Source organism: Bos taurus, chromosome 16 (genome assembly GCF_002263795.3).
Source record: "Bos taurus isolate L1 Dominette 01449 registration number 42190680 breed Hereford chromosome 16, ARS-UCD2.0, whole genome shotgun sequence".
Taxonomy (NCBI): Eukaryota; Metazoa; Chordata; class Mammalia; order Artiodactyla; family Bovidae; genus Bos; species Bos taurus.
This window is the reverse complement of record NC_037343.1, coordinates 43,711,202-43,996,544: the sequence shown is the minus strand read 5'-3', so window position 1 is coordinate 43,996,544 and position 285,343 is coordinate 43,711,202. Positions and strand designations below refer to the sequence as shown.

General features: G+C 48.1%; 5 protein-coding genes, 1 long non-coding RNA gene, 2 other non-coding genes and 1 pseudogene across 30 annotated transcripts; 4 read left to right on the top strand and 5 right to left on the bottom strand.

The window, feature by feature from the left end:
- Positions 1–12,064: 12,064 nt before the first annotated feature.
- LOC132342467 (uncharacterized) lies at positions 12,065–18,202 on the bottom strand. The gene is made up of 3 exons (XR_009490850.1): positions 18,090–18,202; positions 17,853–17,942; positions 12,065–14,296 (listed from the first exon to the last, which is right to left on the bottom strand). It is a non-coding gene; the product is annotated as an uncharacterized lncRNA (long non-coding RNA).
- Positions 18,203–49,785: 31,583 nt separating this feature from the next.
- On the top strand, positions 49,786–79,983 carry SLC25A33 (solute carrier family 25 member 33). Its single transcript, XM_010813300.1, has 7 exons — positions 49,786–50,087; positions 63,884–64,063; positions 70,176–70,253; positions 72,237–72,337; positions 74,622–74,688; positions 78,010–78,290; positions 79,482–79,983. The coding sequence occupies exons 1-7, from the start codon at positions 50,032–50,034 to the stop codon at positions 79,682–79,684; spliced, it is 966 nt and encodes a 321-aa protein (XP_010811602.1). The 5' UTR covers positions 49,786–50,031; the 3' UTR covers positions 79,685–79,983.
- Positions 79,984–84,549: 4,566 nt separating this feature from the next.
- Positions 84,550–106,404, top strand: TMEM201 (transmembrane protein 201). 7 transcript variants are annotated; one of them, XM_005216953.5, is made up of 11 exons: positions 84,554–84,782; positions 91,351–91,471; positions 91,793–91,987; positions 93,138–93,314; positions 94,516–94,868; positions 95,297–95,500; positions 100,972–101,210; positions 103,240–103,311; positions 103,925–104,224; positions 104,978–105,112; positions 106,219–106,404. In XM_005216953.5, the coding sequence occupies exons 1-11, from the start codon at positions 84,670–84,672 to the stop codon at positions 106,314–106,316; spliced, it is 2,007 nt and encodes a 668-aa protein (XP_005217010.1). In that variant the 5' UTR covers positions 84,554–84,669; the 3' UTR covers positions 106,317–106,404. The 7 variants fall into 7 exon arrangements, with proteins under 7 accessions (NP_001032528.1, XP_005217010.1, XP_059731294.1 ...); XM_059875311.1 differs by lacking the exon at positions 106,219–106,404 and adding an exon at positions 104,787–104,847 and having other exon boundaries at positions 104,978–105,058; XM_059875309.1 differs by lacking the exon at positions 106,219–106,404 and adding an exon at positions 104,784–104,847 and having other exon boundaries at positions 104,978–105,058.
- Positions 106,405–113,534: 7,130 nt separating this feature from the next.
- LOC112441924 (U6 spliceosomal RNA) lies at positions 113,535–113,641 on the top strand. Its single transcript, XR_003029879.1, has one exon. It is a non-coding gene; the product is annotated as a U6 spliceosomal RNA (small nuclear RNA).
- A 32,667-nt stretch (positions 113,642–146,308) lies between these two features.
- LOC101907127 (uncharacterized) lies at positions 146,309–173,155 on the bottom strand. 3 transcript variants are annotated; one of them, XM_059875723.1, is made up of 4 exons: positions 172,127–173,153; positions 171,106–171,273; positions 154,820–154,961; positions 146,309–146,950 (listed from the first exon to the last, which is right to left on the bottom strand). In XM_059875723.1, exons 1-4 carry the CDS (start codon positions 172,497–172,499, stop codon positions 146,917–146,919), a joined length of 717 nt encoding a protein of 238 aa, XP_059731706.1. In that variant the 5' UTR covers positions 172,500–173,153; the 3' UTR covers positions 146,309–146,916. The 3 variants fall into 3 exon arrangements, with proteins under 3 accessions (XP_059731706.1, XP_059731707.1, XP_059731705.1); XM_059875724.1 differs by lacking the exons at positions 146,309–146,950; positions 154,820–154,961 and adding an exon at positions 159,995–161,378 and having other exon boundaries at positions 172,127–173,154; XM_059875722.1 differs by lacking the exons at positions 146,309–146,950; positions 154,820–154,961 and having other exon boundaries at positions 169,735–171,273; positions 172,127–173,155.
- Positions 147,054–208,449, top strand: PIK3CD (phosphatidylinositol-4,5-bisphosphate 3-kinase catalytic subunit delta). Of its 10 annotated transcripts, none has more exons than XM_010813246.3 (23): positions 147,054–147,100; positions 193,861–194,033; positions 196,670–196,898; positions 197,024–197,253; positions 197,672–197,851; positions 198,164–198,313; positions 198,776–198,865; positions 199,848–200,069; positions 200,725–200,821; positions 200,914–201,044; positions 201,533–201,583; positions 201,680–201,844; positions 202,011–202,132; positions 202,331–202,474; positions 202,643–202,742; positions 202,911–203,089; positions 203,188–203,300; positions 203,520–203,598; positions 204,348–204,515; positions 205,276–205,399; positions 205,548–205,693; positions 205,901–206,033; positions 206,701–208,449. In XM_010813246.3, the coding sequence occupies exons 2-23, from the start codon at positions 193,893–193,895 to the stop codon at positions 206,836–206,838; spliced, it is 3,132 nt and encodes a 1,043-aa protein (XP_010811548.1). In that variant the 5' UTR covers positions 147,054–147,100; positions 193,861–193,892; the 3' UTR covers positions 206,839–208,449. The 10 variants fall into 10 exon arrangements, with proteins under 10 accessions (XP_010811548.1, XP_005216999.1, XP_024831851.1 ...); XM_005216942.4 differs by having other exon boundaries at positions 201,677–201,844; XM_024976083.2 differs by having other exon boundaries at positions 147,054–149,508; positions 201,677–201,844.
- Positions 154,244–154,363, bottom strand: LOC112441890 (uncharacterized; annotated as a pseudogene).
- Positions 195,887–195,993, bottom strand: LOC112441918 (U6 spliceosomal RNA). Its single transcript, XR_003029874.1, has one exon. It is a non-coding gene; the product is annotated as a U6 spliceosomal RNA (small nuclear RNA).
- An 88-nt stretch (positions 208,450–208,537) lies between the features above and the next one.
- On the bottom strand, positions 208,538–284,560 carry CLSTN1 (calsyntenin 1). Of its 6 annotated transcripts, none has more exons than XM_059875721.1 (19): positions 284,250–284,560; positions 247,976–248,098; positions 236,785–236,814; positions 235,429–235,624; positions 233,457–233,665; positions 231,309–231,458; positions 231,005–231,190; positions 227,588–227,836; positions 226,305–226,426; positions 219,858–220,020; positions 216,707–216,784; positions 215,262–215,419; positions 214,052–214,200; positions 213,373–213,599; positions 212,658–212,828; positions 212,196–212,341; positions 211,053–211,188; positions 210,334–210,518; positions 208,538–210,068 (listed from the first exon to the last, which is right to left on the bottom strand). In XM_059875721.1, the coding sequence occupies exons 1-19, from the start codon at positions 284,338–284,340 to the stop codon at positions 209,874–209,876; spliced, it is 2,964 nt and encodes a 987-aa protein (XP_059731704.1). In that variant the 5' UTR covers positions 284,341–284,560; the 3' UTR covers positions 208,538–209,873. The 6 variants fall into 6 exon arrangements, with proteins under 6 accessions (XP_059731704.1, XP_024832506.1, XP_024832509.1 ...); XM_024976738.2 differs by having other exon boundaries at positions 216,728–216,784; XM_024976741.2 differs by lacking the exon at positions 216,707–216,784.
- Between the last annotated feature and the right edge of the window lie 783 nt (positions 284,561–285,343).

The following is a 285,343-nucleotide window of genomic DNA, read 5'->3' as shown; positions in this document are numbered from 1 at the left end:
ACATGTGTTGTTTACCCCAGGATTCCAACAGCACCCTCCATCCTCTGCTCCCTGGGTGGATAAAGATGCTCTCCAGCCAGCTCATCTATCTGCTCCTCCTTGCTACGCTCTCCTCTGAGCCTGTGTTCAGGGGCCAGAACTCCATCCACCACCCTGAAGACCTGGGTTGCAAACCCACACGGCACTTCCAAACTTGTGAAAGAGATAAGGGGTGTGGAGATGAAGCATCTGAGTTGGGGAGGAGGTGGTCACTCCCAACAGAGCAGCTTCTCAGACTTTGATCTTGTCAAACGTTTGCCTTAACGAGCCATGAGGCATGTCCACCGCCCTTGGGAGGCTATTAGTTTCCTAAACAGGCTCTTTGCCCAGAAACCATCTTATCCACAGCCTATCGCTTTCTTTTCATAATATCACACCATTACTCCTACTTACACCCTCCCAGACTCCTCCAACCTCTCCTTCCATCTGGGACCCTCGCATCTGCCAGATGGAGGCCACAACTCCCCGAAACCCATGCTACGGCCAGGCTGTCGTTTCATCTTCACTCATAATCAGGCCCTCCAAGCTCTTCATCACTTTTATTGCCTTCATTCCTCAAAATTCCCTCCAGAGTCACTGGTGAACTATGTGAAGACCCAAAAGAAAATTCTCCCGGTAAGAAACATCCTCTTATCTCCAAGGGTGCTATTTTTGTGCAAGGACTTCTCATTGGCCTGATTGCAGACACGATCTTGGCTGGATTGAGCATATTTGAGATACTCATGGAATCACATGTTCTATCTGAGCGTGAGTTTTCTTCCTGCTCCTGGCCTGCTTTTCTGCCCTCCCTGGATCCTCTTTATCAGGCTGTAAGAGGAAACTGCTTTGTGTCGTGATGTTTCTGTGTAAAGCACATTAAACCTGAGAAGCAAAGCCATGTGACTTAGCGGGTAATCCTGGAGCTTTGGGACCATCCCAACCACCTCCCCTGGTCATTCCAGCATCCCAGGTCCCTGAAAATGCCCATGGAGAGGAACTTCCCTAGTGGTCCAGTGGCTAAGACTCCAAGACTCCACACCCCAAATGCAGGAGGTTCAGGTTCGATCCTAAGTCAGGGAAGTAGATTCCACATGACTCAACTAAGAGTTCACATGCCAAAACTAAAACCATAAAATTAAAAGACGTTTGCTCCTTGGAAGAAAAGCTATGACAAACCTAGACAGCATATTAAAAAGCAGGGACCTTACTTTACCAACAAAGGTCTGTATAGTCAAAGCTATGGTTTTCCCAGTAGTCATGTATGGATGTGAGAGTTGGACCATAAAGAAGGCTGAGTGCCAAAGAATTGATGCTTTTGAACTGTGGTGTTGCAGAAGACTCTTGAGAGTCCCTTGGACTGCAAGGATATCAAACCAGTCAATCCTAAGGAAATCAGTCCTGAATATTCATTGGAAGAAGTGATGCTGAAGCTGAAGCTCCAATATTTTCACCACCTGATGCAAAGAACTGACTCATTGGAAAAGACCCTGATGTTGAAAAAGTTTGAAGGCAGAAGGAGAAGGGGGTGATGGAGGATGAGATGGTTGGATGGCATCACCGACTTGAAGGACATGAGTTTGAGCAAACTCTGGGAGATGGTGAAGGACAGGGAAGTTGGGTGTGCTGCAGTCCATGGGGTCACAAAGAGTCAGACATGACTGTGGGACTGAACAACAACTAAAGATTCCCCATGTCACAGTGAAGATTGATGATCAAAGATCCCAAGTGCAGCAACTAAGACCCAGCACAGCCAAATGAATAAACATTTTTTAAATGTCTGTGGAGCATCTTCCACATAGCAGATACTGCTGGAGGGCTCAGCTACATTATCTTACTCCCCCGAAACAACCACCCAGGAGGTTTTCATTATAAGGAGTGGACAGTAGGGTTGGACAGGTTACGTGACAAACCCGACCACACGGTCAGGAAGTAGCGTGCATGCTAAGTTGTTTCCATTGTGTCCGACTCTTTTCAACCCTATGGACTGTAGCCCGCCAGGCTGCTCCATGGAAGGGGTTCATGGGATTCTTCAGGCAGAAATACTGGAGTGGGTTGCTCTGCCCTCCTCCAGGGCATCTTCCCTACCCAGGGATGCAGCCCACGTCTTTCATGTCTCCTGCATTGGCAAACATGTTCCTTACCACTAGCACCACCTGGGAAGCCCCAAGAAGTAGCAGAACTGGGATTTGAACCCAAGGATATGAACCTTGACTGTGGAACTCATAATCTGTCAACGCTCATGACTGATCATCCCAGGACATGAAGGGGCTGGTACTTTTGGCAAGGAGGGACTTATTCTCCAATCACTGCTACCTCTAATAGTAAACAGCCAAGTGCATCTGGTCTCTGGTCCAAACAGAGCAAAAGATGCTCTGATGACTGTATTCATTCATTGGTTTCCCCAAGAACTGCATCACACCATTGGTCCTTACTGAGATGAGAATGCGGGAAAACTCCAGATTTGGGTCACAGATCTTTCCTGTTCTTGGGCAACTGGTGTTTTGTTCTTCTAGGTGGGACTTAATGTTTACTATTTTAAACACGTCAAACAGGAACTTGTACATGAATGTTCATAGCAGCATTGTTCACAAAAAGTGGAAACCACCCAGGTGTCCATAGACAGATGACTGGATGAACACAGGGAAGCACAGCCATGCATTGGAATGTCGCTCAGCCATAAAGAAGAATCAAGTTTGGGCACAACCCAGTGAACCCTCAACACATGCTCAGAGAAGGAAATGGACACAAACGGCAGCACAGGCTGCGATTCCATTTACATGCCCTTGTATTCTGATCCATGTGGAATGTCAAATCAAGCCTTCCATTGTCTGTCATGTCAGATTGCTTAATTTTATGGTTGAAATTACTTTCCCTTTGTCAGATGTCATAATCTGGCATGATAGCGTAATTCCTCAAGGAAGTTCGCTCTTTGTTAGGGATATCATGCATGCTTTGTATGCCAGGTATTTCAAAATATTATCCTGCGTATCAAGTCAGACATGACTGAGCAGACACAGGCACACCATTTATATGAAATGTCCAGAGGGCCTTCCCTGGCAGTCCAGTGGTCAGGACTTCCACTGCAGGGGGTGTGGGTTCAATGCCTGGTTGGGGAACTAAGATCCTGCAAGCCTCATAGCACAGCCAAAAGCTTTTTTTTTTTTTAACTTTTAATTAAAAAAAAAAAAGAAATGTCCAGAATAGGTATATCTATAGAGGCAGAAAGCAGACAAGTGATTTCCAGGGGCTGGAGGGAAGAAAGAACTGAAAGCAGCTTCTTAATTGGTGTGGGGTCTCTTTTTGGGGTGATGAAAAGGTTCTGGAACTAAACAATAATGGTGGTTGCCGGGCAGGGTAAATGCCTCTAATGCCACTGAAGTATATACTCTAAAATGATTTAAAATGGTAACATTCATGTTATATGTATTTTGCATGCATACATTCTCAGTCAGTCATGTCTGACTCTTAGCAACTTCATGGGCTGTAGCCCGCCAGGCTCCTCTGTCCATGAGATTTTCCAGGCAAGAATACTGGAGTGGGTTGTCATTTTCTTCTCCAAGGGATCTTCCAGACCTAAGGATCAAACCTGAGTCTCCTGCATTGGCAGGTAGATGCTTTACCACTTGGGTCACCTGGAAAACTTATTATGTGTATTTTACCACAATAAAAAAATTAAATGGGGCTGCAGTCTGGCACTGCAGACTCCTCTTTGCTGACACACAGCTCAATCATCCTTCCCTGGATAAAGTGGCTGGAAGTTAATCACTGTATAGATGGTGCCCATAAGCTTAAATTATACATAATAGCCCAGCTCTGGGAACCCTACTTCCCAGGTAATGAGCATTAAGCTAAAACACCTTTGTTAGCTCACAGGGAACATCCTGACCAGGTCCATCGGCCAATGACTGCAGCCTTGTTGTTGTTCAGTAACCAAGTCATGTCCGACTCTTTGCGACCCCACGGACTGCAGCATGCCAGGCTCCCCGGTCCTTCACCATCTCCCAGAGTTTGCTCAGATTCACTTCCATTGAATCGATGATGCTGACTGCAAGGTGATGTGCAGAAATGAACATGTCCCCTCCAGAGTCTGAGTGGAAGCAGGTTGTGTTTGAGTTTGCTCCCTCCCCTTTTAGTATGGAAAGAGCCAGAATTCTAACTCGGGCGAGATGGTTCTCGGCAGCGTGAGTCCACCGGCTTCTCAGTTTGCTTGCTTTCCGAATAAAGTGATTCCTTGCCCCAACAACTCATGTCACAATTATTGGCCTCTCAGGCGAGCAGTACAAGCTTAGACTCGATAACAGAACAAACTTCAGCTTTTTCCCCTCAGTGAAATGGGGGCCTTGGGAGGTTTCGAGCAGAAGAATGACATGATCTGATTCATGATTAAAAGGATCAATGTGAGGCTTCCCTGGATCCAATCCCTCATCTGGGAACTAAGATCCCACATTCCGCAACTAAGACCTGATGCAGTCCAAAGTAAAATTAATTATTATTATTTTTTAAATGATCAGTGTGGCTGCTATGTTGAGAAGATTCTGGAAGAGCAAAAGGGAGACTCCCCAGGGGGTTATTACAGTAATTGGTAGAGAGAGGAAGCAGGGGAGGTGGTGAGAACAGTCAAATCCAGAGCATCTTCTCACGTCACCAAACTGAAGGAATTTTTCTGAGAGACTGGATGTTGAGTGTGAGAGAAAGAACCAGGGATGACCCCAGCGTCTTTTGCCTGGGCCACTGGAAAGATGGGGTACAGATCACAGGGGTCAGGAGCAGACTGGGATGGGAGGGCGGAAGTGGTTGTGCAGAAGTTAGCTTTGAACTTCCTGTTGGGCAGCTCAGCAAGATGGAGAGGCAGGTGGACGAGGGAGTCTGGAGGCAGGGGCAGTTCAGGCTGCACTGATGGCTGGAGACACTTGGGAGGCAGAGAAGGAGGGACCAGTGGAGGAGGCTGAAGACCAGCCATCAGCGAAGCAGGAGAAAACCAGGAGCATATCATCCGTGACCCAGACAAGAGCCATTTCAGGGGAGCGGTGAGGACAACCGCAGCCCATGATCTGGAACATTCCAGATTTTGCTCTGCACCCCAGTTCTAGAAGGAGTCTTCAGACCTGCTGCCCATCTCCCTGACTGAAAGACGGCCCCTCGGGTTCAGTCTTTTTTTTCCCCCTCACCATTTTAGCCATTCTAAAGTGTGAAATTCACTGTAACTATTTACAGGGTTGTTCAACCATCACCACTATCTGACTCCAGAACATTCTCATCTCCCCCCAAAAACCCCATCCCCATTAGCAGTCATTCCCAGTCCCCCCTTCCCCCAACCCCAGGCAGCCACTTATCTACTTTCTGTCTACATAAATTTGTTTATTTCCTTTCCTGCAAATGGAATCACATAATATGTGGCCTTTTGTGTCTGGTTTCACACATTGACCTTCATGTTTTCAAGGTTCATTCGTGTATCAGTACTTCATTCTTTTTATGACTGAATAGTATTCTGTTCTACACGTATGCTACATTTTATCTATTTCTTTGTTGATAAACATTGGGTGGCTTCCATTTTTATTTTTTTTGCCATTGTGAATAATGCTTCTAAGAGTATTTGTATACAAGTTTGTTGCACAGATGTACAGTTTCAATTCTCTTGGATGTAAACCTAGTTGTGGAATTACTGGGGCATGTGGTGACTTTGAGTTTTGAGGAGCTGCCAGCTCACTTCCACAGGGGCTGTACAATCTCCCTGGCCAGCTATGAGGGCAGTCAGAGTCTTTCTGAACTGAAATTGCTCTCCAGCCCACTCTAATTCCTCCTGTGTGCACACATGTGTGTACTGGGGTCTGTGATCCAGGGGACCCCAGCCTCCTCAGACTCTAATTTTGGAGGAGCCAGTTTCATTGAGCAGTATAGAGGGCGTCATGGCAACCTGTAGCTTCTGGACCAAGCTTACCAAGAGGGAGGGACAGGAGGCCCTGGGGGTGGGGGGTGGTCCCCATAATGCTCTCACTTCCAAGATGAGAGAGAAAAAAGCCTCTTCACTCATCAGACCCACAAGGGAATATCCAGTGTGGGGAAATCTACAGAAAGTAGATAAGTGGTGGCTTAGAGCTAGGGGCAGGGGTCAGGAAGGTAGTTAGGAGACAGCCAAACGGCACTCAGTTTCTTTTTTTTCCCGGTTTTATTTTTGGCTGTGTTGGGTCTTCGTTGCTTTGTGCGGGCTTTCTCTAGCTGCAGTGAGTGGGGTCTACTCCTTGTTGCTGTGTAAGGGCTTCTCACTGTGATGGCTTCTCTTGTTGCGGGCTTCCCTTGTGGCTCTGCTGGTAAAGAATCCGCCTGCAATGGAGGACACCTGGGTTTGACCCCTGAGTTGGGAAGATCCCCTGGAGAAGGGAAAGGCTACCCACTCCAGTATTCTGGCCTGGAGAATTCCATGGACTGTATAGTCCATGGGGTCACAAAGAGTCAGACACGACTGAACGACTTTCATTTTCACTCGTTGCAGAGCATAGGCTCAAGAGTTGTGACACGGGTTTAGGTGCTCTGTGGCATGTGGAATCGTCCTGGATCAGAGATTGAATCTGTATCCCCTGCGTTGGCAGGCGGAGTCCCACCTACTTTGCCACCAGGGAAGCCCAGCAGTTTTCTTTTGAGGGGATTTAAAAAACAAACAAAAAGACTAACATTGAAAGAGGTAACAGTTTCACATATCTGTGAATCTTCTAGAAATGACTGCACTGTACACTTTAAATGGGTAAACTCTATGATATGTGAATTATATCCCTCCCTCCAACAATTAAAAAAATAAAAAACCCACAATGGAGACTAGAGAAACTCAGGGATAGAAGCCAAAGAAATAAAATTCTCTCAAGAAATCAGCAGGAAAGCCCAATTTTCATCCACAGGTTTTCGGCAACATTCTTGCGATATCAGCCCTCGCCTTGACCCTCTGCACATCTCTTAGGTTTGTGCCCAAACTTTTCCCACGGAGAGTCTGAAATCTTAGCACACCCCAAAGGCGGTCCAGAAAGGTCCAGCCCCTCAGCTCTGGGTCAGTTAAACATGGTCTCAGCGCCCCCTGGCGGACACTGGATACTGAGCCTTCATACACGCTCACTTGCTCAGTTGGGTCTGACTCTGCGACCCCATGGACCTCAGCCTGCCAGGATCCTCTGTCCATGGGATTCTCCAGGCAAGAATACTGGGGTGGGTTGCCATTTCCTCTTCCAGGGTATCTTTCCTGGGATCAAACCTGGGTCTCCCGTGTCTCCTACATTGACAGGTGAATTTTACTGAGGCACCTGGGAAACCCTACTGAGCCTTAGGAAGGAGCATCTGGAGGGAGTTGGTGGCTGGACCAGTCTGAATAGCCTCTTCCCAGCAAATATTCATTGGAAGGACTGATGCTGAAGCTGAAGCTCCAATACTTTGGCCACCTAATGCAAAGAGCTGACTCTTTGGAAAAGACCCTGATGCTGGGAAGGATTGAGGGCCGGAGAAAGGTGTGACAGAGAACGATGGTTGATGGCATCATCGACTCAATGAACATGAGTTTGAGAAAACTCTGACAGTTAGTGAAGGACAGGGAAGCCTGGTGTGCTGCACTTCATGGGGTCAAAAAGAGTCAGACATCATTTAGTAACTAAACAACAACAAAGCCCATGGGGTACCTCTCAGTGACTGAGTCCCTTTGCAACAAAAGGTCAGTCCTAGTCCCTGCATGTCCTTTAAAAACAAAAATTAAACTCTTTATTATGGGGTATTTATTATGGAGAATTGCAAACGTATTTTTTAAAAATAGAGAAATAGGGAATTCCCTGACATTCCGGTGGTTAGGACTCCATGCTTCCAGTGCAGGGGGCACAGGTTCAGTCACTAGTAGGGGCACTAAGATCCCACATGCCACCAACACGTTGTCACATTTATCCTCATTTCATCTTGACCTCTACCCTCTCCCTCCAACTGTTATTGTTTTAAAGCAAATCCAAGAGAGTATATTATTCCATCTGTAAATATTTCTAAATGCACAAAAAGTACAGAATCTTTTTAATCTCACCACACCTAAAAATAAACTTCAACATAATTAAATCATTAATGCTGTATTATGAATAGTCTCCTTGATGCCAAAAATATTCTTTTTTTAAAAAGCAGTCTGTTTGAATCAGGATCCACTGACTGGTTGACCTGACATTTAAATTTCTTTTTATCTATGGGTTCCCTGTTCATCTTGCAATTTATTTGTTGAAGAAATCTGCTTTTAATTTTTTCCAACTTTATATTTAATTGACAACAATTATATACATTAAGTATACAAAGAAAAGATTTGATACAGGTATACACTGTGAAATGATTGCCATAATCAAGCTAATTAACACATCCATATCTTCACATAGTTGCCTGTCTGTATGTGTGTATGTGTGTATTAAGAACACTTAAGACCTACTCTCTCCATGTTTTGCTATCTTAACACATAACTTGGATTTGCAAGTGACCTGGGATTGTAGCCATGTTCACGAACAGAGGGAATGGAGCCACATGCCAACCGTGTTTTATGATCCGAGCCACAGGGGTTTTACTTGCTTTTCATCCCCAGGTTCCCCAGCTCTCTGTGGCTCTACTAGTTTTATCGTAGAAAAATGAAGCTTAAAACAGAAAATGCACATGAAACTCTGTCAGAGAAAAATGAAAAATACTGCACAATTGATGTCTTTCAAATGACATCAATTTTTTTCCACGTCAAATTTTTTTTTGAACCTCAAATTTGTCCACGTCCTTTTGAGATTTCTGAGCCTGTGAAAGAGGTGTAAGAAACACGGGGATCTGTGAAACCCTGAGTGCGGGTGGGGACAGGCGAGGCCCCCGCCTAGTTCCTAGCTTGGTCACAGTCTACACGGAAGCCCCACACCCCTCCTTCTTCCCTGAGCTCAGAGGCCCTCCTGTTCTCCTTGCAGAACCATCAGCCATCCTCCAGCCCTGGCAGCCTGATCACAGAGCCTTTTTCTGGCAGCACTCTGACATCCAAGGCAACATCAGTGATATTAAACTAAATATGTCACTTTGGGCCAAACGGTCCTTTGAAATTTCGATAAACATGGCTCAAATGCCCTTATTTCACAACCTGCTCAGGTCCAGACTAAAACCCCAAACACGGACTCACGGACACAGTGTTCTCTACTCCCTCCCCAACGGTTCCTACTCTGCTATCCCAGCCGGGCAGGGGCGCGGTGCAGGGGCTCCATTCAGCTTCTGGCCTGCAGAACTGTGCCCTTTGCCAGTTTCCTCTAGAATCTATTAATACTCAGGCTGTCCTAGGATGGGCACCTAGATACCAACAGTCAGGCGGGTGGGGGTCCACTCTCATCAGAGGGCTCGAGGGTGGCTCTTCAAGGGCTCTAGCCTGGGACAGAGGGCACACTGACATGGTGCCAACTGAGGACAGCACCAGAAAATCATCCAGAAATGTGTTATTAATAAATATTTTATCCCTGAGTCTTCCCTGGTGGTTAAGATCCCGAACTCCCAAGTCAGGGGGCACAGGTTCAATCCCGAGGAAATAAGATCCCTGCACTCCACATGGTGCAGTCAAAAAATAAATAAAATTAGGTACACCTTAAAAGAAAAAAACTTTATCCTTACAAACAAGTTACCTAATAGAGTTTTTTTAAGTGGAATCTAGAATTCCCCCTAATGACCAATCAATTACTTCACCAGTACATTATTTTTTTTTCTTAATTTCTTCGTTTGATGAATTAAACAGTAGTCCCATCAACTTGGAAATTTGAAACACATACTTTGCCAATTTTTTTTTTTTCCTTATTTGTGGTTGCTGGGGGAGATGGGCTTCCCAGATGGCTCAGTGGTAAAGAATCCGCCTGCCAATGCAGGAGACTTGGGAGACACAGGTTTCATCCCTGGGTCGGGAAGACGTCCTGGAGAAAGGGAATGGTAGCCCACTCCAGTATTCTTGCCTGGGAAATCCCATGGACAGAGGAGCCTGGCAGGCTACAGTCCACAAGGTCACAAAGAGTCAGACATAACTGAGCGACTGAGCACACACGCAGCAGGCACGCACTGGGGAGACAGGAGTGGCTAAAGGCCCTCCAAGTGGTGGCACTCAGTCAGTGTCCCTTAAAAACCAGGGAGCAGGGCCCTTCCCTGGATTTCCTGCTCCTTGACAGACAGTCCCCGGAGAGGCCTGTAGGTACATCCATCCCTACCATTCCAGCTTAGTAGGGTGGGCTGCCTGGGGCTGGTACATGCTTTCCAGAGAGGAAGGGGTTGGCTCCTCCACCTCTGGGGTTGTGTCCTGGGAGAGCCCAACGGGGAGACACAGGACAAGCATCCTGGATAGAGTTGTAGAGCACAGTTCTACAAGCATCCACCAAACCTGTCCTGGGGATGGCGACCCCAGGACCCGAGAGAGAGGAAACTGGGAGAAAACTCAGCATGGCCGCCCCTAGAGACGCTTGATTAATGAAGGTACAATAGCCCACTCCAGGATTCGTGCCTGGAGAACCCCATGGACAGAAGGAACCTGGTGGGCCACAGTCCATAGGGTCGCAAAGAGTCGGACACTCCTGAAGCGACAGGGCACGCAAGCACTCGATGCTCACTGCTGGCAAAGCAAGCCGCACACAGCGACAGGAGGGAGCATGGCTCTGCCCCAGGCCGCCGGCCAGTGCTGCCGCTCCCTATGCGGCCACCAGGGGGCGCAGCGGCGCCTGCAGGAACGCGGAGATCTGACGATTCCCTCCTGGCTGGTATTGCTGTCCAGCTGTCCGCTCAGGGCCATCCACCTGTGTCACTCCGGTAATTTTCATCGGCGCCCACAGTAGGTGCACTACTGTGATTGCCAATTTCGCAGACACGCATCCACTTGGCAAGTTTCCCAGCTGAAAAGTGGTGGAGCCAGGACCTCTGGAGCCAGAGTCCAGAGGCAGTTTGCCCAGAAGGTGACTACCCAACCCTTGGATTTAGGGATGGGAGTTGGGTTTTGTTGTTTTGGTCATGTGGAATCTTAGTTCCCCGACCAGGGATCGAACCTGTGCCCCCTGAAGTAGAAGCACAGAGTCTTAACCACAGGACCGCCAGGGAAGTCCCCACCCAGCCCATGTTTTACAGTCACCATCAACCCCCTCAAGTGTCCCCTCCTAGGCTGTTGAGGCCTGGAAAGGTGGGCATGACCTGAGCAGGCCTGGATGTGGGACAGCTGGGGTCCTTTGCTTCTTCTGGAGCCCCTCTCCTGTGAGCTCCCATCTCTCCTTCCACCCCCCAGCTCAAGGTCTGATGACTGGAGTAGGAAGGGAGATTGACTCAGTAATTTGTAATGGACTTTATTTTTTAGAGCAGGTTTAGGTTCACAGCAAAATTGAGCAGAAATTTCAGAGATTTCCCTTTTACCTCCTGTCGCTTCACACTCACAGGCTTCCCTGGTGGTAGAGAATCTGCCTGCCAATGCAGGAGATGTGAGTTTGATCCCTGGGTTGGAAAGATCCCCTGGAGAAGGAAATGGCAACCCACTCCAGTATTCTTGCCATGGAAATCCCATGGACAGAGAAGCCTGGCAGGCTACAGTCCATGGGGTTGCAAAAAGAATCAGACATGACATAGAGACTAAACCACAACTCTCACACTCATAGCCTCCCTCACCACAGAGTGACATTTTTGTTACAATCAATGAACCTATGCTGACACATCACCACCCAAAGTTCATACTTCACTTGGGTTCATTCTTGGTGTTGTACATTCTATGGGTTTTGACTGATGTATAAGGACACATATCCACTAGTGTCTTACAGAGTGAAACTTCACTGACTAAAAAGCCTCTTCGTGTCTCCTGTTAATCCCGCTCTCCCCCATCCCCTGGCAACCACTGATCCTTTCCCATCTTCAGTTTTGCCTTTTCCAGAATGTCATATATGTGGCTGGAATTATAAAGTATGTAGCCATTTCAGATTGGTGTCTGCCACTTGGTAACATACATTTGTATTCCCTACATCTTTTCATGGCTTGAGAGCTCATTTCTTTTTAATCTTGAATAATATTCTTTTTTTTAACAAGCTTCAGGTTTGTTTATTTTATTTTTTTATTTTTTGGCAGCACAGCTTGTGGGGGTCTTAGATCCTGGGCCAGGTACTGAACCCAGGTTCATATCAGTGAAAGAGTGGAGTCGTAACCACTGGACCTCCAGGGAATTCTCTTAAATAATATCCTGTTGGGTGAATATTCCACAGTTCATTATCCATTCACCTTCCAAAGGACCTCTTGTTTGCTTTCGAGTTTTGGAGATTATGAATAAAGCTGCTCTGGACGTCCGAGTGCAGGCTTTTGTGTAGATGTAAGTTTTCAGTTCATTTGGGTAAATACCAAGGACTGAGATTGCTGGATTATATCGGTGAGAGTATGTTCAGTTTCATAAGAAGCTGGCAAACTGTCTTCCAAAGTGGCTGAATCACGTTCCATTCCCACCAGCAATGAATGAGAGTTCCTGCTGCTCCACACCCTCATCAACATTTGGTGTTGTCAGTGCTCTGGATTTTGGCCATTCTGTTAAGAGTCTAGCGGTATCTCATTGTTTTAACTTGCATTTCTCTAATGACATATGATGTTGAATATCTTTTCATATGCATGTTGCCATCAGTATATCTTCTTTGGTAGGGTGTCCAAATCTTTTGCCATTATATTTTTTTCTTTTGCCGTTTTATAATTAAGTTGTTTGATGTCTTGTTGAGTTTTAAGACTTTGTTGTATATTTTGGATAACAATCCTTTATCAGATATGTCTTCTGCAAATATTTCCTCCCAGTTTGTGGCTTGTCTTCTCATGCACTTGACATCTTTTTTCACAGAGCAGTTTTTATTTTAATGAAGTTCAGCTTATCAGTTCTTCCTTCATGGATTGTGCCTTTGGTGTTATACCTAAAACGTCATCACCATACCCAAGGCCACCTAGATTTTCTCTGATATCATCTTCAAGAATCTTTACTGTTTTGCTCTTTGTATTTAGGTCTATCATCCATTGTGAGTTAATTTTTCAGGATGTAAGATCTATGTCTGGATGCTTCCTTTGCATATAGATGCCCAGCTGTTCCAGCACCATTTGTTGAAAAGATTTCCTCTGTTCCTTTGTATTACCTTTGCTCCTTTGTTAAAGATCAGTTAACTATATTTATGTGAGTATGTTTCTGAGCTTTCTATTCTGTTCCATTGATCTAGTTGTCTGTTCTTTTGCTATTATTATAGTCTTGATTACTATAGCTTTATAATAAGTCTTGAAATTGGGTTAAGTCAGTCCTCTGATTTTGTTCTTCTCCTTCAATACTGAGTTGGCTATTCTGGGTCTTTTGCCTCTCTAAATAAACTTTAGAATCAGCTTATCAATATCCATAAAATAATTTGCTGCCATTTTGATTTGGATCACGTTGAATCTGAAGATCGAGTTAAGAACTGACATCTTGCTGGGCTTCCCAGGTTGGCGCTAGTGGTAAAAGAATCCACCAGTCAATGCAGGAGACATAAGAGGTGCCGGTTCAATCCCTGGGTAGAGAAGATCCCCTGGAGGAGGGCATGGCAATCCACTCCAATATTCTTGCCTGGAGAATCCCATGGACAGAGGAGCCTGGCAGGCTACAGTTCGTAGGGTCACAAAGAGTTGATCATGACTGGGTGACTTAGCACACACGACATCTTGATACATGGACACCTTCCTATTTATTTGGTTCTTTGATTTCTTTCATCAGAATTTTGTAGTTTTCCTCATATAGATCTGGGGGGCTGCTAATGTAAATGATGATATGTTTTTAACTTCAGTTCCACTCGTTTGTTGCTGGTGTACAGGAAAACTTTTGGATTTTATGTATTACCTTTGTATCCTACAGCTTTTCTAAAATTGCCCATTAATTCCAAGAGCTTTCGTTGTTGTTGGTCCTTTCAGATTTTCTACAGAGAAAATTGTGTCATGTGTGAATACAGTTTTATTTCTTCCTTCCCAATCTGTATAACTTTTACTCCCATTTCTTGTCTTATTGCGTTAGCCAGGACTTGCAGCGAAATGTTGAAAAGGACTAGTGAGAGGGGAGATCCTTGCCTTGTTCTTGATGTTAGCAGGAAAGCTTCAAGTTTATCACTGTTAAGTATGATGTTAGCTGTAGTTTTTTTGTAGATGTTTTTTAAGTTGAGGAAGTACCCCTCTTAATGATTTGCTGGAAGCTTTAATCTTGAATGAGTGTTGGATTTTGTCAAATGCTTTTTCTGCATCTGTTGATATGATCATGTGATCCTTTTTCTTCTTTAGCCTGTTGATATGATAGATTACATTCATTGGTATTTAAATGTTGAACCAGCCTTACACACTTGGCATAAATCCCACTTGGTCATGGTGCTGAGTGAATAGTTTTATATGCTAGCCCTGTGACAGGTTATGTTTTCCAAATGTTACCACACCCAAGTTGACCCAGGAGACTATGCCGCTCTTCCTGACTCATGCCTCTAAACTGGAGAACTCCCTCTTTCCCTCAGTGGGACTGTCTCTATCTTTTTCCTCCCTTTGGCCATGCCACATGGCTTGTAGGATCTCAGTTCCCCAACACGGGATTGAACCCCAGGGCCTCGGCAGTGACAGTGAGAGGCCCTAACCACTGGACCATAAGGGAATTCCCCAGTTTTCATCATTTTAGAGCAAGTAGATATGGCCAGGAGCCCACAGCCCCAACACTTTCCTCCTCTCTCCTCTGTTATCTCAAGGCTCTGCCCACTTGGCCTGGTGCGTACATGCTCAGTCATATGCAATTCTTTGTAACCCTATACAGGCTCCTCTGTCCACGGGACTCTCCAGGCAAGAATACTAGAGTGGGTTGCCATTTTCTCCTCCAAGGGGTTTTCCTGAGCCAGGGATCGAACCCAGTCTCCTGTGACTTCTGCATTGGCAGGGGGATTCTTTACCACTGAGCCACCCTTGAACTGGAGGCCACCCCAAACCTTTGGCAGCAGATCTGGTGACCTAGGCAGGTCTGGATCACCCTTGTGTTGACCCCACATTCCCAACACAGCGAAACACAGACTCCACGGCAGAGCCCCCAGGCCCACACAGTGTCTCCAGCTGGTCTTCTCCGCCTTGCTTCCCCCCACCTTCCCATCCCAATTCCCAGCCCCTTAAACCCTGGCTGCAACAGACAGTCAATCAACAGCTGGTACATTCTTCCTGCACATATTTTTCAAGAGCCCGTTTATGCCAGGCCATAACCTTGTTCTGAGATACAAGCAAACTGGACTCAGTCCCTGCCCACAGGAGCCTACAGGGCCTTGGGAAAGCAATGTGGTAAACAACTCCTGTAACAGAGTGGGTCAGTGCCAGACAGGGGTGACCCAGGGGTCTTTTGAAGTTCTGTAGTCTCCTGCCTCTCTGTTCCTTCTCTTTGACACACCTTGTTTAAAACATAATGATTTTATTTATTTATTTTTGGCTCTGCTGCATCTTCACTGCTACATGGACTCTTCGCTGGTCATGGTGGGTGGGGGCTACTCTCTAGCAGTGGTGCGCAGGCTTCTCATTGTGGTGGCGTCTCTTGTTGCGGAGCATGGGCTCTAGGGCACGTGGGTTCAGTACTTGCAGCTCCCAGCTTCTAGAGCACAGGCTCAGTAGTCACGGCCCACGGGCTTGGTTGCTAGGCAACATGTGGGAATCTTCCTGTCCCAAGGATCACATCTATGTCTCCTGCATTGGCAAGTGGATTCTTTACCACTGAGCCACCCGGGAAGCCCTACACACTTTTTAAAATGTTCTTCCAGATTCTTGGCACAGCGAACTCCTATTTATCCTGCCAAAGCCCAGCTCAGATGCTTTGTCTCTCATGAAGCATTTCTTGGTTGTCCTTTCTGCCCCGACAGACGTAATTGCCTCTTTGTCTTTGCCTTTGTAGCACTCGGTGCATGCTCCAAGGCCCACCTTTGGCTCACGCAGGGCTGGATGTTCCTGACCTCAAGTACAACTCCCCATGTGACCATCAGGCAGCCTGGACTTCTGCTTTCAACTCCAACTGCAACCCCCCAACCCCTCCTTCTGGAGCCAGCCTGAGACCTTTCCCCTGCCCCCCGCCCCCACGCCTCTCTGCTGCAAATGCTTTCATCTCCAGCCTTCTCCCAAGACTGGCCTATTATCACTTCAAGCATCCTTGAAAGCAGGCATTGGCAACAGGGCTCTGGGAGCTTGGCCAGGGCCACCCTGTCTGGTTGGGCAGGATGCACACGTCACACATTACAAGGGCCCCATTCACATAACAAACACATTGCACATCATAGATCTGGGTGTTTAATGCACCAGTTTCCTGGCAATTAAGGGTCTTGAGGAAGGGACGCCTTTTACTAATTTTCACAGGGCAGTGGCCCTGGGTCTGAGGCAGTCAAGGCCGGACAGAGCCAGCTGCCTCGGGTACTGAACAACACCAAGGGCGCTGGGCCCAGGGATGTCCAGGGAGGTGGGGGAGAGGATAGCTTGGCTCCAGACACAGCCACACCCCTGTGGTTCTCTCTGCCTGGACCTTCTATTCCTGGTAGCATCTCACTGGGCCAGGAACAAGTGGCTACTGACTAACGGAGGCCTCCAGGAAGCATGAACTGTAGGCATGAAAGCTTTTTAAAGTCAAGTGTGGGTGAAGAGGCATCTAGTGGGGAAATAGAGGACAAGGCAGTGGGTGCAGCCCCAGCTGTGCGTGACCTTGGACAAGTGATCTCATTTCTCAGCTTCCCCATCTGGGGTTTGGGGTAGGGAGGCTAACTTCCCCATGGACTTTGCAGAGAAGAAATAGGACTTTGCATGTAAATCACTTAGCACAGTAAATCTGAATGTGGGTGACCATCAGAGAATAAAACAGCTCTGGGAGGGAGGCCCAGCAGGAGGCACTCACTGGACCCTGGGACTTTAGGAGCCCTCAGAAAGGTTTTAATTACTTCCCCAGTGGGCGCAGTGGTAAAGAATTCTCCTGCCAATGCAGGAGACACAAGAGACTCAGGTTTGATCCCTGGGTCAAGATGATCCCCTGGAGTAGAAAATGGTAACCCACTCCAGTATTCTTGCCCAGAAAATTCCACGGACAGAGGAGCCTAGTGGGCTACAGTCCACAGGGTCACAAAGAGTTGGACATGACTGAGAGTATGGCACACACACAATTTACAAAATCAAGAGGAAAAAGTGAATATATTAATAATGAATATATAGCAGCAAATCCAGCCTGAATTATGTCTGCTTTGTGTTAGGTTTGCCAAAATGTTCATTCAGGTTTTTCTGAAAGATGATATTAAAATACCCAAATGAACTTTTTGGCCAACCCAATATGAATTTTTAATTTAAAATTTTTTATTTATTTTTTTTTTAATGAAGGATGAGACCCAAAAAAACAGAAGTGCTCAGGGCCTGTGGAAGTCACAGTGCAGGCCTGAGCCCTACGTTATGCAAATACTCTGGACATCCTTTCTTCAGGGACATCAATCTACTTGGTAAATAACAACAGAGCTCTGACATATCCCTCTCTGAAAAGGACACTGCAGTTTAGTCGCTAAGTTGTGTCTGACTCGGCGACCCCATGAACTGTAGGCCACCAGGCTCCTCTGTCCATGAGATTCTTCAGGCAAGAATACTGGAATGGGTTGCCATTTCCTTCTCCAGAGGATTTTCCCAACCCAGGGATTGAACCTGGGTGTCCTGCATTGGGAGGCGGGTTCTTTACCACTAAGCCACCGGACACACTCAAGGACAAATTCTAGGCAGGTGCTCTTAGAAGTACCCCCCCAACACACACACCCAGCAGCCCCACCGTCATCCCAGGGGAGAGTGGGTGATAAGCCATACATTTGTACCTTTGAGGCCTTGACAGTGGGTGTTGAGCAAGTATTGATCCAGTGACTTGATTCTGGGTTTCCCCGGTGATGTTCAGATTCAGATTCTCACTGGGAAAAGAAAAAAAAGGAAAACACTTGGCACCAGAGACTCAAACAAACCAGCCTGATCCAGGATGGCTGGCAGCAGCCAGAGCTTATAAATAACTGCGCTGTGGCCCCAGCCCCGGAGGAGCCATTGCGTACAGCCCGTCCCACCTGGGCCTCAGCTGGCACCTGTGGCATCTGCAAGCTGCTATTTGCTGCTGGAGGAAGAGGGACTTGGGTGACTTTCATGGCTGCACTTGTTCTGGCCCAACAGGTGGCCGAGCTCCCAGCCGGCCAGCGTGGGAAAGGTCACAGGACTCATGTTACTTGCCTTGAACACGTGTCCTGCAGCCTGGGACCCACACTTGTTTACTTTATTATGAAATGTGTTTTAACAACCCACGCTGCTTTCTTCTGAGGCTAAAGGATGAGAGATGAGGGGTGCCTGAGGGCAGCCTCCTAGGAGCCATCATGCTTAGAAGCTGTGGCTCTGGGAAGGGATAAGGGGTCCCTTGTCCCCAAGGGTGGGGGTCTCAGTGAGCCCACTTGCCCTGTGCACTGTCCGTGACCATGACTCTTCTCACAGGCCCTGTCTCTGCCCTGCCAAGCTGTCAACATCTTCCATGACTCCCACTTGTTGTTGTTCAGTTGCCAAGTTGTGTCCGACTCTCTGTGACCCCAGGGACTGCAGCATGCCAGGCTTCCCTGAACTTCAGTATCTCACTGAGTTTGCTCAAATTCACATTCACTGAGTCCATGATACTAGCTAACCATCTTATCCTGTCCTACCCCCTTTGTCCTCCTGCCTTCAATCTTTCCCAGCATCAAGGTCTTTTCAGTGAGTCAGCTCTTCACATCAGGTGCCCAAAGTATAGGAGCTTCAGCATCAGTCCTTCCAAGAAATACTCAGGGTTGATTTCCCCTAGGATTGACTGGTTTGGTCTCCTTGCAGTCCGAGGGACTCTCAAGAGTTTTCTCCAGCACAATTTAAAAACATCCATTCTTTGGTGCCCAGCCTTCTTTATGGTCCAACTCTCACATCTGTACATGACTACTGGAAAAACCATAGCTTTGACTTTTCGGACTTTTGTTAGCAAAGTGATGTCTCTGCTTTTTAATACACTGTCTAGGTTTTTCATAACTTTTCTTCTAGCTAGCAAGCGTCTTTTCATTTCACGGCTGCAGTCACCGTCCACACTAGCACCAAAATGAAGCAACAGGCCACCCTGCCTGTCACCACCCAGGGTGGACTCAGTGTCTCTCTGGATGAGGAGAGGATGCTGTTTGGGAGGACTTCTGGGTCTACTCTCTGTTTCCTAGTGTAAGCATCCCTCTCCAAATCAGGGTACATTAGGGGTCAGCAGGGATAGGAAGAACTGCTGAGAGGACCTTCTGGGCAGGCCAATAGGAGAACCCCAGGACCACTTTTTACCTTTTTATGCTATTCATGGAGTTCTTGAGGCAAGAATGTTGAAGTGGTTTGCCAGTCCCTTCTCCAGAGGACCACGTTTTGTCGGAACTCTCCACCATGACCCGTCTGTCTTGGGTGGCCCTACACATCATAGCTCATGGTTTCACTGAGTTACACAAGGCTGTGATCTATGTCATCCATTTGGTTAGTTTTCTGTGATTGTGGTTTTCATTCTGTCTGCTCTCTGATGGATGAGGATAAGAAGATTGTGTGAACTTCCTGATGAGAGGGACTGGCTGTGGGGAAAACTGGGTCTTGCTCTGGTGAGCAGGACCATGTTCAGTAAATCTTTAATCCAATAATCCAATTTTCTGCTGATAGATGAGGCTGTGCTCCCTCCCTGTAGTTTGGAGAAATGGACAGAGGATGAGATGGTTGGATGGCACCACTGACTCAATGGACATGAGTCTGAGCAAGCTCTGGGAGATAGTGAAGCACAGAGAAGCCTGTTATGCTACAGTCCATGGGGTCACAAAGAGTTGGACATGACTCAGTGACTGAACAACAACAACAGGACCACATCAGAGGCCTGGCCACTGAGGTTTGGATTTAACCCTTTAATCCCCCGGTGACCCCTCAAGCCCCTGCAGTGCTCGCTGGTGCACAGAATGGAAGATCTCAGAAATAGGCCAGGCCAGAGGCTTTATGAGTTAGACTCCCAGTGCTTGAGTGTTAGGGAGCCAAGGACAAAAGCCCTGGGGGAGCTGACCACACAGCAGGTCCTGCCAGTCCACAGCACAGTCACAGCCTCCTGTTTCACCTCCTTCCAACGTGGCAAAATGGGAATACCAGGAATTAGATGGCATAAGTAGGTTAAGGCTTAGTCTACATAATCCCTGGCACATAGTCCATGCTGTTTTATTTTAATACATTTTACAGATGAAGTTCAGAGACTCAGGGATGTATTCATTTTGGCCATAACAAATCCCCACCAACCTGGTGACATAAAACAACAGAAATGTATTCTCTCGAATTTCAGGGGCCAGAAGTCTGAAATCAAGGTGTCGGCAGGACCCAACTCCCTCCAAAGACTTTCGGGGAGGAGGCTTCCTGGCTTCTAACAGCTTCCGACAGCTCCAGGCCTTCCTCACTTTGAGGTACACCACCTGAATCTCTGCCTTTGTTTCTCACAGCCTTCCCCTCTTCTGTCTTTTATGAGAGTATCAATCATTAGATTTAGGGCCAATGACAGATAATCCAGGATGATCTCAAGTAGAGATTCTTAATTATATCTGCAGAGGACTTCTTGGGTGGTCCGGTGGCTAAGACTCTGTGCTCCCAGTGCAGGGGCCCCGGGTTCGATCCCTGGTCAGGGAGTTAGATCCCACCTACCAGAACTAAGAGTTACCCTGCTGGAACTAAAGCTCCCAGGTGTTGCAACTAAGACCTAGTGCAGTCAAATACATAAATAAATATCCAATTACATTTGCAAAGACCCTTTTTTCTAGATAAGGTCATGTTCACAGGTTCTAGGTAGATCCATGGTGGCAGGGGGTTGGGGACCATTCAACACACCACAGAGGCTAAGGCCAGGTGAGTTAGTGGTGAAAAGGAAGACAAACCAGCTCCTTCATTGCCTGCCCTCTAGTCATGGACACGGAGACTGATCAGCAGGAAATACAGAGTGTCCAGATTTCCTACTGACGAACATGCTGGGAGGTTTCGAGCAAGACCAATGGATCAGCAAGTAGAGCTGGAACTGGAGGGAGAGTGAATTCTACGTAATTGCTCTGACAATCCACCTGATCTCTGTCCCCCGTGACAGGTCACTCCCATTGAGAACGAATGCGTATGACTCTACGTGTGACACTCCCTCTCAGATTAGATTCTGGCACCAATTTCTTTGGCTGCTTTGTTGCTGTGTGAGCAAGCTCCAGGAGGCAATGAAGGACAGGGAAGCCTGGAGTGTTACAGTCCATGGGCTCACAAAGACTCAGACACGACTGAGCAACTTAAACCAACCTAACCCTACTGCTATAAACACGTCCACATTTGATCTGGCGTCAGAAAGTCGTACCCCCACCCCCACCCTGGAGGCATGGGCCACAGTCCTACAGACAGGGCTCAAATTCTGTCACTTGCAGAACTGTCCCAGATTCCAATCCCAATTCAAGCCCTAGAATGGAGGGAAAGGAGAGTCCAGAGCTGAAATGACCCTGACAGTGTTTTTGTTCATGGCCTGCTCCATCTCTGGGACCGCACAGCCAAAGAGGCTTCACAGGTGTGCGTGGCCAGCTCCTGCGTAAAGCAGTTCTGGGCACCTTTAAATAAGCCTCCTTGGCTGGTCCTGGGTCGACCTGAAGCCCAACTTGGGGCTGTCATGAAAATAACCCTATAACCCTGAGTCATCCTGAGAATTCACACAGTGAGTATGACTCATCTCAATGGATATCGCCTTAGCACAATCAGTGAGGGAATTGTTCTATGTTGTTTTGTAACAACTTTATGAAACTGTAATTCACATACCATACAATCCATCTATCTAAAGCGTACAATTTGATGGTGTGTAGTATGGAGAAGGCAATGGCACCCCACTCCAGTACTCTTGCCTGGAAAATCCCATGGACAGAGGAGCCTGGTAGGCTGCAGTCCATGGGGTTGTGAAGAGTCGGACACGACTGAGCGACTTCACTTTCACTTTTCACTTTCCTGCATTGGAGAAGGACATAGCAACCCACTCCAGTATTCTTGCCTGGAGAATCCCAGGGACGGGGGAGCCTGGTGGGCTGCTGTCTGTGGGGGTCGCACAGAGTCGGACACGACTGAAGCGACGTAGCAGCAGCAGCAGCAGTATACTCACAGTCTTGTGCAGTCATCAACAAAATCAATTTTAAAACATGTTGATCACCCCTTAGCCATCGCCCTTTAATTTTCCCTCCCCTCAGCCCCTCGCAACTGCCAGTCTTCTTTTCTTTCTGTCTATGGATTTGGCTGTTCTGGACCTCTCATATAAATGGAATCACAGTACCATAAGATGGGGCCTTTTGTCTCTGGTTTCTTTCCCACAGTGCAATGTTTTCAAGGTTCATCTGTGCCATAGCCTGTATCAGCACTTCTTTCCTGTTTCTGCTGAGTAATATTCCATTGTGAGGACAGACCACATTTTGTTTATCCATCCATCAGTTGATGGATATTTGGATTTTTATGCTATTTAGTTCTCAAGGATATGCTGCTATGAATATTCATGTAAGCAAGTTTTCAAATTGCTTTCTTTTTGGAATCACCAGCCAGCAGATGTACAAATGTCTGTAAGGGAACCACATGCCCTGTCTAGCTGGCCAAAAAGTTCATTCAAATTCAGGGCAAATGTGGAGTTTGTCTATGAAAAGGAGACAACAGGTGATGTCATAGTGGGAGGTACCCAAAGTGATTAGAGAGACGCATTTTCAAAGATGATAAATGCTGGTGAGCAGGAGTCCCTGGAGAAAGTCGAGCACAGTTAAAATGCATTTGCAGCAACAGAGATGGACCTAGAGATTATCATTCCAAGAGAAGTAAGTCACACAGAGAAAAACAAGTAACGTATGATATCACTCATAGGTGGAATCTAAAAAAAGGTTACAAATGAACTTATCTACAAAATGGAAATAGAGTTGCAGATATAGAAAAAAACTTACGGTCACTAGGGAGAAGTGGGGGAATGGATAAATTGGGAGATTGGAACTGACACATACACACTACTTTGTATAAGATATGAAGAGGGGAATGCAACCCACTCCCAACCCACTCCTTGCCTGGAGACTCTCATGGGTGAAGGAGCCTGGTGGGTCCAAGTCATGGGAGCCTGGCGGGCCCAACTCATGGGGTCACAAGGAGTCAGACACGACTGAGCAACTCACACACACATATACATATATAAGACAGATAACTAATAAGAACCACTGTAGAGCACTGGGGACTCTACTCAACTCTCTGTAATGATCTGTAGGGAAAAAAGAATCTAAAAAGGGGTATGTGCATATATATATATATATACACATACATACATATAGCTACTCAGGTGGCTCAGTGGTAAAGAATCCTCCTGCCAATGCAGGAGATATGGGAGATGCAGGTTCAATCCCTGGGTCGAGAAGATCCCCTGAACAAAATGACAACCCACTCCAGTATTCTTCCCTGGGAAATCCCATGGACAAAGGAGTCTGGAGGGCTACAGTCCATGGGGTTGCAGAGTCAGACGTGACTGAGTGACTGAGCATGGCACGGCACATATATTAATGTGTGTGTGAGTGTGTGTGTGTGTAACTGATTCACTTTACTGTATACCTGAAACTAACACAACATTGTAAACCAACTATAGTCCAAAAAGAATTTTTTAAAAAGAAAATGAGCTGTAAAGCTGTGAAAAGACAAAAATAAAATAATAAAATGCAGGAGATAGAATAGGAAAACTAATCAGTGGTTGCCAAGGGTTGGAAGGAAGGCACAGGAGAATTGGGGGGATGGAATGAAATGGTTCTGTATAACACTGTGATGATGGATGCAGGACACTGTCCACTGTCAAATCCCCAGAGCTTTACAGCACAGAGAAAACCTTAATGGAGACAAATTTTTTAAAAAATCATTTAGGAGATAGTGGGGGAATCCCAGGATAGAGTGCAGACTGTGAAAAAAGAATGTAACTGTATTAGAAAAGTCACATAACCTCCCTGAAGGAGATAGGGGAGAAAAGGTGCTGATCTAAAGTTTCTTAAGCAACTGCGGGAATGATTGGTGGCCATAAGACTTTGTTGTTGCTGTTCAGTCACTCAGTCGTATCCAACTCTTTGTGAACCCATGGACTGCAGCACGCCAGGTTCCCCTGTCCTTCACTATCTCCCAGAGTCTGCCCAAACTCATGTCCACTGAGTCGATGATGCCATCCAATTATCTCATTCTCTGTTTCTCCTTTCTCATCCTGCCAAAGTCTGTTGACAAAGGGAGCTGTACGTAGTGCTGTTCTCTTGCTGATAAATTCGTTGCTTGTGGTGAGCAAGCTAACACTCCTGAATCACATGGATAAATAAATAAGTAAGGGGATGGCGGGTGGTGGGAGCTGAGTTTCTCCCATTTGCAGAGGGAAGTTATAGATAAGCAAGGGAAAGGCTGAAATGAACCACTGGTGCTGGTTTAAAGTTGGAGATATAAGCAGAAACTCATTGATCTTGTAAAAATATAGATGAGTAAATACAGAAATGCTGTCATTGTTAGTCAGTCACTAAGTCATGTCCAACTCTTTGTGACCCCATGGAAAGCAGCATGCCAGTCTCTCCTGTCCTCCACTATCTCCCGGAATTTGCTCAAATTCATATCCATTGAGTCAGGGATGCTATCTAACCATCTCATCCTCTGCCACCCCCTTCTCCTCTTGCCCCCAGTCTTTCCCAGCATCAGAGTCTTTTCCAATGAATTGGCTCTTTGCATCAAGTGGTCAAAACATTGGAGCCTCGGCTTCAGCATCAGTCCTTCCAATGAATATTCAGGATTGATTTCCTTTAGGATTGACTGGTTTGATCTGCTTGCAGTCCAAGGGACTCTCAAGAATCTTCTCCAGCACCACAATCCAAAAGAATATTTTCTTTGGTGCTGAGTCTTCTTTATTATCCAACTCTCACATCCACAGATGACTACTGGAAAAACCTTAGCTTTGACTAGATGGACTTTGGCGGCAAAGTGGTATCTCTGCTTTTTAATATGCTGTCTAGGTTTGTCATAGCTTTCCTTACAGAGAGCAATCATCTTTTAATTTCATGGCTTCAGTCACCATCTGCACTAATTTTGGAGCCCAAGAAAATAAAATCTGTCACTGCTTTAACTTTTTCCCCTTCTATTTGCCATGAAGTGAAAGGACTAGATGCCATGACCTTAGTTTTTTGAGTGTTGACTTTCAAGTCAGCTTTTTCACTCTCCTCTTTCAGTTTCATCAAGAAACTCTTTAGTTCTTCTTCACTCTCTGCCATCAGAGTGGTATCATCTGCATATCTGAGGTTGTTGATATTTGTCCCAGCATCCTAGTCGTGTGTATTATACACAGGTTATCTATATTTCCACACAAATTTCCAATTTTGTTCCTTTAGAGGGCACACGGCACCCAGACCTAGGTTCCTAAGCCTGTTCTCCTTGATAACAGACACCAGGGCTCCTGGAAGAAGTGTCTAATTCTAGCCTGGGGGAGGAGCCTGAAGCATCTCGGAAGCCGGGAAGGAAGGAAGGAAGTGCTTCCAAAACAAAGGGATGGGGCCACATCAAAGGACCACAGAAATTACTAAAATTGAATCAACCCAGAGTCAAAGGTAGGAACAATTTGAACAAAAAAGAAATAACATATTTGATAACTCAAAGGATAAAATAAATATCTGTGAGTCTGTATTGATACAAATAAATGATTAAGCAAATAAAAGAGGGAGAGAGAAAGTTTCTGTATGGGAAAATTGTCAATAATTGATGTAAATATTGACCCCTCGAGGAGGTGAAGCTTGACTCCCCACCCACTAAGCAGGGGCTACACCTACGGAGTTCTTCCAGGGAGCACAGTATGGAAAGGGAGACAAAGAACTTTACAGACACCACCTCAGCCAGGCGATCAAAGTCAACATCCACGGCGGTGAGCATGTTGACAGGCAGCCTTGAAACGTCGTGATGAGGATGACACTTCGTTTCTGTGGTCTTCCTCCCAAGAGCCCTTAAACACCAGTCTAGTCACGAGAAAAACAAACCACCACACGAACCCCAAATGAGGGACAGTCTACTGACAACCGTACTTCCCCAAACCATCAAGATTCTCAAAGACAAGGAAAGTCTGAGAAACTGTCCCAGCCAAGAGTAGCCCAAGGAGGCATGACAACAGAATGTCACGTGACATCTTGGGTGGCACCCTGAAACAGAAGAAGGATGTTAGGAAAAAACCAAGGGAATTTGAATAAAGTGTGAACTTTAGTTAATAGTAATGTACAATTGGGTAAGAGGGTTGTATACAAGAAGTCTCTGTACACTTTTCTGTAAATCATCAATGTTTCTAAACATACCGAGTACAGGAGACCCAGGTTCAATCCCTGGGTCAGGAAGATCCCCTGGAGAAGGAAATGGTGACCCACTCCAGCATTCTTGCCTGGAGAATCCCATGGACAGAGGAGCCTGGCAGGCTACAGTCCATGGTGAGGTCTCAAAAGTTGGACAGGATTTAGCAACGAAACCACCACCAAACATAAATCTTTATTTAAAAAACAATCTAAAATGTATAAGGAGGGGCCACTGACAGAGCTGGAGGAGAGTGGGGAGCACTTGGCCTGGGGCAGGAAGATCCCTTTCCAACTCCCAGGGAAGCAGGGAAGAAGGGATGGTGCCGTGTGCAAGGGTCACTGGCAGGAAGCCACAGTAGTTCAAGGAGGCAGACAAGCTGGCATCATTAAGGTCAGCCGGGGGCGGGGGGCATGGAGGAGGGTGGCAGAAGGTGGTTCCGAGCAGAATAGAGGTTTGCAGAGGCCACTGCTGAGAGAGGGCACAGAGGAGGGCAGAGAGCTTGAATGTGCCAGCATCATCTACTAAACTATGGAATGTGACCATTTGGTTTCCCTACTCTTGGAAAAGAGAACCCAGCTATTTATTACTCCCTCCCTTCTCCTTAAGACATACCAACTGGATTTGAGGCTGGACCCTTAGAATTCTCTGCTCTGAGGCCAAATTCAGAGTCTTCTTAGACTCAGAAAAGAATTGAATTGCCTGCGGCTGCGGGCTGAGGGAAAGGCCGGTAGGGAAAGGGCAAACTGAGGGCTGGTCTGTATCCTTGGGGGGCCCTGGGGGAACAAGCACCTGGAGGATGTGGGGGGAGGTGGGAGTGGGGCTCCCAGCTTCATCTGGAAGTGGGCAGCTAGGACGAGGGCATATCAGCACCGACCAATGAGGAGCGAAGTTCTAGGAGTCCTGTCCCCTAGGGTCTCAATGGCCTCCGGAGACCTTCAGCATCTCTGCAGGTGGGAAGGCAGGAGGCCAGAGCTGCAGTAATACCTGAGAGTGAATTTCCCTTCCATGCTGCCTGACAGGGTTCCAGAGCAGTTATACTTTTTAAAAATATAATTATTTTTTAATAAATTATTTTTTAAATAAAAAAATAATTTATTTGCTGGTGTCAAGACTTAATTGGGCTGGCAGAATCTTTTTTTTAATATTTATTTATTTTTAATTTTTGGCTGTTCTGGGTCTTCTTGCTGTGCAGACGTTTCTGTAGTTTTGAAGAGTTGGGGCTACTCTCTAGCTGCGATGCACTGGCTTCTCATTGCTGTGGCTTCTCTTGTTGCAAAGCACAGACTCTACAGCATACAGGCTTCAATAGTTATGGCTCTCAGGCTCTAGAGCACAGGCTCAATAGATGTGGTGCACAAGCTTAGTTGCTCTGAGGCATGTGGGATCTTTCTGGATCAGGGACCGAACCCATGTCTCGTGCACTGGCAGGCAGATCCTTTACCACTGAGCCACCAGGAAAGCCCTTGGAGAATCTTTCATTGCAGCACATGGACTCTCTAGTTATGGTGCCCAGGCTTATTTGTTCCCAGGCAAGTAGGATCTCATTTCCCCAACCAGGGATTTAACTTGTGTCCCCTGAATTGCAAGATAGATTCTTAACCATGGGACTACCAGGGACGTCCCCAGATACACTCTGATTTAAACAAAATCAAGAAAATTAAGTGACATGGGTTGAACCACGTCTCCCCCAAAATTCATGTTGAAATTGTCAAACCCAAGTCCGTGTGCTTGCTGCACAGTTCAGTTCAGTCGCTCAGTCATGTCCGACTCTGCAACCCCATGGACTGCAGAAGGCCAGGCTTCCGTATCTGTCACCAGCTCCCGGAGCGTGTTCAAACTCATGTCCATCAAGTCAGTGATGCCATCCAACCATCTCATCCTCTGTCATCCGCTTCTCCTCCTGCCTTTAATCTTTTCCAGCATCAAGGTCTTTCCCAGTGACTCAGTTCTTTGCGTGAGGTGGTCAAAGTTTTGCAGTTTCAGTTTCAGCTGCAGCATCAGTGCTGCACAGTGGGGCCAAACAAAGCAAAACACCTGAGTTTCTGGAGAAAGAAAGATTTATTCGCAGAGCACCAAGGAGAATGGGTGGAGAAGGCAATGGCAACCCACTCCAGTGTTCTTGCCTGGAGAATCCCAGGGACGGGGGAGTCTGGTGGGCTGCCGTCTATGGGGTCGCACAGAGTCGGACATGACTGAAGCGACTTAGCAGCAGCAGCAAGGAGAATGGGCAGTTCATGATTAAAAGACTCAAACTCTCTGACGGCAAGGGCTTTTAAAGACAGTGGTGGTGGTGGTGGTGTTCAGTCGCTAAGTCACCTCCAACTTCTTGCAACCCCAAGGACTGCAGTGCACCAGACTTCCCTGTCCTTCACTATCTCCCAGAGTTTGCTCAAACTCATGTTCATTGAGTCGGTGATACCATCCAAACATCTCACCCCCTGTCATGCCCTTCTCCTGCCCTCAACCTTTCCCAGCATCAGGGTCTTTTCCAATGAGTTAGCTCTTCCCATCAGGTGGCCAAAGTACTGGAACTTCAAGTTCAGCATAAGTCCTTCCAATGAATATTCAGGGTTGACTTCTTTTAGGATGGACCTCCTTGCAGTCCAAGGGAGCCTCAAGAGTCTTCTCCAGTACCACAATTCAAAGACATCAATTCTTTGGTGCTCAATCTTCTTTATGGTCCAACTCTCACATCTGTACATGACCACTGGAAAAACCATAGCTTTGACTACATGGATCTTTGTCGGCAAAGTCTTGTCTCTGCTCCTTAATACACTGTCTAGGTTTGTCATAGCTTTCCTTCCAAGAAGCAAATATCTTTTAATTTCATGGCTGCAATCACCATCCACAGTGATTTGGGAGCCCAGAAAAATAAAATCTGTCACTGTTTCCACTTTTCCCCTTCTATTTGCCATGAAGTGATGGGACTAGATATCATGATCTTAGTTTTTTGAATGCATGACACTAGAGACAGTGTTACGGGGTAGGATGGCTGATCATGGACCTTCTTCTGATTGGTTGGTGGTGTGACAATAAGGTGATGAATGGGAATCTCAGTTTCAACCTTCTGGTTCCAACCAGTCTGGGGTCCGGTACTTGTGGTCAGCATGTCATCACCATCCTCCACTGGGTGGGGTCTAAGTTTATGCAGAACAACTCAAAGAGTTGGATCAGATTGTTATCTCTGTCCCTTCAGGAGGAACTAGGAGTCCTGGGACTTTATTGTCCTAATCATTAACTGCTGGATCTGCTCTTTGGAACTCGGGGAAAGCCTAGGAGACTAAAGTCTTTTTTTCTACAAACAAGAAACAAGAGACAGTGGAGGTACTGTTGTTCCCAGGGGGACACCGGAAGGTCCTGCTTAGTTTCAATTTCCCACTTTTCTTAGATACTCCTCAACCCTGAGGGGAACAGGGAACGGACAAGGACAAGAATAAAGTTTTAGAAAGAAAGGTTAATCATAAACTCGGCAGGAAAACTCAGTTTCAGTTTTTTCAGTTTTGAGGTAGACTCGGTTTCAGAAGCCATAACTGGTAGGACCTCAGCACGTGACTGTATTTGCAGTCAGGGCCTTTAAAGATGTGCCTATGGTTGAGTGAGGTCATACAGACGGGCTCAAAGCTCTTAGAGAGACGCCAGGGAGGGAAGGCCGGCTGAGGACACAGGGAGACAGTGGCGTCTGCAGGCCTAGAGAGAAGCCCCAGGAGAAACCAAACCTTCAGCACCTTGATCGTGGAGTCTCGGCCTGCAGAACTATGAGAAAATCCCTTTCTGTGGCTGCGGCCACCCAGTCTGGTACTTTGTTCAGGCAGCCCAAGCAGACTGAGACATTAGGTAATCTGACATTTGAGAATAAGGAGTGGCATTGACACCCACCAGGATGGGAGGGGTGAATTCCTGAGAAGGGTGGGTGGGTTCCTGGGTGACTAGCCAGGGAGCAGTTTCCTGACTCGGAGAATCTCATCACCCTGGTACAACCCTTGTTGTCCAGAAGTGTGTGGGCTTCTGGAGGCCATGACCACCACGTCTCGCTTCAGGGTTTGATATTGGTGCAGCCTGGATCTGGGGTGAGTGGGTCCGACTCAGTCGTGTCTGACTCTGTGACCCTATGGACTGTAGCCCACCAGGCTCCTCTGTCCATGGAACTTTCCAGGCAAGAATACTGGAGTAGGTTGCCATTTCCTACTCCAGGGGATCTTCCCGAACCAGGGATGGAACCCATGTCTCCTGTGTCTTCTGCATTAGCAGGTGGATTCTTTATCACTGAGCCAGCTGGGGAGTGGGGGGTGGGGGAACCTGGATCTGGTAACAAGAGCTCTGAAACCTCCATGTGAAACCAAGTGATCTTGCTCATTCCCAGCATCCAGTCCTTCCTTCCTTCGGTGTAAGTAATGCTTAGTGTAAGGTGCATTGTACCAGATGCAGCAGTATCATCAACTGCTTTATCTCCAATATCACAACCCAAGGCTCAGTGAACTTTCTGCACCAAACAGTAACTATTTTCAGCTTTACAGCCATCCCATCTATGTCTTTACTACACAGTTCTGCCTACATAGGGAAAGCAGGAGCCATGAGCACTACGTAAATGAATGGACAGGGCTGTGTCCCAGCAAAACTTGAAGGACACAGAAATTTAAATTTCTGTAGTTTTCACCTGTCATGAAATATTATTTTCCTGGTGATTCTTTCCCAATCCTTTAAAAATGTAAAAACCTGGACTTCCTGATGGTCTAGGTGTTAAGACTCCATGCTCCCTATGCAGGGGACATGGGTTCAATCCCTAGTTGGGCAACTAGGGATTCCCAGAGAATCCTAGGGAACTTGAGATCCAGCAAACCACATGATGTGGCCAAGAAAAAAATACAACTTAAAAAAAAAATCAAAAAAGTAAAAATAAAACTTCCCTGGTAGTCCAGCAGTTAAGAATCCGCCTGCCCATGCAGGGGACACGGATTCAATCTCTGGTCTGGGAAGATTCCACATGCCAGGGAGCAACTAAGCCCGTGTACCACAACTACTAAAGCCCGGGCACCAAAACTCCATGCTCAGCGACAAGAAAGGCCTCCACAGTGAGAAGCTCAAGCACTGCAACTAGAGAAAGCCCTCTCACAGCAACGAAGACTCAGCACAGCCCCCAAAATTAAAAGTATAAAAAGAATTTTTAGCTTCTGGGCTATACAAAACAGACCTTAAGGTTGTAGTTTGATGATCTTTATTCGAATTTTTCAAAAAATTCATCAAGCCAAATATGTAATAAAATGACCCAGAGTCTAACAGATTCATCAGGGTTCCTCTGTTTCAATGCCTTGTTGATGGATATGAGTCTCTTTTATTTTTTTAAAGATTTGTTTAATTACATGTTTCTTTATTTATTTTTGGCTGGGCTTCCTGGGTCTTCCTTGCTGCACGAGGGCTTTCTCTGGTTGTGGTGATCAGGGGCTACTCTTTGTTGTGGTGCTCAGGCTTCTCTTTGAAGTAGCTTCTCTTGCTGTGGAGCATGGGCTCCAGCCACCAGGGATTCAGTAGTAGTAGACACAGGCTTAGTTGCCAAGTGGCATGTGGGAATCTTCCTGGAGCAAGGGTCAAACCCATGTTGCCCGCATTGGCAAGCAGATTCTTAACCACTGGACCACCAGGGAAGCCAGATGGATATGATTCTTGATGTCGTATCTGAGCTACAAAAATTGAGGTTAAGATGGGTTCCTTCCAATATTTCACAATAGCCAAGATATGCAAACAACCTAAATATCCACTAACAGATGAATGGATAAAGAACATGTGGCATACAGATGCAATGGAAAACTACTCAGCCATGAAAAAGAATGAAATAATGCCACTGGCAGCAACACAGATGGGCCTAGAGATTATCATACTAAGGGAAGTAAATCAGAAAGAGAAAAACAAATACTATATGATATCACTTAAAAGTGGAATCTAAAATAAGACACAAATGAACTTAGCTGAGAAACAGAAACAGACCCACAGATTAGAGTACAGACTTGCTGTACTCTTGCTGTCAGGGGGAGGGAGAGGGTGGGAGGAACGGATTGGGAGTCCAGGATTAACAGATCTGAACTATTGTATATAGGATGGATAAACAACAAGGTCTTGCTGTATAGCATAAGGAACTACATTCAGTATCCTCCAATAAACCATAATGGGACAGAATATTTAAAAAAAGAATATACCACAGAAACTAACACAACAGGAGCATCTCTGGTGGTCCAGTGGTTAAGAATCCACCTTCCAATGCAGGGGACTCGGGTTCGATCCCTGGTTGGGGAACTCGGGTTCCACACGCCGCAGGGCAACTAAGCCCACTTACCACAACTAGACACTACAGAAGCCTGCTTCCTGCAATGGAGACCCGGCACAGCCACAAACAAAAGCAAAACAAACCAAGAAAAGAAACAAGCACTCATTGTAAACCAACTGTGGTGGTTGATGCTTTAGTCGTTAAGTCATGTCCAACTCTTTGCAACCCCATGGACTGTAGCCCTCCAGGCTCCTCTATCCATGGGATTTCCCAGGTGAGAATACTGGAGTGGATTGCTGTTTCCTTCTCCAGGGGATCTTCCTGACCCAGGGATCAAAGTTGGGTCTCCTGCATTGAAGGCAGATTCTTTACCAACTGAGCCACCAGGGAAGCCTAAAATCATGTCAATTTTTTTTTTTTTTTTTTAATGATGGCAGGACTTCCCTAGTGGTCTAATGGTTAGGGCTCTGCATTTCCACTGCAGGAAATGCAGATTCAATCTGTGGTCAGGGAACTAGGATCCCGCACGCTGCACAGCACAGCCAAAAAAGAAAGAAAACATAAGATGGGCAGGATGGGTATCTCCACCTCCACCCTGGAAGTTGATCCTGGAATGAAAATATTCACTTAAATTCACTTTCCCAGTTTACTCATCACTCAAGACTTGTGACTTGTGACCCAATCTGCTTCTAAAGTTCTGGGAATGGAAATCTGATCTGTGACTGCAGGGTTGCCTATAAGGGCACAGATGGGAGCCAAGTCCCAGCACGGTGTCCCTAACAAGCAGGCATGAAGTGCCAGCCCTGCTCCTCCATTGGAAGCCTCGCTCATCCCTGTGGTTGCTAAAGTAGTGCTGGCAACCCCAGGCTTATCCTAGAGCATCAGCCGAGCTCCTTTGTGCTCCCCCAGGGGAAAGCCCGAGGAGTGAGAGGGCAGAGCTAGAGGAAGGAAACATCTCCAACCTCACAGTACAGCAAGTTCCCGGGACCACTGCCAGGACCAGCCAGTCTCCCAGGGATGCACAAACAGAGAAAGAAGGGAAGCGGCATCAAATCGGCTGGCGCATGCCCCAAACCAAGAAGCGTGTTTAAAACCTCCTTCTATGGATAAACAGGGGCTTCCCAGATAGCACTAGAGGTAAAGAACCCACCTGCCAATGCAGGAAACACAAGAGATGCTGGTTCAGTCCTTGAGTCAGAAAGATCCCATGTAGAAGGAAATGGCAACTCACTTCAGGATTCTTGCTTGGAGAATTCCATGGACAGAGGACCCTGGGGGGCTACAGGCCATGGGGTCGCAGAGAGTCAGATTCGACTGAGTGACTGAGCACATGGATAAACAGTAAGATCCTACAGTATAGCACAGGGAACTATATTCAATACCCAGTGATAAACCATAGTAGAAGAGAATATGAAAAAAAAGTCTGTGTATGTATTGAATATGTATGTCTTGACTATGTATGTAATGAATATAACTGAATCACTTCGCTGTACAGCAGAAATCAACACAATGTTGTAAATCAACTATACGTCAATAAAATAAGTTAAAAAGCAAAAACCTCACTCTACACTAAACGGGAGGTGAATTTCACCTCAACTTAAAGCCAAAACAAAAACACTTTAAAAGGAGATCCAGTCTAAAATTCAGAGACTTTTTTTAAATCTTATGGCAGCACAGAACAGCATGTGGGGTCTTAGTTCCCTGACCAGGGATCAAACCGGGGAAGTCCCATAACATTCACGGACTGTTTTAAAGAAGTATCTTTATGAGTACAGAGTTACTTACTGAAACTAAGTGAACCAACTTTCCCATAGCAAGGCTCACACTTGTCCAGGCGATGGATGAGAAGGAGGTCGGGGCAGGTCAGTATTTTTCACAACTCTGTTATCTACTCATTTTACTTGTGCTTCCTGGGCTGGGCACAGGGTGAGCTGTAAACACTGTAGCAGGACAGACAACTGTAAACAAATGCTTCTCCCTGGGACATCCGGCTGAAATGTCCTAGGGTGGCCCTGGGTGTGCAGAGGAAGCAATGCTGAGCGGGCCGGGAGGCCAGCAGCAGGGCTCCTCCAGGAGAGGAGGTGACATTTAAGGTTACTTTACATCAGCGAAAGGGGAAAGAATCCCAGGGAGAGGGCATGGCCTGTACAAAAGCATGGGGACATGAAAGTGTCTCAGGGAAGAAGAATCTGGTGATACTCTCAGGGAAGATTGTGCTTTTTTTTTTTTCTGCCACACCTTGAAGCATGTGGGAGGGCTTCCCAGGTGGCTCAAGTGGTAAAGAACCTGCCTGCCGATTCGGGAGGCACAGGAGACGTGGATTTGATCCCTGGGTCAGGAAGATCCCCCAGAGCGGGAAACGGCAACCCACTACAGTATTCTTGCTTGGGAAATCCCGTGGACAGAGGAGGCTGTCAGGCTACAGTCCATGGGGTCACAAAGAGTTGGGCACAACTGAGCACAAGCATGCACTGCATGTTTGATCTTTGTTCCCCCGCCAGAAATGAGCCTTACGTCCCCTGCAGTGGGAGCGTGGGGTCTTAACCACTGGACTGCCAGGGAAGCCCCGGTGAATTGGGGCTTGCATTCAGCTGGGCACCTTAGGATGGGAATTCTGCAGAGTCAGGGTTGAGGATATGAGGCCTCTGCCAGACCCTCCAACACTGCTCCCAGGACGACTGAACTTAACGGATTAAACCTTGTCCGGGATTAACCACATCTCCTCAACCAGCCCCACGTCATGGCGAACACTTCCCAGTAGGCCCCCATGGCTTCTGGAATCCTCTGTGAGGACAAGAACATTTCTGGACTGTGGGGACACATGTTCAGAGTGAAACAGGAGCTGATCGCCTGAGAGTCACTTTGATGGAGAGATGCCCAGCCCCCACCCCCCTCAGGGACATTCTGAGCTTCGTCCCACTCAGTCTCCTTGGGGCCCCCTCAGGGTCTGGCCCCACATCCCCACATGAGTAACAGCTCGTTGGCACCCCATTATCCTTCTTCTCCCTGCTCACCTCCCTGCCCCACCTGTGAACACCTCCCACACCGACTGGCCCAACCCAGGGCCTTCTCACAGGCCCTACTTTGAGGAAAAGCAAAGGCAAACATGTATGGATGTGAGAATTAGACTATAAAGAAAGCTGAGAGCCAAAGAATTGATGCTTTTGAACTGTGGTGTTGGAGAAGACTCCTCAGAGTCCCTTGGACTGCAAGGAGATCCAACCAGTCCATCCTAAAGGAAATCAGTCCTGAATATTCATTGGAAGGATTGATGCTGAAGCTGAAACTCCAATAGTTTGGCCACCTGATGCAAAGAGTTGACTCATTTGAAAAGACCCTGATGCTGGGAAAGATCGAAGGCAGGAGGAGAAGGGGACGACAGAGGATGAGATGGTTGGATGGTATCATGGCTTCAACAGACGTGAGTTTGAGTAAACTCCAGGAGTTGATGATGGACAGGGAGGCCTGGCGTGCTGCAGTCCATGGGGTCACAAAGAGTCAGACATGACTGAGTGACTGAACTAATCTGAACTGAAAGGCAAACATAAATTTCCCCTTTAGTTCTTTTTTTTCTTTTCTTTTTTTTGGCTGTGCCAGGTCTTAGTTGTGGCATGTGGGATCTACTTCCCTGACCAGGGATCGAATCCAAGACCACATGCATTGGGATCATGGAGTCTTAACCACCAGACCACCAGGGGAAGCCCCTACCCTTTGGTTCTTTCTGGATCACAAAGGTGGTATAAATTCAAACTCCAAACTCACATGAAGGCAGGCCTGTGGGCACAAGTTTTCAGAGGAGCTCTTTTGTTCTTCCTCCTTGTGTCCAGACGAACAGACAAGTTTTTGTCCCCTGACTTTAAGAGCAGTTATGTTAAAATCCGGGCTTCCCAGGTGGCTCTAGTGGTAAAGAACCTGCCTGCCAATGCAGGAGATATAAAAGATGCAGGTTCGATCCCTGGGTTGGGAAGATCCTATGGAGAAGGGAAATGCTATCCACTCCAGTATTCTGGCCTGGAGAATTCCATGGACTTTATAATCCATGGGGTCACAAAGAGTCAGACACGACTCAGTGACTTTCACTTTCCCTGGTGGTCCAGTGGTTAAGAATCCGCCTGTCAATGCAGGGGACATGGATTCAATCCCTGGTCTGGGAAGTTCTCACGTGCCATGAAGCAACTAAGCCTGTGAGCCACAACTACTGAAGCCCGAATGCCTAATAGCCTGTGCTCTGCAACAAGAGAAACCACTGCAATGAGAAGCCCACGTACCGCAACAAAGAGTAGCCACCCCACCTCACTGCAACTAGAGAAAGCCCGTGCAAGCAATGAAGATCCAGTGCAGTCAAAAATAAATAAATAAAGTAAAAATGTGAGATAGTAAAAGTATTTTTTTAAAGACCATATACAAAAATATAAATATTTTTTAAAAGGGTATGTTAAAAAACTTTTTTAATAAATGATTCAGAGAAAAACTGATTTTGATTTTTAAAGTTCTCCTTTGTGTTCCATCTTGATGTGGAGGAGTTTTGCAGCAAGGGGTGCTTTTCAGGATCTCAAATCAGTTGTATTTCTGGAAACACAGGCTCTGGTACCAAAGCATGAAGGGCCTGCAAAATCCCTCAGCGTCCCCATCAGCATCCCCTTCACAGCCTTGTAAATGCCGTCAGAGAGCCTGCTTCTCCCTGAGTGTGTGGTTCAGCCATGTCTGCACTGCTACAGACTCATGGGGCTTGAATTAGTGAAGTTCTAGGATGCATTCAGAGTGTAGGTTGCTGCAAGACAATCCCCAGACTAGGGGTGTGGGTGGGGTAAAACCAGATCCTGAAGTCCATGTTGGCCTGGTGCTGACCTGGCATCTCCCCTCCCTTTCTGACAAGGCTCCAGCCACCCGGGCCTCCTTCTTCCAGTTTCTCACAAATCCAAGCTCACTCCCACCTCAGGGCCTTTGCACCTGCTGTGTCAATGGTGGGGACACTCTCCCCAGGCTCTTACACGTCTAGCTCCTTTGTAGCCTCCACATCTAGCCTAATACCACTTCTGCAGACAGGCCTTCCCTGACCATCCTCTCTGAAATGACTGTTAGATACTTAAAACAATTTACCATCACAGCACCCTACTTACTTCCTTCAGGGAGTGGGACATGTAATAATTTAACTTCATGGACCATTTGTTCCTTTGTTTATTGACAGTCACCTCTGCTGGAATTTGAGCTCTGTGATGGGTGGGGACCACTTCTTTTTCTTACTTGAGGTCCTAGTGCCCAGATCAGAAGGAATTCAGGTAGAAGTTGTGTAAAAAAAAAAAAACAAAAACCACAATGACTCCATTAAGCCCTCAAATTGAGCTTAGACCTAGAAGACAATCTGTGGGTGACAATGTCCTTCTTTTTATTTATTTATTTATTTTTGGCTACACTGGGTCTTCGTTGCTGCATGTGGGCTTTCTCTAGTGGTAGGGAGCAGGGACTGCTCTTCGATGTGGTGCTCAGGCTTCTCATTGCAGTGGCTTCTCTGGTTGCAGAGCACAAGCTTTAGGAACTGTGGGCTCAGTAATCATGGCTCCCAGGCTCTAGAGCACAGCCTCAGTAATTGTAGCGTACAGGCTTAGTTGCTCTGTGGCATGTGGGATCTTCCTAGATCAGGGATTGAACCTGTATCTCCTGCATGGACAGGCAGACTTTTTACCACTGAGCCACCTATGAGAGACAGTATGTGTGGGGGAGATTCTGAACAACCTGGTGAAGTAAGCACTATAAGCATCTTCTTATAAAAGAGGAAAGTCAGGTAACTCAACCCAAGTTATACAGCCCATTAAGTACCACAATACACAGTGACGTGCTCAGCTGTGATTAACTTTGAAGGTCATGGCCATGGCAGCCAAAGTCCTTCTGGTAAGAACCCAGTCTGTCTGCCTTCCCTACTCTTGCATTCCTCCCCCTTCACTGGTAACAGATTTACCAGTCAGCACAAACAGGAGTGATCAGTGGGAAGGTGGCTTACAGGTCAGGGAGAAAGAATGGGAATACATTCTGCCGAGAGTCCCTAATCCAGTCCTGGGAGGGTTGGAACATGGACTCTGGAGCTCAACTACCTTGGTTCAAAACCTCTGTGCCTCGGTCTCCTCCTCTGTAAAATGGGGACAAGAATAGCAGTCTTCACCTCACAGGATCTGAGAACAGTTGAATGAGTTCACATGGGTACAGGTGCTCTGTAAAGGGTTAGCTAGGGGACTTCCCTGGAGGTCCAGTGGTGAAGACTCTACTCCCAATGCAGGGGGCCTAGGTTCAACCTGTGGTCAGTGAACTGGATCCCACATGCTGCAACTGAGACTTTCATGCCACAACTTAAGATCCCACATGCCACAACTAAGACCCGGCATAGCCAAATAAATTTTTTAAATACATATTAAAAAAGATAATAAAGGTTAGCTAGGATCCTGGGTCGCTTTTTTAGAACTGCCACATCTCCTTGACCTGGGCCCAGGGCAGCAGCCCAGCTCGGCCCCTGCTTAGACTGTGAGACTGCCAGGCTTGCAACCAGAGCCAGCTCCCTGGGAGGACTGCAAACATGGGATAATTTCCAGGAGCTAATGAATCCTTCAAACCTTGGAATTGCTGGCACATCACCCCTTCGGCCCTCTGAAGCATGCCTTGGTTCCACCTCCCTGGGTGAGTAGGCCCAGGACAAAAGCCCATTGAGAAGTGACCATCAGAGCCTGAAGGATAATCCAAGGATACACAGGCACCTGTGCCCCCCTGCACGTCTGCAGGGACCTGCTGAGACTCCCAGGCCTGCTTCCATATCCGCCGTCTACCAACTCCCTGAGGTCCCACAGGAGGCCAGAGAGAGCAGTTTTCCCCTCGATTTTGTCAATTACAACTGAGCTGAAACTGCCCCGAGATAAACAGCTCTTCTCTCAGCTTCCCCAAGGGGAGTTCTCAGCGCATTTCTCCCGGTTTACTTACACGGGTGAAGGATTTCACAAAAGGGTAATGGGAGTCACCACTGGGCTCTGACATTTGTGGTCATCAGTGTTGATGTTGAGATGTGCACCCAGGCTCTAGGTCATCTACATTGGGTCCACACTTTTTTTTGGCCATGTCACACAGTTTGTGGGATTTTAGTCCCCCGACTTAGTTCATTACCCATTAATCATCAGGTCTCCAAGAGAATGAAGCCTCAGGCATGTAGGATCCTCTAAAGTTTAGCCCCTAAAGATGCCCTCTGCTATGCTCAGCTCTGCAACAGAGTAGGGGGCAAATCAGTATTAGTTGCATGAATGAATGAATGAATAAGTAGTGTCTGCCTTGTCTCTCCTTCCTGCTCAGCCCAACTCTTCGGTGGTTGGAGGTTGCTTTGTGTCTAGACACCGTTGCCTCTCCCTGGGATGGCTGCATCCATGTTGATACTCCTGGCCCAGCATCCCTCAGAGGTCAGCACAGCCAGCCTCAGGTACCAGGTTGAGGAGAACAAGGGTCTCTCCCCAGTTCAGAGCCCCAACCTGTGGAGAAGGATCCAGACCCCACTTCTCAAAGTCTCTTGCCTAACAGCCTTGGCAACTGCCAGCCGCCCCCACCAATCAGTGTAGCTTAAATCCTTATGGGTTTATAGTCTTACTGGTAGGTAAAAAGTCTACCTGCAGTGTGGGAAACACAAGTTTGATCCCTGGGTTGGGAAGATTCCCTGGAAAAGGAAACGGTAACCCACTCCAGTATTCACCTGGAAAGTCCCATGGACAGAGGAGACTGGTGGGCTACAGTCCAGGAGTTTGCAGAGTTGAACACAACTGAGCCACTTCACTTTCAGGGGTTTCCCTGGTGGCTCAGATGGTAAAGAGTCTGCCTGCAATGCAGGAGACCCAGGTTCGATCCCTGGGTCGGGAAGATCCCCTGGAGAAGAAAATGGCAACCCACTCCAGTATTCCTGCCTGGAAAATCGCATGGACAGAGGAGCCTGGTAGGAGTCTGCAGAGTCAGACATGACTGAAGCGACTTGGCATGCATGCATGCATGTTTACTGGCAGCTTCTATGACCAAGGGACAATTAGCTTATGTAATCCTCACCACAACCCTGAAAGGCAAGCACTATCATTATTTTTTCTTTTCTTTTTGGCTGCACCACTTGCCATGTGGAATCTTAGTTTCCTTACCAGGAATTGAACCTGTGTCCTCTGAAGTGGAAGCATGGAGTCTTAACCACTGGACTGCCAGGGAATTCCCAGCAGGCACTATTATTGTCCATCTCCTCTTTATAGTTGGGAAACAGATGCTCAGAGAAGTTAAGTGACTTGCCCAAGGTTCTGGCCTTTGAACCCACATGGCCTGACTCCAGTTATCTTCTGCCCCCTCTTGGTGATAAAACATTCCTGTTCCACAGGCAGGGCAGCTTACTTAACCTCTCCTAAGCTCAGTTTGCTCAGCTGTTAAATGGGTATAGTAAGAAGACATGGCTTGACGGGAGGATTGAATGAGGTAGCACTGGACCTGACTGGCATTCCAAAGAATAGCAAGGAGAGATAAGAAAGCCTTTCTCAGTGATCAATGCAAAGAAATAAAGGAAAACAATAGAATGGGAAAGACTAGAGATCTCAAGAAAATTAGAAATACCAAGGGAACATTTCATGCAAAAGACAGTGAAAGTGAATTCGCTCAGTCATGTCCGACTGTTTGTGACCCCATGGACTGTAGCCCACCAGGCTCCTCCATCCATGGGATTCTCCAGGCAAGAATACTGGAGGGGTTGCCATTTCCTTCTCCAGGGGAATCTTCCCGACCCAGGGATCGAACCCAGGTCTCCCGCATTGCAGGCAGATGCTTTAACCTCTGAGCTACCAGGGAAGCCCAAGAAAATTAGAGATACCAAGGGAACATTTCATGCAAAGATGGGCTCAATAAGGACAGAAATGGTATGGACCTAACAGAAGCAGAAGATATTAAGAAGAGGTGGCAAGAATATACAGAAGAACTATACAAAAAAGATCTTCAAGACCCAGATAACCATGATGGTGTGATCACTCACCTAGAGCCAGACATCCTGGAATGCGAAGTCAAGTGGGCCTTAGGAAGCACCACTATTAACAAAGCTAGTGGAAGTGACTGAATTCCAGTTGAGCTATTTCAAATCCTAAAAGATGATGCTGTTAAAAGTGCTGCACTCAATATGCCAGCAAATTTGGAAAACTCAGCAGTGGCCACAGGACAGCAAAAGTCAGTTTGCATTCCAATCCCAAAGAAAGGCAATGCCAAACAATGTTCAAACTACCACACAATTGCACTCATCTCACATTCTAGCAAAGTAACGCTCAAAATTCTCCAGGTCAGACTTCAACAGTACATGAACCGAGAACTTCCAGATGTTCAAGCTGGATTTAGAAAAGACAGAGAAACTAGAGATCAAATTGCCAACATCTTTTGGATCATAGAAAAAGGAAGAGAATTCCAGAAAAACATCTACTTCTGCTTTATTGACTATGTCAAAGCCTTTGACTGTGTGGATCACAACCAGCTGGAAAATTATTAACAAGATGGGAATACCAGACCACCTTATCTGCCTCCTGGGAAATCTGTATGCAGGTCAGGAAGCAACAGTTAGAACTGGATATGGAACAACAGATTGGTTCCGAATTGGAAAGGAGTATGTCAAGTATATCATCACCATGCTTATATAACTTATATGCAGAGTACATCATGAGAAACTCTGGGCTGGAGGAAGCATAAGCTGGAATCAAGATTGCCGGGAGAAATATCAACAACCTCAGATATGCAGATGACACCACACTTATGGCAGAAAGCGAAGAGGAACTAAAGAGCCTCTTCACGAAAGTGAAAGAAGGGAGTGAAAAAGCTGGCTTAAAACTCAACATTCAAAAAACTAAGATTATGGCATCCAGTCCCATCACTTCATGGCAAATAGATGGGAAAACAATGGAATTTCTTGGGCTCCAAAATCACTGCAGATGGTGACTGCAGCCATGAAATTAAGATGCTTGCTCCTTGGAAGAAAAGCTATGACCAACCTAGACAGCATATTAAAAAGCAGAGACATTTGCTGACAAAGGTCCGTCTAATCAAAGCTATGGTTTTTCCAGTAGTCATGTATGGATGTGAGAGTTGGACCATAAAGAAAGCTGAACTATAAGCTGGCTGGTGTAAATGATCTTGCCATTTTGCACTCAAGACTCTGTAACTTCAGGCAAAGTCCTCAGCCTGGCCACTCGGGTGGAAGAATACCCACCTCCCAACCTTGATGGGAGGATGAAGTGAAACACTACTCCACTATCCCTCAACCACCGTTCTTAATTCCAAAATGCCCTGAAAATCGGAGGCGAACTCCCTTGGCAACAGAACCTGACCTGGATCTGGATCTGCCTCATTTGGTAGTAGAGTCTGACCTTGCTGGATCACGAGGCTATTTACACAGTGTTTTTTTTTTTTCTTTTTTTTTAGTAAACTTTATTAAAATATAATTTAAAATAAAATGTATATATCTGAAGTGTATACTTTGATAAGAGTTAATCAAAGCATATACCAATATAATCACCATACATTCACAATAGAGAGCATTTCAGTCATCTTATTTGTTTTAATATTTATTTATTTGACTGTGCCAGATCTTAGTTGTGGCATGTGGGATCTTTAGTTGGGGATGTGAGATCTAGTTCCCTGACCGGGAATGGAACCTGGGACCCCTGTATTGGGAGCATGGAGTTTTACCCACTGGACCTCCGGGGAAGTCCCTCTGCCCTCTTAAAAAGTTCCATTTACACAGTGTTTTTTAATCCCACACAGTGTGGTTATTCAGAACTGTTATGTTCCTGCTGATGGACTGCTGGCCTGGGCCTGGAGTGTCATCTAGCATGCAGTTTATGGACGGTCCGATGTCTCTAAAATCTTCAGAATAACTCAGACTTGTGAAACACACCCGAGGTTTTAGATAAGGAGTTGTGTTTATAGCATTCTCTGCACATGGCTGGCATACAGCAGGTGATCAGCAAATAACCCTCCTCTCTTCTTCATGTCCTTAACCCCTCTTTCCAGCCCACTCTGCTCTTCTAAATCAGAAACAAGAGTTCTTGTGCATATCAATGGATGCAAATAGATAGTGGTACAAACTCTGGTAAAAACTACCGTGTTATCAGTGCTGATCATGGGTAGGGCTCTAAGCCGATCATGTGTCCTACCTCTGACCATGCAACTGGGTGATTAAGCGCATTCTCTTTGTTCAAATTCCAGCTTGGTCAGTTACTAGCAAGGCATGCTGTGTGACCGCTCTACCCCATGACACAGTAAATGGGGATACAAATCATAGCTCCAACTGAAAGGGTCCCAGAAAGACTCAGAACGATGTCTGGCACATAATAAGTGTTAGCAGAATTATTATTATTATCATTATTATTTTAATATTTATTTATCTGACCATGTCGTGTCTCAGTTTCTGCACTCGACATCTTTGTTGCAGCACGTGGGCTTCTCTAGCTGTGGCACAGGCTCAGTAGTTACAATATGTGGGATCTTAGTTTCCAGACCAGAGTTCGAACCTGAGTCTCCTGCATTGGAAGGCAGATTTTCAACCACTGGACCACCAGGGAAACCCCCAGAATTATTGTGAACCCTCACTCTGAAGTATGTCCCTTAACTAGCCTTGTTGAATAGGTGGGGTGACATGGGGAGATTAAGTAACTTGGCAGTTGGGCAACACAGCACTATGCTCTACTGCCTCTCAGAATCTGGGACAAAGGGAAGAATGGGAGAGGGGGAGGAGTGAAGAAAATGGGCATTATCCACCCTGGCAGTGCCTGCCCAGCCGGACAGACCGTCCAGTCAATTTCCAAGTTTTATTCCAAACTTATCAGGAACACGAGTCTGGGCCTCCCAGAACTGACCTTTTACCTAAGCTGCTTTCCTTCTAAGGAACCGTCAAGAAAATGTGGGGGTAGGGACAAGCTTACAAAACGTTTGAAAAAACAGGTTCCAGCCTGGTGGACAAGGAGAGAGAGACCCACTGGCAGTGGTTTATTCTCGCCAGAGCCAGAACAACAGAGCCTTTCATCAGCAAGAAGGCTTGGCTTTGCAGAGCCTCATTAGGACTGTAACCGGAAACCCGGCTCAGGCTGGGTCTAGTAAAGAGAAAGGAAAGGAGGGAGAGAGGCCTGCTGAGCATGTGTCCTTTGCCCTCAATCTCATCACCTGCCCCTGTTTCCCTCCAGCCACCAGGCAGGCACAGGCCTTTCAGCATTTGTGGGGATTTGGGGCCCCCAGTATTCTTGCCTGGAGAATCCCATGGAGAGAAGAGTCTGGCGGGCCATATTCCATGGGGTTGCACAGAGTCAGATACGATTGAAGCGACTTAGCATGCACGCATGGGGCCTATCCCAGCCTTAGGCTCTGCAAAACGGAAATGCTCCTTACAATTTCCTGCAAAGAAATCCCAGCCACAGCGACTGGGTCCATGTGCTGCAACTACGCCTAGAGCCTGCGCTCTGCAATAAGAGAAGCCACGGCAATGAGAAGCTCTCCCACCGCAACTAGAGAAAAGCCTGTGCGACAACAAAGACTCAGCACAGCCATAAATAAGTAAATAAATAAAAATGAAATCCCAGCCCCTGGACGGTAGGGTGAATGGTGGAATGTTTTTCTAATGCTATCCCTTTTGCAGAAAAACAAGGATTAAAGAAGCAATTAGAGGTTTGACAGAGGAAGAAAGCAAAAAGAAACAGGTTCATAAGTCAGCAGGAAGGTTCAGGCCCTTTAAAGCCAAAACCTCAGGTTTGGTTACCAAAAACCCAAACAAGCCTCTCCTCTAGACCCAGCCAAGTCTGGGAGTAGTTCACGTCTTCTGAAATTCAGCAACGTCTAAGTGGATCTCTCAGTGTAACCATCCGTCTGCCCTTTCTCATGTCTAAATTTGATATGATGTTCACATATGCATATATTTGGCCTGCCTTACTTTGTTTTTCTTTTTGATTAATATTATTCAGATATAATTTACATACAATAAAATGCACCCATTTTAAGAATAAGTTTTATTGAGTTTTGACAAGTGTATATACCCTGACCAGAATATGGAACATTTTCATCGCCCCAAGAAGTTCCTCTGGCCCCTTTGTCATTAATCCCCTTCCCAGCCCCCAGTTCAGCCCTAGCCCCAGGCATCTACTGATCTGTTCTCTGTCACTAAATGTTAGTTTTGTTTTTTTCTAGAATTTCTCATAAATATAGAATCCTGTGGCCTTCCCTGGCAGCTCAGATGGTAAAGAATCTGCGTCCATTGCAGGAGACTCAGGTTCGATCCCTGGGTTGGGAAGATCCCCTGGAGAAGGGAATGGCTACCCACTCTGCTATTCTTGCCTGGAAAACTCCATGGACAGAGGAGCCTGGCGGGCTACAGTCCATGGGGTTGCAGAGTTGGATATGACTGAGACTAACACTTTCACACTTTTCATGGAATCATGTACTCCTTTATGTCTGGCTCCTTTATTGTTGTTGGGGTTTTCTGATACTATTGTAAATAATTTTTTTTATTTCATATTCATATTGTTTGTAGCTAGCAAAAGAAGTATTTCTTTTTCTGTATATTGACCTTGTCTCCTTTGATCTTGCTAAATTTGCTGGTTAGTTCTAGCAGTTGTTATATAGATTACTTAGGATTTCCTAGTAAACTATTACATCATCTAGGCTAAAGACAGTTATTCATCTTCCTTTTCAATCTTTAAGCCTTTTCTTTCTTTTTCTTGTCTTACTGCACTGTGACCTCAGGTACCACTTTGAATAAATGGTAAGAGTAAATATCTTTCCTTGTTGCCCATCTTAGGGGGACAGACATGCAGATTTATGCCAAAAATTATGATGTCAGCTGTAGGTTTATTGTTACACCTTTCATTCCTTGCTCCAGTTTGCTAAGAACTTTTTTCAGGAATGGGTATTCTGTGTTATCAAATGTCTTTTCTTTTTTCTAAATTTTTGGCCACACCCAGAGGCATGTGGGGCCTTACTTCTCCAACCAGGGATTGAACCCATACCCTCTGCATTGGAAAGCGGGGTCTTAATCACTGGGCTGCCAAGAAAGTCCCTCAAGTGCTTTTTCTAAACAGAGTCAATGCTCAATAAAAATGTATTGAAAAAATGAACCAGATAGCGTCCTTTCCTTGACATGGGGATCAAACGATGTACGCATACATGCATTTCAACATATTGTCAGAAATTCATTTCTCTCTGAAAATGTCCCAGTCTTCACTCCCACCAACACATACACCAGGGAATGAATGTTGGTGTGTTGTTGTTGTTCAGTCGTGTCCTACTCTTTGCCACCCCATGGACTGTCACACCCCAGGCTCCCCTGTCCTTCACAATTTCCCAGAGTTTGCTCAAATTCATGTCCACTGAGTCAGGGATGCTGTCCAACCATCTCATCCTCTGCTGCCCTCTTCTCCTTTTGCCGTCATCTTTCCCAGCATCAAGGTCTTTTCCAATGAATCAGCTCTTTGCATCAGGCCGAAGTATTGGAGCTTCAACTTCAGCATCAGTCCTTCTGATGAATATTCAGGGTTGATTTCCTTTAGGATTGACTGGTTTGATCTTCTTGCAGTCCACGGGACTCTTAAGAGTCTTTTCCAGCACCACAATTGGAAAGAATCAACTCTTTGGCACTTACCCTTCTCTTTGACCCAACTCTCACATCTATACATGACTACTGGAAAAACCATAGCTTTGACCATAGGTAACTTTGTCAGCAAAGTGAGGTCTCTGCTTTTTAATATGCTGTCTAAGCTGAGCAGTGAAGACCAGGAGAAATAAGCACTCCATGGGGTGACTTCAAAGAGAAGGTGATTTCTGAGCTGGTTTCAGAGAAGGTCCAGAAGGAGTCTGGCCAATTGAGGAAGAGGACATTGTAAGCAACAGCATGGTCCACGTCAAGGAGGCGTGAAAAGTTGTTGCATCATCCACTAACTAGCTGAGTGACCTTGGGCAAATCTACCCTGCTTATCCATAAAAGGGAAGGAAAACAAGAGGGCTGCCAAACAGTGTGAGTATCCAATGAGATGAATACAGAAAAACCTTGGAAAAACTCTAACATGAAGGCAGCATTACTATTAACAAGGGGATGGGGAAGCCTGCTTATGTGTTGCTAGTGGTAAAGAATCTGCCTCCAGTGCAGGAGACATAAGAGACGTGAGTTTGATTCCTAGGCCGGGAAGATCCCCTGGAGAAGGGCATGGCAATCCATTCCAATATTCTTGCCTGGAGCATTCCTTGACAGAAGAGCCTGGTGGGCTACAGTCCATAGCATCGCAAACAGTCAGACACAACTAAAGCGATTTGGCACACACACACACTTATGTGTCCGGCACAGACTAGACTGACAGTGCTTAGGGAAAGAGGAGGAGGCGGGCTGCTGCTGTGGGTGAGAAGCCTGGGTTCCAGCCTCAGACACCTGTGTGAAAAAGCACCCAAGATGGAGGGTTGTGCTCCAAGAGTGCATCTCCTTGGGTTTAGAATCTCACCAGGATGGGAACAACTTTCTCCTGGTTAACATGATTGCATTACTCTCTCCTGTTTTCTACTCATGCCTCATAAACCATCTTCAGCTAAAACGAACATTGACTTTCTGAGTAACTGAATCAAGGGATTTGAGAGATCCAGGAAGCAGGAAGAAACAGCTTTCTTTTTTTCCTGGCTGCCTCATTTCCTTCTTCCCTTATTTCTCCCATATATGGAGCACTGATGTGACTTTTTCTGCTCCTAGGGGGAGTAATGGTTTTAATATATAGTAGTCACCATATTTGTATTTTGGATGACCGCTCTTAAGACTTGTTTTTAAAGAGCCCCAGCAATCAAATACCCAGCTCCTGTGTTTGCACACAATTTCCCTTCTGCCTAAGCTCTCACTGTGTTTACACACAGGACAGCTAGCAGCCTGGTCTGGTTGAGGTACTGCTTTTAGCAGCCCTGGGAGATTGAAAATAAAACGTTGGCATAGTCTGTACCTGGTGCCTCTGGAGGGGGATGAGAGTGGAGGGCAACCAACTAAAGGGATGAAAGGGTGGCTTGTGACAGGTGGAAGATTTTTGCTGCAAGAGACAGGAAGACTTGAAACCAGCGGCTGCAGTGGAAGGAACACAGAAAGGGGGATGACTCTGGGAGAATTCCAAGGACAGAAGTGCCTGGTGGGCTGAGCAGAGAGATAAAGAGAGGAGTCAAAAGTAATAGGAAAGTTATTGGCGTTGGTGGCTGTGCAGATGGTGGCATCATCTTCTTCCAGGACAGGAAATACAAGAGGCAGACAGGTTTGGGGGAGGGGAAGAATGAAGTGACGAGTCCTATTCAGGGCATTCATTCATTATTTTTTTGGGCATATACCTTGGTATCTGCCAAGGGGCCGACACCTTCTCAGGGAAAACCCTGCAAGAAAGGAACAAAGTCCCTGCACTCCTGAAGCTTACACTCCAGGGGCGGAAGGACAATTTACACAAATAAAACAACAAAAAAACTGCAGAAGCCTATGTGAGGAAATTAGAGTCACGTGGTAGAACGTACAGCAAACGGGGGGCGCAGAGGAAGGCCTGCATGAGAGTGGAGACTTGGAGTTAAGTTGCCAGGTTAAGCTTGACGATGACCCAAGGACACACAAGCAGAGAAACAGCTCGTATACAGAAACTTGAAGCTCAGACGTCTGGGCTGGAGATGATCAGAAAAGAGACCAAAAAGCTACTTCTAGAAAAATCAAAGAAAACACAAAATGATACCACTGGGAGTTAAAGCTGTTTGGATCTTGCTTTTCCCCTAAACTGGGTGATAAGCACAGAGCTTGAGTTGTCATACGTAATTTATATACTTTTTTACACACTTTAAGTATCACAAAGTAAACGACTATAAAAATGAATAAAGGCTAGGCGCACGGTCTCGCTGGGCTCCACCAATCCCAGTTTCCAAGCCTCCCGGATCAGGGACCAGGCAGCTTTAGCCGGTTCTCACTCCAAGCGTATTGGCTCCCGCGGCTCCCACCCGTCTCTCCCTCCCGGTCTGCGCAGTGGCTCCGCCCAGGTCCGCCCTCTGACCAATAGGCGCGCGGAATCCGGGCCCACACCCCCGTCGCGCACCGCCCCGAGCCCGCGCCGCCTAGTGACGTCACGACCCGGCCCCCGCACGTGACAGCCGCGCGCCTGGTTCCCTCTGGCTGCGGCGCTCGCGCTGCAGTGGCCGGTGAGGCGCCTTCAGCCACGCGGCCGACGGCGCAAGCTGAAGGAGCCGGTCGCGGGGTTGCGCGCGCATGGAGGCGGCACCGGAGGCCGCCTGAGGGCAGCCGGGAGAGCGGAGCGACTACCTCGCGCCTCCGTCGAGCCGCCTGGAGCCCGCGGCACCCAGCGGCTGCGGGCCGCGGAGCCGGCGCGGCCATGGCGACGGGGACTCAGCAGAAGGAGAACACGTTGCTTCACCTCTTCGCCGGCGGGTGAGTTACCGGCCCGACCCCGCGCCCCCGCCCTTCTGCCGCGCCGCGCACCCTCGGTGCACCGGGGCCGGTTACCAGCCCTTCCTGGGCTGAAATGCGGGTTCTCGAAGGAGGAAGTCCGGGCGATGGGACGGTGGGGAGGCCCGAGGGGCGCGGGGCCTGTCTCCCTTCAGACCACATCCCCCGACGGTGGTTTTACGCGGCGCTCACGCCCATCCCCATCCCCGCGGCGTCTTCTCCTTTTTCTTCTCTTAAACAATTAGTGGCCGGTCTGACGAGTGTCGCTCGGCGGTCCTGTCTGGCCATGCTGCACTTAGCGACCTCAGAGTAATCCCCCAAGGCCTTTTCCCGAAGGCCCTAGGCGGGCTTGGAGATGCTCAGTGTGGCCCGGGAGTTCCTCAGTGTAGCGCAGGGACGAGTTCATAAGGTAGAGATGCCGGGATTGGGCATCAGCAGGCGCCTGGGAAGTGCTGGTGAACCGTGATGCTTGGGTCAGCAACCGGTGGGAGGGCTGATGGGGGACCGCAGGATCAAATGAGAACGGGAAGGTGTGTTGAAATGCTTCTTACCTGCTAGTTGTAGCGTCAGAAACAACGTAATTCTAAGATGTGCCCTGTTTTTAAAGCATCATTTGGCGGATCGTCAGGGCATCTCTTATGGTTTAGTGGCGGCAACGTATTTTTAGGGAGGTTAGGAAGGGAGCTGGTGTTTTTGTTTTTCGGGAGATAGAAGTTAAAATGTTTCGTATTAGTGATTTGTTTTCTTTCGATACAGCCTTTGGGTGCTTTTGGAGTCTTCTAGATGTTTGGAGTCTTGTTCAAGGACCTCACAGGCCTGGCACAGCCATTTTTAAGTGTAGGACAATTCTACATAAAGTAGCACTTATCCTATTGTTCTGATTTGAGTATTTTAGTTGCAATTTTGTGTTTTAGTTGCTACCCAGATATGTTCCTTATTACAAACAAGCAGTGGTGAAGAATTGTCTGCAAAAATAACCCTTGATGAGAGTGTTCCTGAGTTTTTTGGTATTTTTTATTGTAGTTGTTTACCTAGGTACTTTGTTTCTCCTGTCAGAAAATTTGATTGTTCTTCAGACATAGGCATGATTTCTCATTCATCTCTCTTCTGCCCTTCCCTCTGATTTTGCTTCATCTTTCCATTGAGATTTATTTTGAGAATAACACAAGGTTTGGGGAAGGGGCCGCGTTCCTAAATTAAGACAGAACATTGATTTGTCATTCTGGAGGATTTTAAACAAGTTGGCCATGTTATTAAAGTCATTTCTCAAGCTAACAGGGATTTTTTTTTTAAATTATTTTATTCTCAGTGATTTTGATCTACTGTTTCTAGTGAGGTGGTCTTTTTTTTAAATGCTTGTATTCTGAACCCAGAGAGTTCCTTGCTGTAGAGCAGCCTCTGTGAGGCTCGCTGCGTGATTGATTCCCCTGTCGACTTGAATCTCCCAGCGCGCCCTTCACAGTGCCCTCTGGCTGCTGATTCTCCTACTGGAGCACCAGCCTTTTTCCTTGTGATGGAGGAAAACTGCATTAGCCAGCACAGCTCCGAACTGATTAAAACGGTGGTTTATTAGGGTGGTGCCTGGGGCCATTGTATTTAACAGGTTTCTATTCCTTCATTAGCAGTTCAAGATTCCTTGCTGATCTGCAAGAAAGAAAATAAGTATTTGAAAAGGATGCTTTCAGAGTAGCTAATTGGATTTTGACTCATTCCCACTAGCCTAAAATACAGTGCTTCCAGTTCTTTTAGGGAAGAACATTAAAGGAGCTAAAATATCAAATGGGTGGGTGTATCCTGCAGTTCAAATCAGGCAGTGCAATGGTCCCACCCTGTCTGTTGGAAGGCTGTGTTGCTTTGCTCAAAGTAACTAGCTTCCATTGTTAAGCTGCCCTCTTTCCAGAGAACTGAGTTTAACTGCTTTTGAAAAGAAGTCAGAGACCCTGCTTTTTAATGTAGACTCTGTCACATTTCTCCTATTTATTGAATAGCTATTGGAAACGAACATCAAACAAGTTTAATGCTATCACTAATTGATGATACTGAGTTAATATTTTTACCAGGTCTAACAGACTTATGAATAGTTGAAAATTAATTTTAGATCCTAGAAAATAAAAATGACACCCAAAACAACTCATGTAGTTTTTTAAATTTCCTGCATTATTAAAAACAGTTTCATGGGTTCTTTGCAGAGGCAAAAATGCTCCTAAATTAACCTGTAATAGTCAGGTTTTTATTAATAGTCATCTTTTTAGTATAGCGTTGCCCTTTAAGAAAGAGGAGAACTGAAGGAGAAACCACCCACAAACCAACACCTTCAGAATCAGGTCTGTGTGCATACATATATGCAGCAAAGGTGATTTCATAGTTAATTTTAAAATAGGCTCCCCTTCTTTATGTGTTGCTTCCTCCTTAGAAATATGTTGAGTTTTGATGGCAGCGTGGTAACGAATTCTCTGAATAGACTTCTAATCAACCCTCACTGTTCCGTGGTTGCAGTGAAGAATGTAAACATTTCCAAGCCCAGTGGCAGGAGTTCAGTGAGGCGGTTACCATCATTTATGACAGGGCTACCTAATTTATTCTGATTACATAATTTCTTTCTGACCTCTCATTGCTCATTTTTTTGAAATTCACTGTATATTTGGCTCTGCTGGGCCTTCCTTGCTGCTGCGAGTACTTTCTCTAGTTGTGCCAAGTGGGGGCTACTCTCCAGCTGGGATGTGTAGGCTTCTCATTGTGGTGGCTTCTGCTCAAGGGCAGGCTCTAAAGCTTGGGATCCATAGTTGTGGCCCTTGGGGTTTAGTTGCCTGCAGCATGAGGAATCTTCCCAGACCTGGGATCGAACCTGTGCCTCGTGCATAGGCAGGCAGATTGGTACCCACTGTATGACCAGGGAAGTCCTCATTGCTAATTTTTGCCATTATAAACTGGACATCTTTATGTGTACCTGTGTAGTCATCTGATTATTTCCTGAGGGTAAACTGTGAGCATGGTATGTACAATTGCTGAGTCAAAACACATTTTTAAGACTTGCGATAGCTATCAGCACCTTCATTAGCCATCTCCTAGGGTGGGTTCTTTGTGTGAGCAAACCTTATTCATTTATGTTGGTTTTTAGTGTCTCTGGCTACCCTGGTGGTTCAGACACTAAAGAATCTGCAATTCAGGACACCTGAGTTCCATCACTGGGTCAGGAAGATCCCCTGGAGAAGGGAATGACAACCCACTCCAGTATTCTTGCCTGGAGAATCCCATGGACAGAGGAGCCTGGTGGGCTACAGTCTATGGGGTCGCAAAGAGTCAGACCTGACTAAGCAACTAACGCTTTCACTTCAGTATCTTTAGGGATTCTACTGTTTTCTGCTTTCTTCTCTCCTATCCCCAAGTCTGGGTGGCACCTTCAAAATGAAAAACCTAAACCAATTTTATTGTTACTTCCTAAAAAAACCTATCATTCCTTTTCTACTATTTAAGCCCATCCCCTTAAGAGAAACACGGAAATCCTCCAAAGTAGCCCTTCCATGTGTAGGCCTCATGACAGAGAAAAATCTATTAAACTTTCCCTATGGAATGACTTGGGTTTCCCAGATGGTGCTAGAGGTAAAGAAAGAATCCGCTTGCCAATGCAGGGCACACGGGAGACGCGGGTTCAGTCCCTGGGTCGGGAAGATCCCTAGAGGAGGGCGTGGCAACCCACTCCAGTATTCTTCCTTGGACAGAGAAGCCTGGAATGCTGCAGTCCATAGGGCTGCAAAGAGTCAGACATGACCAAGCAACTGAGCACACATACGTGGAATGACTTGGTGGTTCTGGTTGTGAACAAGCAGCATTCAGGAGAGTACTCAGCACCTGAAATAGCTCTACTAAGCTGTCCTTAGATTAGAGCTTGACGGCCTGGATTATACGCTTTAGGTCTTATTTTTATGGCGTGGTGTTTTCTCTTGTCACTAAATGTATTTACAGGACCTTTAAACTGTACTTTAATGGGGATATGTATGTCTTTAAGGTTTTAAAAATGATATAATCTAAGATATGTTCACAGTTCAGTCTTTCCCCTCATTGTGGACAGCTGTCATCTGTACTGTCCCTGTCCCTGCAGGTTTAATCTGTATCAGCTAAGTGTTAGCTTTGAAGTATTAGGCATACCTGATAGTTCAGTTGGTAAAGAGTCCGCCTGTAATGCAGGAGACCCCAGTTCAATTCCTGGGTCAGGAAGATCCGCTGGAGAAGGGATAGGCTACCCACTTCAGTTTTCTTGGGCTTCCCTTGTGGCTCAGACAGTAAAGAATCCACCTGCAAAGTGGGAGACCTGCGTTTGATCCCTGGGTTGGGAAGATCCCCGGAGAAGGAAACAGCTACCACTCCAGTATTCCTACCCGGAGAATTCCACGGACTGTATAGTCCATAGGATCACAAAGAGTCGGACACAACTGAGCAACTTTCACTTTGATTAGGTATACGTTAATATATTTGCTGAGGAACCATATGGAGAAGATGCATGATTTATTTGCAATGATTAAAGAAGCTTTGATAAGACAAATATAGTGTGCCCATGTATTTTATATAAAGCTTATGTAAGTATACTAAGGCTGTAAATTGATTTTCTCCAGTGTATTTCATACAGGCAACATTTTTTTTTAATGTATTATGTTTGGATGAAAGGTTCCTGTTAAAATTTATGCGTCATGTAAGTTTAAGCCTCACGGGTAGCAGCCGTGTCTGTTTTCTTCACTGATCCATCCCAAATACAGTAACCCCCACGTGTTAGAGATAACATCATTGCTACTTGTTTAACGAGTAACTAGATGAGTAAAAGGTATTGTGCATCTAACCTGGAGGTATGTAGCCTGTTAAATTGTCCCAAATAAAAGCACTACTGTATTTGTAATTATAAACATGCTATGCTATGCTCAGTCACTTCAGTCGTGTCTGACTCTCTGTGACCCCATAGACGGCAGCCCACCAGGCTCCCCCGTCCCTGGGATTCTCCAGGCAAGAACACTGGAGTGGGTTGCCATTTCCTTCTCCAGTGCATGAAAGTGAAAAGTGAAAGTGAAGTCGCTCAATCGTGTCCAACTCTTAGCGACCCCATGGACTGCAGCCTACCAGGCTCCTCCATCCACATGGCTCTGTAGTAAAATTAGCGTAAGGTAACATTTTGGATTTGTGTGTTTGTAAAAGATACTGATTCTCTTCCATTTCAGAAAGTACTGTAAAGTTGTTTTTAAGTCCTTATTTATTTATCTTTGTCTGCACTGGGTCTTTGTTGCTGTGCACAGACTTTTATCTAGGTGCACTGAACAGGGAGTTTCTCTTGTTGTGGAGCATGGGCCCTAGAGCAAGGGAGCTCAGGAGTTCTCTAGAGCCAGGGGCTGGGCAGCTATGGCGCACGCACCGGCTTAGTTGCCCCCTGGCATGTGGAATCTAACTGGGCCAGAGATCGAACTCCTGTCCCCTGCATTAGCAGGCGAATTCTTATCCACTGTACCACCATGGAAGTCCACTGTAGAGTTTTCTGTTCGGGTGCTACTTTATTTTTTTTCCCTAAGTGAGGTAGGGTATAGAAAATAGCATCTAAAGGATAATTAGCTGCATCAGAAAAGAAGCATTTTACTTTACTGAGTGAACACAGAATTTGTATAATCAAAACCTTCTAAGCCTTGTGCTAAGTATTCAAATAAAACATTCCAGAAAATTATGTGTAAAGAGGCATTCATTCCTTTTTTTCAGATAGTGACTATAGAGGTAGCAGATGAAAGGGAGAAGTTATCAAAGGCTCCAAATGTAGGGATCACAGGGTGTCTGGCCATATTATTAGTCAGTAGAATCCATATTGTAGTTAGGTATAAGCTGTGAGTCTGGAAACCAGTTTACTGTCAGTTGGGTAGCAATGATAATAATGAGTGTTTTGGTCTTGGCTTTAATGTCTAAATTGAGTGAATCTATGTATAGAAAACAGCTTCTTGTTGAAAACGTCTAGGTTTTAAAATTCTCTTTGTTACGTGCAACTCAGAGTTAAAAGGTAAAAATGTATCAAAAGGTAAAAATTCATCTTTGATCACTTAAGGACTATAGACAAAAATTTAGTGTATGTATTGTAGTAGTAATGGTCCAGCTTAGCTTTGTTCTGCCAGAAAGTAGAGGGGAGGAGCCTAATCCACAGGCTTTAGAGAAATAACAAGCAAGGCCTACATGGGTAAAGATAAACAGTTAAATACATCTTTATGTAAGAAACAGGAGACTTCAGTTCTGAGCAGGAAGAATGAAAGAAGGTAGAGAATGAGGGGGAGGGGAAGGACAAGTAGTAAAAGAAGATACAGGTGCAGAACAATACAGGTCATAAGTTTTGTTTTGTTTTAGAAAATCAGGCAGATAGATTTCAGAGAGCCTCTTGTTGCTACTCTAAGACATGTATGATTTAACTGCTATTCATGGCCTTTCTGCTGCCCTGTTCAAGCCCTTGGGATGGTTTCACTGAATGGAATATCCCAGAGGTATTGGGTATGGAATAGTCCAATGGTCTCTGGCTTCGGCATCCGTGACTAGAGCAGGATTTTAGGAATGAAATTAAATTAATATCCAGGGAATTTCCTCATAGCCATTAGAAACATAGTCCACTGGAAACACAAGTCCTCAGTGTGTTTTAGAAGATTACTGATAATAGTTAATCCCTTTAAGTACTTTCTTGAGAAGCTTGGGTATAATTTTTTTTTTTAATTGACTAGGCTCATTTGGGAGACTTTCAGTTATAAGTAGTAAATCAAATTCACTTACAGCTGCCTTGATTATTGGCATGTATACCCAAATTTTAGAGTGGGCACAGGCTTCAGGAAGGGCTTACCTAAATAGCTCAACAGTGTCACTGTGGGACCCCTCGACGACTGCTCTGCTTTCCAGAAATATCTGCTTGATTCCAAGGTTGGTCCCTGCGTGAACACAGAATGGCTTCCAGCATCTCTCAGCTTGTTCTCCACTGAACAAGCTCGAGCTTAACTCTGACTGGACCAACTTGGACGTGCATCCAGCTCTAAGGAAAGCGGTACTGCTCCCCAGGGAACTATGTCACTTACCTTGGGCTCAATCATGTGCCGTCTCTGAACAGATGACATGGCTTTATGTTGATTAAGTGAGTTAGGACTAAACTAGAAATGGGTTTAATCCCATTCAAACTATTTGTTGTTTAGTGGCAAAGTCGTGTCTGACTCTTTGTGACCCCGTGAGCCATCCATGGCATTTTCCAGGCAAGAATACTGGAGTGGGTTGCCATTTCCTTCCCTAGGGCATCTTCCCGACCCAGAGATCAAACCCGTCTCCTGCTGCGTCTCCTGCATTGCAGGTTGGTTCTTTATAGCTGAGCCACCAGGGAAGCCTGTCCAAACTATATGACTTAAGAAATTTGGGACAGAGAAAGCAGGAATGGATGCTGGGGACAGTACTCCGCATTGGTTATACCGCCTTCAAATACACACACTGTCCATTTTACTGATCTGGAGCCGGGTTTCTCAAGCTCGGCCAAACAATTGTTTAGAGGTCAGGCTTGTCCTGTGCATTGTAGAATGTTAGCTGCGTCCCTGGCCTCCAGCTCCTAGGTGCTAGTAACCCCTCCCCCAATTTCGGCAACCAAAAGTGTCTCCAGGCATTGCAGGATGTCACTGGAGCCAGGGCAGCAGCATCCTGGCTGAGACCACTGGTCTAGAAGAGTGGTCTTCAGACTGATCACACAAGCCTGTGATTAAAATGTTTGTGCATATCCCCATGTATATTTATATTAACTTATTAATTCTATACCTGTTATAAAACATATACACAAAATAGAAGTTAAATGGTGGTGATTCTAAATACAATGAAATTTTATTTTTGGCTGTAATACTTTCTTCCTATATGCCGTGGATCTTTGTGCGTGCCTTTTAGAGCATTCCCCCACTGTGGAGGTTAGTGGCCTAAAATACGGGTGTCCAGTCGGAATTAGTCAGTTGCTCAACTGTGTGGGGCCAGCACTATGTCACCATGAAACTCCAGGTCCAGTGTGACTTTCCCTGCTGTCTGAGCATCGGCTACCCGGGCCCTCAGCTGAACCTACTCTGAGACTTAAAAGGAGGACAGCCACTGACCACTGCATCCGAGGCTGCATACGCAGAGCAGAAAGGCTATAGGTTATAGATGTCAGCATTGTGGCCTGTGGAGTGTTGAGAGAGGCTGTGCCCGTCACTGTTCCCATCCCTGTCACCAGCCCCTACTGCTCTGTGCTGTAGGTTGAGGCAGGTTGTGAGGCTGAGATGTGGGTACCTTGTTCTGTGTCCAGAGGCTTCCTGCAAGGGGAAGGCTGCCGCCTTATCAGCCAGCGCCAGCAGGATGAGAAGGGACCTGTGTGGCGTGCTTGGGGAGGGCTTGGGGTCACTTCCTACCAAGTGTCAGTCTTGTTGCCTCGTGGTGGGCGTGGAAGGACACTAGTGGGCCCCGTTGGCTTACTGTCAAGGAGTATGAGGACCAGAGGAAGGAAAGACACCCAGTGCTGCCAGCAAGTTTCTCAGGCCAAAAGGAGCGTGGGGGGTGGACTGCTGGTGTCTGAACACAGGGGTTCTCAGTGATGGGGCTCTTGGTGGAATTAAGCAGCGCCCAAGGAGGCCTGCACACCATTTACAGACTCATGACATTTGTGAGGCCACCGGTATACATAACACGTAGCCAGGGGACCCTCAGCTAGACCTAGACCTGTGCCCAGAGAGCCCTAAAAGGATGGGAATGGGGAAAAAGTGAAAGAGCAGACCAAGTCCCCTCAGTCTAGCTGGCAGGGGCAAGTTGTGAATCAGATTTGAGATTGAAGTTCTAGGGGACTAAATTTGAAAAACTGAAAGGACAGGAGAGGTGGGATTCGGTGGAGAACAGCTGAAAAGAAGTACTGGCAAGGGCTGGGGAGGACTGGCAGACGGAGCTGATGTCTCCACCCTTTCTGACTGGAGATTCCTGAAAAGCTCGGTTAATATTAATATCTTCAGCAGAGTCACTGTCGATGGGGCTTCGTCCTGGGTAATTGACCATGGTGAGGAGCTGGGCTAACTTGGAAGGTCTTTGCATTGAAGAATTGAGAATTGACAGGGCCTTTTTTTCTACAAAGAATATAATTTGTTGTACTCCTAAGTGCTTTGGACCCAACCTCGTTAAATATCTTTAGAGAATTTGGAAAGCCAATCTCAGAGAAGTCAGTATTTTGATTCCTTTTGTCTACTGTCTCCTCAGACTGATGAATGTCCTGTGTGTTTGGTTCATAAAGAAAGAAAAAGCAGTTGAACCTGTGGCGTGCGATAGTTGCAGAACTCGAGTTTTTAGTTGCCCTGAGGCATGTGGGAATCTTAGTTCCCTGACCATGTCCCCTGTACTGCAAGGCAGATTCTTAACCACTGGACCACCAGGGAAGTCCCAGATTAGTTTTTAAAATTCTGCTCTGGAATGTCTTAAATTTCGGGAAGAATCTTCTTTTGGACAATTTAGTGTAATGTAAGACTAATTAAATGTCCTTTGGGCATTTTTCATTTAAGTGTTTTTTCCTGGTAGATGAGAAGGGACTTAGGTACTGAGCAGCTGCTTCTTGCCGCACTCACTTTCCAGTGTGCAGTGCTTTCCCAGCGCTGTGTATGTTTCCTGGGATGCCGTGGGGCGGGCGGTATCACCCCTCTTGTAGAAAAGGCACGTGGAGACCCTCAGTTTGCCCCTGGAGGAGGCCGGGGTCTTTTCACCACCCGGCCCTCTGCCCTGGGCACGTGCGTGTGTAACATACAGAACGGTGGCTGTGGAGCGAGTGTGGCCTGCCACCCCCGCCCAGGAGGTGACCAGCTCGCTGTCAGCAGGTGTTTGCTTAGCACTTCTGCGGCCGTCCTCTGACTGGTGGCATCCGTGTAGATGACATTTGGCCGAGGCAAGAGGCACGGCTGACCTGGGGACAAGGCAAAGGTGGTTGACAGTGTCTTATTGGAACTTGTTGACTTTCTGATGCAAGAATTTACCGCAAGCTCTGGGGTTGTTTTTTTTTTTTTTTTTTTCAGCAACATGGAATCATCACCTAGTTTTTATTGTAATAGATTAAGAGCAATTTATTTTATGTGAATCGATACAGGTTTGGAAGGGGTTTTTGTTTTTGGTTTTTTTCCCTTTTGAAAACGCTATTATATCCCATTTTCTTTAGATATATTTTTGTGCTCGGAGCATGTTATATCAACCAACATTCAACTGGGCTCAGGATTTTTTCTTCATACTGAAAGACACATTAAAGTTATAAGTCCTAGTTGTCTTAATTGACAATTTTCCATCTTAACTGTGAATTGCAAATAGTGTGAACTAGCTTAACAAACTGTATATAAATACCTGTTCTTCTGTAATACTCCCAGAGGGGATACCTTAGTATAGAGGGAAACAAGGCTCTGCAGACAAAGGGTCTGGATTTGGCTTTCAGTTGAGACACTTAGGCACTTGTGACTTGAGAAAGTATATAAACCTCATCGAGACCCAGGTTCCCTGTGAGGTCAGGATGATACCACCCTGCAAAATCGGGAGCTTGCATGATGGTTGTCCCACCCACAGGTCAAGTCCTTCCTGCCATCCTCCCTTCCTGTTCTGGTTGAGATATCCTCTAGGTTGCTTTGTGTTCAATGGGTTTTGGCCGCAGTTCAGCAAACATTGGGTAAAGAGACAGCTGTGTTGTTTGTTTTGTTACATTTGTTTTTTTGCCACAGTTTGTGAGATCTTAGTCCCCCAACCAGGGATTGAATCCAGGCACTTGGCAGTGAAAGCTCAGTTTAGGGTATACTTACCATCATGATTTCAAGGCAGGTTTACCTACATAGTTCCAAATGGCTCTTTTCCTCTCCTCCCTGCTTCCCTAGTCTGTATGTCATTCTCTGTTTTCTGACATTGAGGCTCTTTGTGGTAAATTGAAGCTAAACAATGCTACCTTACTAGGATTGTTGGAGGGTTGAATTCTTGTCATAAAATAATCATTCATCAGTGGCAGCAGTGTAATTTAAGTTGATAGCGTCTATGTAGCTCTTGAGTTAGCAGGATTTTACTTGCTATATGTAACTATAGGCTTCTGATTTTAAAATGCTGCCTTACCTCAGGGCCTGTCCTGGGGGCTGAGGGGCTGGGTTTGCCTCCAGATTTTTAACACCTGCATTGAGTCAGGTAGCTCACTTTCAGATTCTGTGTTTGCCAAGGCCTGTCCCTCCTCTTGGCACTCCACTCCAGTACTCTTGGCTGGAGAATCCCATGGACGGAGGAGCCTGGTGGGCTGCAGTCCATGGTGTCGCTAAGAGTCGGACACGACTGAGCGACTTCCCTTTCACTTTTCACTTCTATGCATTGGAGAAGGAAATGGCAACCCACTCCAGTGTTCTTGCCTGGAGAATCCCAGGGACGGGGGAGCCTGGTGGGCTGCCATCTATGGGGTCGCACAGAGTCGGACACAACTGAAGTGACTTAGCAGGTCCCTCCTCTTTCTTGTTGCTTTTCCCAATCATAGATGCCTCTGCTGTTTCATTTTTATTGAACCACTTGTTTGGCCGGTACTGTGCTCTCACCAAGTACAAGAACATACAGTACACAGCTGCTGCCTTCCGGCCTGTGACAGAAGGTACACATTAACTGCTATTTTCAAACATTTAGCTCCCTTATAGGGCAGTTTAGTAATCCCTCTTCTGACGAACACATATTGTTTGTGAACCTGTGAATCTTAATCCCAGGGATACAAAGATGAATACGATGCAGGTTCTGATCGTGAGTTTTTGATCTTCTCCAGAGAGAAGAACCGTTGTGACTGGTGGTACTGGAATGTTGTCATCAAGACCCAGCCCACCAGACGTGCAGTTCATGGATATTATTGTTTAAGAAAAGACAGAAATAGCTATTTCATGAACAATTGCTAAGTCGTGTCTGACTCTTTGCGACTCCGTGGACTACAGCACGCCAGGCCTCCTTGTCCTTCACTGTCTCCTGGAGTTTGCTGAAACTCATGTCCATGGAGTCAGTGATGCCATCCATCCATCTCATCCTCTGTCACCCCCTGCTCCTCCTGCCCTCAGTCTTTCCCAGCATCAGGGTCTTTTCCAGTGAGTCGGCTCTTCACATCAGGTGGCCAAAGTATTGGAGCTTCAGCATCAGTCCTTCCAATGAATATTTAGGGTTGGTTTCCTTTAGGGTTAACTAGTTGAATCTCCTTGCTATTCAAGGGACTGTCAAGAGTCTTCTCCAACACCACAGTTCAAAAGCATCAATTCTTCTGCTCTCAGCCTTCTTTATGGTCCAACCCTCACATCCACACATGACAACTGGAAAAACCATAGCTTTGACTAGATGGACCTTTGTTGGTAAAGTAAGATCTCTGCTTTTTAATATACTCTCTAGGTTCATCATAGCTCTCTTCCAAGGAGCAAGTGTCTTTTAATTTCATGGCTGCAGTCACCCTGCAGTGATTTTGGAGCCCAAGAAAATAAAATCTGCCACTGTTTCCACTTTTCCCCCTTCTATTTGCCATGAAGTGATGGGACCGAATGCCATGATCTTAGTTTTCTGAATGTTGAGTTTTAAGCCAGCTTTTTCACTCTTCTCTTTCACTTTCATCAAGAGACTCTTTAGTTCCTTTTCACTTTCTGCCACTAGAGCGGTATCATCTGCATATCTGAGGTTGTTGATATTTCTCTCAACAATCTTGATTCCAACTTGGGATTCACCCAGCCTGGCATTTCACATGATGTACTTTGCATATGGGTTAAATAAGCAGGGTGACAATCACAGCCTTGACGTACTGTATATTAGGATAAATAGGTGAAAATATTTAAATTTTAAGTTCAGGTAGTATTTTTATATGAACCAGTTGTGAAGGATCATTAAGGGAACTCTGACCCACAGAGCCAGTGCATCTAGTGAAATTCTGGAGGATGAATTGATTAGTTCTGAGTGAAACACACAGACTTCATTATTAAAAGGTAAGCTTTAGTTTGATTTTCAGTGGAGTCCAAATTAGTCAGATTTTAATAAAAATCTGACTTGTAGTAAACACTGATTTTCAAAACAGTAGCATACCTGAATAATTTTTATTTCACTGTGAAAAGATAAATTTTCTAGAATATTCATTGCAGCATGAGAGTGAAATTGGAAATGAGGTGAACATCTAATGGTAGGAAATAGGTTAAAATATTATACATTGATAGATAGGAACAGGATGCAACCATTGCAAATGACGGTGATGTGGGTGTATATATACTGACATGGAAAGACATCCAAAATATCTAGATAAGAAGAAAAGGATGTGAGGTTAAAAAGCCAGTAATGAAAAGCCCTGAAGGGGGTACTAACATGTTAGCAGTGGTATCTTTTTAGCTGCTGGGATTTCAACCAGTTTTTTTTATTTATTTATTTTTAATTGAAGGATAATTACTGTATGGTGTTGGTTTCTGCCATACATCAAGATGAATCAGCCATACGTATACATATGTCTCCTCCCTTTTGAACCCTTCCATCCCACGCCTTTCGGTTGTCACAGAGCCCTGGTTTGAGTTCCCTGAGTCATACAGCAAATTCCCACTGGCTCTCTGTTTTACATATGTTAGTGTATTCATGTCTCCATGCTGCTCTCTCCGTTTGTCCCACCCTGTTGATATGCTCTAATTATGAAATGAACATAAGTACCTTTTTTTCTTTTTTTAATAGAGAAAAATTCCATTTCCCATTTCGTGTATGCACAGCTCAGTATAGCTTTTCTGATCCTGTTGTGATTTCCTTTCTTACAGGTGTGGGGGCACGGTTGGTGCTATTTTCACTTGCCCACTAGAAGTCATTAAGACAAGGTTGCAGTCTTCAAGATTAGCTCTTCGGACAGTCTATTATCCTCAGGTTCATCTGGGGACCATCAGCGGAGCTGGGGTGGTGAGACAAACGTCAGTGACGCCTGGACTCTTACAGGTTCTGAAGTAAGTTCAGTCCGGTTCTGGCCTCATGCCACCCGCACCCCCGCCCCCCAACACTGTCAGTGCAGGATGTTTATCCGGCCCATCGGATGGGATGCTCTGTTTGTAGAGGCTGTGACCAAATTTAAGAACTAGGTATCTGTACCAGTATCTTAACTCTGACTTTGCTCTCTTGGCCTCAGGGCTTCCAGCATGCATGTGATCACCATCCAGGGACAGTTAAAGTAAACCTAACAAAGCAAACTCAAAACAATCCATGTTTAAATTGTTACATCAGAGTGTTGCTCTTGCCCCAAGTCTTTTGAGTGCTAGTGAGAAGCTCTGAGGCTTGTAGAATGAATTTTAAAATTGCACAAGAGAAGTATTGTGAATATTTTAAGAGGAAGTAATATGGAAACAAAATGTTGTAATTTTTTACTTTTTATTTGAAAATAATTTTACATTTATAGAAAAACTACAATATATGTTTAGTAAGCTGGTCTTTACAATTTTTGTTTCATACCTAGCCTACCCACCTAGTTTATCTGTTTTTACTGTAGTAAAATATTTCATTTGCTTACCAAGTCGCTGAATATTCTTAAGTTGAATTTGGCTTATCAGTCTCTATGCTTAAGGCAAAATCAGAAATTCAGAAGAGCACTGGGCAATGTCTGCATTTTAGCTCGGGGACCCTGTGCTTTTAAAAGAGAACTTTAAAATGATGACTGACTGTGAACTCCACGTGTTACTCAGAGCTCTAAAGCTGACCTCTGGGAGAGCGCAGGTTCAAGAGAGACACAGCTGTGTACCAGCGTGGGTGTTTAGTGGGGAAGCGTTAGAAAAAGATGCAATAAAATGGAGATGCTCTGTCTTCATAACGACAACACTTTGAATTTGGGGCAGAGTTCAGTCACAGTTTAGATAAGGTAGAATGGATTTGAAAGTGCTTAATTTATTTTTAGGTACGTTTTGTTTGTAAAGCCGACTTCTGGGTAATTCAGGCACCAGCTGCTGAGGGCAAGGTCCCAACTAGAGAAAGAGGTCGCTGATAGCCAAGACTCGAGGCAAATCTTTTTTTTTTAATTGAATGCTGAGAAGGATTGTGGAGACACAAAATGCAGAAGGTCAGGGGCAGGCCAGGAAAGGTGGGGCACTGAGATGGGAGGCGTGCTTTGCTGTCAGTAAGGAGAGAGACCAGCTCTGAAGACACCCTCCCCGTTCGCCTTTAGTAAGTCTAGTCACTGGCAGTGTCTCCAGTGATGCCTCGCTTCTGAGGAACTTGAAGGGCTTTGGACATAGTGAAACAGAGGTAATTTGCCAGCTTTGCTAACATCCAAGGTGAACTTCCTCTTACATACTTGCCAATCTCGCATGACTAGTAGATTTATTTATTTACTGTAACTGGGGACCTCTTACCCGGAAGTCGCGGGTGTCACTGGGGCCAAGCCCCTAAGGTAAATAGGAATGTTTCTCTAGTTCAAGTGTGTTAGGACACATCTTCTACTAAAATGTAAACCGAAAAAAAAACCAACCTCTCCGTCTTTTAAAACACACGAACAGCGCCCACACCGCATGCAAGACAGCCACCTTCCTAACTGGCCTGGCGGAAGACCTTGTACCCTGCTCCATCCCCAAGCTGTTCTCAGCAAAGCAGAGGAGATCCTTTTGCCCTCACTCCGAGTAAAAGCTGAGGCTGCCCATGGGGCCTCCTGGACCCCTCCCATTACCTCCTTGACTTTGCCCCCTTGAATTTCTCCCTCCTGAACCGTTTTGGCTCTACTGGCCTCCTTTCTGGCTCTTTAAAAGACCAGAACATTGGAACATTCCACAGTAGGGCCTCTCTGCTGGACATTATCTGCATGGCTGCCTCTCAGCTGTCCCCTTTGCAGGAAGGCCTTGCAGTGACCACGCTATTGAAAACCAGGCCCTTCCTTCACATTCTCTCCATCCTGCTCTATTTCTAATCCACAGCATTTACCTCTGTCCATCGTGCAGTATAATGTACTGACTTATATTGTTTATTTTCTCTCCCTGCGGGGGCCCCCTGCAAACAGAAGTTCCCCAGAGGTAGGGGCTTCAATTTGTTCTGTCGACTGAGGTGTCCCCAATCTCTGAGAATGCCGCCTGCCACACGGCAAGAATGCAGGACAGAGAGAACGTGACGCATCAGTAGGATGTTGACTATGAAGAGCGTGACACCCGCTCCTCCCCCTGCCGTGCAAATAACCAGTATTAGCTGCTGTCATAATACCTGCTTCCTGTGCTTTTTAAACATAAGATTTATAGCTGAGTTTCCTGGTAATGAAGGCAAAAAGGCGGGCTGTCACCCTGTATAACTCTCATCTGGAGAAAGCACATGTGCTCCTTGGGGTACATGTATGTTGCTTCTTGTCACAAGTTCTGAAAGCAGAATGTTACCCAGTACTTACATCAGATAGTGCACCAGTGTAAGCAGCACTGTCTTCTAGGGTAGTTTAACAGAAGATGACTGCTTTTTGCTTCCTCCCCCGCCCCTCACCCGCCTGGATTACTGGACTGTGCTTTCTGATTCCTCCACTAATCACCCCTAGACTAGAGCAGTGGTGAGGGGCTACTGAGCAGGCTCTTTTTCTAGGAGTGGTGAACTGAGAGCAGGGATCCAGGCCTTTTCTCCGCCACAAAGCCCACCAAGGTCATCTGCTCACAATTAGAAGCCATTGGGTTTATCAGGTGGTTTCCCTGGTGGCCCAGACAGTGAAGAATCCGCCTCGGGTAGAAGACCCAGGTTCGATCCCTGGGTTGGGAAGATCCCCTGGAGAAGGGAATGGCAGCCCACTCCAGTATTCTTTGCTGGAGAATTCCATGGACAGAGGAGCCTGGCCTATAGTCAGATGGTTATTCATTTAAAACTAAGCTGCTTATTTTTAGTCTTACTCTTCCAGGAAGTGCTACATTTAAAGACTTAACAGAAAACAGAATTTGTTTACAGGAATTTTATTTTTCAAAATACAAATCAGTGTTTGCTTATGTCTCAGGTTAATCTATTAGAGAAAAGGTATTCTCCATTGGAGCACTGATTACCTTTATATTTTGAATATAGTTATTTGAAGACAAGATGTTAACACAATTAGGCTCTCTCTGTTAAAGTTGCCAAAGGGTCATAATCCATTTATTGAAGTATCTGCCTTAAAAAGTTTTAGGACATAATCTTTTAAAAAAATTTTTTTCCATTCAAAACTTTTATTCTTTAAACTATTTCAGGTACTTTGTTTTTTCAAGTACCTTTTTAATGTGAAAAGTAATATGTTAGTGAGGTAGTTTTTCTTTTAAAAGCTGATGGCTTCAGCTCAGAACTTTGTCTTGGAGCTTGATCTGTGGTATGCATAGTCTGATCTAAAAGAAGGAAGAGAACAAAACACTCCAGACAAGACCCGAGTTTCCTTCTGCATTTCTTTCCTAAATGAAAGCTTATAGGACTGTGGGAAACTTAGTCTGGGCCCTAAACATGCTTTATTTTGAAGCTGAGGAGTACCATTTATAGTAGGCACTTGATTGTTCCAGAAAAGTTTTGTAAACATCCAGATAGGTTGGAAGTTTGAATTATGTAACAGATTTGACTTTTTGCCCACTGTTAATGTGCATCACTATGGAGACAGCCTTTTTGCAGCTCTTAAAAGGACTGAGTCACTCGAGGACACAAGTTCCCCACTGCATTATAGATGCGTGGCTCCCAGCTTCCTGGAGCCAGAGACGCCCTTAATTGTGTTTAAGTGATTCCTAGGGCTGGCGGTACAGTGAACAGTCGTGGGGACCACAGACAGAGCCTAAACTTGAAGAAATTCTAAATGTATTGACCATTTGAAAGCTTTCACATACTATACTATGAGATGTAGGTCACTTCAAGATGTGGTTATTTGAGAGAAGTTTTTTTTCCAGAGAGCGTGTTTGTTTTTTTTTTTTTTTTTTAAGCTAAATCCTGTTTGGAGAAAGAGTTAACAGTAAAGAATTTAAAGTTGAAAACACCAAATTCTGTTAAGGACCAAGTGCCTTGGTCCTGGCCAGTGTGAAAATGCAGTGAAACATGTAGTTCCTTTAGAGTGTTAGGATGAGCTCAGTATTTTTATAACCTATGACCTATAGCTTTTTCATTTTTAAGTTTTTTATTGTGAAATGATTTCCAACTTAAAGAAAAGTGACAGGAACAGGGCACACACCTTGCTTATACTCTACCCAGGGCTCTTGTGTTTGACATTTTGCCACATTTGTTTATCTGTTTTTGCTCTATATACATACTTTTTTTTTCCTGAACCATCTGAAAATGTACAGTTTTCAAATTTAGGAAATTTAATATTGATATAACTAATCTGCAGTCTGTATTCCAGTTATATCATTTATCTTTTGTTAAGTGATTGATTTAGCACAAGAGCAAAAACATGAAAACTGTTACTGCCAATATTTCTTTTATCTTTTAGAACTTCTTCAGTGAGTCTCTGGGTTTCTTGGTTTAACTGCTTTAGTAAGATGTAATTCAGAGCACTTCCCTGGCAGTCCAGTGTTTCCACTCCAGCAGGCACCAGTTTGATCCCTGATCGGTAACTAGGATCCCACATGCCAAATGGTTGGCCAAATAAAAAAATAAATTCAATTAAAAATTTTTTCAAAATGCACTTAAGATGTAATTCACGGGAGAAGGAAATGGCAACCCACTCCAGTATCCTTGCCTGGAGAACCCTGTGGACGAGGAGCCTGGTGGGCTGCAGTCCACGGGGTTGCACAGGGTCGGACACGACTGAGCAGCTTTGTACTTTTACTTAGTAACTGCGTAACATCCAGCTAGAGACTGGCAGGCAGGTATTCTTTCTGCCCCCTTCTGATGTCTATGTCAGAAGCTGTCTCTATCTCCTTTATACTTTAATAAAACCTTATTATACAAAAAAAAAAGATGTAATTCACGTACCAGATGATTGCCCACTAAATACATACAGTTCACCTGTTTTAATATGTTCATAGAGTTTTGTGCAACCTTGACAACAGTTTGATTTTAGAACGTTTTCCTTCCCACTACAAGAATCCCCTCACTGTTTGCAGTCACTCCCCATCCCCAGACCCACAGCCCTAGACAACCAACCACTATTCTGTCTATAGGCTTATCTCCTGATTATTTCATCTAAATGAAATCATACAACATACGGCCTTTTGTGTCTGCTTTTACTTAACCTAATGTTTTTTGAAGCTTCATCCTTGTGTAAGTCATCAGTACTTCCTTTTTATTGTTGCTGTTGTTCAGTCGATCAGTCGTTTCCAACTCTTTGCAACCCCACGGACTGCAGCATGCCAGGCTTCCCTGCCCTTCACTATCTCCCAGAGTTTACTCAAACTCATGTCCATTGAGTCGATGATGCCACAACCATCTCATCCTCTGTCAACCCCTTCTCCTCCTGCCCTCAACCTTTCCCAGCATCGGGGTCTTTTCCAATGAGTCAGCTCTTCATATCAGGTGGCCAAAGTATTGGAGCTTCAGCATCAGTCCTTCCAATGAATATTCAGGGTTGATTTCCTTTAGGATTGACTGATTTCATCTCTTTGCTGTCCAAGGAGTCTTCTCCTTTTTATTACCAAATGCTATTCCATTGTGTGGCCAGGTTTCATTTGAAACGCACTGCTTTGACCTTCCCCAGATGCCATGAAGAAAGAAATGTGCATTGTACTTGTAGTGAGGTGTCTAGTGTGGTGAACAGAGAGTTAGTGACCCTCATGCGACCCTCAGCATGACCAGAGTTAGTCTGGGCCTTGCAGACAAGAGTGCACCTTGGGGTCACTTACAAGGCTTGGATTTGATACCAGCTAGTAAGGAAAATATTCTGTGATACCTGTCAAGTGCTCTTTTTGCCTTGCAAGAATGCCCATATGTTGTGCAAACCTTGAACATTACTCCTGTGTGGACAAGAGAGCTTTTGAAGCATGTTTTTTCACTGTAGTATGAAGGCAGTATTCTTCAGTCTTTTGATTCCGTATTGTACTATAATCAGATAAGACCTCAGGGGGTTTGTAAACATTCTGTTCTTTATTCAAGGAGCTAATGTGAAGATTGACCCCTTATCATTTTGCATAGCCCTTGCCTAAGGATTTTAAAGATACATCTTTTCTTATTATTCAGGTCAATCTTGGAGAAGGAGGGACCAAGGTCACTTTTTAGAGGCTTGGGTCCAAATTTGGTTGGAGTTGCACCATCAAGGTAAGCAATGAACCTTTCAGCTAGCCCACAACATACAGTATGTAATGCACCAAGTCCTTCCTTAACCAGAGGGGCAGTACTGCTAGGTGACTAGTTTCTTTTTCTGTGTGAGAATCCTAAATGCATCTGATGCATAGAAATAGTGTTAACTGTTGGTATGTCTCTCAATGTGTATGTGTTAGAAAGAGGCTCTTGGTTGTTGTACTCTTAAGTTGAAAATTATTCTGCTCCCATCACCTAGAACTTTCTCTGTTTGCTCCTCCTAAGTGTGGTGTGTGGTCAGCAGCAGTGGCGTCACCAAAGAGCTGATTTAAATGACAGGATCTCAGACCCACATCAGAATTTGCATCTGGAAGCACTCATCTGAAGGAATTTTAAAGGCTTCTAGGTTTTACTTTATATGTATTTTTTAAAATCCCCAGTTTTGTTACAAGGTTTAATTCTCTTTAAAGCTTATTTGAACACATCGAGCTGCACTGTCTCAATACAATAGCCACTGGTCACATGGGGCTACTTGAATTAATTAAAATTAAAAATTCAGTTCCTTGGTCTCACCAGCCACATTTCAGGTATTTAATGTTCACATGTGGTTAGTGGCTCCTGCCTGCGGGACCATAGGCGTAGAGCATTTCCAGCTCCGCAGGAAGTTCTGTTGGGCAGGACTGATGCAGAGGATACACACGTGTGGACATGAAAGGGAATGAATGTTTCTGTGTGTGGAGGGGTGGGGGCAATGTATCTCTGAAAAGCAGGTAAGAAACTGCTTCTAGAAATTGCCTTCTGGAAAGGGGAGTTGGGTGTGACTGCTAGGACACTTACATGAATCGACATATACAGTAGATCTTTACAACAAAAATGAGAATGTCATTTTATATGAAGTGAAGACTAAAAGCTTCTTGAATTCTTACGGGTCAGTGCTCCAGTTTATACACAGATTTCCTGAGGATATCATAAATATGCAGATTCTTATTAAACCCTTTTGTTCCTTTAGAATTCCGTAGCTTGTGTGTGTGTGTGATCTATTGAAAATAAAGCAAGTACTAGCCTGTGAGATTATATGGGGCACGCATTATTAAGAGTACACAGACATGCTGCATATATGTAATTGATGAAGAACACAGAGTCATTCTACTTGGGGACAGTGCTTAACTTGGTAATGCCCGTCAGTCTGATATAGAGTCTTGGCCACCACACCCATTTAGAATAGTTGGGACCTAGAAAAAAAAACAAAAGACAATTTTATAACACAATCATGATAAGTAGTCAGCATCCTAGGTTGAAAAATACATTCTGTAATTGATCCATTGGCCAGCTGGAAAAAAAGAAGGCCATTTTCCTTGGCATTGCTGGTGAAGAGCAGGGAAAACCACAAGCAGGCTCTGCTCCTCAGCCCCAATCTGGGAGGAGACAGACGAGGGGAAAGCAGACAGGCAGAGGAGACTGAAGAGCCGGGGCGGGGTGGGAGGGAGTGCCACCCTTCCAGTGGTCCCGTTCTGGGGTAGGAAGTGCATCAGTGGAGGGAGCCCTTTATGGAAACGTGTGCCAGCCTACATGTCCCTATGTGGTCCCGAGTCATCAGGAAAAAGGTTCAAATTACATGTGACACACTCGTTATGGTGTAAGGCAGGACACATGTGATATACATTGGAAATGTATTATACATTTTAACAGTTACAATATATGTTGGTGCTTAAAAGGATTGGCATTTATCCAGAATGAAGAATGTAAATGGACTTCATATGTATACTATCAAAACCTCGTCTTCCTCAGTTATTTAGGACACTTCGACCATCACAGACTACTTTCTGGAGGGACAAGCGGGAGCTTCCCCAGGGCGGCTGCAGCAGGTTTTGGTTTGAGCCCAGATGAGGTTAAGCTTGCGATTACCTATTAACCTCTTCTGCATATTCCTGAGTTTGTCAGAGGTTGCATGGAGCCAGTGTCCCAAGATGTCCTGACCGTGTTCTCTCTTTGCTCTGACAGGGCTGTGTACTTCGCCTGCTACTCCAAAGCCAAAGAGCAGTTCAATGGCGTCTTCGTGCCAAACAGCAACATCGTGCACGTTTTCTCGGCTGGTTCTGCAGGTGTGTTAGGCCAGTGAGTGCTCATGAATGTCTCAGCTCCCTAAGCGTGGGTTGTGCCAGAAAGCCTCTTTCCAGGAGTTAAAAATTAGCTCTCTGCTTCTTTTGCACCTGAACTCATTTTTCTGAAACTTTATGTTAGAATTGATAAAATCTGAGTATATGAGAACAGCTTGTAACTTGCTTCCGTTTATTCTCCCTTAAGATTGACATGTGAAGACTGACATGTTCTCATGCGTGCTGGTGGTCAGTGTGATTATCTTTTAAAGGAATGTTGGTGTGTTTTCATATCCATCACATCATTTTCTAAACTTGGAGCTGCTTTTCTGTGACCCCCAGGTGTCTGGCATACCCTGTGTACAGTTGTCCTCCGCAGCTGGGTTCTGGATGAGGACTCGGGGCTTGAAGTGGGGTTTGTTCAGCAGGGTTGGTGATAGATAAGATGTCGTTTCTGTTCTTTTTTGAGGGAATCATTCCACCTACCATAGAAAATTCACAACAAGATTTTTCTCCCAGGAAATACTTGGCAGAAATATGTCAGTTGTAGATTGCTGCGAGAAGGCCATGCCATTTTCGATATAAAGTTTATGTCTGTTTAAATAGAAAGGTATTTTAGAGAATTAAATTGACATTTTATGAAAAATTTCCACCCTCTGCTGACCTCTAAATTGTATGTATCCATTTTCTCCCTGTTCCTCCAAATAAAAGTACTAGGAATTCATCTGAATAGTTACAGATAATTCTTGGAATGGAAAATGGAAATGACATTAGCAAAGATGCTTCACAAGAAAGGTGTTTACAGGATATGGAGCTGGCAGGGAGGTCAGAGGGATGGAGTGTAGTGCCTCACTGCCTCAGCCAATAGTGAGTTAGCCGTAAACTAAAAGCTGGGCACCAGTTTTGCAACTTTTGACAAATTAACTTAGAGAAACCCTTGGTAAATAAGATGGATCTGAAGGGAAATTTTGTTTTTTTAATAATCTTCAATTTGCTGTTTCAAGGAGCTAATGTTGCTGTAATTGGTTTTTCCCCTCCTTCCTGGTAGCATTCTTTTCTTTCTTTTTTTGTAATGCAAGTGTAGTTGATTTACAAAGTTGTTTTAGTTTCAGGTGTACAGCAGAGTGATTCAGTGTCTTATGGTCTATTACAAGATAGAGTATTGTTTCCCATGCTATACAGTAGGTCCTGTTGAACTACAGACTATCTGCGTGGGTCTTCCCACATGGCACTAGTGGTTAAGAACCTGCTTGCCAGTACAGGTAGATGTAAGAGATGCAGGTCTGATTTCTGGGTCGGGAAGATCCCCTGGAGAAGGGCATGGCGACCCACTCCAGTATCCTTGCCTGGAGAATCCCGTGGACAGAGGAGCCTGGCAGGGTCCACAGGGTCGAAAAGAATTGGACACAACTGAAGCATGTCTAGGGTCATGTTATCAATCTGTTTAGACTGTGAAAGGGATGACATATTCCAGAGGACTTGCTGTGTGTCAGGTCAGTGATATACGATACTGCTGCTTTTTTGGTTGATGGAGAAGGCAATGGGAACCCACTCCAGTACACTTGCCTGAAAAATCCCATGGGTGGAGGAGCCTGATAGGCTGCAGTCCATGGGGTCGCAAAGAGTCGGACACGACTTAGCAGCAGCAGCAGCAGCAGAGAGATTAACAACATTAAAATGGAGAAGACTTAAAGATGGTTCTTATAGGCAGACCAATCTTAAAATGTCGATTTCCTAAAATGATCAGTCAGATATCAGAATGTCTTAAGTTTGGATTCAGGTAAATGGAGATTTAGTTTCTTCTATTTTAAGTTAAATATAAGGCATTCTGTCGGATTAGATCATAATTTCTTTAAAACAAATTATTTCTGGACCTGATGCTTTCAATTGAGTTTCAGAATAGTTTCATATTTACCACCATAGGAATCACATTAACAGGAATACCAACAGCACCAGCTAGAGTCTGGAAGGACTAGTAGTCGTCCTCAGTTGCTCAGTTGTGCCCTCCTCTTTGTGACCCTTTCGACTCTGCAGGCTCCTCTGTCCATGGACAGGGCTCTAGAAAATTGAGATTTACTTTAGTTCAGTATTACCAATAGATGTTACATTTTAGGGGACTATATTTTCCATCTGTTGCGTGGAAATGGAACTGCTTCTTACCGTTTTTATTATTAAGCCTTGAAAGCCTGATTTCAAGGTTTATCATATGGAAGACATGGCTTTAATAAGCATTGGATCTGTTCGGTGATAACATTTTCTATTTGTTTTTGTTTTGTTTTGTTTCTTCCAGCTTTTGTCACGAATTCCTTAATGAACCCTATATGGATGGTTAAAACCCGGATGCAGCTAGAACGGAAGTAAGTTTTTACTTGTTCCTTCCTTAATGTAAGACTTGAATTCTCAGGGGTTTTTTTTCTTCTGCCAGTTCCAGTTGTAGAGTGAGACCTATAGCATCCTTAACCATCCCCATCTATGTTTTATCTGCATATAAGCTTATGTAGAAACTTCTCTTGTGTTGAGGTTTATACTGCCAAGCCTCAGCGGGGAGACAGAGGCCAGCAGAAATAACACACAAGGGGATGTCAGGAGTTCGCTCAGGTGTGGCCCCTGATCCCCGGGGTAGTCCTGGGTCTCTGCTCCTGGAGACCCCGCCCCCAGGTGGAGTGCTGTGAACTGTGCTCTAATGGCCTCTCTTGTGGGAAGGTGCCAGAACAGCAGCGCCCAAAGCCTCAGAAGGGGCATTTTAGTCTCCCAAGGCCCTCAGACATCCTGGATTTCTCCCTCAAAACTGTAGCCAGGGATCCTTAACATCTCTTACGCTCTGGGTTCCTTTGGCAGTCTCTAGTGAAGCCTACAGGCACTTTTTAGAATGATTTTTTTCTCTCTCTTTTTTGCACTGGGTTTTCATTGCTGCAAGTGGGCTTTCTCTAGTTGCAGTGAGCAGGGGTGCTTGGACTTCTCATTACAGTGGCTCCTCTTGTTGCGGAGCTCGGGCTCTAGGCACACAGACTCAACAGTTGTGGCTCGAAGGCTGAGTTGCCCCTTAGTTGCACATGGAATCTTCGTGGACCAGGGATGGAACCCATGTCTGCTGCATTGGCAGGCAAACTCTTAAGTCCTGTACCACCAGGAAAGCCCTAGAATGACATTTTTAAAAGCAATGAAAACCAATTATTGAAATACAATTATCAGTGTTTTTAAAAGTTACAATATATTAATATACTTCTTTAGTATATTAAATAACAAGATCAAGGAACATCCCAGTAACTACTGTAATTTCAAGTCAGTGATGATGATGATAAACAGTGTTTTCTGATAGGATTCTAAGTACCCTTTTGTTACTAGGTTGCCTAGAAATGTGTGTGGGGCGCTGGAAACTTCCAGCTAGTCCAGTCTAACCTTCAGCTACCTATAGAGAAAGGAGGGGAGAGAGCAAGCAAGAGCTCCACCTAGAAATGGAGGTGGGCTCTGCCTTTGCTTATTTTTCTCTCGAATGACCCGGGTAGCCTCTGAAGTGGGTCTTTGACATTCCCTGTCCGTTCTACCTGAAGGAACCTTCTAAAATGTACCAGGTCTAATCATTTAGAGGAGATATCTTGCTCAGAAGCCTTCAATGAATGTCAGTTACTGTCAGGGTCAAATCCCAACTCCTCAGCTTAACCTTCAAGGTCCTTGGCAGTTTTCAAAAAATGTCATGTGGTCTCTTGCTTCGGTCTCCTTGAATCTGCCTTCCTCACTAGGAATAGAACCCTCAAGAAGCTCTTGTCCTACGACATCCTGACCAGTCCTCTCCTAGAGCGTCTGGGTAGTTACTTCCAAGCGTGCACACGGTGTCCTCACATCACTTCTGTTTAGCAGAGGATAAATGCATTGGTCAGCTGAGATCCTTCTTTATGTGCATTTGTTAAAATCTGCCTGGTAATGACCTGTGCTCAGGACATTTTAAAGCTATATTTGGTGGGCTCTATTGACAGAGCCCTCAACAACGAGGATTTGTTGCATGTTTTCCTGTGCACCAGTGGCAGCAGAAACAGCAGAGAATAAGACACAAGCCCTGCCTTCCCAAAGCTCACAGCTTCACAGAAAATAGAGAGAATTATAGGTTGGTGGGAGAAGGGGCCAGCAGTGCTCCAGGACCCTGGGGGGTGGGAGGGAGTCCCTGATGCAGTCTGCATGGGACGTGCAGGGAGGCAGCCAGGGAGGGACTTTTGTGGCAGGGATATCTCCCTGTGTCCAGAAGCCCAGTGGGCACTGGCAGTGAAGGTACCGCAGGCAGAGACTCGGGTGTGCAGCAAATTTGGAGACAGGGAAGCTTTGTTCATTCTGAGCAGCAGAAAGTAGGGGTGTGTCATGCATGTGAATGTGCTGGGGAAGGAGAGAGGTACAGGGAAATAAGGCTGGAGAAGCCGCATCCTTGAAAGCCCTGGGGAGGAACGGGAGCTTGGACTCGGCTGTATTTGGAGGCAGTGTAGAGCTATTAGAGCAGGGATTTCAGGGCCCTGTCCCCAGGGGATGTTTGGCAGCGTCTGAATATTTGTTTCTCACAGCTTAGGTGGTATCTAGTGGATAGAGACCAGGGAGACTGCTAGATACTCTATAACACTTATGACTACCCCCAGCAGAGAACTGTCCAGCCCCAGAAATCCCAGTAGTGCCAAGACTGAGAGACCCCTTGTGAGAGGATGGTAAACAGGGGAGTGGGTGCTTGCGTTTGCATTACAAAGGTCATTCCAGGTAGGGGGCGGGAGTGGGGGGACCCAGTGCACTGATCTGCTCCCCCACAGGAGGGTCTCCTACGTGTGCCCAGCGTGAACGCTATCCAGTCCAGGGATTCTGTGTGTATCCAGGCAGTTTATGAAAACTTCCTGTCGTGGGGCAGGAGCATCCAAGCTGAAGGCCTTTTAGTTATTGTATAGTTTCTTCCGTGTTTATAAGTTTACAAATGTGGGAATAATGGAGGGACTTCCCTGGTGGTCTAGCGGCTAAGACTCCAAGATCCGGATGCAGGGGGTCTGGTTTCAATCTGTGGTCCAGAACGGAGATCCACATGCCGCAACCAAAGATCCTGCATGCAGCAACTAAGACCCGGCACAGCCAGATAAGAACCCAAAAAAGAAAGAATAGAGTCAAAATAACAGCATTTGGAGACCACAGTGGTAACAAAGAGCACTTAAACTTACCACCCTGTGAGATTCTTGGCGGATTTTCCTTCAGTGTTTCCTTAAAGTGTGTTTGTATTATAATTGTACTTTACATGGAATTTCACCTTGCTCTCCACTTTAAGCACTTCCCCATGTCTTACTGCCTTCACGACTCTTTCAATCTAGTCTGTGTACCATCCGTCTGCATGTGTAGACACATGGATGGTTTTGATTCTATTACAGTCATATTTTCCTCTTTGGTGAACACCTTCCATCTAGCTCTTCTCAAAGGTAGATCGAAGACTCTGAGCACTTGTCTGCGAGTTGGGACAGATGCTCGTGCCATCCTGTGGGCCTGTGGCCCCATGTAGCTGATGGGCCTGGCCTCACTGTGGACAGGACTCAGCCAAACCCAGACCAAGGAGGACTATGGCGCCTCCCCGTGTACTTTCTCTTTATCATCCTTGTGACTCAGGGGCAGCAGGCAGGCTCCTCAGCATGTGGCGTGACGGCCTGTCATTGGTCTCCTTTGTGCAGAGTGCGAGGCTCCAAGCAGATGAACACGCTCCAGTGTGCCCGCTATGTTTACCAGACGGAAGGCATCCGCGGCTTCTACAGGGGATTAACTGCCTCGTATGCTGGGATTTCGGAAACCATCATCTGTTTTGCTATTTATGAAAGCTTAAAGAAGTATCTGAAAGAAGCTCCGTTAGCCTCTTCTACAAATGGGACTGAGAAAAATTCCACAAATTTTTTTGGACTTATGGCAGCTGCTGCTCTTTCTAAGGGATGCGCCTCCTGTGTCGCTTACCCCCACGGTAGGTCCTGCCTGGCCTTCAGGCGCGGTATAGTGGCCATTGGTGTATGTCAGTACTTCCCAGGCCTCTGGGGTTCAAATGGAGATGCAGGTACCAGCGGGTGATGCAAGGTAGCTGAGTCCCAGCACAGCCGGCTTCAGCTCGTGCGTGCAGGTCATGCGGGCGGTGGGGGCTCTGCTTTCCTTGGCTCCACCTGATTGTGGCCAACACTCAGCAGAATGTGAGCCGCGTGTTGTGGAACATCTGATGTTTTCAAAGAAACAAAAGAAATCTGGATTTTGTTTAAAATTCGTCAAAAAAAAATGATATGGGAGCCAAGCTTTTTAAAAAAAAAAAATTCTCTCAGCTTCCACCTTGAATGGAATGCTGAAGAAAGCTACTTTGGGTAAGTTTATTTTGTAAGGAATTCATAATAGACCTCATGTTCTACTGAACTACTTTTTAAAAAAACAGCTCAGTTTATTGTGCCATGAAAAACAGGTTTTGTTTTCCAGCGCCTGCTGCACGGTCAGCTGTGGCATTGCACACGGCCAACTTGCAACAGGCCACTCAGGCCCCGTCATGTGCTGGGGCACCGAGCAGCCCCACGGGCTCTTGGGGAGGGGGTCTGCCACTCCCCACGTCACATGCCCTGAAGTCCGCTTGACGGGCAGTGCCAGGTGTCTTGCCACAGGGGGCAGGGTGAGGCCGGGCCAGGTGGGCAAGACTCTGAGAAAGGAGGAGGTGGTTTTTTAAGCTGGATGGAGTGGAGAAGGATCCTAGTAAGAGGAGAAAGTTGGGGAGTACATGGGAAGAAAGCCTTGTTGGAGATACCACTCACTATACTTAATATAAATTAGGCCTCCAGGGAAGTGACAGCGTTTACTTAAGAGTAGAAAATGATAAACTGTCTTAAAATTGTCTCATTCAAATGAAACTTTTATTTTTCTAATCCTTTAGAAGTCATTTGGCACTCTTACCCCTTAGAAGTATACATAAGTCTTGGGACAATTGACCAATTCCTAGAGTTAGAAAATGTTCTGAAAAAAACTCTTCATGGTCTGTGTGGCTGCCCCATCTAAACGGAGCTGAGAGGGCAAAGAGCCACCGTTGCACATTAACGTGTGTAAAGCTGGGTGCTTTGCTGTCTCTCCATGCACCCTTTGGAAGTTCAGTTCGCTCATAGCCTGAAATGCGTGTCTCTTCCTGCAGAAGTCATCAGGACGCGGCTCCGGGAGGAGGGCAGCAAGTACAAGTCCTTCGTCCAGACTGCTCGGCTGGTCTTCCGGGAAGAAGGCTACCTGGCCTTTTATAGAGGACTCTTTGCCCAGCTCATCCGGCAGATACCAAACACTGCCATTGTGTTGTCTACCTACGAGTTAATTGTGTACCTGTTAGAAGACCATGCTCAGTAACAGGCCAGAAAACTGTGCTCTAGAAGAATAAAACTGAGAAACCCTAGAGAATTTTTTTTTTTTTCCATTGACATGTAGAATGTTTGAGACCGAAACAGGAAAGCCATAGAATATGTGGCTCGCATCACCTGTTGGACATTTCCTTTTGGATTCATGCTTTCTGGAAGGTTTAAATTCATTAACGTTAACAGTTAATTATAACTACTTTTGGTTGGTGTTTGTGTTTGTTTTTTTAACTTAAGAGAATACAGGATTAAGCAGCCAGTAAATTAAATCATGGTATTTAATTTAAGTATAAATTTGGTTTGTGTCCTCTTTTATATCCACCTTATGGTAAACTGTAGCTAACGACTTCAGTTAAGCATAAGCTTAGAAACACAGAGAAAAACTAAAAGTACAGTTGTTTTCTAATATGTTAGATCCTGCTCTGATGGAAAGATAAGAAGTGTCCCAGCTTGGTGGCACCAAGCAGACCAGGACAGACCACCCAGCTGGTCTCCTTTCTTCATTTCTAGATCATCTGAGTTCTCCAGCTGCCAAGTTAAAAAAAAATAAATACAACTTCCTGACACTAGATATTTTAACCTATAAACCTTTTCCAGTGGTAAAGAATCCACCTGCCAGTGCAGGAGACAACAGAAGACTCAGGTCTGATCCCTGTGTTGGGAAGATCCCCTGGAGGAGGAAATGGCAACCCACTCCAGTATTCTTGACTGGGAGAATCCCATGGACAGAGGAGCACAGAGGGCTTCAGTCCATAGGGTCACACAGAGTCGGACACGACTGAGCAACTGAGCGTACACAAACCTTTCCCAGAAGTTATCCTCTATCCCCAGTTTGAACCGAAGGCAAGGGTTTATATTATTTTGGCCACACCGCACAACATGTGGGATCTTAGTGCCCTGACCAGAGAACAAACCCATTCCCCTTGCATTGGAAGCTCGGAGTCTTAACCAATGGACCACCAGGGAAGTGCCAGAGGCAAGAGTTTTAAAGAACAGTTTACCAACTTCCTTGCCCCTGGGTGTGTTTCCCCAGGTTCAGCCTAGTCAAGCCCAGGTACCTTGTGAGAGCGTTGGGCACCTCCCGAGTTGGCTGTGAGTGTGGAACGTGGCTAGTGAGCAGCAGACCTGCCCTCTGGGGTCTTCAGCCCTGTTGTGGGGGCTCCACCACTGGAGAAGAGGGGCAGGGTGCAGGATTGACTGCCTGCTCCTCCAAGAGAGCCCCCTTCTATCCTGGTAGGAGGCACTGGTAATGCTGAAATACCCTAGTACAAGGTTAAAAGGCCTGGAAATGAGAAATTACCAGAGTTTTAAACCACCCCCATTTATAAAGGAACTTTAATAAACAACAAAAAGATAGTAAGAAGGCAGGTAAGATCTATGTAGAGTCTTTCCATTAGCCCTTTCACTGCAGTCTGTATGTATTATACATTAAGGTTATTTTTCAACCTGAATGTTTAGAAAGATAATTGATTCTAATCATGGATACCTTGTAGCTTCAGTTTCAGTGGCAGATGTTCTGGTAGGGATGAGAGGAGAATATTTTCAAATTGAAATACAGTTAACTTTTGTTCACTTTTGGTCATAAAGGAGGTTGGTTGGTGTTTCTGAGCCCTCTGGTATAATTTGCTCCAACTGTCAACACTAAATGGAAATCAAAATAAATGACTTTAGTCAAGTTCTATAGTGCTTGACAGCAAAGAGATTTCTATTCCACAAGCTCATTTTAACTGAGCAACATCTTCCTATTTTAATATTCATAGGAAAGTCTGAGGGGGCTTCCCTGGTGGTTCAGCAGTAAAGAATCCACCTGCAATGCAGAAGACACAGGTTCGATCCCTGGGTCGGGAAGACCCCCTGGAGGAGGAAATGGCAGCCCACTCCCAATATTCTTGCCTGGAGAATCCCTCAGACAGAGGAGCCTGGCAGGCTACTAGTCCGCAGGGTTGCAGAAGAGTTGGACATGACCGAAGCAGCTTGAATGAAACCCTGGTAGTTGCCTGGTGGTCCAGTGGTTAAGAATCCACCTGCCAATGCAGGAGATACGGGATCCGGGAGGATTCCACATGCCTTAGGGCAACGAAGCCAGGTGCCACACCTACTGAGCTTGTGCTCTGTGTTCTGCAGCAAGGGAGGCCCGAACACCTCAACCAGAGAGCACCATCCACTCACCGCAATCAGACAAAGCCCATGCAGCAACATAGCTAGCACAGCCAAATTAATTGTTTTTTAGAAAAAAGTCAGGTTGCTTAATATCCACTAGGTGGGTATGAGAATTTTTGGAGGTAATTCTTATACATTCTTGAAGTGGTAAATTTGATGTTGAACTGACATCCTTTAGTTCTCTGCTTGTTTCTGCACCAGGGCATTGAAATGAAAGAAATGTTGAGTACCAGGAGTACAAGCAGGGAGAGAACAAGCAGGAAAAAACCAATGCTTTCTCTGTAAAGGGGTTATTGTATTTTAAAGTGGGAAATATCACTGAGCTGCTAATGGAGAAATCCCATGATTGATTGCTCTCTTCTCCATAAGCTTAATCATGGAGATTTCACCATTTTTCAGTAGTCCTGTGGCTTACCCATCGTTTACCTGTTTTTGTGCCAAGCAGTATGTGAGGTGCTACTTAATTTCTCATTAACAACCTTGTGAGGCATGTAGTTCCGTGGACATTTTACAGACGTGAGAGGCACTGAAGCTTGCCTCACTTGCCGAGGTAAGTAGGAAACTGACCACTCGTGGCTTGTGCTGCTTGTTCAGTAGATGCATGTCGGGAGGAAGGGGCCACAGAGCCTGTTCCATTCCATTCGCTTAAAGATGATGATGTTCAAGATGAGCTTGTACTAGGCATGCCCAGTGCAGAACAATGGGGTGCATTTTCTGTCCACATACATCACAGAGCCCTTCGAGGGGAATGTCATGCCAGCAGTCTTCCTTGGAAAGAGAATGGTGCTTAAATGCAGCATCTCACATTTTGAAGGGAAGTTTCACTGATATTCATTTATGATGAAAGCAAAAATGTGGGAAAGACTTCCAAGACAGTGGAGCATCCACCAGACTCATCACTGCCCTGCCTCTTTGCAATTCCTGGTGAAGGCTCAGATCTAGAATGTGGGACAGATTGACCAGCAACAGGAGTCAAAGGTAACTGCTGCCAAATCACCCAATACAGTCCAGGACAGTAAAGACTCTAATGTTAACCTCAAAACATAAATAATTGTGGCAACACTGAGATATTGCATAATTAAATACAAATATTCCTTTTTTTTTTTTTTTTTTTTAGTTATAGAAGTAATTTAGCGCAAACCAATACTAAAACACTTGCATGAAGTAAATCTTTACCATGCCCTGCCCAGGTAACTGCTGTTCAGTATTAACAATCATGTTTCTATAAACATAGAACCAGACATGCAGCAATGGCCTGGTTCCAAATTGGGAAAGGAGTATGTAAAGGCTGTACACTGTCACCCTGCTTATTTAACGTATATACAGAGTACTTCATGCGAAATGCTGGGCAGGATGAAGCACAAGTTGCAATCAAGATTGCCGGGAGACATAATCAATAATCTCAGATATGCAGATGACACCACCCTTATGGCAGAAAGTGAAGAGGAACTAAAGAACCTCTTGATGAAGGCGAAAGAGGAGAGGGGAAAAGCTGGCTTAAAACACAAAACATTCAAACAACTAAGATCATGACATCACTTCATGGCAAATAGATGGGGAAAGAATGGAAACCGTGAGAGACTTAATTTTCTTGGGCTCCAAAATCACTGCAGATGGAGACTGTAGCCATGAAATTAAAAGACACTTGCTCCTTGACAAACCCAGACAGCATGTTAAAAAGCAGAGACGTTACTTTGCCAACAAAGGTCTATGTAGTCAAAGCTATGGTTTTTCCAGTAGTCAGGTATGGATGTAAGGGTTGGGCCATCAAGAAGGGTGAGCGCTGAGGAACTGATGCTTTTGAACTGTGGTGTTGGTGAAGACTCTTGAGAGTCCCTTGGACTGCAAGGAGATCAAACCAGTCCATCCTAAAGGAAATCAGTCCTGAATATTCATTGGAAGGACTTATGCTGAAGCTGAAGCTCCAATACTTTGGCCACCTGATGCAAAGAACTGATTCATTTGAGAAGACCCTGATGCTGGGAAAGATTGAAGGCAGAAGGAGAAGGGGACGACAGGATATAGATGATTGGATGGCACCACCAACTCGATGGACATGATTTTGAGCAAACTCCAGGAGATGGTGATGGACAGGGAAGCCTGGTGTGCTGCAGTCCACGGGGTCGCAGAGTAGGACATGACTGAGTAGCTGAACAACACATGATAGTTTATTCAAACATATATTAAAGTTAATGTGCATGTTGCTTTTTTTAAAAGTGTTTCATCCCTCTAAGACAATACCTATAGCTCTGACATTCTAATAGTAGGATTACGTTCCGAAGCATTGGCTGTCCCATGATCCAATTACCCTCAGGAGCGGAGGTCATGTTTCTACAAACTAATTTTTTGACCATTGGAGTAGCTTCAGTGGAAGAAGCTTAAGAAGTTCCAAGTTGCCGCAAAACAGCATCGCGCGTACGGGCCGGGTTTGGCGAGGCATTGGGAAAACAGGACAAGCAGGGGAAAGACACTAGCTTGAGATGCTGAAGTTGGCGGACTTTTGCGGAAGGCGCCAGTGAGAGAGGCGGGAGCAGAAGAGGGCTGGGCAGGGCTCCGCGTCACCTCCCACCTCCGGCCACGGGAGGGCGCGCTCGGGCCAACACCGCGACTTCCGCCGGCGCCCCGCCCACCAGGCTCGCCCCGCGCTCCGATTGGCTGCGCGGCGGGAGCGCGCCGAGTCAGGAGGCGTGCCCGCGCCGGCTACAAAGCGACGAAGGTCACGGCGGGAGGAGGCGCGCGCCGCCGCTCCGAGTCCTACCCGCGGCCCTCGGCCCTGCTGCCGCCGCCGCCTGCCACCGCCCACCGCTCGCACCGGGAACCATGGAGGGAGTGAGCGCGCTGCTGGCCCGCTGCCCCACGGCCGGCCTGGCCGGCGGCCTGGGGGTTACAGCGTGCGCCGCCGCCGGCGTGCTGCTCTACCGGATCGCGCGGAGGTGAGTGCGCGCGGCCCACGCAGCCGGCGAGTATCGCGCCCCCGCCCCCCGCCCTCCGCCCGCGGCCGCCCCCACCCGCGCCAGCTCCCGGGCGGCCCGGCGCCTTCTTGTCCGTCAGCCTCGAGGCCGCGGCGTGGCGGTGGGGCCCGGCCCGCGAGCCCCAGCGCGGAGACCCGTCGTGCACGCCCCGCCCCCGGAAAGAAAACCGGGCTGGGGCTCCTCTGTTGGAAAGCGGCGGAGCGGGTTGGGGGCGCCCAGGAATGTGGGGCGCGTGGGGGGTACGAACTTCCTCCCCCGCGGAGACCGTGCAGACCGAGCTGCAGGATCTGCTGGGCCCCCAAACCCTGCGGGAGAGACGAGCGGGTGTACAGCCGCGTTCTCTTCCGCCCGGAGCCCTGATCCCTGGTCCTCAGGAGCACGTTGCGGTAGGTTGAGTACTAGCCGGCGGTTTCTGAGGCGGCCCAGGCTGCCTCAGGCGTTGTTGTAATCTCATATAAGCCCATTTCTGTCACAGCCGTGCTCTGTCTAGAGAAGCGGAGGGACAAAAGAGCTGCAAAAATTGTTATCAATTAGACGAGTCAGGATGTGAACTGAAGCATCCCGACCGTGGAGCCTGCGTCCCTAACCTCTGGACTCTGCAGCCTCCAAGAGCAGGAAAGCCTGACATGACATACTTTAGGGGTGTTTAAATACTGCGCTGGGCTTCTGCTGGGTGGGTTCAGTGGCGGCCCCCTGCCCTGGCCCAGGTTCACAGACCTTGCTGACCCCTATGCAGAGCTGGCCTATCATGGGCTTCCGTGGTCAGGGATAAAAGCTTACTGGCCCTCTTATTTCAGGAGGACCTCAGGGGCATCTCCACTGTCTCCCCACTTGATCCACCTTTACAGGGAACAGGAAAAAACGTGGGGTTGTGAGAACGTTCTGGAGAACATTCTGGGTGGGTGGGTTTGTAGCTTCAGCAGCAGATGTTGGAAGCTCAGCTCTTAGGTGGGAGAAGCAAAGGAACTTGCCCACAGCCAGTCAACAGCAGGCGGGGGAGCTGGGACTTGAACCTGGAGGGCTTGTCTGTTCTTCCTTAGCCACCACCGTGTACCGCTTCTTACCCAAGGGGAAAAGACGTGAGAGCGACTGAGTCACAGTCTTCCCGGGGGAGGAAGGGGTGGGAGGGACATCAGCTGTGTCTGCAGGATGAGCCAGAATGGCAGGCTGCGGAGGGGGTGGCCCCGCGGGACCCTTGACAGCCCACAGTTCGACACGTCCAGGCTTTTGCCCAGTTTTTGGAAGCTGGAGGGGCTCACAGGATCAGCTGGTTCACATCAGTCATTTTATACACGACGGTACTGAGGTGCAGAGGTGCCCACCACTTGCTCAGATTCCCAGAGCAATGTTGACGGCAGAAGTGTGTCCAGAGCCCGGTTTGCTTCCCAGGAAATGCAATAAAGAGTGTCAGCCCAGAGATCACAGCCTGGGCCAGGCACTGCCACCAGGCTTTGTGGCCCCCACCCATATTGTGTGGCTGGATTTGAGCTGGATGTGCCCACTGTGCCTCTCTTGTGCTGCAGCTGTTCCTGGGGGTGGGGGGCGGGGGGAGCCTGTCTGCCTTCCTGGGCTGCCCGCCACAGCCTTCCCTTTCCTGGAGGCAAGAGCCTGAGACCTGCGTGCAGTGTCCTGCGAGGTTTCTGAGGGGAGCCACGAGGGTACCACTGATACACCTGAGTCGTGATGTGGCCCTGGGACCCATAGGCTGAGAGGACAGCCCTTTCCCGGGAGGTTCTGAGATGCTCCTTAAGTGCTGGCTTTATCTGGGGTCATAAATTGGCCACTGTCACGATTCAGAAGCAAGACCAGCCCCCAGACTGAGCCCTTCTCCCTCCTGGAGGTGACAGTGAGGAACGGCTTTGGCCATAGTGTGGGTTTTAAATGACCCTAGAGAGGGCATGTGAGGAGAGTTGTTTTTGGAAATGGACTTGGCCGGGTGGGTGTTTGCAGGCTCAGCAGAGAGGGACAGGGACGGAGGACTGGCCATGGAGCAGGGGCAGGAGCCTGCTTTTCTGAAGTGTTGTGGTACCCAGAGCCTCGGGCAGGGCCAGCCTGGCTTCCTGCCCATGGAGTCCTCTTGACTGGACTGCCTGTGACCTGGGGGGCAGTGCGTGCTGCTGGTGGCCCCATTCAGCAGATGAGAAAACGGAGGCCGAGGAGATCGGGCTTCCTGCCCAGCAACACCACGACCCTTCAGCTCCTAACCAAGCCTCGTGCCCTGGGTCCTCACTGAGCACCTTGGCTGCCGCTCTGCACCCAGGAGGCCAGGTGGAAGCCGAGATTATACTTCGCCGGGCTTGCTCACCCTGGACCCGGGCGGTCTCTGTGGCTTCCTGTGCCCACTTCACCCAGACTCTCACCCCCAGACTCTGCTGCTGGGCATCGTGTTCATCTTCTGCCGGCACAGCCTGCTCATGGCTGCTGGAGCCCCCAGACGTGGTTATTGGATTGTCCACTGTCTGGTGTTTGGAGACGAGACGGCGCAGCCTCCTGGGTAAAGGAGTGGAGCCTCGGCCACACTCCTGCACACCTCTCGCCATGCTCTCCTGCAGCCATGCAGTCTGGCTCCCTGCACACGCACTGGGTGGTCCTCACCCCCTTGCCTGGCAGTCCCAGCCGTTTGAAGGCCATCTGCCCATTGGCCCTGCTGGCCGGCAGGCCTGTCCTTGAGGGTGACGGCTGACGCTCTGCCCGTTGGCTTTCTGCTGTGGCATCTGTCGCAGCTGCCCTGTGCAGTCGTTCTGTCCTTGCATCCGGGGAGTGGGGAGCCTCGTGCATCTCTGCCTCCTTTCTAGCCCAGCCTGTGCCTCTCCAGCTGGGCCATGCTGAGGAGCCAGGGCCATCCACCGAGAGCAGACCCGGGCCTTCTGTCTGGTGTTGGCTGGACCGCTGTGGACCCAAGTGTGCTTTGCCTAGAGGCTGGAGTGGGCGGCCCGGAGGCCCGTTGGTGCTGGTGCCTCTGCTCTGCAGGAGGCCCTTGGATTCTCGCAGGTGGATTGCACAATACTCAGGGCACAGAGTAGCAAGCAAGGCAGTGTATGGGGTCCCTCAGGGACCCGTCACCTGGGAGGCTGACCTCTCGAGCCCTAAGGAAACCAGCCTGACTGTCAGAGACCATCTTCCAGACCTGCTGGACCAGCACACGGGTCACAGGCCGTGTGCCCAGTCCCCCTTGGGGGACTTCACAGAGCCTGGTGTGGTGGAGACTGCTTGACACATCGGCCTCCCCCAGACTCTGAGCGCCGCTACCCCCGCCCCCAACCCTTAAGAGGGACTGAGCCCACACAGTGTCTCCTCTGTGTCACACTGCACTGGGCTCACAGCTGATGCCCACCCCCGGCAGGGGCCAGGACCAAGGGGCATGGAGCTGCAGCCCTCAGAGTAGTGGGCTGGAACTGACCCCCTGCCCCCACCTGACCTCTTAGGATGTGGCAGGATGTCAGGGCACGAGCTTTGCTATGACTAAACATGCATGTTTGGGGCTCACAAGGCAATACCATCATTAGGGCCTGTGTTCATCTTTTTCCCGTTGTGTGTTTGGTGCTGTGGAGGGATGGTTCCGGAACACACAGCTGCCCCCTGGTTCCTCCCGTGGGGCCCATCCTGCCCTTGGCTGCCTCAGGCCTCCCCTGACCCAAGCAGAGCCCAGGAGCTCAGCACGCAGGCAGCAGGGGCTGGGTGATTACCTTCCAGAGCCTCCAAGCCAACCGCCCATCCTCTGGAGCCTGGTCTTCTACTGGAGGTGGCCTGGCCTCGACCCATCTAAGTCTCTCCTGCTGTGTCACGGGGTCGCTGTCTCTTGGCCCTCTGATCTTGTCTACCACAAGGGGTTTGACCAGAGCTTCGCTGGGAACAGAGGTAGTTGGCTCGGGAGAGAAGTAGGTCAAGGGGTTAGGAGGGGCATAGGGTGGGGGCGTTAGCCTGAGCAGGAGCAGGATGGGGCTGAGCTGGCTTCCACGTCAGGCCCGGTAGAGGCGGGTGCAGTGCCACAGGCCAGGGCCGCCTAGCCGCTGTGGAGACTATGAGCTGCAAGGTCAGCCATCAAGTGCAGCCCGCGAGTGTGAGTCACATGCACCCACGTGTCTGGCATGTGAAGCTCCAGGCAGGCGGGAGCATCGCTGATCCTTGGAGAACTGACACCCACACCTGGCATCGCTGGTCCATCTGCTGCTCACAGGCCTTAGGGTGCTTTCAGGGCGCTCCCCAGAGGAGCTGTGGGGGATGACACCCCACCAGGTGGAACCCATCTGGTCGGGGTGGCCGGCAGCTGCTCTGTCTGTGAGAGAAGACCCTCACCCCCACAACCCTGGGCAGGGATTACCAAGCCAGAGCTGTTGGCTCAGCATGTGCGTACTAAGTCGCTTCAGTCATGTCTGACTCTTTGTGACTCTAGGGACTGTAGCCCACCAGGTTCCTCTGTCCATGGGATTCTCCAGGCAAGAATACTGGAGTGGGTTATCATGCCCCCCCCCCCCCCAGGTCCCTCGTCCGACCCAGGGATGGAACCCGTCTCTGACGTCTCCTGCGTTGGCTGGCAGGTTCTTTACCACTAGCGCCACCTGGGCTGGCCCAGGCCTAATCCCCCCTCCCCTCCCGACCACCCCTTTCCAGTCCGGGCTCACTTCCCCACCACGAAGCTGGTGATTGAGGGTGAAAACGATGACTTCCTGGGTGGGAGGGGCTTCGTGCCTGGCCCCCCAAGCCCAAAGCCTCAGTTCCTGATCGCCCACCACAGGTGCCCACCACTGGTCATCTTTATTCACTTCCTGTTTGTCTTTACTCATGGGCTGCCAGCCCTTCTGCTGGCTTCTCTCCAGTGACAGGTGTGGTATGGTGGGCATCTGGGGTGGAGGAGCAAAGGGGCCCATCGTGAGGCCAGCAGGACCCAGGGGAGCAGGGGAAAGGTGTTTGGGCCTGCCTCACCGCTCCTGTGGACACGCCAGCCCTCGTGCACTATTATAGAGAAGCCTGTAAAGCGGTTACAGATTAACAGAGAGAAAGCCAAGTGCTTAATTGCCCAAGTGCGGCTTCTCGGCAGAGAGGGTTCCCACACCGCTAGGCGCCTCCTTCCACTGCTCTTGGCCTGAAGGCCAGTGAGGCTGTCAGAATGCCTCCTCTGACCACCTGCCCAGCCCAGCGCTTCCCTCAGTTCTCTCACTTGATCCCTCAGCACGCTTTTTGGAGCAGAGATGGTTGCTATCCGCATCAACCAGATAGAAAAATGATTTTCCCTGAAGGCCACGCCGTGACCATGGGGCCAGGCTGCCCAGCACTACTGTTTCTGAGCCTTGCCCTCCAGCTCGATGAAGCTGGGGCAAGCCAGGGTGCCCGCTGTGGACCCTGGGACCCTTCCCTGCAGGGTCTGGTTCCATGTCCTCTGTCTGGGCTTGCTTCTCTCCTCCCCTGCCCTCCCCATGTAAACTGCTGTTTATTGGGCAGTCAGCCAGGTTCTGGAAGCACTTCCCACACTTGTCTTGTCCACAGATGATAGGTAATAAGACTGAGGCTTGGAGAACTCTTGTGATCTGCCCATGGTCCATGGACAGGCAAGGCCAGGAGGCAGCTCAGTGTCAGAAGCAGGAGCTCTCTTTCCAGGGGGCCAGGCCCCCAGACAACCCCAGAGTCAGCACCCTGTGTTACAAAGCACCCTTACATGTCTTGTGTCTTTGAGCCCTGATAACACGCAAATGCCAAGGCTGAGAGAGGAGGGATTGGCAGAGCCGGGACTCTGGCTCCCAGAAGCTTGGGGCTGTGCCATCCTCTGGACAGCAGGGGTGTCCACGTGTGGTATGACTGCCCATCCCAGCAGAGGCCCAGACGGCAACCCCACAGCTGGAGGTGGACTCTAGGGGCAAGCAGGGAGACAGGAGTGGCAAGGCCAGGACCCCAGGCTTGAGCTGCCACCTGTTATCGTAGATTTCTGAGACTGGAGGGGTTTGCCTGGCAGTTGCCATGTCCTTGCCTCCTCCACCCCCTGACACACACCCGCCGAACAGCCAGGGAGATGGATGGAGGGTACTCGAGCACAGATCCCTCAGTGTCTGGGCCGGGATTATCCTGCACACCCACCTGTCACCACGCGTGTGGCTGGCGAGGGCCGCTGTGGCCAGCCTGTCCTGTCCCCAAGCCAGGGGGGGCTGGCCCCAGGCTGAGCAGCTGTCTTCAGTCCCCACCCTTGGTCTCCTTGGCCCTGGCTCTCCTGGGGCTTCTTTGAGCACCGAGGCCCCGTCCATCTGGAAATTCCCCAGGGAGCACCGTTTCCTCAGCCTGGGAATGGGCCCAGGTCTGTGGGCCTTGAGGGAGGGAGGGAGGGAGGTCTTGGAGCCAGGTCCCTGTCAGCCCGTAGCCTGGCTGGCCCCGGGTTCCTGGTCCGTCTCCAGCTGACCCCAGGGTCAAGGAGGCTTGGCCTGGTTGGCTGAGGATAAGCCCAGGTCCCATGGACGGGTTCATGGAGTCCCCCGCCCTGCTTGCCGCCCACCCTCCCTGGTCTCTCATCCTCCCGCAGACTCCACTCTGTCCTTGTCCGCAGGATGAAGCCAACACACACTGTCGTTAACTGTTGGTTCTGCAACCAGGACACGGTGGTGCCCTACGGGAACCGCAACTGCTGGGACTGCCCCCACTGCGAGCAGTACAACGGCTTCCAGGAGGTACGCCCCAACCCACCCCGGCCACCATCCAGGGCCTCCTCTGAGGACCAGCGCACAGGCTCAGGGAGCCAGGGTGACATGGGCGGGTTTATGTTCAGACCCAGGTCTTTTCAGACTCTGCATCTCGCCTGAGTTGGGGTTCCCTGTGAAGTTCCTTTGGAAGAAGAGCTTCCGTGTTGCATGTAAAGAGAGGGAGAGTTAGCGATCCACCTTGGGGAAGTATCTGCATGTGGGACCTCTGTCCGGCGCCCGGCCTGAGCGGGGGCGGGAGGCTCCTGCCTGTGGGGAGGCCTCCCCCTGACTCGGGTCCTCCTCCCTCAGAATGGTGACTACAACAAGCCGATCCCCGCACAGTACCTGGAGCACCTGAACCACGTGGTGAGCGGCTCACCCGGCCCCCGCGCCCCCGCCCAGCCCCTGCAGTGGGTGAGCAGCCAGGTGCTGCTGTGCCGGAGGTGCAGCCACCACCAGACCGCCAAGGTCAAGCAGCTGGCCGCCTTCTCACCACGTGACGAGGTGAGTGGGGGGCTGGGGATGCTGGAGGCAGTAGAGCCGCTGAGGGGCACCCCCTCCTCACCCAGAACCCCGTGCTGGCCTGCATTCCGGATGTGTCATCTCAGCCACGCGCTTCTCACACTTCCTGTCTCGTGGTCACTGCTGTGGGGGCCCCAAGCCTGGGAGCACCTGCCAGTCCAGAGGGATTTGTCCCTGGGTGAGGGGAGGCAGGGTCCTTGGGCTCCAGCGTGGGGCTCTGTTGGGTCCAACCTGTCCGTGTCCCTCTGAGTCCGTCTAGCCCACCGCCTGGCGGGCAGTTGGCTCTGGAGTGGGCGAGGCTCCTGGCTCGTGGAGGGCAAGGGGAGGCGGGTGCTGCCCAGAGGCTGGATGTCAGCCCTTTGCCTCCTGGGTCCACGTGGAGGCCAGCAGCCTTGTCATCTAGCCCATCTCTCCTCGCCCAGTCTGGGGGTTCCGTGACCTCAAGAGACAATGCTTGCTGAAGCTCAGAGACCCTGACTTTCCCCAAGGCCCAGTCTGGGAGGGAGGTGGGGAGGGAGGAAAATAGAGGTGAGCTGGGGCTGGGTGGAGAAAGCTGGGAAGGCTGCCAAGAGGAGGGCAGGCACGTGTGACGGGGCAGTCAGGGCAGGTTTCTGGCACCTTCGCTCCTAGCAAGAGACAAGCCAGGACCCTCCTGCCCCTGCAGACTGAAATGTCTGGCTCCCCTGCAAACCGGGAAGCATGTGCTGCATCTCCTGGGGAAGGAAGGGTGGGCCTCGCGTTGCCTGGGCTGTTCCTGAAGTGCAGAGGCCCTTCAGTTCCTGCCGAGGCCCTGACCTGGCCAGGGGCTTTCTCGTGTTTCCTGGACCGCTGGGCTTCAGTGAGGAGGCAGGTCTACCTCCAGGTGGTCCATCTGTTCAAGCCCAGGTGGTGTCCGGAGTCCGGGAGCAGGGCCTGAGCAAGGGCCACATGCCAGGCTCGGGCCTCGAGGTGTGTCCTTGGCAGCCGCAGAACTAGCTGGAACGTCCCCTGGGGGCCCTGCTGTGTCCAGGGCTGTGGGTGGCTCCTCTTCCCAGGTCATTGGTCCTGTCGAGCCCCCGAGGAAGCAGGTACAGAACAGGGATGACTTGCACATGGTCACCCCCGGGACCCTGAGCCTGTGCCCCCTCCGCAGGGCAGGTACGACGAGGAGATCGAGGTGTACCGGCACCACCTGGAGCAGATGTATAAGCTGTGCCGGCCGTGCCAGGCAGCCGTGGAGCACTACATCAAGCACCAGAACCGCCAGCTCCGCGCCCTGCTGCTCAGCCACCAGTTCAAGCGCCGGGAGGCCGACCAGACCCACACACAGGTGCAAGGGGCGTCCCAGCCCCCAAGTCTGTGCAGGAGACCCCTTCCCGGAGGGCGGGCCGGTGACCAGGGGCAGCTCTTCAGAGCCAGGCCCTTCCTCTGGGGCAGCCACCTTCCTGTGGGGCCGCCTCCCAACCTGTGCCCCAAGCCAGAGTGGAGCAGGGGTGGGGGAGGGGGGTCCCAAGGAGAACTTGTGTCATGGCCAGGGTTTCTAGGCTGCCCTCCAGAGCCTGGGCACCTCCCAGCACCTCTGGGGATTCCTGCAGCACCTTTGTAGTGGGTGCTCTCCGAGGTACCCTGGAAACCAGGCAGGGAGGTTGAGTCTCAGGGAGAGGGCCTGGTGTGCGGCGTCCCCGGGGTTTGAACCTTGGACCAGCTGGCTAAAACCATCGTTAGTTTTTGTCACTGCTCAGATGCTGGAGTGTCCTGCCATAAAAAAATGTGATATAGGAGCAGGTGGATTTAGAAGTAAAAACCATCCTCCCCAAAGAAATTCTCCCCTCGCCCTGGGTCCCCAGAGGTACCTAGCTGGTGGTGGCCGTCTGGCCAACCAGCTGGTGTGAGATTTCCAGTCTGCAGCCAGGCCCCTGACCACTGGCCCGCACGCCTGTTTGCACAGAGAGCTGCGCTGACCCTTGCTTTCCCCCCCTCCACTGTCTTTCAGACTGAACAACTTATTGTTTTTTCTTTCTTTTTATCTTTGTATTTTATGTTGGAGCATGGCCAATTAACAACATTGTGATAGTTTCAGAGGGACAGCTATGGGCCTAAGTTAACAAAGTTAGTAACCGGTACTTTTTAACTTTGACCAGAGTTGTGTGTACGTTCATTAAAATTCTAGTTAAAACCACACAGTAGGAGTTTCCTACAATAACTTGAAAATGATTGGAAACTGTGTTTGAAAGAAAGGTCACCATCAGATCAGAGGATTACTGTAGAGAATGTGGCAGCACAGTCCCCCCGCCCACAGTAGCTCACAGTGGAGTGAAGGCCCAGAAATGAGACAGGTTAATGGGACCCACGGGTGAACCAGAAACGAAGCCAAGAGTGCATGAGAATTTAGGGCACCTCTGATCACTGGGAGCTGGTGGTTCTTCTGTGAGTGCTGGGGGCCCCTGGCCAGACCCCCATGCACAGAGTGGGCACCCGGAGGGCTGTCGGTGGCTCTGGCCCTGTCGCTGACCTGCCTCTCCCTCCCTCAGAGCTTCTGCGCGTCTGCGGTGAAGGCCCCAGCACAGGTCATCGTGCTCCGGGCCCTCGCCTTCCTGGCCTGTGCCTTCCTGCTGACCACAGCGCTTTACGGCACCAGCAACCCCTTTGCCCCGGGAGCCCCGCTGCCCCCGACCCTGCCAACTGGTAGCAATGGCTCGGCCCCACCAGACAACGGAACAGCCACCGGGGCTGAGGGCTGGCGGCAGCTGCTGGGCCTGCTGCCCGAGCATGCGGCCGAGAAGCTGCGCGAGGCCTGGGCCTTCGGGCAGAGCCACCAGATGGGTGTCGTGGCGCTGGGCCTGCTCACCTGCCTGCTGGCCATGCTGCTGGCCGGCCGCATCAGGTGCGTGCGGGGCAGGGACGCAGTGGGAGGAAGCTCAGCGGAGGCAGGGGCCCTGGGGCCACACTGCGTCCTCTCCCCACCCCAGGCTCTTCACCGCAGTCAGGCAGTGGTGACCTAGCTCACGGGGTGTAGTGCTTGCCTGTGCAGATGCAGACCCTGTACCGAACGGCATCCCCTTCCTCTCACCGCAGCTCTGAGGGAGGTTTCCTTGCCCCGTTGTACAGAGTAGGACACTGAGGCTCAGAAACACTGACTCAGAGCCGTGGGGTGAGGAAGTGTTGGAAGTGGCATTGAGAGCCCCGCGCTCTGCTCGGGCCCTCGATGGTCTCCTCTGAGCAGGGCCAGGGTGAATGGAGGAGGCAGGAGGTGGGGGGCCTGGAGGGGCCTCACCCACCTCGCTGGGCCCTCACTCCCACTCTTCCCCACAGGCTCCGGAGGATCGACGCCTTCTCCACTGGCCTGTGGGCCCTGCTGCTGGGGCTGCACCTGGCTGAGCAGTACCTGCAGGCCGCCTCACCCAGCTGGCTGGACACGCTCAAGTTCAGCACCACGTCCCTGTGCTGCCTGGTGGGCTTCACAGCAGCCGTGGCCACGAGGAAGGCGACGGGCCCACGGAGGTTCCGGCCCCGAAGGTCAGAGAAGCAGCAGTGACTGCGGGGGGAGGACAGACGGACCAACAGGCCCTGGGCTTTGCCCGCAGCCCGGACAGGGCACCTCTGTCTTGCTTCTTTCTTACCTGCCTCACTCCCGCCCCCACCCCCCAGGTTAGGGTCCTGGCCCAGCCCCTCCACTTCCCCTAGGAGTCAGGCCCCCCCATTCCTTTCTGGCTCCACCAAGCCACCCTCCACCCAGCACCCCCAAGTGCTTTCTAGCTGGTCACCACTGCCGCCACCTTTCTGGCCAAAGACCCCACCACCACTGCTCTGAGATCGGAACAGGGCAGCACCCATACTGCCTGCCTCTGCCCCATGGCTATCACTGGCAGCTCAGGCACCCCCACACTGGCCGTGGCCCCTTTCCTGGCGCTGACACCATCGGAAGAGGGGTACGGGCTTGTTTTCTGCTTCTTCTCTCACCTTGCCCCGCCACTGAGCCCCCAACATGGGCTGGCGACGGTGGCTGCAGGCTGGGCCCTCGCCGCATGGCCTGACCACTCGGGCTGCTGGGTGTGGGCAGGTGCTGCTGAGTCAGGGCCAAGCAGAGCCCCCTACCTTGTCCCACTCTTGTTTCTCTGATCTGTCCTTTTGGTCCTACCTGCTGTCAGTCAGCCCCCCAGGAGTTCATGAAACCAGGAGGAGGCAGGGCTAACCCCAGGGTTCCCTGCTCTGAGAGCCCGTTATCCCTCAGCCTCCTTCCCCAGGGATGGAGAAATGCAGTTCTTAGACCCAGACTGGCCTTGACCATGAGTTTGTGGGGTGAGGCCCATGTGGAGGTGGAGGATAGAAAATCATGCTTCTCCCGTGATCAGCAGGTTTCTCCTAACAGCCAGCCTGTGGTGGGAGATCACTCAGGAGGGTGGGGGGAGGGGTCTACATGCTCTTTACTTCCCTATCTTTTGGGCACCGCTGTGAGCCAGACAGCGTAACTGGGGCACACACACTCTGCCCACTCTCCTGGGAAGCCCCTGGCTCTGCCCTGAAAAGGCAGGACCCCAACCCTTACAGCCCAACCCTCCACTCGCTCCCTGCAGGGCTGGGGTTCAGGCTTCCCAGGCCAAGGTGACTCTGATTGGCAGGTAACGGGGCCCTGCCCCTCTCTCTCCATGCCAGGATGTCCCCAGTTTCATCCCGAAACCCCACCTCCATTATTATGCCCAGAAAAAGTTCCAACTGCCCAAAGTTCGGAGAAGGCAATGGCACCCCACTCCAGTACTCTTGCCTGGAAAATCCCATGGACGGAGGAGCCTGGTAGGTGGCAGTCCGCGGGGTTGCTCAGAGTCAGACACGACTGGGCGATTTCACTTTCACTTTTCACTTTCATGCATTGGAGAAGGAAATGGCAACCCACTCCAGTGTTCTTGCCTGGAGAATCCCAGGGACGGGGAAGCCTGGTGGGCTGCTATCTATGGGGTCGCACAGAGTTGGACATGACTGAAGTGACTTAGCAGCAGCAGCCCGAAGTTAGCACTGGGTAAGGGGCTCAAGGGACACGCAGGCCCATGGCACCAGGTCCTTGTCCCTTGTCCCCCTTTGGCTTATCACCACTTTCCTCCTGGCCTCTGGAGCCCCTTGGGGAGGCTCCTGCTTTCCACCTTCCCGTGGGGCAGCTGCAGAGTCCTCAGGGCCTCGGCCTCACTCTCCCTGGGCCAGGCCCCGCCACCCCCTCCTGTGCGCCATCTGTACAGTGAGAGCTGGAACCCTCCAGGGCCCTGGGGTGCTGGCGTGGGAGTGGACATGCTCTGGAGGCTGTTCCCAGCCTGGGGGCTGCCTCCCAGGACCGTGGCAGGGGGTAGAGCAAGGCTGCACACCCCTGCAGGGCCTCGTGTCCTAGTCATTGAGGTGAGCACGAACCCCGCTCCAAGTATGGACCTGGGGACCTGCACGAGCCAGTCACATGTGTGAGGGTGACACTCAGGGCTGTCACCTCACTGAGCCTACAGGGTGAGTGAAGAGTGCCCAGCTCAGGCCTGACCCCCACCATCCTTCTGTTCTTGGGGTCCTGAGAAGCCAGCCCACCCCCCAGCCTGTGTATTGGGTGGCGTTGCGTCCTGATACATGGGTGGAGAGCTGGGCCCAGCTTGCTCTGGGTGGAGGGTGAGGTGGAAGAGCACTGACAAGGTGGAGGAGTTGGGTGGCCGGCCTGTCCCTCGCCTCTGTGAGCCAGCCTCCCGGAGATGGGCGGCGGGAGCCAGGCGGGGAACTGGTGTCTGTTGGCTGTGTGTCCCCTGGTCTCTGGAATCCCCTGTTCTCAAGGAAACTGGCAGAATGGTGCTAATTACTGCTTTTCTTGGCATTGAGTAGAAGCAGGACATCTGTGTGTACGCGTGTATTTAAGTTAAATTATTTATAATAACCGTAACCAGCTCTCACGCTGGCCAGGAGCCTGCTGAGCAGACATCTCTCCTGCCCTCTAGCGGGCGGGGACGGAAAGACACCCTCGTGTCGCGAGATGGACCTCATCGAAGGAAGGCTTCCTGGCATTTTTAGAGTTTGTGTGATTTTTTAAACCACGCATCTGTCCCTTCAAATTCCATTACGTGGAGCATATTTCAGCACCTTCTGACATTACTGGCGACAGCTGAGGAAGTGCGGGCACCACTGGGACCGTGGCTTATTCCCTGGGAGTATGTTGGCCTCTTCTCCCCTCCAATGGGGATCACCATCAGACCCTCCAGAAGGGGGTTGGGGAAGTGGGACCGTCTTCTCCCCCAACCCCAGGCCAGTAGGCTCCCCCATAATGCTTGCCCGGAGCCCCTGGGAGAGGCCGCTGTTCCCTCTGCCTGCGACCGTCGCCCAGTGTCCCGTCCTTTCTGTTGTGTAGACGTGGATGACTGTCTAGTGACCCTGTAATTGCTGTAACCACAACTCCCGGCCTTAGATGTAGTGTGTTTGATGCTGTATTTTCAATAAATGCCTCCGGGGCCCTGCTCTGACCGGGGGGCGTCAGGCACCACGTCTTTTCTGTTTTTTCTTTCTCGTTCCTTCAGAGGCTTCTTTGCCAGGGGCGGGGGCTTCAAGGGATGGGAGCGCCCACCAGAGTCAAGTTTGGGAGCTGGCGCCATGGGCCCCGAGCAGCTCAGGGCCCACCGTCCTTGGGTGGCGCGTTTATTTCCTTGTCTCCCTAAGCTGCTCCTTAAATGTCGTCCTCTCTCTCCTCCCGCTCCCAGCCCGGGCCAGGATGGGGTTGGAGAACAAGAGGCCCCCCTCAGTGTCAGACGGCGTGCAATGCAGCCAGCGGACCGCCCCTTCCCCAGAGCCCCTCTATCACAGCGGGCACACAGGCTTGGGTTCTGGGGCTGGATGCCTCTCTGAGATGCGGTTTGAGGGCACAGGTGGTCTCTGGGGTGGGGGGTGGGGGTTGTTAAGAGGAAGCGTCGGTCTGTGTGCCGCGCCCGGGAGCCTGGTGGAGGTGGGGTTCCTTTGACAGAGGCTCCCAGGGTCTGTCTTCTGTGGAGCCAGGACAAAGGCTCATGCCTGACACTTCACACGATCTGCTAGTTGAGTGATGCCACCACGTGTCCCAACAAAAGGGTCAGACTGAAGAACCGTTCCCCCCCCACAACCCCCCAGTGCCACCTTGTCCACTCGCATCAGAGATTGGGAGAGCACCTGTGCCAGGTAGGCAGCCCCAGGTGTTAGCAGGACCTGCGAGGGAGGAGCTGGTCAGACCCAGCCGGCCACCTCTAAGACCCATGGCCCGACTGGGCTTTAGCTTGCCAATTACTTGGGGTGTACTTCGGCCAGCGCCTGGCCTGGCCCAGCCCATGGGCTGCCCAGTGGGGTAGCACAGGAAGCCCAGGGCAGGCAGACATGCTGCCGCCCCCTGGAAAGGCTCAGGCGTGTGTGTGTGCGTGTGTGTGTGTATGTGTGTCGTCGTCTCCCCACCACCCGCCTCCACTCCCCACTGTGGCCCACACACCCTGCCCTCAGGCTGCTGCTGCACACAACAACCAGGGGTCCTGGGGTAGGTGCAGGGAACGGGGCTTTGTGTGACTGGAGCAAGTTAGCCGAGGGTCCCAGCGCACCCACACTGCCCCTCGGTGCTGAGCATCCCCCCCCGACCTCCGACCACTCCCCAAGGTCGTCGCTGTCCTGCTGCATGGCATCACAGTTCTAAAATGACAGCACCAACCTGTGTCTTGTGTTTAGAGTCAGAACCTTCCCCATGCATTTTGGGGGAAAGGAGGTAGGGATCACCCTAGGCAGAACGGGTCCTTGGGTGAAATGTAGGCACGTCCAGCCTGGGGCCAGCCAGCCAGGTGCCCAGAGTCCTCTATAGATTTGCTTGATAGTTTCCACACCTTGATTTCCCCATGTCCCCCAAACACTGGGCCCGCCTTTGGTTCCGAAGTCCAGGTGGCCTCCTGGCACTTAGAAAGGCAATAAAAAGGTCACGTGATCCTCCAGGCGGGCATCAGCTGACCCACCCTCTTAGAAGTTATTTAAAATGAGGGGAAGGGGTGAAAACCAGGGAGATCAGTAGACTGAAGCTTGGCCAGCGGTACCCCAGGTATGCAGCTGGGGTGGGCGCCTTAGCCAGCCCCCGGCTCTGCTGCAGGGCCTGAGCCAACCTGCCCGTCCGTCGGCACATTGTCCTTGGGCTCAGTTGTCCCCTGGGACTGAGGTAAGGCTGGACCTCTGCAGCTCGGTCCAGACGGCAGACTAATCCCTTATTAACTGCCTCTGCCCCCTCCCCCTCTGTAATCAGTTGCCTTAATCAGAAGCATGGTTGACATTCTGGCTTGGGGCCACTGGGTCCTGTGGTGTGATCTGTACCGCGCTCAAGTTAAAGAGACACTGTCACCTTCCGTCTGCGGACAGCTTCGCGATCGCTCATGGCTCTTTCTAAGTTGGAGTCTGGCTGGCGTCCTGCCAGAGCCTCTTCCTGGAGATCCCCAAGCCTGGCTGCCTCCCCCTCTGCTCTGCCAGGGGCTTTAGCGGAGTGTCCGGTGTCTGAGACTAGAGAGCAGCAGCGGTGGGACTCCCGGGGTCAGGCCCGGGGGAGCAGGGGCTCCCCGAGCTCGGCCACTGCGAGGAGGCTCTGGGCACCAAGCAGGAAGTGGCCCAGTTGAGTGCCCGGTGCAGGACTAGGTGTTTCTGCTTCGAGGTGAAGGGTTGGCGTGAGGTTGGCAAGGGCGACAGTGTCACTTTAATACCAAGACTCGTAGTAGACCTAGTTTGCTGTGAGGCTGAAGGGGATCGGAGGGGGCATGCAGGGAGGGGTGGGTCACGCCAGCACCTCCCAGCCACCTGCTCCTAATGGCGTGAATGTGGTTGGACCGCTTTTCTGCTGCAACTAACACACACCTCCTCTGGGACCCCAACTCGGGCCCCACCTTGCACCGTGGGGGAGGGGAGGGGGCCCACCAAGGTGGAGGCCCTGCTCCAGAGGCCCCCAGGGCTGACCTGCTCCTCTCTCCCATGCCCCCCGGGCTCTCTCATAGGTGCTTCCCAGCAGACTCCGTCGGCCTCTTCCCCACCAGCCCCAGCCTGGCCATCCCCTGCCCGAGCCTGAGCATCACGGGCCCCTCGCCATCTTTGTTCGTCCCCACCCCGCCCGGCTTCCTGCCGATCGCCAACCACCAGCTGTTCCGGTCCCCCCGCCGGGCCTCGCCCTCCTCGCTGCCTGGCCGCCTCAGCCGGGCCCTCTCGCTGGGAACCATCCCCTCTCTGACACGAGCAGGTAAGTGGCACTAAAAGGCATCGGCGGGCAGTGCGGGGCTTGAGGCACCTAGCTGAGCTCGAGGCGGGGGTGGAGGTCCTGCTGTAGACTTGGCGGAACTGGGTTCAAACCCTGGTGTGTCTACTCAGTAACTGCCTGAGCCAAGGGGCTTAACCATTCTGAGCCTCAGTTTCCCACAAAAAATAAATGAGGCCAGTCGTGGAACCCACCCTGTGTGAAGGTTAAGCCCGGTGATGGACTTAACGCGCGTAGGTGTCACAGTTCTCACTGTTGTTATTCCTGCTGTCTTGTGATCCTGTGTATCGTGTGCTCTGTCATGTCTGACTCTTTTGTGACCCCGTCGACTGTAACCTGCCAGATTCCTCTGTCCATGGAATTTTTCAGGCAGGAATACTGAACTGGGTTGCCACTTCCTCCTCCCGGGGATCTTGCCCATCCAGGAATAGAACCCAGGGTCTCCTGCATTTCCTGCAATTTTCAGACAAATTCTTTACCACTGAGCCACCTGGGAAGCCCCTGAGACCCTGGGGGCTGGAAAATTTGCCCCCAGCCTCTGTGGTCCAGGGCCCAGGGATTTGGTTCAAGCCTGTCGTGTTCATGGAGCCCTGGTGGGCCCAGCATCTGGTCCCCACCACAGGAAGCTTTGTCTCATCCCTCCCCTTCCCCAGCAGGATCTTTCCAGGGGCCCTGCTTGGGTCTTCTTCAATGACCCTCCTCACTTGGGGAGGTTGCCTGGTGTCCGCAGGGTTTGCTTTATCCTCTGGGGGATGGCCTGGAGGGCAGGGCGGTGCAGCAGGATCTGGCCTCCAGGAACGTGGGCAGCATCTTGGTTAAGCTGGGCTTTCTGACATGTACTATCTCTCTGAAGCCCCTCAGCAGTTCCTCCATGCTGGGGCTCCCCCCGCCCAGCCTGACATCCCCTGGGCCTGTTCTCTCCATAACTTGCCCAGCAGCTGTGGCCGCCAAGACCTAGGGTTGAGCCCAGGCGTCTTCTCGCCCTGTGTGCAGTCCAGCGGCCTCCTAGGTAGCGGGTGGGTCACACTGCAGGAGGGACGGCTCACTGGACACACCTTGAGCTGAGCAGTGGGTAGTGCTTGAGGCCTGCAGGGTGGGATTGATGGGGGTCAGACTGAGCCCTGAATAGTACCGAGATCTGGACTCCAGGCATTTCCATGTCACCTGACGTGAGCCATGTTGCTGGGAGAAGGGCCTCGTCTGGTAATGGTTATTCAGCAGAGACCCCTAAGCAGGTGAGTTGCAGCTCAGGCCCTGCTCAGACCTGGGGCTGATGGCTGGGGCCCTGGGGGCCCTCTGTGAACAGCCCCTGGAGCTGGGACAGAGGGGAGCGGAGTGGACAGGAAGGCCCTGCACTTGGGAACCTGGGGATCCAGCAGCTGGGCCCATCTGCAGAACAGTGTTCTCTGCAGAGCCTCCAGGTCGGGGCAGGGACCCAAGCTGTAGGGCCTCTGGCGGACGGCATGGGTCTGGCCACTGCCTGCTGTGTCCACAGGCAGTCTCCTTGCTGCCTGGGGAGGCCTGAGGTGAGGGCTCAGGAGGCCGCCTGCCCCAAGGGCCCAGGGCAGTGCTATGGGACACAGGTTGGTCTCAGAGTGACGTGTGAGGGCTGGGACCCAGTTGCCATCGCTGGGCCAACCCTTGGCTCAGGTGTTAGGCGGCCCTGGCGGTCCAGGATCCGTCTTGCCCAGCTCTACCTGCCTCTGCAGCTCCTGCTGCAGGCCTAACCCCGGCTCCCTGCAGCTCACGCTGGGTGGGAAGGCCCCTCCCCTGCACCCATCGACAGGTTAGCAGAGGAGGCAGGACTCAAGGTGGCTGGAGAAAAGAAGGGCACAGGGCAGGCGCCAGGCCTGGGCTCCCGTGTGGCCTGTGTGGGTTCCAGTTTCCTTATTTGTGAAGCGGGGACCTGCCCTTGAGGACACAGGATGTGGGGTGACGCAGAGCAGCCATGCCTCAGGGAGGGGTTGGAGACAGGCCATCTCCCCAGGGACCTGTGTTGCCTTCCTGTCTCCAGACTCAGGGTACCTGTTCAGCGGGAGCCGCCCTCCATCTCAGGTGTCCCGACCCGGGGAGGTCTCAGTTTCAGGTAAGAAGGACCGAGCGCCAAGGGGAGTGATGGGAAGCTGGCTCAGGCAGGGAGCGTGTGAGCCGGGGTTTCCAGAGCGTGTGTGCAGGGCGGGACGGCAGACAGGCCCTTGGAGGGGATTCTGTTCAAATCCCAGCTCCCGGCCTCCCAGCCGTGCAGCCCTGGGCGAGTGCCTAACACCCCGTGCTTCATTTTTCTCTTCTGTGAAATGGGCACCAGAGTTTCTAGGACTAGCTGTGGTGCCGTCGTCCTTACAATGGTGACATGTGGAGGTGGCACTTGGAAATGAGCAGGGCCCAGGTTAGCTGAGCCCAGGTCTCCAGGGTTTCTTTCTCCCCATGCCTTGTTCTCAGCTGAGGGAGGTAGCAGAGACTTTGGACAGAAATTGGAGAGGGGCAGAGGGGGCATCGCTGAGGCTCTGCGATCCTCTTCCCCGCCCTGGGTGCCTCCTCCCACAGTTCCCAGCAGGGGCCCCTGTGCCCAGCAGTCTAGGCCCAGCCTTGGCCTTTCTCCCTCAGTCGGTAGACGAGAAAGCAACAGATCAGAATAGGCGCTCCTGTAAGCAGAGCGAGCACTCACTATGTTGTCGTCTCTGCCTTCCTCCCACCTCCAGATTACTTCTCTCTGCTGTCGGGCAGCTGCCCCTCCTCCCCGGTCCCTTCCCCAGCGCCCTCCGTGGCAGGCTCGGTGGCCTCCAGCGCCGGCTCCCTGCGCCACCGCCGGCCCCTCATCAGCCCGGCCCGGCTCAACCTGAAGGGGCAGAAGCTGCTGCTGTTCCCATCGCCCCCTGGGGACGCCCCACACACCCCCAGCAGCTCCGACGAACACTCGCCCCACAACGGCAGCCTCTACACTATCGAGTCGCCCCCGGCCCCACAGAAGCAGCCAGCACGGGACACAAAGCACACGGCGGGTACGGCCCTCTGATCTCGCCCTGGAGGTGGGAGAGCCCTGCGGGCCATGGGAGGCCTCCAGTCAGTGTGCAGTGATGGGGACACCATCAAGAGGTTGCTCGGGGCCTGTCCTGGCTCTTACCTGACTGTGGCCGCTCTCCCAAGTCCAGGCACCCTACAGCCTGGCTTCTGGTGACCTTGAACCCTTCAGGACCTTGCCCCTAGTTGGCTGCTTTTATTTCCTTCTTTTGCAATTGACTTGGAGGATCCTCTGTTCTGTGCATCGGGCTGCAGATGTTTTTTATTTTGTTCAAATGCTGTTTTTCTACAAAGCGTTCTACAACGTTTTAACTTAGGCCTCAACATTTAACATCTAGATGTTTCCCACGAACCTGTGGATTTCCTGTGTCTCTCATGACATCAGAAGCTCTGGCCACACCGGGCTGGACAGGTAGAAGGGCAGGCTGAGGCCCCTCGCCCCAGCCTCTGCCCCTCCGCAGCCCTGCTTGTGGCGTCGTCTTCCATACCTAGTGGTGTTTGAGTTTGCAGCTCCTGACCCAAAGCTGCCTCTCTTCCCAGCAGCTACACAGACGGGACCTGAGTGAGGAACAGGCCACCCGCTGTCCAGGGCAGGCCAAGCGAGGTGGGACCAGCCAGGCTGGATGGCCAGCGGCCGCATTCATGGACCGTCCTGGGACTGGAGGTGGAGCTGCCCACATCTGTCCCTGGAGGTGCTCCCCCAGCTCCCACTGAAACGCCCCTTCTCCCTGCAGACACGAAGTCAGTGCCAGAAGGGGGCAGCAGCTGCAGCAGCCGCTCCATCAAGAAGGAGGACGACTCATCCCAGTCCTCCTGTGTGGTGGACACCACCACCCGAGGGTGCGCCGAGGAGCCCACCAGCTGGCGAGGTCTGCGCCCTGTGGGACGTGCGGGAAGAGGGCAGGGCCGTGGGTCTGCAGCCACTGTCCCCTCCTGTCTGTCGGAGAACAGCCCCTCAAGGGCCCTCGGGTGGCAGAGGGTGGTTTGATGCCCCCGCACCTGCTGGGCCCCCTGTGGCTCAGCAGACAGCACCCCACGCCCAGGTTACAAGGGTCTGCGCCTGCACTGTCACAGGGGCCTCTGGCCTCAGGTGACTGCTTAAGGCTAACAGTTACGGTGTAATCAGAATAAGAATCTGGCTGCCTACCTGTACCAGCCACATGGGTGTCCCAAGGCCACGTGTGGCCTGCGGCTGCTCAGGAGGACAGCGGGTAAAGAACACTGTCACCTTTCCATAAACTTCCCCAGGGGGGTGTCGGCCTGGGCACGCTGGCGGCCAGTGCAGAGGCTGCAGGCCATGCTGGGCAGCAGTTTGCCTGGGTTCAAATCCAGGCTTCTCAGCTTGTGAACTGGGGGTGGGCTATGAGACTGAATCGGGGTTCTGGGTAAAGCCCAGTGGTCAGGTCCTGACACTCCCCTGGGGCATGTGGAAGCCGTGTGTATTGAGCAAGGATTTTCCTGAAACAATCATTTTGGGCTGACCGGAAATGGGGGCCGCCCCCAGATCTGGGACATGACCCAGCAGCATCAACTTCGGGTGGGGGGGCCCACTCAGCAGCTTATTACCTTGAGGCCTGGGCAGGGGCCTCCTCCTGTCCTGACTGTAAAGCTGGTGTCCCCATGGCAAGGTACAGGTGTTACTGCCCTAGCCAGGTACCTGCTAGGTGGTGCAGGGTCGGGGGGGAGGTACCTTCAAGGAGTCAGGACTTGAGAATTCCCCAGAAGTCCAGTGGTTAGGACTCTGCGCTCTCACTACCAAGGGCCAGGTCCCTGGTCAGGGAAGATCCCACAAGCTGCAGGGTGCAAAAAAAAAAAAAAGAGAGTGAAGACTTAGAATGACAGCAGGTTCCTGGGGTCTTTTCAGAGAGGAAGGCTTTTAGGGGCGGGGCCTCAGCCCAGGGGAGCCCACCCCCCTGGGGGTGGGGCCTCAACGCCGCAGCGCTCAGCTCACTGGTCTCGGTTTTTCTCTTGGAAGGTCGTTTTGGCCCCTCCGTGATCCGGGGCCTCCTGGCCGTGAGCTTGACCGCCAACGCCCTCTTCACCTCGGCCTACCTGTACCAGAGCCTGCGCTGACCCGTGGTCCGCAGCCTCCTGGCACCCGGAGAACCTCGGAGGGTGCGCCCAGGTGCATGCCGCTGCCACCACTGCCGGCCTTGGCCCTCCAGAGGGCCCGCCGCCTCCGCCCTCTTCTCCAGGGCCCTTGACCTCGCCTCCGGAGGGAGCCCTGTTCCCCGCCGCCTTCTCCCCACCTGACAGACTCCGGGGCTGGGCGTGGTCTCAGGGGCGCAGTCCTCCTTGGCTGGTATCAGTTATGCGTTTGGTGCTGACACTCTGATCCCCAAGCCGGAGATCCTGGAGGGGCTGCGTGACTCTGGGGTCCCCTCCCTACCGTCCAGCCCTGCCTGGCAGGAATGCCACTACTACTGTGAGGGGAGCAGGAGCTGGGCTGCCCCCCAACCCCGCATCCCCGGGCTGTGATCACCTCTTTGTACTGTACTCCTTGACCCGGTCAAGTGGAAGGTAAAGCCCCGGTGGACACCCCCTCGAGGACCAGCGGCATCTGCCTATGTCCTGCGCCATGCTGTGGGCTGGGCCTGCCCTCTGGCTCCCCCGGGTGGGCAGTGAGTTTCCTGCCCAGGGCTTCTCAGAGTTCCTGGGTCTCTGGGGCCCAGCGGGACTAGTGTAAGCACCCCCGCAAGCTCCCTTCTCCCTGCTGTGCCCCCATTTTATTACCTCTGGTGACCTTCCCAGGCAGCAGCCCGGCCACCCTGAGAACACTACCCAGGGCCACCCTGTCTCCAGGCCCCTCCCTCATGCACTGCCCTCAGGGGCTTTGCTGGGCCCCTCTGCCCACAGGTCTCTGAGGACCCTGGACCCCTGCCCCCATCCTGCCGTGAACTCGGCTCCTCTGGGCGTCCTGCGGCCGCAGTGGGCTCAGTGTGACCTCTGTCTCCAGGCCACCATGGCTGGCCTGCTTCCTACCCCGAAATCCTCGGTCCTGCCACTGCCCTTCCAACTGATACTGCAGGTTTGTGCCCCACGCAGCCCCCCGACCTTGGGCTGGAGTCCCATCCTGCCCTCAAAAGTCGGGCACAGGGACCCTCACGGTGCCGTGAGGAATGAGAAGACTGCGGGAGTCAGCATCCCCACGTTGCTGTCCCCGGCTCTGGATGCAGGTGTGGGGCGGCGTGCGTGCACACTCCTACGTGTGTCTGTGCACGTTTGTGCCACTCGGTGAACTCTGAGTCTCCTTAGGGGGAGGGTCGTGAGAGCAGGGGAAGGGTCTTCATTCTGTCATTCAGGGATAAAGTTTAATTTTATTTTTCTACATATTTTTGCCAGGTCAGGCGTTCCGCTCCTAAGCAGGATGCCCCCAATTCTCCCTGCCAGGGAGGTTTAGTTTTTTTAAGCTTTGGGTGCTTTTTTAGTATTTTTTTTTTTTTTTTTTTTACCATGTGGGGAAGGATTGCTCTGACTTCCCCCACTCCTGAAAGCTACTGTTTCCTGCCCTGCCCCCCACCCCGGAACACGGGGAATTGGGGGGCCGGGGGCCACTTCAGGTCCCTGACTCCAACTGCCAGAGATGGTTCCAACTCGGAGGTGATGCCTCTTGGCCCCCATCTGTACAGTGGGCATGTGTGTCGAGTTTTTTAATTTTACTTTTTGCCTAACCAAGCCAAACTCCATTCCCGAATGCCCTTCTTCTTTGGCTCTGAGGAAGCTCCAACTGAGTGCCCAGCCCTCTTCTTTCACCCTGGCCAGCCAGGCCCCTCCTGTCCAGGGCCTGTGGTCCCAGCGCCCCCCAGGGGCAGGGGAGAGGCTGGGCCAGGAGGGGGCTGACTTATGTTTTCTTTCAAATAAAAACACAACCTTATTTTTCTTTACAAAAGCAGAAAAGGAAACCAAAAAAGATACCAACCTTTGAACTACACCTCAGTCTGTCTTGTCTTCATTTGCTTTGCTCAGGCACCAGACAGGGTTGTATGTGTTGGGGGAGGGTGGGTGGAGGCATATTCACTCTATACAGAGCCCAGGGTGAGTGGCCCAGAGCTCCTGGTGTTGAGTGGTGGGTACCAATGGCTGTGTTCCCAGAAGGGCTGAGGGATTTGAAAGGACATCAGCAGAGACATACTTTGCCGACAAAGGTCCATCTAGTCAAAGCTATGGTCTTTCCAATAGTCATGTATGGATGTGAGAATTGGACTATTAAGAAGGCTGAGCACCAAACAATTGATGCTTTCGAACTGTGGTTGGAAAGGCAAGACTCTTGAGACTCCCTTGGACTGGAAGATCAAACCAGTCAATCCTAAAGGAAATCAACCTGAACATTCATTGGAAGGACTGAAGCTGAAGCTCCAATAGTTTGGCAATCTGATGCGAAGAGCTGACTCTGGAAAAGACCCTGATGCTGGGAAAGATTGAGGGCAGATGTCTGGGGAAGGAGAAGGGGTAGATAGGATGAGATGGCTGGATGGGATCATCAACAATGGACATGAGTTTGAGCAAACTCTGAGAGATGGTAAAGGACAGGGAAGTGTGGCGTGCTGCAGTCCATGGGGTCACAAAGAGTCAGACACGACTGGGCAACTGAACAACAATCAGCTACCTGGGTGGGCCTGGGCGGGAGGGTGAACTGGAGCAGAGATAGGAGGCCCTGGGTAAGCAGCGAGAGCAGGGGTTCAGCCGGCTCTTCGCCTTTCCCAGCCGGTGGCCCCTGACCTGGCCCTGGATGATCCATGTGACAGACCTTGTTTTCTGAGCCCACTTGGAATGGCCCAGCCATCCTCCCAGCAAGTGAACTTGGCACCAGCCTCCCCAGATGCACTGGTGGACCCCCAGCCCACACGCCAGCCCCAGTGGGCCCTAATGTAGCACTGGGAGGTGCCCCAGTGAGCTGGGAGCCTGGGTGGGAACCCCAGGGGCTGGCCTGCTGAGTGTCCCAGCACAGGTTCTGAGCCCAGGCTGCCCAGTGACCAGAGTCTGCATTTCTGTGGGCTTCAATTTGACTCTGAAGCAGGCCCACCATCCAGGGCTGATCTGGAGATGACTGAAGCACCCCACTATGGCAAAGGACTCATCCAGGCCCAGCACCTGTAGGGAGGGTGGTCGGTGGGTCCTTGTCTCCCTGAGGATGGCAGGGCAGGCTGTCTGACCGGCCCTGAGGACAGATGGGAAGGGACGGGCCCGAGCTGCTCACTCTGACCCGCATGGATCACAGCCAACCGTGTGTGGTAGCAGCAGGGCCAAGCCGCCCCAAATGTGTGTGCCTGTGTGCAACGTCACTTCAGTGTGCCTGACTGCGACCCTAAGGACTAGCCCTCCAGGCTCCCTGTCCATAGGATTCTCCAGGCAAGAATACTGCAGTGGGTTGCCATGCCTTCCTTCACGGGATCTCCTGCATTGGCAGGAGGGTTCTTTACCACTAGTGCCACCTGAAGATGGAGCCACAAACACATCTGAGTTCACTGATTTCACAGGTCTTGTGATGTCCTCTGAGGCTGTGACCTCAGGAGGCCAAAGGGCCCAGTTCTTAGCAGCCCTCTCCTCCAGGGAACCTGTGAGTGCATGCCCAGGAAGAACCCAAGGCTCCCTCAGAAGTCACACCCGGCCCCCTGCTCAGAGCTCCCACCAAGCCCTGCTCTGGGACAAGGAGACCCAGCGGAGAGGGCTGTGGGGAGATGCCCCGCTGGTTTCTGAAAGCGATGTAGATGTGTCTGTTATCCCCTCACTAATGTCATCTTCTGTTGTCTCCTTATGAAAGAGAAATAAGTTTATTGTAGAAAATCTACAAATACAAGTGAGCAAAAAAGAAAATGACCCATAATCTCACAATTAAAATATTGGTGTCTACTCTTTTTTTTTCTACATACGTATCTTCATATTTTCTTTTGTGAAAATGGCATCTCTCTGCCCGCCGCATTCTGCCACTTTGCTTCTCACTTTAAACTGTTACCGGCCTATTCCATATCAAGTGTGCTTGCTCATCCCTCTTACAGCGTGCCTTCCCGGAGAGCACAAGCAGGCAATCTGACCTTCCCTTACTGCCAAGCATCTAGACTCCTGCTTTTAATCATCGGGACAGGGGTAAGCATCTTGTGGGAACCTGCGTCTTCTGTACCTAAAGACTGTTCTTAGGATAGGTTTGGGGGGTTTTGTTCTATCACAGGTTTATCAGGAACCCAAAGCATTTTATATGCATTGCCTGGTTGCATTCTAGAAAGGAAAAGAAGGTGATCTAGGGTTTGGTTTTTTGTCTTGGGAGTTTTTTTCCCTTCAAAAATTCTTGATCCGACTTTAGCTTTGGATACCTGCACCTGGTTCCCAGACAACTTATGTGGTGGGATAGAAAGACGGTCGGAGGATCCAAGTTCCCTGGTCATGTTGGTAAAGAGATGGTCCCCGCCCCAATTCAGCCCCCAGGGAGGGACTTGGGAGTGGGGTGGGGGGGAAAGGAGGTGAGCAGGTGCTCAGCACCAAGTCCAGCAGAGAAACTCAGTTTTCATAGTCTGGGCGGCACGTGAGGTTGTATGTCAGAAAAAAGGTGTGCTGATTAGAAAAATCACCGACAGCATACCAGCCACCTTGCCTACTAGCTGTGTGACACTTGGAGCACTCCATGCAACATAAGTGGAAGGACCTTGGACCTCCTGTCCCCACTGAGGGGCAATCAGAGGCAGAAGCCCCCCGTTAGAGAATGTTTGGGGGGTCTGGAGTGGCTCCACTGCTGCAAAATGCTTTTTTTTGGCGGGGGAGGGGGCTGCACTGGGTCTTCGTTGCTGTGAGCAGGGGCTATTCTCTAGTTTCAATGTGGGGGCTTCTCATTATGGTGGTTTCTCTTGCAGAACACGGGCTTTAGAGTGCAGGTTCAGTAGTTGGGGCTTGAGGGCTTAGTTGCCTGGAGCCATGGGGAATCTTCCCGTACCAGGCATCGAACCCATGTCCCCTGCATTGGCAGTCGGATTCTTAACCACTGGACCACCAGGGAAGTCCTGCAAAATTGCTTTTTGTGGTAGCAGCTCTGAGGGCATTTTGTTACAGAGGGTAAAAGTGGGGGAAGCTGCTCTCAGCCCCCAAAGCATCTGACAGATGACAGCGAGTGGGCTAGATCACGGTGAAGGAAGGGAGAGAAACAGGATTCCGGTGCGTCTTCTTCATCCATAACTAGGTTTTCACAATAAGCATTGTGGTGTCCCTAGAGTGCTCCAGGCTGTGCCAGGCACTGGGGCTACAATGTTGGGCAGAACAGAGGTGTCCCTGCTCCCTGGGGGCTACGTAGAGCAGGAGGCCGGGCTTAGATAAGCACCCAGTGAGTACACAATGACACACCTTCAGGGCTTCGAAGTCATGGGTCATAGTCTCGAGGTTGGAGACGAAACTTTAAGGCAAGATGAGACAGGTCACTCTAAGTAGGAGTAAGTGCTTATGCAAAGGCCCCAGGGTGGCGTAAGGAATTGGAAAGTTACTGTGACAAAAACCCTGGGATGGAGGGTGTGAGTAGCTCCAGCTGAGCCCAGGAGAGCAGAAGCCACCCACAAAGGATGTCATTTGTCACCCACAAATGGCACATGAGGAATTTTAGACTTCATCCTAAGAGCAAAGGGAAAGCCAATGTCAAGTACAAGCAAGGGAGAGACAGGAGCAAACAAGCATTTTTAAAAGGTGACTCATCGGGACTTCCCTGATGGTCCAGTGGTTAAGAATCTGCCTGCAGCGGACATGGGTTCGACCTCACGGTCGGTGAAGACTCCACATGCCAAGGGGCAGTTTAGCCCATGAGCCACAACTGCTGAAGCCCTGGTTCCCTAGACCGTGCTCTGCGACAAGAGAAGCCACCATCATGAAAAGCCCTCGCGCCTCACCTACAGAACAGCCTCCTGCTCTTCACAACTAGAGGGGAAAAAAAAGCTGATGCAGCAACAAAGACCCAAGACAGCCAAAAATCAATAAGTAAATAAAATTATAAAAAATAAAAATTGTTCAATTTTTGGAGAACCAAGTAGGATCTGAGCCCAAAATTTATGAGCATAACAGCATTTCTGTATTTTGTCCTTTCCTTGACTTAACTGAATTACACAGCTTTGAATAACATCACCAACTCAATGGACATGAACTTGGGCAAACTCCTGGAGACAGTGAGGACAGGGAGGCCCGGCTTGCTGCAGTCTATCGGGTCGCAAAGAGTCGGACAGAACTTAGTGACTGAACAGCAACAGCAACAAGCTTGAATCGAATGTGGCAATTCATAATACGTACGTAGGGGCTTCCTGACAGCTTGCGGCACCTAAGCCAGAGTCAGGCAGCCTGTGCGTCAGGGTGCGCTGCTGGGGCCGCTCGGTGCCTCTGTAGAAAGAATTTCTTTAAGCAACTTGAGCTCTTCCATTCTAACACCAGTGGACCTTTCCAAGTTCGTCCATCTAAATCACACGTGCCAGCATAAATCCACGTGGCATAGCCCTCGCTCGCCCACCAAGTTGCCAGAACATTCCCTGAGAATTGCCAGATGCCACCAGGGGATGTGTGATTGCCTCCTTTCAACTTGCTTAGACATGATGCTGGAAGAAATAGGGGGTTAAGGGAAAGCTCGTGATTTTCTGGAGTTGACTTGATGACTAGATCTAGTCCCGGGCAGCCATCCATCACCGGTTAGGGCCTTTTATGACCTTGAGGCCTGCCTGCAGCTGCTGAGAGGTTTGCTGAGCGGGGATTGTGTCTGGAGATTCGATTTTCTGTTTGCAGAGACATCAACAGCTTATCATGAACTTGCAGCTCCCAAATTCACTGCAGTGGAGCCCAAGGAACATGGATCTCTAGTTTGACCTTAAAAATAGCAAAGTGGGCAGGAGAGTTGGGTTCAATATTTCATTTTTATTTGGCCCCTTCACTCCAATCTGCTAAATTACCAACTGCATTAGCTGATGACTTTATAGAAGGGCTGGTGTAAATGGCCCCAAGTGACCCCTGGCACAACCAAGCAGTATAGGAAGAGTCCACATCAGCAGGTCTCTTTTTCTGCTTCCGTGCTGAGCAAGCAGTAACCAGCCTGAAGTTGCTTCTCAACACATTTTGTTGACCTTGTATATTTCCCCCACAAAATCACTAGAACACATGGAATTGCTATGGATTTCCAAAATATTAGTCTATTTAAAAAGAAAATATAGAGAGTTTTTTCTAGTAGTAATATCAGTTTATTCATTGTGAAGATTGTACCAGATGCTAGCAATAGTGGACGCTAGATATAGGGTAAACAGGAATTCTGTGTGCCTTCTTTTCTGTAAATCTAAAATTGTTTCAGTGCTCGCTTCGGCAGCACATATACTAAAATTGGAACAATACAGAGAAGATTAGCATGGCCCCTGCGCAAGGATGATATGCAAATTCGTGAAGCGTTCCATATTTAAAAAAAAATAAAATTGTTTCAAAGTAAAATGTTTATTTAAAAAAAATTATTTCCAGAACTTGGGGGATCCTTGATCATTACAATAACACTGCTTAATGGAACGGTTGCTTTAATTATTTTTCTTATGCATTTTCCTCCTAATAAATATCCCTAATCTTCTACTTGATCCCTAACTCATTATTAGAAACACATCAGGGACTTCCCTGGTGGCTTGTGGATAAAAGTCTGCCTGCCAATGCAGGTGACATGAGCTCAGTCCCTGGTCTGGGAAAATTCCACACGCCAAAGCAACTAAGCCCAAGCACCACAATTCCTGAGCCCGAATGCTGCAATTACTGAAGTCTGTGAGCCTAGAGCCTGTGCTCAGCAACAAGAGAAGCCATCATAATGAGAAGCCCACCCACTACAACAAAGACTCAGCACAGCCAAAAACCAATCGATATGTTAATTAAAGAAATAAACCATAAAGAAACACACCAGCTAAATTTTTTGTAGTGTCTTTTTAAAGGTATTAACATTGTACATGATGGCAACTTAAAAGCTTTCAGCTTGCAACTAACTCAGACTTAGTTCAAACTGGACCAGATCCTCTTGTTGGAAACAACAGGAGAGACCACGGGACACATTTTACAGATGAGGAAACTGAGGCACTGCCTCTCCCCATGATGATACGCAACATCAGCAGGAATCTCATGCATGCTCTAGATTCCAGATCCTGAACTTGCCGACTTTTAAAATCAGTGGTTTTCAAACTTTTGTGTGCACAGGACTCCTTAAAAGTCTGAACCTTCGATCTGAGGAAGAACCCAGGTATCTGCATTTCTAACAAGCTCCAGAAACAGTGCTCACAAGTCTTGCCAGATGAAGGGACCCTGAGGGTGTTTCCAGGAGGCAGCACCTGCTCCCCACCACCTCCAATCTTCCTTCTGATCCGAGGCTGGCACTTAGAACCCACTTCCTGATCCAGGGCCCACCAAGATTACCCAAGCAACGCCCACAGGCCGGCTGGAACTCCCTGCCTCACTAACACACAGCTCTAAAATTCCAAGCCTGAATCACTGATTCTCAGCCTTGGCAGGATTCTGGAATCACCTATTATTGTTTAGTCACTAAGTCATGTCCAACTCTTTTGAGACCCCATGGACTGTAGCCCACCAGGCTCCTCTGTCCATGAGATTTCCCAGCAAGAATACTAGAGTAGGTTGCCATTTCCTCCTCCAGGGGATCTTCCCAACCCAGGGATCAAACCCGCATCTCCTGCATTGGCAGGCAGATTCTTTACCACTGAGCCATCCAAGAAGCATGGGGGACTTTAAAAAGCACTGTTGCTGGTTCCCACCCTCAGAGATCCTGATGAGCTAAATGAGCTGGGGAAGGGGGAAAATATGGATGCAGATAAACACAAGAGATGAAACAAAAGCACTTTTTGGCCCAGTGGTTGAGAATCTGCCTTGCAGCACAGGGGACTTGGGTTGAATCCCTAGTCGAGGAACTAAGACCCCACATACTGCGGAGCAAGTAAGCCTGAATGCTGAAACTGGAGAGTCTGTGTGCTGCCAACGAAAGATCCCGCGTGCCACAACTAAGACCCAGTGCAGCCAAAGAAATTAACATTTTTAAAAAAAATCCGATTCCTTCACCTGTTAGATTCTCAGAGACTGACCTTCATTTCGCAGTCCCTGTTTGCCCTCTGCACTTGCTGCAGGACCCAAAACAGGAAACGAATTAAACGTCCATCCAATGGAATAGGTAAAAAATTACAGTAAAAGTGGACTTTTACGCATGTAGACATTGACGCAGCCATGAAATGAGCAGATTTTTTCTATGTGCAACAAAATGGATGAACTCATGGGCTTCCCTGGTGACTCAGTGGTAAAGAGTCCACCTGCCCATGCAGGAGACATGGGTTCAATCCCTAATCCTGGAAGATCCCACAAACCTCAGAGCAACAAAACCCTTGTGCCACAACTATTGAGCCTGTGCTCTGCTGCTGCTGCTGCTGCTAAGTTGCTTCAGTCATGTCCGACTCTGTGCGACCCCATGGACTGCAGCCTACCAGGCTCCTCCATCCATGGGATTTTCCAGGAAAGAGTACTAGAGTGGGGTGCCATTGCCTTCTCCGGAGCCTGTGCTCTAGAGCCCAGGAACTGTGACCACTGAAGCTCCTGCACTTTAGAGCCTGTGCTCCACAACAAAAGAAGCCCCCACAATGAGAAGCCCCTGCTCACCACAACAGCAAAAAGCCCACACAGCAACAAAGACGCAGCACGACCAAAAACTAACTAAATGATTTTTTTTAAAAAATGGATGAACTCATAACACAGCATTGAACACATAACTGAACACATAAATATACAAAAATTTCAAAATCAGGGACTCCTCTGATAGTTCCATGGTTAAGACTCCACCTTGCCAATGCAGGGGGCTCGGGTTCAGTCACTAGTCCAGGAAACTGAGATCCCACATGCTGAAAGGACCATCCAAAACATTGAATAAATAAAAAGAAACATTAAAAAATAATTTAAAACAGAGCTTCCCTGGCGGTCCAGTGGTTAAGAGTCCTCCTTAAAATTCAGGGGACACAGGTTTGACCGTGATCCGGGAAGACCCCATGGACCTCCGAGCAACCAAGCCTGTGCGCCACGACTACTGAACCTGAGCTTTAGAGCCTGGGATCCACAACTACTGAAGCCCTCTCTCCTAGAACCTGTGCTCTGCAGCAGGAGAAACCACCGCAACAGGAGAAGCCACTGCAACGAGAAGCCCGCAGCCCACAGCAGGAGGGTAGCCCCTGCTACTGCAACTAAATAAAGCCTACATGCAGCAACAGAGACTCACCACAGCCAAAAAAAAATTTTTTTAATAATAATTAAAAATAAATACATTTGCTAAAACAAAAGTTTAAAATCAGACAATAATCTATAAGGTTAGAATCACAATAGTGGTTGTAAAATCAAGAAGGACCCCATGGGGCCTTCCTGGAAACAGATTCCAGTGTCCCCCTCCCACCTCTTATTTGTACCAAAGTTTTTTGTTTTTTTTTTTTTAACTTTTATTGGAGTGTAGTTGCTGAATCAGATCTGATCTGATCTGATACGTATATATCCCCTCTTTTTTGGATTTCCTTCCCATTCAGGTCACCACAGAGCACTGAGTGTAGTTCCCTGTACTTACAGAGAAAGGAAAGTGAAAGTGAAAGTGAAGTCGCTCAGTCATGTCTGAGTCTTTGAGACTGTAGCCCAGGCTCCTCCGTCCATGGGATTCTCCAGGCAAGAGTACTGGAGTGGGTTGCCATTGCCTTCTCCAGGTGTACCAAAGTTTTAACCTCTTAGGTCTTCTCTGAGTTTCAAAGAGCAAATATAATCAGAGAAGTGAGAAAATGCAGAAACAAAGGAAAATAGTCAAGCAAGACAAAATACTAATAGTTTAGCCATAAAACAAATCAAGGACCTTTAGTTCCTCCTCAAGGACTGTAGATAATATACTGAGCCATATCTTTGAGCTGTTTTGCAGATGCTAAAACCCCCACCAGGTGGAAGAAGTTAACTGCTTGCTGACCACCAGTACCTAGACCCCAGACCAGTTGGAGCCAGAAGCTTGATGATGCTGACTCCTGAAATACCACCCAGTTGCCTCACCTCCCAACCAATCAGAAGACTGTCTACAAGCTGATCAGGCACCCTGAGACCTTCTCCCTTACCTTGCCTTTAAAAATTCTTCCCTAGGGGCTTCCCTGGTGATCCAGTGGTTAAGAATCTACCGTGCAATGTGGGGGACACAGGTTCAATCCCTGGTCAGGAACTGAGGACCCCACACGCTGCAAAGCAACTAAGCCCACATGCCACAAACTACTGAGCCCTTGCATTCTGGAGCCCAGGAACCACAACTAGGGAGTCTGTGTGCCGAAACAAAGATCCTGTGTGCTGCAGCTAAGACTCGATGCAGCCAAATAAATAAATAAATATTTTAAAAAAACACAAACACCTTCCCCGAAAGCCACTGGGGAGTTCAGGTCTTCTGAGCACAAGCTGCGCATTCTCCGTGCTTGGCCCCACATTGGGCACCTGCACTAAAGACTGTCCTTTCCTTCACCACAGCCCACTGTAGGCAGATTGGCTTCCTGTGCATTGTCGGGTGAGCACAGCCAAGTCTGATTTGTATCAGTTAGTCTCTGGGGGGATGGAAAGTGCCTAGAAGGGAGCCTGGAGAGGTGGTGTTCTAGGCACTTATCATGTTCTCTTTCATGAGCTGGATGCAGCTGGTATGGCTTGTGAAAACTCATCAAGCTGTACACGTAGGATTTGTGTGCCTTCCTGTCTGGGTGATGTTACAGACTGAACTGTGCTCCCCTAAAATTCATACGTTGAGCTCTAACCCTCAACGTGACTGTATTTGGAAACAGACTCTTTAAGGTCATTACGATTAAATGAGGTCATCCATCAAAAAATGGGCCAAAGAACTAAACAGACATTTCTCCTAAGAAGACATACAGATGGCTAACAGACACATGAAAAGATGCTCAACATCACTCATTATCAGAGAAATGCAAACCAAAACCACAATGAGGTACCATCTCACGCCAGTCAGAATGGCAGCCTTCAAAAAGTCTACAAACACTAAATGCTGGAGAGGATGTGGAGAAAAGGGAACCCTCTTACGCTGTTGTTGGGAATGCAAACTAGTACAGCCACTATGGAGGACAGTATGGAGATTCCTTTAAAAACTGGGAATAGAACTGCCATACGGCCCAGCAATCCCACTGCTGGGCATACACCCCAAGGAAACCAGAATTGAAAGAGATTCATGTACCCCAATGTTCACTGCAGCACTGTTTACAATAGATAGGACATGGAAGCAACCTAGGTATCCATCAGCAGACAGATGGATAAGAGATTTGTGGTACACGTACACAATAGAATATTACTCAGCTATAAAAAAGAATGCGTTTGAGTCAGTTTTAATGAGGTGGATGAAACCGGAGCCTATTATTCAGAGTGAAGTAAGTCAGAAAGAAAAACACCCATACTATATATTAATAAATACATATATGGAATTTAAAGGATGGTAACGACGACTCTATATGCAAGACAGCAAAAGAGACACAGTGTAAAGAACAGACTTTTGGACTCTGTGGGAAAAGGCGAGGGTGGGACAATTTGAGAGAATAGCATTGAAACGTGTACATTACCATATGTGAAATAGATCACTGGTCCAAGTTCAATGCATGAATCAGTGCACTCAAAGCTGGTGCGCTAGGACAACCCAGAGGGATGGGATGGGGAGGGAGGTGGAGGGGGGTTCAGAATGGGGGGACACATGTACACCTGTGACTGATTCATGTCAATGTATGGGAAAACCCACTACAATATTGTAAAGTGATTAGCCTCCAGTTAAAACTAATAAATTAAAACTTAGAAAAAAAAGATTAAATGAGGTCATAAGAGTGGAGTCCTGAGCCCAACAGGACTGGGATCCTTTTAAGAGGAGAGAGAGGGGACTTCCCTGGTGGTCTAGTGGCTAAGACTCCACCCTCCTGATGCAAGGGGGCCTGGGTTCGATCCCTGGTCAGTGAGCAGAGCTGGGTTCATGGGTGTGAGAACCAGACAGTGGCACAGACCGCCCCCCCATCCAGAAAGGCTCTGTGATCCATTTGGTTTACTATCATCATCTTAAATTCCTCATCTTTTTGGAACAAAGGGCCCCATATTTTTATTTTTGCACTGGGCCCTGCGATTATGTAGCCCCTCCTGCCACGAAGGAACTCATATCCAACTGTCAGCCCTGATAACCTCTGCGGAATAGGACTGGAGGGCGTGAAAACACCAGGATTTCTTGTAGCCTTCTGTACACTGTATGTATTTACAAGCATTTACTCTTTTGTAACTTTTGTGTGTATACTCAGGACACAATCTAGCCGTCCACTGGAAAGAACGTGGGCTTGGAGCGGGCAGAACCGGGTGAAACTCTGCCTCTACCAGTCAGTTACTGGCTTGCTCATCTTCAGTAAATTACTCTCCTGAGACTCAGTTTCCTCCTGGAAAAAAACTAGGGGCTTGTTTTCTATCTCTTGGGGCTGGTGTAAGTCTGAGTCTATAGTGTAAAGGTGCTTGTTACATAGTTACTGGGCTGGGGATACAGCAGGCAGGGGAGCACAGAAGCTGACAACATGGCCTGATTTAAATCTCAACTCAAGGAATTCTCTGGCAGTCCAGTGGTTAGGACTTGGTGCTTTCACTGCCAGGGCCCAGGTTCAATCCCTGGTCAAGGAATTAAGATCCTGCAGGACATGCAACATGGCCAAAAAAAATCAAACAAAAAAAGTATGTAAATCCCAAACTCAACCAATTCCCACATAAAGTTGGATCCTTTCTGTGCCTCAGTTTTGTAATCTATAAAATGGGAGCAATCCAGACTCACAATCAATTATTGTCAATCCCTAAGCGCCCAAAGCTCTGAAAACAGAATGTGTTTGAATTTAGCACAAACTCACTTGGCTAAATCTCTGACCACTGAGATTGTAAGGCTACAATCTCAATTATCCACCCACTCCCTGCCTCCTCACGCTTTGCATGCAAGCCATACATTTTACTGCAGAATGACTCATGAGTTTCACAATGAGGGACTCTCTGGATGTCCCTGTGGCTTTGATACGGTGGATCTGGATCCTCCCAGAGCCATAGTGAGGGTTAGCTGCCTTGCAGTCAGTACGACACCAGTCAGTGCTTGGTCCATGGGACTGACCCACGAGGATGTTGCTACTTGGTGTCACCAAATAAACTTGGGCTTAAATCTCCTTTCTGCTCCTCATCATCAGGGTGGGCTTGGGCAACGTGCACAAGGTCTCTGGGTCTCCTAAACTGTGGCCGCTGATGCCACATCATGGCATTTTACCAGGCTTGTGAAGAGCCCATGGCGGGAGGGAAGAGCAGTTGCTCGGTCATGGTGGTCACATTCGCTCATCTGTTAATTGGGTGCTGAGCGCACTGGAAGGCCAGGCTGCAGAGAGGGCACCTGGGCCCTCTGTCTTAAGCAGGGCCCACACCAGGGAGAGGTTTGGGGAGAGACCAGCTCATCTAATTCCAGGAGTACATGGAGGGAAGAGGTGGGGAGGGGCTCCCCGCTCCCGTCCTGCACTGAGAAAACCCCACATGCCTCAAGCTGGTCACAGCTGTACTGGGGATCCCAGCAATCTAAAGGCAGAGCTTCATTGCCTTCACTGGTCCCGCTTGTACAACTAGGGGCTTGCCTCTGGCTCTGGGAGGCGGGGGGCTTGTTCATGGCTTCCCAATGCCTGGGACCCAAAGGAGACCAGTGCTGCCAACACTTAGTGCTGGCTTCCCTGGGTTCTGAGCATCCAGCCCAGTCCCTGGGGGCCCTGCCCCCTTCAACCCTGCCTTCCCCTCCCTCCTTCATCCCTGGCTCCCTGGCTCACCACCCACCCTCCAACCCAGTACCACCCTTAGATTCAAACAAGACAGTACAGGAACTGCAGGCCCCACACCTCAGGGTCCCCCACACTTTGGATCACCTTCCTCAAAGAGCATCTTCCTCGATGCCTGGGACCAACAGAGACTAGAGTTGTCTATTAGCTGGGGCACTTAACCACCCAGTGCTTCGAGAAGTTCAGGTCCTCACACCTATGCAGCCAGCCCAGGAGGGAGCCTGGGGTGCCTCCCACTGGCCAGCAAGGCATTACTTTGGGGAATCACATGAGATTGGGCTGCACAGACAGTGATGCCACTCTGATTCTGTATTCTTCAGGATTGTTTATACAGACAAACGTGAAAGTGTTAGCCATTCAGTTGTGTCTGACTCTTTGTGACTCCACAGATTGCAGCCCGCCAGGCTCCTCTGTCCATGGCACTCTCCAGGCAAGAATACAGGAGTGGATAGCCATTCCCTTCTCCAGGGGATCTTCCCTACCCAGGGATCAAACCCAGGTCTCCAGCATTGCTGGCAGATTCTCTATGGTCTAAGACACCACACAAACCCCGCAAACACCCTCCAGGATCCCTGCACATGGCGGAGCAATGTGCAGTCCTCTAATGCAGTGATCTTTCTGCAGCTCCTGGAATATCTCAGGCCCCTCCAACTTCCAAGCCTTGGCACCCACAGACATGTGACACTTCCTGCCTGGATGACCCTCTCCACACTCTTCCCAAGGGTCTCTGCTTAGATCTCATCTCCTCAGAGGCGCCTTCCCTGACCACCCCCATTTTTCCCACCCATTTTTATTTCCTCTGTAAGACTGTGTGTGAAGGACGGGAGATGGATGAACCCAGACTCTTGGGCGGCTCCTGTTCTGGTGGCTCACAGGGCCCCATCTGCCTTGGTCAGGAGCCCCCCACCCCCCTTCCAGTTCAGCCTGAGCATTGCCTGGGCTTTATCTGGCCAGTACCCAAACTGGTGAGGTCTCCACAGTCTCTGGGTCTCCCTCACTCTCTGACCAAGTAGCTCACTTCTGCAACTTTTCCTTCCAGTGCGGCTTCCTCCAGGAAGACTCCAAGGCTTCCCATGGCCCCTGGCACTTTCCTCCGGTGGCCTAGACTGCCTGTGGCTTACCTGAGAGAATGGAGCAGGTGGGCTTCCTCACAGCCATCCCCCACCCACTCCTACCCCGCTGCCTGCAGGGTGAGGCTTGACTCTCAGGAGGCTCCTCTTTTCATAGATGTCAGTTGAAGGAATAAATGAGTGAAATGTGCATATTTGTTTAGTAAAATTGGGATGATGTTGGGGCACACGGGTTTTGTTTCTCTAAGGCAGCTTTTTAAAAAAATGTCTCATCTTTTGAACGTTTTCCCTTTTCATTAAATATTCTTCTACACGATCCTGATGATGGCACACTTTTTCATCTTTGGTACCATAAGTTTTTCTAAGCAACCCCCTGCTGTTGAGAATCAAGCTTCATTAAAGTGAGCAGAGCTGGGCTCCCTGGATGGAAGATGAGTTAAAATGAGTTCTATGTGAGCAATGCTCAGAACATATCTCCCACACATTTTAAAATGTTCCTGCCCCAGTGACCTCTGGAGAAGGTGGAGAGAAGAAGGGGATGGGAAGCAGCTGCTAGTCCTGAGGCCAGAATCCCTTTGGGTTTTGGGGATTCTGAGTTCAGAGAAGGGAATTTGGACAGGGAGGAAGGATCACGTCAAACTTGGCAGGAAAGACCTAACACCCTACTCTGATGTGGGTTGTTCTCCTGCCCCTTGCTTCCTGGGTCTCAGGACCTGGGGACCTTTTGACTGTTAACAAGGGGTCCCTGGAAGGTTGGGAAGGGGGCCCCTTGTGGGAAGACAAAAGCAGCACCAGCATCACCTACTACAACCCACCCTGTTGTTGCTGTTCAGTTGCCAAGTTGTGTCAGACACTTTGCAACCCATGGGCTGCAGCACGCCAGGCCTCCCTGTCCCTCACCATCTCCCAGAGTTTTCTAAGTTCATGTCCCTTGAGTCGGTGATGCCATCCAACCATCTCAGCCTCTGTCACCCTCTTCTCCTTCTGTCTTTAATCTTTCCCAGCATCAGGGTCTTTTCCAATGAGTCGGCTCTTCACATCAAGTGGCCAAAGTATTGGAGCTTCAGCTTCAGCATCAGTATTTCCAATGAGTATTCAGGGTTGATTTGGGTCCATTTAGGATGGACTTTCCTTTAGGAGGTACTCTGAAGAGTCTTCTTAAGCACCACAGTTCGAAAGCATCAATTCTTTGGCGCTCAGCCTTCTTTATGGTCCAACTCTCACGTTCGTACATGACAACTCACCCTGGACCTCCCTTAAGAGGCTCTGAGCCACAGTCCTCCTGTCTCTTTCCACCACATGCCCAGTTTCTGGGTGTCTGAGCCATGTGACCAAAGAGTCCTGTCGCTCAGTTTAATACCTGCTTGAAAAGCCATCTGGAAATTCTTCTTCTTTATTTGGTTGTGCTGGATCTTTGTTGCCACAAGCAAGCTTACTTGCCCCACAGCTTGTGGGATCTTAGTTCCCCACCGGGGATCAAACCCACGTCCCCTTAATTGGAAGGTAAATTCTTAATCACAAGACCACCAGGGAAATCTGCATCTGTAAAATTTTAACTCCCCTTTGCTTGTTATATACCAATTCTCCAATACTTTCACACCTGATGCGAAGGGCCAACTCACTGGGAAAGACCCTGATGCTGGGAAAGATTGAGGGCAAGAGGAGGAGGGGGCAACAGAGGATGAGATGGTTGGATGGCATCATTGACTCAATGGACATGAGTTTGAGCAAACTCCAGGATATGGTGAAGGACAGAGAAGCCTGGTGTGCTGCAGTCCATGGGGTCGCAGAGTCAGACACGACTGAGCGACTGAACAACAACAACACACCAATCCCACCATAACCCTGTACCAGACCCTTCTGTACCGTCCAGCTGCACGGGACCTGGCAGCTTCTGGACCAAGTCAGGCCCCAAGGGCATGAATTCCAGCTCAGCCCCACCCCCCGCTCCCCCACCTTTCCTGGGTGCTGTGGAAATCACAGTAGAGGCTGAGTGGAGAACCACTGTGAGACCTGGGTAAGTTAACTGGGTGAAGATTGCTTACAAAATGCCTGATGCTTGGTAAGCACTGGTTGTGATCACTCCCACTAAGGACCTTGGAACTTTCCAGAACTTTGTCTTTACCTAACTAATGGCTATAGAGCAATGAACTCTTCTGGAAATAGGATCTGGCTGGGACAGGAGGGCAGATGGATAAGAGGAGAGAAACTGAAGTTAGAAGTTTCGAGTAAAGTGTTCAAGGAGATACAGTGAGAGAAACTGGCTCAAACCAACTTCAGCAGAGAGACCCGGGCCAGGGGGAGCCAGGAGCTTCACTCTCCTCCCCTCCCCAACCCTAGAGCTGGGGAAGTCCACGATGAGGCAGGGAGCGAGGCTGGCAGGGGCTGGGGAGGGAAGACAGACAAGCAGATTCACTCGGACCAAAGCCCAAAGCATCTGGAGAACACACAGCCACACCTCTCCCAGAGCTCCTCTTCACAGGATCCCAGACGGACTTTCACACCCTCGCTTCTCGCCTCCATTCTCAGCACCTTTTCTCTTCTCCTCTCTCTCAGCTGATGAGCTTGCTTCCTAATTAACAGGAAAAAAACCCCAGAAGTCCCCGTATTCCCACAACCTCTCTGCCAGTCTATGGACACCTATGCCCTGTCTTCTTCCCGCCTGCCTGTCACCAGGGACTGTCCATGCTCCCATCCAGCCCGGGCCCTCTCATTCCTGCTTCGTTACTGTCTTCCTTCCTTCTGGACCATTCCCTCCACCTGCTTCCCTCCAGGCTGTTTTTCTTCCCATCTTAGGTGTCTTTAGGCCGTATGGCACTCACTGTACTACTCTTTCAGGTTTTGGGAGAGTTTGAAATTTTTCAAAATATCAGATTGAGAGGCGGCTTTCTCTCCCTCCTCCCCTTCCATTCCTTCCTTTCCTTCTTTATGAATTCTGTCCAAAAGGCACCAGAAGGGGGGAGACAGGCCACACAGCAGCTGTCCTGGGTGGCCAGGTGTGGATGTTGGAGTCCCAGCTCGGTGAGGAGGGGTCCACACAGGAGGGTGGCCTGGTGGGGGATATCAGAGCCTGAGGGTGAGGCAAGGGGGAAGGGGAGAGGGGGCGGGTCCTTGCATGGGGCCAGTAGCCCGGACAGTGAGGAAGGCAGCTTGTGGGGAGAGGGCAGCAGCCTCCTGATGTGGGGTATGGAGACCAAGCGGGGTGAGGAGGGCACCTGGGGGGTCTGGCGATGGCGGCCCCTGCCTGCTTTCTTCTGCACAGCGCACACTGCCTGTGACGTATTATGAATGTGCCTGTTGCTTCTTACTTTTTCCTGTATCGTCTGCCTCCCATACCCTCCAAACCACCCCCCCCCACTTTAGAAAGTCCTCAAGGTCAGGGACATAGGCCACCCTGCGTTCTCCGGGCCATGTTTGGTGGCATTTGACAACGTGTGTTAATGAATGAGTGAAACCTGTAGCCCCCATCCCTCGACGGTCACATGGATGGTGAGATTTGGTGACACCTGAATGAGGCACAAAAGAAAGAGAAGTAGACAGTGAGGCAGGTTTTGGCTTAGGCCACTGGGGGTAGGGGGGGAGGGGGCAACTTTCACTGAAGCAGAAAGGAAATGCAGGATGAGGGTGGGTTGGTGGGAAGTCAGGTTGGGGGCAGATTCCTTGGAGGGGACTGCCACAGGCCCAAGTGGAGAGGCCACCAGGCTGCTGGGGACCCAGCCAGGAAGGAGCCTGGGAGCAAAGTCCAGGAACAAGGTGCAGCCGGCACCCCTAGGCCCAGGAGCTGAGCTTCTGGGAGAAGGTGCTGGGAGGAGGGAAGAGCTGAGCTGCCAGCGCCAAGCTAAACAGGAGAAGCACCTCTGGAATAACCTGCCACCTGCATACAGGAATTAAGAAAAGAACAGGAAGTTTGTTGCAATATACAAAGTATTTTCAGCAAAATAAGCTTCTCGACACAATATCTACCCCAAACCACCAGTAGCCCAAACACAGCAACACAAGCGTTGCTCATTTCCCCATCCCTGGAGGGAGCTAGGCAGAAAGGAGAGTGAATGCCGAGTCCTGGAATCCACTGGCTTGGCGCGGTGAGCGCAGTGGAACACGGCTGGGACAGAGGTGCCTTTACCTCACACTACCACCAGGTGGCGCCCGTGATATCCTGGAGTTCAAACGAGAGGCCGCGTAGGAGAAGGAGGCCCAGCGGCCGGAAAGCTCCGCCCCCGGCTCCACTTCAACTTCTTTGTAGAGGTGCAGCCTCGCATCCCATCGAGCCCTTCTGCGGGGGTGGAAGAGGCACTAGGTGTGTGCGTGCGTGCGTGTGCAATATGTGTACATCCAAAGCTTGTGTGTGTGTGTGTGTGTGCGCGCAGTGTATGCTGGTGTGTATGCAGTGTGTGCTGCAGTGTGTGTGCAGTGTGTGCTGCTGTGTGTGTGTGTGTGTGTGCAGTGTATGTACATCCAAAGCTGGTGTGTGTGTGTGCGTGCATGTGTGTACATCCAAGCCTGGCCCTAAACCCAGGGAGGTGGGCAAGCCCTCCGCACGGTCTGAGAGCACAGCTTCCAAGAGACCTAGGTTCAAATCCCTCATCAGCCCCTTCGTGCTGCCCACGGCTGCCCGTCTCTCTGCCTCAGTTTTCTCACTGGTTAAATGGGAGTATAATGCTCACTTAGGGGATTGTTGTGACGATTAAAGGAGATGATGGTAATACATGTCTTTTCAGCTCTCCCTAAGGGCCGGCGTTGTTCTAAGCATTTTCTTGTACCAGCAGGTCCTCACAGCGCCCTCTTAGACGGGAGGGGCTGGGGACCAGAGGCCCGGGCTCCTGCACAGAGGAAAGGAGGGGGGGATGCTGCTGGGGGATGCTGCTACCCGCAGGGGTCAGCGAGAGGAGGGACGCCTTGACGCTGAGGCAGGAGCCCCTCTCGCCTGCAGCCCACGGGGAGAGCACTGGGCCCTGTGGTCTCACAGCCCAGACGTTTCTGGGAAGGGCGCCCTATCTCCGGGAGGTCGCCCGGTGGCAGCGGCGGCACACAAAGGCCACAGCACGACACCGTAGTTTCCACCTCAGGGGACTGCAGGGCAGCAGCACCTTGCACAGGGGCGGAACAGCTCTGTGGAATGTTGGGGAGAAGGGGTGCCCACCGACAGCTGGAGGTAGAGGGGGTGACCAGAAAGCAGGTGCGTGTGGCAAGTGGGGCTGAAGCCCGTGGGTCAAGATCTGGGGGCAGACCTGGGCAGGAAGAGACTTAGGGTGGGAACTCCGTGGGGAGGTCCCCAGAAGCCCCAGGTTGCAGTCCAGGGTCTGTCCCAGGATGGGGCAGACAGAGTGAGACAGGCTTCATGATCCCCGGGTCGGGGAGAGCAGGGGTCCAAGTGAGAGCTTGGGCTTGGGTGGAGAGCGGCCTTTGTGGGGTAAACCTCCCCCTGCCATCACCTTGCTGCACTCAGGCCACCTCAAGTCCTGCTTCTTTCCCCTGGGCCCCATTTGGATGTTGCTTCTCAGACACGGACACATAGAGAGAATTGGGGCTCCCTGAGTTCCAGGCCTGGGAGGGAAAGTGGCTTCTGAACTCAGCTGGAGTTCTGAGTCCTTTGGATAGTCGGCCAGTTGAGGTCGTAAACACCTGATTTAGTATTTGGGGAGCCTCACTCAGAGGCCGTTATTCCAGTGCCTCCCCCCACCCGACACCCCGTCTGGGGCTCGCCTCTGCTCTTCTCCTGCTCCTTCCATCTCACACATTCCAGGAACCAGGCCCTCAGCTGCCGGCCCTGCTCCCTGTCTTCCCACCAGCTCAGATGTGCTCAGATGCAGGAGCCAGAAACAGCCCTCCCCCACCACACACACCCTCCCCTCACCCACTGAGAGCTCACAGGCCCAGAACGAAAACACACCACAAATAGAAATCAAAGCCTGAGAAAGAATCAAGGAGCCATGACCCAGCCGTGGGAAAGGCTGTGTGGCCTCGGTCAAGTCACTTAACCTCTCTGGGTTTATTTCCTCATCTGTAAGATGGGGTAAAGGTACCAACGTTGAGGAGTTGTCCTGAGTAGGTGAGAAAAGATGTGAAGTGCAGGATGCAGGTGTGAAGTTTGACCTAGGAATGAAGCCCCTCACGCACAAAGGGTCCTTACCAGATTGTCTCCTCACCCCCACCTCCGCCAACGACGCCTGGGCTGGGGCTGCCCCTCACCATTTTCCTGTAAGGCCGCGGGTGGCAGGGGGCTGCCACAGTCTCCGCTGGGGTAGAGCTTCTGCAGCCGAGCTCTCCGGCTCCACTTCCTGTTTTTCTCCCCAACGAATTTTGCACCATTGCTCTTTCATCAGGCCGTGCTGGGGGGTGGTGGGTGAAGGCGGAGGCCTGCTGGGAAGGCGAACTGGGGAAGCAGGAAAGAGGAGTGTACTGTGTGCCGTGTGCCCTGCCTCCCAGCTGCGAGATCTGGACTCTGTGGGCTCCAACTAGCCTGCTAGGGGCTGGGAGGCTGGTTGAGGGGGAGGCTAGGAGGCTGCCTGATAAAAGGAGGAGGGGGTAATATGTTCTCACTCTCAATCAGGAAGCAGCGTTCCTATGCTTGGGGCAGGCCTGAGGGATGGACTGATCCAGACTGCAGCCACACCTCTGCTGATACGAGGGGCGGAGGGGCCACTCCGAAAGGTGGCCCAGCCTCCCTGCCTCCCTGATGTTCTCTGAACATCAGGTTTCAGTGTCACTGGGTTTGACGACCCTGCTGGGAAGAAATGAAAGGGCTGTTTCCACACTGGCGGAGACCAGGAGGACCTCTGTCCTTGTTCTCCCTTGCCCGCAGGCCCCTGACCATTTTCCTGGGCAAAGCCTGACTTGTCCAGCCATGACTGTGTCATTCATTCATTCAGCATTTCTACAGACTCACTTGCTTGACACGGAGTTCGCAGCCAGGGAGTCAGGCCACATCCGTACAAAGTCCCTGCTCCCAGGGAGCAGCTGAGTATGCAGGCGGTCACCCAAGTCTGCAGTGGGAATGGCATAGCCTGGAATAGACTGGGGGTTCCCTCTGAGTGAGGGAGCCAGCCAGGTAACACCTGTGCTGAATAGTCAAGCAAATAAAGTGGTGGGGAGGGACAGAAAGAGGAGTGGGGAAGGGCACTCCAGGCAGAAGGAAAAGCATGAGCAAAGGCCCAGAGTCAGAGAGCAAGCCTGGGGTATCCTGGAGCTTCAAGTCACAGTTCAGGGTGCCACGTGGAGGATGGCCCGCAACCCTGGGGGTCAGCTGGTTGACTCTGATTTTCTGATGACTTCCTTGCTCTTGATTGAAGGCAAAAGGAGAAGAGGGCAGCAGAGGATGTGATGGTTAGATAGCATCACCGACTCAATGAACATGAATCTGAGTAAATCTGGGAGATAGTGAAAGACAGGGATGTCCGGTGTGCTGCAGTCCATGGCGTCACAAAGAGTCAGACATGACTCAGCAACTGAACAACAATCTTGTTCTTGAACCTCAACCTCACCTGATACCCAGTATAGGTCACTTTCCCACCACACATAGGTTTCCGAGAATCAGAAATCAGCCCTGTCAGCTGAAGGAAGAACGAGGACTCCGTGGCAAGGGTATAGTGTGTACACATGGAACCCAGAGACACAGCCCAGCTTTGAGGTCCCAGAACCAAACACCCCTGGACACTCTCTCGGCACTGTTGGCTGGTCCCCACTGACCCACCTGCAGCACTGAATGAATCAGATGAATGAACGATACAATCACAGCTGGACAAGTCAGGCTTTACCCAAGAGAATGGTCAGGGGCCTGTGGGCAAGAGAGAGAAAGGACAGAGGTCCTGCTGGTTCCCAGTGTGGGGCCCTGGATCCCTTGCCCCAGATAGAACTGTTTTCAGGTCCCAAGCCCATCCTCCCAGAAAGGAGTTGACTATTCACTTTTGAATCAGCCCTCTAACCCAGAGGACTATGGCTAGTGGTCAGGCTCCTGTGCCAAGCTGCCTGTCCCCGTGACCACATGAGAGAGGGTGACCAGAAAAGGGGAACAGATGGACTGTCTGTCCTGCCCCGCCCCTACACCCTTTGCTGTTCTCCAGTGTCTTTCCCAAGGCATCTCCAGTTACACTTGCTTAACCTGACACCGCAACCTTAACCACAGATGCCTCACCCTTGTGCAGCAACCCAAATCTTTCAAACCACCGTGCCCTAGGCTTCGTCCCTAGCTGATCCCCACCCCGTCTGTGTTCTTCTTACTTTCTCTTTAATCTTTTGGCTAAGCCATACAGCATGTGGACTCTTAGTTTCCCCACCAGGGATCGAACCCGTGTCCCCTGCACTGGAAGCACAGAGTCTTAACCCCTGGACCACCAGGGAAGTCCCCCACCCCCTCTATTTCTGTTGAATCTCCTCTATGGTGGCTCCTCAGGATCCCCCTCAATCAATAGACTAAATGATTAATTTATTTTTTTTTAATTTAAATTTATTTATTTTAATTAGAGGCTAATTACTTTACAATATTATATTGGTTTTGCCATACATCAGCATGAATCCACCATGGGTGTACACGTGTTCCTAATCCTGAACCCCCCTCCCACCTCCCTCCCCATACCGTCCCTCTGGGTCATCCCAGTGCACCAGCCCCAATAAATGATCAATTTAACCTACCCTACCGTACTTGATCTAAAGAAGGCTGATTGCTGAAGAACTGGTGCTTTCAAACTGTGGTGCTGGAGAAGACTCTTGAGAGTCCCTTGGACAGCAAGAAGATCAAATCAGTCCATTCTAAAGGAAATGAACCCTGAATATTCATTGGAAGGACTGATGCTGAAGCTCCAGCACTTTGGCCACCTGATGCAAACAGCTGACTCATTGGAAAAGATCCTGATGCTGGGGAAGACTGAAGGCAGAAGGAGAAGGGGGCAGCAGAGGACGAGATGGTTGGATGGCATCACTGATTCAGTGGACACGAACTTGGGCAAACTCCGGGAGATGGTGAGGCTCAGAGAGGCCTGGCGTGCTGCAGTTCATGGGGTCACAAAGAGTCGGACATGACTTGGTTACTGAACAACAACTGTACTTGATCTACAGATCAAAAAAAGGCAGCACCGTACAGAGCACACAAAACAGCCTTCTAGATGAGCAGAGTGAATGAAGTTTTAGGAGCAAGCTATCATGTGGGGTTTGCTTGGCTGGTTAACTTCCTTGGCCCCCTTGTTGGCAAAGGTGGCTGCCCCAGGTTCTGTCCACTGGGAGGAGATCCCTTGTCTAGAGTTTTTCAGTCCTGACCTTGTGAGGTTCTTGGGAAGACTTTTTGTTTTCTTTCTTTCTTTTTTTCATTTTTGCCACACAATGCAGCATGTGGAATCTTAGTTCCCTGACCAGGGATTGAACCCTCAACTCTGGCATTGGAAACACAGAGTCTTAACCACTGGACCACCAGAGAAGGCTCTTTCTAGGAGGGGATGCATGGACATTCCAGTGGTTCAGTGGTTAAGATCTGTGCTTCCACTGCAGGGGGCATGGGTTCAATCCCTGGTCAGGGAGCTAAGATCCTGCGTGCTGCACAGAAAAAAAAAAGAAGAAGTAGAAAAGAAAATTAGAAAAGGATGCAGCTGCCCCATCAGGCGGCTTCTTGTTGGTACCAGTACTTGAGCCTAGGAATTGCCCAGAGTTTAAGACATCACAAGCCCCAACTTCCAGGCTTCAGGGTTTCCTGGAGTGTCAACCCTCATGAAACCTGAGGTGGTGGCCTGTCAATTTTATTGTGGGTCATGTCATCTACCAACATCCAATTCCATGAAATCCTCCTGTCCAGCTCAATGCTCGGCCTTAGGCTAGACTGTGCCCCAGGGCTGGGGTTTCTCAGCAACAAGCAGGGTGGCAAGCTTCTTCTTTCAACCTAAAGATGAGAAGGGGAATCATCATCTGACTTAGGATGGAAGGAAGATTTCTTTCTCTAAATATTCTTGTCAGCTTCCCTGGGGGCTCAGTGATTAAGAATCCACCTGCCAACGCAGGAGACAGAGTTTCAAGCCCTGGTATGGGAAGATCCCACATGCCGCAGAGCAACTAAGCCTCTGCACCACAGCTACTGAGCCCACGTGCCACAACTACTGAAGCCCGAGCGCCTAGAGCCTGTGCTCCACAAGGCTCACCGCAATGAGAAGCCTTCGCACCACAGCTGGAGAGCAGCTCCCACTCGCTGCAACTAGAGAAAAGCCTGAGCAGCAATGAAGACCCAGCACAGCCAAAAATAAATAAATAAATAAAATTTTAAAAAATAAATAAATATACTTGGAATGTTACCCATTCCTGCCCTCAGGTCACTTGGCAATGGGAGGCTTCAGAGGGACCAGACATTGAGGACTGTTCACTCCCAGGCCTTTCCCAGTTATCCCCATTCCAACTGCTGAGCTTGCAGACTGTTCTTCTTCTGTTAACATGCATGCGTGCCAACATGCGTGTTCGAAACAGGTGAGGCGGACACCGAGGCTGCAGCTCATAGCATGGGCATGGTTAGCGGACCCTGGATAGTCACCTGCTATAGGGAAAAAGGAATCTCCCTTAACGGAGCTCAATATTTGCCCCACTTTTTTCATGATCTTTAGAAGAATGGAACAGAACTGAACTCACCTTGTAGCACCTTCTAAAGATAGCTAGATGTAACAGACAGACTGATAGCCTGGACATTTTGCTACCAAGTTTCCTAAAGTTTCAGCCTTGATGAGCACAAGTTCTGGGCCTCATGAGACCATTGAAAATAATTGAACTGATCTATTACCACATAGCAAGACCTGCTGGTGTCCTCTCCCAGGACAGGGATTCCTCACTGCCCTTCATTCTGCTTCAAGTCATATAGTTTCAATATTTAATATGCTGTGACAAACCATAATGGAGAAGAATATGAAACAGAATGTATATATACAACTGAGTTACCTTGCTGTACAGAAGAAATTAACACCACAGTGTAAATCAACTATCCTTCTGTAACATTTTTGAAAGAGATACCTGGTTTCTTTGAAAAGCTGTTTCTTTCAACACCCTCCTTCTGATAGGAATGTCTGTTTTAACTGGGATTTATTAATGTTTGATTGTTTCAAATAACAGAACCCAACTCAAGAGAGTTTGTACTAGGTGAACTATTGGCCTTCCAAAATTCATGCCCACTGCAACCTCGAAATAGGACCTTAACCGGAAATAAGTTTTTACAGATCTAATGAGTCAAGACGAGGTTGTGCTGGATGAGTGTGTCTTTATAAGAAGAGGGAAATTCAGACAAAGGGACAGAGGCACAGGGAGAATGCCCTTTGGAGATGGGCAGAGATTTGGTTGATAAACACAAGAGAGAGGCATGGAGGAGATTCCCTCTCAGAACTTCTGGAGGGAACCCACCCTGCCAACACCTCAGTTTCAAACATCTAGCCTCCAGAATTGTGAAGGAACAAATTTCTGTTGTTTTGAACCATCCAGATTGCAGTCATTTATCACAGCAAGTCTGGGAAGTGGGTCCAGATTTTAAGCAGCATGTGAAAGGCAGGCTTAAGGATGTAGGGGGTTTTCAGAAGAACCCAAGGGCAAGGACACATCGGGACCTCAAAAAGATGAGAGCTGAAAAGTTGCCCAAATCTTCATTCTTGTTTGTGATCCTCACTTCCTCTCCATGCACCTGCTTTAGGGGTCGTCTCTCAATCTCTCTTGCTCAGCAGCCTCTCTGATTTCTTTAGTCTTTTTTTTTTTTTTTACACTTTTTTTCTGGCTGTGCTGCCTAGCACATGGGATCTTAGTTCCCCTACCAGGGATTGAACTTGAGTCCCCTGCATTGGAAGTGTGGATTCTTTTTTAAATATATTTATTTTCTTTTGGCTGTGTCAGACTGTGCCATCAGGGCTTCTCTCTAGTTGTGGCATGTGGGCTCAGTAGTTGAGCAGTGCTCAGGCTTAGTTGCCCTGCAGCATGTGGAGTCTTAGATCGCCAAACAGGGATCAAACTCAGGTACCCTGCATTGGGAGATGGAGTCTTGACCACTGGACCTCTGGGGAAGTCCCTTCAGTCTTTTTGATGGGCACAAGAGGTCCTACAGCTCCCCAGCTTACATGTCACAGCACCCAAGCTCCAGGAACCTGAAGAAACATTATTCCCCTGGTTCTAACTCCATATTCCCATCGAGATCACTGCTTGGCAAACGTGGCACCAGGTGACCACTCTTGGCCCCATCAACTCAGGCGGGCTCAAAGACAAGCACATCTGACCGAGACGGCAGTGTAGCCACAGGCATGCACTGGGGGGAGTGTGTCTAGAGAAAGGAGTTGAAGACAGTACCCACCCCGCCCCCCCGCCCCCCGCAAGAGCTCTGTGCTCTCACCAACTGATGCCTTGCTCGTTTGGAATTCCCACTGGCTGAGGATCTGCTATTCACTGACAGACCTCCCGGATGCCACCTGCATTCCCAAAGGAGTCCTTCTCCTGGCTTCTCATCCCTGTACAGGGTCACCCTGTTCTTGATTTGCAGATGCTTGACCATCTTGACCAAGACACTTGATACTCGACACTTGGCTGCAGTACACTATGACTGAAGCCCAGGCAGGACGGAAAGATGGCTCATGTAATGTACTGATGTAAAGAGGGGTTAGAGAGGTTGGCTCTAACTTGGGGAGTGGAAATAACGTTTTACATTTTTTGCATTTTTATTACACATTTGGCAAAGTGTGACTAGAAAATGAAATGGAAAGAAAAACATCTGTCACCTTCCTCCCACACAGCTTTCACTGTCCTAAGCCACCTCCTACTACACGCGTGTGTGTGTGTAGGGCACTTATGTAGTGATACCCAGCACAGAGGCAATTCTTTCTGCATGGAGCCCTTGTCTCTTGATGACGGGATCACTTCCTGTGATGCTACAGGTCTTCACAATCACTATTTTCAATTGCTGCATACTATTCCATTCTATGGATGGACCATGCCTCCCTCTGGACAGTTCTGGCTAGGGGAAGACCCTCCATGATGCAAGGTGACATATTCTTCCTCCCATTTTTGGTTCATGGGCCAACTTACTGCTGCAGCTTGTCCAATAGACCCCTCACCCTCCTTGTTACCTGACTCAGAGGTCAGGTGACAAGGAGGCTGCCATCTATTGGTGAAGCTATTGATCTAGGCACATGGGGTCTGCTAACCCTCACCTGCCAACTGGGTGACCTTGGCCAGTTACCCAAGGGGCTGCCTCAGTTTCTTCCTTCATAAAATGGGGAATAAAAACACCCAATACACATGGTTACTAAAGGTTAAGACAAGATAATGCACAAAAAGGGTGCAGGCTGACTGCTCAACAACATTCCTGCCTTTTTTCATGTTTCTGTAACCCAGACCCTCACCTGGGACGAGATGATTGGATGGCATCACCGACTCAGTGGACATGAGTTTGAGCAAACTCCAGGAGACAATGAAGGACAGGGAAGCCTGGCGTGCTGCAGCCCATGGGGTCGCAAAGAGTCAGACACAACTTAGCAACTGAACAACAACAGACCTCACCATAAGGCCACATCTTGTAATTATCACTTTACTGGTTGCATAATATTCCAAAGAAGGAATATGTGTAAATCAGTTTCCTGTGGCTACTGTAACAAATTGCCACATGCCGTGTGACTTAAAGCAACAGAAATCTATTTTCTCACAGTTCAGGGGGGCAGAAATTCAAAATCAAGGTGTCAGCAGGGCTTCCCCCTCCATAGACTCTAGGGGAGAGTCCTGCCTGGCCTCTTCAGCACCTAGTAGCTGCAGGAGGTCCTTGGCTGGTGGCCACATTCTTTCAGTCTCTGCCTCTGTCTTCACATGCCCCTCTCTCGTTCCTGTCTCTGAGTCCTCCTCTTAGTCTGTCTTGAATTTTCCTCTGTCTTTCTCTCTTTAAAAACATTATTTATTTATTGGGCTGCACTGAGTCTTAGTTGCAGCACTCAGGATCTTTATTTGGGGCATGTGAACACTTAGCTCCTGACCAGGGATTGAACCCAGACCCCCTGCATTGGGAGCTCAGAGTCTTAGCCACTGGGTCATGGAGAAGTCCCTGTCTTTCTCTTGCTGATACTTTTTCTGTCTGTGGCAGGGAGAGTAACCAGCGGTATGCCTTCTCATTGAGGTTGTAAAGGTTTCACATGAGGGTGCTCCTCAGAATGGGCACTTTTAAAGATAGCTAGCTATCTAAAGCAGAGAAGGCAATGGCACCCCCACTCCAGTGCTCTTGCCTGGAGAATCCCATGGACAGAGGAGCCTGGTAGGCTGCAGTCCATGGGGTCTCTAAGAGTCGGACACGACTGAGCGACTTCACTTTCACTTTTCACTTTCATGCATTGGAGAAGGAAATGGCAACCCACTCCAGTGTTCTTGCCTGGAGAATCCCAGGGGTGGGGGAGCCTGGTGGGCTGCCGTCTATGGGGTTGCACAGAGTCAGACATGACTGAAGTGACTTAGCAGCAGCGGCAGCAGCAGCTATCTAGAGGGGCCTTTTCTAGGTAGACAGGTGTTTTTAGAGCAGGGGTAAGGTGTGTGCTGGGTTATGGGTGGGAAACAACCATCAGCTCCATTTAGCACTACGTCTTCTGCACTGTATTTGCAGTGTTGACTAGCTCCAGGCCATTTTCACTGAAGCCTGTCTTTTTAGTCTCACAAGCTCTCTGAAGTTGGCCTCACAGCTTTTTATTATCATTTTACAGACGAAGGGACAGACTGGAAGATGTGGGAGCAGGACTAGATCTCAGGCTTCCCAGAAGAGAAGGTTCAAATATATCCGTCCTCTCAACCCCAGCAGATCTCCAGGGCCAGAGAATAAAAGCCTTGCCTTTGAACTTTCTGCACTTCTACCCCTCTCTTTCTGTGTCTCTGCCTCACCTCCCAAACCACTGTGTTCCAGGTTGTTGTTGGTTTTTTTTTTTTTTTTTGCTGTGCCTCACAGCATGTGGGATCTTAGTTTCCCAGCTAGGGTTTGAACTTGTACCTCCTGCATTGGAAGTGTGGAGTCTTAACCACTGGACAACAAGGGAAGTCCCTGAATGCCAAGCTTTTAACACAATGCCCCTGGTTGCACATCCTTCATAGTCTCAAGGGATTCAGACTGGCCCTTCTCCACATCCCCCCAACATCATTCTAATATTTTTTCTTTAAATAAGATCTTAATTTTAGAATAGTGTCAGATTTACAGAGAAGCTGCAAAGATAGTATAGGGCGTTCTCATACACCCCATACTGGTATCTCTGTTGCTAACATCTTACACTGTTGTTGTTGTTCAGCTGCTAAGTTGTGTCTGACTCTTTGTGACCCCCATGGACTGCAGCACACCAGGCTTCCCTGTCCTTTGCCATCTCCCGGAGTTTGTTCAAACTCATGACCATTGAGTTGGTGATGCCATCCAAACATCTCATCCTCTGCTGTCCCCTTCTCCTCCTGTCCTCAGTCTTTTCAATCATCAGAGTCTTTCCCACTGAGTCAAGCTTTTTAATCTGGCCAAAGTACTGGAACTTCAGCTTCAACATCAGTTCTTCCAATACTCAGGAATGATTTTCTTTAGGATGGACTGGTTTGATCTCCTTGCAGTCCAGGGAACTCTCAGGGGTCTTCTCCAATACCACAGTACAAAAGCATTAATTCTTCAGCACTCAGCCTTCTTTGTGGTCCAGCTTTCAACATCCCACATTACTACAGTATATTTGTCACAAGTACATAATTATTAACTAAAGTTCATACTTCATCCAGACTACCTTAGTTTTTACCTAACGTCCTTTTTCTCTTCCAAGATCCCATCCAGAACATCACATGACGTTTCGTTGTCAGGTCACCTTAGGCTGCTCTTGGCTGGGACAGTTTCCCCGATTTTCTGTCTTGGGTAATCTTGGTGGTTTTGAAGAGGACCGGCCAGGTACTCTTTAGACTATTTCCTTATTTGGGTTTGCATGGTTGGTTTTTTTTTCTGTGCGTGTGTGTTTCCTTCACGACTAGACTGGTATTTATCAGCTCTTCCTAGGAAGACCACAGAACAAAGTGTCATTCTCACCATATCACACCAAGGGTGCCTGCTGTCAACATACTGACCACTGACGATGGGGACCTTGGTCACCCGGCCAAGCTGGTGGCTGCCAGGTGTGTCCACTGGGAAATCCCTCTTTGTCACCCTTCCACTGCGTCCTCTTTGGAAGAAGCCAACAAGCCTACCCTGAAGGCGTGATGACTTAAGCTCCATGAGGGCTGATGAAGTTTCTTCCTAAATTATCTCATCTGTGCAGATTGGTCTAGTTGCCCTTGTTTATTTATTTATTCAATCATTTATTTATATCAGTCTGGACTCACAGATATTTATTTTATACCTTAGGTGTTTTGTTTTTTGTTTTTTGTTTTTGGTCATTCACTTAAAAATAATTTATTAAGTTAAATATAATGACAACTCTTATGATAGTAAAGATGAATGAAAATTATCTCTGGGGACTTCCCTGGTTGTCCAGGGGCTAATTCTCCATGCTCCCAATGCAGGGGGCCTGGGTTGGATTCCTGGTCAGGGAACTAGATCCCAGACACCACAACTAAGACCCAGTTGTAGCAAAACAAACAACATTTTTTTAAAAAAGATCTCTGCCTTCAAAAACTTTAAATTCTCAAAAAAAAATTAAATTCTCAATCTTTCCTGCTTATTGTGATTAGTTTTGAAATTAATTTTCTAATTTCTCTTCCCAGATTTATTTTTGTAGATGTATTCATTTGTTTCTTAGAAGTTTACAGCTGTATCAGTAGCATGGGAGATATGAATTAAACTTTTAAGGTGGCAACCCTCCAGGCAAATGATTGTAGCCAGGCAGGAGAGTTCCTTGAGGGCTAGGGTCTCATGGCTGATTATTAACATTCTATAATATGTCCATAGAGGAAAAGTTGGGTAAGATTTTGTACCTTTGGCTCTAATCCAATATTACTTTATTTGGTTCCGCAGACTGTCCCCTTGTTGGCCACTGGAAACCTGTTCAGTTGGTGTGGTGTTTTGTTTTGTTGTTTTGTGGTGTTCTTTTCTTTCCAGCACTGTAAGACCCTCCAGGCTCATCTTGTCTATTTCCTGCCCCCATCAAAGAACCAGCCATTTCTCTAAAGAGCCTTGGTTCCTTTTATCAAGGACTGTGGGATTAGAGACCCAGATCTGGGTGCTGGGTGTGTGCTCATTGCTTCCTGGGGGTTAAAGTTTCTACAACTTAAGAGCTGGCAGACCAAGAAAGTGTATAAGCACATATTGTAGACTTTTAAACATGTAAATCACAGCCCACTCCTCCCAGCCCAGCTTAGATCCCTCCCTCTGCTTCTCATCACTCTTTCAGCCAAAGCCCAAATTCCTCGCTGCCCCTCCCAGATCCCCCCACTTTGTTGTTCACATCCACCCCACCTCCACCCTCCCTGGCCTCCTTCCTGGTCTTCCAGCATGCTGTTGCTTCCACTGACTGTTCCCTCTGCTGGGAATGCTCTTCCTTCAGACAGTTTCCCTGGTGGCTCAGCCGGTAAAGAATTGGCTTCCAATGCAGGAGACAAAGGAGACCTGCGTTCTATCCCTGGGTAGGGAAGATCCCCTGGAAGAGAGCATGGCAACCCACTCCAGTATTCTTGCCTGAAAAATCCCAAGGACATAGGAGCCTGGTGGGCTTCAGTCCATGGGGTTGCACAGAGTCGGACACAACTGAGCACAGACTGAGCAGGGCTCTTCCCTCACCTCATTCAGATCTCCCCAACCCCTCTCCCCTCCTAATCCGCTGAATATTTCTTTGCAGCACTTATTACTTCAGGACACTGTATCCTATTTTCATTCTTCATAGTTTCTCTTCTCACCGGCATGTAAGCCCCAGAAGGGCGGGTCTCTGGCTCATACAGTGCTGTCTCCCAAAGCCCAGAACTTGCCAAATGAATCAGTGTTGCAAAGCCTGGGTCACCTTCAGTGTATGGAGAATCAGGCTTGGATCTAGCCTCATGACCCCAAACCCTGCGTCTCCCCATCATCCCCTTTCAATCCCCTGGTTCAATTTCTGGGTCAGGAAGATTCACTGGAGAAGGGATAGCCACAAGGAAAGCGGCTCAGCTGGTAAAAAATCTGCCTGCAATGTGAGAGACCTGGGTTTGATCCTTGGGTTAGGAAGATCCCCTAGAGAAGGGAAAGGCTACCCACCCCAGTATTCTGACCTGGAGAATTCCATGGACTATACAGTCCATGGGGTTGCAAAGAGTCAGACACAACTGAGTGACTTTCACTTCACTTTCACTTTCTGGACCCTCCAATCTACTTTGACCTCAGATAAAGCTGTTGTCCAGTCGCTAAGTCATGTCCAACTCTTTGCAGCCCCATGAACTACAGTACGCCAGGCTTCCCTATCGTTCACTATCTGAGTTTGCTCAAACTCATGTTCATTGAGTTGGTGATGCCATCCAACCGTCTCATCCTCTGTCGTCCCCTTCTCCTCCTGCCCTCAATATTTCCCAGCATCAGGGTCTTTTCCAATGAGTCAGCTCTTTGCATCAGGTGGCCAAAGTACTGGAGCTTCAGCTTCAGCATCAGTCCTTCCAATGAATGTTCAGGGTTGATTTCCTTTAGGATGGACTGGTTTGATCTCTTTGCAGTCCAAGGGACTCTCAAGAGACAACGAAGGCACCAGGCATGTCATCAGGCTATGTGGAGCGACTGAAGGACAGGTCCCTGCTAGTCAGAGCGTGACAAAACGTGGTCCACTGGAGAAGGGAATGGCAAACCATTTCAGTACTCTTACCTTGAGAACCCCATGAACACAATGAGATGAAGTGCAAGGGCACAAACCATCCACCTTCGGGGGTGACCTCTGTGTCATTCCTCAGACAGCAGGCACAGCCTGGAGCCCAGACTTCTCTTCTCCTTCCCACCTGATTGCCTCCCTGCACTGGCTGGAGTCTGTGTCTTCAAAAATCAGGCTGCAGGGGCTTCTCTGCTGGTCCATTGGCTAAGACTTGGTATTCCCGAGACAGGGGGCCTGGGTTCAATCCCTGGGCCTAATCTTAACACTAGATCCCACATGCTTCAACTAAGACCCAGCACAACCAAATAAATAGTTTTTAAAGAAGTCAGACTTTACAGGAACCAAGTCTGACCTTGGCCTAGTTCTCTACTCATTTGTGGTGCCCTTGTATCGCGACCACCAGTATATTGTCTGCAGAAAGTAGCAGCTTCCCAGTTGTGTTGACTGGGAACCGCAGTGAGAATACATCTTACATCTTGATTTAATGTATGCTCACATACACCAATCAACGAGACACAAGCCTCAGGCAGGGATATCACCCTTACTATGTGGAATATAATCAGATAGATTGTATTTATTTATTTGTTTTTGATTGCGCTGGGTCTTCCTTACTGCCCGGGCTTTTCTCTAGTAGCGGCAAGCAGGGCCTACTCTCTAGTTGCAGTGCATGGGCTTCTCATTGTAGTGTCTTGTCTTGTTGCGGAGCACAGGGTCTAGGGCGCAAGGGCTTCAGTCGTTTCAGCACATGGGCTCAGTAGTTGTGGCTTCAGGAAGCACAGGTTCAGTAATTGTGGCATACGGGCTTAGTTGCTCCAAGGCCAGCATGTGGGACCTTCCTGGATGAGGGATAGAACCCGTGTCTCCTGCATCGGTGGGCAGATTCTTTACCATTGAGCCACCAGGGAAGCCCTATTCTGTTTCATTTCGACCTGCTGAATGGATTCCCAGTACACTACCAGGTTAGTATGTCACAATCTGCGGTTGCTGCTTTTGAAAAATACTGCCCTAGAGCAGAGACAAAGAAATAGAGGAAAACAACAGAATGGGAAAGAAAAGAGATCTCTTCAAGAAAATTAGAGATACCAAGGGAACATTTCATGCAAAGATGGGCTCAATAAAGGACAGAAACGGTATGGACCTAACAGAGCAGAAGATATTAAGAAGAGGTGGCAAGAATACACAGAAGAACTGTACAAAAAAGATCTTCATGACCCAGATAATCACTATGGTATGATCACTCACACTCACCTAGAGCCAGACATCCTGGAATGTGAAGTCAGCTGGGCCTTAGGATACATCTCTACCAACAAAGCCAATGGAGGTGATGGAATTTCAGTTGGGCTATTTCAAATCCTAGAAGATGATGCTGTGAAAGTGCTGCACTCAATATTTTAGCAAATTTGGAAAACTCAGCAGTGGCCACAGGACTGGAAAAGGTCAGTTTTCATTCCAATCCCAAAGAAAGGCAATGCCAAAGAATGCTCAAACTACTGCACAATTGCACTCATCTCACATGCTAGTAAAGTAATGCTCAAAATTCTCCAAGCCAGGCTTCAGCAATACGTGAACCATTAACTTCCTGATGTTCAAGCTGGTTTTAGAAAAGGCAGAGGAACCAGAGATCAAATTGCCAACATCTGCTGGATCATTGAAAAAGCAAGAGAGTTCCAGAAAAACATCTATTTCTGCTTTATTGACTATGCCAAAGCCTTTGACTGTGTGGATCACAATAAACTGTGGGAAATTCTGAAAGAGATGGGAATACCAGACCACCTGACCTGCCTCTTGAGAAATCTGTATGCAGGTCAAGAAGCAACAGTTAGAACTGGACATGGAACAACAGACTGGTTCCAAATAGGGAAAGGAGTACGTCAAGGCTGTATATTGTCACCCTGCTTATTTAACTTCTATGCAGAGTACATCATGAGAAACACTGGGCTGGAAGAAGCACAAGCTGGAATCAAGATTGCCAGGAGAAATTTCAATAACCTCAGATATGCAGATGACACCACCCTTATGGCAGAAAGTGAAGAAGAACTCAAGAGCCTCTTGATGAAGGTGAAAGAGGAGAGTGAAAAAGTTGGCTTAAAGCTCAACATTCAGAAAACGAAGATCATGGCATCCGGTCCCATCACTTCATGGCAAATAGATGGAGAAACAGTAGAAACAGTGGCTGACTTTATTTTTCTGGGCTCCAAAATCACTGTAGATGGTGATTGCAGCCATGAAATTAAAAGACGCTTGCTCCTTGAAAGGAAAGTTATGACCAACCTAGACAGCATATTAAAAAGCAGAGACATTACTTTGCCAACAAAGGTCCATCTAGTCAAGGCTATGGTTTTTCCAGTAGTCATGTATAGATGTGAGAATTGGACTATAAAGAAAGCTGAGGACCGAAGAACTGATGCTTTTGAACTGAGGTGTTGGAGAAGACTCTTGAGAGTTCCTTGGACTGCAAGGAGATCCAACCAGTCCATCCTAAAGGAGATCAGTCCTGGGTGTTCATTGGAGGGACTGATGTTGAAGCTGAAACTCCAGTATTTTGGCCACCTGATGCGAAGAGCTGACTCATTTGAAAAGACCCTGATGCTGGGAAAGATTGAAGGCAGGAGGAGAAGGGGACGACAGAGGATGAGATGGTTGGATGGCATCACTGACACAATGGACATGGGTTTGGGTGGACTCTGGGAGTTGGTGATGGACAGGGAGGCCTGGCGTGCGGCTCTTCATGGGGTTGCAAAGAGTTGGACATGACTGAGCGAATGAACTGAACTGAACTGAACTGAGAGCAGAAATATCCAGTCCCACAAAGCACAAAGATTCTGTTCTGGAATAACTCAATAACATTTTCTCAAGGTTTACTCTGTGTCGGGTACTCATAGCATTTTACGTGTATTAACCTAACAACAGTTCTCAATGTTGGAAGCCATTATCAGCGTCCTTATTTTTCAGATGAGGAAATGGAGGCACAGAGAGGTTAAGCCACTCATCTGAGGTCACACAGCTCCACAGGGGCAGTGCCAGGCACTTTGGCTGCAGGGAAGGTGCTCTTAATTGCGACTCTTCACCACGCTTTCCTTCACCACACCCAGGCAAATGGACAAGGGTTTGAATTGGATAATTTTGCTCTGCCTGGAAGGAAAAGCCTTTCAGCAAAGTGGGCTTTGCACCAGGACAGGTCATGGAGGTGAGTGTCTGGACCCCCTCGTGGAGGCGCTGAGGAAGTGGGCTCCTCACTTGTACCCCTGCAGTTAGGTGTTCAACTTGGCTCTGGCTGCCCTGAGTTAACCCTGCTTGTGGGCATGTGTGGGTGGCGGTGGTAAGTGCTCAAGGTTGAACAAAGCAAAGATGCTCACTGCATCTGTGAGAAACCACGGGGGCTGGATGGTTGCTGCAGGGGAAGTTCTGCAGGAAGAGGGTAGCAGGCGCAGAAGGAAACAGGTCTGGAGAGCTGTGCATGCTCTTCTGAGTGCCCCCTGGGGGGCCTCCCGTCCATGTTCTCCACTGACCGGCTCCCCTCAATACCTCAAAAAATAGAAGAAATCTCCCTTCTTTTCCATAAAATGGGGCTGGAGGATTTCCCAGTCAGGAGGTCACGTGAGTAACACATGTTTTCTTCCGTAAAGCCACTTTTCTTCTAGGACTGCTATAAATAAATGCTCCACCATAGCTGGTCCATTTCACCGATTCAAAAGGAACTTGAAGTAGCTTCCTCCAAAACACACATGACAACAGTTAAAAATAAAGTGAGAAAGAGAGATCAGAAACTGTAGAGAGGAAGGCAGAAGTCTACCAGGAACTTGAGGGGCTGTGTTCTTGATGCTACACTTAGCCTGAGCTTCCTGGCACCCCAGGCAAAAGAAGGGGGATAAGTCCTATAATCTGGTCTCTAAAATGAAGTGCATTGGGTTACAGGAAAGTGAAACTTGGTCTCAGACTGGAACATAAGCAGTGTGGCATGGGCAAAGAATCGAGGATCTGAAAGCAGACAGTGAGTGTGTGGCCCCTCAAAATGATTCAAACTTCCTGAGTCTCAGTTTTCTTATCTGTTAACTGGGCATGATAAGATTTTTCTTGGGAGGCTGTTGTTGAAATCAGAAATAACAATGTGTGAAGTGCATCTGAATACTTGGCAGGCCTCTCGTCTTACATATTACAAAGCATGATTTGACTGGTTGTCAGCAAATACATAGGGCTTTCCTGAGGGCAGTTCAAGTAATAAAGAATCTGCCTGCAAAGCAGAAGAAGCAAGAGACACAGATTCAGTGCCTTGGTGGGGAAGATTCCCTGGAGAAGGGCATAGCAACCCACTCCTGTATTCTTGCCATGAAGAATCCCATGGACAGAGAAGCCTGGTGGGCTACAGTACATGGGGTCGCAAAGAGTCAGATGTGACTGAAGCGACTTAGCACACACTCACAGAAAATATATATTCAACGCAGAGTTCTTTTGGATGATGCAAAACCTTCCTCACCTGACTGTTTCTTACAACCAGCTCTGGAAATTATCAAGTAGTGTTTAAATTGCACACAGGCAAAATCAGGGTTGGGACAGGTGTTCGGAAACATCAGAACCTGCCATCAGATTTTTCTCTCTGAAATGTCCATTTCTCTTCTGGCTTTTGACAGCCCTGGAGTGGTCCTGGCCTGGTGTAGGAGTGAGGTTGTGAGCCTCATGTTTCATTGGGAAGATGTATACTTCTGGGAACAGACTCAGCATTCTCACCCATAGGGACCCGTGGTCTCTCCTGGCTCCTTCACAGGTATCCAGCCGAGAGATCAGAGCCTGCAGTCCAAATACTAGAAAATGGAGATGACTCAGTAACCCACTCATCTTGCCCAAATTCTCTCCCATTTCCTGGCTGAGCACAGAACTGCCTGTCCTTCCAATGTTGTAGCCAGTGCGGGCCCAAGCCGGCCCTGGGGGTGGCCAGGGGATCTCTTGGGTAGAAAGAATGCGTCTTCAAGCCTCAGTGTCTTCTTCTGTTCAAGGAAAGCAAACAGGTGCTTTCTTTCCCAGGCTGGATTGGGGGTGGGGGTCCTTTAAGTCATTGGACAAAGAAATTGACTGGCTCATCACCCATCACATGCTGGAAGGATCTGAAGCCACTGTAGTAATCTTGGGGGGCACTGACCCATGCTCTTGACCCATCCAAGCCCACAGGCCACTGCTTTCCCTCCAGGACTGAGCTCAGTGGGACTCCAAGCTCCAGGTCCCCACTTACCCACCCCCTGCCAGTTCCCTGCACTTGGCCTGGCCCCCCCACCCCCCCACCAGGTGCCTCCAGCTTTCCTCCCTCCAGGGCTAAAATCCTTTGGTGTGTGCATGTGGAAGGTGTGGGGCTTTTATGAGTTCTTAGGACCTTGATTTGATCGTTTTCTTTATTAAATAAAAACTGTCGACTTAAAAAAATAGTCACAACATAAAAGTCAAGAGTTATGTTTTATTTGGTGGGAATTTTAAGACGGCAAGCCTGGGAGACAGCATCCCAAGTAACCCTGAGAGAACTGCTACTGATAAAGTGGTGGTGGGGGGGTGGTGCGGAGGAGTGAAATTATATAGAAGTTTGCAACAAGGGGCAAGTAGTCTGAACATCAAAAGATTATTATTAATTATGAAAAAACAGATATCTCAAGTTAAGGAATTTAGCACTTTTCTGTGTACGAAAAGATGCAAGAGCCTGGGCTTGCAGAAATCATTCCTTTCATATGCATCTCAGCTAGCGGAGCCAGAATCCTGCGTTTTTTCACATGCCCGCGCCCCGCCACCAATACCCCCAGCTCCTTAGAGCTGGTCTTTGAGAGCTTCATCCTTCTTCCTGGGCGCCCTCGGGGCTCAGATATTCACATTTGGAGGGCCGGAATCGCCGATGGCTGTGACATCTTTGTGTGTTGACACGGCAGGAAACACTCCACTTCTGGATACAGATATAAACTTGTTTTGAAGAAGGGCAAGGTGTAGCTTCCAGAGGCACCTGGGCTGACGCCCCTCCAGCCCGAGACGGAGGGGGGCAGGCGAGGCAGGCGGAGGGTTAGAAGAAGCGGCAGGAGGACCTGCTGTTTTTCCTGTTGCAAGTAAAAGGGAAACAAAGTGGGAAGTGGAGTGTGCGGGCTGTCAGCAGGCGGGGCGCCCCCACCGCGCCCCGCCTCCGTCCCTCGAGGCTCACTCGCGCCCAGCGCCGGAGCTCCCAGCGGCTGCCAGCTGCGCCCGGACGGGTAAGCGCTCACCTTCGGCTGAGTCTGGGGGGTGGGGGAGAGGACCGAGACCAGGGACTTCGGAGGACTTAGGGGGACCACGAAGAGACGGGGGACCGGCTTGTGGACGTCTCCCGGCGCGAAGAGCCGGTGCACCCGGGTCCTGTGCACCCGCCGGCGTCTAGCGAGCCGGGCGAGGGGGCGCCCCCCGGAACTTGGGCCAAGGTTGTGCGCGGGGTCGGGGCAGCCCCCGGAGCATCCTCCGAGAGAGGGGTGCACACAGCTCCCGTGCACGGGGACTGTATGCCCCGCGGAGCGGGACCGGGGAGGTCCCGGGCCCGAGGCGGGGTACGGGGTGCGCTCCCGCGGCAAGACAGCCTCGTATGCACCAGCCGAGCCCAGGGAATGACAGCGCTTAGCCGCGTGAGCCCTGCCCCGGGGGCTGGCGAGCGGGACCCGGGGCGCCCGGGCTATGCCGTGGGGTGCGGGCTACGCTCTCTACGGCGGTTCCGCCTCCCCCCACCCCCGCCCCGAGCTCCGGTCGAGCCTTGGGGAGAGGGGTGCACACACCTCCCCTGCGCCCTGGCCCGGTGCACCCTCCCCAGCCCCGGAGAGCGGGACCCGTGGCTGGAGAGAGGCCAGGGAAGGCGTTGCCGGGCGCTTGGACTTGCGGCAGGTCCTTCCCTCCGGCCCTGGCGGGGCTCGGGCCGCTGGCGCCGCTCACCGCGTGTTTACTGCAGCGGCGCGCCGAGACCAGCTCCGGATCTGCGGCTGGGTCCGGGTTACGGCGGCAAAACCGCCTTCAGCTTTGCATTTCCGGACTCTTTTTTTTTTCTTTCTTTCTTTCTTTCTTCTTTTTAATACTCTTACCCTCAATTCAGCCTGAATGAGGCTGCTGCTGCTGCCTTTTTTTTTTTTTAATCGCGTTTCCTGTTTTTATTTAGGGTCCGTCCTGTGCACCCACTTCTCTGAGATCGAGGAGAGAGAGACCGGGGGAACTTTTTTGGGGACCGGGACGTGTGGGCGGGGGCACTGCTTTGCCGTCTGCGCCCTGAGCCCTGCTCCGGTGGGGAGATGGAGAGCCAGGAGAGGACTGATAGGAGGCGCTTCGGGAGGGGAAGCGAGTGGGGATGGGATTTCCGGGGTCGGAGTGGGGGACGCCGTGGGGCAGCCAGTGCCGGCGGCCCAAGTACCAGGTTCAAGCGCAGCACCCTTGGGATCTGCCCAGTTTGCATATGGAGCGGTCTGGAGCCGTTGGATGATTGGGCAGCTTTCATTTCGTTCAGGTGTCCCCAGGAAGGAGGGCGCTGTGGGTCTCGAACCCCACTGGACCATCAAATGGGACTTCTTTCCCCCTGGGCTCCTGCAGAAACCCCGACAGACGCCACCCCCAGAAATGTCCTGCAAGCACGGTCACGCGTGTGTGAGATGTGTGCCTTGGGGCAGGTAGCAGCTTCCTTTCCCAGGAATCTCCCCGGGAAAGGTTCACTGCTCCAGAGCGACTTTGAAACCGAGAACTAATACCACTGCTCACTTCCAGAGGGGCTGCACACCCACCGCTGGCGTGCCTGAGTGCCTCAGTGTTCTTCTCAAGTGAATGGTGCCATAGGGTTTTTTCCATGTATCTTCAGTTAACCAGGCGCTGAATGAGGGCTCCATTTGTACCGGAGGAAACCAAGGCTCAGCACAGTGAAAACTTGCTGACCCACACGTTTACAGTTAGCTGATCCAGAATCCTGGTTCCTTTAGACGCCAAAGCATTTAGTCATCTGATAGTGTTGCTGTTTGCAGATGAAGAAGAATGTATGTCGCCTAACAGTTTGCTTGGTGTTCGGACCTGGGATGTGGGGTGTCCTTTCAGAGCCAGAGTCTAAGGTACCCACCTGGATGCTTTCCTGTAAAACCTTGCTACCTTTACCCACCAGGTTTGAGGAACATGATAAGTGGGGGTGAAGATTCTTCTGATTTAGGAGGCTGCCAGCAAACACAAGGAGAGCAGAATAGAGCTTTCTCTTCTGTTCTCCCCAGAGCAGAAATCGCCAACCCCTTCACATTCCCATGTCCTGCTGTGGCTTAATGTCTTGATGGTGGGATTCTGTCCATCCTGGCTCAGGAGAGCTCTGACTAACACATACTGAGGTTCATTCTCTTCTGGTGCTTTCAGCAAAGTAGTGGAAAACACCCGGGGTGTGGGGGTGGGGTGGGAGGATGAGTATACTCTTAAAACCTAGTTGGCAGTTGCCAGTTCTAAAGACAAGCCAAGCTTACTTCCCCTCACCTCTCCACCCACCTTTAGAAACAACACTGCCAATACAGATGTTTCTGGAATTAGGGCAACTGCCCCAGAGGTCCTTCTGGCCATGCTGATGTCCCTTTCCGGCGGGACAATCTGCAATTTTGCTGCTTTAGTCCTTGCCCAGGAAGGACGGGTAAAGTACACCTTTGAATGATGCTTGGGGCTCCGTTCTTTCTCTTGCTTTATTACGGATCCCCCCGGGGGCCAAGGCTAAAAACAAGGCAGGCTGGCAGGGACAGTACCAGCCCCTGGGGGTGCTTACAAGGCAAGACAATCCATAAGTAGAGACCAGCCTCAGACCTGGTTAGCTTTGCTTTTGTGCCTATGTCAAGGGAGATTGTGGGGTGGGGAGAGAATGGGGGAGTATGAGGGGTCAGTTCCTGCTTCACCTTGTTTTCCTTTAATTGCACAGTTAAAGGGAGAAGTGAATGTGCAACTTATGAAGCAATTCCCCTTTGGTTAGCTGATTTTTCAAAACCATTTTTTTTAGAGAGCACCTCCCTCCCTCCAGCTGCTTCTGTGGGTCTGATGGTGGGGCTTGGGGCCCCACCAAGTGTTTCCTTACCGTGGGACCTCAGAGGAGCTCTTTCCGCCACTCTCCAGAGGACAAACACTTTTCCCAGCCGAGCGGTTGGAAGGGCAGGACTGGAGGGCAAGGCTCCCAGGAGGGTCAAGGAAGGTCAGTGCCCCGCTGCCCCCGGGTCAGAGTCAAGACGCGTGTGGTAATTAGCCGCCAGCCCGTGGAGGGTGGTGGGAGCCTGACTGATTTGGGAGAAAGGAAAGCATCTTCATTTTGGGGCCACTGCTGGTGTTTCATAAATGACAAAGGTTGCAAAACTCCTCCTCTCTCCCTGCAGTTAATGCTAAAACTGAATTTTCTTCAACTTGGTTGGTGGAAATCCCCTGCAATCATATCAGAAATGCTGCCAGTTTCAAGGTGGGGGAAGAAAACAATTTAAAAAACTGGGGAGCCTCTCTCTTCACTCTTTTCCTTGCAGACAAATACTGACTTGCTTTGGATCATTCCAAAATCTGGCTCCCTCTCCCTTCCCTGGAGGCCAGCACAGCCCCTGGGGCCTGAGGTTGGTGCTGCACTGGTGTGGCTTGTAGAAGTCTCCACTCCTCCCCATCAGAGGTGGTGACCTGACCCCCCTCAGAGAAGGGCTCCTGGGGCTTCTCCTGGAAATGGGTGTTTTCCAAGGCTGCTTACTTTCTGAGCTGAGAGGGAGAGTCCTCAGAGTGATGGGTGTGTCTGTTCCTAAAGTGGTATTTCAGTTCACTGTGTTTCACTCACTTTGGGGGAAATTGCTTTTTCCACTTAGAGGAAATGCCAGGAACGTGACAGTAAGTGGGGATGGGGGGATGGGCGAGGGGAGAGCTGCAGAAAGGGAGTAAGCTGCTTGAACTGGATTTTACTGTCTTGGAGGGATGCCGTATTGTTTCCCGTGGCTGTCAATAACAAATTCTTACAGTTTTTGTGGCCCAAAACAACACAAATGTATTCCGTCACAGTTCTGGAGCCCAAAAGTTCAAAATCAAGGTGTCTGTATGGCCTCCCTCTCTCCAGGGACCCCCCCACCTCTTCCAGCTTCTGAGGGCTCCAGCTGTTTTTGGCTTGTGGCAGCATCATCTGATCTCTGCCCCTGTGTTCACACGGCTCCTCCTCTCTGTCTTCTCCTCTTGTGTCTCTTAGAGGGACAGCTGTCATTGGATTTGGGGTCCACCTGAACAGTCCAGGATGAATTCATCTCAGGGTCCTTAATTACATCAGCAAAGACCCTTTCTACACAAAGTTAATTTTCCAAATAATTCATGGGTTCTGGGGATGAAGGCAGACATATCTTTAGGGGCCACCATTCAGCCAACTGCAGAAGGATGGGAGTGTGTTTCTTTGGTATTTTCTGGGGAAGGTTTGAGCACAGTCGTCTTTGCAGGGAATGGAACGCTTCCTACATCTGGGCCCTGTACTTTCCTGTGAGTGCAATCAGGCAAGGATTTCAGAGTCACCAGAGGTCCTGTAGTCACCAGCCTTCCTTCTGCCCTCCTGCTGCCCTCTCCCCAGCTTTGTGAACTGGCAGCCGCCTTAGAAGTTAGCTCTGCTGTGAGTAGCACCCTCCACAATCAGGGTCCCAAAGGCAGAAAAGAAAATTCCTGGAATTCAAAGGAACTGCCAAGAGACCAGGCTCTTCACCTGCAGGGAATTGTTTCAGCCCCTTTTAGTCTTCTCTGGTCCTACCTGACCTAGGACAACGCTTTCTCAGCTCAGGGCTCCCCACCTCTGTCTGGGGACACACAGCCCTTCCCATTTTGGAGTTTCCTCTCTTGAGCAGTTGTTGGACTGGCTCAGTTTTGTTGCTATGTCCCTATGTCCTCCTGAGCAGCCACCATTGTGAGGTGGGGTAGGATGGCGCTGGTGGTGTGGGAAGGGATTTGGGGAGCCCCATCCCTATTACTGAAGCTTGTAGGGATGGAAGCTCTCTGGAGGGGCAGGGCTCCTATTCCACCTCCCCATGTAGAATTGCAGAGGGGCATTGCCTTTTTTTCTGTTGGTTGTGAAATCTTGGAGACATGCTGTCTTCTCAATAGGGAAGCAGGTTCATAGCTGTGATGCTGAAACTTTAAGTCCTTTATACATAGGCGGGGTGGGGTGCAGAGGTGAGGGAGGAATTGCCATATGGAAGAAAAAGTACGTCTTTGGAGTCAACCAGACTTGATTTTAATCCCAATCACTTAAAAAAATTTTTTTATGTGGACCATTTTTAAAGCCATTTATTGAATCTGGTACAGTGTTGCTTCTGTTTTATGTTTTGGTTTTTGGACCTAGAAGCATGTGGGATCTTAAGTCCACTACCAAGGATCGAACCCATACCCCCTGCGTTGGAAGGCAAAGTCCCAACCCCTGGACCACCAGGGAAATCCTTCCCAAACACCAGGCAAACCACAGAACCCTCGCAAGCCTCAGAGTCCCCAGTTTTAACAACTGGAATAGCAATTTTATCGCCAGTCTTGAGCATTTCATATAGTCACGTTTAAAGTGCCAGGCACACTTTTATGTCTGTAAAAGAGCTGATGTGTACAGGGTGTGTAGAACGTCTTGTGGGATTTTAGTTCCACGACCAGGGATGGAACCTGGGCCCTCAGAAGTGAAAGTGTGGAGTCCTAACCACTGGGCCACTTTTCCATTTTTTAACGTGCATTTTTAATTGTGACCAGTGTGCTGTGTGCCTAGTCTCTGTCGTGCTCGATTCTTTGCAACCCCATGGACTGTAGGCTGCCAGGCTCCTTTATCCATGTGGATTCTCCAGCAAGGATACTGGAGTGGGTTGCCTTGCCCTCCTCCAGGGGATCTTCCCAACCCAGGGATCGAACCCTGCATTAGGCATATGCTTTTTTACTTTAATTTTTATGTTTTAATTGTGGTAAAATATATGTAAAATTTACCATTTAGACCATTTTTTCAAGTGTATTTCATTCTGTGGCACTTAGTACATTCACATCATCATCAACTATCACTGCTGTCCATCTCCAGAATTTTTTTGTTTTGCAAAATTGAAACTCTACCCATTAAACGCTAATGCTCTCCCCACCTCAGCCCCTGGCAACCACCACTCAGCTTTCTATCTCGGAATTTGACTACTCTTGGTACCTGATACAGATGGAACCGCACAGTATTTGTCCTTTTGTGACTGGCTCGTTTCACTCAGCATCATGACCTCTGGATTCATCTGTGTTGCAGCATGTGTCAGAAGCCCCCCCCCCATTTTAAGGACTGAATAATATTCTATTGTACGGATGGACCGCATTTTGCTTATTGAGTCATCTGTCGACGGACACTTGGTTACTTCCACTTTGGGGCTATTGTGAATAATGCTGCTATGAATGTGGATGTTCATAGATATCTGTTTGGGTCCTTGCTTTGAATTCTTTTGCCTATATACCCAGAAGCGTAATTGCTGGATCATATGATAATTCTATACTTAATTGTGTGAGGGGCAAATCATGTGCTTTTGTAATTTGCTTTTTTCACTTAATGGGGGCACGTACGTTAGCATTCCACATCACATTGGCAGGATAAATGTCCTAGTGCAGGGACACCATTACTTTCTCCGGCATCCTCCACTGCGGGACATTTATCTTGCTTCCAGGCACACACACACACACACACACCACTTTTGAAGCATTGTAACAGATATTTTCAGGCATCTGAATTTTCCTGTATTCAAGAATTATCATCAAAGGTATTGACCATTTTTATGGCTCGTGGAGCTAAATATTTTTCCAGGAAATATTGAATGAGTTTATCCCAGTGATATAGAATAGTTTCATGATGGCATTTAATAATATTGGTAAAAAATGTTTTACTAATTGGCTTAAAAGGTAGTCATCTTGAATTTTTTTTGCTTTATTTATTTATTTTGCTAATGAAGCTAAATAGCTTTCCTTTTGGTTGTTAGCTGTAGGTATAGCATGAGGTTTGCTGCAGTATAACATAGCAATTAAACCCTTGACCTCTAGAATTGGATGGAACTCTGGAATTTAAACTGTAGTTTCCCTACATTCCTGCTGTGTGACCTTGAGATTTCTTACCTTCTGTGATCCTCGGTTTCCTCTTCTGTTAAGTGAAGCTAATGGGACCTGTTCCTAGTGTTGTCTTAAGGATTAAATGAGATAAACTAGAAAATGAACGTCGCATATCATATAGTTGATACTCAGCCCACCAGGCTCCTCTGTCCAAGGAATTCTTCAGGCAAGAATACTAGAGTGGGTTGCCATTCCCTTCTCCAGGGGATCTTCCCCACCCAGGGATCAAACCTGGTCTTCCATATTGCAGGCAGATTCTTTACCGTCTGAGCCACCAGGGAAGCCCAAGCCTACAGCACCTGATATTCTCAGGCAATCTCCCATCCCAAGTACTAATCAGGCCCAATCCTGCTTAGCTTCTGAGATCAGACAAGATCAGGTGCATTTAGGGTGGTATGGCCATAGGAATGGGCTTCTCAGGCGGTGCAAGTGGTAAAGAGCCCACCTGCCAATGCAGGAGAGGTAAGAGCTGTGGGTTTGATCTCTGGGTTGGGAAGATACCCTGGAGAAGGGCAAGGCAACCTACTCCACTACTATTGTTATTATCATTATTTTATTTAACAAGTCTCCATTTACCCTCAAGATTAATCTTGTTACTACAGGGAGAGATGGTTTACGCTTAAGCCAAAAGGATTTGGGTTAAGCATGGGGATCCATTTTTCTGCTATAAAGGTAGACCATCAGCCCTTCTGTCAAAATGGACCTAGTCCCCAGCTGTCTGCCTGGATCTGGGTGTGAGCCTCCCTGGGGCAAATGCATGAACTGATGCTTGCTGAGAGGTATGGCGGGACGGAGGGGCTGCAGGACCCTGTGCTCTGGGGTCCCATCACCCCTGTAGCATGGAAATGAGGGTAAAGACTTACGAATGGTGGAGTCCAGAATTCATCTTGGTGATCGTTTCTGTCCACATCCAGTCGCTCCTTCTTGCGGTTTGGTCCCGCAGACGCAGGACCCTGGGGTAGCACCAGCGTGGGTTGCTGACCATGAAGCAGCCTTTTGCAGCCCCTTAGAGTAAAAAGTAAAGCTTCCTTAGTGGCTCAGTGGTAAAGAATCCTGCCAGTGTAGGAGACGCAAGAGACGTGAGTTCAATCCCTGGGTGGGGAAGATCCCCTGGAGTAGGAAATGGCAACCCATTTCAGTATTTTTGCCTGGAAAATCCCATGGACAGAGGAACCTAGTGGGCTATAGTCCACGGGGTCACAAAGAGTCGGACACAACAGCACAGCAGAGTGAAACGGCGTCCAAGCTCCTCTCAAGCGAGTGTCAGGTAGCCTCAGGTGAGGGTCGTCCATCCCACACACATTTGGTTTAAGCATGCATTTTCCTCTTTGCTGCTGACCTGTGTCTGAGGAGGATATCAATAAAACCAGGGTCTTGATCTCAAACAGCTTCATGAGAAATTTCTTCTAGTGGAAAAACCACCAAAAACCCCCCCAACTTTCCCTCTCACCTGTCCCTCTTAAAAAACGCCATTGAAAAACCTTTCTCATGTTTAGAGCCAATGAAAAGATGAGCAAAACCACACACTTGTTTCTGATGGTTCATGGGTCCAAAAGCCAGCTCACTGGGTTATGAATCTTTTTTCCCTATTGTGTGGTGTGACGAATATTTGAATAAATATTCACCTACTGTCACTGGGAAAGCAGTGCTCTATTTTTAATTAAGTGCACCCTGTGTCTTATATGAGGGAGCTTCATAAGATGTGTGAGGCTTAGTATTTCCAGTGGGAGGCACAGTGTTTGAGAATGAGTAAAGAGAAAGTCTAATGTTCATGTCAAAAGCAAGAGTTTAGGAACTAGAGGGAAGTTGAGATCTTGGCTTTCATCCTAAATGCTTAGTGACCTTGACCTCTCTGAGCCTCCGGATTTTCATCTGAAAATTGACATAACCGTATCTCTTTTATTGGATTGTCATGAGGATTAGAAATAAGGAAAAACCTGTATTAGTTTGGAATGAGCACTTCAAAAGTTGCTGTGTTTGCCACTGGATGAATGAATCTTTGCAGCCCACACTGTAGGACTGAATGGATTTTAAATGACAGGTATCTTTGTCATAAGTTGTTGAGGTTTGCTTTTGTGCTAAGGTTTATTCAACCACTATCCTTTTTTCTTTTTTTTTTCACTTTTTGGCTATGCTGCTTGGCATGTGGGATCTTAGTTCCCTAACCAGGGTTCAACTCTCGCCCCCTGCATTGAAAAACAGTGTGAAATCTTAACAACTGGACCACCAGGAAAGTCCCCAGTCACTATCTTATTTGATTCTCCCACAATGATCCTTTTGGAATGCACAGGGTGTGCGTCAGTAAATACCCCCATTTTACAGATAAGGGTTGGAATCGCTTTGCCCTTTGTTATCAGCCTGTTCCTCTCAGATGTGCCAAAGCCAGGAGGTTCTTTTTTTTTTTTTTCCAGCTTTTTCTAACTGTTCAAGGTCTGGAGGAGCTCGGAGGACAGAGGCTGAGAGGGTGGAGGTGAAGCTTCTAGTGAGGTCTGCCATCAGGTGATCTTGGCCCCATCACCTGCAAGCTGCAGGAGCGAGATGGGGGTGCCCAAACGGGCAGGCTGCTCTGAAGGCAGCCATACCAGGACAGCTTTCTGCTGCAGGTTTGTGGGAAAGTGGTTGGGAGATGGCTAGGCAGCTGGCCATGACCTTTACCCTTATGGACCTTGCTTCTCCAACTTTCCCACCCACTCCTCCCACCAGAGAGATGGGATTGTGACCCTAGCCTGCTGCAGCCCACCCCAACCATGACCTTGCTTTGAAGCTTCAAGTTTTATTTTTAATCCTAACAATAATTTTACATTCTATTCCTCAATAATCCATGTTTATTTTGCTGTTCCCCCTTACTTTTGAGTCAGATGGATGCTCTGGGAAGATGTTTATGTTCTTGCTGTGGCTTCCGTTATTCCCACCCCAATGTCTCCAACTACAGTTTGAAAAACAGATTAAGGCAAAATAGCGATTAGATTAGATGCAACTGTGATGAGATACCTAGCTTCTTAGGAGCACTTTAAAAAAAATTATTACTTTATTTGGCTGCACTGGGTCTTACTTGCAGCATGCAGGATATAGTTTCCTGACCAGGGATCAAACCCAGGCCCCCTGCATTGGGAGTGCAGACGCTTAGCCACTGGACCACCAGGGAGGTCCCATAGGAGCCCTGTTATCCTATGTGATTCATTGACTGATTAACTGAAACTTCAGTTTAGGTACATAATTATGAAAATGCTGCATCTCAAATCTAAGCATCTTAACTTAAAACATATCCCCGCGTACTGATGTGGGACTTCCCTGGCTGTTCAGTGGTTAAGACCCCAAGCTCCCGATGCCAGAGGATCTGGTCAGAGAACTAAGATCCCCCTTGTCATGCAGCATGCCCTCCTCCCACCCCCAAAAAAGTACATAGATGTACTGATGTGAGGCCAAGAGCTTTTGTTTGATTGGTTCGTCATTCTTAAGTAAGGCGTAGAATCCTTTGTCAATTCTCATTCTTCTCCCCTACCTTTTACAGTTGCTTTGCTCAGTCTCATTTAATGGAAACTTTGTTTTAGTGACTTGTCTTTACTGTTTTCTAAAGCACTCAATTCCATTTTCATGGAAACAGCTCTTTCTGGTCACACCCATATTTCATCCACTTATCCGCTGACCACACTGTGTAATTACAAAGGTGAACAGCTGGCATGGGTGTGCTTGGGCATAAGAACAGCTAAGTCTTTCAGAGACCAAACCTGCAGCCTGGTATCCTGAGTGGTCAGCACGATGAGACCATCAGTCAAGGTGTCTTGAAGAGGGAATGGTGAGCACAAATCCCCCAATTCTGCTACAGAGAGGTCGGGGGGCGGGGGAGATGGGGGAAGACGGCAGAATCACAGAGCCTGGGTGAGAGGCGAAGTTTGACCTAGAACTCCCATCTCAAAGACACCAGCCCCTCACCCTGAGGAGCACAACAAGCTCCAGAAAAGGGATCTTTCACACTAGTTTCTTTAGCAGTATTTATACCAATGAGCCTTGCTATTGGCCAGCTCTGAATTGCCACCTTAGTCTAGCTTGCCACATCTTTTAATAACAATAAAAACAAACACTTTTGTAGCACCTACTCTGTGCTACATAGTATTCTGGGCACTTTGAAAATACTAACTTATTTATTTATTTATTTGGCTACGCCAGGTCTTTAGTTGTGCATGTAGGATCTTGTTCCCCGAACAGGGATCGAACCCTTCTGCATTGAGAGTAAGAGTTTTAGTCACTGGACCACCAGTTGTTGTTGTTGTCAGTAGCTAAGTCGTGTCCTACTCTTTATGAAGCCACAGACTACAGCCCGCCAGGCTCCTCTGTCCTTCACTATCTCCCAGCATTTGCTGAAATTCATGTTCACTGAGTGTGTGATGCTATCTAACCATCTCATCCTCTGCCACCCACTTCTCCCTTTGCCTTCCATCTTTCCCAGTATCAGGGTCTTTTCCAATGAGTCAGCTCTTCTCATCAGGTGGCCAATGCACTGGAGCTTCAGCTTCAACAACACCAGGGAAGTCCCCCAAATACTAATTTCTTCTTTGAAGCACTCTCATGATCTGTGTTTTACAGAAGGGGGAACTGAGGCACAAAGAGGTTTAGTAACTTATCTAGGTATTACTCAGAAAGGAAGCGGCAGAGCTTGCTCCTCACCCCTGTCCTGTGCTGTCTCCAAATGTGCCCCCTTATTGCCCAGGAGGGGAACCTGGATCCCAGGTGGGAGGAGGGCTGAGGCCTCTGGGAGCCCATCAGCTGTGAAGAGGGTCATCCCCGCCCTGTTCTCACCGATTCCCTCTGTCTCCAGGCTAACTTGGGGTCCAGACAGCCTTTCTGTTCTTGCAGTCCTTGTCTCGGTGGAACTGGCCTCCTGGGTTCTGCTCCTCTACAGAGAGAGGTGCCAGGAGGATGCAGCTTCTGGTACCCAGCCCACCCCAGTCTGCCCAGGTAGTGCCCATTCAGCCCTCTGTCCAGCGGAAGCAGGGCCCGACCTCTGCAACCTCAATTTCTTCCTTGCCCAATTTCTTCCTTGAGCCTTTCGTGGGAAGTCCACCCAAGGGTCCTCAACCTAATGGGTGACACAGTCATGGCAACAGGACTCAAGTGTCTTCTTGACCCGTGGCCCAAATCTGGTTCCTCTGCACACCCAGGAAAGGGAGTATGGTTCAGTGGTGAGAGCAGGGCTCGGGGGTCAACCTGGTTCACATCTGCCTCTCCCATCATTAGCTGTGCAACGTCACCTCCTCGAGCCTCACCCTCCTCCTTCATGAAACAGAAGGCCTGCCGTAGGGGCTTCTTGTGATGATTAAATGCAAAAACGGACGTAAGGCACCTAAAATGTGCTGGCTCGTGACAGGTGCTTAGTGATGGGGCGATCCTTGCTGTAGCCCCAGAGATGGGCTTGACAACTGATGAAGAGGCTGTTGTTGTTTTAATGTTTATTTATTTATTTGGCTTTGGCAGGTCTTAGTTGAGGCACACGCTGTCTTTATTTGCAACATGTGAACTCTTAGTTACAGCACGTGGAATCTAGTTCCCTGACCAGGGATTAAACCCGGGCCCCCTGCATTGACAGCATGGTGGCTTAGCCACTGGACCACCAGGGAAGACCTGCAGCTATTGTTTTGAACCTATCTGGTAGATTCCTGGGGAGAAGCAGCCTGGAGACCTGGAAGTAGAAGGAGACGTAGAGAGCATCTGCCAAGGAGAGGTGGAATGAGATAGGTGATGGAATGAGACGTTCAGAGTTCTCTGTGGTCCCTGAGGCTTACAGGTTGTCTTCAGATCTGGGGTTTCCTAACAACAGGAGAGAAGGACGTGCAAACCCGTGGCTGAGTGGGGAAGGAGGAGGTTGGAGGCTGAGCCTAGGGAAGGGAGCCTAGGAGAATGGAGTACACTGCCAAGTGGCTGAGACCCTTAGGAGGGGAAGCCATCTCCACTGCCACCCTGAAAGTGTGTGTGTGTGTGTGTGTGTGTGTGTGTGTGTGTGTGTGTGTAATTCGTTTGGGGTCAGGACAGGAGAGATGAAGTTGAGTTCGCAGAGTTGTTTTTTTATTTATTTATTTTTGTCTGTACTGGGTCTTCGCTGCTGCATGGGCTTTTCTCCAGTTGCAGCAAGCAGGGGCTACTCTCTAGTTGCGGTGTGCAGGCTTCTCACTGCGGTGGTTTCGCTTGTTGCAGAGCACAGGCTCTAGGTGCTCGGGTTTTGGTAGTAGTGGCATATGAGCTCGGTAGTTGTAGTTCCTGGGCACTAGAGCACAGGCTCAGTGGCTGTGGCACCCTAGCTTAGTTGCCTGATCCAAGGCATACAGGATCTTCCTGGACTAGGGATGGAATCTGCGTGTCCTGAACTGGCAGATGGATTCTTTACCATTGAGCCACCAGGAAAGCCCTGCAGTTTTAAAAGATATTAATTTCTTGGGGGTCTTGAGATTGGGGTGGTCTACATCTTCTGGATATTATAGGCTGTGATTTTCCTAGATTATGCATGTGCACATTTTTAATATGTGCTATATGTTTTATAAGTGTGTGTGTATACTATATATATTTAATTGCACAGAATCCATACAAGCTAGTTATGAAAGTAAAGTTTATAAATAAAACCTGCCCTACAGCTTCACTACTCAATGGTTTCTAACCTTTTTCAGATTTTTAAATCCTTTTTTTTTTTTTTGGCATGTGGGATCTTAGGTTCCCCAACCAGAGACTGAACCTGTGCCCCCTGCAGGGGAAGCCTGGATTCTTAACCACTGGACTGCTAGGGCAGTCCCAGATTTTAAATCTTTTTGAAAATCTGTTGAAAAATCACAGACCTTCTCCCCAGAAAAAAGCTCCTAGGAGACCATTTGTATGTATACTTTCATCAGGCTCACAGAGGTCCCCAAGTTTATCCTAGAGTCTGGGAGGGTGCGGTGAAGAGCTGTTTGGGTCCGACCGCCAGCTTCTGACTCTGAAACCAACCTCAGAAGCCAGAAAGAGACGAAAGATTCCGACCTCCCAGAGGCCTCCGTGAGACACACTTGCCCCACCATGTGTTCAAAGTCTGCTTTGAAGCTGTTTCTATTTCCAGTAAATCGACCACCTCTTAGATACTATGTACCAGTGTACTCGGTGCCGTTTAAGTCTTTTTCTTTGCTCTAAATTCACGGCTTGTTTTGCCTTTCATCCAGGACCCGCTTTCCTGCATCACTGGGTAACTCTGCTGTAGGATCGCCTCATTTGTGGAGGCCACTCTGTCCTTTAAGAAGTTGCAGCCTGTGGCTTTGTGGTCACCCCTTCTGCATGAAGGGCAGGTGGAGAGGCCTTCCCGGTAGAGCTGGGTGTCAACCATGCGTGGGTGGGATGGTCTGTAGGGAACAGGAAGTCAGGGCCATGTCCAGGCCCCAGATATTGGGCTCCAGGCGGCTTGAAACCCTGTAGGATGAGTACACAGACACCTTTTCACTGAATGGCAACGGTTAGCCTTCCTGAGACCTTCCCATGTCCTCTGGTCCAGGTATGAAGGGGGCCCCTCCACTTGAAGCACCCCAACGCTTTCCCCAGTCCTACGGGGGGCCAGCCTCCCTCGTGCCACTTCTGACTTGGGACAGTGACCTCACCTGGTTTCCTCTCCCACTTCTAGAACATAACAAGCTTTATTGAGATATAATTCACATGCCATAAAATTCTTTTAATGTACACAATTCAGTATTTTTTAATATAGTCACAGAATTGTGCAACCATTGCTTTAACCTGTTATAGAACATTTTTATCACTCAAAAAGAAATCTTGTAGCTGTTGTTCAGTTGCTAACTCATGTCTGACTCTTTGAAACCCCATGGACTGTAGCACGCCAGGCTTCCCTGTCCTTCACTATCTCCTGGAGTCCACCTGAACCCATGTCCATTGAATTGGTGATGCCATCCAACCACCTCCTTCTCTGTCACCCCCTTCTCCTGCCCTTGATCTTTCCCAGCATCAGGGTCTTTTCCAATGAATCTTCTCTTCTCATTGAGTGGCCAAAGTATTGGAGTTATGTTTTAATTATTCAAAAGCGAAACCTTGTATTCACTAGCAATCACTCTCCATTTCTCCTCAACCCCTTGCAGCCCTGGCAACCACTGCTCTACTTTCTGTTTCTATGAACTTGCCTCTTCTGGACATGTTATACACATGGAATCACACAGGATGTGGTCTTCTGTGTCTGGCTTCTTTCACTTGGCCTGTTGCCACTTCTTTAGGAATGTCTCTGACTCATTATTACAGTGGAGGAGTTGTTTGTACTGACTGTTCAGTCACAGGTATCGATGGAGCCTCTGCTATACTAAGCCTGGAGCAGGTGCTAGGCCACATAGTGAACACCGCAGCCATCAGTGTATTCGTTATCTACTGCTGTGTGACAAGTTACCCCAAAACTTAGCAGCTTAGGGCTTCCCTAGTGACTCAGCGCTAAAGAATCCACCTGCCAGTGCAGGAGACATGGGTTCGATCCCTGGTCTGGGAAGATCCCGCCTGCTGTGGTCAACTAATCCATTGCTCCACAACTACTGAGCCTGTGCTCTAGAGCCTGGGAGCCACAACTACTGAGCCCACACATTGCAACTACTGAAGCCTTCGTGCCCTAGAGCCTGTGTCCCACAACAAGAGAAGCCACTTCAATGGGAAGCCTGTGCGCCACAACTAGAGAAAAGCCCCAGCAGCAATGAAGACCCAGCACAGCCAGAAATTAATAAATAAAATTATTAAAAATACAAAACAAAATGAAAAAAATTAGCAGCTTAAACAACAAATGCTATCTTACAGTTTCTGTGGGTCAGAAGCAGGGAGCAGCTGGGGCTGCAGGTGTAAGTGGCTGGAGATACCTGCCAAGGTTTTGATACCTCAGTTCCTTGCCATGTGGGCTTCTTCACAGGATAGCTTAAGTGCCCGTATAACTTGGTTGCTGGCTTAGCCAAGAGATAAAGATGAGAGAAAGATAAAAGATTAAAAAAAAAAGACCAAAGATTGCCCAAGATTGAAGCCCCATGTTCTTTTATAACCCAATCTCCAAGGCGACCTGGCATCACTCTGCCATATTCTGTAGACCAACCATGCTGTAATATGGGTGTTGTTGTTGTTCAGTCGCTCAGCTGTGTCCGACTCTTTGTGACGCCATGGACTGCAGCATGCCAGATCTCCCTGTCCTTCACTATGCCCTGGAGTTTGCTCAGACTCATGTCCATTGAATCGATGATGCCATCCAACCATCTCATGCTCTGTCACCCCCTTCTCCTTCTGCCTTCAATCTTTCTCAGCATTAGGGTCTTTTCTAATGAGCTGGCTCTGTGCATCGTGGCCAAAGTATTGGAGCTTCAGCTTCAGTATCAGTCTTCCAATGAATGTTCAGGATCGATTTCCTTTAGGATTGACTGGTTTGATCTGCTTGCTGTCCAAGGGACTCTCAAGAATCTTCTCCAGCACCACAGTTCAAAAGCATCAAATATGATTGGGGGCTCCACAAAGGTTTGAATACCAGGAGGGGCAAGTATCTGGGTATAGTTTCAAATAGAGAGAGGTCCTTAGGAAATCCAGGACCCCGTTGGCTCCTTCGTGAAGGGCTTACAGTGCTGACTCTGAATGAATGTTGGGTCAGCCCTGAGTTCTCTGGATGCCGTTCTCTCTTGAGGCCTCTTCCCTTCCTCCCTACTCTGTATTTCTGATTAGGGAGCTTGAATGTAATTACATTGTACTTGTTTCTACCAGATTTACCCACTTCTGTTAGAATATATTTTACAGACTTCTTTCTCCAGGTATCTGTAAATTCTGTTTGCATTTCTGTCGATGAGTGAGCCAGTTCTTGAATTTCCTTTCATTCTTGTCATCAAAAAGGGGTGTTCAATAGAACAGGCCTAGGACCCACCCCCTTGGTTTTGACCACCTCCCAGCGGGGCACTGGGTCATACCACCTAACAGTTGCAGAGACCCCTCATTGCAGGTGGCCTATAAGATCGCCTGTTTTAAATTTTTCATTTACTTCTCTGGCTGTGCCTGGTCTAGTTTCAGCATGCAGCATCTTTTAGTTGCTCCATGTGAACTCTTAGTTGCAGCATATGGGATCTAGTTCCCTGACCAGGGATTGAAGCTGGGTTCCCGGCATTGGGATCATGGAGTCTTAGGCTCTGGATTACCAGGGAAGTCCCCCATAAGATGGTCTTGAGGGGTGGGCTTGGGTCACAATAAAATGGGCACAATGTGTGTGTCCTGTCGCTCAGTCCTGTCCAGCTCTGTGCAACCCCATGGACTGTAGCCCGCCAGGCTCCTCCATCCATGGGATTCTCCAGGCAAGAATACTGGAGTGGGTTGCCATTCCCTTCTCCAGGGGATCTTCCCGACCCAGGGATCGAACCCAGGTCTCCTGCTATGCAGGCAGACTCTTGACTGTCTGAGCCACCAGGGAAGCCCCAAATGGGCACATATCATGCATTAAAAAATTGAGACAGTTCAGTGGTTAAGACCTCGGGCTTGCAAGGCAGGGGGTGTAGGTTCCATCCCTGTTAGGGGAACTGAGATCCTACATGCTCCAAGGGGTGGTCAAAAAAAAAAAAAAATCCAGCCTAGTGTCCTATAAGAGGCAGATGATTCGCTGTGAGAAGCAGCTGAAGCAGCTGTAGTTGTTGGTCTTGTGGTTTCAGCTTCCTGCTCTGCCATTTACTGTGTAGGTTTGGGTAAGTCTTGGGCCCCAGTTTCCTTAAGGAGATGATGATAATAACTACCTTGTGGGGTTGTTTTAGGACTTAATGAGATAAAGTTCCAGGTACGCATTGCTGCACGAATCACACTGGATTTAGAGCTATAAAGCAGCAACTGTTTTATTATAAGCATGGATTCTATGGGCCAGGAACTCAGATAGGGCTTGACAGGCCAGCTTGGGTGTGTTTTGTGATGTCTGGGGTCAGTGGGGAAGGCTCTCAAAGGTCAGCTGATTACTTGAACACCTGGGGGCTGGAATCACCTGGAAGTTTCTTCCTTTAAAAAAAATTTTTTTTAAGGTTATGTATTTTTTTGGTTGTGTTGGGTCTTAGTTGCAGCACATAAGATCTTTGTTGTGCGGGATCATTCACTGCAGTGCTTGTCTAGCTGTGGTGCACAGGCTCAGTAGTTGTAGTGCACAGCCTAGTTGCTTCTTGGTATGTGGGCTCTCAATACCCCAACCAGGGATCAAACCCACGTCCCCTGCATTGCAAGGCAGATTCTCAACCACTGGACCAATAGGGAAGTTCCACCTGGAAGTGTCTTCACTCCTCCAGTTGCCTGGATGGGGCTGACTCGGAGGCTGGGCTCCTATGGGACTGTCAACCCGAGTGCCTACACTGGCTTCTCTTTCTAGCTTGGGCTTCCTCACAGCATGGTGGCTCTGGGCCACACTTTCCTGATGGTCAGAACTCTGAGAACAAGCATTGCTGCTTGACTCCAGACCTAGCTGGAAGCCATTTATGGCCATTTATGGGCTCAGCTCTGAAGTCATTCAGCATCACTCCTACTATATACTCTTGCTCAAGGAAGTCAAAAGGCCACCTAGATAGATATATATATATATATATTTTTGCCACACCATGTGGCATGTGGGATCTTAGTTCCTTGATCAGGGATCAAACTTGTGCCCCCCTGCAGTGAAAGCACAGAGTCTTAACCTCTGGACCGCTAGGGAAGTCCCCCCGACCCAGATTTAAGGGAAGAAGACATACCAATAGATGCCTTTCCTATGAGGACTGGCCACCATGTTTTAAAAGCTTCATGGTAAATTTGAAAACATTTAGCACAATGACTGGCGTGTTGTATGGGCCAGAAAATATTAGCGGCCGTTCCCTCTGCTGTATCTCTCAGTACTGACTGCTGCGGATCTTATTGTGTGACTTGCACAAGCCCTCTGCCCCCTATCTTAAAGAAACAATCTTAAGCTGCAGCCTTGCAGATACGTTAAAGTCTAATATTGCCAGATTCATTCATTTTACCATTTTCAAGTTTGGACCCAACTTTTAAAAATTCCCTGGCTCTTGGGTGAATTTTCTTACCCTCGCGGCTTCTCAAATGCATCTAGAGTTTTCACAAGAAGCTTCGAGAAGGTCAGTTTCCTGAGTCCCCAGGGTGTCTTTCATGTTCTTTGATGTGTGATTCACACAATCCGCTGTTGTTCCAGGCACCCTGTTTATCCCCTTACTCTAATTTTCTCGGAATGAAAATTCACAACTGACCTTTTCCCACAAACAGAGGAATAATTTTTCTACTCTAAAGTGTATAAAAAAATCTGTGACATCCTGTCCTTCCACAAGAATCACATGCTAGAATTGGAAACCTAAGACTCACAGGAAACCACGGTGGAAAACAGGGTATAACCAGGTGCCCACCGCGAGGCCTGGCCAGAAGCCCTCAACCTGTGCTGTCCCAGTGCTCCTTACCTCCACTTGCCACGTTGACACTGTCTGCTAGATCTTCCTCTTTTTTATTTAGTTTTGTTTTTGGCTGCACAGGGTCTCTGTTGGTTTGCACAGGCTTTCTCTAGATGCGGCGAGTGGGGGTACCTCTTGGTTGCAGCCTGCAGGCTTCTCGTTGCGGTGGCTTCTTCTGTTGTGGAGCACAGGCTCTAGAGCCTGTCGTTGTGTAGCTCAGCTGTGTAGCTCAGTAGTTGTGGTGCACGGGCTTAGTTGCTCTGTGGTAAGTGGAATTCTCCCAGACCAGGGATCGAACCTGTGTCCCTTGCATTGGCAAGCAGATTCTTATCCACTGCACCCCCAGCGAAGTCCTGCAGGATCTTCTTTTTACCAAAGAAACAGCTTTGGAGAGATCAAGAAACTCATCCAAATCCTGGTCTAACTCCGGGGCTGGCGCTCCCACGTCTCACCAGGAGACCCTGCAACCAAGAATGCTTTCGGTTGCATGTGTGCTCAGTCACTTCAGTCGTGTCTGACTCTTTGTGATCCTATGGGCTGTAGGCCGCCAGGCCCCTCTGTCCATGGGATTCTCCAGGCAAGAGTACTGGAGTGGGTTGCTATGCCCGCCTTTGAGGGATCTTCCCAACCCAGGAATTGAACCTTTGTCTCTAATGTCTCCTGCATTGACAGCTGGGTTCTTTACCACTAGTGCCACCTGGAAAGCCCACTTTTGGGTTGACACTTGTCAGAATGAGCACTGCACACATGACCATCATTTTTAAAAATCTGTGCCTCCCCTCCCTTAATGCCCCTCCCCTCGAGGTCACAGACTCTGGAAGCCTCAGCTCAGGCAGACTTTTTTGGTCTAAGCTTGGGGAATTGGCAAAAGAAAGAAACAAGCTTCAAAATTCTAATTAACTTTGCTTTTTAACTACAGATGAACCACTTTTTGAGTGATCTGGGGGTGAGAGTCTCAAAGATTAATGAAAATCTGTAAAAGTGGCAGGAGAGCAGGAGGCAGACACTCCTGTAATTACGTTCCTTCATTCTTGTGCTTAGAGAGTAAAGAGATCAAGGGAACCGAAGGATGGGGGAATTATGTGAATAATCGTGGAGGGACTTCCCTGGCAGGCTGGTGGTTAAGACGCGGTGCTTCCATTGCAGGGGGCTTGAGTCCAGTCCCTGGTTGAGAAACTAAGATCCCATCTGCTTCACGGTGCGGCCAAAAGTAAATAAATAAACAAATTTAAAAAACAAAACAAAACTGTGGAAACTGTCTCCTCCTTTTGAGGAGGATTATTTTCCAGAATCATCTTGTTTTTCCTAATAGAACTTAAAACAAGCATTTAACTTTTTTTTTTTGGTTGTTAGTTTCATCTTTTTTTTTTTTTTTTTTAGTATAGCCTTTCTTGTCTTAGCCCTACTCAACTTTCTTTTTTATATATAATACAACTGTGTCCCTTTAAACAAAAATTATTTATTTATTTTTGTTGCTCTAGTTATGGTGCTGGGTCTTTGTTGCTCTAGTTATGGTGACTGGGGGCTCCTCTCTAGTTGCGGTGCTTGGGCTTCACATTGCAGCGGTTTCTCTTGTTGCAGAGCATGGGCTCTAGGGCATGTGGGCTCAGTACCTGTGGCTCACAGGCTTAGTTGCTCCATAGCATGGGGGATCTTCTGGGACCAGGGATTGAACCTGTGTTTCCTGCATTGGCAGGCGAATTCTTTACCACTGAGCCACCAGGGAAGTACTCCTACTCAGCTTTCTTATCTGACCACATCTAAAAATGCTATAGAGAAAGAAAAATAATTTTCCTTCTACCCTTCTAAGTTCCTGGCTGAGACCCCTCCTACCTGCCCTGTAATAAAAAGAGTAACAGGAGAAAAACAAATTTAAATACATACATATGTACGAAAGCCCCCCCTCCAAAGACAGGAGACTCACAGAAGACACCAGATTTCTTTGTCTATACCTTTAAGACAAAGAGACAGTTTATGAATTGACAAGACAAGGGGTTTGGGCTAGGGGTAGTAAGATGGTGAAGAAGTTAACAAGGTCTGCTTATACAGCCTCCATCTGTCCATGCTCGTGCTCAGTCATGTCTGACTCTTTGCAACCCTCTGGACTGTAGCCCACCAGGCTCCTCTGTCCATGGGATTTCCCAGGCAAGAATACTGGAGTGGGTTTCCATTTCCTCCTCCAGGGGATCTTCCCAGCCCAGGGATCAAACCCACGTCTCCTGTGTCTCCTGCCTTGGCAGGTGGATTCTTCACTTGACCTGTCAAGGAAGCCCCTTGCCCCTAAATTCCCTGCCTCTGGTGATTTAGGGATGTCTTTTTCCCCTTGGTGCAGGGAAGGTACCTTTCACGTGGAAGATTTATTTCCTGGTTTTAGGGGACAAAGAAGGTTCAGAGTGTCCTTTTTGCACTGGCTGTTTCTCAACTCCTTTTAATGTCAAATAATCAATATGCCAAAGTGGCATATCTGGGGTTGACATACTCTGAGCCCTTGCAATGCTGAGGGCCAGGTTTGAAAAGGGAGAGACAAGCAGAATTCCAGGAAGGTTGAAGGTTGGGATATGTGTGGGCAGCAGAGAGAAGCTGACATTTCATCACAGTCAGCTTACGTAGAAATGTCAGGACAGGGCGCAGAAGGAGTGACTGACTCATGGAGCAAATCCTCTTCCTCTTCCAGGCCTGCTGAATGTGACAAGGGGCTCTTGCAGGTGGGACCAGAGGCTCATCTGATCTCTTGCTGCAAGCTCAGGAACTTATAAAGAGGAGATGGCTGGATGGCATCACTGACTCAGTGGACATGAGTTTGGGCAGACTCCAGGAGTTAGTCAAGGACAAGGAAGCCTGGTGTGCGGCAGTCCATGGGGTTGCAAAGAGTTGGACTCGACTGAGCGACAACAGCAACAGCTTTTGGCAATAGGTAGTAGAGAAGTGGGACTCTAATTTCCTTATTCTTTATAACAATGGTGAAACTAACTTATTGATCCACCTAACTAATTTCTTTATGGTGGTCTGGTGGTGGTGGTTTAGTCGCTAAGTCATGTCCGACTCTTGCGACCCCGTGGACTGTACCTGCCAGCCTCCTCTGTCCATGGGGATTCTCCAGGCAAAAATACTGGAGTGGGTTGCCAATTCCTCACTTATATTTCAGAAAGGAGTTAATATATCCGAACTTGGAACCAGATCGGACACTTTGATTTTTCTTCCCTCTCTGCCACTAACTACTGGGTTGCAGATCTCTGTGAGAGAAAACATGTCTGAGCATTTCATATACCACACACCAGGCACTGTCCTAGAGACTTTCCACATGTCTGTATTAATTCACTTAATTATCTCCCAAACAGCTGATTGCATGCTGTATCTTTCTAGAATTTGTCAGTGCAGTTCCAGGACATTTGTAAATACATGCGGGATGACTTCTGTGACTTTTGCCATTTCAAAGAATCCTGGGTTTTTCTCCTGGCTCCAGAGGAAAATAATACCCTCATTTGAACATTGTTAATGGGGACCTTGCTTTGAAGTTGACTTTCAATCAAACCCAGGCTGGAGAGAAAGGAAGTCTGCACCACAGGGCCCCTAGGGAGAAGGGCACCCACGGTGCCGATGGGACCCGCCAACACCTGTCAGCTACTTGGAAAATCTCTTCTGTTGCCTGGCCTTAGGGGGTCATTATCCTTTCCTGGTTGAGGCTTGTTAGGGATACTACCCCTCCCCAGTCAGGATGCCTGTCAGAGAACCCCTCCCTGCATGTTTGCCCATCCAAAGTCCAAGTGTGACCCTGAGGCTTATACTTCATCCTGGGAAACCCCGATTCTGTGCATTAAGGGCGGTCCTACCGACCTCCGCCCCTGCCCCCACTGGGAACGCCTCTCTCCTCGGGGTGAGTCCAGGTCCCATCCACGAGCGTACTGTCTGGGGCTGCAAGGAGGAGCAGGAGTGGAGGTGGAAGCTTGCCAGTGGCGCCCTGGGTTGGGTGAGGGGTTGTTCCCACCCAGCGGCCAGGCTCCGCCCTCTCCAGTGATTGTCGGCCAAGTGCACAGCTCGCAGCGCTGTGTGGATAAAGAGTGCGGTTCAGTGTGAATGCGCACTAGTGCGTGTGTGTCTGTGGTCTCCGCGGCTGTGTGATTGTGGGTTGACATACAGTAATTATGTGAGTGTGTGTTTGTGTGTGTACCTTCGGTCCCTGAGTATTTGTACAGGTTTATGTGACTTTGAGCATAATTGTGTGTGTCAGTTTATGTAGAAGAAGGAGAAGGAAATGGCAACCCACTCCAGTATTCTTGCCTGGAGAGTCCCATGGACAGAGGAGTCTGGCGGGTTACAGTCCATGGGGTCGCAAAGAGTGGGACACGACTTAGCGACTAAACCACCACCACCATATGACTTTCCGCATCATTGTGTGTCAGTTTACGTAACTGTGCCCGAGTGTGTGTGTATGTGTGTGAACGTGCATGCGAGTGTACGCATGTGTGACATCCGGTGACGGGATACCGAGGGAGATCCTCCTATCCTGAACCCCTTCTCTTCACCCACGGCCCTGACAGGGGTGCTGGGGACAGTACGCAGAGATCGCCGAGAGCCCCGGGGCTTCCCAGGACTGGTTCGCCTGGTCCGCGCATACCAGGCTTCTTCAAGATTCCAGGGAACTTCTGTTGGAGTGTTTCTCCTGCCCTTTTCCCAGGCTCTGGGATGGAGGGAGGCTCCTTGGGCTCGGACAGGCGGGCCTCCCTTGGGCGCCTCACCTGGAACCCTCGGTGGAGGTGGAATGCCGCTCAGGCCGCTTTCTTCCGCCCCAGGGGTGGGACACGCTGGGGTCACTCTGAACTTCACACTCTCCTCCGCCGTTTGCGCTCCACTGTGGCCGAGGTTGAAGTTCCGGGCGATGAACTCCAAAGAGCATTCGAGGGGACCTGGGACGTTGCAGGGCAAGAATTGTATGAACCTGGTACCTATCCAAAGTGGTCCTAAAGCTCTAAGAGGCTGTGGGATTGGGTGCGGAAGTGTGTGTGTGTGGTGGGGGGTGGTAGTGAGGTTCCCTGCCCTCCGAGATTCTGCATTATTTACAACTGGAAGGAGAACAATGCCCACCTTACAAGGTGATGCCTGGATAGCATCTAGAACCAAGTGCGTGGGGATTACCGCGCTGTCTCAGACAGGCTCTGTCTGCACGCTTAGTTCATCTTAATGAATAGATGTATCGTGACAGTCCCGAGTTAACCCATTTATTTTCTAAATGGGACTTGTGAGAGGAACTCCGATGGAAAAGGGGGCCCAGCGGCTGGACAATAGTCCGCGCACTGGATTTGAGCCAGTTTACTCTGGTGACCCAGGCTCCTGACAAGTGACACGGGCCCGGTGCCCCGCCCTTTCTGATGATTCCCTGGGAACCCGAGCTGTCTGGCGGACGGCCCTCCCTCGCTCACTTTGCAGGTGGCATTTTCTATCCTCTGGTTACCGGCAGAAAGGGGGGCCGGAGGCAGCGAGCGCAAGCTGTCAGGGGTCCCCGAGCTCCAGGCGCAGCCCCACCCGCCCGCGGGGAGCAGCGGGGCTCGGGGAGGATTTGCGGCGGCGTCCGCAAGGCGCAGAGCGCACGTCTGCGCTCCAGAGCTTCGCCCAGCTGGGACTGTGAGAATTTGCCGACGGTGCCCGCGCCTCGGCTGGCCCCGCCCCGCCTCCGGGACGCCCCGCCCCCTGGCCCTGCCCGCGCCCGCCCGTTGTCCGGGCCCCGCCCAGGGCCGCGCCCCTCGCGGATGCCCCGCTCACCGGCTCCGCGCCGCGGGCCTGCCCTCAGGCCCCCGCGGGCTCCGCGCCGCCGCCCGGAGGCTCGCGCCCTCCCGTCGCTCCGGGACCCGCCCGCCGCGTCCCCTGGGCAACAGTCTCCAGGGAGACCGGGCTCCGCCCCCGGCACCAACACCCGGTACGGAGCCCACCTGTGCGGGCGTCTGCGGGGTCCGAGTGCCCCCCGGTCACGCCCCACCCCGCCCAGCGCCGGGCTTTGTCCGCGAGGGGCGATCCCGTTCCGGGGGTGCGGGGGCTGGGGGAGGAGAGCGCGTTCCGGGGCGCACCCGACCCCGCTGCGGAGGCCGAGGCAGCGGGCCGAGCTCGCGTTGTGCTTCTCTGGCGTGGACTGGTTCATAGTCTCCTTTTCCCGTTTTATTGCCTCCCTTTGATGCCTCCGGGGGGCCGGGAATCCGGGGTGTCCCGCTGCCGCCCTTGGTGGGAATGAGCAGGGCCCTCCGCCGGGCTCCGGACGGGGACGCGCGCCTGTTCAGGGCAAGATGTTTACTTGTCAGGGACCGAGCAATAGCCGCGCGCGCCTTCCCCTCCCCCTGCCCCCGATTCGGGACGGAGCATCCTGCGCTCCGTCCGTTCGCAGCGATGCCTCCCAAAGCTTTGCCCTTGAACCCAGAGGGCTAGAGGGCAGCAGACCCGGCTCCTGAGGTCCCGGACGGTGTTGAGGGCCAGAGAGAAAAACGCACCTCCTCCCTGGCCGCCCTCTTGTGAATTCTGTCCCGGCTCCCTGTTCCCTGACCTGAATTCCTAAGGACCAGTCCCTTCCTTGCCTTCTCTAACCCTCCTTTCTCTCTGCTCCATCGCGTTTTCTGCTTCGTCCTTTCTCGTTTTGAAAGTGCTTTTGCTCTGATCGAGTCTCATTTCCATGTGACTGAGCTGCTGTTTTTTTGTCCTCTTGTTAATTAGCTTTTTTAGTCAGTGATGCAAGTTATTTCTTTCTTAGTTCTTGTCGCTGATCTCACCTTTCTCTGGTGGCTGTGCTCTGGGAAGTCCTTACCATCCTACCCTGGATGCTGAGTGGAGGGACCATCCGAACCCTGCAGCAGGGTCCACGGGGTATCCTTCCAGGGGTTAGGCTGGCAGCAGGGAGAATTCCAGCTTGGACCTTGGGGTGGCATCTTTTCCAACAGCTTCCTGGAATTGGGCGTTTTGTCTCATAGAGAAGAAGCCAATGGTTTAGGTTTCTTGCTCTTCAGGAACTCAGTGGGTTCCAGGCAGGAGAAACCAGCTGGGGAGTGAGGGGGAAGCCTCATGTCCTGCTGCTGGAATCCAGATGCATGGGCTTTCGGAACTCAGGTATCTTTTGCTCTCTGGGGTCAGATTATTTCCAGGAGCCGCCCACAGTGGGTAAAGAAGTACCACAGATGCAGTGAGTGGGCGAACCCCTCCCCACACACCATTCCCTTTCATCTCCACAAAGCAAGGATAAATCCTCCTTTATGATGTGATCTGGGTGTTGAATAGAGACCTCAAGTTCACAGACATGTTTTTTGCAGCCATTGAATGGAACTCGAACCCAGGCTTGACTCAGATCACTTACTTTGCTTTCAAATACCAAACAAAACCAACAAACAACTCTAGAAATGATCTGAATCATCTGTATGTATATAAATTCCTGCTTCGGTCACTGGAAATGTTCCTGTGGTTTGCTTCAGTACCACCAAAGAGAGCTGGGGGTGGCATTGACACAGATGGTGAAAAAGGCCCGTCAAGCACAATGTGACTGGTTTGCAAAAAGGGAACCTTGGTGAAAGAGTTGCTTTTGAGCTGAAGTCCTCTAAGGGAATGTGCCGAAGGTTTCTGAGACTTTCTCTTTTTAAAGATTTCTTACCTTTTTTCTTTCTCTACTTTCCTTCCTTCCTTCCTTCTTTCTCTCCCCTCTCTCTTTCTTTCTTCCTTCCTTCCTCTCTTTCTTTCTGTCTTTCTTGCTCTCTTTCTTTTTCCAGACAGATAAGGAGCTCAGAGTCAGGCAAGAGTGCATTGATGCTCATTGATTCCAAAGCATCTTTAACCTGTCAGGCAGAGGGACCTTTGCTGCTGGTTTTTTGGACCATTCCAGAAAGGTAGATCACGAAAAGGAAACAAGTGTGTGAGGGAAGAAGAGATGTTATTTTGTAGATAGGTTAAGAATTTGAATGGAATCCACCCTCCCTGACTATCTAGCCAAAGGAGAGCTTCTCTGTAGGACTAGAATGCTAACAGGAAGAGAGTGACCCAAATTTGTGCTCAGAGCCAACAAAGGGGGATGTGAACTTAGATCCTTGCCAGTTTCCCAGCAAAGGTCTGCTGCTGACCAGGAAGAAAGGGATGGCTTTGCTCTGAGGAGCCCTAGAGCTCATTTTTAGGCTGCAGCATTTGGTATTTGACTTGCTTGTTCATGGTAGAGCCAGGCAGGCCTATTTGGCCAGAGAAGAATTAAAACCTTCTTCCGGAGGAAATGGATTGAATTTTCATAACTTGATACCGCTTCTCAAGGAGTCCTTAGGTGGGGATGTTCTGTTTCTCTAGGGAGTCCGCAGTCACTGTACAATAAGAGGATGCTCCTTGGAACTTCCGGGACGTTAATCCTTTCATTGTGCGAATGAAGAAACTGAAGCCAAAGACTGACACTGGCCAAACCTTGGCTGAGCACCTGCCTTTGGTGTCTGAGAGTGGCTGTGTGTGGTTAACAAGCTCGCAGATTGGTCCCATTTGCCAGCTGTGTGTGTACTTGTGTATTCTTGTACACCAAGTTTGTACACTATAAGCACCAAGCTCCTTATACGGATGTTCAAGCAGCCACTGTCATTTCTGATGGTTCAGGTAGGGCACAGGGTAATAGCATGATGTCATCCTTGGGGGCTTTCCCCCCCACCCTCACTTCATTTCTAGATCTTCATCGGGAATTTCCAAGCATCTTTATTAGTGTGGCTCTCTCTAAAAAGATCAAATTATTAAGCAGAATTTTTACCTATAAAGCAGAATGAAAGAGTGCCACTGTGGTACAACTAGAGACCTGCCCAGAACCCCTTCCACTCAGCACCCTGTCCCACACTTGCCACCCTCTGAAAAGCTCAGGGTGTTTCTGTGGAGCCACAGGACTCCCTGGCACAGAGGCAAAAACCATGGGTTGTGTAGACTGTGTTGAGGAGTTGGAGTTTCTTCTACACACCTGTTTACACTATCTTGATCTGTATTTCAGAAAATGACTTTTAATAATGATTTTTAACCCTCTGACTTTTTGATTCATAAAGGATACCTATTTACTGTTGAAAGTGTACAAAACAGAAAGAAATTGCAAACATCTCTTGGCTGTAATTCTACCCCAACCTGAAAGAACCATGTTTCCTTATTGGAGTATCCTCCCCCGACCCCACCCCTGGAGAGACTTCTTTGCGTGTATCTTTGGAAGCTTGATTTTGATTTACTGTTAGATATGATCATGAACCTCCACAAAAAGAACTGAATGCAAAAATGAGAGTAAAGGTATAAATCCTTAAGAAAAACAGAAAAGTAGGTGATAGAGAAGGAGGGATGTGAGCAAAACTTTTGAAAGACGGGGAGCAGAGGAGTGAGAGAGAAGCAAAGCTTAGAAGGTTGAATATCCCAGCTGCGAGGAAGGGGAGCTGACATGTACACAGGACCCACTAAAGGCTAAAGAATGAGGGGTACAGAGTGTTCCTGATGATGGGGTGCGGGGGGCAGGTGGAAGCAGGAATATTAGTTGAAAGTTTGTGTTAGAGCCACAGACCCCTCTCTCAGGCTGCCGGCAGCGTCCTCCCCCACCAGCTGCTTTCCTACAGGCAGTGTTGAACCAGGGCAGCCGAGGGTGAGGGAGGCTCTGTACTGAGAGCAGGAGAATTCAGTGAAAGTTTGTGTGCTGAACAGAGAGACCCTCTCCCGCTACTCCCACAGTGTGGCTGTCTGGCTTCTACCCATCCTCCAGGCAGGGTTTTGAAGAACTTCTCTCTGAGGAAATGGACCTCACATGAAAAAACGCTCCTTTATCACTTCACACCAATACTAACCAAGCAGCTAGGCCTGTACAATCAGCTTTCAGTACCTCACTCTTAAATTTGAATGGGCAGATCTGGTACATCGCATGTTGAATGAGCCCTCTAGCATCAAAGACAGAGACCCAAACTGACAGGAAAAAGAGATTTTGAAGTCATAAACATGGTTGTTATTAAAAAGGCATATTTAGGGGACTTCCCTGGTGATACAGTGGTTAAGAATCCACCTGTCAATGCAGGGGACATGGACTCAATCCCTGGTCCAGGAAGATGCCATGGGCCATGGAGCAACTAAGCCTGTGCACCATAAGTACTAAGCCAGAGTGCTGCAGCCACTGAAGCCCGCGTGCCTAGAGCCTGTGCTCCATAACAGGAGAAGCCACTGCAGTGAGAGGCCCATGCACCGTAACAGAGTAGTCCCTGCTCCCCACAACTAGAGAAAGCCCATGCAAAGCAACAAAGACGCAGTGAGAGGCCCATGCACCGTAACAGAGTAGTCCCTGCTCCCCACAACTAGAGAAAGCCCATGCAAAGCAACAAAGATGCAGTGCAGCCAGTAGATAATTTATTAAATTTGAAAAAAGGAATCTGCCTTGCAACGCAGGAGATGTGGGTTTGATCCCTGGTCAGGGAACTAAGATCCCACATGCAGAGGAGCAACTAAGCCCGCATGCCACAGCTAAGAGAGTCTATGTGCCACAATGAAAGATCCCACATGCTGCAACTAAGACCTGATACAGCCAAAGTAAAGAAATAAATATTAAAAAATAAAAAGGTATATTCATAAAATAATAATAAGCTCTTGGATATCAAAACTAGGAGTGGAAATTTCAGTAGAATAGAGTTGAATGATTGAACAAGGAAATTCTGGAAAGTAGAACAAAAAGGCTTGAGAGATGGGAAAGAAGAAAGAAAAGAGAAGAAAATGAGAGTAAGTTTAGGAGGCCCAGTATCCATCTCATAGAAGCTCAAGGGGAAGAAATGGAGAAGAAAATGTTATTAAATAAACACCAGGAAAAAAAATCTGGAAGTGAAAGAGTTTCTGCATTGAGTCTCTGTAGCACTGAGCACAATGATAATTAGATACACTACATCAAAGTAAAAGATGTTCTAAGGGACAGCATCATGAACTTTCAAAACTCCAGAGATAGAAGTTACTAAAAGCCAGCACAGGGAAAAAGAGCCACAAACAGAAGATCAGAGAACAGAATGTCATTGGACTTCACAAAAGTAACACCAGAAAAGGTGGGGGGAGCAACATCAGAAGCTACATGGAGTAATTCTTTCAAGTTTCCAGGGGAAATTAACTCTCAATCCAGAATTCTGTGATCACCATTCAAGCAAAATAATAGAATGAAGACATTTTTCAGACATGTGAGTTTTCAAACACTTTACACACACATACCCTTTGTATTCCTTTTCAAGGAAGCTACTGGAGGATGTGCTCCACTAAAATGAGAGAGGAAATCAACAAAGAGGAACAAGTGGTGTAGTGTGCAGTTGTCTTGTTTCTCCTTTGGCTCAGCCGCCAAATGACCTTCTGAATTTCAGTTGTTATCTTTGAGTCTTGACAGTGGGGAGAAAAAAAACCTACCCCACCATGGGAACTGAAAAGTACTCACTTCCAAGACTGGACCTGTGATGTGGGCACCATTAATGAGATGTATCTATGTTACATTTTGACAGAGAAGACAGGGATGAAGTGTGTGTTTTATCCATGGTTATGGTGATGACAGCAGGGATGGGCTGCAAGTTTGAGTTCTTGGCACATAAGTGGCAGGGGTACAAAGTAGCTCCCAGTGTATTCTCAGTTACTCAGTTGTGTCCAGTTCTTTGCAACCCCATGGACTGCAGCTCACCAGGCTCCTCTGTCCATGGAATTTTCCAGGCAAGAATACTGGAGTGGGTTGCCATTTCCTCCTCCAGGGGATCTTCCTGACCCAGGGATTGAACCTGGGTCTCCTGCATCTCCTTCACCGGCAAGCACATTCCTTACCACTGTGCCACCTGGGAAGCGCAGCACCCAGTACTCAGTGGCAATACCAGCAGTTTTGCCATCAGAAATGATTCTACACATAGTGTACTGAAATTATATTTCTTTTCTTGTTCAACTTTTTGTTTTCCCTGGAGTTGATAGTTGCCTCATATTTTTATTTTCTTTTTTTTCCAACATGAAAGCAAACGTGTTAGTCACTCAGTCATGTCTGACTCTTTGGGGCCCCATGGACTGTAACCCGCCAGGCTCCTCTGTCCATGAAATTTTCCAGGCAAGAATACTGGAGTGGATAGCCATTCCCTTCTTCTGGGTTTCTTCCTGACCCAGGGATTGAACCTGGGTCTCCTGCATCACAGGCAGATTGTTTGCCATCTGAGCCACCCTGGAAGCCCTCAGTTTTCAATGTTTAGTTCAGTTCAGTCGCTCAGTCATGTCTGACTCTTTGTGACCCTATGGACTGCAGCACACCAGACCTCCTTCTCCATCACCAACTCCTGGAGTTTACCCAAGCTCGTGTCCATTGAGTCAGTGATGCCACAACCATCTCAACCTCTGTCGTCCCCTTCTCCTCCTGCCCTCAATCTTTCCCAGCATCAGGGTCTTTTCAAATGAGTCAGCTCTTCGCATCAGGTGGCCAAAATACTGGAGTTTCAGCTTTAACATCAGTCCTTCCAATGAACACTCAGGACTGATCTCCTTTAGGATGGACTGGTTGGATCTCCTTGAAGTCCAAGGGACTCTCAAGAGTCTTCCCCAACACCACAGTTCAAAAGCATCAATTCTTTGGTGCTCAGCCTTCTTCATAGTCCAACTCTCACATCCATACATGACTATTGGAAAAACCATAGCTTTGACTAGATGGACCTTTGTTGGCAAAGTAATGTCTCTGCTTTTGAATATGCTATCTAGGTTGGTCATAACTTTCCTTTCAAAGAGTAAGCGTCTTTTAATTTCATGGCTGCAGTCTCCATCTGCAGTGATTTTAGAGCCCCAAAATATAAAGTCTGACACTGTTTCCACTGTTGCCCCATCTATCTGCCATGAAGTGATGGGACCAGATGCCATGGTCTTAGTTTTCTGAATGTTGAACTTTAAGCCAGCTTTTTCACTCTCCTCTTTCACTTTCATCAAGAGGCTCTTTAGTTCTTCTTCACTTTCTGCCATAAGGGTGGTGTCACCTGCATATCTGAGGTTATTGAGATTTCTCCCAGCAATCTTGATTCCAGCTTGTGCTTCTTCCAGCCCAGTGTTTCTCATAATGTACTCTGCATAGAAGTTAAATAAGCAGGGTGACAATATACAGGCTTGACATACTCCTTTTCCTATTTGGAACCAGTCTGTTGTTCCATGTCCAGTTCTAACTATTGCTTCCTAACCTGCATACAGATTTCTCAAGAGGCAGGTCAGGTGGTCTGGTATTCCCATGTCTTTCAGAATTTTCTACAATTTATTTTGATCCACACAGTCAAAGGCTTTGACATAGTCAATAAAACAGAAGTAGATGTTTTTCTAGAACTCTCTTGCTTTTTTGGTGATTCAGTGGATGTTGGCAATTTGATCTCTGGTTCCTCTGCCTTTTCTAAAACCAGCTTGAACATCTGGAAGTTCACGGTTCATGTATTGCTGAAGCCTGGCTTGGAGTAATCACTAATTCTTTCTCAAACTCTCCAATAGAATTATTAAACTTCTCACAATTCAGCAAATATGTCAGATAACCCATCATCTCCTTCCCTGCTTAATCATTGAGAGTCCACTTCTTTATTTGCAATCAAGAGCTGTGATTGGTGGAGAGAAGGTGAAGGGAATTCCCATAATAATAGTGAAGACAAGTCCCAGTTGTCTAGAGAGCAACCAGCCCAATTTAGAGCAAGATGGCTGAGGGCCCAGGAGGAATATCTATAAGAAAAAAATGGAGTTGATGGATTATTTGATACATTTGCTATAGTATGAGGGTTTTATAGTTCTGTTAGAGAATTTAGGGAATAGTTACACATTCATACATAGAATGCAAAGAAAATTAATAACCAGGCAACAATCAACTATAGGAGTAACAAAAAGTTGGAACAAGAAAGGATATCATGAGACTTCCCTGGTGGTCCAGAGGTTAAGACTCTGCTTTGCAATGCAGGGGACATAGGTTCAATCTCTGGTCAGAGAACTAAGATCCCACATGCCTCGGAGCTCCTGAGCCCACGTGCTCCCAAGCCTGTGCATTGCAAGAAGATCCTGCATATTGCAACTAAGACCTGAAGCAGCCAAATAAATAAATATTTTTTTTTAAAGAAAGGAAATCATAGTATAGTATGTGGCTTAGCTTTGAACAATGTTTACATTGTTATAATAATGGAAACACTGAAGTTTGATGAACAAAAAATGATCACATTGGTATATCTAGAAGATGGGAGAGAGGATCTGTGCGTGTGTGTAGCTGCAGGAAAGCACAAACTTATCTTCTAAAATAAGTTAAAAGTTGGGACTTCCCTGGTGGTCCAGTGGTTAAGAATCTCCCCTTCAATGCAGGGGACACAGGTTCAATCCATAGTCGGGGAAGATTCCACATGCTGCAAGGCAACTAAGTCCATGCACCGCAGCTACTGAGCCTGTGTGCTCCAAAGCCCATGCTCAGCGGCGAGAAGCCGCTGCAGTGAGAACCTGTGCACCCCAGCTAGACGGCAGCCGCTGCTCGCCTCAACTGGCGAAAGCCCACAAGCAGCAACAAATAAGTAAATATTAAGAAAAGAAGTTAAAAGTTGAAGATCAAGAAATATCAATCTAAACCTATTATTTAGAAATGCAGAGATGAGTACCCAGAGGAACAACTGATATTGGGGATGGTATGTTCGGATGTGGAGGTCAAGGGACTGCTAATTTTTCGCTGTGAGCATTTTAGTTTTAATTAATTGTCAAAATCCTGTGCTTTCATAACTTTCACAGGTATGAAAATTTTAAAGTCATTATTATGATAGCCACTTCCACTGATAATACAGCTGTTTTCACTTTCTCTATGCTTGCTGAAATGTTTTGTCCACAAACATGTTGCCATGATAACTATATGTGCCGTATTGGTTTTGTTTAATGTGGGGTCTATTTGCGGCGTCATGTAGTATGCACGGGTGTTGTTCTAGTGGCTGTATTCACTCTTGTTGTATATATGATAATTTATTTAGCCATTTCTTCATGATTATTATTTTAGATGTGTATTTGTTTGGCTGTGCTGCAACTCAGGATCCTTGTTGCAGCATGCAGGATACTTTAGTTGTGCCCTGTGGGGTTTAGTTTCCTGACCAGAGATCGCACTTGGGCCCCCCTCATTGGAAGCTTAGCGTCTCAAACACTGGACCACCAGGGAAGTTTCTCGTTATTGTTTTTGATTTATAACTTTCACAGATAATACCACAATGAATATCTTTGTGCATATAGGTGAAGTGAAAGTTGCTCAGTCGTGTCCAACTCTTTGCAACCCCATGGACTGTAGCCCACCAGACTCCTCTGTCCATGGAATTCTCCAGGCAAGAATAGTGGAGTGGGTTGCCATTCCCTTCTGCAGGGAACCTTTCCGACCCAGGGACCTAACCCAGGTCTCCCGCATTGCAGGGATATTCTTTACTGGGATATACTTCCCTGGCCTGAGCCACCAGGGAAGACAAAGAGTACTAGAGTCGGTAGCCATTCTCTTCTCCTGGGGATCTTCCCAACCTAGGAACTGAACCGGAGTCTTCTGCATTGCAGGCAGATTCTTTACCAGCTGAACCACCAGGGAAGCCCTTTGTGTATATAGCTTTTTCTTTTTTGCTTTTGAATTGCTCCCTAGGACAGTTCCCCAAATTGACCAAATATGAGAACTTGGATCTTTCTCTTTGATTTCTCTATATAGTGCTGAGCCTCCTAGGTGCACCATGAACTGAGCATCCTAGGAGATGTTGAGATAGAATTTTCTGTAGGACAGTTGGCTTGTTTTTTCTGATGGCAGCAGGAGAAGTCAGAAGTCTGTCTTTTCTTTCCACATAGAACAGAACTTCCAAAGCCCTACCCCTCTCCTTCTCTGATGTCTGTCTTAGTTCCCACACCCCCCACTGAGAGTATTTTTCCTTTTAAAATATTCAAATTAGAAGTTACTGCCCTTTTGAATAATATGGACTCAAAGGAGATACATTTAAAATGGGAGAGAATGGAAAAAAAAAGTGAGAAAGAGGACTTCCGTGGTGGTCCAGTGGTTAAGAATCTGCCTTCAAATGCAGGGCATGAGGGTTCGATCCCTGGTCGTGGAACTAAGATCCCACCTGTTGTGGGACAGCTAAGCCTGAGCCACAGCTACTGAGCCTGTGCACCACAGTGAAGAGCCTGCTTGCCACAGCGAAGATCGCAGGTGCCTCAGCTAAGACCCAGCACAGCCGAAAATAAAGAATTAAATAAAATGTATTTTTTTTTTAAGTGAAGGAGGCAGAAGTGGGTAGACGAGGAGACCAGGGAGTAAGGCAGTGCATGTCCTCAGCTTACCTTCCAGGGGGACATCGAAATGCCTTCTGCACAATGTGCCATTACTTTGTTATTTTGTCCCATTCTTCACTCCTCTGACCCCTTTTTTTCTCATGGCAGAAGCTGGGGAGTTAGACAGCCCTCCAGACAAACCCATCCTTCCTCATCATGGGATGGTGTTTGGGATGTCCAACTTGCCTGGACCAAAAGAAAGAAAGCATCTATAGTCTGGAAAAATAGCACATCTATCCTAAAAGTGTGCTTGATGAGGGCCCTGGGCCATGCAGTTTCCTCTGGCCTGTGGCCTCATTCTTTTCAAGAAAGAGGAAGATGCAGGCCTCAAGGCTGGGCTGCTGGACTGCCTGCCTGCTAGCTCCTTACGAACAGAGGTTCGGGGCGCTTTGTGGCCTGCAGGGCCCAACACCCTCCCTCATTCGTCTGCCCTGCTAGCTCTGACCCGGGTCCCTAGCCCCATTGCTTTCCCACCTCCATCCTTGCTTCCCATCCTTCCATTTTGCTCACAGCAGCTGAAGCAGTCTTCTCTGTTAAGCATAAAATCAGGCCTTCTCCATTCCCCGCCTAAAATCCCCTAACTTCCCACCACAGTGGTGCCAAAGCCTGACTCCTCACCTGACTTCTCACCTCATCATCTTGCCCAGACTGCCCTTCATGCGTGACTTTCATTTCCTGGTCTCCTGCCTCAGGGCCTCTGCACTTCCCCTTCCACCTGCCTGGAACCCTATTTCATAGAGCTTTGCTGGATCCTTCTCATCATTTGGGCCTCACCTGCAATATAATCTCACCTGAGGACCCTTCCCTGACCTGTCATCCAAAGGAGACCCTCCCAGCAAACCCCTGTTTTATCACTTTCCAAGCCTATACTATCTGAAATCATCGTGATTATTCAAATGTTTCTTTTCATTTTTTGATTTTTCCTGTTAGACTAAAAATTCCATGAGAGCAGGAGTGGTGCCTGTCCCACTCTCTGATGGGCGCATGGAAGGTGCTCAAATAAACATTTTTGAGTGAATGAACAGGCTAGTGAAGGAATGAATAAGGACTTGGGATCTGCAGCCTTCTGGGTTGAGGAGGGCCCCACCTTCTTTTTCCTGAGGGTCTCTGGGGGGATGTGGTGGTTGGAGGATCTCTTAGCAGCCAGAGCAGGGTGGTGGTTCCTGGAAACTCATTTGGAGTAAACATACAGAAGGTTCACCAGGAGGTGAGTAAAAGCATCAAGCATCTTCCACTCCGCCTCTCGTGTACTCATTTGCTGGCACTTTCCATCTAAGGTGGGCAACAGGAAAAGTGTTCATTTCTTTCTCCGTGGGAGGCTGCCTGGAGCAACAGGACTTTTTGAGGCTGAGAAGTCCTGAAAATAAACCCAGGTCAAGGGGCCCAATGTGGACCCTGCTTGTTCAGTGTGATATGGAAGGCCAGCCCTGAGGTCCCCAGCCCCTTGTCACGTGGCTGCTGGCTCCCCTCCTCTCCCACCTTGGGTGGATGGCAGATACTTATTTTGTTCAGTTGCTAAGTTGTATCCTACTCTTTGTGACCCATGGACTGCAGCACGCCAGGCTCCTCTGTCCTTCACTATCTCCCAAATTCATGTCCTTTGAGTCAGTGATGCTATCTAACCATCTCATCCTGTTACCCACTTCTTTTGCCTTCAGTCTTTCCCAGCATCAAAGTCTTTTCCAATGAGTCAGTTCTTCGCATCAGGCAGCCAAAGTATTGGAGCTTCAGCTTCAGTATCAGTCCTTTCAGTGATTAATCAGGGTTGATGTCCTTTAGGACGGACTGGTTGGATCGCCTTGCAGTCCAAGGGACTCTCAAGAGTCTTCTCCAACACCACAGTTCGAAAGCATCAGTTCTTCAGCATTCAGCCTTCTTTATGGTCCAACTCTCATATCCGTACATGACTACTGGATACCACAGTCTTGACTGTACAGACCTTTGTCAACAAAGTGATGCATCTGCTTTTTAATATGCTTTCTAGGTTTGTTGTTGCTTTCCTTCCAAGGAGCAAATGTCTTTTAATTTCATGGCTGCAGTCACCGTCTGCAGTGATTTTGGAGCCCAAGAAAATAAAATCTCACTGCTTCCACTTTACTGTAGATCCTTGACTGTGGGCATAACCACCTTCTACAACTTTCTGTGACTGAGGCTCCTTCCCTTGGGCTAATTGGGTTGTAATGTTAGTCTCTGAAATCCAGACATTGGGCAGAGGTTTTGTCCTCAGGTTAAGGACATGAAAGTCTCTCTCTATGCAGGTTCATAGGAGTGGTGCAGGGGGACCGCTAGACTCTTGCTTTAGAGTAATATCCGAAGGCACAGGGCATCCCTTTGGGAGAAGGCTGTTTATCACTCCAACAAGCAGGACACAACTTCCCTTCTCCCGCTGCCTATCCCTTGCGCAGAGCCTGCTGAGAGTGACTCATGTGTTCCCTTGGGAAGCTGTTTCCCAGGACATGTGACTGTAACACAAAAATGACAGTTTTTACATTGACAAAGGCTGAGCAGCAGTTCCTGGTGAGCATGTCGGCTACATCTGGGATGGCCACTGGGACAAGGCAGAGTCTAGCCAACTCAGGAGATGCTCTGAGCCCCCCAACCCCGCCCCCCCAACACACAGTGGAGTTTCAGCAGGAACGAAGGGATCCTTCAGTTGTCCCGAGTTAGGGACAAGCAGCTGGTCTGGCAGCCCAGGGGCCGTTTGGGCTACCCGTATGGGCTACAGGCTCACTCCCCATCCCGTTTGTGGCTCTGGGATCCTACATCCCTTAATTGCCCTTTTCTCTTAGAAATAACTTACTCCCCTAGTGGCTCAGATGGTAAAGAATCTGCTTGCAGTGTGAGAGACCCAGGTTCGATCCCTGGGTCAGGAAGATCCCCTGGAGAAGGGAATGGCTACCCACACAAGTATTCTTGCCCAAAGAATTCCAAGGACAGAGGAGCCTGGCAGGCTACAGTCCATGGGGTTGCAAAGAGTCGGACATGACTGAGCGAGTGACACATTTAGAAATAACTTAGGGCCCCCTGAAACATTCCTGAGGTACAAGGAAGGATGGGGCTGGCGGATGTCCTTTTAGCGAAACCTTTGGAGAAATTCCTCTGCTGACCGCTTAAGACTCAGGTCAGACCCCTCAGACCTTCACGGCTGAGAAACTGTTCTTCATTCTCAGGCCAAAGAAAGTGCATCTATCCAGGAATGTCTTGGAACAACTTGCAAAGAGGATGGGGACAGCAAACCCCCAGCTGGGATGGCTCTGTTGCCGCATAGCTGTTCTGTGGATGGTGCTGGCCGGAAGTGGGAAGGTGAAAGGAAGCGAGCTCTTTCTGGTCCAGTTTTCTTTGATCTTTTATGAATGAATCAGATGCAGATAAATAGAAAAGCCCTCTCTCAAAATTCTGGATAACTCGGAGTGAGAAGGATGGCTCAGTGTTCTTCTTAGGTCCATCCCATTTTGGTCCCCGGAGGGTGGTCCTGGCCCTCACTCACCCTCCAGTCCCCATGGCTCCATGGCCGCCTACTGACCCCAAGTGATGTCTCTATGACCCCAAAGAAGTCTCCTCTGAGCTTTACTGTGACTTTGCCCCTTGGATGTCTCCACTGGGGTGCTCAGTAAACAACTCTGATTCAGCGTGTCTGAAATGGAGCTCTTGCTATTTCAATCCCCTCCAAATCTGTTTCTCCAGTATACTTTCCTGTCTCAGTAAATATCCACTATCCAGCCAGTCTCCCAAGCTCAACCTGCCTGTCATCCTTGCTCCTTCCCTCACTGTCCCCCATCTGATGACCTCTGCCCCCCACCAGCTCCTAGATGTATGTGGTTCCCTTCCTTTCACCAGCTCCATCTCCTCTTCCTAGATCAAGCCACCGTCATCTGTAGCATGAGCTCCCCCACACTCTCCTTCTTGCCTGCTTGCAACTGTCTAGCCCTTCGTAGCCACAGCCAACAGCATCATTTCAGATGCCAATCAGATCCGGTGGCTCCCTGGCCTAAAACTCTCCAGGACTGTGCATCACTCCTGGAGTGAAAGCCAGGTGTTTCCCTGTGAAGGCTCAATGAGACTGGCCTCCGCTGACCTTCTCAGCCCATCTCATCCCACCGTCCCACATGCTCCAGAGGCAAGGGACCGCCTGCTGTCGGCTCTGAACGTGATGGCTCACCCAGGTCCTCTGCCCGATGTCCTCCCCTCACAGTGGTCTTTCTCAGCCTTCTGCATGTGGTAGCCCCTCCTGCTGTCCTTCTTCGCATCATCACTTGACAATCTGCCATTTACCACCTTGATCCATCATTGCAGAAACATCCATCTTGTCTACTGTGTCTCCCCTACTGGTGTGTAAGCTCTTTCTGGAGAGGGACCCTTTGTCTCATTCACCTGTGTGTTCCCAGCACCTCTCGTGATTCCTGGCACTTAATAAATACTAGTTGAATAAACTAATACATCTCAGCCTGAGTGATATATACAAAGTGTCAAATCTCATAATACATGAGTACAGATTATTTCTGTGAGATGAAATTCCATTCATGAGTGCAAATTATTCCATGAGAATAATTGTGAGTTTCTGCATTCAGATTCAGGACATTAGTGTTCCTGTACAGGCTGGGAGGGGCTTCCAGGTGGTGCTAGTGGTAAAGAACCCACCTGCCAATGCAGATAGACATAGGTTCGATCCCTGGGTTGGGAAGATCTCCTGGAGGAGGGCGTAGCAACCTGCTCCAGTTTTCTTGCCTGGAGAATCCCAGGGACAGAGGAGTCTGGTGGGCTATGGTCCATGGGATCACAAAGAGTTGGACAAGGCTGAAGCGCTGACTTAGCTTGCGTGCATACATAGGCTGGGAGACCCTGGCTTACTGTGAGAAATATCTGGAGGGTTGGCGGCCCCCAAGCTTGGTGATGTGGCTACCAGAGAACACTCTGTGGGGTAGGCTGGGAGAGTGGAGGCGGGAAACCTGATATACTTTTAGGCCAAACAAATGGGAGTTTGGTGCCCAGAACATTCTTCTACAATTGGCCTGCCAGGCCCCATCTTGTTTTCTTGGAATACTAAACTTTGGCAAAAGGGTCTAAATCTGCGTTGTGGGGAGAACAGACATGCTGGAACTACCATCCTTCAGGAGGGCCAGCAGATAACAGTTCCACGTGCCTCTGGGTGGCAGCACAAAGGACGGGGGTTGGCTCATAGAGGTGGGCCAGTTTCCAAGCAAAGAACTCTCCAAACACTAGAAGCTTCCCAAAAGGAATGTGCTACTTTAGTCATGGAAATAGATACTTTCAGCTACAAGTGACGGAAAACACACCTCAAACTACTCTTAAGTTAACAACAACAAAAAAAGGCAGGGAAGGGAGTTTGGCAGATAGAATGGAAAAGTCCAAGGTGAAATGCAGTTTCAGGCATGGCTGGATCCAGGGAATCACAGGCTGTCCTCAGGACTCTGCTTCGCGTTCCATACAGAGTTCTGCTCTCCTCCACGTTGCTTCTTTCTCAGGTCCCGGCCCTCAGGGCAGCAGGTGGTCACCAGGAGCTCTAGGGTGTGTGTGCGTGTCCTAAGTCACTTCTGTCATGTACGACTCTCTGCGACCCCATGGATTGTAGCCCGCCAGGCTTCTCTGTCCATGGGATTCTCCAGGCAAGAATATAGGAGTGGGTTGCCATGCCCTCCTCCAGGGCATCTTCCTGACCCAGGGACCGAATCCGTGTCTCTTAGGTCTCCTGCATTGGCAGGCAGGTTTTTTTTTTTACCACTCAGCCACCTGGGAAGCCCAACTCTAGGTAGATATTCTGTCTTTTCTCCTCCCCCAGGAAAAAGTCCCCAAAGAAGCCCAGATGTCAAAACCAATTGGATGGACTTGATAGTCACATGCCCATCTTGGAATCAGTGTAGCCAGAAAGATACGATTGGTTGGGCCTATGTCCCATTCCTGCTTCCTGTCCAGTCCCCAAGGCCAGAGAAGACACAGGGCTTTGATTAGCTGGGCCTGGGTCTCAGGCTACCTGGGGACCCAGGAGTGAAGTCAACCCACCTGAGCCACTTGGACTGAGAGTGGAATGAGTTTGTGAAAGGTCCCTGGCTCCCAGGGGGAAAAAAAAAATGAAAAATTACCAGCACTCCTGTGCCCCTTTTCCCTGGGGTAACTGCCCTCCTCACTCCCCGTAACCCCTATCTCTTCATCTGCCTATGCAGACTAGTTCTGCCGGTGCTTGTTCTCCTTATAAATGGGCTCTTGAGCACACAGTCTTTTGTACCTGACGTCTTTCACTCAGCCCTACATTTGTGAGATTCACTTATATGATGAATTTATAGATCATCCACTCTCGTTGCTATACACATTCCATGGGAAGAAGAAACCGCTATATGAATTTCATGGGGAAAAGAAGTAGTATTTTCCATTCTACTACTGATGAGCATGTGGCACGTTTCCATTTGGGGACTGTTATGAGTAGCAGTGCTATGCTCTTTTGGGCATCTTCTGGCACACATGTGCTAGCATTTCTGGTGAGCGTGTACCTTGGCATGGAATTAACTGCTGGGTCATAGGGCATACGTGTTTCGGCTTCTCTAGAAGCTCAGATAGTAAAGCATCCGCCAAAAATGCAGGAGACCTCAGTTTGATCTCTGGGTCGGGAAGATGCCCTGGAGAAGGAAATGGCAAGCCACTCCTGTATACTTGCCTGGAAAATGCGATGGACAGAGGAGCCTGGTGGGCTACAGTCCATGGGGTCGCAAAGAGTGGACACGATAGAGCAACTATACACACACACACACACACACACACACAGGGCATATGTGTCCAGCTTTAAAAGATACTGCTAACCAGTTTTCCAAAGTGGTTGTGCCAATCTGCATTCTTGGAGCAGTTCTAAAGTCTCTGGATTAGCTGGCATCTGAGTCCCATATCTATACCGAGAGTGATGGGTCTGGGCTTCACGGAGAATGGGGCTTGTTAGTAACTTCACCCTGGGTCCTGGGCCCACAGAAGGGGAAAGAGTCCCCATCTTTCTCCTGTCCCGTCTGGCATTTGATTCTGTCCTGCCCACACCATCACGAGTCTTCCTCTTCTAGGAATGGGTTGTTTTGTTTTTAAATATTTATTTATTTGGTTGTGCTGGGTCTTTGTTGCTGTCTGAGGGCTTTCTCTAGTTGCAGAGAATGGGGGCTACTCTAGTTGCGGTTTCTCACTGCGATGGCTTCTCTTGTTGCAGAGCGTGTGCTCTAGGGCGTGCAGGCTTCAGTAGTTGCAGTGCATAGCCTCAGTTGTTGTGGCTCCCAGGCTCTAGAGCACAGGCTCAGTGGTTGTGGCGCACAGGCTCAGTTGCCCCGAGGCATGTGGGATCTTCCCGGACCAGGGATCGAACCTATATCCCCTGCACTGCAAGGTGGATTCTCAACCCTTGGGCCACCAGGGAAGCCCAGAAATTAGTTTTTAATATCAAAGGGTTTCCCTGCATGCCTCATGGATGGGGGTAGTCAAAGGCTTCCCACAGCGCTGAGAGCAGGGAAGTGAGGGATGTCTATGTCCCAGAGCCCCATCCATCTCTCTGGCTAGAGTCCTGGGGAGCTCCTGCCCCAGGTGCTCATCTTAACCTCAGGATCAAGTGGTCAAAAATGCTCCTGACTTTCGAAGCTCAGCCAAACCATTGTCAATGGATTTTTCCAGAATTTCTGATGATCATCCACATTTTGAATAATTAAAAAAAAAAAAACGTGCCTTTAGCCTGGCCATTCTCAGAAAGAGGAACCCAGAGTAGGATGTGGTTTTACAATCAGAGGAAGTGGATCCCAACAGTGGTGACACGGTAGCGCATGCTTGGTCCTGCTGCTCAGGGCAGCTTCTACATCTAACCAAGAGTGAGGCCTGGGCCCCACTGGCAGAGCCCCCAGAACATCTCTCTCAAACTAAGCATTTCCTTCCAGCTATTTTTAAAGTCATTTCAATCTCAGCGGATGTGACCTTAGGGTAAGGAAGTATTTGTTTAAAGGATAAAATTTATAAAACATAAAGGAACAAGATTTGACTACATCAACATTCAAAACTTCTGCTCCTTAAAAAGACACATAAGTAAAATGAAAAGATGACTCAAATTAGAAGATATTCTCAACTCATTCAAGCAATTAAAGAACTGAATCTAAAGAATAGAAAGAAACCCTACAAACCAGTAAGCAAAAGACAACCCCAGGACTTCCCTGGTGGTTCAGACAGTAAAGAATCCTCCTGCCAATACAGGAGACACGGGTTCCATCCCTGGGTCGGGAAGATCCCCTGAAGAAGGAAATGGCAACCCCCTCCACTGTTCTTGCCTGTGAAATCGCTGGACAGAGGATCCTGGCAGGTTACAGTCCATGGGGTCACAAAAGAGTCAGATACAGCTTAGGTACTAAACAACAATTTGTTGTTCAGTTGCTAAGTCATGTCCAACCCCATGGACTGCAGCACTCTAGGCTTCCCTGTCCTTCACTATCTCCTGGAGTTTGCTCAAACTCATGTCCATTGAATCAGTGATGCTATCTAACCATCTCATCCTCGGTCGTCCCCTTCTCCTCTCGCCCTCAATCTTTCCCAGCATCAGGGTCTTTTCTAATGAACAACAATAGTGACAGACAAAGAAGGGAAAAGTTTATAAGCCTGTTATTTGCAGAAGGTAAACATTTTATGGATAATTAGAGAAATGCAAATTAAAACAAGAGAGCATTTTGTGCCCACCAGCTTGGCAGAAATGAGACAATTGGACAATGCCAAGTGCTAACTAAGACATGGAGATTACAAAGTTAAAGATGTGGTTACCCCTTGTCATAGATTATACTTAAGATCTGACTCCATTCTTAGGCATCTACCCATCACCTGTGCTGTACGATATGGCAGCCACCAGCCACATTTCTTTCTTGAACATTTGAAATGTGGAGAGTGTAAGTCAAGAATGGAATTTTTAAACATTTTATTTAATTCATTTAAATGTAAGAATTCATACTTGATTCAGTTATTGAAAAACTTAAGTATACTTGGAACAACTTGAGTCGATGAGCCTACTTTTTTAACCTGTGAAAGTCGCTCAGTTGTGTCCGACTCTTTGCAACCCCATGGACTATACAGTCCATGGAATTCTCCAGGACAGAATACTGGAGTGGGTAGCTAGTCCCTTCTCCAGGAGATCTTCCCAACCCAGGGATCAAACCCAGGTCTCCCGCATTGCAGAAGGAGTTTTAACCTGTAAGTTGTATGAAATCTACATACAGATGAAATATTTCTAATGAAAACCTACTGTCCAAATTGTGCTGTGAGTGTAAAATACACTGCAGATTTCAAACACTTAACACCAAAGAAAGGTAAACTATCTGAGTAATTTTTCTACACTGATAACATTGAATGAAATGACCATAGTTTGGACACATGCATAATCAGTCACTCAATCGTGACTGACCCTTTGCAACCCCATGGACTATAGCCTGCCAGACTCCTCTGTCCATGGAATTTTCCAAGCAAGAATACCAGAGCAGGTTCCCATTTCCTCCTCCAGGAGCTCTTCCCGACCCAGGGATGGAACCCATGTCTCTTGTGTCCCCTACATTGGCAGGAGGATTCTTCACCAATGGTGCCACCTGGAAAGCCCCATAGTTTGGATATAGTGGGTTAAATAAAATAGATTACTAACTTAATTTTATTTGTGTCTTTTTACTTTTTTAAAAAAGTAACTTTGACATTACACCTGTAGCTCAAATTTATATTTTTCTTAGAGAACACCAAGACTCTCACTTGTACACAAGGAGATGTGTGCAAGAATATACATTGTAGCATAATATGTAATAACCAAATAAATAGACACAAACCTGGAAGTTCCTTAACAAAAGAAGGGGGGAGGAAATAAATTGTGGTTTATTTACACAGTGAAAAGTCACCCGAGTTAAAATGAGTGAATTAGAGTTACATGTATCAGCATGCATAAATCTAGATTGCAATGCTAGATGGCAAAAGCAAGGTGCAGAAGGCTCACTAATCATACAATGCTTTGAAAGCATGGAAAATATTAGGACTCATTTGTGGATACATTTTAGTCTAATAAAAGGATAAAAACATGCATGGAAACTGTAAACAACCAGAATCCAGGTGGTGGTAACCAGAACAGGGTAGAGACTCAGAGACCTCTAATTGTGTCTGTAACATTTTGTTACTTGCTGGAGAGGGAGTTTGGTATGGTTTCCCAGAGTAGCTCAAACAGTAAAGAATCTGCCTGCAAAGCGGGAGACCTGGATTTGATCCCTGGATTGGGAAGATCCCTGAAGAAGGCCATGGCAGCCCACTCCAGTATTCTTCCCTGGAGAATTCCATAGACAGAGGAGTCTGGTGGGCTATGCTCCATGGGGTCGCAAAGAATCAGACACAACTAAGCAACTTTCACTTCACTTCAAGATATTTCAACAACTTGTTTGATGGTCAAAGCTGCTTGGTTTCTGGTCATAAAATTTCAAAGAACTTTAGTCTTCGGTCCTTCTCAAATCCAGGGTTGTCTGCCCAGTGATCCTGCCATTTTCCATGTTTGCCGGCTAGTGGCCATGGTGAGGTCTCCCATGTGTGTGTTCTTGAGAAAAGTGATTTGGCATGGGTTTGTTGGTGTCCTTTCATAATTTTTATTTGTTTGTTTTGGGCTATGCTGGGTTTTCATTGCTACGCACAGATTTTCTCAATTTGTTGCGGAGAGCAGGGTCAGTGCACAGGCTTCTCATCACAGTGGCTTCTCTTGTTGGAGAGCACAGGCTCTAGAGTGCATGGGCTCAGTAGTTGTGGCACATGGGCTCAGCTGCCGTGTGGCATATGGGGTTTTCCTGGACCAGGGATCGAACCCATGTCCCCTGTACTGTCAGGCAGTTCTTAACCTCTGGGCCACCAGGGAAGTCCTGTAGACATGCTCAGTTGGCCTGCCAGGCTCCTCTGTTCATGGGATTCTCCAGGCAAGAATACTGGAGCGGGTTTCCATTTCCTACTCCAGGAAGTCCTGTTGGTGTCTTAAACTGGAGGCACTGCCGTGAGGGAGGCAGACACAGTACCCGCCTGTGATGAGAGGCTGGACACTCAGCCTAGACAGTGACCTGGGGCAGCAGGAGCCACAAGCCACCTCCTGGCTGGGACTCCATCCTGAGCCTCCTGCTGGCAGAGGTCCTGACTTCGCGTTTTCAAAGGGTCCTTTTAAAGGACTCACCCAGCACACCTGAGGGCCTCACTGTGCTTTGCTTCCCTTGCAGGACGACTGGTATCTGAGAAGTGAAAAAGCAGGATGCCCCCCGGGGTTGACTGCCCCATGGAATTCTGGACCAAGGAGGAGAATCAGAACGTGGCAGTTGATTTCTTGCTCCCCACGGGGGTCTATCTGAACTTCCCTGTGTCCCGAAATGCCAACCTCAGCACTATCAAGAAGGTACGATCTTGACCTTAAAACTAGTCCTCAGAGCTTGGAACTCAGAGAGACAGAAAAAGTCTCACAGTCTCAGATTTGAGATCCTCTGCTATGAATTTTAAAAGACATGGGAATTCCCTTGAGGTCCAGTGGTTAGGACTCCGAGCTTTCTCTGCCTGGGGCCTGGGTTCAGATCCTGAAAGCCTCAAAGTGTGGCTGAAAAAAAAAATTAAAAGATAAAAATAATGTGCAAGAATTCTTTAAAACCCACAGTTAGAATCTACCTATCTTTCCAAATTCAGCTCCTGCCCTTATCATTGCATGTTGCGTGCATGAGTGCTCCGTCATATCTGACTCTTAATGACCCCCATGGACTGTGGGCCAACAGGCTCCTCTGTCCCTGGGATTTCTCAGGCAAGAATACCACAGTGGGTTGCCGTGTTGTCCCTCCCTAGATTCCCGTGAAACCTCCGGGGTACTGGTTCCCAGGGGGGCCTTTCATTCTCTCCATGACTCTGCCCTCGTGTTTGAAACCACAGCTCATCCACGGCCACTTAAGAGTTTTACTGGTCTTTTGTCTTCAGAGCTGTCGTCATAGTCAACGGCATCTTTGGAAATAGTTTTTGGCTTTATTGAATCATTTTCATGGTGGATTACTGAGTCAAAGGATAAAACGTCTGGATGGTATTTGGCAGATAGTGTCTTGTGACCTTTCCAAGGGCTTATCCCACTTGCAAAGGGTGGGACTTCATGGGTCATGTCAGAGGACAAGGCCTTAGCCCCAGATTTGAAAACACTTGGGAGCAAAAAAAAAAGGGGGGGGGGGAGAGACGCAGTGAACCATACTTGAGTTTTGTTTAATTTTTTAAAATCTTCCCTTCCTGGGTGTTTCTTTCTTTCTTTTTTTTAATACTGGATCTTAGTTTCGGCATGCAGGCTCTAGTTCCCTGACCAGGGATTGAACCTGGGCCCCCTGCATTGGGAGCATGGAGTCTTAGCCCCTGGACCACCAATGAAGTCCCCCTGGGTGTTTCTATACAAATTAAATTTCTTTTTTTCCTTTTCAAAAGTATATGGACACATTGAAATTTAGGAGAATAAGAAAAAGTTAGAAGGAAAAGAATTACCCATGATCCAGCCATATGAGACAATCACAGTTAACACTTTAGCTGTTTCCTGTTTTCTTTCCTATATAGTGTTTTTTTGTGATTATTCTCTTTATGAATTTTTATATTCTTTTTCTGAGCTAACATTATAACATCTTTTTTGTGTTATTAACCTTATGTAAATATCATTTTAAAGTGAATCGTATTTTTCTGCTTACAGAGCTATCTATACATGCATGTTATTAAAATTCCAGTACTGTAGACACGTTATTAAAATTCCAACACCACAGAAATATAAAACATATCAGTCCCTGCAGTCTCACCTCATATCCCAATTCAATTTCAGTTTCTTAATATTCTTATTTATACCAGGGACCATATAGTAAATATCCTGGGCTTTGCTGGCCATATGGTGTTTGTCTCGATTACTCAGTTCTTCTGTCTGGGGTGGCAGCAACCGTAGATTGCATGTGAGTGAACTGGCATGGCTGTCTTCCAATAACTTGGCAAACAGTAGCTTGCCAAGTCCTGGTCTACAGTAATTATTAATTACTGTAATACATTCATTAATTGTTTTATGATAATAATAAATTATTACTTATTTTAATAATAAAAATTTATTATTTTAGTAGTAATAATTACATTTATTATTGTTTTTATGGGAATGGTTTTTTTTTTTTTTTTAAGATAGAAATATTTTCTTTATTAATGACTCCAACCGTATTTCTTTAGATACAGGAGTTTTGAACTCAAATACTTAGAGAAAAAAAAAATATGGAACGCTTCACGAATTTGCGTGTCATCCTTGCGCAGGGGCCATGCTAATCTTCTCTGTATCGTTCCAATTTTAGTATATGTGCTGCCGAAGCGAGCACGGGAATGGGTTTGAATGACATTCACTGTTCTACAGCTTGGGGTTTCTCCCCACTGAATGCTGTATCTTGGTACAGCATTGTGCCCTTGGTACAAGTATCCTTAGGTTCCATTCACACCTGTGTTCTGTCCCTTTGCATTGTTGGAACATAATTATCCATCCCCCGTGGGAGAAAAATAGGGCCGTTCTCTCCTTTTCCATCTTTTCTGTGACTCAGCGGTGAGCACCTTTGCACTAAAACTTGGCACCCTGGGGACACCTCCACCCAAGGCCACACACTGAGCAGAGCCAGCAGAGGTGTTTAGGGTCCCCTCATTGTGTTAAACTTTTCTGAATTAGTGGCCAGCGTTGAAAGATCAGGGTGATGAGCTCCACAGCAATTAGCTGGGTGCCTGGAGGTTGTGTCTGGCTGGCCATCTCTCAGAGTAGCCTAGGGGAGACCGGAGGACCGGCCCTCAGCTCCAGATGTTAGCACCTACCTGGTCCCCTTCATAGAAGGGCAGGGTCAGCGACTCCTAATGACCCTGTGGACCCTAACCCTGTGGTCAGTGATCAAGGCATGGAGAGGGTAGTGGTCCCGGGATCTTGCCTTTGCCCCACCGGCCCGGGGCTCCTGTGGCCCCGCCCACGGCCCCGCCCACCTCAGGGGCGGGGCTGACGGGCCACTGTCTTCCCAGGTGTTATGGCACCGAGCCCAGTACGAGCCGCTCTTCCACATGCTCAGTGACCCTGAGGCCTACGTGTTCACCTGCGTCAACCAGACGGCGGAGCAGCAGGAGCTGGAGGACGAGCAGCGGCGGCTCTGCGACATCCAGCCCTTCCTGCCCGTCCTGCGGCTGGTGGCCCGCGAGGGTGACCGCGTGAAGAAGCTCATCAACTCGCAGATCAGCCTGCTCATCGGCAAAGGTGCCCTGCTGGGCCGGGCGGTCCTCCCTCGGCCGGGCCTGCCCCCGCCCCCCGGGCCCCACCCCGACCACCCCCCCCAACCCCGCCCCTGATCCTGACGCTGACCTGGCTCCCTCGCCTCTCAGGCCTCCACGAGTTTGACTCCTTGCAAGACCCGGAGGTGAATGACTTCCGAGGCAAGATGCGCCAGTTCTGCGAGGAGGCGGCTGCCCGCAGGCAGCAGCTGGGCTGGGAGGCCTGGCTGCAGTACAGCTTCCCTCTGCAGTTGGAGCCCTCGGCGCGGAGCTGGGGGCCAGGCACCCTGCGCGTCCCCAATCGGGTCCTCCTGGTCAATGTCAAGTTTGAGGGCAGCGAGGTGAGCTGAGGCTCCTGCCTGCCCTGTGTGCTGCAGGCAGGCTGCCCAGTCCCCCTACGAGAATCCCAGTCCCCTACCAGCCCTCCAGATCCACCCACCTTCCAACAACATTGTGTGGTATTTGTGGGTTATCCATTGCACAGGAGGGGTCAGCCAAACTTCCCACCAGGCGAGTTGCAAGAGGCAGAGTGATCAGATAGCTCTGGTTCTCAGTCTGCTCATGTATCCATCAGATATTTCCTGATGTTGGCCACGTGCCGTCATCAGAGGCTGCCCTCACAGAGCTCACAGTTTGGGGGTAGGGTGTGCCTAATACATGCAGATGGGCCACACACACTGCCCCCCAACCCCGCGTGTGCCCCTATGCCCTGTGGGCTCCCTGCAGGTGTGGAGGGCTGACCCTCCCTCCTCCTCCTAGGAGAGCTTCACCTTCCAGGTATCCACCAAGGATGTGCCCCTGGCACTGATGGCCTGTGCCCTCCGAAAGAAGGCCACGGTGTTCCGGCAGCCGCTGGTGGAGCAGCCTGAGGACTACACGCTGCAGGTGAACGGCAAGCACGAGTACCTGTACGGCAGCTACCCCCTCTGCCAGTTCCAGGTGAGGGCTGGGTGCTGGGAGGGATTCCTGGGCTCCCGCAGCCCTTGCCAGCGTCAGGGGTAGGGGTGGGGGAGCTGCTTCTCAGCCTGTCTTGAGCCCGGCAAGCCAGATCTTGGGCGTCACGATGAAGGTGTCCCCATGTTGAACTTGCTGTCCTCATGAACAAGGGAGGTGGGCAGGGAAAGGAAGGGCCTAGGAGAGACCCCACCCCAGAAGGCCTGGCATGAGCAGTGGTCAGCGTGGGGGGGGGTCCCCAGGTAGTCAGTGGTCCAGGGAACAGTTGGGGCCGCTCACCCTGTGCCCCCATCTCAGTACATCTGCAGCTGCCTGCACAGTGGGCTGACCCCGCACCTGACCATGGTGCACTCCTCCTCCATTCTCGCCATGCGGGACGAGCAGAGCAACCCTGCCCCCCAAGTCCAGAAGCCACGCACCAAACCACCCCCCATCCCCATGAAGAAGGTGAGCCAGCACCCTGCTCTTACCCTCTCCACCAGCCCTTCCTCCCACCCGTGGTCCAACCCTGAAGCCTATTGGGCAACACTGTGGGCCAGCAGTCTCCTGCCCAGTTTCATGCCTTTTGATTGCTCAGGATTGAGAATTGGGCCTTCGAGCTGGGGTTGGGGGCCTGTCTGGACGTCCCAGGGCAGCCTCCAGGCCTGGCTCTCCAGCTGCCCTCTCTTCCTGCTCCTCCTGCTTCCAGCCCTGTAGGCAGGACTGTGTGCCCTGCAGAGCTCGGGGGCCTTGGGGCCATGGGGGTGTCCCTACGGCAGGTTTTCTGGTAAAGGATGGCGCTGTGGGCAGGTACCGAACCTGGCTGTAAACCTGCAACACCCTCACCCCACCCCCAGTGGCCACAGGCCTCATCGACCTCCTCTGAATTCCTCTGCCTTAACTCCCTCTTCTCCCCCTAACCCTGCCCAGCCCTCCTCTGTGTCCCTCTGGTCCCTGGAGCAGCCTTTCTACATCGAGCTGATCCAGGGCAGCAAAGTGAATGCCGACGAGCGGATGAAGGTAGGGGCAGGCTCCTGGCTGGGAAGGGCACAGGCAGTGTGTGTTTTCTGCAAAAACACGGTGGCTGTGGCCTGAAGGGGTGGCAGAGGAAGAAGGGAGGGGGGTCACACGAAAGCCACCTGACCACATTACCCAGCATCCCTGCCTGGGGTGGTTGTGAGAGGCTTCAAAACAGGAAAGGGGGAGGGGGGTGGGCCGGCCAGCCAGAGAGGCCGATTCGCAGAAACCAGGCCCAGTGAGTTCTGGGTATTGACTTTGGTGGAGGTGGTGGGGCCTGGCCCAGCCCAGGGATGTGGAGCTTGGGAGGTGATGGACACAGAAGAGGAGCTGCTCCAGTGAGCCAGGGGGCCAGGCCCACTTCTGAGTCATACACATGCCCGCCACCTCTGGCCTCAAGATGGCCTGTGAGATGCAGGTTTTCTCGTCCCATTTGCAGAATGGGAAACCCAGGCCCAACGAAGCCAAGGCTCTTTGGGGAGCACTTTCTGGCTGGGGTAACTTCACACACAGGGCAGGTCTGGTTTCCCGTAGACGAATCACGGAAGGGTGCATGGAGGCAGCTTTCTGACTGGGGGGGTGAGAGCAGAGATGGAGGACACAGGGAAGGGTGTTATCTGGGGTATTAAATCCTTCCCTGTCTAGAGGGACTCATGCAATTCTTGTGTGCTTGACCAAGAGGGGCCCCTGGAATTCCTGAGCCCCGATAGGGAAACGGAGGCCCAAAGCAGAGCAGCAACCTGCCCCGGGGTCCCACAGTCAGTGGGGAGCCGCCCACGCCACCCTCCCCTCCCCATCACTCTTTCCCCCTCAGGCAGCCAGTCATCCCTTATTGGACCACCTTCAAGCACCTGGTTGGGGAGGTTCAGGCCCACTTGAAATAAGGATGTTTCAGGAGGATATTCGAGCCCTAGCGGGAAGGGAGCATGCAGGGGGAGAAGGGGCCCGGCCTCTGCCACCAGTCACTTGCGTGCACCTTCCCCAGCTGGTGGTGCAGGCCGGGCTCTTCCATGGCAATGAGACGCTATGCAAGACGGTGTCCAGCTCGGAGGTGAGCGTGTGCTCGGAGCCCGTGTGGAAGCAGCGGCTGGAGTTTGACATCAACATCTGTGACCTGCCCCGCATGGCCCGGCTCTGCTTCGCGCTTTACGCTGTGATCGAGAAGGCCAAGAAGGCCCGCTCCACCAAGAAGAAGTCCAAGAAGGCGGTGGGTGGAGCTTGTGGGAGTCACTCCCTGCTGGTCCGGTCCTGTCCTGCAGCCCCCTGGGGCTGCTGTTCATCCCTCCCAAGCATCCCAGCTGGCACGCACACATCCTGGGAATGGGGTCTGGGTGGGCCTGCAGACCCCGGCCTCCTCCCCATCACCCCACTGGCCACCCCCTGCCCTGCTGGTGTGTGATGGTGCTGGAATCCTGGGCTTATGAGCAGGGGTGCTCGGGATATCTAGACCTGGGCCTTTGGTCCTTGAGGGAACCTGGAGGCCTCTCCCTCGGGTGGAAGGAAAAACGCAGTGTCCTCCCAGGGAGCAGGGAGCCTAAGTCAACAGCCAGCTGGGGATGGAGTGGTGGTCGAGCACTGAGTCACCAGGACCAGGCTGTGACTGGCCACCGAACTGCACTGACTCACTGGTTGACTGGGGCCAGCTCTCTGGGGCTGCTATGTTCTGTGAGAGGCTTTCTCAAGAAGCCGAGGGTGGGATGTGTCTGGGAGCAGTAGGAAACCAGTGTGGCTGACCTTCCCGGCTGCCTCATAGGGAGTGTGGGTGAGGGCAGGGCAGCGTGGCCTGACTGGAACCATCCTGCAGTTGAGCAAACAGAGGCCTTTGGGGCGGCTGGCCCTGACCCACCTGGCTTCTTTCCCAGGACTGCCCCATTGCCTGGGCCAACCTCATGCTGTTTGACTACAAGGACCAGCTCAAGACGGGCGAGCACTGTCTCTATATGTGGCCCTCTGTCCCAGGTGGGCCCAGGCCAGGAGGGAGAGGTGGGAATGTGGGGTGCATCCGGACGTGGCGACATTCCCCTTGCAACTCCATCTGTCCCTGTGTCCAGACGAGAAAGGGGAACTACTGAACCCCTGTGGGACCGTGCGGAGTAACCCCAACACTGAGAGTGCAGCCGCCCTGGTCATCTTTCTCCCTGAGGTGGCCCCTCACCCTGTATACTACCCTTTCCTGGACAAGGTCAGTGAGGGGGTCCTCGCCATTTGGGGTCCAGGGCCCACCCTGCCCAGAAACCTCAAGGCTAAAGATGAGCCGTCCCCACCCTGCCTCTGGGGCGCCCAGGTCATGGTCCCTGCACCCTGTGAATTGCCCAGGGCTGGGGGCTGGGTCCCCACACACATTTGAGGGCTTCCTTGACTGTCTGAAGTCCTCATGTGTCCTAGAGTGGTGGTTCTCAACTGGGGCCACTTGTCTTTTCAGGGGACTTCCGGCAATGTCCAGAGACAATTTTGGTTGTTAAACCTAGCTGGGGAGATGCTCCTGGCATGTCATGGGAGGAGGCCAGGGATGTTGCTAAACACCCTGTAGTGGGTGGGACGATCCCCACCACTGAGGGTCACTCGCCACGAAGTCAGCAGTGCCAAGGGATTGACACCGACTCCCAGGGCCCCCCACCCAGGCTCTCCCAGGTCCCAGGGGCACTGCTGATATCAGGGTCACTCTTGCAGATCCTGGAGCTGGGGCGGCTTGGAGAGCATGGACGCTTCACGGAGGAGGAGGTGAGCTGGGGGCCGTGGGCAGTGGGGTGTGGACCTGGTTGCAGCCCTCACCACTGCCCCCCACCCCACCCCCGCCCCGCCTGTGCCCCTCAGCAGCTGCAGCTGCGGGAGATCCTGGAGCGGCGGGGTTCCGGGGAACTGTACGAGCACGAGAAGGACCTAGTGTGGAAGATGCGGCACGAGATCCAGGAGCACTTTCCCGAGGCTCTAGCCCGGCTGCTGCTGGTCACTAAGTGGAACAAACATGAGGACGTGGCCCAGGTGGGCGGCGGGGGCGGGGCCGGGATGGGAGGGGGCGGAGCCCGGGGAGGGCGGGGTGAGCGGGGGCGGGGCGGGGCGGAGGCGGGTAGGGCGGGGGCGGGAGGGGCGGAGCCTGGAGCCAGACGCAGCCCGCACCCCCGCCCTGACCGCTCGCATCCTACTTCAGATGCTCTACCTGCTCAGCTCCTGGCCTGAACTGCCCGTTCTGAGCGCCCTGGAGTTGCTAGACTTCAGCTTCCCCGACCGCCACGTGGGATCCTTCGCCATCAAGTCCCTGCGGAAACTAACGTGAGTGCCGCGGGCTTCCTCAACCTCAGAGGGCAGCTTGGCCCCCACCGCCCGGGGCCTAGGCACCGGGTGGGGACCTGCCCTAGGGGTCTGCTCAGATGAGGCCGGCCTCCCGCCCCAGCCCCGCCCCCTCGCCAGCCTCAGACCCTCTCCCAAGACGCGGAGCTCCAGGCCCCAGCCGGCCTCCCTTCTCTGCAGGGACGACGAGCTTTTCCAGTACCTGCTGCAGCTGGTGCAGGTGCTCAAGTACGAGTCCTACCTCGACTGCGAGCTGACCAAATTCCTGCTGGACCGGGCCCTGGCCAATCGCAGGATCGGCCACTTCCTCTTCTGGCACCTCCGGTAGCTGGACTCACCTGCAAGGCCACGGGGAGGAGGGGCCTCTTGCCTGCTGGCCTCGGCGTTTCCCACCAGATGGCCGGCCCGGGTGTCCTTGGCAGCCTCCTATGGGTCTGGGAGGGGCTGTGTGGCCCCACCAGGTGAGGCTCAGCCCCCGCTTCCTCCCCCCAGCTCCGAGATGCACGTGCCGTCGGTGGCCCTGCGCTTCGGCCTTATCATGGAAGCCTATTGCCGGGGCAGCACCCACCACATGAAAGTGCTGATGAAGCAGGTGAGGTGTGACACCCCACAACCCCGCCTGCACTCCATGACCCCGCCTGAGCTCCGCTTCCAGGCAGAGTAGCGCCCTCCCATCTCTGTAGAACCCCGTGGGCCCCGCAGGGGCTCAGAGCCTGCTCCTTACAGTCCACCCAGGACACCCTCCCATCCTCCCGGCCAGGGGGAAGCACTGAGCAAACTGAAGGCCCTGAACGACGTCGTCAAAGTGAGCTCCCAGAAGACCACCAAGCCCCAGACCAAGGAGCTGATGCACCTGTGCATGCGCCAGGAGACCTACCTGGAGGCCCTCTCCCACTTGCAGTCCCCACTCGACCCCAGCACCCTGCTGGCTGAAGTCTGGTAAGTCCCAGGCCCCGGGCAGGGCCTCCCCTCCCCCAACCCCAAGCCAACCCCAGGCCTTGGGGAGGTCCTGCTGCTGACTGCTCTCTGCCCCTTAGCGTGGAGCAGTGCACCTTCATGGACTCCAAGATGAAACCCCTGTGGGTCATGTACAGCAACGAGGAGGCAGGCAGCGACGGCACCGTGGGCATCATCTTTAAGAATGGGGACGGTGAGCAGGCGGGCCCCAGGGAGGACCCAGGGAGGCCATGGCTTCCACACACCCTGCCATACTGCTCTGGGTGGGGAGGGAGACCCTGCTGGGGGCGGAGGACTCCTGGAAGGTGAGCTGAGGAAAAGACAGAGTCTCGGGACTCGGGGGCCTGGGCATGGCTGGGATTGGTGAACCCACCGGAAACTCATGCCGTTCCTCCCCGGGGCGACTGTGCAGACCTCCGCCAGGACATGCTGACCCTGCAGATGATCCAGCTCATGGACATTCTGTGGAAGCAGGAGGGCTTGGACCTGAGGTGAGAGGCCTTCCAGTCATCCACGTGTGCCTGTGCCAGGCCTAGGACTGTATCCTGTTGCAGGGGCCCCCTGTCAAAGCTGACATGACTGCCTCAACCTGAAATAAGACTGGCTGGTCTAAGAATTTTGTTGTTTTTGTTTAGTCACTAAGTCATGTTCAACTCTTTTGTGACCCCGTGGACTATAGCCCACCAGGCTCCTCTGTCCATGGGATTTCCAGGCAAGAATACTGGAGTGGGTTGCCATTTCGCCCTTTAAGGGATCTTCCCGACCCAGGGATCGAACCCCTGTCTCCTGCATTGACAGGCGTATTCTTGACCACTGAGCCACCCAGAGGGACCAGTTTAAAATTCGGGGTCAGGGAGGCAATAGGGCCATAGGATGAGGATAGAGAATGCCAGCCCTGGCCCGTGGCACCTGTCTCCCTCTATGGTGTCCTTTGCTCCCCAGCATCCCTGGCTTTCTGCTCCATCTTCTTCATCCAGTCACTGGGATTTTTCTTTTTGAACAAACATGGGCTTAGCCAAGGTGCTGACTTTTCCTCTCTGCATCTTGGGTTCTGGTATGACATCTCTAAGGAACTTCCCTGGAGCCCTGGGAGTCAAGGGCTCCTCCCCATACCTCCTCTTTTGCAGCAACTTGAGTAGCATCTCCTTTGGCTTTTGTGGGCTAAGCTCCTCAGGGTCAAGCAGCCCTTGGGACAGCCCTTGACCACTATGTCTGCCTGCCCCTCCTCCCACCCGGCTAGGATGACCCCCTACGGCTGCCTCTCCACTGGGGACCGCACAGGCCTTATCGAGGTGGTGCTTCACTCGGACACCATTGCCAACATCCAGCTGAACAAGAGCAACATGGCGGCCACGGCTGCCTTCAATAAGGATGCTCTGCTCAACTGGCTCAAGTCCAAGAACCCTGGGTAGGTTTTGCGCCCTCGGGACAGACAGCCTCTCCTTCCCAAGGGGTGGAGTTTGGGAATCAAAGGCAAGAAGGGCCTGTGACAGTCTCTGGGGTTTCTTGCTCACCCGAGGACCATCCCATAGACACTGTTGAGGGGTGGGGCAGGTCTCTGTTCCCACAGGTATAGGTTAGTTACTGCCATGTAACAACCACTCTGAACTTTGCTGCTGCCGCTGCTAAGTCACTTCAGTCATGTCTGCACCAGGCGCCTCTGTCCATGGGATTCTCCAGGCGAGAATACTGGAGTGGGTTGCCATACTCTTCTCCAGGGATCTTCCCGACCCTGGGATCTTATGTCTCCTGCACTGGCAGCCAGTTTCTTTACCTCTAGCACCACCTGGGAAGCGTTCCCCCGCCTCCAAACTTTAGGAGCATAAATCACAAATCTGCAACTTGAGCTGGCTCAGCTGAGTGGTTCTTCTGCTGGAATCACTCATGCAGCTGATCTCATCAGGTAGCTTGATTTGCCTGGAGGGTGGCACATCTGGGGCCTCTCTCCATATGGCCTCTCTTGCCTTAGCTTCCCTCTGTAGCAGTGAGGAAGGTTCAGGAGCCGTAAGGTGCCTTAAGGACCCAGCTCCAGAATAAGCCCAGCATCACTTCCTCCATGTTCCATTTGTGCAAGCAAGTCACAAGGCCAGAGTAGAGGGAAGGGCACAAGGACTTAGTAGAAGAAGCTGCAAAGTGGCGTGGCCATGGTTTCCATCCCCACCCCCCAGGGAGGCCCTGGATCGAGCCATTGAGGAGTTCACCCTCTCCTGTGCTGGCTACTGTGTGGCTACCTATGTGCTGGGCATTGGCGATCGTCACAGCGACAACATCATGATCCGAGAGAACGGGCAGGTGGGTGCCTGTTGGCTGGCCCCAGGCCCTGGCCTCTGTGCTCTGCACAGAGCTGCCAGCAGTACCCCCTCCAAGCCCTCCCAGCTCCTTTGGGCCAGGCGCCCTCCTTTCTGACTCCTTTTCAGTCTTTGCTCTCCCCTCCCCTCAGCTGTTCCACATTGATTTCGGCCACTTTCTGGGGAATTTCAAGACCAAGTTTGGAATCAACCGTGAGCGGGTCCCGTTCATCCTCACCTATGACTTTGTCCACGTGATCCAGCAAGGGAAGACGAATAATAGTGAGAAGTTTGAAAGGTGGGAGTGCCTTAGACCCCCCGTGGTGCTGGGGGCCCCAGGTGGAGTCAGCTTATCCCTGGAGGGGTAGTGCTGGGGGTGGGTTGGAGGAAGCTGGGGCTTTGTGTACACGGCTCTTTCCGGGATAAGAGTGGGCCGGCCAGCTGGCTGGCTGGGGTGGAAGTGGCCGGAAGGACCCAAAGCCCCCTCCCCGGCCTCTCCCTGCAGGTTCCGGGGCTACTGTGAGAGGGCCTACACCATCCTGCGGCGCCATGGGCTCCTTTTCCTCCACCTCTTTGCCCTGATGCGGGCGGCAGGCCTGCCTGAGCTCAGCTGCTCCAAAGACATCCAGTATCTCAAGGTAAAGGCCAAGGCAGGGCCCCATCGGGCAGGAGACCAGGGAGCCCGACTTCCTGAGACCTCCCAACCCCCAGGTGTGATGGACCCACAGGGCCCACTGGCCTGGGACCTGGATCTGGCAGGAAGCAGCCGGCATTAACCCGTGTTCTGCCGGTACCTCCTCTGGCCCGCCCGCCGTCCCCCACAGGCTGAGGGTATTTCCACTTGCACGGGAGGGTTCCCTCTGTGGTTAAAAGATATTTTTCCTTCCTGTGTCTTTTCAGTTTGTGAGACTCTGGGGTGGGAAGTGAAGGGTGGTGGGGCCACAGCCCCTGCCTGGTGTTCTCTTTGGTGCCCAGTTCCCAGGATGAAGCCGCTCCCCTGCTTCCTCCTCCGGCCAGCTTCCAGTGGAGAAGGCCAGGTCCTCTGTCCACATGGGGCTTTGGGGCCAAGACCTCCTGGCACAAGCTGACATGTTATTTTGAGGATGGGTTGGGGGGCTGCCTTGCTTTGGGGTCAGAAGGAAGAAGCTCTTCCCCGGGGAGATGCTGTGGGGTGCTCTCCTGACTCCTCTGTGAGGAGGGGGTGTTACCTGCCCAGAGAGGGCAGAGGTGCAGGGGGGGCAGGGGTCCCTGTTGAGCAGGGCCCAGCCCGTCAGGGGGACACCCACTCCTTCGGTTTTGCCCCAGGATTCTCTGGCATTGGGGAAAACGGAGGAGGAGGCTCTGAAGCACTTCCGAGTGAAGTTTAATGAAGCCCTCCGGGAAAGCTGGAAAACCAAAGTGAACTGGCTGGCCCACAACGTGTCCAAAGATAACAGGCAATAATGGCCCCTCCCAGCCCTGCGCCTGGAGACAAGCAAACTCAGTCTTGGGAGGCGAGCACCCTCAGCTACCCTCCAGGGCCAAAAGGCTGGACTGCATCCTTGGGAAAGAACCTACACGACTGCCTTTTGTTTACACTGGTTATTTATTTATGACTTGAAATGTTTCAGGAACTGAACAGCCATACATAGAAATGCATCCTAGAGCGGGGGTGGGGCGCTGTCCTCCGCGTGCCCATCAGAGCCCTGGGCTTTGATGGGAAGACACTGTGAGCCGCACACCTCAGGCTGCATCTTGCCGAGGGTCTATAACCTCAAGTCTTCCAGCTGGTGGATCTGGAGCCAGCCAAGACTCCTCTCTCCCGCCTGGGGGCTGCCTCCTCCCCAGGCTCCCACTGCGCTGTACATGTGTCCGCGCCTGGCGGTCCAGACAGGGCGCCCACGCCTGCTCACCACCTCCACCTGCGTGCTCTCCATTGACTGAGTTCTGGGCAGCTCCCAGAGGCGGCCTGGGTGCCCTCTGGATTTAGGGAGGGTACTTCTGGATACGGGAATTCTCATCTCTGCTGTAAAGCGATTTTGTTTGCGGGTAAGAAAAAAAAAGGTAGCCCAACTACTTACTGACCTCTGTAGTTCTGGGTGAAGGTGAGGGGGATGGCCCTAACCCCCGTCAGGTTGAGTGCATGCTGGTTCTCAAGCCACATTAGAAAGACGGGAGCTTGACTGAGCTCACCCTGGTCATGGATCAAGAGGCAAGCTGGTACAATTGTGCAATTGTGTGTAACCTCCCTCTCCCTGAAGCAGGTTTTAGGTAGTGAAAGACCTACCTCCTCTCCGAAACACTCACTTTTGAGACTCTGCCCCCAGGACCTAGGTAGCAGAGGCATGAGTCAGGGGCATGGGGGCATCTTTTCCTCGGACAGTACTTAGCCAGAAAATGGTTCAGGCTCAGCCTTGGATACATCTGAGGAGCCCTAGGAATGCAGGTCCCTGGGCCTCTGTCGGCCTTTTGGAGCTCACTCTGGAGACAGAGCTAAGAATCTGGGTTTCCAGCAGCCCACAGGTGGGCATAATAGAATCAGCAGCTTACTGGGGACCCACAGGGCGACACCACTTACCTCTCAAAGGCCTTGCAAGGCTCAGCAGTGCCAGAGGTTAACTGCCCTCTCAACAGCCCAAGCATACAGCTTCCAGAAGAGCCTGGGGTACTAGCCTGTTTCTCTGTTCATTAGAGGTGGCTGAGCGGCACCGGCCGTAGCAATCCATGCCACCCACAGAGCTCCACTGACCAGACCCTGGTTCCCAATTAAGTGCTGAATTCATCAGACCCATCTCACCTGTCTGGGAATAGGAAAAGCTGAGTGTACATCTGTCTATTTATTTAAACGAGTCTGTGCTTCCTGGCATGGACAGCACAGTGTGTATACACAGCAATGCTTGGTTTGGGTGCATGGCCTGTGTGCCCGGAGAGAAAAGTATTTTCTATGTTTTTTTTAAAAAACCATTTGATGTTTCCGTATGTGGAAGGTGAGTTTGACATAATTGATGAAGGTTCAGACCAGTAGTCTGAAATCTTGAAGTGAGAGGTTAAAACAGATTAAAAGAAACAAAAGCCTTTGTATGTTATGTTCTTGGCTCAGAAAGAAACCAAGGGAATGTAGGATTCAAATGAAAATGAGACCAAAAAAAACCCGCTCTCCCGCTGGAGTTAGAACCAGACTTTATTGTATGTATACACTTTCTGACCTATTGTCAATATACACATCTGAAAAGTGATACCACGGCCGCTACAGACAGCGAGAGAACGGTCCTGTCTCCACATGAGCGTCTACCCACGGTCTAAACAGAGCAGCTACGGTGACAGTACATGGAGGGGTGGCCACACATGACACGGGACAGCTGGCAGTGTCCTCGAGACTAGCGGTTATGATCACAGCGTAGTGTTCAAAATTATTTTCCCCCGGTTTTAGAAATCTAAAATTTTACATGTACATTAAAAACCAAGTGCTGTAGGGTTTTAGCTCCTGACTGCTGTTCTCTCCTTCCACCACCTACTGGGCGTGGGTTGTATCCCTGGGGCGGGCTCTGGGAGGAGGGGAAACAGCAGTTGCTTGGGAATGGAGTGCTGCCCTCCGGCCCCTGGGCGTCATTTCAGCAAGGTTCTGAGTATGGATTCCCCTAGGCCTGTTGCTGTCTCCAAACCAAGTGGTTAGAGGGTCTGCACATCTGGACGGTCAACATGCACTCTCACCAGCAAGGAAAACTACATCTATTTGGTACGGACCCCAAAGTTGCACCTCTGTGAGGAGCTGCTGGTCCTTGGAGAAACGAGTACACACAGCCAGGGACCCCAGCTCCCCTCAGCCCTATGCCAAATCAGAAATGGGTAGAATCCCAAAGACCTGACCTTTTCCAGCCTCTGAAGAGGGGTCCCTGGCCCGGTCCCCTCCTGCCAGGCAGCAGTTTTGTGCCTGTCTCTCCTCATCCTGGGTGGGGGTGGGAGGTGGGGGTCCTGGGGGTCTCGGTCCCTCCCACGCTCAGTGTCTCCACTTCGCTTTGCATCCAGCCCTGGGTTACACTAGCACAAAAGACACGAGGAACCCAATTTATTTACAAAACATTAAAAAGTCAGTTTATCATCTACATATTAGCCCCATTCTGCCATTTTATACATGCACTAGTGTGGAAAAATAAAAGCTTTAAAAAAAAGAAGAAAGGATTACCAGGTGGGAGTGAGCAATTCTAACCCTTTGTCAAGGAGTCCAGTCACTGCAGCTTTTCTGGAGTTGAGCGAGCGTCAGCTCCTCACATAACTTAAGAGCGATCCCGGCGAACGGGAGGAAGGGGGGTGGCAGGGGAGGGAGCCTACGGGCCTACACACCAAGCAGGGCAGAGACTGGCGGTGGGGAGGGTCTGCAGACCTACTGGCCAGAATGACTTTGTACATCATGGACCCTGGGGGTGGGCAGCGATGGCAGCAGAGTCTCCGGAAGCAGGAAGGAAGACGGGGTGGTGGGGGCTGGTGGGGGGGGGGTGCGCTCAGTAGCTGAGGGTGGAGTCGTCCCACTCCAGCTGCTGCTGCCGGTTCGAGGTCTGCGGGTCCCCGTGCTCCCCCTCGTCCTCCTCACTGCTCTCCGACTCAGCACTGGTGATGTCGTCCTCCTCGTCCCCATCCTCACTCTCCTCTTCCTCCTCCTCCTCTTCCTCCTCACTGCTATGCTGGTCCTCGTATGTCTGACAAAGGGACAACCCAACTGACCGGGTGCTGAATCCAGCCAGAGAGGCTGGACTAGGCTGGAAGAAGCCTCACCACAGACAAAGGGAAACAAAGCTCTGGTCACCACCCACAGTGTGACCAGGACCCTGTATCAGGCCCCATAGGCCTCACTTTAATTGCAGGGTCGTGGTAAGGACCACACGAAGCACAGGAACGTCGGTGGTGGGGGTGGGGGTGGGGGTGGGGTGGGGTGGATGAGCCTCCCAGGGGCTCCACACCTACCTCCATGGGGTTCACGGTGATGGTCAGGGCGGAGTCATCCCAGTCCATTTCATTCTCTTTCCCGGTGTCCTGGTCCCGCATGGTTCTCTGGTGTGCAGCCCGGATCCGGAACACCCCCAGGATGATCATGAAAACCAGGAAGCTGACGCACACCACGATGACGACGGTGGCCGTGCTGGGCACGACTGGGGCGAGAGGAGACAGGACGGCTGTGATGACAGGACCTGTCCTCGGCCCGTGTGCCCTGGGCCTCCCTACTGCTGGCTCCATCAGCCCCCAGAAAACAGATCTCTGAGAAAAGGCTCAGTGCAGGAGTTTGACCCCTTGCTGCCTTGTCTTTGCTCCAGTTTCCTTGTGTGATGGGGAATAAAAGCTGGGCTGGCCAGTGGCTGTTCTGAGCCAGGGGGAAGTGGGTGCTGAGCTCACAGCAGGAGTTGGGGCAGGAGAAGGCAATGGCACCCAACTCCAGCACTCTTGCCTGGAAAATCCCATGGACGGAGGAGCCTGGTGGGCTGCAATCCATGGGGTCACTAAGAGTCAGACACAACTTCACTTTCACTTTTCACTTTCGTGCACTGGAGAAGGAAATGGCAACCCATTCCAGTGTTCTTGCCTGGAGAATTCCAGGGACGGGGGAGCCTGGTGGGCTGCCATCTATGGGGTCGCACAGAGTCAGACACGACTGAAGCAACTTAGCAGCAGCAGCAGCACAGTCCTACCTGCAAACGGGTGGGGGTTGGCCAGGTTGTGACCCGAGAGGTCAATGAAGGAGCGGTGCTCGGGGTGGACAAACTGCGGCTGGGCAGCTATGTGGCTGGCGTGCTCCATGGGGTTGGCTGTGTGGATGACATTCACCTGCAGAAATGGAAAGGCAGCCCGGATGTGTGTGGGGAATGGATATGCACTTGACCAGCACCACCAAAGTGGGCCCTGGATAGGTGCTGGTGGGTGGAGAAAAGGACAGAAGAAGCCAAGGAGGGTGTTGTAATGATCTGATGTTCACACAGCCAAGAAAAAGCCTGCTCTTGTAATAACTCATTTTTATTGTGCCTAATAAAATAATTCATCCACAGCAGACTGGAGGAGAAGGCCTAGCACCACCAGTGGCCCTTTACCTTGGGTCATCTGAGAAGCCTGGGCACAGACCATGTCCCTCTTTTCTCAAAATCACAGCCACACGAAAGAGCACAAATCATAGGCTTTCTTTCTTTCAAATCTGCTACCCTTGGCTCACAGAACACCCTCGTGGACTCTTCAGCCTTGTGAGTCTAATTCTGGGGCTGTGGGGTCACAGTGCAAGTGCTCAACTGCTGAGAATAACTTCTGGTTCACTCCTCTGGGGCACAGAAGCTCTGAGTGACACTAGACATGTCAGAGTGGCCACGTGCCCCCTGGCCACCTGGGCCAGAGTCACCATGACCACGTTCCTCGCAACGCAGTCCTGCCCTGGGCAGAGCATTCACTCCTAGCAGGGCCAGGCCTCTGCAGAGAACCTCCGGGCACTGCTCCTTAGAAAGCAATGTCAGATTTCAAGACACACTCTTGCTCCTCAGCCCAAGGTATCAACCGCCACTCAATCCTGACCACCTCCCTCCAAAGCCCCTCCAAGTCCCGGGCTGAGGGAACCTGTGAAAAGGGCACCGTGCCGGATCCCAGCTCACCCCAAGTACAACCTGTCACCCTAAACCCGTGTAGGTCTAGCCTGAAGCAGTACCCCCAGGTGGAAAAGGTGACCCACCCCGATGAACCCCAACAGTGACCACTACAAATGCCCTGGAAATCAGCATTTGCAAACATCAGGGTCGTAAGTGGGTGCTCATTCACCATGCCACTGGCCTTTCTCTGCAGAGGCCGGCTCTCACCTCCACCTGGAACTCTTTGCTGACGTAACGACCATTCAGCTCAGAGCAGACAAGCTTGAACTTGCGGTCAAGCAAGGACCTGGTGTGCCAGTTCCGATAGCGCAGGAGGTGTAAGATCTCCTCATAGCTGGCCATGGTGTCAACACCTGCGGGCGAGGAGGAGACAGCAGTGTGGAGTTAGGAACACAGGCTGCAGGCAAACGCAGGTGGTTCCCAAGGCACTCAGCCATGCCTGGCTGTCCAACTGTGGGGTATCTCCCCGTCCTGAAGGGCGTGTGCCATAACGTGCCCAGACATCCACCCTTTATGGGGATGGGGCACCAGGCAGAGCTGCCCTCCCCTCCCCATCTGGAAGCTGGCAGCCACCGCTCGGCCCAGTCAACACTCTCCCTTCCCGCCCCATCTAGGGCTCCCTCCAGGTTTTGAGCTGGGAAGACAGCTCCGAGCTGTCACTCTTCCCACCTGTGAAGACCACGCCCATGTCAGAGCTGCTCATTTCGATGCCCTTCTGCTGCAGGCGGGCCGCGTCCACCTCCAGGCTCTCCTGCTCTCCATTCAGTTCTTCTCCCTCCACTGTGACCTCACAGGTGTCCAGGTCGTGCACGATCTCCTCTGACACCAGTGACTCTTGAACTGCAAAAATAGCCCAACCGGAAATAGCAGAGGCCGTGGAGCCTGGAGAGGAGGTCACAGCAACGGCCTGCCTGCTCATCCTCAAACTCACAGAGCCCTTTTAGGGACCATGGATGGAGGTATGGGACAGTCACTTTCAAGAACTGGGGGTGTTTTATGCGTCTAAGGAGGACTGAATGAATAGAGAGAAGGTCTGAGAATGGGGGGCGGTCTGTCCTGCTGGGACTGCCAGCCAGCAGGAGCATCCCCCAACTGCATCCCCTGCCCTGGTCTCCATCCTCTCAACCGCCAAGATCTATCTGACTCTGATGTCAAGCTGGGAAAAGATCAAAGAACCACCCCCTCCCCCAATAAGTGGGTTTCCAAAGATCAGAAGGAGCTCCAGCCCACAGTCAGATTTTAGAAGCAAATCCAAAACAGCACAGAAACATTCAAGTTTCCAAAACCACAGAGGAAAAGGGCAGGGATTTTTCCCTGGCAGCCGCAGTGGGTTTCAGCTGCACAGTTTAGAGCTGAGGCAGGGGCGACTGTTCTGGGCTATCACCTGTCGGGTCCTCATCCCCTTCCCCTTCGGGTTCCACTTCTCTCGTGATGGTGCTGATGATCCGAAGCTCGGGGAAGAGGAAAACCCCCTCCGAGCTTTCAAATTCGGAAGCCGCTCGAGCAAAATGGTGGATGCCGCTCAGACTGATCTTGGGCTCTTCTGGCTGCAAAACCATTATGTAGCCGTCCACTGGGGGGATGGAGATGCAGGTGGCCTCGTTAAAACACCTGTCAACAAGGAAGGGGAGGGGAGGGTCAGGGCTTGAAAAGATGACTTCTCAGGCTATACTCCCAGAGGAGGAAATGTCATAGGGTCATCCAGTATTCTTGCCTGGAGAATCCAATGGACAGAGGAGCCTGGCAGGCCACAGTCCATGGGGTTGCAAAGAGTTGGACGTGACTGAGCACAACACACACACACACACACACACACACACTGCAGGCCACACAAGGGTGCTCGGAGGTGGCACAGGCAGGATTCCACAACCACCTAGGGGACAAGACGCTGGCCACTCCCAGAATGTGCTTCCAAACATCACTCAAAGTTTCTGGAAACAAGTGACCATAAGCTTACAGAAGGGAGGCTGGTTTGTCCTAAAAAACTTAAATGCACATGTTTTCTTCTCAAGGATCACTGGGCAAAGACAGACAAGATTTACTGCTAACAAATCAGCACCTACTTGACCGTGCTGGTGATTTTGAGTCTTCGGATCCCTGGGGTGGGGAACTGTCGTGAATTAAGGTAGGAAACATGCTGCATGGCCTTATCAAGCTCCCCCACGTCCTCTCCCTCCAAGGTCAACGTCGACTGACTAGGGTTGGCCTGGATCTGAAATGGCACCAAAACAGACAGGAGAGGAGTAAGGTTGTCTGCAAGGAGGTGAAACCATGAACGCGCTGACAAAGAGAATTAGCTTGGGATTGATGTGAACTGGTGACTTAGGAAAAGAAAAGCTTGTAGAATTCCAGTGACCATGACCCTATGATACGACAGTAAATATCAAAGGCGCAAACAGATCTGTGATATTAAGAAGAAAAAGAATGCCTGGTCTTTGTTCCTGGTTTCTGGCACGGACCTCCTAAAACCCTTGGAATTTCTTGAGGGATAGGAGCATCTTTTGTTATTCCTGATTAAGCCCCTTTCAACCACCCCAGAGTTTACCTTAATGAGGTGACTCTTGGTGGAGCCCTAGATAGTTTCTGGATAGGGACTGGTTGCTAGAGAAACAAACCGTGTGGTGAGAGTGGACCTTCAGTCCTACCCTTGAAGGGAGAAAGGCTGGAGACTGTGTTAATTGATCACAGTGGTTAATGATTTGATCCATCATGCTTATATAATGGAATCTCTACAAAACCCCCAAACAACAGGGTCTGGAGAACTGGGTTTGCAGACACAGCAAGGTGCTGGGGGGTTGGGGGTGGAAGCCCTGTGCACTCCCCTCACCCCAGGCCCTGAGCATCTCTTCCACCTGCTTGTTCCTGAGTTGCATCCCTTACAATAAACCAGTAACTGTAGTAAAGTGTTTTGTGGGGTTTTCTGAGCAGTTCTGCAAATTATTGAAACTGAAAAGGGGGAGGGGTTTTGGGAACCCTGGACTTGCAGCCAAGCTGGATGGAAGTGTGGGTACCAGGGGCCTGGAAGCTTGTCTGGCAGCTGAGGAGCAGACGTCTGGTGGGCTGTGGGGCCTAGTGCCCAGTCAGTGTCAGGATGGAAGTAGACTATGGGACAACTGGGGAGCAGGGGCCCAAAGAGCTGGAGAGTTAGGGTGTGGTGCCAGAGGTGTGAAGAGTAAAAACAGATCAACCAGTGCCAGTGGCCTTTACACTTGAGGTCAAAGAAGGTGTGGGTGCAGGGGAGTGGGGTGCCAGGCAGGGGGGTGCCTGTGTTACCTTGACACCTCTGCCATTGTCTTCGGGGGTGTGCAGGTCTAGCCCCTCTTTGCAGGTATACAGACAGTCAATCACCTTCTTATCTGTGAGCTTCCCAGAACGGATGGTCAGGCCAGCCAGATTACCTCGGAAAAACTGGGTCATGCGCAGGTCACCACCTGTGGAACATGGGGGAGGGAAAGCAGAAATTGTGGGGGCAGCCTGGGCCTCCCATCTCACTTTTCAATGTGGTGTTACCGGTGGTGGTGGCTTGATGGGTGGACATGCGGGTTAGTTCCTATCAGATCCTGTTAGCCTTGCAGCTGACATGGAAGCACAATGAGGAAATTAAATGGTTTATGATCATGCATGTGGCCCGGAGAAGAGAGGAGCTGGTGGTGATGTGTCCCTCACCAGAAGCCCAGAGGTCCCATGATTGTGGGCCACTCCCCAGTAAGGGTGGTCCATGCTGCACTGGTCACCATGGCACGCAAGTGACATCTTACTGGTGCTAGTCTCTTCAACCACTGCCTTCTCAGTCAGCTGGATCAGATGCTGGGCTGCCTTTTTAAAATTTATTTATTTTTGGCTGGACCATGTGGATGCAGGATCTTAGTTCCCTGACCAGGAATCACACCTGGGCCCCTGAAGTGAAAGCGCTGGGTCCTGACCACTGGACGAAAAGGGAATTCCCCTTAGGTTGCTTTTTTCTAACTGAGCATATTCCCAGAATACATACAAACTCGGGGATGAACATACACAAGCAGGAGTAGAAAGATGAGTGTTAAAACCCCATCCTGCACTTAGAAGCCTAGTATCAAGGCCACTCAGATGGCTGTTTCATTGACTCGCAGCATGCCTGTCTCCAACTACTGAGGACAGCTGAGGAGAGTGAAGATGTTATAAGAAAAAGCCAGAAAGTGGCCCTTGACAGGCTGTCACAAAGAGCCAATATCAGGAGGTAGTAAACCCTGTTCCTACACTGAAGGAGAAGAGCCTGACTGTCAGCAGCACGTCTCAATCCTGACAAGGACATTACACGCAACATCACTGTTAGGGATTGAGATCTCTAAGAAACATTATTTAGAATTTATTATCGGGCAGGACAGAATATCTAGACACGAGTCTTTTCCTGTCTGGTGGTTCAGACACACAAGCAGCAGGAGGTAGCCTCCCAAGCCTTGTCTGTGAGATTTCAGCAAGGTGTCTCAGGCAGTGGGATGGGGTGAGATTTGATGAAGGGGGTAAAAGAAACTCCCATTAGTGCCTCGCATGAATGAGTCATTTGCTCTCACTTCAGCTGGGATCAGCACGGGCAGAAAAAGGAAATCCCATGATGCAATGGGGCAGCATAAGGCAAAGCAGCAGCTCAAGACAGTGTCTGGGACCCAAACGCAACCGGGGTGTCGCATGCGGAATGGGCAATGAATGGAGGTCTTGTCTTTAAATGAAACACAATAGTGAACCGTAGGCAAGAGTCCAGGGACCTGCGGAGGCCAGAGGCACAGGCTCAGTTTCATTGTCACTTTCAACTCCTGAATACTCTGTAGAAAAGCAAGACAGACAATATAAAAGGACCAAGAGGTTAGGCTCTTCAGAACTGGACCTTGAAAATTAGTTTCGAAAAGTTACCAAACCCAAAGAGAACACTTCGCCTCTCATCCCTCTTGACACACTCCACCTGGATGAAGCTTGTACATCATCACCTTTTACCACCCCAATGCTTCTTCCCATCCTTTTAAAAAAAAGTTTAATTGTAGTTGATTTACGAAGTTAATCTCTGTTGTTCAGCAATGTGATTCAGTTACACACACACACACACACACCCTTTTTCATATTCTTTTCCATTATGGTTGATCAGAGGATATTGAATATAGTTCTCTGGGCTATCCAGTAGGACCATGTTGTTCATCTTTTTCCAGTCTTTTATTTTGCCTTCCTACAGCCTCCTTGCCAAAACACAAGTTGGATTCAAAATAAGACGGAGTGAAAGCCGTGTGCTCAATTCACTGATCTCTTCAACCTGCCCAGGCAGGACCCAGCCAGATGGTGGCTGACGTTGGTGGCAGAGACGGACCCCATGCAAATGGCAGCCCTCCTGGACCACAGTGCCAGCCTTCCTGATGGGGACACACACATCAGCATCCAAAGGGTGCTATGTAGTGAATGTGTATAACTTTTGAAGGCTCAAAAGGAGTACATAATTGGTTGAGACTTTGACTTCCAAGGGACAGAGGAAGGAAGGCATTTTTAACCAGTTTTTCTGAACAGGAAGGGAGTCAGAGATTAGGGAACTTAACCCAGAGAAACATACTCAATCAGTGATGGCTCAGGGACAGCAGCTGCTGTCCCCACCAGTGTTCTGGGTCCAGGCACACACCCACCCGATAAGAGGACAGAGTCTCCACTTTCAAGACTGCTTCCCTGTGTCCGCCCCATCTTGCAGAACAGGCCTCTCCACCTTTAGCTTTAGCTGCAGATGAGTGGGCTCCAGACCAGGTGTGCACAGGTGAGCCCTGGGGCCCACATAGATCCTCTGTCTTCACAACCCACAGTAAGAACTGATGTTTCTGTTGATGCAATGAGGGGGCCTAAAGCCTGAGTTCCCCATAGTGAATTTGAAAAGAAAGGGATCTCAAATCCCCTGAAAGGAAGAAAGGAGATCTTTTTTCCTGTTAACTACAATTTCTAAAAACTTGTGTTTGGTTTGGAGATCTAGGGAGATTTTTCTGGCTGAGGATGCCGAGAGGGCTGAGGTAGAAAGAGATGAGAGAGGGTGAAAGTGACGGCCATCTGACAGCAGAGGCACCAGGACACGAACAGGAAGGCAGACTGGAATGTGAGGGCTTATTTTAACCCATGCAACAAAGTTCTCAGAATACAAAATAACACTTAGGTTGGCTCTTGTATTCTTATTCAAGTCTTTACTGAGAAATTGTGGAAGCTAATATGAACTGAAATTTTAAGAATAAGAAAAACTTCCGATATGCCCAATAATTTATTCCTCACTCCTTGGTCTCACGTTCTCATTTCTTACAACCGACTGTCACCAGAATTAAATCTGGGAATTCACTGAAGAAGTTCACTGTGAATACTGTCGTATTCCTTTTCATTTGAAAGGATCTGCAGGAAGATTATGAAATTCAATCCTCCTAAAAGCAGCAAAACTGTCTTGGAAACTGTTGTTGTTCAGTTGCTCAGTCGTGTTGGACTCTGCAACCCCACGGCCTGCAGCATGCCAGGTTTCCCTGTCCTTCACCGTCTCCCAGAGTTTGCTCAAATGATGTCTTGGAAATTAGGCTCTTTCATAAATTTCTAGTCTAACTCCAGGTACAACACTTCCACAGAGAAGGAAAAGGAAGGCTGATTTAGCAGGTACATGTGATGATGACACCCTGCAGTCACACAACAGAGTCAAGGGCAAGGGTTGGAGGCGGGACCCCATGAACCTCAACGGCAGACCAGGAGACCTGTCAACTTGGGTGGGAAAGATCACATGCTTATTTTCACTAACTTCTAATATTTAGTTTTCCCTTTCCTTATAAATGTCAGCTACAAATGACAAGAATATTGGAAGAAACCGTGACTTTGCAAATAGAAATCATGTCCCATTGCATCGACAAGCATTGTTACAAAGCCCCTTGCTATTCTGACTCACAGCAGTTAACAGATGTGCCTGATCTTCACATGTGAAGAGTGGCGCAAATGTTACTATTTCACAAATAAGGGCTTTTAGCACTTGCATAACTGTATGTACTTCAATCTAATTGGTCACCTTTGAAATCCTATGTATTTTATTTTATAGGGTCATAAGAAATTATCCTTCTAAGAAGGGATCCTCAGGCTTCCCAGACTACCAGAGGAATCCATGGCACAGAAAACGTTAACACTCTTCATTCGGTGGATCAGAGACCCCGGCCTGAGTGCACCAGCTCCAGGGCTTCAAACCCTAGCGCCATGTGATCAGCTGATTAACACGGCTTGCTTCTTTTCTTCATCTCAGTTTTTCAGCTGTGAAATAGGGATAAAAAGAGCTTCTGCCCCACAGACGTACCACTTAGAATTAATGAGATAATGTATGTTAAGCCATAAGCACACAGCCTGCCACTTAGAAAACAAGAATAAGCTGTACTGTCTTGCTGGTGATTGTCATCACATCCCATCTCGGTCTTTCGGCAGAGACGCCCACAGACTCTTCTCCAGTCCTCACTGAAGTGCTTCTACCAGGCTACCAAGCACAAACACTCTGATGTGCCCTCTGGGCCAGAGCAACTCACACATCTGCTGTTTCTGTGTTTTTGTAAACTTTCCAATTAACAGATTAATTTATAAACATATTCCTCAACACACTCTCTCTCTGCACAACGCTCCCTCCCAGGCCCTCAGGAAGGGTGTTCCCATCCTTCACTGCCTCCAGCGAGCATCACAGAGCTGCCCCAAAGCCTTGCACAGCAATGCCCCCAGAAAGGCAACACCAGGCAAAGGAATGAAAAGATAAAGGACAGGACAGCAAGGAATGAGAATACTGAGAAGAGCCTGCTTCTATTAATATCAACACAGCAGAGAAAAAGTATTGCTCCTGAGACTGAGGGGAAAAGGAGTACCCGTGACCGTTACCTTGCCAGCAAGCCCCAACCACAAGCTGGGTTTCGATCTTGGATGGATGAAGTGGGTAATCTTCAGTGACAGAGAAGGGCTCATGAGGGACACCGTCCACGTAGAGGGTCACACTGGGGATTTCCACGTTGAGGACGTAGTGATGCCATTCCTCGTCACAGACCTGTGGGGCCAAGGGAAGTGTTAGGTGTGTAACACTCTCCTTCCTTCTCACCCTTCCACACAACTGGACACGAGAACGAATTTCTGTTTTCCTAGAAAGGAAAAGATTTAATGCAACAGGAACTTCCCTGGTGGTCCAGTGGTTAAGACTTCGCCTTCCAATGCAAGGGGTGTGGGTTCCATCCCTGGTCAGGGAACCAAAACCCCACATGCCTTGTGGCCAAAATACCAAAACATAAAACAGAAGCAATATTGTTAACAAATTCAATAAAGACTTTAAAAATGGTCCACATCATCAGTCAATAAATAAAAAGGCAACAAAATATGTCTCTTCCCACCATGTCTCACCCAAAGGGCCCAGGTGACAACCACCTCAAGGACATGTCAGACTGGGGGGCAGGGAGGGGCGCTTCAAATGGTGAGCTGCCCAACCCCCTTCTGCCAGGAGCGTGACACGAGGGAATTCTAGTATCGGCAGGATGGTCACCACTCGGGGGGCTGGCAGTTCCTTTTCTGGATCAAAATGAAAAATACCTCCCGTCTCAGAATGAGGCCCACTGTGCATCATGTGCTTTCCTTTCTCGGTTCAAAGATGATGCTCTATACAAATATGAACATTAAGCTCAGGTGGCCAAATTCAACTGAGTTCCTCTCCTATCCCTTGCTGTCACGCAGGGAGTGCTGGTCTGCAGTCTCCGAGGCCCCACCTGGTCTGGCACTGGCCTGATTTCTGGCTTATGTTTTATGCAAGAACAGGGACAAGCAGAGAAGGAGATACTGTGGGATGAAATTTCTAAACATGCCTTTCAAATAGTTTGCCCAAAGCTTCCCTGGTGGCCCAGTGATAAAGAATCTGATGACAAACGCTGGAGACATGGGTTCAATCCCTGATGTGAGAAGATCCCACATGTGGCAGAGCAACTAGGCCTGTGTGCCACAACTACTGAGCCCATGTGCTGCAACTACTGAAGCCCACACATTCTAGAGCCCATGCCCTCCAACAGAAAGGCCACTGCAACGAGAAGCCTGCGCACCCCAATGGGAGAGCAGCCCCTGCTTGCCGCAACTAGAGAAAAGCCCAAGCAGCAATGAAGCCAAAAATCAAATAAATGAATAATTTTTTTTTCCAGTTCAGTTTAGTCGCTCAGTCGTGTCTGACTCTTTGCGACCCCATGAATCGCAGCATGCCAGGCCTCCCTGTCCATCACCATCTCCCGGAGTTCACTCAAACTCACGTCCATCGAGTTGGTGATGCCATCCAGCCATCTCATCCTCTGTCGTCCCCTTCTCCTCCTGCCCCCAATCCCTCCCAGCATCAGAGTCTTTTCCAATTTAAGTTTGCCCAATTTACCTTTTAGTTCTAAGAAACTGAACCAAGGAGAAATTGAGAGCTTAAACAGGCCAGAAACATCAAAATAAATGAAGACATTACCAAAGATTACTCCCAAAAGAAAAGCAACTGCTTTTGAGCCTGAGGAAAAATTCAAACCTATAACACTGTATATATGTTTAGTATATACTCATGATATGTGTGTATATAAATGTGTCATCACATATTTCTAAATAAAGGAATTACACAGTAATTCACTTTTGAGATAGGTTCAGTTCAATTCAGTCGCTCAGTCGAGTCCAACTCTTTGCGACCCCATGAATCACAGTATGCCAGGCCTCCCTGTCCATCACCAACTCCCAGAGTTCACTCAGACTCATGTCCATCGAGTCAGTGATGCCATCCAGCCATCTCATCCTCTGGCGTCCCCTTCTCCTCCTGCCCCCAATCCCTCCCAGCATCAGAGTCTTTTCCAATGAGTCAACTCTTCATATGAGTTGGCCAAAGTACTGGAGTTTCAGCTTTAGCATCATTAAGATCTTAATTTTAGTTTAAGTCTTTATTTCAAACAAGTTCTGTAATAGAAGTTTCTTCAGAAAGTAATTTATATTACATTCCTAGTTTTACAGATATTACAGGTTTCTAGGGGATTAGTAGAATAACACTGTACTTAAATATCAGTAATATTTGGTCAAAGTCCATGAGCATATTCTAAGAAGACAGTAGTCAAGTTCAAGTGCGTCGCTAAGTCGTGTCTGACTCTTGCGACCCCATGGACTGTTGCCCACCAGGGTCCTCTGTCTATGGGATTCTCCAGGCAAGAATACTGGAGTGGGTTGCCATGGCCTCCGCCAGGGGATCTTCCTGACCCAGGGATCGAACCCATGTCTCTTCTGTCCCCTGCTGGCAGGCAGGTTCTTTACCACTAGGGCCACCTGGGACCACTCCAACTACTCACTTTACATCAACAATAGCCTCGCTCCCCTTTGTGCACGTGTGTGCTCACTCAGTTAGCTGTGTCTGACTCTTTGAAACCCCATGGACTGTGGAGCCCACCAGGCTTCCCTGTCCATGGCATTCCCCAGGCAAGAATACTAGAGTGGGTAGCCATGTCCTTCTCCAGGGAATCTTCCCGACTCAGGAGTTGAACCCAGGTCTTCTGCATTGCAGGCAGATTCTTTATCAACTGAGCTACGCAGGCAGTGAAGATAGTAGTAGAATTAGTATAATTTTTTAATTTCCTTGAAAACAGGGAGATGAGGAGAGTGAAACCCCAAGCCACAGACAACACCCACGATAATACTGCTGATGAGGTGACTACATGAATGCTGAGACAAGCCAAGTGGAGAAAAGCAACAGGGTTTCAGATTCAGGAGATACCAGAGGGTGTGAAGCCACATTAAAAAAAAAAAAACCTTTATAAAGACAACAGAAAGGAGAGTTCAAAACTTAAAGCTAGGGGGAAAAAAAGTCATGTTGATCAACTATCTCTTTTCAAAGTGTAGGAAAGCTAATTTCATGTAAAACTGAGGGTGGGGGAATGGAAATGATCATGACTCAATTCCACATGAAGTTTTTAAAAGGAAAAGAAAAGACAAACAAAGGGAATAATATCCCTTCAGCTAATGAAACCATACCTGAAAGTCATACCTAACAAAAGAGATGAGAACAATGATCTTTTATCTTAAAACATGCTAAAAGACACAAGGAGAATGACATAAAACAGTAAAAAACAAGTTCATAATTAAAGCAACTCAGAAACGAGGTGACAGGATACAGAAATGATTTAAATGAAAGGGACGGTTACAGTAAAAAAAGGTGAAGAATATCAACAAAAGATAAAAGGACTCCCCAGGGAGGAAAACCAAAGCAATGAAAAAGAATACCGAAAACCCTGCATGAAATACCCAAATATTTGAAACTAGATACTATAAGAGAATAACACATATTTGGGAAAACAGACCTAAAACCACCAAGACGTATTCATAAAATTAAAAAGAAGAGGAAGAGAAAGAAATACATCCTATGATCATCCAAACAAAAAGACTAAATATTTTATAAATGAAAGAAAATCAAGTTGTTGTCAGAGTTTAATAGCAACATTTTATGTTAGAACTCAATGAAGGAGAGAGATTTTCTGTTCTTAGAAATCTTACATCTGAGCCAGAGATGAGATATCCAGCCAAAGTGACCTTCAGTATAAAGGCCACAGACAAACTATTAAAACAACATGTAAGAACTTAGGAATTAACTGTTCCCATGAGCCCTTCCTGGGAACACACTTCCTACCACCCAAGTGACCAGAAAACAAATGCCACAAGGATAGTGACACTGACCATTGATGGCTGCTTACAACACGAAGAGAAAAAACCAGACCCAGGGCTTAAACAGATCAGAAACATTAAACCCCATTCTGATCAAGTCTTTAGAGCCCACTCCCAATGTACGGGGTATAAAGAAAAGAGAGGAGGGACTTCCTGGGTGGTCCAGTGGTTAAGAATCTGCCTTCCCAAGCAGGGAATGCAAGTTTGATCCCTGGTATAAGATCCCATATGCGGAGGAGCAACTAAGCCCACGTGCCTCAACTATAGAGAAGCCCACGCACTCAATAAAGAGCGCATGTGCTGCAACTAAGACCCAACACAGCCATAAGGAAGTAGGCAGATAGATAAATACATAAATATTTTTAAAAGGAGGAGAAGACAGAGGAGCATGTTACATTACACCACAGGGAAGCAACCAGGCAAATCTAAACTCTTGAAAACTATGGGACTAAAGCCTGATTTTATTACCAAATGAATTCCAAGGGAGAAGAGGAGAGTCTATAGATTAAAATAAACTCAAAAAGTCTATCAGTCAATCCCAATGTATGGCCCCTTATTGGATCCTGATTCAAACAAACAAAACTGTAAACACAAAAACACCTATGAAACAATCTGAACACTGGATGGATATTGAAAAACTATTAACAGTGGAGGTAACAGTGAAGTAAGACTGACCAAGAGCTGATAATTACTGAACCCAACTGAAGGGTGTGTGGAGTTGTGCCTTATACTAATCTGTCCACTTTTACCTATGTCTAAAATTTTCCGTGATAAAGTTTCAAAAACATGTAAACAGAAGGAACTAAACACTGGGATGCCCCTGGCAGTCCAGGGGTTAGGACTCTGCTCTTCCACTGCAGGGGGCATGGGTTTGATCCCTGGCTGGGGAACTAAGATCCCTCATGCCATGGGGTGCAGTCAACTTTTTATTTAAAAGAAAAGAAGAAATTAAATATATAAATGCAGGCTATGATTATGAAAACAGAACTATACTTAAAATGTATACCTATGCTGCAAAAGTTTTTTTCTGGATACCTTTCTTAGTGTCTTGAAAAAATTTATGACAATGGTTTCCGAGAAAGAAATGATCTAGGTAAATAAAAATGACAACAGTAAGAGATGAATGCTGTCACCTGGACAGTGACCTCATCTTTCTACCAAAACACACTTTCTTCCTCTCATATGGGCTCTTATGTATCTATCTTGTAACAGTTTCAGACAATGCTATATTTCACCAACTATAAGCACATATAACACTATGTCCGCTCATATCTACTAACTCCAGGAGACAAATAAATTAAGCCCAGGCCAAATGTTTCCTTCTTGTCCCAACTCTAAATCATGAGACAAAACAACCTGCTGTGATTGTAATGGAAAGGCTTTCTCAGTTCACAGCATCTCTTTGCTTCCTATAACACATTGATTCTTTGCACATGACACTTGCTTTTTTACCACTGCAACTGCTAGGAAATCAGCCTTGCAAAGATATGACATCATCACAAGAAGTTTATAATACGATCTAATGCCAAAACTGTAAACTCCTAATACTCCTTTAATACACCCAAGACCTAGCAATTCATGTGATGTCTCAAAGATGTCAAGACTGCTGGTTCCTTGAAAATTTAAAATATCGTGTCCCTGAATTTGCTGAGGCACCAAGAGTCCTGGGCACAATTTGGGAGCCAAGGACTTAGACAATGAATAAACAAATACAAGGATCTCAATTTTTAAGTAAGTGCTGCTTATCTCAATAAATTAAACACAGTATTTTGTATTTGAAACATACTATTTCTTTATATAGGCACACCTTGGAGATACCACAGGTTTAGCTCCAGACCACAGCAATGAATCAAGTATCACAAGAAAGTGAGTCACATGAATTTTTTTGGTTTCTCAAAGCATAAAAAGTTATATTTACACTATACTATTAAGTGTGCAACTGCATTATGTCTAAAAAATACCTGTGTCTGTGCGTCTGTATTTTAGTCGCTTACTCATGTCCAACTCTTTGCGACCACGTGGACTGCAGACTGCCAGGATCCTCTGTCCATGGAATTCTCCAGGTAAAAATACTGAAGTGGGTTGCCATGCCCTCCTCCAGGGGACCTTGCCTGACCCTGGGATCAAAGCCAGGTCTCCTATATTTCAGGCAGATTCTTTACTATCTGAGCCACCAGGGAAGCCTAATTTAAAAATACTTTACTAAAAACTGTAACCATCATCTGAAAATGCTTAGGACTTCCAGGGCAGTCCAGTGGTTAAGATTCCATGCTCTCAGTGCAGGCGCTGGGGTGGGGGGGGGCACAGGTTTGATTCCTGGTTGGGGAACTAAGATCCTGCATGCTGCAGAGTATGCCCCCCCCCCAAAAAAACCCAATATCTGAGAAGTACAATAAAATAAGGTAAGCCTGTATTAATATTTTATGTATAAAATACACACATGTAAAAAAAACAAAGTCTTTCAATGTGAAGGAGTTCCATGGATTTAATGTGCTATCCTATTACCCACAGACACAGAAATCGTAAAAGCTTCAATACACCTTGCCCGTAAATAGTTGGTCCTGTGCAGTTTCAGTGCCCATTTACTCTCTCTGAAAAAAAATCCTATCAGTGAGTTTTCCATTCCCTCACCTGACTCAGCTTCCAGTGGAACTCTGCAGGTTTGTATTTCTTCTCTTCTGAAGGATCCTGACGGAGGAGGAAAACCAGCCGGCAGCCGTGGACATAGAGTGAGTAATGGTGTCGGTTCATCTCTGCAGAGAGAAATTCTACTGGTAAACCACCAGCTTAACTCACTACTCACCAGACAGCTTTTGCAGAAACTAACACCTGTGCCCAGCCATTTTTATTCTGGCTGGCCAAAAATTAATTCTGTTATTTCACGAACACTTTGTGGGTTATTACATTCAATAGTTACACCTGACACATCTGTAAATCTTCTCCAGCACCGTTGAGTTTCATTTTCACTTTCTACATGAGAATTAATCACTAAGGTTTTTTGTCTGTTAGTTGAATATTCACATCATCTGAAGTATAACTATATTCTGAAGAACTACCATCTTATGAGACTCCAGTATACATGTCACTCAGACAATTAGAGAAAGTATCTGCATTAAAATTCACCGAAGAATTCTTCTTCACTCAAAATTTCATTATGCATCATTGTAAAAAAAATTTAGGGTAATAAACTTGTGTTTACAATATACACAAGGTTGGAACAAAAATCTAAGAGCGAAATGTGAATAACAACAATCGTTAAGTTGTGCAGTGAATCCTTGATCAATTTTAAGTTCTAACAACTTAACACAGTGATGTTAATCATATCACTCTCTAAAAATGTGCATCTCCAGTCAATAATGTGTTAAGACCCAAAGGAGAAATAAAAGCTGTTATTTCTTCAATGGATTTTGAAGACAGTTTTACCAGCCTAAACGAACTCTCCAGGGTGGGCCAAGGCAGGGTTAGGAACAGATACACTTGGGTTGTGGGCTTCCCAGGTGGCACTAGTGGTCAAAAACCTGCCTGGAAATGCAGGAGATGTAAGAGCTGCAGGTTCAGTCTCTGGGTTGGGAAGATGCCCTGGATGAGGACATGGCAACCCACTCCGGTATTCCTATCTGGAGAACCCCACGGACAAAGGAGCTTGGAGGGCTGCAGTCCATAGGGTCACAGAGAGTTGACGTGACTGAAGCGACTCAGCATGCATGCATGCACGCAAACATGCACACTTGGGCTTTACTGAGAAGTGGGGCCTGATCCACTGAGTAAAACTAACAAACGCCTAGATGCCAGTGCCAGATCTTGAGCAGAGAACCACGAGTGTCACCAACAGCCTGTGGGAGCCTTTAGGATTAGAATAAGTGCCGGCTCCAGGCTCCACTGCAAGGATGTCCCTTACAGCGAAGCTGACCTACCTGTTTTGTCTGAGCTGCAAAGAATCGTCTCCTTCTTCTTGCCAAATGGCCCGTGCCTCATCCACACAGAGATCGTAAAGGGCTCCTTGGGGTTGACGGAGACGATGCCGTCTGGGACCCTCACCGCCTGAGTGCCATTGAACTCAAAGACCTGGTCGCTGTCATGGCCGTTGTCCGTGGGAAGGCCAATGGTCCAGTTCCAGGAGCCTCCTGGGGAAGGCAGCAGCTCAGCTGTGCCAGACGCAGCACCTGAAGCAACACAGTGACGCTTACTGTGCACCATGCGATGAACTCACATGGGATAAGCATTTCAAGGCCCACGAGGTACAGTCTTTATTTTAAAATTACTATTGAAACATAGTTAACATACAATGTTGTGCTAGTTTGAGGTACACAGCAAAGTGATTCAGTTATACATAAACTTATTCTTTTTTTACATTCTTTTTCACTATAGGTTGGTACAAGATATTAAGTAGAGTTCCCTGTGCTACATAGTAGGTCCTTATTGTTTATCTGTTTCATAAATAGGAGTGTGTATATGTTAATCCTCTGCCCTTTCTCCTTTGAAAAGCCTAAGTTTGTTTTCTACGTTTATGCATCTATTTTGTAAATAAATTCATGTGTATTTTTTTTATTCTTCTTAGATTCCACATATAAGTGATATCATACAACGCTCATCTTTCTCTGTCTGGCTTACTTCACTTAGTTTGATGATCTCTAAGTCCATCCATGTTGCTGCAAATGGCATTATCTCTTTCTTTTTCATGGCTCAGTAATATCACACACACACACACTATCCATTCATCAGCTGACGGACACAGGCTGCTTCCATGTCGTGACTGTTGTGAACAGTGTCGCTCTGACACTGGGGCACATGTATTAAGGCACCGTATTTATCTTAATGGCTAAACAATCTGCTAATTCAGTTTTCTTTTCCTCAAAACTAAGAGTTTTTATTACTAAAAAGATGAAAAAATAACCATGGTTACTATCTTTAAAAAAAAGAAAAAGAAGAAGGAATAGGAAAGAGGAGTTTTAACTTTTAAAAACTGTGACTCACTATGTTGTACAGCAACTACACTTTAATTAAAAAAAAAAGCAGCATTACTCGTGATCTCACCCCACTGTATACACTGTTAACATCTGGGTATAAACACTTCCAGTCCTTTCTTTATGAATATACACGTATTACTAAAATATGTATAATGTGTATGCAAATATATTATAAAAATGGACTCCTACTCTGTACTTACATATATGACCATTCATAGTCTCGAGCACAATTTAAAATGTCTGAACAGCACTTTATTGGATAGAATTTGTACAATAATTTATTTAAGTAATCTGTCCTGTGAGCAGAGTCACCTCTAATTCTTTTCTGTGATAAACCTTGCGTCGACGAGGACCTCAGGGTCTCCATGATTATTCCCTTAGGATAAATTCTAGAAACGGGATACTAAGCCAGAGTACATGAGACATTTTCACAACTGTTGTTAAACATTGCCAGGCTCAATTTTTTTTTTTTAATTCGTCCACAGAGAATTCTGCAACCTCTCCCAGCCCCTGGGCCCTTAACTTTCCTATTTATAGGAGCAGCAGGACTAGGCTAGAACAGATTGGTCTTTCAAGTATCATCTGATCTCAGTTCAAATCCAAGCTCAGGCTCTTCCTAAAAGTGTGAGGCAACTCAGTCTCCCTCAGTCTCAACTAATTCCTCTGGAAAGATGAGGAATAACTCCACTGCTTTGTGGGCCTGATGGGATGATAAAGAAAATAACACGTGTGCAAGTAACCTAGTGTATATAGGAAGCACTCGGACAGGAAATTCTTTCTATCTTTGAACTGTTCTGCTGAGAAAATGCTTATTAAATACCAAATAAATAATGGCAGCAGCAATATGGATGAAGCAAGAGACTATTGTACTGAGTGAAGTTCAGATCAGATCAGATCAGATCAGTCGCTCAGTCATATCCGACTCTTTGCGACCCCATGAATCGCAGCACGCCAGGCCTCCCTGTCCATCACCAACTTCCCGGAGTGAAGTTAAGTCAGGAGAGAAGGAGAAATATCCTATGACATCCCTTATATGAGGAATCTTAAAAGAAATGATACAAATGAACTTACAAAACAGATACAGACTCACAGACTTAGAGAAGGGTGTCAGGGGTGATGAATTGGGTGGGTGGCGGTGGGTGGGTGGGGAGAGTCAGGAAGTCTGGGGTCGACACTGCTGTATTTAAAATGGATAACCAACAAGGACCTACTGTATAGCCCAGAACTCTGCTCAATGCTATGTGGTGGCCTGGAGGGCAGGGGAGTTTGGGCAAGAATGGATACAGATAAATGTATGGCTGAGTCTCTTTGCTGTTCACCTGAAACTATCACCACATTGTTTGTTAACTGCTATACCCTAGTACAAAACAGAAAGTTTTAAAAAATAAAAAGCTAAAGAAGAAGAATGGCATGAGAAAGCATGGTTTTTACATTATACTTACATAATTTAAAACAGAAAATACTCCAGACCTCTTCACTTACACATTTTTAGGTACCTGATTATGAGAATCTGGACTCATAGTCAGACACCCAAGTATATTCAGCACAGGGATGAGCCAACAGAGAATATACTTTTTCCCTGTTGCTGCTTCTTCATATGACAATTTTCAATTACGTAAGAAAATCGGTTGCCCAAGTCTGTTATCATTTGGTGAAGAGACAAGTGAGCATCAGAAAACACTGCCTCCGAAGCTCTTACTGAGCAGCTCCCAGAACACAAGAGACCCTTCTGATCATCAAGAAGCAATTTAAGTTAGTGGTGTTCTGGGACTTCCCTGGCGATTCAGTGGTTAACACACCATGTTCCCACTGCAGGGGATATAGATGCAGTCCCTGGTCCGGGAACTAAGATCCCATGTGCTGAGCAGAGTGGCCAAAACATAACATAAAAAAGTTACTGGTGTTCTACCACCAGCTGTGTGAAAGATTCTTCCTCAGCATTTTCCCTGAGAAGTATCCATACCTCTCCTCCACCTGACTTACATAAACCCGAAAAATATCCAGACTGATGGTGAAGATGGAGAACGAGCCTTGGGTCAAATTCTTGACCATTCTATGCTCTACCTGCTCCACACCTTGTTTGTGCGACACAAAGACTATATATTCAATGCAGGTTTCATTTTCATTTCCATTTCCTATTTCACGTTTGCCAAAAGCTATCACATTACCTAGTTTTTTTTCTTTAGTCCTTAAATAATAAATTCATTTCATTTAAAGCACACTCCTTACAGAACCCTTATTTGGATGATTCCCAACGTATGTTAGAGAAAGACATGCTTGAAATCAGTGGGTCTTAAGGTAGCACACGCGCACACTCTTCTGAATGGGCTTTTGGGGCCTGGGGTTCCTCCCTGGCCTCCTTACTGCAGAGCCGATGAAGTGACTTCTCGGAGTAGGTGTCACGGTCACAGCCCTTCCCGATGTGGCTGGTCTCCAGCTCCACCACCACCTGTGCCGAGGCCACCGACTCGTCACACGTTTCCAGGTGGACATTCGGAAAGAGTGTCAGAGCGCCAGTGCCAGGCTCGTATTCCACCCTGTTGTTCCATCCTGCGTGGGCCCACGGGGAGGGTGGGGTGGAGGGGAGAAGAGGAACACTCCTGTTAGGTCTCCATGGTGGACAGACTTTTGGAGCAGGTGCGAGAGCAGCACAGAGAGGGAGGCTCACCTTGCCACCCAGGGGTGCAGGTGGGCTTGATGCTGATCTTCACCAAAACGTCTTCTGCTGCTCTTTTCTTCCCGCAGTCGTAGGCCGTGACAGTCAGCTTGTACTGGTGCTCTTTACCATAGTTCAGCTTCTCTGTGTTTTTAATGTAACCTTCCAAAGGGAAAAACAACAGTGAGAACCCAAACCCATTCCGTTTCCCTCCTCCTGACTTTTTTTAATTGAAGTACAGTTGATGTACAATACTGTGTCAGTTTCAGGTGTACAGCAAAGTGATTCATGTATATACACATTTTTTTCCAGATTATTTTCAAGCCCATGTTGTGTTTTACTTCTGTCGTCCTACGCTGAAACACAAAATGCACGTGCTTTCAGCCCTGGAAGTACTAACACAGAAATAAACTTATGCTTCAGATAATTAACACTCAGTTTGGCTTTCCTGAGCTTGAACACACACTAAATCCACCTTGAAAGACTGTTTAAGCAGAAGAATGAGTCTACAGAATGCAGCCTTCATTTATTCTTACAGCTGTATTTGATTTTATATTTAAGATTTAATATGTAAGGGCTTCCCTGGTGGCTCAGTGGTAAAGGAGACACGGGCTCGATCCCTGGGTCTTGGGAAGATGCCCTGGTGAAGGGAATGGCAACCCACTCCAGTATTCCTGCCTGGGAAATCCCACAGACAGAGGAGCCTGGCAGGCTACAGTCCATGGGGTCACAGAGTCAGACACGACTTACTGACTAAACAACAACAAGATAATGTGTAAAAGCATAAATAGACAAAATAATCCAAGTAATTCAAATATTAAATATGAGATGAAGCTGCATTAAATACTTTTTGCTAAAAGATTTACTTTTTTAGAGAGACTTCCTACCCTCACCAAGCAGGAGAGAAGCCTGCTTTCTCAACATGTGTGCAGATTTCTGCAAAGTGTTTGCATCGTGTCCATCATTTCATCGAAGATTCTGGACTGTGTGTTAACAATGGAGACACCACAGGATCATCAAGAAGGCATAACCCAATAAAGAAGCTGAGCTCCAGACTAAGTTAATACTGTTCCATTACTAAGGATGGAGGTGGGGCTGGCAGTAAGGTATCAACTTCATTTTCAAGATGAGGCAGAAGATTCCAATGTGATGGAGAACAGAAAACAAGGCAAATTGAGAAGCAGTCTTGTTCGGATGCAAGCTGGCTGAAAGGCAGGGAGATGATAAAATAAAAACATCTTAGGCAGTGGATTTTTATTAGATTTCAGTGGGAAAGGAGAAAAATGATCATCCTAAAAGAGAATGTTTTTGTCAAACATCAAACTTTGGTGTCAGAAAACAGGCTTTCAGGGGACAGAGTAAAAATTTAAACGTAATCTAAACAGATATTTCTCCAAAGACATACAGATGGCCAAAAGGCACCTGTATGAAAAGATACTCAACAAGGCTAACTATTAGAGAAATGTAAATCAAAACTACAATGAGATAGGGAATTCTCTGGTGTTTCAGTGGTTAGGACTCTGAGCTTCCCTGCACGGAGCAGGAGTTCAGTTCCTGGTCAGGCAACTAAGATCCCACAAGCCACTCGGTATGGACCACACACACAACTGAGTCACTGTGCTGTACACCTGAAACTAACATAACATTGTAAATCAACTATACTTCAATTTAAAAAAAAACTTAAGCGTGAAACAGACACACCAAGTTAGGTCTTGCTATGGACTGAATGTGTGTGTCCTCCCAAATTCTTACACTTGAAGTTGTGACCCTCATGGTAATGTATTAGGAAGTGGGGCCTTTGGGAGGTGATGAGCTTTAGGTAAGCTCACAAGGGTGGAGCCCTCGATATGGGATCAGTGTCCATACAAGACAAAGAGACTAGAGCTTTCTCCCTGCCATGTGCGGACACACCAAGAAGCAGGTCCTCACCAACACTGAATTACTGAGCACTCTGTCTTAGACTTCCCAGCCTCCAGAACTGTATGAAGTAAGTGTCTGTCATTTTGTGTTTATGGTGTTTGGTGAGAGCAGCCTGAATGGACTGACTGTGAGTTTCACTGAAGTGCAGACAAAGTGTGGGTTTGAAGCCAACTGGTGTAGAGGGGGCTGCCTGCCCCATCTCCCCGTCGGGGAGGAATGCGCCCACTTCTGGGTTCTCACCATCTTTGTCAACGGTGAATGGCACATCTGGGGTGACGATCTCATAGCTGCAGATTTGGCTGAACTGGGGGGAGCAGTCCGCGTCCACCGCCTCCACCCTCAAGATGCTGTCGTACTGCTTCCCCTCCACCACTGTGGCTTTGTAGGACTTCTCCTTGAACACGGGCGCATATTCGTTGACGTCGTTCACCTGAATGTGGACAGTTGCTCTGGAAGAACGGGGGGGGAAAAAAGCTGTCAGTTTTGCTTGTTTGTATTTTTACCCGAAGAATAAACTTCTGCCCTATGGTTAAATTTCCTTTTTTTCCGATATCCTGTTTTATTAAATTATATGTGGAGATGAAAATTAAACTGCTCACTGTTTTTAATTTAGCATGGAGACAACAGAAAGTTAAAACAGGAATTTGGGTTGATGCTACAAAGTCCTACTGAGTAAGGCAGTTGGTACATAACAGACTTGGGAGACTTCCCTGGTGGTTCAGTGGTTAAGACTCTGTGCTTCCAAAGCAGGTAGCACAGGTTGAATCCCCGGTTGGGGAACTAAGATCCCATACACTGCATGGAGCAGTCAAAAAAAACAAAAGAGAGAGACGGGATTTTCTTGACAATGTAGGGCAGGGCATGCACAAGGCGGGTAACTATATACCAGATATCTGTTTGTGCTCAACCCAGAAAGTTAAAAATATTTTGTTACAAAATCTGGGGAAAAAAAAAGTTAGGAAGTAGAGGTAAAAAGCAGAGATAGAAAATGGGAAATTATGAGCTTATTAAAACAAGTTTTATCCTGCTTCTAAGGAATAGAGAGCATCAGTAAACCACTGCTGGGATATCACCCACTACTGACCAACAAATGAAGGACTTCAACTTGCCCTCCCTGATCAACTACATTCCATCTCCCCAGTGTGGGCACAAGAAAACTAAGGCATCATCAGACCAAGCTACTGAAAACCATCAATCTCGAGTGCTACTGACCAGGGCATGTTTCTGAATCAGACAAGGTCCCTGACTGAAACAAGGCCTTTGTCAAGGAAAACTGCAACATCGCACTTTGTAAAATGGATGAGGCATGATTCACTGACATGTAGCATCCAGCTATTCACCAAGACCCTCCCTACCCCATGGTACCCCCATCCATCCTGACCCTCACAGTGGGATATGTGACATCACCTCACCCACGGAGCTTCTTTCCTTAACCAATACAGTAAGAAGAAACTGATACTTGGAAAAATTAAATTTGCCTAATGTTGGGGGACTAGTAAATGGTGGAGAAAAGACCTAGAAAAAGACTAAATCTAGGTCTTGTCCAATTGTCTCCGTGACACCAGTAGTTCTCAACTGGTAGGAAGCATGTGAACATACCCAGGATTGGGGGCAGAAGTAAGCTTTCTTTTACCCGCTCAAATGCATTTCATGCCCTTAAAATTTATGGGAAAAAAAATACATATATATATAAACATAACAAAAGAATATCTTCCTCCAGGAAAAGTGGGCTTGTCGAATTTTCAATGGAAGGCCCTAGCATTTTTACTAGAGTAGCTGGGAGAATAAAATTACTCATTCATTTATTCAACATCTAACAAGTATTGGACACTTGCTGGGAGCCATACACAAGGGTAAACACACAGGATTCCTGCCCTCAAAGAGCTGACAATCTCAATAGGGACAATCAGAAACTATCCTCTGCCTTGTGTTTCAAAACTGAAAAGTCGTGGGACTTCCTTGGCAGTACAGTGTCTAAGACTCTGCACTCACAATACAGGGCGCCGGGGTCCGATCCATGGTCAGGGAACCAGATCCCACATGCCACACTAACAGTTAGCATGCCACAACTAAGACCTGGCACAGCCAAATAAACAAATATTTTAAAAGCAAACAAAAGCAGTAAGTTTTAGGACAGTGGCAACAGTCACTGTTTTCCTTACACACACACACACACACACACACGCATACACTCTTTGTCCCGCTCACTTACTTGTGAGATTTTTTCACATTGGCCCCGTCTGGCCCCTTCCCGCAGTCATAGGCCTGGATGGTGAACGTGTAATCCTTCTGCAGCTCACAGTCCAGCTTCTCTGTGGAACGAATGACCCCCTCGCCAGTGGATTTATCCACCACCACTGCGTCAAAGGGCACATTCTGTCCATGAATCTTAAATCCACAAATCTCACCTGGGGAGTCAAAGCAGCATGGGTTAGGATTTCTGCCACACAAACCCAGGGTGCGCTCCCCTCCACCCCTAAAGAAAATGAACAACGACAATTCGGCAGCCAGGGGTTGGGGGTGGGGGGAGGGTCTGTGGACAAAGCGAGGGCGCTTGTGCTTTCATAGGGGGTAAGTTCTGGGGGCTTTAGTAAAAAGAAGCATGTTCTGGCTTTCCAAGCAACTTGTTTAACTTTGCATCCATTCATGCAGGAATACAAAAGAGAGAAAGAGAAAATATAGACAGGCATTTCACAGGAGTACTTAGGAGAGCTCCGGGGTAAAGTAGTTTCATTAGCTAACAGCCAAGGCCTGGTAACACAGAGGAGCTGCCCAGGGACCTGGGAGGGCCGGGCAGTGGTTTTGATTTGGACCAGAGAGGAGGCTAAAAGGCATAGTTAAGTGTTGAGAAAGGAAGAAGCGTGAGGCATAGGTTCAGCACCAGAATTACAGAAGGTCTGTCCAAAAAAAAAAAAAAAATTCTAAGAAACAAGTCTTCCTGTGCAATGAGCCTGGCTAAAATTAGGGAATCAAAACAAACTACTAAATGAGAAAAAGGTAGAAATACCAACTTTTCAGGCATCCATTTCAACAGCTATCATCTGTGATTGAGATACAGTCTCCATTCTGGGGAGGGATGTGCTAGACTGCCCTTGGTTTTGGACTTTATCCTATCAGACCTGAAGAAGAAGCCTGCCTGGGAATGGAAGTGCATCCAAGTTCGTTTATGAGCTTCACTGGGAGTTAAAGTGTAGGTCTCCATTCTGGCCCAGGGGAGAACACATATAAACATTCTGATGTGTGTAGAATATATTTCACATAAAAACAAAACTTCCAAAATTACAACAAGCAGAAAATGGTTACACAGTGAATCTCTCAGATCCAATTTTTTAAAAAAGAATAGGATTATCCATATAGTTCAAATGGATGTCTGATTTCCAGATATTTCTAACCAAGGGTTTGGTTACATACAATTCCCATCAATAGACTTAAAAAATAGAAACAAAGTAGGAGAATAAATACGGGGAAAGAGCATGACAGTTTCTTCTGTTTGAGGGCTGAGTCCCAATTTCATTAACATAGTTAGTGGGTTAATGTCATAAGAGGGATAGAAAGAACCCTTTATCACCTTCTTTGGTGACTGTCACCTCAAAACTCTCTAAAGGGAGAAAAGATAAACCCATGTCAGTAATACAGGAAAGAACGAACTCTAAACAATAAGAAAAAAAAGTCAAAGATGCACATATTACATAGAAAAGCTTGACATCGTTTAACAATACACTCAGTAGCCAGTGGCTAACATTATTAGAGCAAAACTGAACCTTCAAGAACAAAATGTCTCTTTGCATCCCACTTACCACAGATGACACTAGCCTAGGGATGAAATACTGCTGTGAAGTTTCCTCACACCCACAGGTGTGATGGGGATCTCTCTTTTCAGGAATGCGTGGATGATAACAGTGTCTAAGTCAGTCTAGTTGCTGTTTTCTAGTTTTCAGATTTTCATTTTGAAGCTAAGTTCTTGGTGGCTGAATACCCTAACATTCAACTCATCATTGGCCTTAAGGAAACAGTGGGAGGGAAAGGTTTTATTTCAACCCCTTTGTTCTTGGCCTGAATAAATAACCATGTTTTCTCATCTAAGGTACCCAACCAAGGCAACCCATATCCATACAGAGACCTCTTCTCCTGGAACATCTGCTTATATGTGAACTGAAAGCAGATTTGGTCCTAACTGTAGCGATGCTGTCACGATCATGGTTTTCACTTCCTGAAACACCTGTTCTTCCAAGTCAGTATAAATCCTGCTCACCTCCCTCTACGACCCACTAGAGAGCAGATACAAGAAGGTCAGGGGTACCCTGCCCCAGACTCAGTGTGGCCTCGCCAAGGAAACCAAAAGGTTACCCAGCCTCAATTTCCTGCCCCCCCCTTTTTTAATGTATATCCCTGAACAGTATTGTTTCATTGTGTTTGTGACATGCAGTTCTTGTGACTTGATTTTTCACTCCACCTTTTCCAGCCGTGCGCATCTGAGATGTATTTATCTTTGCTAGCACCTGCAGATACAGAGTTCATTCACTCTCACTGGTACACACAGTTAGAAGCCAGTGAGTTAAAACGTAAGTGCTTAAAACACTGCCCAGCATAAAGGAAGCCCTCCACAAACACTGGCTGTTGTGGTAATGATTTCCCATTGTGTGAACACACTGGAGTTCCAGTGCTCTGCTGTGTGAACAAGGCTCAAGCCACTAGCCACGTGGCTTAAAACTGCTTAAAACTGAACTGAAATTCATGTTAAAAGTGCATAATATAGGGCTTCCCTGGTAGCTCAGTGGATAAGAATCTACCTGCGAGTGCAGGAGACGCCGGTTCGATCCCTGAGCCAGGAAGATCTCACATGCCTCAGAGCAACTAAGCCCAGGAGCCACAACTACTGAGTCTGTGCTCTAGAGCTCAGAAGCCACAACTGCTGAAGCCTGCGTGCCTTACAGCCCGTGCTCCGCAACAAGAGGAGCCCCCGGCAATGAGAAATCCATACACCATCGCCAGAGAATAGTCCCAGCTCGCCACAACTAGAGAAAAGCCTGAGCAGCAATGAAGACCCAGCACAGCCAAATAAATACTTTCAAAAATAAATTTAAAAAAATTTCTAAGTGCATAATAATACAAACTCAGTTCCTCCGTCACACTGGCTGCATTTCAAGTGCTCAAGAGCCACATGTGACTAGCAACTATTCAATGGAGATGTAGACATGAACATTCCATCACACTGCAAGCTCTACTGGACAGCGCTGCTCAGGGCAGGGGGCAGGCAAACCGGCAGGCCACGTCCAGCCAGAGCGTATTTCTGAGTGGCCTGCGAGCTGAAGATGGTTTCTGTGTGTTATTTCATGACACAAGATAATTGTAAGAAATTCAAATGTCAGTGTCCATAAGCAATGTTTTATCAGATCAGATCAGTTGCTCAGTCGTGTCTGACTCTTTGTGACCCCATGAATCGCAGCACACCAGGCCTCCCTGTCCATCACCAACTCCTGGAGTTCACTCAAATTCATGTCCATCGAGTCGGTGATGCCATCCAGCCATCTCATCCTCTGTCGTCCCCTTCTCCTCCTGCCCCCAATCCCTCCCAGCATCAGAGTCTTTTCCAGTGAGTCAACTCTTTGCATAAGGTGGCTGGAGTTTCAGCTTTAGTATCATTCCTTCCAAAGAAATCCCAGGGCTGATCTCCTTCAGAATGGACTGATTGGATCTCCTTGCAGTCCAAGGGACTCTCAAGAGTCTTCTCCAACACCACAGTTCAAAAGCATCAATTCTTTGGTGCTCAGCCTTCTTCACAGTCCAACTCTCACATCCATACATGACCACAGGAATGTTTTATAGGGATGCATAAAACAGAGACCTGCTAATGTCTTGTCTTGGGCTTCTTCCCCATGCCTCTCCCCCACAGTGGCACAGCTCGGTCACTGCCAAAGAGACCATCCCCCCATGGACTGCAAAGGTTCAAATCCTCACTGCCAGCCTTTTAGAGAAAGACTGGCTGATCACTGCTCTTTAATCCACCATGAGCAGAAACTGCTGGGTACCAGCTGTGTCCAACTATTTTCCAGAATGTGGTAATTCGCTTGACTATGTTTGCACTTTTGGGGTGTAACTAATAGAGTGGGATATATATTAAGATATGTCAAGTTTCCCAGCTTTAATTCAGTGGTATAATAACATCTTGGTTTTGTGTTTTTTTTTTGACTTGGAAGTCTGCTGTTCTAAAGAGAAAACGGTGAGGCGTCCTACGTCACTCACAGTGAGTGACAAGGCTTTCCCAACAAGGCCACTGCATAGGGAAGTGAGGTTTAAGACCTCAGATGAAGCCTCTGACCCGGGTGATGCTGCCTACACAGTGCCATGCTGAGTAAGAATTCAAAGACACTCACCAGGGACCTCCCTAGTGGTCTACTGGCTAAGATTCCACACTCACAGTGCAGGGAGCCTGGGTTCCATCCCTGGTCAGAGAACTAGATCTCACATGCTGCAACCAAGATCCCACCTCCCACACCCAAGAGCTGGCACAGTTTAAAAAAATTAGACACTCAGTCAAGCACTGTCCTTGAGATTGCTTCTGACCATGGGACCACAAGGAGAAATGGAACTGTCTGCTAGAAGCTGTAAACTGCCTGCTTCATGCTACCAGGCTGGGAGGAGGGGATAAACTTGGGCATCTCTCAGCCTTGTCAAAGAAGGACATCTCAAAATCAGCTCTCGTGTTCTACTTCCTTTCTGTCCTGTTCCTTCCCACTCAATCCAGACCATGTACTATTGCTCCAGGCTTTCCACGTGGTGCGAGTGGTAAAGAGATGTGGGTTCGATCCCCAGGTTAGGAAGATCCCCTGGAGAAGGAAATGCCAACCCACTCCAGTATTCTTGCCTGGAAAATTCCATGGACAGAGGAGGAACCTGGTGGGCTACAGTCCATGAAGCTGCAAAAAGTGGGACACGACTGAGCAACCACTGCTCCACTAGATAAATCTACAGCTCTGCTCTCATCATGTCTGAAATCCCCCACTGGGTTCCCTGGACAACCGACCCCTCTAGCCCTGCTGGCCTCAGAATGGACAAAACCTCCTGTCTCTCTCCACTCTTCATTCCCCTAAGATCATCTAAAATAGTCAAAAGGAGCTTTAGTAAAGAATTTTTAAAAAGCAAAACAGAAAGATATAACAATGGATGAAGCCAGCAGAGCAGAGCTCTCACTTCTCTCTCTCTCTGGCCACGTCCAGTTCTCATCTGACAGTGCTGAGCCCTCACTTTCCACATCAGTCCTTTTGGCTTCCAGCTTCTTCCAAATCTTAGTTCAAGCTCTTCCCCAGACAAGAGAGGGTGTCTCTGGAGCTGTTCCTGCAGCCTCCCCAGGTCTGGCGCTGTCCTGCCCTCATGCTGCAGCCCCAGTGGAGGTCACCAGCACCGGCTTGGATACTTCAGGTTCTCTCGTGTGACAGAAATCCACTCCAGCCAACTCAGCGACAGGGCCTTCACTGAAGAGCCACCAGGAGCTCATGGAATTGACTGCAGGCCAGAGACAGGGACTTGGAGACGGTTAGAAACCAAGGCGGCTCCAGAGACCAGCGAAGAAGAGCCGCACAGTTCCACAGCAAGAAGGCCTGGATGGAAGGGCCATGCCCACAGCTGGTATCAGCACCTATCCCTCGGCTCGACATTCACATCCCAAGAGAGAGTGTCTGTCGGCCCGGCCTGGGTCATGCCTGTGCTTGGCTGGGGGAACAGGGTAATGGGTTGTAGACCCACCAACCTGGATCCAACCGGAAGGAGACCAGGGGCTGCTGAGGGAAAACTGACATTTTCTGAGCAGCAAGTGTCCACTACAACGTGCCTGCTAATCCACCTCTCCTCCCTGACCCACTTCTCTCTCCCTGGCCTTGGCACCCTTGCCTACCAGCTAGACGTCCAGGCTGACTCTTACTTATGGTGACTTTTGAATTCCTTGCTTACTGGTCCAGGCTAGTTTCTGGAACCAGCCCACGTGTGGCTCTAATCAAAACAGTTTTTCCAGGTACCTCAGATGTACAGTAACGAAAAACATACACCCAAGGGTTATGCCCTAATGGCCCAGGCACAACAACCTGTGATGGACTCTCACATTCCAGTGCACCAGGAACTGTCCGAGAAACTTGCTGAACATGTCCTTTGCCAAGCCCCCTTCCCAGAAATTCAGATTCAGCAGCTCTGGGGCAGAGCCCTGTCATCTGCGTTTCTAACAAGTGCTGCCAGGAGGCTCCAATGCCGACAAGCTGCAATCCACACTTGAGAGACTGGCCTATCAGTGGTTTCCAAACCTCACTGGCTGGTTATAAATTTCTAAGCTGTGCTCTTACAAGTACAGATTCAACTGGGCAAGAGCAGACAGGGGAACCTGACGGATGCGCCCCAGGACTGTCTGGATGCAGTACTAGAAACCATGGGCGAGGTGACATCCTGTCTAACTCAGCCTGGCAACAGAAACCAAGCAGCTCTGGGCTCATTTCCAACCCTCTGCTCCTCCGACACACCAAACGGGCTGACTCTTCACCCACCTCTTTGGGACCCCTGACAGCTCCCACCTCTGTTCCATCCTCCCCACTGCCTGTTACTGCCCAACCATGTACATCCTTCCCATCCTTGGCAGGAGCTCGAGTCTGCCTTTAGAAATCACGTCCTTATCTTTTCATGAACTCCAGTCTACCCAGTGCTGCCTCTCTCACTTGACAATGACCTACAGATGTCCAGGCACCCATGCTTAACTCTCGGACAATGCTGGTCTCACCTTCCCACCTAGAAGACCAGTGTTCTGAGAAATGCTTTTTTGTAATTTCTGGGAGGCCTAGCAAAGCTACCTAATATTTAATGATTATTGATCTCAAACCATTCCTTGTTTACTTAAAACTGCTACTTGACCGATTACTGCCTTGCACTAGGCTGAGTGCACACACAAGATTTCTGACATTCCGATTTTTCACGTATTTTGACATTTTCAGACAAAAATGGCATTTTCATGTGACTTAACCTAACATATCCAACTCATGGCTGCAAACACAGTCCCAGCCCAGCTGCACATGCTGACAAAGCAAAACTGGGCGGAGGTGTGTGGTGGTGACGCCCGTGGGCCACCCTCAGGGCATGTGAGTCACGAGAATTACACAGAATATGGAGAAGAGCAGCACAGATATGAGCCAGTTCTAATTAAATGTCAACAAAAGTACAGCTCCTGTTCTTGTCCTGAAGTTTCTTGTGGACTCCATTCATATCATAATTGTTTAATCTTGTAAAATATCTGTACTCAGATTAGGAAGGCAGGAAAAAGAATGCTTCTATAACCACATATGAAAGGAAAGAGCTTCAAAAAAGGTAGGGGGTGGGGGTGGATGCAGGGCTTCCTAGGTGGCAGGGTGTAAAGAATCCACTGGTCAATGTAGGAGATGCAAAAAGTTCAGGTTGGATCTCTGCATCAGGAAGATCTCTGGAGGAGGAAATGGCAACCCACTTCAGTATTCTTACCTGGGAAATCCCACGGACAGAGGAGCCTGGTGGGCTACAGTCTATGGGACCACAGAGAGTTGGATACGACTATGCATGCACGCAGAGTGTTCAGCTCCCAATACAGGCAACTCACTGGGGTCAAAGGTGTCACCGTAAAAACAGCAACAATGTGGCTGATAAAGTGGCTCCAGCCTGTAACTGCCCCTTAAATACATACAATGCACACCACATGTTTTATCCCCACCTCTACTCGGGCTTTTAGCAGATTAAAGAAAAGGGGCTGAACTGAATGGTGTGGTTTTCATTTTCTAAAATGCTTGACCAATACCAAGACTTTATTTACCTAGTCTTACCCCGGGCCAAACCCTGTGCATTTCACATGATAGTCTGATGAGTGACAAATTACAACACACTTCGGTGACCAGGCTTCCCACATTTCACGGGTGTTTATTTAGGAGTTTAGACAAGTCATCTCCAGTGGCTACCCACACACAGGCCCTATTACGGGATTAAGACTGTGGACCAGAATGTTTACCGTGTCGTAAAGTCAGTGTCGTGAGAGCCGACCTGGTGAAGCTAAGAATCACACTGGGGTCAGGCTGCCTGGTTCAAAGGCTGAGCTGTCATTTGTGGGCTGAGTGATCTCAGGCAAACTCATTCGGTCCTTCTACCAGAATTTATGGATCACTGACTAGTCCCAGGGACTTCTCTGGTGGTCCAGTGATTAAGACTCTGCGCTTCCACTGCAGGAGGCACGGGTTCTATCCCTGGTCAGGGAACTGAGATCCTGCATGCTGTGAAGCATGACCAAAAATTAAAAATTAAACAAATCAAGACAAAAACCCAAACACCAACTAGTCCCGGGGGCTTGTTAAGGGACCGGGGATTAAATGGAGAACCTGGCAGTCATGCTGCTGACAGATGTGCTCTGAGCCTCTGTTTCCTCATCTGGAAAATGGGGGCATGACAGTCTCTACCACTGAGACTGCTGGAAGGAATCAAAGGAACCACGCAGAGCCGGAGAACACCCCACGCTACACAGAAGAGAGCTCAGTCAATGTCAGCAGTGGCTGCTGCCACCACCACCGTGATGCTAAAGTAAACTTAACGTCACCACCAACTGCAACCAAAGCTCAAAATAAGGCTCCAGACCCGTCCTCTGCTTTACCCAAAAAACATTTAAGAAACTCAGTGAGAAAATGGAATACTACTAAGACTACTAGAGGAAGATGGAAGACAGTTCTCATGTAATGTTATATGAAAAAAAATTTTTTTAAAGATTCCTAACAGCAGCAGTGAACACTGAAAATAGCACTTACTACATACCAGGCATTGTTTTAAGCTCTTCCTATTTATAAATAAATGAGCTAATATTTTCCAAACCCTATAAGGTATATGATATTATCTTCATGTTACAAATGATGAGAATGAGGCTCAGAGATGTTAAGTAATTTGCCCAGAGCCACACAGCCAATGAGCCTCAAAGCCAGGATTGAAGCACTAGGCTCCAGGATTTGTGTTCCTTATGTACCTGTCTGCTATAGCCCGGTGGGGGCAGTGCTCTGCGTAGCAGCTGGATGGGAGTTGGATGGGTACCATGGTAACAGAAGAGGGAGGGAGAGAGGAGGTCCCTTCCCAGGACTGTGCAGCTACTCACTTCGGTAGGAAGAGGACTATGCTTCAGGAAGAGTAGATGAGCACCAGTTCCACCCCTGGGTGTATAATCGAGAGCACTGAACATCCACACAGAGACTTGTACACAGATGTTCACAGAATCACTACTCACAGTGGCCACAAAGTACAAACGACTCTGATGCCCATTACCGATGGATGAGTAAACAAAACGTGGTCCATCCATATACCGAAATATTATTTGGCAATAAGAAGGAACGAGGGACATGCCACAACGTGGTGAACCTCCAGATCATCGTGCTAAGTGAAAGGTGCGAGTCACAAGAAGCCGCGTGTTGTTCTTGTGTGAAATATCCAGAATACAGGCAAATCCAAAGACACGCAGTAGACTAGTGGCTGCCAAGGGGAGTGACTGCTAACAGAGGCAAGGGTTTCTTTCTGGGGTGATGAAATGCTGTAGGGCTTCCCTGGTGGCTCAGACGGTAAAGCGTCTGCCTGCAATGCGGGAGACCTGGGTTCGATTCCTGGGTCGGGAAGATCCCCTGGAGAAGGAAATGGCAATCCACTCCAGCACTCTTGCCTGGAAGATCCCATGGATGGAGGAGCCTGATAGGCTACAGTCCATGGGGTCACAAAGAGTCGGACACGACTGAGCGACTTCACTTTCACCATTGTAGAATTAGACAGTGGCTGATGGTAGAACAATCTTATGAAAACACTAAAAACCAGTGAACTGTATACATTATGGTATATGAACTGTATTTTTTTAAAAAAGACTATAAGACCAACTGTGCTCCCCTCTGAAAATCTCCAGAAGGAAAATATTTATTTTTTCTGTCCACTATGGCAAATGCAATCAAGTTACCACTATACTAGGCTCTAGGCTGCTTCTCCATATAGTTGTTTAAAATCTCAATATATAACTTTGGCACATTAATAAAAAATACCTGAGAATCTCTAAAAACATAAAACCTTGTAAGTACTATTTCATTCAAGACTAGATTATATCAAGGATTTTTTTTTTGCAATACTCATTTATATTTTAGCCAGAAACAATTACACAAACACTAACAACTTATATCAGGGGCCACACAGCATGTAATATCTAAAAAGTTAGATAAATCTTACATTTAATAATTTCACAATTAAAATGGTGTTTTTATTTCCCCAGTAGTAAACCCATATATCAAAACCAAAAAATAATAAAGAAAAATGAAACTATCTTCAATTGTGAAGGTAATAAATATTTTTGAAAAGAGAATTTACCATAAGAATCTATTTTGTATCCACCAAAAATAATGTATCTGAACTTAAAACAAAACTCACATTTTATTCAGGATGAAATAAACTATATCCCCTGGAGAAAGGAAAGGCTACCCACTCCAGTATTCTGGCCTGGAGAATCCCATGGACTGTATAGACCATGGGGTCACAAAGAGTCGGACACAACTGAGGGACTTTCATTTTCAAACTATACAAAATTGATTTTCTTCACCAAACTAAAAGCAATATTTTCTGTATTATTCCTACATACACCACAAAACACTTATTTTTGTAGGTTTTCTAGGTGTTGCTTAATACATTAAGTTTTAATAAATTACACAATAAAATTAAATTCAACAAGAAAGAAAGAAGTGACACGTAAAATGACTTCAAGGTTAGTACTCAATGTACATTTCATTTCCTACTTCCCATCCTCTGTAACTTTCTGTGCTGCCTAACACAGCATCACAGTTAAGAGCCATCCTGCCTGACTTGGAATCTGGCCTCTGACACATCTAAGCCGTGTGACCCAGAGCTGGTAAGTTAGCAGCTCTGTGCTTCAGCTTCCTCTCTTTAAAAAGGGGTGACAAGAAGTATACTTACCTCAAAAGGCTGTTGAGAATTAAACACAAATGCATATTTGTACAGTACTTACAGCAGTGCCCAGGACACTGAATGCTTTATAAGGGTTATGAATCATGAGTGATATAACGGGACAGAGATCCACCAACAACAGGACTGGGTACAGCTGAGAATTTGTAAAGAGAGGCCTGGGGGAGTAGATGCCAGAACTCCTGACTGCAATTGCTAATCAAAATCAATTAGATGTCAGGGAGATGCAAGTACCCTCAGGAACATAAGCTAGATGACCCTAGTAAGGTTACTGACAAGACCCCGAAATGTCACACCCGCAAGGAGGAACTGTATATGATAAACAAAGGTGTTGCATGCAAAGTGTGTGTAAATATATCTATGCAAATACTCAAAAATTTAGTGATGCCCAGAGGAAACCATAGGCAATGCTAAAAATGATTTTTAAATCAGGGGAGGGGGGAACAACCAAAAAAAAAAATCACCTTGGCTACCAAACAGAGACTGTGTGTGTCTTCCTAGCACAGAGCACTTCCTCTACCATGCATCTAATTGGATTTCTCTCTAAAAACCAATAAACGAGTAAAACTAATCAAGAAGATCTGTCTCTACCACTGACTCAATAGCACAAGCTGCTTCTCAGGTTACTCCCCTGGAAATGGGATGTGGAACTTGAACAGAAAGAAGAGAAAATCAGTCTTTAAATAGCTCTTCAGAGACATCCTTGCATTCATGTCTCCTATTTACCATAGTAAATTCAATGTATGGAATGATCTATATGAGCTAATTGAATTTTTCTCATTTGTTTTGAGGCAAACAGAACAAACACATTCTGTTCTGGAAAAACATCAGGCAAAAACCACTCTTTAAAAATTAACTTCACAACGTCCCTTTTGACTCTGAGGCAAAGAAAGGGAGAAGCAGCCTGTTCCTCTGCCTATTAAGGACGTGACCCCAGCCTTGACGTAAAGCAAGAACAGTTCTGATCTGCAAAGTGCTGTTGGAAGCCACTGAGACAGCAGATCTTCAGAGCAATCCTCGATCTGTCCCAGTGAACACTGAGCTTACAATCTTATAAAGTAACTCATGCTAAAGATTTACTGAAAGTAACATCTAAGCCAAATGAAATCAGTCTAAAAGACTGCTCAATATTCTCAACTAAGTCTCTTCAGGTAACTGAAACCTAGGTAGTACAAGGAAAATCATGAGCTGTAATCACTTATATCAGGGGCCCCCAACTTCTGGAATCTGAAGCCTGAAGATCTGAGGTGGAGCTGATGTAATAATAAAAGTGTTCTATAAATCTAATGCGCTTGAATCATCCCCAAACCATCCCTTACCTCCTGCTACAGTCCATGGAAAAATTGTCTTCCATGGAACCTGGTCCCTGGTGCAAAAGGCTTAGGGACCACTGCTCCAGATTCTCACTGCTCAGAGACCAGGAGCACCAGGAAACAGGTTAGAAAGGCAAGGTTGCAGGTGCCCCCAGAACCACTGTATCCAAGCCTGCATTTTAAGCACGATCCCGTGCTCTGCACAGACACAAAAGCTTGAGATGCACTGGTCTGGATGCTCTCTTGTTGGTTACATCAAGACAAAGAACACAGTGATGCAATTAAATGTTTTGCCTTTCAAAAAGTACAGGCTTTGCAAGGGCAGTCAGGTACCCCTGTGGTACGTGGGGGCCACACACAACCCTTAGCTATCAAGACATTCTCAGAAAGGCTCAGAAACAACCCAAATGGGACACGTGAAATGCTTCCCAGACTCACGACAGGGAGTAAACAAAGACAGGTTGGTACCTGCAAAGCGCAAAGGAGCATCTTTGTCCAGGGCGATGAGTGGGGGGTCGAGGAGCACGGTGCTGTCGCTCTCCGTAACTAAGCCATGATATGTGGGCTCCAGCCACGGCTTGTGCTTGTTGACTGTGTTTAAAAAGAGAAGGAGGAGAAAGGACATAGGCCAGGTTAGAACTGTTATTTTCAACACCACCGCTTTTGAAAACATACATCCATATCATTAACAATAAAACCCTCATGAGTCTGAAAGGCCACGCTGCTATTTTTTGTGGCCAAGTCTGGTAACAAGATCCAAGTGGGATGAACTCCTAAAGAAATGCAGAAATTATCTGAGGCCAACCCCCGAAGCAACCAAAAATAAGAAATGAACTGCTCTAGACACTGAAAGAAAGAAAAAAGATTGATGGTTACATGGACAGTTTCACAGACTAACTCATACCACCTCTGTTTTCAGCCGATCCTAGAAGAGTTACAAATAAAAATATGTTATCTCTTGGATTAAAAGATACAAACTGAACAACAAGGCCCTACTGTATAGCACACGGAACTGTACTCAAAATCTTGCAATAAACCATGGGTTTGTTGTTCATTTGCTAAGTCATGCAACCCCACAAACTATAGCCCACCAAGCTTCCCTGTCCTTCACTATCTCCTGGAACTTGCTCAAATTCCTGTCCACTGAGTCAGTGATGGAAAAGAATATGAAAAAGAATATACAGATATGATAACGATATAAAGATAAAGATAATGTACATGTGTGTATGAGAGAGAGAGAGAATATATATATAAGACCCCACAGACTGCAGCCCACCAGGATCCTCTGTCCATGGAATTCTTCAGACAAGAATACTGGGATGGGTAGCCATTCCCTCCTCCAAGGGGATCTTCCCGACCTAGGGATTAAACTCGGGTCTCCCAAACTGCATGTGTGCTAAGTCAGGCAGATTCTTTACCATCTGAGCCACCAGGGAAGCCCACATTTAAGAGTATATTCTTAAATATATACATATATTTTTAAAGACAGAATCACTTTGCTGTATATCAGAAACACATTATAAATCAACTATACCTCAAAAAAAAACTTTTTTTTTAAAGAGATACAAACCGTTACATATAAAAATATGTAACAAAGGTAGACTGTATAGCACAGGGAAATACAGCCATTATTCGAAAATAACTTTAAACGGAAAGCAATCTATAAATACACTGAATCACTCTATCTTACACCTGAAACTAACATAATATTGTAAATCAACTATACTTCAATTTTTAAAATGTTATTTCTTTATGATAGTAACAGTATTATTTAAAATTAGCATTACAAAAAGAAATGTAAAACAAATGGGTGAAACAAGATTTATAAATATAAAATTACAAATATAATAAATTAAAAGAAAATGATACGCAAAATTCCTAAAAAATCTGACTGAAAACAGTGATCAGGAAAAACCTGCTTTAAAAAATAATGATAATCTGCTCTGGGATCAGGACAGCCTGGACCCAAACTCCAGAGCCCCTCTATAATGTGCTGTGTGATCTGGAACATGAAACTGATTTCCTGATCTCAATTTCTTTTTTAAAATATTTACTTTTGGTTGCCCTGGGTCTTCATTGCTCCATGTGGACTTTCTCTAGTTACGGCACTTGAACTTACTGCAGTGGCTTCTCTTGTTGCAGAGAACAGGATCTAGGCACAAGGGCTTCAGTACTTGCAGCACAGGGGCTCAGTAATTGTGGCACACGAGTTTAGTTGCCCCGAGGCATGTGGAATCTTCCTAGACCAAGGATCAAACCCATGCCCCCTGCACTGGTAGGTGGATTCTCATCCACTGCACCACCAGGGAAGTCCTCAATTTCCTCTTTTGTGAAGCCTGGACCCCCATCCCCAACAAACCACAGGGCTGGGGTGGACAACTGGAGAAGTGATGTTTTTCCTTCTCAGTTGGGTACTAGCACTGCTCCTTTCCACACAATTGCACTCATCTCACACTCTAGTAAAGTGATGCTCAAAATTCTCCAAGCCAGGCTTCAGCAATATGTGAACCGTGAACTTCCTGATGTTCAAGCTGGTTTTAGAAAAGGCAGAGGAACCAGAGATCAAATTGCCAACATCTGCTGGATCATCAAAAAAGGAAAAGAATTCCAGAAAAACATCTATTTCTGCTTTATTGACTATGTCAAAGCCTTTGACTATGTGCATCACAATAAACTGTGGAAAATTCTGAAAGAGATGGGAATACCAGACCACCTGACCTGCCTCTTGAGAAACCTATATGCAGGTCAGGAAGCAACAGTTAGAACTGGACATGGAACAACAGACTGGTTCCAAACAGGAAAAGGAGTACTTCAAGACTGTATATTGTCACCCTGTTTATTTAACTTATATGCAGAGTACATCATGAGAAATGCTGGACTGGAAGAAACACAAGTTGGAATCAAGATTGCCGGGAGAAATATCAATAACCTCAGATATGCAGATGACACCACCCTTATGGCAGAAAGTGAAGAGGAACTAAAAAGCCTCTTGATGAAAGTGAAAGTGGAGAGTGAAAAAGTTGGCTTAAAGCTCAACATTCAGAAAACAAAGATCATGGCATCTGGTCCCATCACTTCATGGGAAATAGATGGGGAAACAGTGGAAACAGTGTCAGACTTTATTTTGGGGGGGCTCCAAAATCACTGCAGATGGTGACTGCAGCCATGAAATTAAAAGACGCTTACTCCTTGGAAGGAAAGTTATGACCAACCTAGATAGCATATTGAGAAGCAGAGACATTACTTTGCCAACAAAGGTCTGTCTAGTCAAGGCTATGGTTTTTCCTGTGGTCATGTATGGATGTGAGAGTTGGACTGTGAAGAGGGCTGAGCGCCGAAGAATTGATGCTTTTGAACTGTGGTGTTGGAGAAGACTCTTGAGAGTCCCTTGGACTGCAAGGAGATCCAACCAGTCCGTTCTGAAGGAGATCAGCCCTGGGATTTCTTTGGAAGCAATGATGCTAAAGCTGAAACTCCAGTTCTTTGGCCACCTCATGTGAAGAGTTGACTCATTGGAAAAGACCCTGACGCTGGGAGGGATTGGGGGCAGGAGTAGAAGGGGACGCCAGAGGATGAGATGGCTGGATGGCATCACTGACTTGATGGACGTGAGTCTGGGTGAACTCCAGGAGTTGGTGATGGACAGGGAGGCCTGGCGTGCTGCAATTCATGGGGTTGCAAAGAGTCGGACACGACTGAGCGACTGAACTGAACTGAACTGCTCCTTTCGTGTTTAGGGTAAGAACATCTGCTCTGACAGCCTGCTGATCTGAGAAAATGAATTTGTGGTTTCTGTCCATTTCGTTTTTCCCCAGCTGTGGCCCCCAGAGGGTCCGTGCTGAGACTTTCCTCTGGTTGAGGCCACCAAGCCCCTCCCTGGGTTCCTCTCTCCACCAGCCTATTTTGAGCTCCTTTCACAGTTGGAACCTTTCCATTTTCCTATTTTCACCTTCTGAGTATTCACATTATAACCTCAGGATATAGATTAACCATGGAATGACTCATGAAGCTAATGTGATTAAACGGAATGTTGTTGTTGTTCAGCCACTAAGTCATGTCTGACTCTTTGCCACCCCGTGGACTGCAGCCCACCAGGCTTCCCTGTTCTTCACTATCTCAAATTCATGTCCATTGAGTCAGTGATGGGGAAACAATGGAAACAGAGACTTTATTTTTGGGGGGGCTCCAAAATCACTGCAGATGGTGACTGCAGCCACGAAATTAAAAGATGCTTGCTCCTGGAAGAAAAGCTATGACCAACCTAGACAGTATATTAAAAAGCAGAGACATTAATTACTTTGCCAACAAAGGTCCGTCTAGTCAAAGCTATGGTTTTTCCAGTAGTCATGTATGAATGTGAGAGTTGGGACTACAAAGAAAGCTAAGTGTTGAAGAATTTATGCTTTTGAACCATGGTGTTGGAGAAGACTCTTGACAGTCCCTTGGACTGCAAGGATATCAAATCAGTCAATCCTAAAAGAAATTAGTTCTGAATATTCATTGGAAGGACTGATGTTGAAGCTCAAACTCCAATACTCTGGCAACCTCATGCAAAGAGCTGACTCATTGGAAAAGGCCCTGATGCTGGGAAAGATTGAAGGCGGGAAGAGAAGGAGACGACAGAGAATGAGATGGCTGGATAGCATCACTGACCCAATAGAAATGAGTTTGAGCAAGCTCTGGGAGGTAGTGATGGATACTGAAGCCTGGAGTGCTGCAGTATATGGGGTCGCAATGAATCGGACATGACTGAGAGACTAAACTGAACTGAGTCAGTGATACCATCCAACCATCTCATCCTCTGTCATCCCCTTCTCCTCCTGCCTTCAATCTTTCCCAGCATCAGGGTCTTTTCTAATGAGTCGGCTCTTCACATCAAGTGGGCCAAAGTACTGGAGCTTCAGCTTCAGCATCAGTCCTTCCAGTGAATATTCAGGGTTGATTTCCTTTAAGAGTCACTGGTTATAAAACTTTATTTCCATATAGTTGGGGCCTATTTCTTGAATGAACTACCCAGATTCTCTTTGGGCAGTCAACCAGAAGCGACTGAAACTAAATTTAAATGTTTAACTGTCTTTCATGCTGTGTGACCGTGATGTGGTCCTACTTTTCTTTGCTTTAACGATGATGGGACGAGGGGAGACAGTGAGGATCAGAAGCACCTGAGCCCCACCTGCACTAACTCCCATGTGACCTATTGAAGAAGCAGAGTGCTCACATGTGAAATTCCAAAGGCGCAGGCCTGTGTCTGCGAGGGGCAAGATGAGCGACCTGCTCTCTCCTTAATGACGCTTCCACCCGACATTTTATACAGGCTGCACCCAAACCAACAGCAAGTTCCCTGCCTTCACTTTCAAAGCAAACCCAGACCCACAGGGAGTTGACTAAAGGGTATAGAGGGTTTTGGTTTTGCAAGACGAAAAGAGTTCCAGCGGTTGACTGCACAACAGTATGAATGAATGAACCCAATACCACTGACTCCAACACTTAAAAATGGTCAAGACGGGAAATTTTATGCTATGGGTATTTTACCACGTTAAAAAAAAAATTCCACACTCACAAAATAAACCCAGATGTAGCCATTTCTTATCCCCTGTGCTGTCTACTGAGAGCTATTACAAAAGTCCAGTAATGGCCTCCTCCCCATCTCGTGCACTGACTCGTCCCACAGCAGCTGGGGTACTGCTGTGATCATGGGGGTGGCTCAGAGCCTGCACTCTCAGAATCCATCTACACCAAAGATCCTGAGGACCCCGAACAACTCTGCCTTAGGAGGGCCTGTCTATCGGTAACAACAATAATAATCAGTGCTGAAAGTTAAAACCAAAGAAAAGCGTTAGTACTGATATTTGTTATTAATTCATTTTCAAAAACAAAGCCACTGTGAATTAACATAATATGTTAATGAAAATAAATATATATTTTAAAAGAGAGTTTACTAGGAAGACTGGCAATGCTTTACGTTCTGCAAATCCTTTCATGGCCCGGCTTAGCAGAAGACAGCTGGGTTCTCACCTCCACTCCTACAGCCAAGAGGCTGCATTATGATGCATCATGCAGCCTCTAGGAAACTCCAATGTGCATTCATGAAAAAAATGAGGAGAAAACAAGTGATGTCTTAATATAATTAAAACAGCTTTGACCTCTCGGATGCCCTCACAAGGTCTCTCGCCTCAGGCCTCTGTCGAAGCATTCGCTCCTCCAGCGCCAAAGACTCTGAGTGCTGGAAATAAAGAGTCCCCATAACAAAGACCGAAGACCTGGAGTGCCAAAACTAAGACTTGGGGCAGCCAAAAAAAAAAAAAAAACAAAAAACCACACAATAAAAGAGATTCCCCCCTCCAATTAAGACAGAGCCCGCTGCTCTGCCCCCCAGCCCCACTTTCTCTTTCTTTCCTCTGCTACTCCTCCTGACCACGAGCAGTCAGTCTAGGACCTGGGGCAGGCTACTTGGCTTCCCTGGGCCTCAGTTTCCCCATCTTTAAAATGGGGACAGCAACAGCACCCACCTCTGAGGTTCCCATGTGATCTAACCCGTCCCAAGTAAAATGCTCAGGATGGGATCAGGCACTCAGGAAATACCATAAGGGGCTGAGTTGTTGTTAATTCTCCAGTAAACATACACACACAAAACCAGGGATTCCAGGAGGGTGTGACCCTTTTTCTCTACTTATTCCCAGGACTTAGGATCTCATTCCTCAGGAACTATCTAGTAAGTGAGTGAGAATATACCCATGGACGGTACAAATACAGTCAGTACCCTGGTTTATAAATTTTCTCATAGAGAAGAAAGTTTTAGTGTGGAGAACTGAAAAAAAAAAAATGTACTGGGTGTTTTAGATATTGGGAAGATGTCTATTTTTTGTTTCTGGCAGTTGGATGTTCCAGGAAAAGGAGACAAGAATTTTAGAGCCATCAAAATATTGAGGGATCTGCCTGGACAGGTACGTTCTCGTTAGATTACGAAGGGAACTGTTAATAATATGAAAGGAAACCTAGACCACAAAAACCAAAAACACAGTGCCTCTGGAGAACGTCCCCTCCTCTCCTAACAGCTGCTCCTGGAACAAGAGACTTAGTAAAGAAGAGCATTCAGCTGGTTGTGGCACAATCTCCCCTTCTCCTCCAGAAACGTGCCCCAGGGGAAGGGTGGGAGGAAGGGATAGTTAGGGAGTTTGGGATGGACATGTACTCGATATTATATTTTAAATGGATAACCAACAAGGACCTACTGTACAGCACAGGGAACTCTGCTCAACAGTATGTGGCAGCCTGGATGGGAAGGGAGTTTAGGAGGGGAATGGATACATGCATATGTATGGCTGACTGGCTTTGCTGTTCACCTGATACTATCACAACATTGTTAATCAGCTGTACTGCGATATAAAATAAAAGTTAAAGGAAAAAACAAGACATAACCCCCAGGACAGTGGTGAGTTAGGTGGCTTGGTGCTCTGCAAGGGTCCCACAGTTGGCTGCATGCTTTGAGAGGACAGGGCTCCAGAGAGCACAGAAAACAGCCTCACTTTGCAACCAGGTTGAATGCTTCCCCTAACTGCTGAAACTCCTCATCCTCTCCAGGTCTTGTTAAACCGTCCTACAAGATAGGCTAGAACACTGGCTGGAGTTACAGATCTAAGACAGATAAACAGGCCATTTTAAAGAAAGCATTCCAAAAACCTCTGCTGTCTGTCACTAATCTCTCATTTGAAAACACAGAAGGCTAGGCACTTCCCTGGTGGTCCAGTGGCTAAGACTCCATGCTCCCAATGTAGGGGACCTGGGTTCGATCCCTGGTCAGGGAACTAGATCTCACATGCTGCAACTAAAACCCAACTCAACCAAATAAATAAATGCTAAAAGGAAAAAAAAATTCAGAGGCTATTAGTTCAATTCACTATTGATAATGTACTACTAAAAGCAATATTCAATTCCAATTTGTTTTCACATTTAAGATTTTATTAATAAAGTTACAAGCACAGTAAATAAGACTAAAGAACACTATTCCAATATGTGAGTCAGTAAAACTCCTGAGACTTAAACTAAGTGGATTTGCTTGGTAAGAAAGTAAAAAATATCAAGACAAGCAAACTACAGAAAATCTGTGATGAATTTCTGGCTACCCTAAGTGGAAAGGCCTGCAGCTGAAAATGGCTAATGGTTCAAGGGGAATAATAATTGAACAGCTATAGTCCCAGCTCTTTTATTTTCCCCCACTATTCTAATTTTATAGCTCAAATTTCTAAATTGCTACTTAAGCTGGCAGTAGAATGAAGAGATTTGGCCAGGTCCACTGACTGAGCTTTTAAATATTTAATAAATGATATTTTTAATATTTCATCACATTCAAGTGCATTATAAAATATTGATGGAAACAAGTGATTGATGTTTCTGTCATCATCCAAAAAAAGATCACAAATAAAGACATTAGACTACTGGCCATAAGTCCAGGAGTGGGTCACCATATTCAGAGTCTTTACCCAAGTCATTTCATTGCATTCTAGATCATTTAAAAAAGCCAGCTAAAGTTTGAATGCCACGGCATTAACCAAAATCACAGAATAGCAAGGCTAGCGACCAAACCTCTGCATGTGTGCTCAGCTGCTTCAGTCATGCCCCACGCTTTGCAACCCCATGGCCTGTAGCCTGCCAGGCTCCTCTGTCCATGGGATTCTCCAGGCAAGAATACTGGGTTGGGTTCCCATACCCTCCTCCAAGGGATCTTCCCGACCCAGGGATCGAACCTGCATCTCCTGTGGCTCCTGCACTGCAGGCAAGTTCTTTACCACTAAGCTACCTGGGAAACCTGATCAAACCTCTAAGTGTAGGGTGTTTCTGGGGTAGATACCTATCATTTTAGGACATGGCAAGTTTTTATGGTTGTGGTAGATTTTAATCATTAGAAACTGCCACTAATTGAAAAATTAAAATGAAAAGAATACAGCAGTCAACTCCAAGGTTAACCTGAAATATAAAACTTATGTCTCCCTAGCACTGGGTTGGCCAAAAATTCGTTCGGGTTTTCCATACCCAATATATCCCAACTCTCTGGACTAAAAAGAATGGCCCCTTATCCAGGTCACACAAGTTACAGACCCAGGCAAGGTGGTTTCAAAGCCTGCATGCAGTGGCCTTGACATCAACCCAGCACCACAAACAATTGCCTTCTGACTTCTTCGGTTACAAAGGGAAATCTACTGTTTTTCAGAAATCACTGTTTTGAGGTATGACCCTCCTCACTCCAGAACACCTAGCTTGGTCATATAAGGAAGATACTGACATCATAACATATAGTGACAGGTGACTTAGTTTTAAGAGTCTGTAGGCATCTCCCGTAAATCCTAGATGAGGTTACACGTTTTGTTTGCAGATTAAATGTTTAACCTCAATTCATCAAAAAAAATCTGCAATTAATGAACACTGCCACTAGGTGGCAACACGGCTCAGTGGTAAAGAATCCACCTGCCAAGGCAGGAGACTCAGGAGAGGCGGGTTTGATCCTGGGTCAGGACGATCCCCTGGAGTAGAAAATGGCAACCCACTCTAGTATTCTTGCCTGGAAAATTCCACGGACAGAGGAGCCTGGTGGGCTCCAGTTCATTGGGTCGCAAAGAGTTGGACACGATTAAGCGGCTGGGCACAGGACAGGCTTTGATTAAAAAATCCAGCTCTTACCAAGGAATGGGAATGTAATCTGAGTTAGCAGGCCCTTTGTTAAAGATGGGGGCTTCCCTCGCAGTTCAGTTGGTAAATAACTGGGCTGCAAAAAGACCCAAGTTTGTTCCCCGAGTGGAGAAGATCCCCCAGAGAAGGAAATGGCAACTCACTCCAGTATTCTTGCCTGGAGTTGTTAAAGATGATACACACAGATAGGTGTCATAAATGATAAGAGTATAAAATATCCACCTGACTTTTTTTCTCAAAAATATTGAAAATATTAAATATCCTGAAATATTCATAGTCCCCTAATTAAAATATACTGCCTCAGTCATAAACTCTTATTTAAATTAAACCATCCCTGATTCTTCAAAGCAGCTTAACATCAAAGGTCCCCTTGGCTTCCCATCATCACTGACTGGGAGTTAACTCTAAGACATCTTTCTTGAACACCTACTATGCATGCTCACACTGCAAGGAGTTGGGCTCTCAGGAAATCAAGTTACAAGCTTGGGAGCACACAAACATGTCAACATTCTACATTCTAGATGGTGTGGCTCCAGTGAAGGGGTTATGCGTTGTACCAGGAACTTCATCAGTCAGCAGGAGCCAAGATGACCAAGGGGCCACCATCACCAACATGGCAATGCCCCCTGCAAGAGGAAGGACAGGGCTCTGGAGCTGAAACTTCCGCCCAGAAGGGACACAAGCAGCTCCTAACTCATAGCCAGAACCAGCCACACAGCCCCATGAAAGCTCCCGGGGGTAGGGAGGTGCCATTCTACCCTGTGTCTGGTGAGAGAGCTGGGAATACCTGAGGTCAACCCTAGGAAGTTGAGTATTCCCACTTGAAGTACCAGGGGAGACCCTCTTCCCCAGGAACAGCCCTAACAAGAGAACAGGTTTCTCAGGAGTAAGAGTATTTTATCAGAATAAAGATACATATAAAGGTTCCTTTAAGAACTCAAAGCAAAGTTGCTGTATGATCCAGCAACCTCACTCCCTCAGCATGTATCTGACAAAACTATAATTTGAAAAGATACATGCACCCCAATGTCCAATAGAAGCACTAACAGCCAAGACATGGAAGCAACCTAAATGTCCACGGCTATGTAAATGGATAAAGATGTGTTACATATACACAATGGAATATTACTCAGCCATAAAAGGCAAAAAATAATGCCATTTGCAGCAACGTGGATGAACCTAGAGATTATCGTATTAAGTGAAGTAAATCAGACAAAGACAAATATCATATGACATCGCTTATGTGTAGAATCTAAAAGACTTATACAAATGAATGTTATTTATAAAACAGTAACAGACTCACAGACATAGAAAACAAACTCATGGTTGCCAAAGGGGAAAGTGTTAGTCATCCAGTCATGTCCAACTCTTTGCAACCCCATGAACTGTATGTAGCCCATCAGGCTTCTCTGTCCATAGAATTCTCCAGGCAAGAATACTGGAGTGGGTAGCCATTCCCTTCTCCAGGGGATTTTCCCGATCCAGGGATTGAACCCAGGTCTCCTACATTACAGGCACATTCTTAACCATCTGAGCCATCAGGGAAGTCAAAGGGGAAGGGGAGGTTAAATCAGGAGCTTGGGGATTAACAGGTACATACTACTATATATAAAATAAACAATGACGACCTACCATATAGCACAGGGTACTATATTCAATATCTTGTAATAACCTACAATAGAATCTGAAAATATATGTGTGTGTGTAACCGAATCACTTTGTTTTGCACCTAAAACACAAAATCGTAAGTTAACTATACTTCAATTAAAACAGTTTTAAAAACACATGTAAGGTAGAAAGATAGAAAAATATATGGCTCATTCTAGGACTAGCAACACAGTCATGAACATGTGGCTCTGAGTGTGTAAGGAGAGGCTGGGCTGCGATTTAGGGGCAGATTGTTTAATTATTCTGTACCTATTTCTGCATCCTAACAGTGAGCATTCCTCTTCTGCTTCACCCCTGAGTTCTCTCAATTTTTTAAACAGTTGTTTGGTCACTTAGTTGTGTCTGACTCTTTGGCAACCCCATGGACTGTAGCCTGCAAGGCTCCTTTGACCATGGGATTTCCCAGGCAACCAGTAGAGTGGGTTGCCATTTCCTTCTCTAGGGAATCTTCCCAACCCAGGGGTCAAACCTGGGTCTCCTGCATTGCAGGTGGATTCTTTACCACTGAGCCACCAGGGAAGCCCCCTTTAGACAGTGAGAAGCTGGGACTTTGGGATCAGACAGAACTTAGTGAGTTCTGTTTCTTACTCCCTGTGTAACTAGGGGCAGATTGTTGGAACTATTCTGTATCTGGTTCTGCATCCTAAGTAAGGAATGAGATCACCTTTCACAACCTTGTGTTGAGGATTACAAGTGAGGTAAGTGAAGGGTCCACTCTATGCCTGACACATGGATATCCAACAAATACTTGTTGATAAATTAATCGTAAGCAAAGGGTACACTTTAGAAGTAACAGCGAGTACAAAAGGACCAGAGCTTATGAGGCTCAGGAGGTGTTCCCATGACAACCTTCCTGTCACCATCTCCCTGAACACGACCTGCAGTGAAAGGGAATCCCTGCAGCCCACACTCAGGTGTAATTTCATCCCCCTCTACTCAGCAAAAGGAGAGAGAGGAATATTATACAGAGTGAAACTGTTAGATGTGAAACAACAGTGAAAAAACAACTGACTTTTTACCAGAAGAGGAAACTTTTTAATCAACCAAAGTAACAGTGAATGGAATTTATAAACAATAGCTCTCCTTTCCAGCTGAGGTTATTCCTGGTAACAATTCTGGCTAATCCAACATGGGTTTCCTCTGACTTTGTAAAATACGTTTTTAAATTACTCTTTTTAATTTTTTTCTAAAACTGAACATGTTCAAAGAATCACTAGACAAACTGTGTAGGCAGGTCTAAGGGCCTCTTCATCACAATTCCCAAATAAATTTAATGTTAAATAAAGTGTCTGAAAAATCTGTATGTGTTAGATATTATTTAGATGAGGGTTTTCAACCTCAGCACGGCTGTCATTCTGAACAAGATATTTCCAGGTGTGGCTCATCCCGTGCATCGCAGGATGTTCAGCAGCATCCCTGGCCTCCATCCACTAGATGCTGGCAGCATCTCTGCAGCTCTGACAACCCCAAACGTCTCTAGCCTCTGCCAAGACTCCTCTGGGGGCAAATGTCTTCCCCGGCTGCCACAGAGCCACTTAGACCTACCACCTTAAGGAAAGCCAAGGTTTTCCATGTTAAAATCATTTAAGGGGTTCAAAAATAGTCAACTTTACAAACTGTGTGTACGCCATCAATGGTGAAGTTCATCTCTAAACTAAAATCACCTTTCAGTGTAAAATGAATCCTTGAGCAAACAAGCAATTCATCTTTTTTAATGGTACAGTGGAACACTGCTTGTGTTTATTCCCATTTCAAGTTCACCTACTGTGAGCATGCAGCCCTGCATGTGAGGTGGTGTTATCTTGTAAGAGGAGAGGATGGTGACCTGCCTGCGGCGCCTGTCATTCCGTGTGTCGGGGATCGGGATGCGTGTCACGAGGTGAGACCAGAGTAAGCAAGAGTTGAAGGGGAGGAGCATGGATGCCCTTCTCCCAAGTTCAAAACGCTGAGGGGGAAGCAATAGAGACGGAAGCAAGGGAGAGAGATGGTGAGGGAAGACTAACAGCCTCAGGATGAGGGGATAGGAAGGGGCAGGAATGCAACTGGGGAAACCAGTTAAAGACGCTGGCAGCAGGAACAAGACGAGAAACAATAAGGGGCTGACCCAAGACTGGTTTGGCATCTGAGCTTCCACAGCACATGGTAGATGGGACAGCTGTTCCCCTCCTGGACTGAGAGTTAAGGAGGGACGACGGCTGGGGAGAATACAGGGAAAGGGGAATAGAAAGAATCTCTCTGATTCTCTTCCTTCTTTCCATTGTCCATCCATCCATCAACTCATCTGTCCATCTCTCCAGTCCATCCATCATCAACCTATCCACTGTCCAACATCCATCCACACTCCATCCATTCACACTCCATCCATCCACAGTCCATCTATCCATCACCCATCATCAATCCATCATCCATTTCCACTGCCCATCCACTCCTCATTCATCCACCCATACATGCATACATCGTCCACCCATCCATGGGCCATCCATTCATCTATCTTTACTGAGCCACAGGTAGTCTTCTAAGTGCTGCGGAAACAGTGGTGAAGAGAACACCTCCTGCCCCTGAAGAGCTTGTGTTATGGTTGATTAAAATATTTTAAGCACATTCTGCAAAGGAATTCTTAGGGAACAAAATCACACTTTCTACTATTCCAACTTTTCCAAGCAAGGGGCCCTTCTAATTATCCCTTCAAATTTCAAACAAGGTTTTCAATTGTTATAAAATATGCATTTACCATCTCAACCAGTTTTAACTGTACCACCCAATGGCATTAAGTACATTCAAATCCAGGACACTTTTCAGCCTGCACAATTGAAATTCTGTCCCCATTAAACAGATTCTCCATTCCTTCATGCCAGCCCCCAGCAACTATCAGTTTACCTTCTGCCTCTTATGACTACTCTAGGCACCTCAGAAAAGCAGATACCTGTACTTTTATGATTGATTTGCTTTCATTAACATAATGTCCTCAAGGTTCACTGATGTTACAGCATGTGTCAGAACTCCCTCCCTTTGCAAGACTGAATAGTATTCCACTGTATATACTGCCTATGTGCTCAGACGCTAAGTCACGTCCGACTCTTTGTAACCCCATAAGACTGAAACCAGCCAGACTCCTCTGTCCATGGGATTCTCCAGGCAAGAATACTGGAGTGGGCTGCCATTTCTTCCTCCAGGGGATCTTCCCAACTCAGGGATCAAACCCACGTCTCTTGCGTTTCTTGCAATGGCAGGCAATTCTTTACTCCTGAGACACCTGGGAAGCCCATGTGTATACTGCTGTTTATCCATTCTTCCATCAACGGACACTTGGGTTGCTGCTATCTTTCAGCTACTATGAAGAGTGCTGTCATGAACATGTACACATACCTTCTCAAGACCCCGCTTTCAATTCTTTAGGCTACATACTGTGAAGTGGGTCATAGAGTAATTCTACTTTTAATTTTCTGAGGAAGTGACATACTGTTTTCCATAGCAGCTGCACCATTTTATGTCCCCACCAACAGCGCACAGGCTTCCAATTTCGCCACATCTTCACCGACACTTGCTATTTTCTGGTTTTTGACAGTAGCCATTGCGATGCGTGAGACCAAACAAGTTCTCCATCAGGTGATTTAATCTTTTTATATAAGATATAAAAGACAGACTAGAATAATGAGTCCCATGGTCCCAAGATTCAACCACTACAATTACCAACACAGTGCCAGTCTTGTTTGATTTATACATTCCCATTCCTACCACAAATTTCAAATATTCTGAAATGAATCCCAGACATTATATTAAATCCACCCTTCAATACTTCAACATATATCTCTAAAAGATAATGACTCTTTTGGAAACTAACCATAATGGCACTATCATCTAAAAATTCACAGTAATTAATGTCAAATATCCAGTCAGGATTCAAACTTATCTGTTTTGGTGTATCAAATAATTTGGCTTGGTACATCTCTCTGTGATGTGTCATTGTGAACAGTACTTTGATCACCCTTAAACAATAATGCTTCAATGGTTTCCACAACATCCCAATTTTTGTTTCACCATCGAGCATGTTTATTAAGTATGCTTTTTGTAGATGTTCTTTATCAGTTGAGAGAGCTCCTCTCTATTCCTAACTTGCTGGATTTTCTATCGTGAATGGGTGTGGGATTCTGTCAAATGCTATTGCTGCATTAACTGATACGACCATGTGATTTTATGAATTTTCTTTAACCTGCTAATATGATGGTTACTGATTTTTTAAATGATGAAACAGCCTTGTGCATGTAGAATAAATCCCATTTGGTCATTGTGCAAAATTCTTTTCGTATATCACTGGATTTGATTTGCTGCTGTTGTATTGAGGACTTTTATTTTGTATTTGTTGGTATTTATTTAGGGCTTCCCCGGTGGCTCAGATGGTAAAGAATCCATCTGCAATGTGGGAAACCAGGGTTCGATCCCTGGGTTGGGAAGATCCCCTGGAGGAGGGCATGGCAATCCACTCCAGTATTCTTGCCTGGAGAATACCCATGGACAGAGGAGCCTGGTGGGCTACAGTCCATAGGGTCGCAAAGAGTTGGACACGACTGAGCAACTAAGCACACAGCACACACACTGAGATTGTCAAATATGAAAACACACGACACACGGCAGGAGGTTTTAGGGGCCTCAAATGCCCATTGACACCAGTCCAGGTAAGAATCACTATTCCCAAACACAGTGAAATCTCTATTAGCTGGCCCTCAGAAACCTGGCATCTTCCCCTTGCACCTCAGTTAACTGGAAATCAAACTGTAAAATTACGTTTCTTATGTGCATGTGGTTCTCAAATTGTACTTGTATTTCATGGTCTTCCACAGCAACACCTTACCAGTTCATGGAGACTTCCTCATTGACCCTGGGAGAGAGCCAGGGAAGAAATAACAAATTAGGAAAGATACTGTTGCTGCATTTTTAAAGTATGTAAAGGTTAATGACACAGAAAGGCTGAAGGCAACAAAGAAGTTAATTTGAAGCTGAAAAGATAGTCTGCTTTGAATAATGGTGAGGAGTCCAACTGATAAAGATAGAAGCCTTACACATTTATTGAGAATAACTTTAAAAATAACTTCCAAGAGGACTGCTTCCATCTTGTCCCCCTAATTAATTTTATAGAAGGGCATCTTTGTTACACTAGTCAAGAGGTTACTTAAGTAAACATTCTTTTTTTTTTTTTTTAAGTAAACATTCTTAACTTCACTGTTAGCAGAAAGAGGCAAAGGAAACTGAGTGGGTGGGTGGGCAGATGGATCCACAAGCAATAGAATAAGGATTTCCTTCTTCAAATAAGTTCCAGGTCTGCTCTACAGATGAGTCTGTGACAATCTACTTGTACCATCCACAGCACAGTATAATTACTGATCCAAAGTCATCCAGGGAGTTATTTAGCATATTTAATTCACTACTATCAGGAAAACGTGGACATTTTAAAGTAGCCTCTAATAAAAATTTTTTTTAACATTTAAGAAGGCTACTGAGGGACTTTCCTGGTAGTCCAGCGGCTAAGACTCCGCACTCCCAATGCAGGGGGCCCAGGTTTGATCACTGGTCAGGGAACTAGATCCCACAGGCTGCCACTAACAGTTTGCATGCTACAACTATCGATCCCAGTGCAGAAAAATAAATAAATATTTTTTTAAAAAACAAACAAAAACCCTTTAAAATTTTTTTAAATTTTTTAAATAAAGAGGCTACCTACCCTTCAGTTATCCATCATCTCATTTTTTTAACACTCAAATTTCCACAGTACGTTGTATTTAACTCTCCAAAGTAATAATTAGCAAGTCTAACTGTAATGCCTGTGTTCCACGGTTAGTCTCCTGAGCTCCGTGGATGCTCTCTCCCGTGGTAACTGAGACCCTCTTGTGAATGTCACAAATGTGATGCGGCAACCACTCCAGTGTGGGAGCCTCATGTCCAGCTGCAACATGGCTTCCAACAGCAAAAGCCCTTGCCCAACTCCTCCGGAAGTTCTAGGTGATAGGCAAGGAGCACGGGGCAGACAGTCTTTAAACTTCTGGGAAGCAGGGGCGAGGTCTCCTTCAGGGTTTGCACTGGGAAGCGACAAGGCAGAAGTGCTCCAGGCTCACAGGATTCCTCTAGAGACCTGGTCATGAAAACTCCACAACCACCTGGCCCCTGTGCTGGGAGCCCTCCCCTCAGCTATAGCCTCCCTGGGAACGGAGGAGGCACCTGGCCCCAGTCCCACAAGACCCCACAGTGATGCACGAGGGTGGTCTGCAGGCTGACATCCCCAGGAAGCCTAGGGATCTTCTCTGACCAACACGGTGGGCACTCAGGTTAGGCTGAGGGGGCCCTATGAGCTTTCCTTGTGCTCTGTTTTCTCTGGTAGTGGCTGTCTGTGCATGAATACTGAGATATCTCAGAACGCAGCCTTGGGAGGCAAAGAAGAGGTAGGAAACTGGAGGAGCTTATTAAAATTAGCATCCTACCAGAAGAGGGGAGCCCAAACCACAGAGGGCAAAGAATACACTGAATTCACATACTACAGCAGTGCTCTGTAACTGGGGTGTGGGGCAGAACCTTCTAGACCTGGTCTCCTGGGCCATGCCCTGGAGTCTGAGCCAGTCAGGCTGACCAGGAACCAGGCAGGTTGGAACCAGACATTCGCCCAGAAGTTCTGCTGTGCTCCCCAACAATGAATAGACATATCAGGCGAAGTTCATGAAGAGGCACTGGCAGAGTTCTCTTTAAGGGAAACTGGGCAATTCTCACTTGTGTTCTCTTAAATGCTTTCTTGCTCTCTGTTACACACCAACCCCCACCCCTCCCCGCCCAACCCTCACCACTATCCCCAGAAAGCCATTTTGTGAGACACCTGTCTTCAGCTTCATTCTTCTGGGATACTTATAACTGGTACCAACTACAGCCCCTGCTTTTGTTTCAGCACAAGAGCCCTCTTTAAGCAAAAGCATTTCATGCTTGACTCTATTCCCTGAAATGAGATGTACGGCAAGGCCATGCATTGATTTTCAGGTCACCCCACCGCCTTTCTGTACATGCAGTGCTGCATACTCATCTGCCTCACCCCATCCCCACCCCATCAGAGTGTTTCCAGATTTTCGTCTTCATTTGTACCAAATCCACACTTACCTACTCTAACTTTCCACCTTTCAGAACCCTTCTAGGACTAGTCTGACAAACTAATTTGAGCTGGGTGCAAATGAAGGATAATGACCAGATACCCACAACTGCATTTTGCAACATATTTCAATGATTTAATGTAAATGTAGGAATGAAGGTAAGAAACGCAGGCACCCTGCCAGGTGGTTGAAGAAAATATTTTTGGAACAGAGCCCTTGAAAGCCTCTCAGTTCATATCTTACGTGCATGGAAATTATTCAGAGTACATGTATTTTTATGCAGTTTTGTACAGAATTAGACAGATAGAATGACAGGAATAAATCTACTGCCAAACCACTCTTGGAGCGTTTCAAGTCATTGATATGTACATATCCATTTCTCAATTTACTCTTACAATGCAAGTCAATCAGGAATCTAGTTATGCAAAAAAGCACCTGCCATGAATTCCTTAAATTTCCTATTCTGCAATGTTATCAGGAAATACAGGCTGGGTTTGCCCTTTTCTTTCTTTTTTATCATCATCACACTTGTCTTGAATTAAAACAGGGCAGGGCGCTGTCCTGAATCATAACATAATAGTCCAGTGGTAGTTTCCAAGTTCTGCATGCTTTTTTAGTCTCCTGACCTTCATATACAATGGAAAACTTTATCATATATAGTTCAGAAAAGGCCACAGAATGTTCAAGACTTTGTGACATTCACTATCAATGCAATGTTCTTAACAGCTGTTACACAAAGTTCTGTTGTAACTTGACTGGAATTGTCTAATAAACCTGAGATACCTGATTGGGGAGGATAAATGTTTTTACATAAAAGTTTTACATTATTTAAAATATAGGGACTTCCCTGGCAGTCCAATGGTTAAGACTCAAGGCTTCCACTGCAGAGGGCACAAGTTCAATCCCTGGTCAAAAAACGAAGATCCCACATACCATGCAACATGGCCGGAAAAATAAAATAAACGTAAAGGTTTTGTGATCAACACAAAATATGAAACAGCTCAATCTTATTTTGCCACTGAGTCTCTCAAGAAGCACATTTATGTTAACAAAAGCAGACTCAACATAGTGATGAGAGAAAGTCCAAGACTGGGGAAGACATGAAGGAACAAACAAGGACGTAGTTTCCCCTAAGTTATTCTAGGTGTTTCAAACCCCAAGGCGTTGAAAACAGACTTGCAGAGAAAATAAGAGGTTGTGGACATATGCTATAGCCAATCTTTAAGGAATCTGTGAAGAATATGGTATCTGGTTCAAGACCTGGAAGAAAATGAACATTTTTAGCTATATTTCAGTAAGTCTGCACTGACCCTGGGCAAAATTCTAGATTGGTTTCTGTGCCTTTAGAGAAGAAAAGAAAATCACAAATAGCTGGTAACATTATTCACAAGAAGAGGTATTAAATAAACATTTTCTCTTTTGAGAGTTATTAGGAAAGTCACCAGAAAGCTAGAAAAATAACATCAGTTTCAAGTTATGAAGTGCCTTGATAAAAATTTTACTCAACTACGAGGCATTTGAATCTCTAAAAATAGTATATTAAACCTTGAAAAGCATTTAACGAGACCATTCCTCATTTCCTCATGACTGAGAACAAGATGGCAAGGTGGAAAACTGGATAGAAATAAAAGTGGGTGGACTTATAGTGACCATCCCAAAAGGTCACTGAAGAAATGCACCCCAGAAACCTGGACCAGACTCTGGTAACCCTTCGAAGGCTCATTCTCAGTTAGTGCTCTTTATCCTCCGTATCAAAGCGGAGAATCACACGAAGCTAGAATGGACACTTAGAAACGTGGAGTCAGGATTCAAAATTACCTGACAGTGTGGAGAGGCAGATCACGTGCAGCAAGAAGAAATACAATGGAGACGAACGTGAACACCAGCACCAGTGCACAGCATCTGGTCACAGTTCAGGACCAATGTGGAGGTTCCTGGGACTGGGGTTAATAAAGTAGGTATGAAGGGACAGCCAAGAAGCTTAGACAAGGGGTAGTGGCCACATGCCACTCCAACTCCACTCCTGTTGTGTGGAACTCTATTAAACCTTCTGCCCCATCTAAAAGGTGGTGTCGACACCAGGGAGCACCCAAAGAGAAAGTAACCAGGCAGGCTGGCAGAAACAAGCTGGTACATAAAAAGCCGGTATAGGGAGGGAAGGAAAGAAGAAGGGATGGTAACTTCCTTTGTGGGTGGGGATGCAGAATGGTTCAGCCACTGGTTTGGCAGTTCCTCAATAAATTACACATAGGATTACTGTATGACCTAATAATCCCACTCCTAGGTATATACTCCAAAGAATTTAAAACTCAAATACAAACTCAAACAATTACCCATATGTGAATATTCATAGCAGCACTATTCATGACAGCTGACAGCTGCAAACAACCCAAAATGTCCATCAACAGATGAATGGATAAATAAACTGTGCTATATACACATGGGGGAATATTACTTGGCCAAAAAAAGGAACGAAGTACTGATATATGCTGCAATGGGAACAAATGTCAAAAACATTAAGAAGTCATACATAAAAGGTCTCATACTGTATGACTCCACTTACATGAAATATTCAGAATAATTAAATCCACAGAAAGCACAGAAGCGGTTGCTAGGGCCTTGGGGGAGAGGGGGAGGGAGTCACTGCTTAAAGGGTATGCGGTTTCCTTTTGGGTAGTGAAATGTTTTGGAACTACGCAGAGGCGGTGGCTGAACATCACTGTGAATATTCTAAATGCCACTGAACTACACACTTTAAAACATTATGTTGAGTGACTTCCTTGGCAGTCCAGTGGCTAAGACTCTGAGCTCCTAATGCAGGGGGCTTGGGTTCAATCCCTGGACAAGGAACTATTAATAGATCCCATAAGCTGCAACTAAGACCTGGCACAGCCAAATAAGTAATTTTTTAAATTAAAAAAAAAAATTTAATTTTATAAAAACTATAGAGAAGTAAAAGGATGAGTGGTTGGTTGCTAGGAGTTCAGGGAGCAGGAGGAATGAACAGATGAGCACACAGATGGAGGACAATGAAAGTACTCTGTACGATACCACAGTGGTAGAGACCTGTCACTATACATTTGTCAAAACCATGGAACACACATGTGTGAACCTGAAACTCTGGACCTGGTGAGGACATATCAAAGTTCTTCAACTGAATAGCAATATTGGGGGAAAGTGTGCATGTGTGGGGTGGGGGCATATGGAAATTCTCTATACTTTGCATTCAATTTTGCTGTGAACTTAAAACTGATCTAAACAACAAGTTTATTAATTTGTTATTTTTTGAATGCAATGGATTCTCGAAGCATCTTAACATTTATTTGATTCTACCCTTCTAAGTAGATCCATGTTTCCTAAATGTATACACCACAAGGGTCCCTGTAAACTATAGGGGAGATGCAGGATATTTTAAATTTGAGGGAAATGTGACACTTTAAGTCTGTCAGGTAGAGACAAGCTGCTGCTGTGCTGTGCTTAGTTGCTCGGTTGTGTCCAGCTCTCTGCAATCCCATGGACTGCAGTCCGCCAGGCTCCTCTGTCCATGGGATTCTCTAGGCAAGAATACTGGAGTGGGTTGCCATGCCCTCCTCCATGGGATCTTCCCAACCCAGAGATCAAACCTAGGTCTCCCGCATTGCGGGTAGATTATTTTACCGTCTGAGCCACCAGGGAAGCCCAGACCAGCTGCTAGTTTGGGGTAGTTCATAGCTCAACAGCAGACTGCACTGCATTCCTTTTGATGGTGTCATAGCTTTGCAAGGCTGAGTTTTCAGCAGTTGCTGTGATCCAAAGAAGTGTCCTGGGAAAATTAATATGGAACAGAGAAGAGGGCGTCAGTGTCCGATCACACTCCAGCTTTGAGAAGCTGTGCCCTGCTCGACAGGAGCACACAGTCCATTAGTAAGTTCCTGGAATTATTTTAAGATGAATTAAAAGTATTATTATTTTTTTCTTTCAATTTCTCTGTATTTTTTTCAAACTGCTACTATGCTGTTAGGATATAAATGTTAGATGCTGGGATGTAAATATTAAGCTGGTTGGACCTAAGCTAATTAAAAAGAATTGTTGGGCATTTCTTTTGGCTCTGTGAAAAGATTACTGAGGCACCAAGGTCCTGTGGGCAGAGATGGGCTGGAGGGGCTCTGGAGCAGACAATGAACACAGATACACTCAGGACATGTGTTAAGGCTAACAACCCTGTAAGGTAGATACTATTACTCCCTTTCACAGAGGGAAAAAATGAGGCACAGAGAGGTTATGGAAGCTGTTGGTGAACACCCAGAAAGCGAGCAGCAGAGCTGGGATGTGAACCCAGGAATCTGGCTACAGAGTCCATGTTCTTCTCCATTCCATGGCACTTACAGAGGGCCAGCACTTCTGTGGAGAGGAAGAGGCAGAGCTGAGATCAAGGTTGTTGTTCAGCCGCTAGTGAAAGAAAGTGAAAGTCGCTCAGTCGTGTCTGACTCTTTCTACTGCAAATTCTCTAGGAATTCTCTAGGCCAGCAGAATATTGGAGTGGGTAATTGTTCCCTTCTCCAGGGGATCTTCCCAACCCAGGGATTGAACCCAGGTCTCCCGCATGGCAGGCGGATTCTTTACCAGCTGAGCCACCAGGAAAGCCCAAGAATACTGCAGTGGGTAGCCTATTCCTTCTCCAGTGGATCTTCCCAACCCAGGAATCGAACCTGGGTTTCCTGCATTGCAGGCAGATTCTTTACCAGCTGAGCTACCAGGGAAGCCCCAGTAGCTAAGTTGTGTCCAATTTAGTTGCTAAGTCGTGTCCAACTCTTTTTCGACCGTTTGGACTGTAGCTTGCCAGGTTCCTCTGTCCATGGGATCTCCCAGGCAAGAATATTGGAGTGGATTGCCATTTCCTTTTCCAGGGGATCTTCCTAACTCAGGGATCGAACCCATGTCTCCTGCATTGTCAGGTGGGTTCTTCACCACTGAGCCACCAGGGAAGCCCTAAGACCAAGGACTTTCTGACAGTGAAAACTGCCCTCCAAAATGGAAGACGCTCTCTGATTAGATGACTTCCAGTGTGGACTGGCCAACTAGCACCAGTGCTCAGAGAGCATTACATCCAAAGTTTCACAACACCATTTCTAAAGCTCTTGTCAACTCCAAAACTGATTTGAGCACAGTGTGAAGACTTCTGAGATACTCGCATAAAAACAAGCGCTACAGAATTTAAGAGTACAAATTTATGTCAATACAATGTACCTTCCTTCAGAATTTTTAATACTCCAATTTCATCATCTTTCCTGACTCAACTGCACGTGAAAAGTTCGTAACAAGTCACCCAGATGTATGCTTCCTGAATATTATTTATTACAGAAAGGAACGGGGTTAAAGATACTCTCAACTGGTCTCCACTATGTTTCCTACTTTTCACATTCTGAGCTATAAAAAGATTATACTGACAACAATAACAACGTCACTTGTTTCCTCTATGGGAAAATGGGCTGACTGAACTAAAATGATTTCTAAAACCACTTCCTTTCTAGAATTCTAGCCATACTAATTCAGAAAGTAATCTTTTAGATAGATAAGGAGTTTTTTTTTTAATTTAGTGGTTTAAAAATACAAATACTTAATGTTCCAATGCAATGATATCCAGGTAACCAGTTATTTAAGTGGGAAGACAAATTGTGAGATTTCAAAAGTAAAGGACTTTATCATAAACGCGGAGAAAGGATTAGATGACCTCTCAAGGGGAAATCAAATTTATGGAATGTAGACTAGCTGAGAACTAGCTCACTGGCCATCTGTGGGAAATGCCAAAACAAACAAACAAACAGTCATTCCCCACCTAGACAAACAGAACACGTACACACCAATGCACAACTTACTTCAGATTCTGAGAACACCCCAAAAGATTTTTCAGGAAAGTAAAGCAAGCAGACTTCTCTTATTGTGGAAGTTACAAAAACATTTTTACAATGGTATCAGTCATTTTAAAGTCTCAAAAGGCCCATATTGTAAGGAAAAACAAAGACATTAACCTTTCAGTTTAAGTATTGAACTTTTTTTTTTAAAAGACAAGTTTTCCCCAGATTTCATCTAGAAAACATTGAGTAATTATACACTACCAAAGAAAAATCCTAATAAACCTGATTTTTAACATGTACTCATACTTTATCACCCATTCTTGCCTTCTCCCTCATTAAAAACATGTCCCATAGTGAACATAGAAAACCAAAGGAATAATCCATAAACATGCAAGAGCTGGACTGATAAAACGGAGGGCACTGACTGCCCACTTCTAAGGGTCCCTCTGGCAGCAGAACGTGCTGCAACAATAGGCAAAGCCAGTCTATAATGAGGGCCATTAAGTCCCGTCTTCCCCAGTCAAGAAAGCAAGTGACAATGTAAATAAGAGGAAGACATGATTATAGGATGGAGAAGGAAATGACAACCCACTCCAGTTGCCTGGGAAATCCCACAGACAGAGGAGCCTGGCGGCCTACAGTCCATGGGGTTCCCGAAGAGTCAGACATGACTTAGCAACTAAACAACAACAAATAATTACAGGAATAAGTGAATTAACCCTAATTTCTCTCCTTTTTTAAGTAAATCACTTGCAAGCTTTGCTTTGCTGCTTCAACTACTACTTAGAAGCAGAGTTCTGGTGACTCAGTCCCCAGCTGCATTTCAACATCAACCACTGCCCCAGGGCACCAATTGTTAGAACTTGGTGGGAAGACTCCTGTGGGGAAAGTAAAGCAAGCAGACTTCTCTTATTGTGGAAGTTACAAAAACATTTTTACATGTGGGGGGAGGGGGTCCCCAAGACCCTCTAAGGGTCTCCTCACAAAGTCTCCCTTTTGCAGCTATACGTCTCGTGAGGCCGAATTTTCTTCACCTACTTCAACCAAACAACAGATAGCAACAAGTTGAATGCAGAATCCTCCTGCCTTCTCTTAAACCCACGGAAAGGGATTAACAAAAATATAAAGCAATGCCAGTCTTCCTAGTAAACTGCTTTTTGTTTTGAAATACGGAGGGTTTTTGTTTTTGTCTTTTGTTTTTAATTTGGGCATATGCAGCATATGGGGATTTCATTATTTCCCCAACGAGGGATCAACCCCATGGCCCCTGCAGTGGCAGCAGAGTCCTAACCACTGGACTATCAGGGAATATGCAGGTATTTTTTTATCAAAAATATGTTGTTACCATCTAATGGGCTGTTACTGCTATTTTAAACAAATTAACAATTAAACATTTTAATATTAATAGGTTCTCAGTTTAATTTCTGATAGAGTGAATATTGAGAGATAAAACCCACATAAACACAAGTTCTTGGAGGTCCTCAATACTTTTTGAGAGCATGGGGCTCCTGAGCCCAGTCTGGAAATCCTAAAGGACTAGTTAAGTAGATCCTACCACAGCCCGCTAATGGACTATTACAGCCACCATACCTGAGACAAATGTTTAATGAATGACACTGAAAAAGTTATAAAATACGCTGTATAAAATCAACTCATTTCTTTACAATTTTGACTTACGTAGATAATTTTCTATAAGAGAAATAAAAAAATCTAGAGATAGACACAGAAGTGTTAAGACTAAGGATCTCACAAAGGTAGTATTTAAGGTCATTTTACATTTTTCCTTTTTGTACTAAATTGTATTATGGGGGGGGGGGGGCAGAATTTGGAGCAGCATTTCCCAGAGTGTGTACCATGCAACACCAGTGCCGCAACAGGCTCCAGAAGAGTTCGTGTTCTACTTAGTTGGATAAATGTTGATTATACCCGGGCTCAGTAATTCCGCAACACACATGATGGTACTAAAAGTTCCAAGAAGTCATACAGTAATGAAACATGTTTAACTGCATGTCCCAAACTCAGGTGACCAACAAACCCTTTGGCTTCCCTGGTGGCTCAGAAGGTAAATCTGCCTGCAATGTGGGAGATCCAGATTTGATCCCTGGGTCGGGAAGATCCCCTGGAGAAGGAAATGGCAACCCGCTCTAGTATTCTTGCCTGGAGAATTCCATGGACAGAAGAGCCTGGCTGGCTAGTTCATGGGGTCAAAAAGAGTCGGTCACGACTGAGCGACTAACACTCACTCACTTAACACCTATCCATATACCATCCTTAGGGAAATGCTGCCTCAGAGATCAACTTATCCTATATAACAATTCAAGGAGGAAGCCCATCCTTTAGCATTTACTGTCAGAAGTCACCATTATTCAGAAGGGATGACCTCCAGAAATGACACCTAAAAACTCCAATTGAGAATTTGGGGAGTTATGTCAAGCATATTTTTTTTTACATTTGCTTTAGTAAAATAATTTTATGAAGCCATAAATTTAATTCATATATATTCAGGAACCTGGAAAATTCAAGAAAAGTTTTCAATAGCACTTCCCCCCCCCCTTTTTTTTTTGGACCTTGCCACAGCATGTGGGATCTTAGTTCCCTGACCAGGGATGGAATCCACACACCATGCCTCGGAAGTGTGGCGTCTTTACCACTGAACCACCAGGGAAGTCCTTTAAATAGCAATTCTTAAGTAAAATTTTCCTTGATGAAAACATTCAGTACATTGGAGCAAATGACACACACCAATAAGTACTCTCCTGAGAGAATGACCTGCACAAACAGGCATTCCCCACGTGGCTGACATGCCACCCGAGGGTCCTGCACCCCAGCCACCCAGGCAGGGCTGCCACCTGGTCCCGGGGGTCTGCTGGCAGCCTGCCTCTCCTCCCTTCTGTTGCCTCTTTTCCTTTTCAGGACACGGTGAACAGGCCACACTCCCTCCTTTTCCTCTCACTCGGATCCTCAGGCTCCTCTGTCCTTCTCGACCTTTCTCTTCCTTCTGGGCTCTTCCATCCAGGCCTGAGCCAACATGTCTCACATTCTCTGAAGCTATCTACAACTTTAAGACCTGTGTACCACAAAACATGAACTAGCACTTCACTGTTAATTAATGATTAATATTGTAATATATAACATATTATAATGGTGAATGTGTGTGATGTGTGTTACTGCCAATTTGCTTGATTTTCACTCGTTCTGGATTAAACCAGTTTCTGACCATCACTTTTGGAGTTTTAAGGAGTTTGTAACAATGTATCCATGGAAAAACATAATCCAAATTCCAATTTATATTCCTAATAAAGCAATCACCGACTCGATGGACATGAGTTTGAGTAAACTCCAGGAGGTGGTGATGGACAGGGAGGCCTGGCATGCTGTGATTTGTGGGGTCGCAAAGAGTCGGACACGACTGAGCGACTAAACTGAACTGAATAAAGCAATATGAATTGCTTTTTCAGGTTATCTGGGAATCAGAAATGGATCCCAGGAAACAATACATCAAGACAAAGCTGGGTGAAGGCAGCCGAAAAACAGGCACTGGAAGACAGCATGGAGCTGGGGGTGGGGGTAGGCAGACAAGGAGCCTCACCTGGGCTGAGTTCAGCCGACCCAGGCAATCCACATTTGGAGAAGTAAAACGTGCCTGAGAGTTTGGGCAGACAAGACCTAAATCTGACGGGTTAGACACGGGTTAACTTTTGTTGGCCACCAATGGGAGATTTCCTCCGATGTCAGGGTTCCACCACTGCCCACCGCACTGGCCTGCCTCTGTTACCCTGTCTGTTACCTGGGTTTCCAAAGATGAGCAAGTACAGTCACGACTGCTCTGCTCCAAGGCAAAGCTTTGGCCCCAAATACCTGTCGGCTCTCCTGCACCCAAGTTGAGTTTTCAGACAAAACAGAAACGTCAGGAAACATTTAGCCTTCTCCCTTCAGGCTTAAACAACCAAAACCTGGCCTGAGTGGCCTGTGTTTGCTTTCTCATTGGCCCTGGCTTCACTCTGTTCATCAGCACTGAAAACCACGTAAGCAAACACCATTTTAATAGAAAAGAAAAAAATGCAAGGAAGACATACTTGCCTTATGCACTGCTTTTTTGAAGTAGTAATAAACACAGCAAACCTTTCAATACTCAGAAAGGACTAACTCTAGAAAAAATGGGGTTAATAAACTCTATCAAATGAATAAATAAATATATATTAATTACTGGCATTTATGACCTTTCTAAAACATTTCATCAAACAAGTATTAATATTGCAGTTATTATTAATTGAAGTCACCATTGGGGGAAAGGCGAGACTATGTTATTAAATTATTCTACTGGTACATCTTCCTCCAAATAGAAAAGGTTTTTAAAATGTCAAATTTCATATGAAAAAGCATTTAATTCATTTTCCATTCTAGGATTTGAATGTTTCTAAAATACTTGTAAGCTGCTTCTTTTAATTAGGCAGGAGGAAGCTTCATACACTTGGGCATGGACTTTTGAAAACCCCTGCCAAATACAAGGGCTGTATTCAGGAATCATGGGTAGATATTAACGGATATTTACAAGCAACTCAGAAGCAAGATCAGAACATTGCCAGTTCGGGGCTTTGTAATTCAGGCTGAGGAATTATCGAGGGACCCTCCCATTAACCCAGCACTAGCAGAGGAGGTGCTCAAAGGCTGGGAATGGCCACTGCCCACCTCTCAAGCCTCCCCACCGTTCTCTGTAATAGTGGTCCAAAGTGAGAGCGGCTTGGGGAGAAAATTAAATTCAAGCCAGTGCATTCTGCTCTTTACCAGCCACTCTGATAAACGTTTGAAACACAAGGCAAAAAAAAAAAAAGATTAGGGATTATCCAAGAATTTTAATTATTTCTGTTATCCTTGCTACTAATTCTGTGAGTAATAGGAAACTGGCATGAATTAGTTATGGCTTTTTCAAGGTAAACATAATCTGCTTGACGCAAAGGGCTTTAATCCTGCAAATCAAAAGCGGCCCTATTCCTCAATTAGCATCTACTGCCGATGAGCTCTGTGAACCGAGCATAGTCTGCCCTTCACCAGGTGCTGGGCATGGCAGAGTGTGCAGCCTCCACCCTGAGGCCACCAGGGAATAAAAGTCTTCGGCAGGGGTATGGGGGTGGGGGTGGGCCATCAGTGGGGAGGTGCCACCCGGGAGGGGTGGGGCTTCATCTGAGAGGGTGCCCAGAGGACCAAGGGCTCTGGCTAAAATCTTAGTCTCAGGACCACATTCAATGAATACTCTGGCTATATTAATTCTATCAATACTTAGGGCCGGTTTCCTGGGCATGCTGGGCCCCATGCTTGGTTTAATGCTCTGCTGCCATCTTGAAACTCCTAATAGTGTTTGAACAAAGGAGGCCCACATTTCGATTACGCATTTGATCCCATCAATATTCATCATTAACTACATCTTAAATATACAAAATTAAATGTGACTGGATTCTGCCTTTCAGATGGAATACATTTTGCTCTTTAAAAGCCACTTAATAGACAACCTCATGCAAATCATTCTCAAGTTTTACACTATCTACAATTTAAGTTTATGACCTTCATTTTTTTTTCCTTGGCAGTTCTTAAAATGAAAGCACTCTATTAATACTTTTAAGATTTAGGAAGAACTCAGAATAAACGCATCTTCACTATACATTAAGTAGGTATTAGAGAAAGATGACATTCATTTTTACTGTTTAAAAATTCACTTTCAATCTAAAGACACTTCTAAGTGTTTTATACTATAATTGAAGACTAGGTATATCATGAATAGTTTAAAGAATAAATCAAAGGACCAAACTAATTTACTTTAACAGTACTTTCTGGGCAATCAAATCCAGGCAATGAAAAGGTAACGAAGAAACCTCGTTTTCTAAACTAGTCACAGTTTAAGAATTCTAGTTGTTCCTTAGACATCCTTAGAATTTCATAAAGCCCAGCCTTAGCTATCTACTCTGCTTGTGACGGGGTGTCCCCCATCACTGGGTTGGCAGCACTGTATTGTACTAGCTCACTTCTCAGATCACAGGCAGAAAGGGCAGGTAGGGGGTGGGGCACAGCTTGGGAAGCTGGGGTGTGGATACTAGGTTACATTTGCTCTCAGTCTGGGTGTCTGCAGAGGCTTCAAGGACTGGTGAGATTCTGTCCTAAGGAGAGTTGATTTAAGTACCAAACAATGCTTTGAAGAAAACGGGTGCTTTGTGAGCCAGTGAGTGCCTAGGCTGGATGATCAATTTTCAGGGACGTGTAAAGAATCATCTGTCTTATAGAGACGGCTACTTGAGTTTCTGCATGCTGGTAGCTCAGATGGTAAACAATCTGCCTGCAATGCAGGAGACCTGGGTTCGATCCCTGGGACCGTGAAGATCCCCTGGAGAAGGAAATGGGTGCCTACTCCAGTATTCCTGCCTGGAGAATCCATGGACAGAGAAGCCTGGCAGACTACAGTCCATGGGTTCGCAAAGAGTCGGAGAAGACTGAGCAACCGACACTTTCACTTTTTTTCTCCTTGAGGGCAGAGGACCAGAATGATATGGGAGATGGAAGGAGAGAAGGAGCAAGCTGGTTGGATGAAATGCCAATTTATCCTGAGTGGAGCAAAAAAACTCAGCAACTTAAAACTATCATAAGAAAACCCTGAGACAATTGTGAGATATTTATCTCCTTAGAAAGACACTCCTGGGAGTGATTACAGGGGTCAGGACTCAATGTAGAATGGTGTGGCAACTCTGGAAAACAGTTTGGTAGTTCCTCAAAATGCTAAACACAGAGTTAAAAAACTCAGTAATTCCACTCCAGTTATATACCCAAGAGAACTAAAAATATATGTCCACTCAAAAACCTGTATGTTCATAGCAGCATTATTCATAGTAGCTACAATGTGGAAAATAATGCAATGTCCATCAACTGAGGAATGGATATACAAAATGTAGTCTGTCCATACAGCATGGAATACTGTCTTAGTCTATCTGGGCCCTATAACAAAATATCATAGACTGGGTGGCCTATAATCAACAGAAATTTATTTATTACAGTCCTGGAGACTGGGAAACCCAAGATCAAGGTGCCAGCAGATTCAGGGTCTGGTGAGTACCCACCTCCTGGTTCACAGCCATCTTCTTGTTGTATCTGCCAGTAGCAGAAGGGGCCAGGGAGCTTTCTGGGGTCTCTTGTACAAGGGCATTGACCCCATTCATGAGAGCCCCACCCTCATGACCTAATCACTTCCCCAGAGACCCCACCTCAAAATACCATCACATTGGGGATTAGGTTTCAATAGTGTGTGAATTTTGGAGGGACACATACATTCAACCTATAGTAAATATTATTCAGCCTTAAGATGGAATGAGGCACTGATCCCCGCTATGATGTGGATAAACCCTGAAAACATCATGAATTGAAAGAAGCTAAGGCCATATGTTGTATGATTCCACAGACATGAAATGTCCAGAATAAAGACAGGCAGTAGATTACTGGTTGCCAGCAGGGGCCGGAGGGGGGCGGGGAGGGGGGGGATGGGGAAAAGGGGGGATTTGGAGTGACTGCTAAGGGCTTTCATCACTTCTTTTTATGATGATGAAAATGTGCTGAAAGTAGATACTACTGGTGATGGTTGCACAACTGGTAAATATACTAAAATCATCAAACTGTATACTTCAAAAGGGTGAATATTATAGTATGTGTCAATAAACCTGCTTTTTCCCCCCAAGTTTTTATTGAAGTTGTTACAGTATTATTTCTGTGTTAAGTTTTTGGGTTTTTGGCCACAAGGAACGTGGGATCCAAGTTCTCCAACCAGGGACCAAAGCTGCAGCCCCTGCATTGGAAATAAACCTGTTTTAAAAATGAAGAGAGAGCGAATGCAGGAAAAGTCTTCTTTTGCCCTAAAACAATAAGTTCCAGAAAGTACAGATCAAAGTAGACTTGAAGAGTGGCAGACTTGACAGAAGTTCTTGTCCTGAGAGAATTATGGTCCGAAACATATTTATGCCTGACCAAAGGTGAAAAAAGAAAAACACGATTCTTCCCCTACTGTGCTACTGCATACCTCGTACTGGGGTTCTGGAATGGAAGTTAACTTTCATATGTGTCTTACAGGTTTTTAAGATGTTCTAAATTCAGTTACTTTGAAGCAACTGAATCTTCCCATAGAATTTTAAAAGTAAAAAAAAGCCTTAGCAACCAATCTTGTGGAAAACTTTAATCTAATAATAATATCATCTTACAGCTAAGGGAGAAAATGAACAAAAATAGCCTTAAAGCATAGGGAAGAATGGACTTATCACACAGGGGACAACTGGATGCTTTGCTCAAATCCTAGGCGATGGAGGCTCCATGGAAAAACCGACCCCTCGAATCAGGCTGATGTGTTGGCAGGGGGACCATCAGAGCCTAAAGGCTCCTAACTCTGGCCTTTGATAGCCTTTACTGGTGTTAAGATGTCGCTTCTGAGGGTTTGGTTTTTGTTGTTTTTTAACAGTGCAAGAACATGACACTGCATAAATCATTTCCACCCAACTCTGAACCCATTTACATTCCTGAGGCTCTACTAAAATCTGTATTTTATCACGAATCAGTATCTTAAATTTCAAGATACATTTCTTAAGTACCTCTACTGTTACCAACTCATAACCACAGAAAAAGCAAGGTATATTTTTAAAACCCTAATGATCTAAAACCTCAATTAATCAGAACAAGTGAGAAATAACTCTTGATTTTTCAGAATAACCAAATATACTTTGTTTCAAACCTTAAAATGAAAACTCTATGCAAAAAAATTACATTTTATTGTTTTAGAAAATAATAATTCAATCACTTTTTTCATTTCTTAGAAATTTAACATCCCTCAGGTTCCTCATTTTAAACATCAAGAATTGGCTTAGTGGGACTTCCCTGGCGGGCCAGTGGTTGGGACTTTGCCTTCCAACGCAGGGGGTGCAGGTTCGATCCCTGATCAGGGAGCAAAGATCCCACATGCACTGTGGCCAAAGCATACTATAACAAATTCAGTGAAGACTTTGAAGGCGGTCCACAGCAAAAAAGACAAAAAAATTGGTTTAGTAAGCTTAACCAAGTCCTGAAACTAGTGTCGTGGAATTATAGCATTTTCCAATTTCATTAGGAAAATAATGTTATATTTCACAAAAATTCCAATTATTGGATTATATTCCTCATACCTAAGACTTAATTCACTGTTTTCTTTTTGGCTCAAAAATCAAATAGTACTGACCCACATAATATGTGATATGAATGCTTAAAATTTCCTTTTGAAAAAGAACTTCTAGGAAACTGCTTGGTTTTCTGCTTCTTTTCCTGAAAGTAGCATGCAGCCAAAAGCTAGGTTCCAGTCAACTGAGGGTTCCAGTTAACAGAGTCCTAGCTCTTAAATTGCAACACATTCAGAATCATTAATATTATTTCTTTAGTAGTTATAGGTATCATGTGAAATAAATATATTTACTTTCAGCAACAAAAATATTAAACTAAGCATAATATTTAAGTCTATGATAAACTTACTTTTCCTCAAAATTGCTTCTGAAAAGCAAGGTAACAAATTAAGAAACTGTTTTCCCAAAAAGGTGAGAATTACAGTATTTTTGAAACATGACCTTAACATGATAGCCAAAGAGTTACAGTCTACAAAGCTGTTTAATGATCTCATGTCCCAACACTGCAATGAATAGAATGAATCCTTGAAAAATTATCTACTAGTGAATTCTCTTATCCATGCTGTAGAATTCAAGTTCCTTTAGATTCTATGTCTATAATGCTTTTCTCAGCATTAAACATCTATGTCAGGTGAAAATCAGGATGTAAAAACACAGTGGTGCCTAAACCAAACATGACCGTGCATTCATTCACACAGCACTGAGTCCACTGAGTGCAGGTGATAGGATACACAGGTGAGTACCACAGACCACTTGGGGTGCGTGTTCCAGTGAGGAGAGACAGGCAATGAACAGAGTAAGTAAATAACAGAGCTTGTTAAGATGGGGTAAATGCCATGGAGAAGTAACAAGTGAAGCAGGGGAGGGAAGATTCAGGGGTTCAGAGAGATGAAATTTCAACCAGGATGGTTTGGTAAGCAGAACCTCTACTGGGAAGTCTGTGTGCAAATGGGAAAATAACAGTGCACGTTATTTATTTGGCTTTGAAATGCATTACAAGATTGCATTTGCTCTTATTTAGTATTCATATAAACTTTCTATTTTCTCTATTTCAGTTTTCTATTTCCTGATCATTGACAGACTGGAGAAGAAGGCAGGCAGCCTTGGGCATGCCAAGGAAATTTCTCCTAATTTTCTGGTTTACTTGATTTTTTTTTTTAAGAGAACTATAGCTACAATTAAAATGAAATTTAGGGTTCTCCATAAAACAATGAATAGTCAAAATGGAATTTATATTATAAACCTTACAGCAGCTTAGGTTATCTTCCTCCCATTGTTTTTAGAGGCAGCTAGAGTATGAACCAACAGCAGATCGCAGTGTCACACTGTCTGGCAGGATTAAGAATTCACGTATTAGCTGAAAAGATCATCTTTTAAAAAGAGCCCACAGAAGGTGTCTCCACAAATTGCCTGTTTACATACAAAATATGTTTCTGATAGCTCAAAAAGAAATCGTTTTATTTGCATTTCATGGAACACATTTTCTAACTGTAAGCTAGAAAAAGAAAAAACAAAAAACAGAACAACACAACAGAATAACTGAGGTTTAAAATGCTTTTATTTTGAAGACTAAGAATTCTTAAATACTAAAAATGCACCAAGAAATCTTATAGAAAGTTAGCAAATGACAAAGGACTCGAGTCCTCAACGTGTCTTTCATGTGAGATTTCTGTTAGTCCACCATAAAAACTATACTTGATAGTTGAAATCTTCAGCAATGCTAATAGGCTACTTAATTAGCCCATTGCTAATTCAATAATGAACAGTAAATGTAGATGAGTGGACACACTTAAGAAAAATGTGGAGTTTTAATAAGAAATATTATCACTGACTAAACTAAATACACTTGTTCCCCAAATATCCAATCCCAGCACATATTTTTAAGCTGTGTGGGTTTTCCCCAAGAGAAGCAAACTTTGACATTTTTTCTTGGATATATTAAACTTACAGACCTCCATCCCACATCTGGAAAGAACATTCCAAACTCAGCTTGATGTAACTTTTAAAGATCAAATTGAGAGCAATTAGATACTTAGTGACTGAGATCTGAATTTGACAGAGTCAACAGAATGTTAGAAATGAAATAAATAAAAGAAGTATTCAAAGTTTATCATCCTCAATGTGACGAAAGGAACATAGAACAAAAGATGCATTTGCCTCTCCTGCCCTTTAATTTGTGAACACCATACTTCTCTTGATATGTCATGCCCAGAAAGAGAAAGTGAGATTTTTTTTTACAAGCCTGGCTAAATTGAAATATGACCATTCCATCTGGGCTTCCATCAATCCTCCCTCCCTCCAATTTTTATTTTAAAAAACCATAAGCACAAATCTAAGTACTCTCTATAGACTACACCTAGATTACTTTGCTCCAAGGCCGAGAAAAATGTTTACCAATCCAAGATCCACTCCGAAGCATGTATCTGCAATGCGTAAGCTTTTCGTTGGCAAGATCAGTCAATATCACAAGGCGTGCAACATTTAAAAGGTTAAGTGGTTGAAGGTTAAAAAATAACAAAACAATCGATTCACTAACAAATATTTTTTTGTCAAGTAACCATGAAATAATTTCGACCCTAAGAAATCAAAGAGGGGTTTCTCCTTTTTGTATGGTGTAAATTACCGTCAGAAAAACTGCACCAATGTGTCGGGGGCGGGAGAGAGGAAGATTTCTAACACCGGGTGAGACCACGGTTGTAAACCTCATCACGATTTCACCTTTGGGTGAAAAGGTGGGAGGGGAGCCAAAAGTTTCAGCCTCTGCTCCTTTGAAAACAGACGTTGGTAAGACCCTGGACGGAGATGGAAAGGGGCGCAGATGCCGCGTCTGCGGTTGCAGCCGCAGATAATCGGGATCTGGGAAGGGATGCGGGGGAGTGGTTTCTTATGTAAGCATACACCAAAAATTGTGCATGCACCCCCAGCCTGATGCACATCTGAGCACACAACACAGGCACACGGCATCCCTCCCCAAGAATGCAGCCCCAGCTTGCGGGCGCTGCCGAGGAAGGCGGACCGATCCTTCGGCCTGTCCGCACGTTCCCCGCGATCCGTGCAGCCACCACCCGGACGTGGGTGCAATGCGGGCGGCCAGGGCCCCGGTGCGGCGCCCGAGACGGAACCTAGCTTCCCCCCGGCGCCTGCAACGCGCGCGCACGGCCTCCGGTGCCCCGACCCAGAGCCGCTCGCCTGGCCCCGACCCCTCGCTTTCCCACCCGGCTCCCGGCGCTCGTTCCCCGCGCCCCGACCCGGCCTCGGGGCTTACCTCGCGAGGCCCAGACCCCGCCGCTGCAGAGCAGCCCGGCCAGCAGCAGCCAGGCGGCCGGGGCCAGCGCGGGCGCAGGGCGGCGCAGCATCGCTCCGGCTCCCGGCGCCGCGGCCGGCCCGAGGCGGGAGCGGCAGGGACGCTCGTGGGGCGCCGAGCGGGGCTCTCGCGGCCCGGAGCCGGCTGCTTGCCGCCGCGGCGAGCACTGGGGTCCGAGGAGGAGCCGCCGCCGTGACGCTGGGCCGCGGGCGCCCTCCCCTCGGCGGAGGCAGCGCTTCGCTTGAGGCAGCGGCAGCAACTAAGATGGCGGCGGCGCTCTCTCTCGGGTCCGGCGAGGGTACCCGGCCGGGGGCGGGGTGGCGGCGGGAGGGGCGGGGAGGGGAGCGACGGCGAGGCGCGCGCGCGGCGGCCAGGGGAGCGCGCGGGGCGTGGGGTGGGGGCGGGGCGGGCGCGCCTCCGAGTGCGCCCGCGGGGTCGCGCCGAGAGACAAGCTCCCGAGAGGTTGGGAGAGTCCGGGGTTAGAGAGGGGGCTGCATCCCCCGCCCTAGTCGGCTGCTAACGAGGGCATCAACGCCTCCTTCCCACGCGCGCTCCGAGGCTCCGGAGCCGACCTAGCGGTACCCTGGGACGCGTGCCCCCCCTTTCTCCCCCTTTCCACCCCCACCCCCAAGGACGCAGACCCCGTTTGGAGGGTGCAGCCATGGGCCCCTGAGCGACAGCACCCTGTGCCACTTCGAGCAAGTCACGTCGCCTCCTAGAACCTCGGCGTCCTCTTCTGCCAAGTGGAGGTGCTGAGAGGGAGCTTGCGGGGTCGCAAAAGGTGTTCAAGGAGACGAGGTCAGCGAAACGCGCTTTGTAAACAAGTCAAGGCTGCGCAGCACGTGCTGTGGTGGTTGTAGCCCTGGGAAAAGGCATGTTTGTCCCAAGTCCGTAGTGAATTTGCAAGTCGGGGGTCCCTCCATTTGCTGAAGAAATCCGTATGTGGCTTTTTAAAGGCGGGTGGTGCGGGTGCCCTTTCTAGATTTTAGTGTGACGCTAACGGTCCCTTAAAAATGCAGAGATCCAAATGGATAAAGAAGGATCCCTTCACAACT

What these genes read in the sequence shown, in the direction of transcription:
- SLC25A33 (XM_010813300.1), top strand. Translation starts at nt 50,032, where the DNA reads ATGGCGACGGGGACTCAGCAGAAGGAGAACACGTTGCTTCACCTCTTC. An exon ending in CGGATGCAGCTAGAACGGAA is followed by an intron (nt 74,689 to 78,009) that starts GTAAGTTTTTAC and finishes TCCTTTGTGCAG; the next exon opens with AGTGCGAGGCTCCAAGCAGA. An exon ending in CTGTGTCGCTTACCCCCACG is followed by an intron (nt 78,291 to 79,481) that starts GTAGGTCCTGCC and finishes CTCTTCCTGCAG; the next exon opens with AAGTCATCAGGACGCGGCTC.
- TMEM201 (XM_005216953.5), top strand. Translation starts at nt 84,670, where the DNA reads ATGGAGGGAGTGAGCGCGCTGCTGGCCCGCTGCCCCACGGCCGGCCTG. An exon ending in CGGAGGTTCCGGCCCCGAAG is followed by an intron (nt 95,501 to 100,971) that starts GTCAGAGAAGCA and finishes GCTCTCTCATAG; the next exon opens with GTGCTTCCCAGCAGACTCCG. An exon ending in GGACACAAAGCACACGGCGG is followed by an intron (nt 104,225 to 104,977) that starts GTACGGCCCTCT and finishes TTCTCCCTGCAG; the next exon opens with ACACGAAGTCAGTGCCAGAA.
- LOC101907127 (XM_059875722.1), bottom strand. Translation starts at nt 172,499, where the DNA reads ATGAACCAGTCCACGCCAGAGAAGCACAACGCGAGCTCGGCCCGCTGC. An exon ending in AGGCCCGCGGCGCGGAGCCG is followed by an intron (nt 171,274 to 172,126) that starts GTGAGCGGGGCA and finishes GCAACGTCCCAG; the next exon opens with GTCCCCTCGAATGCTCTTTG.
- PIK3CD (XM_005216942.4), top strand. Translation starts at nt 193,893, where the DNA reads ATGCCCCCCGGGGTTGACTGCCCCATGGAATTCTGGACCAAGGAGGAG. An exon ending in ACCTCAGCACTATCAAGAAG is followed by an intron (nt 194,034 to 196,669) that starts GTACGATCTTGA and finishes CTGTCTTCCCAG; the next exon opens with GTGTTATGGCACCGAGCCCA. An exon ending in TGATCCGAGAGAACGGGCAG is followed by an intron (nt 205,400 to 205,547) that starts GTGGGTGCCTGT and finishes CCCTCCCCTCAG; the next exon opens with CTGTTCCACATTGATTTCGG.
- CLSTN1 (XM_059875721.1), bottom strand. Translation starts at nt 284,340, where the DNA reads ATGCTGCGCCGCCCTGCGCCCGCGCTGGCCCCGGCCGCCTGGCTGCTG. An exon ending in ACAATGGCAGAGGTGTCAAG is followed by an intron (nt 214,201 to 215,261) that starts GTAACACAGGCA and finishes GTGCCATTTCAG; the next exon opens with ATCCAGGCCAACCCTAGTCA. An exon ending in TCACCGTGAACCCCATGGAG is followed by an intron (nt 210,069 to 210,333) that starts GTAGGTGTGGAG and finishes TCCCTTTGTCAG; the next exon opens with ACATACGAGGACCAGCATAG.